Source organism: Cetorhinus maximus, chromosome 8 (genome assembly GCF_964194155.1).
Source record: "Cetorhinus maximus chromosome 8, sCetMax3.hap1.1, whole genome shotgun sequence".
NCBI classification, from domain to species: domain Eukaryota; kingdom Metazoa; phylum Chordata; class Chondrichthyes; order Lamniformes; family Cetorhinidae; genus Cetorhinus; species Cetorhinus maximus.
Genome location: NC_135886.1, coordinates 35,786,886 through 36,075,243, shown reverse-complemented (window position 1 = coordinate 36,075,243; position 288,358 = coordinate 35,786,886). Strand labels below are relative to the sequence as shown.

Here is a 288,358-nt window from a genome sequence, read left to right as displayed (position 1 = left end):
CTTGCCAAGGCCCCTTGTGGTGGCCTGTACACCTCAACCTTTTCTGCATGCCAGCTATTACTATACACCGGATCATGTTCTGCACCCAGTGGCTCTGCACCCAGGCTTATTATTTGCCTTGTAAGGAGGGATAAGAAGGTCTCCCATTTCCTTATAAGTTCCATCTCACTGAAGTTACGATGATGGGCCAGTGGAACATCATGGGCAGAATTTTCTCCTCGGCGGTGGAGGGGGGTGGGAGGGTGCACGCACCTGACCTGCTCAAGCATGAAATGATGCGCGATAACATCGGGCAAGCATCCCAAAGTCAACGCGCAGTCGCACGATAGTTCAGTCAGCGGGTGTGCGTGGGAATCGGCAGCGCACCTACCAACAACTAGTAGGCCTATTAAGCCATTAAAGTATTAATTAACTTAAATTTTACGATGCCTGTCCAACCTTATGGTTGGCTGGCAGGCGAAAAGGCCAGGCGGCCTTTGCACTTTTTAGGAAACCTCATCCATGGACAGAATGAGGTTTCCAACAGCAAATAAAAATAAAATAATTTACATCTCATTTATAACAGAGTCACATGAGCAGGGACATTTTTTTAAGATTTAAACACTCTCTATTTTTGTTTTTCAGAACTCATGTCTCTGAGGCAGCTCTGTGCCCCAGGGAGCTTTTCCAGCACACACCCGCGCGCATGCGTGAAGTTCCCCGCTCGCCCCGCTCACCCTCCTCCACCACCCCCTCCACTGGCCCCTCCCCCTCCCCACGCACAGGCAGCGCTGAATGTTGCAGCACGCGGTTCATGCTCGGTGGGCATTAATAGGCCCGCCAGTGTGAAATCACGGTCCGGCCCCGATCGTGTGCGGTGGTCGGCTTCCCAACCACCCGCACCGAGCCCGCCCGCCAAGGGCAAAATTCTGCCTCATGAATTTGAGGGCTGATGCTTTTATGAGAGTTGGGACAACCAGTAAGTTTTCTCATTTCCATCTTATTTCACACCTATTTCTTTCCCTGAGAGTTTTCATGTATATTTTATCAATCGATTTATTATTCCAGTGGTTCAATTCCTGGAACTTGTTCTGCATAATATTACAATGTTAATGATTGATTTCTTTTTATTGCTTTTGTTGAAATAGCAGGTGGAGTAATATGATATGATGACATTAAGTTTACAAACCACAAATCAGTTCAACCAGTTTTAACTCAATAAAACAGCTCCCACCAGCGCAGTTTACACATAGTCCATTGAAAAGGGTTGGATCAGTGTTCTGCTGTCTTTCCACATTCCTAATGCTCACTGCGCAGAATATTATTTCAAACCACTGAACCCAAATTGATCTTAATCAATCAAAGCTTTCTCCACATCCCATTGTTAAAGATGTCAAGATTTAAGCATTTTAATTGTCGGAAATATGTCAGAATTGATAAATGATTGTGAGGCTCTATGGCAACATTACATTGATTTATGTATCAGCTTTAGGGTTGGGCTTTATAAAACCTGCTCCTCATTAATTCTTGTAAAACTTCAAGCATATTTAAAAACCTCAATCATGCCTTCCCATTACCTTTTACAAGACTCTGCTTAAAAATTAATTCAAAACTCAGGCGATTCGTTATTAATGTGATTTGGTTATATAAATTGAAACCCAGTGCTGCTGGTTTTATTGAGAACAGACTGAGAGGAAGAGCCAGAGTGACTGAAGTGCCAAAAATCAATTTAAAAGAAATGTATCTATCTCATTTCTCAAATAGCAACCAGCACAAGGATTTTGCAAGGTCCAGTTTTAATTTCAACAAGCTAAGAATTTATGTTTTCCTCTTGCTGTTCTAATCACTGCATGTTCAAGCACCACTTCTTTCCACAAGAGATAAAATAAAAATATTTTCCCTGCTGGCTTATCCTGGGGCCTTATTGTTCCCACAGCTTGACTTCTGGTTCTCTCTTCAATAACAGTGGCTGCATTTCAAAGCACACCAAGTGACTAAACGTTTAAATCTGACAAACACTCCAATTAATCTTTCCCTACCACTGTAACTTCCTCCAGCCTCACAACCCTCATGATATCTGCATTCCTTTAATTCTCGCCTCTGGAGCATCCCTGATTTTAATCGCTCCACCATAGGCAGCCGATCAAGCTTTCAGCTGCTGAGGCCCTAGAAGCTCTGAGCCTCCCTCTCTAACTCTGCTAGTCTCTCTGACTGGGATTTTCCGGCCCCACCTGCAACTGGGATCTTCTGGTTCCACCAAAAGTCAAGGGAATTTTGGCTAGCCAGGTGGATCGGAAAATCCCAGCCTCTAACTCTCTTTCCCTATTTAACTTACTCCTTAAAGCCTACAACTTGAACACAGGCTTTGGTCAACTGTCCTAATACCTTAGGTGACTTGGTGTCCAATTATTTTTCATAACACTCCTTTGAAGCGTTTTGGGGCATTTACTATGTTAAGGGTGCATTAACAATAGTAAAAAGAGATTAAATCAAACAACTTCTATGACTAGAGAATTACAAATGTTACACCCTTGTTCAAAAAGGGTGTAATGATAAGCCCAGCAACTACAGGCCAACCAGTTTAACTTCAGTGTGGGGATGCTTTCAGAAACTATGGCGGAATTTCCTCCTCCAGCCCACAGATTCCATGGTGTACGGGGCTGAAACATTTGGAGAACAGTCAAAAATCGGAAACCAGCCAGCTGGAAAACAGTTTCGAATTTTCCCCTTACCACTTTCATGGTGGGTGGATGGCAAGTCAGGTTTCCTGCTGATCAGGGAATCCATTTACATGCATGAAAGCTCATTTAAAACGCTACTCGCTGGAATCACATAGCCCCTCCCAATCTAGCGCCACATCAACTTGAAATAGACCGGTCTGAAACATGGTAGACAAAGTAGGAGGGGAATGGGAACAGAACTACATGAATTGGAAGGGAAGCATGCAAGGTATACAAGGGGGTTTATGTTAGTGTGGTACAGGAGGGTAAGGCTTACACAGAGACTCATGGAGTTGGGAAAGGGGAACAGTTTGTACATGAGGGATGGGTTGCACGGAGACTCATGGAAATGGGGGGAGGGACACTGTGTTGTCAGCAGTCAAGAAGGAATAGGAGAGCTAAGAGAAAGACAGTCATAGTCCCTGGTCTGGGGCCAAGTAGTCAGTGTGCGAGAATGAAGTCAGTCCTTGGGCTTTGCAGACCATGCTAAAGTGCTATGCATGGCACACATGCCGTAGTCCCGCTCAAGGGAGGGGTAAGAGTTATATTCTCAATTGGGATAAGGCACAACTTGGTGTGAAGGGCGTGGTCATGGTCTTACTGTCGCTAGCCATGGTCTTATCTGTTTTGGAACTGGGCTGCAAATGGAATGGTCAGGGTTAGGGGAGGCATCTGCAGCCTGTAAAGGGGGAAAACGTAATATGGAGGGGGGCTATTCGAAAATTTCCTGAGTTGGGAGTCGCCTCTTTACGTGACCGTACACACAGCCTGGAGATGGGGAGGGGTGAAGTCCACAGTGGGCATTGGAACATCGACCGTTATGGGTTCATTTTGGAGGGTTGGATTATCAACCATAATGACTATGGGATCCAGGATTATTGGGGGAGGCTGGAGAATAGCAGGAGGCATCTTTACCTGCACGCCATGGGGCTCCAGGAAGGTTGGAGGGACAGTGACAGTCAGGGAGGGACCAGTCAAATCTGATCTCAAAGCAGAATCTGAGCACCACCATCTTGGCAAGTCGAAGTTATGGCGCAGTCAGAAATAAAACTGGAAAAGAATCTGGATGGATTGGATCAGAGTCAGTGCGGGAGGAGTCCAGGGATGCATTTGGGGGCCCATTTCATGGGGCTGTCTCAACCTGCTTGCATTCAAAACATTGAAATGGAGTCAGAAATGAGAGATAAGTGGATGATCTCCTTGAGAAGTTCTATTGGATCTATTGCCTTTTGTAATGCTTTCAGGAGAGACTGCAGGAGTCACTGACTTTAGAATGCAGTCACTCCATTTGAGCTTTAACAGGAAGGTATTTGAAAATGTTAAAGCATCTAGGAAGCACAGTTGCTGCATATGTGCCAGATGATCAATGAAAGCCTCTAATATGCTTCATCCAATCGGCATGGATCACAGACCAAAGGGCATCCAGTCATTGCTGAAGTGCAAGATAAGGTTGATTAGCATACATTATACAGATTGCAGGAGTTCCTTTGGTTAGGTCACACATTTCATGATGTCTTCAAAGCTCCTACAAGTTCTGTGGGAATGAGATGTAAAGTGTCAGTGTTGGCATCGTGGGCACCTAGATATGTGAGTGTGTGCCTCAGCTACCAGGCTGTATCGGCCAGAAGTTAGCGCAGACACAGCTCTGAGGCATGAGATTGAGAGGAATCCTCCAGATTTGCACTAAGTATGGTAGCGAGTGGGAAAATTTTATCCTCTGGCCACAATGGTGAATTTTCGCGCTGTGTCATCCCATTCCCGTTGTAAACTGCCTCATTAATAATGCATTCCTGGGAAACATGCTGGGTCACTGGCAGGGTGGCCTCTGATTCACCTGCCCTGCCGTCACCTCAGGCTTTCAGTAATCCGGGTGCCATATTTACAGGGCGCCCCTGCTCAGAGCTAACACTCTCTAAGGCATCAGAAGCTGCTGGAAACTCATGGCTGCCAAAGGAAGGAAACATGCTTCCCCAGATTTAGCAACTTCTCCCTCCAGCACCTACTGGATGCAGTGGAGGCCTGCTGCAAAGTCCTCTAAGCACAGCCTGGGCAAAGGCCAGCAAGCAAGGCAGTGGCAGTGGTGGTCAGCGCCAATGCCCTGCAAAAGAGGACAACCACCCAGTGATGAAAGAGGATGAATGATCTCCTCCATTCCGCCAGGGTAAATCATTCTTCTCATCACTCTCAACTCACACACTCACAAGCCCACCGCACATCCACAGGGATCTCACTAACTGCCCGTTCAAGGGACATCACCATTCACTTTCACACACACCTTCATCTGCCCTGCGGATTGTGTCCTCACCCCGTCCATGGGACCACTCACCATTCACACATGCCAGGCATATTTATCATCTGGCCTGGCAGGCGTCCTGCTTACACTCTCTCCATCAGTATTCATGCAGGACAAGCTGGTACACAACAAAAGGGAGAGGAAGCAGACTGGTGGAGGAATGCCTGACATCAAGGTCCTAGCAGACTTTGAAAATAGAGTCATCCAGCTGGCCAGTGATGATCTGGACTATTCCTGTGCTGACGGTGAGGTCGGTGGTGCTCAACCAAGTGAGGATCCAGCAGTGCAACATCCATCAGGCAATCATGCTGTGAGTCGGTTCCCCTGTTCTGCAGTCCCCTGTCATGTATTAATTACCTCTCCTTGCTTTCGCATCTGGGCACATTGTGGGAAGCAGCTGAGGGGGCCCACAACCCAGGTCCTCAACTCAAGCCCCGAAGACACCTCAGAAGGGGAATCTGCTGAAACCTTGAAGATCTGTCACAGGGCTCACCCACACCCTTGACCAGCACAGGGATACACATCTCAATGAGACCTTGTTCTAGAGTAGCCTCGGGGTCACAATCTAATGAGCAGATCACACTGTCTGAACCACAACAGGCGGTGGCGAGGACTTCCCAGATTTCCGGCACTTAGAGGACTGCTGGAGGCCAGAAATCTGCTGAGTCCCAGTCAGATGATGAGCCTCTGGACTCGGTCATACCTCAGTTGCTGGAGCTGCAAAGGCAAGCTCAGGAACATCAGGAAGGGATGTCCGCTGCACTCGTCAGATTGCAAGGCACGATGTATGTCTGGCTCCTGTCTGGCTGATGGCACCTCGCTTACACTCTGTGAACAGGGCCATATCATGGAGCTGAAACATTAACTTCCTCTGATCCTATAGCATCCTTTGTGAGCTGAACCCTTCAGGACCACACTGTCACCGGACACAGATGCTGATGAGACGGGAAGCCAGCCACACCTCAGAGATGCTAGAAGTACACAAAGAGAATGATGGAACTCTGTGCCGCCAGCCAGGACATTCTGGCAGCAATGATAAGCCCCATCTAGGTGCAGGCATGACTGATGTGTCCTGTGACTGTGAAGGCACATCAGTGTGCTGGGAAGGTTACATAAAGCACAGGGCAGAGGCCCTGGACTGAGACACCTGCTTTTATCTTGTGCAGGAACCAAGCTTTCACTTCAGACTGACACAGACGCTATTCATCATAACAAAAGCCATAGACAGGGTGACATTGTTGGGAGTTTGATTAACATTCATATAAGCTATGTGAGGATCTATGGAGTGTCCCCACTGCATGTCATCATCATCCTCAATGAATTTAGTTGGCTATGAAAGCCTCCTGAGCGCACCTGCCTCATCTGGACAACGCAATGGCCCCATGGTCATCACCCTCACCTTCGAGGAGCTCATCTCCTCATCCCTGTCGATGTTCTCCTCATTGCAGGAGACATGTAGCTTCTCCATCTCCACCTCAGCCAGCTCCTCCCCCCTGCTGCAGTGCCAGGTTGTGATGGGAGCAGCAGGTGATGATGATGCGTGACACACTCTGTGGACTGTATTGCAGGGTCCAGGCACCGGAACCTTCTTTTCAACATCCCAAATGTTTGCTCCACCAAACTGCAAGTTGTAGCTTGAGCCTCGTTGTACCTTCTCTCTGCTGCACTCTGAGGCCGCTGCATGGGTGTCATCAGCCACGTCCTCTGCAGGTAGCCTTGCCCCCGAGGAGCCAACCTTGCAGCCTCTGTGGACTCTGGAAGATGTCAGAGATCTGAAACCAACTGGGAATGCAGGAGTTGTGGACACTGCCTGGGAATCATGTGCAGACCTGTGTGTTGCATTTGTGGTGGTTGCACACCAGCTGAACATTCAGCAATTGGAAGCCCTTGTGGTTGATGTAGTTGGCCACTTGCTGCTGTGGAGTTCTAAGCGCCACTTGACTGCAGTCAGCAGCCTATGGGAAACCTGAGAGCTGCGAAATTCCAGCCCTCTTGCTTCCTGGCTTGCCTGGTCCCGGGCGAAATGCACACAGTTCCGTGCCTTTGCAAAGATGGCGTCCATGACCTCCTGTATGCACTTGTGTGTGGAGGTTTGCGAGATACCGCAGAGATCACCTGTGGAGCCCTGGAAGGAGCCATTGGTGTAGAAATTGAGCGCCGCGGTCACTTTCAAGGCCAAAGGCAATGGATGCCTTCCAAGTCCCCATGGCTCCAAACCTGCAGCAGGTGGCACATGTGACTGGCCAGTTCCCTAGACATGTGCAGTCTTCGGAGGCACTGGTTCTCAGTGATCTGAATGAATGACAAGTGCCATCTGTAGACACTAACTAGGTGCTGATCCGTGATGGCTCGCTGTGGTTCTTCAGCAGCCTGCGCAGGAGCCCCAGCTGCCCCTTCTTCTTGAGCGTGCTGCTCCTCCCTCTGCCCAGCTGGGCACCTCCAGCACTCTCATCTCCTTCGTCTCCGCTCCCTGTGAGCCATGAGGCATGCAGCTCGCTCACCAGGCTCCATGCTCCAGATGCACTCTTCCTGCAGGATGAAAGAGAGAGTTGCATGGATTAGCATTGGTCTCCGAGAGACCTCTCATGGTTACGTGTGCCGGTCTAGTTCCTTCTCAAGGCCCCTTAACGCATGCCAGAAAGTGCTGGCCAACACTTGGATGGCCAGAGTTTGGTGCACTGAATGGCTGCCTGAAACCCCACCCACCTCAGTCCTACTCCACCTGACCAATTGGCAGTTGCTTTGCCCACTGGACTGCATGCTGTGCTCTCAGCTCGGGCGCAGGCATTCTCCAAACTTGCATTGCTAGGCTGCACTGTTAGCTTGAACCATGCAGGAGACTGGTCCAAAACTTAATGAAAACATTGCAAGGGGCTGTGAGCGCCTCCACCAGTGATTGTTCCATGGACACCTTTTGCAAGGAGATTGTACAACTTGCCCAGCTATCCAATTGTGCTGCAGCCCCCTAACATGCTCATTAATTTGCAGTCTGTACGAGGGGTGCAAAGTTCAGGAGCATTTGGTGGAACTTTCAGTCCTCTGCATTGTTTGAGTGCACAGCTAAGTAAGTGAGCAGATAAGTGAATGGGCAGATAAGCTAGAGGCTTCACTCTAAGCATGTCAATGTGGCTGTATCTGAACTGTCTCAACTGTGGAAGAATGCTCACTTAATACAAGGTTTCCCTAATGCGTGGCCACTTCCCTCCCTCCTCACTCCCGCATGTGCTTGTGTACTACCATACCCTTGCCCACCACCACCCACACCCCACTCCCCCCACCCCCACCTCCAACTAACCCAGCCACGGTGCAGCCCTTGCCCCGGCACCACACTGTCAGCCAGCCGGGAAAAAGTGACTTGCCTGTGCCCTCACCTGACTGCGCGGCGCATCTTCTTTGAAGTCGAACGGGCAACCCTCGCGAGTGCTGCGCAACATTAGTATGCACTCACCAAGCTCCCCCTGAGGTTCAGCTCGCCAGGGGCACCCCTTTTAAATTCTGTTGTGAAATGCACACTGATGTGCCCGGATGATCCAGCGTGAGGAATGATTCCAGCAGGGCTTATAATTAGATGCTAATATATTAAAATGATGTTCCCGACATCTGTCAGCAGGAAACATGGCCTGCCATTGACAGGTAGAATGGACAATCACAAACTGGTTTCACAATATCGTAAAAGAGATTTTTGGCCTTCCCGCCATATTGGCTCCCCACCACCAGCCCGCCGTGATGCCCAGTGCCAACGGCTGCGGAAAATTCCAGCCACTGTATTTCTGAATCCGAGCGGGAGGCCTATTATATCTGGCCTGTGCTCCTTAATCTCTTGCATCTAAGATTCCCCAGGGAGAAAGAGGATTGAAGAATGAAGCCTGTGGTCAATGCTAACATATTGATGGCACTAATCTAACTGAGGAGGAGAAGGGCCTGACGCCACCCAGCCCAGCTTTGAGAGAACACCTGGCCTGAGGGTCATGGTCCAAGGGAGCTCCGGAGGATGAGGAGGTTAGACCCATCCCAAAGAGGTGACTCGGACAATCAAGGGTCTATTGCAGAAGACCCTCCTATCTGGAGATGAACGAGAGACAATGCCACACCTGTCTGCACTTGTCAAGATCACATCTGCCAATTGAGACTACACCAGATCTGTCAAGGACAATTCAGTTATTTCCCTGCTCTTTCTCCTTAACCCTACATTATATTTCCCCTGCAAGCAAGGAAGTTCCAGGATTTTGACCCAGAGACGGTGAAAGAACGGCGAAAAATTTCCAAGTCAGGATGGTGAGTGACTTGGTGGGGAACTTCCAGGTGGTGGTGTTCCCAACAATCTGTTGCCCTTGTCCATCTAGATGGTAATGGTCATGGATTTGGAAGGTGCTGCCTAAGGAGCCTTGGTGAATTGCTGCAGTGCATCTTGTAGATGGTACACACTGCTGCTACTGTGCGATGGAGTGATGGAGTGATGGAGAGAGTGAATGTTTGTGGATGTGGTGCCAATCAAGCGGACTGCTTTGTCCTGGATGGTGTCAAGCTTCTTGAGAGTTGTGGGAGCTGCACTCATCCAGGCAAGTTGGGAGTATTCCATCACACTCCTGAATTATGCCTTGTAGATGGTGGACAGGCTTTGGGGAGCCAGGAGCTGAGTTACTCTTCGCAGGATTCCTAGCCTTTGACCTGCTCTTGTAGCCACTTTAGATCCTTTTATGAACAAGGGTGTAACATTTGTAATTCTCCAGTTCTCTGGCACTGCCCAGTATATAAGTCCTAAAGTGAGACTTGAATCTGAAGCTTCTGACCTACAAGAACTGGACAATACTATAATCACTGTTTGTTAAATATTTCCCTACTGACACTTCTACCATCTCAGTTCATATTATCATAATTCAAGTTTCTTATAGTCACTACTTTATAGGCTTTACATCTTTTTCTAATTTCCTTGCAAATATATTCCCCAATATCTTTCCCATTAGTTGCTGGCTGATGGAATACACTCAGTAGTGGAATGATGTGGTGCAATGGGATCCTTTACATCCACTGAGAGGGTGGGGGATCTTGATTTAATGTTTCACCCGAAAGGTGGTCCCTCCGACAGTGCAGTGCTCCCTCAGCACTGACCCTCTGACAGTGCAGCGCTCCATCAGCACTGACCCTCTGACAGTGCAGCGCTCCATCAGCACTGACCCTCCGACAGTGCAGCACTCCCTCAGTACTGCTCTGCAATGTCAGCTTAGATAATGCGCTGAAGTCCAGGAATGGGACTTGAACTCACAACCTTCTGACTGATCCAAGAGTGACACACCGTGAGCCATAGGAGCTAGGAGGCCATTCAGCCCTTCGAGTCTACTCCACCATTCAATAAGATCATAGTTGGTCTGATTGTGGTCTCAACTCCACTTTCAATTCTGACTCCATAACTCTCGACTCCCTTCTCGATCAAAAATTTAACTCTGCCTTGAATAAATTTAATGACCCAGCCACCACTGCTCTCAGGGATGGAAAATTCCACACACTAATGACCATTTTGAGAAAAAAAAATCTCTTAATCTTCATCTTAAATAGTAGACCTCTTATTCTTAAACTGTCCTGAGTTCTAGTCTCTCTAATAAGAGGAAACATCCTCTAGGTATCAACCCTATCAAATCCCCTCAGATTCTTATATGTTTCAATATGATCACCTCTCATTCTTCTAAACTCCAATGGGGGTTGGCCTAACCTGTTTAACCTTTCTTCATAAAATAATCCCTTCATTCCAGGAATGAGTCCAGTGAACCTTCTCTGAACTGCTTCTAGCAATTATACCCTTTTCAGATAAGATGACCAAAACTGTACACAGTACTCCAGATGTGGTCTCACCAAGGCCCTGTACAACAGCAGTAAAACTTCCTTACCGTTATAAAAACAAAATGCTGCAGATGTGGGAAATCTGAAATAAAAACAGAAAATGTTGGACAAACTCAGCAGGTCTAGCAGCATCTGCGGAGAGAGAAACAGAGTTGACGTTTTGAGTCTGTATGACCCTTCTTCAGAGCTAAAGAAGAAATGTGATGAATTTTATACTCTTTAAGAGGGGGTGGAGCAGGTTGAGCAAGATAGAAAGTCAGGGATAGGTGGGAGCTCAGGAGAGATTGACAAAGGTATCTTGACACAGGACAAAGGAAGTGTTAATGGCAGTGGTAAGGGCTAAAGAAAGTGCTGATAGTGGCATAAAGGTAAGATGGCAGAATATGTTAATAGCAGAACAAGGGTCAGCGCACTGTGAAAGCACAAAGTAAAAACAAGTGACAGATGGCCCTTTTCCAGGGGTGGGGGGGGGGGGGGGGGGTGGTGCGGGGGAAGTAAAAATAGAAAAAATATATTTTAAAATTGTATTTAAAAAATTGGATAAAAAAGGGGTAAAGATGGAGGAGAGAGATCATGGTCTGAAGTTGTTGAACTAAATGTTAAGTCCAGAAGGCTGTAAAATGCCTAATCGGAAGATGAGGTGCTGTTCCTCCAGTTTGCGTTGGGCTTCACTGGAACATTGCAGCAGGCCAAGGATGGACATGTGTGCATGAGAGCAGGATGGTGTGTTGAAATGGCAAGCAACAGGAAGGTCTGGGTCATGCTTGTGGACAGACTGAAGGTGTTCCACAAAGCAGTCACCCAGTCTGCGTTTGGTCTCCCCTGTGTAGAAGAGACCGCATTGGGAGCAGTGAATACACTAGACCAAATTGAAGGAGGTTCAAGTGAAAGGTGAAGAAGTGGGAATGTGTTCACAGTTTACTCAAGAGAATTCTGGGGAGCAGGTTGCAGAAATGTTTAAAGACTTTGCATGTGAAGGGAAAGTCTTTCCATGTGTACAGGGTGGAGTAAAGATGTTGAAGTTTTAAGAGACATGGGGAATTTGTAAGATGAAAATGCTTTGCCTGGTGTCTGGTTAAGTCTATGGGTTGCTGTTTCCTTAATGGAGATTAGTTTGGGAATTTGTTAAAAGTTATAATTGTAGCAATTTGTAGCTATGTGTATATATCTAACTTGTGTAAATTAATAAAATGTTTTACCTAGCTTAACATAAAACCTCTCAAGAACTGGTGGTATGATTCCTGAATTTAGAGTTGCATCTCAAACATAACACTTAAAATTATAGGTTATGACAGTTGTTTAAAGTTTCCCACTGGGGATTTTTAAAAAAATAACTCAGCTGTACCAAACTGTTGTCTCATAATGTAGTGAAGTTAAGAGTGAGGAGCAGAGGGAAAGGCTCTAAGCTTCAGATGTAAAGAGATAAAAGCTGCAGAAAGCAGGTTTAAAGCAAGAACAGATTGCAAGAGGCAAGAAGGTTCAAAGAGACAACTGAAGGCCTGAAACTCTTGGCTATGGGCATGTGAAGCAGTGTGTACTGTTGACAGCTAAATCAGTGAGAGCGTGCTTGGAAGAGAGCTTGAATGTATGCTGGTGACCCAGGGAAGAGGAACATTGGAAGGAGGGTTTGAAACCCTGGAGGTGAACCCTTGCGGAAAGCATCAGTTTTGGAGAAGATTCCAAGATGAGGTCTTGGAGAATGGAGGTTGGAAACCCTCATGTGAAATACGGTGTGCAGTGAGGCCAGTTGGCACACAGTGTGACAAGCTTCTGAGGGGAGTTGAGGAGAGGTCCGTAGCATTTGGTTGAGGTAGCATCTGTCACTTGGTTTCAGAGTGTGGTGTGTCTGACCACAGGGTGACTATTGGTACATGGACTGTGTATTTACTGTAGACATTAAAGTATAAGATAGCTTTTGTAACTTGTGTTATCCTTACAAATCTGTATATATCTGTAAAGGTATAATTGTGGGTGAAGGAGTATTGTAATATAGTTCATCTTTTCTTGTTGAATAAATGTTTTATTCTTTTTTTAAAAGTTCATCAGCTGACTCCTGTGACACTGTTCAGTAGCTACTCTCCACGTATCTAAACAAGCTGATAAAAGTTCGAGTCTATCAAGCTGGGTTCCTGTCTGGGATCAGGCTTGGCCAGGGATAATCTCAGCTGGGCATCATAAAAAAGGTGACAGTTGCCTTCTACCATAAGGCTCATCATCGTGTGAACTTCACACTCAATGAAACTAGAATTTGGGGGTTTGCAGAGATCTCAGGCTTCTCTAGAGGACAGGGTACTATCAACTGCACACATGTGGCATTGATAGTTCCATGGCAGCAGCCCCTGTGTTCACTAACAGGAAAGGGTTCCACTCCATCAATGTTCAATCATCAGAAGGGGTGAGAGCTGGAGGCTCAGGAGTTGTCGGGTCCCGGCCTGATTTGGGTGTCCTGCTGTGGGGCAGGTGCAACCTCCTTGGTCTGTACAGCTGAAGGTGATGGGGTCACAGGCAGAGGGGATTGGGATCGACAGGGCACTCCCGGAGTCACCTGAGTGTGTGGCCCCGGAGTGTCCATCTGCTGGTCCTCCTCCCTATGGGTGCCCAAGGGCCCCTGTATGACTCCTTGAAGGAGCACCTGGAGGGAGGACAAGGTGCCCTGGGCCCCTCTCTCCTAGCCACTGATGGATCTCGCCAATGGAGTACAGGTCCGAGAGCAAATTCGGCAGGATCTACTGGGCCAAGGTCTCCAAGGCAGTCACCACCCTTCCCCAAGTGACCTCGAGGTGCTCGCATGTTGGAGCCATGACATCAGACAGAATACAGACAGACTCCTCCTTCCTTCACTCTAATCTGCTGACTGCCTCTCGCAACACTACCTGATTTTCCACCATCTATAGTTGTATCTCCAGAACGTGTGACATGGTCATTTCCAGAGGCTCATCATCAGGCTTGGAATCAGTGGGTGCCTGTCCTCCAGCAGTCCTCCGAGTGCTCGAGACCTGGGCTGTCACTGCCTCCGACTGCTGTGGAGATGTGTCAGTGAGGTGTTCCCCAGACTGTGAACCCGAGCCTACTCTACAACTAGAACCCTCCAAGATGTGTGTCTTTGAGCTGGGGGAGGGTGCAGCTGAATGCAGTGATGGGTCTTTTTGGAATGAATCCTCAGCTTCTTCATCTGAGGTGGCCTGGGGTCTGGGCATTATGTTGGCTCTGCTGGTGTGTCTATACCTGCTGGTGTGTGTAAGATAGAACAGAAAGATTTAGCTCATGAACAGACTGGATATAACATTGCATGTCACTCACTGAGAATGTCAGGATGTAATGAGCTCATGGAGGCCTCATCCTTACTGGCTTGCTGGGAGAAGCCGATCTCACATTTCCCATTGGAGTGTTCCCTGTTCTCCCCTGCCAACTCAGTGGCATCCACCTCGAATTTAGTCAGCTCCACTATATTGGGCCTCACTCCTCTGGTCTGGGATCTCTCCCTCTTGTTGTGCGCAAGCTTGGTCTTTAAAAGACAAATAGATGGACTGTGATGTGAAGAGGTGGAGGAGAAGCTGGGAAGCATGCATGCCTACCATGTGTGCTGAACCCTCCCCAGTAAAGGGCGAGGATGGAGTTTGTGCAGCATGATCAATGAGATGCTGGTGAAGCTAAAGTTCCCGTGAAACAACCAGTGACAATGTGTCAAAAACAAAAACAGAATTACCTGGAAAAACTCAACAGGTCTGGCAGCATCAGCGGAAAAGAAAAGAGTCGACGTTTCAAGTCCTCATGACCCTTCAGCAGAACTGAGTATAGTTAGGAGAGGGGTGAAATATAAGCTAGTTTAAGGTGGAGGGGGGGTGGGTGCGGAGAGAAGTTGAAGGGGTGGTGGTTGTAGGGACAAGCAAGCAGTGATAGGAGCAGATAATCAAAAGATGTCACAGACAAAAGAATGAAAGAGGTGTTGAAGGTGGAGATATTATCTAAGAAAATGTGCTAATTAAGAATGGATGGCAGGACACTCAAGGTACAGCTCTAGTGGGGGTGGGGTGGAAAGACTGACAAGGTATTAGTTGTAGATTTAAAATTAATGGCAATAGGTGGGAAAAGAAAAATCTATATAAATTATTGAAAAAAACAAAAGGGAGGGGGAAGAAACGGAGTGGGGATGGGGGGAGTGACAATGTGTCCCCTGCCAACATTGTGTGAGACCCCCGAGCAGTGATACCCTTGGAGTACATGATGCCATAATGGAAGTGTGAAATTGGACTGACCCTGGTGGAGCAGATGAGATCATTCATCCTCTTTTGCACTGGATTGTGTTTCGAGGGTGGTTGCCCCAATGCAGTCACTGCCCTCACAATGACCTCCTAGGCTGGTGAGGTGAGGCTGGTGGGCTTCCTGAAGCCATCCCTGGAGTACAGGGTATCCCTGTGATGCCTCATACAATCTATGAGAGCTTCCAGGGAGTCATTACAAAACCTAGGAGTGGCTTTCTTCTTTGCAGCAGCCAGTTCTAGATGTCCTCTTCTGAAAGCTGGGCTGGAGAGAGTGAGGTTGGCGTTTCAATATGGCACTCGGATCTTTGAGCCCCTTAGGTGATAGTGGGGTGAATGAATCAGTTCCCAATCCGCCACATTGGAGAGAATCTCACCTATGCATAATTTGTGAGCACACAAGTGCAAAATCGGGTGCAGTTTCCTGCCATGCCGCCCAGCGGGAAATGCGCTGTGGAACCTGCCCGCCACCACACTTCGTTTCAAAAATGGAAAATTCTGCCCGATAATTTGGGTCAAATTCTTTTGGGAAAATGTGGGTTAAATTAAAGAAAGCCAGTTTTGTTAACAGCAAATCATGTTTAACTAAGGCTAGGATAGACAGATCTTTGGTCTATCAAGGAATTAAACGATATAGTGAAGGGTGGAAATGGAGTTGAAGCCCAAGATCAGCCATGATAGTACTGAATGGCGGAGCAGTCGACTCTTGCTCCTATTTCTTATGTTCTTTCTTATGTTCTAACCAGCTTGCTGGGGTATTTTAATGAGGTAACAGAGAGGGTTGATGAACGTAATGTTGATTTGGTGTGCATGAACTTCCAAAAGGCATTTCATAGTAAGTGCCACACAACAGACTTGTGAGCAAAGTTAGAGCTCATGGAATAAAATGGACAGTAGAAACATGTATACAAAATTGGCTGATGAACAGGAAACAGGGCAGAGGTGAATGGTTGTTTTTCAGACTGGGAGAAGGTCTATCGTGCAGTTCCCCAGGGATTGGTCTCAGGACCCCTGCTTTTCCTGATATATATTAATGAATTAGACCTTGGTGTACATGGCACAATTTCAAAATTTGTGGATTAACTTGCAAGTCTTGTGAACCATCAGAATGATAATGTAAAACTTCCAAAGAACATAGGTTGGTGGAATGCACGGACAAGTTAGATGCAACTTAATTCCAAGATGTGTGAAATGATCCGTTTTGGTAGGAAGAATGAGGAGAGACAATATAAAATAAAAGGTACAATTCCAAAGAGGCTGCGGGAGCAGAGAGGCCTGGATGTACATGTGCATAAATAATTGAAGGTGGTAGGACCAGTTGAGAGTACGGTTAATAAAGCATACGGCATCCTGGGCTTTACCAATAGCGACATAAGATACAAAGACAAGGAAGTTACATTAAATCTGTATAAAACACTGATTCAGCCTCAACTGGAGTATTGCATCCACTCTGGGCACCATATTTCAGCAAGGATATGAAGACATTCGAGAGAGTGCAGAACAGATTCATGAGAATTCAGGGATGAGGAACTTCAGTTATATAGATTGGAGAAGTTGGGACTGTTCTCCTTGGAGAAGGGAAGGTCGAGAGGATATTTGATGGAGGTATGCAAAATCATGAGGGATCTGGACAGAGTAGATAGGGAGAAAACTGTCCCTATAGGATCAAGAACCTGAGGACACAGACTTGAGGTAGCTGGCAAAAGCAGCAATGGAGACATGAGAATAATCTTTATCACTCAGCGAATGGTTAGATTCTGGAATGCACTGCTTGAGAGTGTGGTGGAGGCAGGTTTAATTGAGTTTTCAAAAGGAAATTCAATCTGAAAAGAAAAAAAAATGTAGGGCTATGGGGAAAAGGCAGAAAAGTAGCACGCGGCAAATTAACCTTCAGCGGGCCTGCTACAAACACGATGGGCTGAATGGCCTCTTTCAGTGCTGTAACCATCCTATGATTCTATAATCTTATGTTAAAGTGCTATATAATTGCAAGCTGCTGTTGTTACTACTAGATTTTTTTTTAAAAACACCATCAAAATCAATGACACAATGGCTGGGATTTTCCTGCCCCGCCTTGGGTGAGGCGGTGCCCCAGCCAGAAGTCTATTGACTTGTGGCGGGACTGGAAGATCCCAGTGGTGGGCAGGTGCGGAAAATCCCGCCCAATGATTCAAAGCATAATCTTTGGAATTGTGTGATTGGCATTCCATTGCTAATTTTTTTGGAAAGTATAATTGCAAATCCATAGGTTCCCATGGTTGCTTCATTTGGCGAAAATTTAGTTGAATCTCTGATGTTCATCATGATCGGATGTTCTTAAAATGTAATCTCAGAGCTATTTCCAAACAGTTATAGTGGTGTCATGCCACCAACAGTCAGCACTTCACAACATCATGTTCTGCTAGATAGTTTTTTTAAATTAAAATAAATATAGCTGATACTGTAATAACCCCAGAAATCACATGATCTTGAATAAATATTTAATACCATTAAGAACAGACTTCCGACATAACATTGGCAGAGTGATGCACTGACCACCTACTGCATAGGCATCATATTTAAATATTTTTGGTATCTATTCCCACTGGGTAAATTCTCTGTCAGAAAGCCTATTCGACAAAATTTTAAAGAGTATTTTAATTAGTAATTTAACAGGAATTTTGTGAAATATCGACAAGAATTTCCTGGGTGGTTTTTTAATACAATTTGGGATTTTCTTTCCTCTGAGAGGTGGAATGCTTCACAATCAATGTTAACTTGTTTAAATTCAGTTGATAAGAGAATGAATAAACACAATGTAACCAATAGTAGTTTGCTGTGACTGTACAGGAAATATTGCACAACATAATATAAGGGTATTTAATATAAGGGTATTCACTCAATAGGAGTTTACAGCCGTTATTCACTATCAATTCAGTGGGGATTGAATCAAAATTGTCTTGGATTTCTATTTTTGAATCACTTAGTGATGTCCATCAAAGGCTGCAGCTTTAGTTTGCCCCTGATCACTTGCCCTGTTAATTTACAACACATCAAGACTGTCTGTCCGCGTGCATAATAAAATGACAGCTTATACAAGGAAACAGATCTGAAGAATACTTGATATTGATGGTGGCGGGGTGGCAGTGGGTGTGGGGTGCAATCCGGTGTGGCAGAAACCGTCCCCTACGCACCTTGTATATAAGATCATTGACGGACTAAGATCATCATATTGTTATAATCGCTTCTGATTCATTTGCTGCAGTATATATGTCGGAAATATCATTGTTAGGGGATATATATATATATTTAGAAGGGAGGGTTGGGTGGGGATGGAGTCACAATGAACAAATCTTGGCAGATCTGTTTCATACTAATTGATCTACTATGACTGCTTTTTACTTTGTGCCTTGTGATTGTGCACTGTCAAACATTCTGACGTCAGCCCTTGGCCCAGGTCCATGAGCTACTGGAGTTGTTTTATTGTCTGCAGCATACTTTAGACAAACAGTGACAAGGATGGCTGCTACTCTTGCCTAATGATGTTGGTGAGAAACCCGAAACATATGGTAGGGCCTCACTTAAATTTGATTGGTGAGCTGTCAGCATGAATTACATGGCATTGGGAGGATGGAGAAGCCGGCAGGCCTGCCGGTTCTTAAAGGCAGCATCACCTCTTAAAGGAAAAGTAGAGTTTCCATTGAGGATGAATTTCTGTAGCAGCAGACTCCATGTTGATGATCAGGACATCCCACTTTTGGGGTATTATCATGAAGGTGCTTGAGTATTTCAGGACCAGGAGGGGTGGCTGAGAAGTCACTGCCAGCAACATCATTCCTAGGACATCATTGTAATGCCCAAAATTTCCCTGCCAGTACTGCTGATGTAAAACTCCTCCACATCTCTCCCTGCATGCAGCACCACACCCTTCATCCTTCCTCACCACACAGCATCTCTTCCAATCACAATGGGACACTTCATGATATTTCTGCTTACGCATATTCAACAATTGCTGCTGCCTTCAAATTGGCAAATAACATTCTGCTTTTATTTTGTTTGAACTTGGATTAACTCTCATAGTTCTGTCAAGTTCTTTGACTCTACATGTTCAATGCACTTCGTTTCAACCAATGACTTGTACCTCTTGCACACGTCAATTGCTTCATCTCACATCCCTTGAACTTCACTCACACTCCAAATGAAATTATAACTGTTTCCTTTATAAGAGGGGGTTAAATTTTTCTGACACATACACTTCATTATGGCTCTCTCTCTTGGCGGGCCAACTGAAGTCTAAAGTTCAAGTGAGAAAGTTAAGAGGTCATAGGGAGGGGGCAGATTGCAGAGTAAAAACAGACGCATACAAAAAAAAATACAAGAAACACTTTAAAATATGCAACAGTAAAAACTAAAAAGTTGTCTTCACACAAGCAAAAAAGCAAGTGAATAGAATCCATGGAGGCAAACAATATCATGGATTGATGCTAGTCTTGATGCTTTTTGGCATCAAACTTTCTATTTAAATGTAACCAGATTTTTTTGTCTGGCCTCTGGACAATGCGCACCAGCTAATCCAAGGCAGCACTAGTTCAGGTCCTAGGAAATGCACAGAACTGCTGCAACAACACAGGAAAAAAACATAGGCCTGAATTTTTAGGTCAGCGGGTGGGCGCGATTGGTGGTCCCAGGAGCGGTCAGGGTGGGTGCGATTGGTGGTCTCGGGAGCGGTCAGGAAACGATCAGCCCCCGGCTGCAATTTTACGCTGCCTGGCCAATTAATGGCCAGCCAGCGTGAAGAGCATGCTGAAAGGCTCAGCGCTGCCGGGGTGAGGGCGGGAGGAGGATGGGCACTGACGTAAGCACAGGTGCGGGCGAGCACTGAGGCAGAAAGAACCAATAAATAAAGTTTTTACAATCTGGAAAAAAATGTTCACACATCACAATCAGTCACCTCAACACATACATGATAAAAATCCTGTCCGTACATTTTTTAAAAATTTAATAACAGAAACCTCAACCCGCCCTTGGGTGAGGTTTCATGAAAAATTCAAAGGCTGCCTGGCCTAAGGTTGGACAGACCACGAATAGTTGGAGACAATTATGACTTTAATTCCCTTAATTGGCCTCTTAGTTGTCGGCAGGCACGCTTCCGACTTTTGTGCGTGCCCGCCAACTGAAATATCGCGCATGTGCGGGACAACATCGGGATGCTCAACCCGCACGATTTCGCGGCTGATCAGGTTGGGCGCATGCTGCACGCTGACCTTAAAATTCTGCCCATAATAACATGACTTCAGGTCTGAAGATGGGTAACATTGATCTCAAAATCCTAGTCAAAATTACATCTCCCTTGAAAGCTTTCACATCCCCTGTTTCAGTTTTAGGGATATAGTCAATGCCCTCTTAAATATTATCAGAAGCATAAAACCGTCAGGTAAATCCATTCTGTGCAGGAATGAAAAGCACCTGGTTCATAGCCAGTGTTTGAATGGGTTGAAATTAATAAAGTTAATGGCTTTTATGAGTTTGAATAAAAAAGGTCTGAAGCTGTCTTATACTGATATTGAGAGCGATATAGCAGACTTCAGACCATGGCATCTTGTCACAGACTTGCACAAGCTGGACATGTTGTGATGTCATATCCTGCTGGCACCATTTATTGTTTGGAGTCAATGGTGCAGACCAAAGAGAGACTTCACTATCTTGGAATAATAACAGAAAACACAGGGAATATAGAGATGGCCAGTCAGCATCTGATGGGAAAAGACACATTAATCTTATTGAGTATATCTTTCCATGATGAAGGATTGACATCAAAATATTAATTTGACATTTCTCTACAGTTACAAAAACAAAATATGGCAGATGCGAGAGATCTAAAATTGAAACAGAAAGTGCTGGAAATACTCAGCAGGTCAGGCAGAATCTGTAAAGAGAGAAAGAGTAAAAGGGGGGAATTTTAACTGACAAAATAGGTGGGTTTTGGTTAGGTGGTGAGCCAAAGTCAGAAAAATCTGCTTCCCAACCAAAACTCACCTCCAGCCATTCATTTCCAACTGCAACTGAGGTCAGAAATTGGGCAGGCGACCAACCAAATCCAGAGAGATGAAACTTTAAAAATGTTATACAAGGTTGTGAAGCTCATTTTCATGCAGCTTTTGAAATTTACTTGCTGTTGATCAGTTTTCCCAGGCTCTGGGAAACTGCTAGCTTTCTCAAGGCAAGGGCCTGGTGCATCCAGGAGGTAAGGGCCCTCACATGTAACCCTTGGATCCAGGTGCCTTCCTGAGAAGGCTCCATGAGCTGGCCCCAACCAACTTTCAGCCAAGCCTCCAACCTTCCTCCTCCCCCACGAGGCCCTAATCTCTCCCCACTGCCCTCCAGCCCCAATCTCTCCATCCCTAAGGCCTCTGTTGCCCCTCTCAATGAGGCCTTTCCCCCTCAGGAACTGACCACCCAGGGATTAACAGCTCCCTTCATTAGAACCTCCCCTCTCCCTAGATTGCACCTTCCCAATCAAATTCCTTCCCCCCCCCACCTGATTGCCCCTCCCCCAACCCCAGTCAAACCCTTCACTCACCACCCCATTCATACACCAGTACAGATGTACCTGCTGCTGCTGTAGTCAGTATCCAGCTCCATGTGCAACCAAAGGACCAGCTATCAATTTAGCTGGGATCTCTTGGCAGGGAACTGATCAATAAACATTACTAACATTGTAAACACTCATAACACAGTGTTGGGTCGGAATCCTGAATGATGGGTTCCACAAGTAAGCAACACTTGTACTTGTCTCAGAGCAGAAGACCGGCAAATATTCAAGCAGCAATAAATGCTCTTGAAAAATACTTTGGGCCGAAGAACACTGTGATGATTGAACAATACATATTCCACTAAAGATCCCAGGGAAATGGTGAGTCCATTAAACAATATGTGGCAGTGTTAAGGCAATTGGCTTCTACATGTAAATTTGGTATATTAACCAATTAGCTAATTCAAGACTAATTGAAAAGATTTCAATTGCACAAATTAGGGAATGGCTTCTCATGGAGGATGATGACTTAACCTTGGAAAAAGCCACGACATTTGAAGCCTAAATTGAATCTGCCATGTTAGATTCAAAGAAGTTATACAGCAATGCACCCTTAGAATCAGGATCACAGGCACACCTTTTCCAGCCAACTCAAGTGCAAGTGTTATTAACAAGGAGATCTCAGAAATCTCATCAACATGTGCACCATCACGGTCAGATAGCTTCAAAACTGTGCCCAAATGGTGGAAAAGCTCATGGAGTCACAACGTCATATCCACCTTGAGGGAAAAAGTGCAACTCATGCCTTAAGTGGAACCATTTTGCAAAGGGGTGCAAGGCATCAAAGAAGAAGACTTCATTGGTTTGACATGTGGTAGACACTTCCTGAGAGTGAGGTAAAACATGTATATATCGTTGCTAAAGGATTTGCCCACAGATATTGTACAAGAACCACAGAAAGACATACTCAGAAGAGAGGCCATTCCAGGGTGAGGAGTGTAAGATTTTGTTTTGTCTCCCCCCTTCCTGCAAAATACGCTGTTGAGTATCTACTGATACACAACAGTGAACAAACTTTCAAATGTGATCTATATGACAAAGCGTCTGCAACTCCCTCTGCGCTTAAGAGTCATGGGCAGAATTTTACGTCCTGCGGGCAAGTGCACCCCTGACCCAATCGGGTGTAAAATTGCGTGAGATGACGTCAGGTGAACGTCCTGACATCATCGCGCACTCGTGCAATATTTTGCTCAGCAGGTGCACGCAGAAGTCAGAAACGCACCTGCCGACAATTAAGAGGGCATTTAAGCCCATTAACGGCACAATTGTCTCTGATTTTTCATGGCCCATCCAACCTTACAGTTGGCAGACAGGCAAATTTGCCAGACTGCCTTTACATTTTTCATCAAACCTCATCCAAGGGCAGTATGAAATCTCCGTTATGAAATATAATAGAAATAAATATCTGTGGGCCGCAATTTTATGAGGAATATTTTCAGGTTCTTGATTGTGGTGCATGGATATTTTTTTGCAGCTTTTTAAATCTTTATTTCACCATTTGAAGGTCTGCAGCTCCCTGAGGCAGCTGTCTCCCTTCAGGGAGCTCTCTCACTGTATTCACCCGTTCCTGCGTTGATGTCATTGCTCGGCCTCTTCCCACTCTTACTCTGGCAGTGCTGAACTTTTCAGCATGTGTTTCTCACTGGCTGGCCATTAATTGTGGTTGGCGGTCCGTTTCCCAGCCGCTCCCAGGCCCTCCAATTGTGCACACCCACCGAAGGTAAAACTCAGGCCATAAAAAGACACTAAAGAGAAGATTTGTTAATATTGTGGCCAGAAATTTGCCAGCAGTAGAACATTAAGTGTGCACATTTGAAGCTACACAGGTGAACGCTCCTACCAGTGTCCCTACTGAGACAAAGTTTTCAGGAAGAATGATGGATTAAAGATGCTCATTAGAACACACACAGGAAAAACCTTACCAGTACTCACATTATAACAAGGCTTTAGTCCAAAGAGGGGCTGAGATGATCATATGAGGATAGTTATTATGAGGATACATTCCCTTTTCCTATGAGTGATGTTGACCATCTGCCTCATCAGGTTGATCACACAGAACCACGACATCAGATTTGTAGATCCAATTGCAGATCAGAGAGACGTTCATAACGCAAAGCCTATTTCTGTACTTAGACTTCAACCTATCTGTTTTCTCTAAGAAATGATTTAATTGGAGATAATGTCTTTAGTTAAAAGGTGGAAAGATGTAGTATTCAATGGTTCAATTGATCTGTGTTTGATCATGTTAGTCTGGTAACTGATCCTTGCAACTACTTGATTGCTTAAGTCTGTGGGTAGAGCTAGAGAAATAAGTGTGAATACCAAACAGACAATGTTCCTGAAACACCTGGATTCTGGATGATACCATGTGTGTATAGGAAATCTTAAGTTCTGAGATGTTTTAAGATATTGTAAATAAACCTGCTGTAGATTTGGGAATTAGTGTAATCTCTGCATTGCTCTGAGATAAATTAGACATCCAAGATATCCAGCAATTCAGGGAATACATAACAGATGTCAGTAAAAATTCTGCCCAACGTTCTGATGAAAGGCCATCATCCTGAATCATTAACTCTCTTTCTCTCTCTACAGGTGCTGCCCGACCTATTGAGTAATTCCAGTATTTTCTGTTTTTATTTCTCTACAAATGCTAGCTGACATATTACAAATATTCCGGCATCTACTGCTTTCATTAGAGTGTGCAGCACTTGCAGTGTTTTCCCTAATTTTATTTATTATGTAAGTGAAATTGGACAGGGCCCAAAAACTGGGCACAGGTATCGCAATCCTTCATTAGCCTTTTCCCGATGCTTCTAAAGCAGGCAGCATACAAATGTTGTGTCGTCTGCAAAACTTCATGTTAGCTGCATGAAGCCAGTACTAAAATGGCTACTGAATGGCTACACACCTCAACAGGTCAGGTAGCATCAGAAGGGAGAGAAACAGAGTCAACAAGCAGGGATTTGGAAGCTCCCTGGAGGCAGATTCAACGGTGGACAGGGCAGGAATTTCCTGGAACTGGCTGGCGAACTGATTTGCTGGCACCATCCCAACTCCAGACCACTATTAAGGAGGCAGTCTCCTGGCATGTAGACCAGAGGGCGGGTACTCCAAATCAATTTAGGCTGCCCACCACCCCTTTCCCCCGCCACCCCCACAGCTGCTTTACTTACATGGCCACAACTACGGCTACAATCTATCCTGTGGCCATTTCCTTCTAAAAAGTTTTTTAAAAGTGCTGATGGGGAGCCTCCTTCTTGAGGTACCCTCTCTCTCCCTTATCTTCATCAGTGTGCTGCAGCTCCTTCAGTGCTAAAAGGCTTCCTATTGGCCCTCCAGCACTAGGAACCAGCCCGCCGTCCTGAATTGGACAGCTAGCATGCGCCCTGACCATTAATTGGCCATTCTTTTGAAAATCAGGCCAGGGGGTTATTTCGGTACAGGCTCGGGACCCAGATTTCATCCCGATGTTGGGGCCCCAACCTCAAGACAAACACCCAGCCCAACATTTCAGGTAGATGAGGTTTCTTTACAACACCAACCTGAAAAAAGTTTCCTCAGGATCCCCATTGTTCTTCTACCAAAGTTACGACCTGAGATTGGGGAGAGGTCCCAACAGGGCGATTACTGATGCTAGCACCATTTATAGAGGGAGAACCATACCTTCTCTACTCATAACCTGTCAGGTTTAACAGTGTTTGTGGGCATGGCGTTTCTGCACTGCCTCACAGGCTATGACATTCACGACTGCATTAGAATACAATGAAGAAATCTGCTGAGGCACACATTATAGTACATTTCAGAGTTCAAATATGGTGGCTGCAAAGTGACATGCATACAGCCAAATAGCACACTGCACCATGGGAAAGCCCGAAATCCTCATGATGCCATGTTCAGCCTGTCTGCTAATGTGTTCAGCTATCTTGGAATACAGAGTCTCAGTGACCTCCCTTTTGCAACAGTGGATTGCAAACTCAGAGTTGTTGCAATTATCACCTGCTCCAGCCTGCAAGTAGCCAAACACATAAACATTTGTGTCCACAGTCACCTTCACAGTCACTGGCACTGTTGTCTTTGCCCTGCTCTGAAGTACATTGTGGCTACAGCAGCTGGTAGTTTTCAGTGAGGACTTCCTTTGTGAAGTGATGATGTTTGATGAGCTGTTCCTCGCTGAGACTCAGGAGAGAGGTTTGCTTCCTGAACGCCCTAGGTGAATATGGCCTGTTGCTGAGAGCCCTTCTCCCCATCCTCCTCCACCCTTTTCCAGCAGCTTGGCCTACTCTGTGCCACCTCTGCTCATTCTTCCTGCCCGAGAGGGATGCAAACTATTGCATCCATGATTGGGAGGACGTGATTTGTACAGAATCATTGAAGTCAGGACAAAGTCTTTCAGCGTGTGCCAAAGCACTCCCCATAGATATTAGCAACTTTAAACATCTCTGCAAACCATCAAATTCTTCTACAATTGCAGGGAAGCCAGTAGAAGTCAAGCAGCAACTAACAAAAAAATAATTGACAATTCTTTTCATTGGGGTTGATGGGGGATCTTCCTGCTGCTGATTGCATGTTCTGCTGTCTTAGTTTAAGAGAGGGTGCTAGCTGAAGCTCCAAAATGACACTGATGATGTCAAATCAGTGTGACACGCTGATGGACATCACAATCTACCTATTTTGTGTACTTCTGGTGGATGCTCCCTGTACGTGCACTAATTGCTTCACCACAATGGAGTTTGATGCAGTTAGCACCAGAAGAATGTGTGTGGGCCACAGGGTCCGTCGTGGAGGCAAAATGGCAGTTGTAGCATCCAAAAAAACTGATGCTAAAGAGTCGAATTTCATCACCCCTGTATCAATGGAAGTCAATATTCACAAACATTGCTGATCCAAGGGTTAGTCAATTTATTTATAAAAGTGTATTCCACTACTAGAGGCAGTCAACTTTGAAGACACGGACGTTCTTTTTTTCTTAAACATGGATTAAAAATAATTTCCTGTTAATTTTCAATAAGCATTACAAAACAGAATTAGGGCATTGCGCAACACAAGGAGTTTTCAGTCACGTGATGTTCTGGGATTGGAATTAATTATACCCCCCCCCAAGTTTGGAGGTGAAAAACCAGTAATAATGAGTTGATGTGTTAGATGGTTCACACTTGATAAACCACAATTTTCTTTTGCCATTTCTTTGGATATTGAAATATTCCCCAAAGTGAAGCATTCTGCATCACAAAGACAAAATTATAAATTACAAACAGGCTTTCTAATTTAGAATGATAATGCAACTCAAATAACTTTGAAGTATGATATTTACCTTGGTTATACTTAAGTGATTAATAGTTTATTAAACTCATATTTAGATGTATAGTTGGCAGGTTAGCATTTGCACAAGGTGGAATGGAGCCATGAGTTTCTTGTATAATGCCATATTCCATCAATAGGTTTGAAAAGTAAAATTTCTTCTTTAGGAAGCAAATAGCTGTAAAGTGGATTGGGAATTCCCAACTAAGTGCCTGAAATTTCACTCCTTTGTACTGGTGGGGCAGGTATGCATTGGGGTTGTGGTTGTAGTGGAGTAGAGGTGGGGGAGCGGCAGGGAGATGTGGTTAATTGAGGGAAATCAGAAAGTTTCTCTTTATGCCAGTTTTATTGCATGTTTCCCACTGGAGTTGTGCTGTGCAGTAAGGCAAGCCTCTACTTCAAGCCATCATTGTTCACTTTGGGGACATGTCATGCATGCCCCAGAAATTCCAACGTGTCCTTCTGGTGGCATACACTGATCCATGCAGACTGATGGCAGACCTGCCAGTGCACAATCACTGGACATGCCTTCCTGCAACTTTTGAATTGCTAAGGATGTTTGTGTACTTTGTGGGTTTCCTTTGATTGATTTGATGTAATCATTTTTGTCTAATTTAGTCCTAGTTACTTTTGTTCTCTTTATTTGGTTCCTGTGACCATCTTGAGCCTCTCTTAATTGCGCCAGGCTACCTCCCACCCCCTCCTGATCGTTGACAGATTCTTCTACCCATCCAGATGATGGGTGGATCCATCCCCCAACCATTCCTCCCCCACCCCACCGACCCACAGATGATGGCCTGATCCTTCACCAACGCTCCCTCCTGATGGTGCCTAGAGCCTTCCAGCCTTACTGACTGCCATGGACCATTTACATGGGTTTGTCACCTGCTACGGGACTCCTCTGTACCTTTCCCAACATCTCTTTCCCAATGAAAATCGAGTCCCATGTAATTCTATGTAATTCAAATTTAGGAGGAAGTGATTATTACTGTTTAGGCTTTTGTCATTTTAAATCTGGAGGTAATGGGTTTTGGCAGGTTTCACATTTCCTCTGCAATCATTTGTGTGAGAATCATTCATCTTGTTTGAACGACGTCACCTATTTTGCTGCATCTCAAATTGACCTACTGTATTTAAATGAATCTGTAATCTTAGTTTTTGCTCACTTCTAACATTCCTTCATTTCTGAATTATGTGCTATTGCCATTCCAAACTGGATTGGCACTAATCAGTGACGATTTACTTCTTTAAAGAAAGAATAATTCCTTGGCAAAGTTGCAATGAACAATATGAAAATATACAATCTTATAAAGGATTTACTTTTGCAGTTGAGTTAAGACTTGGTCACAGGTAGAATGCAATTTGCATTGAATGTAGAAAAGTGATAACAATGATATAATCATATCCTTATATCTGTCAACTGATGATTCCACATTTGTTTGCTATATAGCTTATAAAAGGCGTGTGCCAGGATTTTGGAACAGGTACCTGTTCAATATACGTACAAGACTACTGTGATTGCAGACTGTTCCAACAGGTAAGACAATCGTCAAGGTAACTAGTTTGAAGTACTAAACTTTTCGCAAATATTTCCAGAATTAGGTCTCACAAATATAGTCATGATGAATGACAATATGATGAAATGCTATGATTTGAGTCATTGCAGAAAGTACCACTCCAATTGTGGTACTAGGAAAATTGACTAGCCCCTGTTAAACCGGTATGTGGTTTGGGCAGTCAACTTGTTAGTGACATTCATCATTCTACTCTTGGATATATACATACTCATGCTTATTGGTAGCTGAAGAAGCAGAGCAAACTAATCAAAGAGGTGAGGAAAACATTTAAACTAGGGTGTGTAATAAGTTTGAATTTAATTTCAGCATCTTATACTTATTTTTGGATAGTTTTATTCATGGAAATATGCTCTTCCAGGTTAAAGAGTAACTGTAATGGAAATATGGGGAATAAGACCTTAAAAGGAATGCACACACCAGAAGGCGAGCACGATTGTGTCTCCACAAGGTAATTACTAAAATATTTCTGTAAACAATGTATTCTCCCAGTAATGTTTTCCTATGTAGTGTGATAATATCTATAACTAGGGTTTGCACTTGAATTACATCAAAGTATATTATGAATCTATTTCATGCTACCAAAACCATTGCTGTTCAGGAGAAAGAAACATTCTGGTTGTATTCAAATATGTAAGAAAATGTCATTGATTTACATACTCCTGTTTTAAGATGGATCTATTTCAATGTGTAATAAGGCACAAAATGAAACTTAAATAGCTAACAATAGTTGCAAACCAGGATTATTACCAAAATAAATTTTAAAAACTTTGAAAAAAATATATATAAGTATCACATATATTTGATCAAACTAGTTACACATTAGGCCATTATGAACTTCAGGAATAAGAGTTATTAACTTTCCATATTATATTGCACAATATGTCCATAACAGTATTGATTCACATTCTACTATAGACATGGTGAGAAAATTCTATATTTACATAGAGGGTGATTAATTTTCATGTTGAAGAGCAGATGTGAGTCCAAAATTGATTTTTTTTTTTAGTATTGTCAATAGTAGGAGAAACCCCAGATTTTTGCAAGTTTTCATTTTACTTATCTAGATTCAAACTCGATAATGGATATGTATACATCATGTGCTAAAAAGAGGATCCATGATGAGGAAACCAAGATTTCCTTTAAGTGGTCTGACCTAATGACTCATGAGCAATCAGCCTGCATATGAGCTATGGTCAGCTCAATGAATGGAACAGAGATTGTTTTAGAGCTTCTCATCTGATTCTAGTGCTTGCTTGATAACTAATTAACATAGTAAAGAACAAAAACAAAAATACCTGGAAAAACTCAGCAGGTCTGACAGCATCTGTGGAGAGGGATACAGTTGATGTTTCGAGTCTGTATGACCCTTCATCAGATTTTTTTGTCATCAAGGGTTCTGATGAAGGGTCATATGGACTCGAAACGTCAACTGTATCCCTCTCCGCAGATGCTGTCAGACCTGCTGAGTTTTTCCAGGTATTTTTGTTTTTGTTCAAGATTTCCAGCATCCGCAGTATTTTGCTTTTATCCTAACATAATAAAGATGTGTGATCTAAACATGTATGTTTACTGATCTGCAGAAAGGCTTTATAGGGAGGGGTAAATGCTACAGATTTTCCTAGTTTTTGCTCTGAAGTGTCATCAAACTCAAATGTAATCTAGCACTGTGGTTTTGGACACAATGCTGATAGAACTGTTCCCGAATATCATTCTCCAATTGCTGCAGAACTAACAAAAAAATAACTTGACTATTCTTAAAACTTGCTTTTTGATTCCTCATGGGAAACATTCAAAATCCACAAACTTGTTTCAGAGCAAGGCCATGTTTTTAGGATTCACTAACAAGCCCCTCTCTGGCCACTTCCTTGCATCTTCACACCAGCCACACCCCCCTATCTTCCACTATTTTCATTTACTTCTGCTTCTGCCCATGGACAAAGCCTATTCCTAAGCCCCTAACAATCACACTTTCAGACTCCCAACTGCAAAGCCTTGACCCTCCATTCTCCCTGGTACTTCTGCAGCTGTCGATTAGCTCAACCAGGCCTCCCTCCCACACTGATGACATAATCCCCAGCAGTATCTCCCATCTCAGCCATTTTCCCTAGAATAGCTTCCATCTTCACCTCCACAAGTTCAATGAGTGCAGACCTGCATAAGCCTGTTGTGCAACTGAAATAGCCATCCTTTATAGATTTGGCTAGATCAAGCCAAGTTCTAACAAGCCTTAATCTCCTCTCTCAAAACTGACAACTTATCTAAGGTCATTCTAGAAAGCAAAGATAACCTCCTACTTCATTTCCCCATTATCAACTGTCTGTTTAAATCCCTCTCCTCTACCCTCACCTTTGTAAGCAATTATGAGGAAATTGCAATTGTGGATTTTTTTGTCATCAAGGTACCATACATCCATTCACCTGTCTCTGCTGCTGCTCCACTTGCCTCTCAAGCCAAGCTAACTGCAGGACACCCTTGCTCTGAACCCTCTGCCCTTATTTGATTCCACACCTCCTTGTCTGAGTGTAGCTAGAGTATTGCTGCAAAAAGAGACATGCCAAAGCTTTTTATCTTGCACTAATCAGGATACTTTGCAAGAAAACCAATATAAGGGGAAAACGACAAGTTATACTGTATGAGAAGAGAGAGCTGATTGGTTGGCAAGTGGACTCTAATTGGTAGAGGCATTGCTAGGGAGAATGCATCAATTGATGGTGACTGACAGTTAACTGCCAGGCATTGTTTAAAATTTAAACCAGACAGCTTGACCCTGATTGGTCAAAGCTGTCATTTATTTTGTATAGCTGAAACAGGCACAATGTATGTACATGTTCTTTCTGTTTGCAAAGAACAGGGCCTTATATTAATATATGTAGCTTCCAGCACATGCATAAGCGTCAAACTGTGAGCCTGACTGATAACCTTAAATTGTTTGTCAGCATAATTTTTAGCACACTTAGGAATATTTAGCAAATGTTGTCCAATCGTGGAATCACATCTAATGTACGTTGTAGAATGAAAGACAAAAAGAACACATACACATATTGCGCCTGTTTCAGCTAAACAAAATAAAGGACAGCCATTCACTGATTCATTCTTCAGGGCAACCCTTGACCAATCAGGGTCAAGCTGCCTGGTTTAAATTTTGAACAATGCTTTGCAGTTAGCTGTCAGTCAACATCAGGTGGTGCATTCTCCATGGCAATGCCTCTACTAATCAGGGTCCACTTGCCAACCAATCGGAACTCTCTTCTTATAGAGTATAAATTGTTCTTTTCCCCTTATATTGGCATTCTTGAAAAGTATCATGATGAGTGCCAAATGAAAATCTTCGATAATCTCTTTTTTCAGCAATACTCAAGTTCTGCACTATGAAACGATAATTTGTAGCTAGAATACTTGTATCAATCGCTTCTTTCTCACCCCTGTATAATTAATCTTAACAGTCCCTATGGCCCATTCTTAGTCCCATCAGCTTTTAATGTAAATGTTCTCATCTACATGCATCTGCAGAGAAGGATCAACTTCCACATTTATACTGATGCTGCCCTGTTCTATCTCCCCGCCAACTCCGTCGACCTTTTCACTCTCTTTATGCGGCTAGACTGCTTGTCTTACTTGCAGTGTTTGCAACAATTTTGTCGACCTAAACACTAGGAATACCAAAGCCATTGGCCCCCCAAAAAACTTCTACCTTTACACTGGCTTCATTCCCTGCTCCCACCAACTGCACCACCACTCCCCACTTCCCACCCCCCCAACACAGCCATTTTTTTTCATTAATTCACAGAATGTGAGCTTCGCTGGCTGGGCCAGCATTTATTGCCCATCCCTAGTTGCCCCTGAGAAGGCGGTGGTGAGCTGCCTTCTTGAACCACTGCAGTCCACTTGGTGTAGGTACACCCACAGTGCTGTTAGGAAGGGAGTTCCAGGATTTTGACCCAGCAACAATGAAGGAACGGCAATACATTTTCAAGTCAGTGAAGGGGAACTTCCAGGTGGTGGTGTACCCATCTATCTGCTACCCTTGTCCTTTTAGATGCTAGTTGTCATGGGTTTGCAAGATGCTGTTGAAGAAGCCTTGGTGAATTCCTGCAGTGCATCTTGTAGATGGTACACACCGCTGCTACTGTGTGTCGGTGGTGGAGAGAGTGAATGTTTGTGGATGTAGTGCCAATCAAGCAGGCTGCTTTGTCCAGGATGGTGTCAAGCTTCTTGAGTGTTGTGGGAGAAGCGCTTATCCAGGCAAGTGGAGAATAGTCCATCACCCTCCTGGCTTGTGCCCTGTGGTGGACAGGCTTTGGGGAGTCAGGAGGTGAGTTACTCGCACGATTCCCAGTTTCTGACCTGCTCTTGTAGCCACAGCATTTATATGGCTAGTCCAGTTCAGTTTCTGGTCAATGGCAACCCCCAGGATGTTGATAGAGGGGGATCCAGTGATGGTAATGCCATTGAACATGAAGGGTCGATGGTTGGATTCTCTCTTGTTGGAGATGGTCATTGCCTGACACTTGTGTGGCATAAATGTTACTTGCCACTTGTCAGCCCAAGCCTGGATATTGTCCAGGTCTTGCTGCATTTGGACATAGATTGCTTCAGCATCTGAGGAGTCATGAATGGTGCTGAACATTGTGCAATCATCAGCGAACATCCCCACTTCTGACCTTCTGATGGAAGAAATGTCATTGATGAAGCAGCTGAAGGTGGTTGAGCCGAGGACACTACCCTGAGGAACTCCTGCAGTGATGTCCTGGAGCTGAGATGATTGACTTCCAACAACCACAATCATCTTCCTTTGTGCTAGGCATGACTCCAACCAGTGGAGAGTTTTCCCCCTGATTCCCATTGACTCCAGTTATCCTAGGGCTTCTTGATGCCACACTCGGTCAAATGCCACCTCGATGTCAAGGGCAGTCACTCTCATCTCACCTGGGGAGTTCAGCTCTTTTGCCCATGTTTGAACCAAGGCTGAAAAGAGGTCAGGGGCTGAGTGTCCCTGGCGGAACCCAAACTGGGCATCAGTGAGCAGGTTATTGCTAAGCAAGTGCTGCTTGATAGCACTGTTGATGACCTCTTCCATTACTTTACTGACGATCAAGAGTAGACTGATGGGGTGGTAATTGGCCGGGTTAGATTTGTCCTGCTTTTTGTGTACAGGGCATACTTGGGCAATTTTCCACATAGCCAGGTAGATGCCAATGTTGTAGCTATACTGGAACAGCTTGGCTAGGGGTGTGGCAAGTTCTGGAGCACAAGTCTGCAGTACTATTGCCGGAATATTGTCAGAGCCCATAGACTTTGCAGTATCCAGTGCCTTCAGCCATTTCTTGATATCATGTGGAGTGAATTGAATTGGCTGAATACTGGCATCTGTGATGCTGGGGGTCTCTGGAGGATGCTGAGATGGATCACCCACTTGGCACTGGCTGAAGATTGTTGCGAATGCTTCAGCCTTATCTTTTGCACTGATGTGCTGGGCTTCTCCATCATTGATGATGGGGATATCTGTGGAGCCTCCTCCTCCAATGAGTTGTTTAATTGTCTGCCACCGTTCACGACTGCAGAACTTAGACTTGATCCGTTGGTTGTGGGATCACTTAGCTCTGTCTATCACTTGCTGCTTATGCTGTTTGGCGCACAAGTAGTCCTGTGTTATAGCTTCATCAGGTTGACACCTCATTTTCAGATATACCTGGTGCTGCTCCTAGCATGCTCTCCTGCACTCTTCATTGAACCAGGGCTGATCCCCTGGCTTGAAGGTAATGGTAGAATCGGGGATATGCCGGGCCATGAGGTTACAGATTGTGTTCGAGTACAATTCTGCTGCTGCCGATGGCGCACAGTGCCTCGTGGATGCCCAGTCTTGAGTTGCTAGTTCTGTTCGAAATCTATCCCATTTAGCATGGTGGTAGTGCCACACAACACGATAGAGGGTATCCTCAATGTGAAGGCAGGATTTTGTCTCCACAACGACTGTGAGGTGATCACTTCTACCAATACTGTCATGAACAGATGCATCTGCGGCAGGCAGGTTGGGGTCAAGTATGTTTTTCCCTCATGTTGGTTCCCTCACCAACTACTACAGGTTCAGTCTATAGTCTAGCAGCTATGTCCTTTAGGACTCGGCCAGCTTGGTCAGTAGGGGTGCTACCAAGCCATTCTTGGTGATGGACATTGAAGTCCCCCACCTAGAATACCTTCTGCACCCTTGCCACTCTCATGCTTCCTCCAAGTGATGTCCAACATGGAGGAGCACTGATTCATCAGCTGACAGAGGACATACATGATAATCAGCAGGAGGTTTCCTTGCCCATCTTTGACCTGATGCCATGAGACTTCATGGGGTCGGGATTCGATGTTGGGGACTCCCACGGCAACTCCCTCACGATACCAGTGTTTCACCACCTCTGCTGGTGGGACAGGACATACCCAGGGATGGTGATGGTGGTGTCTGGGACATTATCTGTACAGTATGATTCTATAAGGACGACTATGTCAGGCTGTTGCTGACTAGTCTGTGAGGCAGCTTTCCCAATTTTGGCACTAGCCCCCAGATGTTAGTAAGGAGGGCTTTGCAAGTACGACAGGGCTGTAATTGCTGTTGTCATTTCCAGTGCCTAGGTTGATGTCAAGTGGTCCGTCCGGTTTCATGTTTTGTGATGGTTTGTTACAACTGAGTGGCTTGCTAGGCTATTTCAGAGTCAACCACATTGCTGTGAGTCTGGAGTCATGTGTAGGACAGACCAGGTAAGGACGACAGATTTCCTTTCCCTGAAGGGCATTAGGGAACCAGAACCAGATGGGTTTTTACAACAATCAGCAATGTTTTCATGGTCATCATTAGACTTTTAATTCCTGATTTTTATGAATTCAAATTCCACCACCTGCTGCTGTGATGGGATTCGAACCTGGGTCCCCAGAGCACTACCCTGGGTCTCTGGATTACTAGTCCAGTGATAATACCACTATTCCATCACCTCCCCATTGTTTCAGGCTTAACCGTTCTACTCTGAACTAAGCTTTCAATCCAATTTCCTCTCCATCATAATGATTACCTATGGTATTGTCTGTCTGCATCCCTACGTCAGCCCGTCTACTACTGACATTCCCAATCATGCTTTTGTCCCATGAAGCCTTGACCATCCAATGCTCTTCTGACAAATCTCATGCCCTCCACCCTTCATAAACCTTAACTCATCCAACACTTTGCTGTCTGTATCTTAACCTGATTGTCCATCATCCCTGAGCTCCTCCCTGACCTACAGTGAGTTCTGGGCTATTAATACTTCATATCACATCCTTAATTTAAAACCTTTAAGAACATTATTAAGTTCATTGATGAAGGTTTTGGTCGTCCTGCTTGATCCTTTTTGACAGTCACCATTTTTTAAATTATACCCCACGGAAGAATTATTTTAAGGTAATCTTTGGAGAGATCATGGTCTACTTGGTTTATTGGTAGATCCAATGTAACCTCAGATACTGAAGCAGCCCATGCCCAAATGCAGCAAGACCTGGACAATATCCAGGCTTGGGCTGACAAGTGGTATGTAACATTCACGCCACACAAGTGCCAGGCAATGACCATCTCCAACAAGAAATAATCTAACCATCGACCCTTGATGTTCAATGGCATTACCGTCACTGAATCTCCCGCTATCAATGTCCTGGGGTTACCATTAACCAGAAACTGATCTGGTCTAGCCATATAAATACTGTGGCTACAAGTGCAGTCAGAGGCTAGGTATCCTGCGACAAGTAACTCACCTCCTGACTCCACAAAGCCTGTCCACCATTTCCAAGGCACACATCAGGAGTGTGATGGAATACTCCTCACTTGCCTGGATGAGGTGTAGCTCCAACAACACTGAAGAAGCTTGACGCCATCCAGGACAAAGTAGCCCACTTGATTGGCACCACATCCACAAACATTCACTCCCTCTGCCACCGACGCACAGTAGCAGCAGTGTGTACCATCTACAAGGTGCACTGCAGGAATTCACCAAGGCTCCTTAGACAGCACCTTCCAAACACACGACCACTACCACCTAGATGGACAAGGGCAGCAGGTATATGGGAATACCACCACATGGAAGTTCCTATCCAATTTACTCACCATCCTGACTTGGAAATATATCGCCAGTCCTTCACCGTCCTTGGATCAAAATCCTGGCACTCCCTACCTGACAGCACTGTGGGTGTACCTACACCACACGGACTGCAACCTTTCAAGAAGGCAGCTCACCACCACCTTCCCAAGGGCAACGAGGGATGGGCAATAAATGCTGGCCTATTCACATCCCATGAATGAATTTTAAAAAATTGTTCATATAGTCTTTTTGGATTAAAAGTCTATCGCTGCTGAAGTTAAAATTGAAGCAGGATACAACATTTTACCAGAAAATTATAAAGTTTCACATGAAAGCATACCCCTGGGCTTCACTTCCATAGTTTGATAGCTTGGCCCATAACTTCCGAGATCCCCAGCGTCAGATTTGGGAGGGACCTCTGGGAAGTTCCCAGGTAATGGTTTCCATGGCAATTTCCCAGAGGTGCACAATTTCTCTGGTCAATTGTAATGCACTGGGAACCACCTAAAAATGTGATTTAAATTGCAAACTTTGGATGGTTCCGCCAGGATTATACCAATAGTTACTCAGAAAACATTAGAATTAAAACTTCTTCTAACATCTGAGTAACTATTGTAAAGTCCCAGACTGACCCCACAGGACACCCGCCCCACCCCACCAACTCCCCCCACCCCCCTGACCTCCGACACCCCCCAGCCCAGACCTCTGACTCCCCCACACCCAGACCTCCAACACCCCCAAACCCCCCCGACTTCCAAACCCCCACCCCCACGACCTCTGACACCCCCAACCCCTGACCACTGACAGCCCCACCCCCTCCCGACCTCCGACACCCCTCAACCCTCCCACACCTCCAGCACCCTCTTCCCACACGGACTTCCGACCCTCCGACCCCTGTCACCCACCTGACAGGACCTTCGGCTGACCTCCGCCCCTGATCTTGGACTGCCCCCCCACTCCCCACGGACTTCTGACCTCCACCCTCTTTGGATCCTCCTTTGACCTCCCTGGACCTTGCACCCCACCCCCACCCCCCCCGCCCCCCAAAACCACTATCCCCCCACCGGACCTCCAACCCCCCCACATGACCCCCCTGGACATCTGACCATCCTCCACACCCAACCTGGGAGACCCCCCCACCACTGACGTCAGAGCCACCCCTCCAACTGACCTCTGGCCAACCCCCTTACCCCTTCAGACCTCTGATCCACCCCCCGGACTGCCCAAGGTCACCCCCGCCTCCCAAATCCAATCCATTTACCTTAGACACTTTCATTCTCCCTGGCCTGTCGATTTCCCTGGCCCTTTAAACTTACCTGCTTTACGGCAGCCAGTGCCATGAAAAATGGGTGTGGCCTCCTTGAATCCGCTGGAGCTAGTCTTCACTGGGGCCTACGAGGCGTCTTTTGATGCTGACCCCAAGCAGCTCCAGCGAATAGAAGTGTCAACGTAATTTTCAAGACCAGGTAAGTAGATATTTATTTCTTCTAATTCCTGTGAGCCAGCACTTTCCGACACTAGTTGGAAGTTACAGCCTGCTAATTCCCAGTTTTTGACTCAGACTGCAGCCTGTCCAGATCCTTCTGTACTAGGTCTACTTATTTTCCCTTTCCTAATTTGGTATCAGCAGCCAACTTGAAGAGCTTGACACTATTTTTTCCTCCAAGTCATTACTATATATTGAAACAGCCCAAAATTGATGGCTATAGTATAACATTAACAGTTTTCTTTTATATAGCGCTTTTAGCATATAACTTCCCAAGACATGTCAGAGAAGGGGTATTAGCAATGGGGTGAGGTCACTGCGACTTTTGAAGATGAAACTTTTACACATGTTACTTCTTTCCATGTTGATGCAGTTTTCTTCACAATTACCCTTTTCATTCTCTGACTCAATCAGTTAGTTATTATTATCAAAAACTTTTCCTTATCCAGTACCTTCCTCCCTGATCAAATAATCCTCAACGTCAAAGAATTTGCTACGGTCAAGGGGCATTAAATTTGAGTTGTCCTTTTGTTATATTTTGTTTTGTCCTTCAAAGACTCAAGTAGGTGTTTCAAACAAAATCTACCACCAGTAAGTACTGTGTGACATTAATGAATGTCAGCAAGGAACACAGACTAAACTGTACACTGCATATGGTGTAATGATGTCACATTGCTGTAGAAAGCCATTGCAGACTCCAGTGTCAGCCTCTGAAGGGTTAGAGAAAATGTTTCAAGTTTCAAAAGTTATGAAAGAGCCATAAATCCCGGTGTCTAATTGAACCATAAAATAAAAATATGGTCAATCCTTGCTAATAATGTTGTGGATCAAGTGTCTAAGAAGCAGAGTATGTAGGCACATTAGTCTTTAAATAAATTACTGTAATCAACTTCTTTTAACAGTTAATTGGAAATACAACTATGTGATTATATATTTTATATATATATATATATATATATAGCTTACAAAAAGAAGTCTTATTCCCAAAGTTCTTAAATGGGAAACTAAGAATTAATCAAATGTTAACTATATGACAATTGAGGAGGAAACTTAGGAGTACAGTACATGTGTATCTTTTGTATTTAGCATAGAAGGAGGCTGAAAGCCTGGACCTCCACTGTACATGAATGACAAATGATTTCCCAATGGTTACCCCTATTGCAATGAAGGACTTTCAAAGAGTGGGGGCTGCTAAGCTAATACTTGAGATCCTTTTGGTTTCATTCCATGTTGCTCAAGATCATAGGTTAATTATTTTGTGGCTGAGCTAGAAATGTTACCTCTTGATGGCAGCGTAACTACTCCAAACATATTCCTCTTTGAGGTTTAAAGCAGTTTCAAACAACCTGTATTCGCTCTTGGAAAAACCCTGCTTTGAAATTCCCCCGTTTGCAAAAATAGAATGCAGGCTGGAAAGTTGGCATTTGTGATCTGTGCTATATCAACCCTTGCCATTAACTTGCACATTTTTAAATAGGATAATGTTAACTTTTTAAAAGCATATATAAAAACATTTTTTTCTTGAGATGTGGTCGATGCTACCAGAAATTTCATTCAAGTGTGTGTTTGGCAAAATTAAAAAATATTTCTTAATGCATTTATAAGGCTAGATTTTATGTGCCAGTTGTGTTTTTGGTTGGGACAGGGGAATGGGGGATGGGGGGGCACATAAAATAGAGCGGGTGCCCAGCCCACCTTCTTCCCATCCACTCCCAAGCTCACCCCCATACACGATAGGTGGGTCGGTGCCAAAATCGGCAGACCACCCACCGTAAGTAAATAATGAAGGGTCAGTTGAGCTTGTTAACAAGCCAATTGACTTTGATAATATGCTACCCATGCCATAACACCATTGGCATGAGCAGTTAAGCAGGAATGGGCAGGCCAGGTTTTTTAAAAAGGTTTTTAGGGCGGAAGGAAGAGAGGTTACTATCCTCGAGGGATACCTTTTGCACATCAGGGGGCAGCACCCCTAAGATGGTACTCCCTTTTCTTCCTACCCACTTGCTCTTCAAAACCTAAAACCTCAACCACCGCCCCGCTCTCTAAGCTGTCCAAATCCTTCCCACCCAACACTCGGGGGTTATCTCACCCTCTGGAATCCATTGGGCCTTCTTCTTGTGCCTGGTTGCAGCCCACCCACAGTGCGTTATGGCTGCGGGGCAGGCTGGCAGGAAAGCTTTCCTTCCAGGGGTGGGGGGACTGAGCCATCCCGCTCCCCCCACAGTAAAATGAAGCCCATGATGTTCAAATATGAATACGCTGAAAACCATTTGCCTTTTTGTTAGGGATAATTTTTCTTCTATTTCAATAGCTATACTCCTTCATTGAGAATATTGTTTTCTGCTTCTGTGTTTATTATCTTTAATGGAAATGTATCGGGAATGATCCTGACGATCACTCCTTTAAGCATTTAGGTTGTACTAGCATTGGGAATTAACTTTATGATTGTTTTCTGAATGGCAGTATTTTTGCTGATGTTTATTCTTGAATGAGGGGCAGTCAAGATGTTGTTTACATTGGGCTGAAATTTAGGGAGCGCCATGACTGCACCCCCACCCAACACCCACCTCCCCCACGCCCCGCGCCCCCCATGGCTAAAATGTTAGAGGGAGGCCTGTCTATGATCCCGATGGCTGCCCGAAAGCAGTTCCTTCCTATCTTCGGGAAAAAGTTCCGCCTTAGAGAGCTGCCAGTCAATTGGATGGCCAGCAGCTCTGTAGTCTCAGTCCCAGCAGCACCAGATGGGCATGGCGGCCAATGTTGGGAGTACAGGCAGTTCTACTTGAGGGCCTCATTAGGCCCAAGGGCGGGTGGGTCATCCGGCGCCTCCTCCGCGCCCCTCCCCTCCCCTCCCATCCCCATAAAATTTCAGATAGCTCAGGGTGGGCAGGTAGGCAGTGGGAAGGCCACCTGCTGGATTTTACAAGCCCACCCACCTTCAAACCCACCAATGGAGGAGCATAAAATCCAGCCCACTGAGATAGAGTGAGGTAGAATGAGAATAAGGCTGCAAAATTTGCCTCCAGAACGCTACAGGGATTGGGGGGGGGGCGATGAAAAAAAAACTCAAGGGGTCTGTTCCCAACAACTCCTAGTGCAGCCCACACCAATCAGCATATCTTGAAGGACATCAGCGTGAACATCCCATATTTAATTCAGCTGTTAAAAGGTATCGCCATTCAATTTTCAGGTGAGGTGCTTTTGACTGTCTCTTTGCTGCTGCAGAGTTAATGGAAGTTCTGTAAAATACAAGCAAAGTACTGCGAATGCTGGAAATCTGAAATTAAAAATAGCAAGCGCTGGAAAAGCTCAGCAGGTCTGGCAACATCTCTGGAGATAGAAACAGAGTTAACATTCTGAATCGAATATGACTCTTCTTCGGAACCGATCAAGTGACAGTTCCCCTTCCTCAGAGGTCTGCTGTTCCTCTAGACCTTTATCTTCAGGTACCACTCGCTGGCCAGCTGGCACACCTTTGATATCTGAAAGCATAAATGCACAATAGGAAGGTTAGGGTGAGGGAAGGCAGCATGGCCAGAAAGCAAGAGGGTCATGGGTACACCATCTGCACCTTGTATTTCATACCAGGTTGTAGGATTAGTGTGAAATGAGATTTCAGAAGGTGCATTAGACAGCTACATACCATGGGGGGTTTCAACTACTTTGATTGCTATGCCCCCAGTGACAGTTGTGTCAATAATACAAGATGCTGTCTCTTCCAAGGGGGTGAGGAGATGCACCCCCCTGTCCCCCATGGGTCCCTTGCTGCTGCCTCCTGTTATGTGCCACCTTGTCATGCAAGAGAGAGGGAAGAGTGTTTGTGAGTATGTTGGAATGTGTTTGGGTGATCTGTCATAGCTGAAACTATGTGGAAACTATGAGATGTGGGTGCCATGCTTGCAGCAGTGATAAGTGAATGAGGGTGAGGTAGACCATATGAATGTTAGGCATGAATTCTGAATGCTAGAAATTGCCGATGGCTGAGTCACAGAGGTGTGGTGCATTGAGGCTGGTGTGAGACTGATGCTGTGGCTGTTAGCAGATGGCATTTGAAAATGTCCTCACTGACCCTGGCCACTTGTGTGTGGTCATTTTTCTGGCACTGCAGCTAGGTACTTGGGCCCAGAACCTTGGCATCGATCTCCGTGGCTATCAGCTCCCACTGCCTGGAGGACCTTCTGAACCGCTGCAAAAAGATGACCTCCCTCCTCTTTTCCATTTACTGCATTAAGGCCTCCAGCACTGCATCGGAGAACTGAGGAACACCCTCTCTGGCCTGCTGCTCTATTGCTTCACTTTCTTCCTGCTGAGAAAGTCTTTCCCAGCCGCTTGTAGAACATGCTTCAGCCAAAATGCACCTCCCCTTTAAGAAGCGTAGGCTAACTTTAATTGGTGTTAGCCTCATATGAACCTGGGCCCTTTGCTGAGCACACAGCCCCTCAACAGCATGTCTAGTGCTGGGCAGCATGCCACAATCATGGAGATCAGTAGGCAGCAGGAAGTTTCTGTGCTGCCTCCATCACTTCCATTGGGCATCACAATACCCGCATCTCCCAATGGGCCTTATTAAACTTTTCCCCAACTTCCTTCTTTTCTCTGCATGATTTGAATATTTAGATCACATTGCATCTTCAAACTGTAAATATGCTGAAACTGTTTGTGGCCAGATATTGAGTATAATAGAGAGAAATGCCCATGCTGGGTTCCAGATTCCCCTCTTATTCACAAAGGTTTGTGAAATGTGAGGTTTAGAAAACTAAAATTTGAGAAAGTAAACATATAATCATTAAAAAAAAGACTTGCATTCATATAACACCTATAAAAACTAACAAACAAGGAAGTACTTTTTGAAATGTAGTCACTGTTGCAATGTTGGAAACACAGCAGCCAACCTGCACACAACAAACTCCCACATAGAGGAACGTGACCAGATAATTGTTTTTTTTTTTCTGATGTTGATTAAGGAATAAATATTGCCCAGAGCACCAGGGATAGCTCCTCAAGTGATCTTTGAAATAGTGCCATGGGATCTTTAAAATCCATCTGAGAGAGTAGTGAGGACCTCAGCTTAATACCCCACCTGAAAGACAGCACCTCCAGCAATGCAGCACTCCCTCAGGCCTACATTGGAGTGTTAGCCTTGATTTTTTTCGCTCCAGCTGTTGAATGGAACTTGGGGCAGAATTTCACTGTTGGCGTGCGGGGGTGGGCCCGACACGCATGCGTGGAAAATGATGCGCGATGACGTTGCGATGATGATATCACCGTTGTGATATTTCAGAAGGCGGGCGTGATATGAGTTCAGAGTTGAGCCCGCCATTAATTAACGGGCCAGTTAAGGCCCTTGAGGCAGCAATTTACATCGATTTTGCGTGGCCTGTGCAATTTTCGGGGCGTCGCATGGGCGCAATGGGCAGGCGGGTAGGCCATATTTTAGGAAACCTCATCCATGGGTGGGATAAGAGGGGTGAGTGGGCTCATTAATGCGAGTTGTTAGAACTTTAGTTTATTACTTACTGCTACTTGCTTGTGTGAACAGGACATCTTCATTTCGCTTCAGAGCTGCTTTGGCAGAAATAACAGGCTTCAGTTTAGGACTCTGTAGGAGTCATAATACTTGAGGCCTTCCAGGTATTAGACAGCCTTCCCTTACCCTGGGAATGGGGATTGTGGTCTCCGCTGGAGGCACCTCCTCTGAGGAGGAAGAGAGGGCCAGAAGGGGGAGGAGGCCAGAAGTCCATATTCAGCCACCAGGGGAGCCACCTGTGGGAGGAAAGGTGCAAGCACAGGGGACGCAGGATCAACAGGAAGTCCAAGGTGAAAGGGGCTGCAGAAGATGCCACTATCCTGCTGCCAGGGTTTACAGGAAACGATGCAGCTACCTCAGCATGTCTGAGGTGCAATGCCAAAGGAGGCTCCACCTGTCAAGGGAGACAGTGACCTCCATCTGTCAGATGATCGGCCCTGAGATCAGCTCCAACTGTCTGGGTGAACATCCAATGCCAGTGGCACTGAAGGTCACGGTGGCCCTCAACTTCTATGCCTCCGGCTCTTTCCACGGGTTGGCGGGTTATCTTTGTGGAGTCTCCCCATCAGCTGTCCACAGCTGTGTCAAGCGGGTCACAGATGCTCTGTTCAGGTGTGCATTGACTTTCATCCACTATTTCATGGCCGAAGCCAGCCAGGCGGAGCGAGGCAGAGGCTTTGCAGCAATTGCTGGGTTCACCCGCGACCAGGGTGCAATAGACTGCACACATGTGGCCATCAAGGTGCCAGCGGGTGAGCCGGGTGCCTTCGTCAACAGGAAGGGATTCCACTCCCTAAACCTGCAGATAGTGTATGACCATAGGATGCAGATTCTGCAAGTCTGTGCAAGGTACCCAGGCAGCTCCCATGACGCTTACATCCTGAGACACTCCCAGGTGCGGCGGCTCTTCAGTGCTCCAGCCCGGCTAGATGGATGGCTGCTGGGTGACAAGGGTTTTCCCCTCAAAACATGGCTCATGACGCTCCTCCGCCAACCAAGAACAGAGGCCGAACAGCGGTACAATAGGAGCCATGCCTCCACATGGGCGGTCGTAGAGAGAACCATCAGTCTTTCAAGATGCACTTCCGATACCTGGACCGTTCAGGGGACGCACTCCAGTACCCCCCAGATCGTGTGTCACTGATAGTGCTTGCATGCTGCGCTCTCCACAATCTGGCGCTGGAAAGGGGGGACGCAGTGGAGGAAGATGTTGACGCAGCCGCTGTGAGATGAGTCCAGCAGTGAATCCGAGGATGGGCATGTTCAGGAGAATGCTGAGGGGATAGGTGCCGACCTGGGCAACCTCCAGGGAGGCAGGGGCTCTTTGATCCAATGCTTTGATCCAATGCTCCTTCAGCTAGCCTATCAAAGATGAACCACCGCCACATGCCACAGCTGCAGGCTCCATACTCGATACCTGAGAGCAACATTTGCTTGGTCAACAACATGAACTATGTGCTATTTCAATAAAGCTCAATGCCAAACAAGTCGCTCGTAACATCAAGGGTTCCCCTTCACTTGCAGAACTAATGAAGCACCCAGAGACTTGTTGAGAACCAACACATTTAATGATTTACAGCTTGGCATACAGAAATCAAAGTTAATGAAAAGGTGTTGAACATCACACCAATTTAACAGTAACTTAAAAGTGGGGCAAAAGAAAACTGCTAGTGATAAGCCGGTGCTTTGCCTAAGGTGCTTGACGTTTATGCTTGTGGGTGCTACGTCTAGGTGCTCCCCCCTCGCTGGCACCGGCATTGGAGACAGCCTGCTCACTCTGCTGTCCTGTTGGCCTTTATGACCTTGGCGGGCGTCCTCTGGCCCTTGGAGTCTGTGCTGGCCCTGCCTGGGAGGGAGCAGCCAATGGCAGGGCTGGCATCTCCCCAGTTGCTGCAGCCTCCTCGGATGCCACGGTCATTGGCAGAGGGCAGAGGAGCTGCTGCCCTCATCCGGAGCGCTCTGAGAACCTGCAAGGTTTTCCTCAGGTGGGGGTGGCAAGGCTGCAATGGCAATGCAGGCACCGGGTGGACGACAAGCAACTCGTGCGCCAACGTCGGGTCGCTTTGGACCTCCCTGCTCACCATTAATGAATAGTCACCCAGCTTGGATACTGGGTGCTCAATCCATCTCCCACACTGACACTGACCACCTGAGATCATTGCTGGAGGGCTTGCAGGTCCGAGAACATCCCCAGGAACCCCTGATTGAGCTCCGGGAGCAGCCTCTCCATGAGAGTCGCCACCCGCTCCATGGAGGAGGCAGTGTGCTCGGCCATGAGGATCATTGCATTGCTCATGCTCCGCATGGACTCCTCCATCATGGAGACCATGACACACATTCCCTTATGTATCTCTGCCAGATCCTCCCACACACCCTGCTGGACTTCCAGCATCAGCTGCCTCAGGGAGAACTCCAGATGCCCATCATCAGCCATTGACTGAGCATGGTCATGGTCCCCAGCATTCCTCCAACGGCCAGTGCCCTGGGCACTCTCTGCCTCCACTTGCACCTCAGGCGAGTGTGAAGTGACCTTACCGCTGTGCACCGAGATACTAGCCGACAATCTTATTCCCACTGAGATGCTGGTATCTGCGCTGGTGCCTGCCTGGCTGAGAGGGTGTGATACTGGTGCGTTCATATCTTCTGTGCCCTCAGGGGTCAGTGGCGGTCCCTCAGGCTCCTGAGGCCGGGCGTGCTCTGGTGAGGCTGAAAGGAAGAACAAGGACATTTGATTAGTTGAAGTTGTTACACTGTTAATGTGCATGCCTGGCACCCGGATCAGGATGCGCTCCTCCTTCCATTATCAATGGGGATCCCATGTTGGATGCTGAACTCAATATACAGTCAACAGTGGAACGTTTGCACTGACAGACATTCTGACCTCAGTGCACTGCACTCTTACCTCCCTGTGACACCCCAGCCTCACTGCGGCCAGCTGATCTTGGCGCATGGCGCCTCTCCAGCTCCAGTGCCTCCTACTCGTATCTGGTGAGGATCAAAGGTTGGGGCTGCCCTCTGCCAGTCCGCAGTCGCTCTGCATTATTGTGCGCTGTCTTCTCCTGAAAGGAGAGAGGAGCATTGATTAGTCCACCCCGTGCCTGCATTGCCATTGCAGCCTGGCCACCCCCACCTGAGGAAAACCCTGCGGGGCTCATCCGATTTGTGACTCTGGAGCCACAAGACACTCATTCCAAGCAGCCAGGGCTCACCCCCTAGCCCAGATGCTGCTTCCATGACATTTGCCACTCACACTCTAAGAACTTCCAAACCCACGACCACTACCACCTAAAAGGACAAGGGAATCAGATAGATGGGAACATCACTACCTGGAAGTTCTCCTCCAAGTTACTCAGCATCCTGACTTGGAAATGTTTCCCCATTCCTTCATCGTTGCTGGGTCCAAATCCTGGAACTTGCCCCCTAACAGCACTGTGGGTGTATCTGCACCACATGGACTGCAGGGGTTCAAGAAGGCAGCTCACCAACACCCTCTCAGGGGCAGCTAGGAATGGGCAATAAATGCTGGCCCAGCCAGCGAAGCCCACATCCCGTGAATGAATGAATAAAAAAACAAAATTCTGAGGTGGGGTGGGTGGGCAATCTAACTGCTGTGCCAAGTGGCCCATGCCAACATGGTACTCACCCTTCCTGATCGCAGGAAGTCATTAAACCGCTTGCGGTACTGCATCCATGTGTGCCTCACCACACCATGGGAGCTGACCAGTGATGCCACCTCCTCCCAGGCCCATTTCATGAGGTGGCGGGGTGGGGGGGCCTCCTCCTCCCGTCCCTTGGGACAAGGATTTCTCTTCTCGCTGCCACCTCCTCCAGGAGGGCTACAAGGCGCTCGTCGGAAAACCTCGGGGCCGACCTGCCTGGCCTGCTTTCTGACGACGTTGTCATTGCAGCTAACCGAACTCAATGGCAGATGACTGAGCTCAGTGACAGCTAACCTAAATCAGTGGCAGCCTTAGGACGGCTGCCTGCACCATTTATGTATAGGACGCGGGGCCGCCATTGGACCTGGTGGTCATTGGCCTCCCACTGCCGCCCGCCCCTTCCCGGAAAATCTTGGGAGCCGCAAATACGCTGGGCAGGCCTTAATTGGGCCTCCCGCGTAAAATCGTGGTGCGCACCCAATCGCGGGTGGCAGTGGGGTCCCCGACCAGCTCCGCCCGTTCCCACCAAGCCCGCCTGCCAACTGAAAAATTCTGGCCTTGAACCCATAAATTTCTGTGCGCTATCAACTGCGCCACAGCTGACTGTGTGTGGATGCTTGCCTTTGACATGACAAAAAGCCACAATGTCCTTGGTGCTATGGTAGCATTCTTGCTTCCGATTTGGAAGATTGTGTGTTCCAGTCCTATTTCAGAATCTTGAGCACATAATCTAAGCTGATATTGCAGTGTAGTACTGAAGAAGTGCTGCATTGTTGGAGCTGCTGTTTTATTGGATGAGACAATGTAAGTGAAAGACTCACCTGCTCTCTTAGGTGGATGTAAAAGTTCCCAGGGGAATTTTGGCAATATTTATATATATTATGAATCATCTCATTGTTGCTATGTGACTCATCTCAATGCTTTTTGTTCTTTGTGGGAATTTGCTGTGCACAAATTGATTGTCATAGTTCCCTACATTACAACACTGAATACACTTCCAAAGTACACAATTTGCTGTGAAGTGCTTTGGGTTTTCCTAAGTTCATAAAAAAACTCTCTCTCTCTCTCTCTATATATATATATATATATAAAATTACAGTTGAACCAGAACTTTCGCAGGCTAAAATAACCAAAATATTTATTTACAATTTACAAGTGCAAAGGAAACAATACAGAGTAAAAATATTTTTCATGTAATTATAACGAGCAGGAAGTTCCTCGGAGCTCCTCCCACTCTGCTTGCATGAACAGGGTTTCCCCTACACTTCCAACCAAGTAATGCCAGTGGAACCCAAGTTACTCTGAGGTATCTACCAGCCAATGAGAAGGCTGTAATGAATTAATTACCTATTTTGAGAATATTATATCTTTCCTGTCTTCAACTTCTTGTCTGTTCTACCCCTCATGAATGATTTATAGATATGGGATAGCAAATGGTATCATGTTGTCCCTGGCAGGCTTGACAGGTTAGCTGATACTTTCCTACCTGCCATTTTTGCCTGTTTGCATTACACACCAAAACTATAAAAGTGAGAAGCAAACATTACATACACTTGCAAGTGAGCTGATCATCAGAGAAAATATATTTGTGTTTGTAGGAAAGCAGTTAATCCACAGGCTTCAAAACATTCAGAAAGAAGAAAAAGCAGCTCATTCAAATTATGGGAAAATGGATCTGTAGCTAACAATAATCCAACGCAGCATGACTATCCAAAATGATATTTTAAACTGATGAACAAAATAAGCATATTTGTAATACCTACACGGGTTTAAAGGCCATCTGGGTGAGATCCTGAGAGTGTGCCCATCACTGTACTCCAGCAAGGAATCAATGGCCTGGATTTTGTGATCAGCAGTGAATGAACACTTCATTCATCAAAGTTGCACTTGCCCACAGACTTTCTATTTTTTTTAATTAATTTTTTAAATCTCTAACAATAATTAAAATCTGAGTAAATGAGACATGGCACAACATTTAATTTTCAGTGTAAGAGATGTTTTGCAGTAAGTAAGACTTATCATGTTATTAAAAATGCACCTACATTGGAATGGACAAGAACTGTTTTTGTTCAGGGAGGTTAGTGAATATCCATCATGTAAGTACTGCAATTTCACGCCCTTTCATGTATTTCAATGCCATGCCTTTTGGCGAGAGATCAGGACCACCTGGATAGCAAGTTCCGGTTTTCCATGGTTAGTCAAGTTAGTCAAACACAATTCGCCCTCTACAGTTCCGTGTTGGCACTCTTCTATTAGTTTATGATTGTCCAAATGACTGTTAATTTTCTCCTGGTCTACTGTTTCTAAAAGCTCCCCCAGCAACAATGTTAAATGTACTGGCCAAAATTGCTGGGGTTATCCTTTGCCCTTTTTTAATCAACTGTGTAACATTAAAACTAAAAGTTTGTTCTGCTCTGGCCTCTCTTAATTCTCCTAATCATGCTCACTTCTCAGAGGAAACCCTACCAAACTTGTTTCAGCATATGGTTTTTTAATCATTTAAATGATTAAAATATATCAGCAATAACACCAGTCTCTGTAGAGTATTCAAACTTCAGTCAAATATAGGACAGTTCCAAAACACAGATAATTCCACCAGCAACTAGATGAAATAATCCAGCAACAAGCCTGCAATTACTTCATAATCCCATTTAATAGTGCTGGTGGGGATCCTTCATGTTCATTATGTTCAAATGTATGAGGTTAGAAAAAATATTGGCTTGAATGGGAGCTAAAAAATGGCCGTGGTGGCTTCAAATCAGCATTATCCATTGACTTGCATCATCATTTCATTGTTATGCATGTTGCCTTTGGTTGTAAGACACGTATGTGCAAACCCCTTTCCCAAAATTACACCTTCTGTACTTCCTGCCAAATATGTGCATGCACATCTTGAACTCCATTTTTGAGTCTTACAAAAGCTCCTACAAAATTGAATTCTACATGGCCCAATTTAGCCCTGAAGTGTCTGTCTTCTCTTGTTAATGATTTCCTGTCTAAGCACACAAGCTGCTGGCAATGGACTTTCCTGTGCCACCTCCTCACTCTCCTGTGCTGTAGGACTCCACACAACTTATCTAGGCAACAGAAATAGGACTTAAGAAATCTCTTCAATAATGACTTGTATGACACAAAAGGCTTCAGAGGTCCTATTTTCGGTACCTGTCTTTGGATGACACTATGATGTCATTAGTCATCACTGAAGCTGCTAACCTCGTCTCCAAGCAACCACCCTGACACATTGCTGTGGGTTATAGAAAGGAAGTACCATTATCTTTAATTATTAAATAATAAAATAATCATCCCAGCTTTCAGATTATCATTCACATGCAAAATGATATCACAAAATCACAGAATTTTTACAGTGCAGAAGGAGGCCATTCAGCCCATTGTGTCTGCACCGGCATTCTGAATGAGCAATTTACTTCGTGCCATTCTCCCGCCTTCTCCCCATGACCCTGCACATTCTTCTTCTTCATATGACAGTCTAATTCCATTTTGAATGATTCGATTGAACCTGCCTCCACCACACTCAGGTTGTAAGTTCCAGACCTTAACCTCTTGGTACATGAAAATGTTTTTTCTCATATCACTTTTGCTTTTTTAACCAATTACGTTAAATCATTGCTGTTTCATTCTCAATCCTTTCATGAGTGGGAACAGTTTCTGCATATCTACCCTGTTCATATCCCTCATGATTTTGAATACCTCTATCAAATCTCCTCGCAATTTCCTTTTCTCCAAGGAAAACAGTCGCAACTTCCTCAAACTATCTTCATAACTGAAGTTCCTCATCCCTGGAACCATTCCCATGAATATTTCCTGCACTCTCTCTAATGCCTTCTAGCTGGAATTTTCTGGCCCAATTGGCGTTGGCCACCATGGCAATAATATGGGGGACAATATGGCGAGAAGGCCAAAAATCAGTTTTAAGCCATCATGGAACCAGTTTGTGATCATCCGCTCCACCCGTCAATGACTGGCCACATTTCCTGCCACTGCATGTCGGCACACTAGTTTCAATACTTTAGCATCTCATTATAAGCCCTGCTCACCGGAATCATTTCCCCACGCTGGATCATCCGGGCACACAACTGTACACCTGTTGAGTTTCACTTCACTCATGACTTCGAGGTTTGATTGCCTACCTTGCTTTGTGCAGCACTCAGGGTTATCAGTGTCAGATGGCACCACATCACCATTAGGGGGGATCATGGGCAGGTCTCTACCAACCAGACCAGCCGTAAGGTGGGGATGGCTTTTCAATGGCTGCAGGGCTAGGACTTGCTTGGGGAAGGGGGAGAAGTAGCTTCAGGCAAGGTAAGAGGCTGCAGGGCGAGGGCTATACTGGGGAAGGGGGTATCCCAGGGTGTGTGTGGGCCATTATGTTGATCTGTGCAAGTGGCCTCAAGATGGTTAGGGCTCAGGAGGCAGTCTCCAGAGGAGATGAGGCCAGATGGAAATGTGAAGGTGTGTGTGAGAGAGTAAATGGTGATCTCCCTTGAGCTGCCAGTGAGTGAGATGCCAGTGAATGTGTGATGGGCTTGTGAGTGTGTGAGTTTAGAGTGATGAGATGGTTGCCTTACCCTGGTGGTATGGATGAGATCATTCATCTGTTTTCTGCACTGGACGGCCAAGATCTTGTGTGCAGCATTGGCACTGACCACCTCTATCATTGCCTCCCAAGCCGGAGTGGTGAGACTGTGGGATATCACAAGCTTCCATCCACAAATGCATCCATGAGGTCACTGATGCCATCCTTGCGAAGGCATACAACTTTGTGCACTTCACCCAGGATGAAGAAAGCCAGGGTGCAAGAGCAATTGGATTTGCCCACATCTCACGTTTCCCAAAGGTGCAGAGTGCCATCGACTGCACTCACGTGAGGCTCAGATCTCCATGGCAACAAGCGACCAACTATGTCCACCGCAGGGGCTTCCGCTTGCTGAATGTTCAGCTGGTGTGTAACCACTATAACTGCAACCTGCAGGGCTGTGCACTGTTCCCAAAGAGTGTCCACGGCTTCTACCTTCTCAGTAGGCTTCAAATCCCTGACATCTTCCAGGGTCCACAAAGGCTGCAGGGATGGCCCCGTGGGGAGAAGGGCTACCCACAGAGGACATGGCTTATGATACCCGTGAGGCGGCCTCAGACTGCAGCAGAGCAAAGGTACAACAAGGCGCATGCTGCAACTCGCACCTTGCTGGAGCAAACTATCGGAATGCTGAAAATGAGGCTCCAATGCCTGAACCGGTCTGGTGGAGCCCTGAAATATAGTCCACAGAGGGTGTCACGCATCGTGGTCGCCTGCTGCACCCTTTAAAACCTGGTGCTGCAATGGAGAGAGGAGCTGGCTGAGGAGGAGATGAAGGAGCTGGAAGTCTCCTCTGATGAGGAGGGCATTGACGGGGATGAGGGTGAGAAGGTCCTCAAAGGCCGGGATGACAGTGGTGAGGCCATCACATTGGCCAGATGAGACGGCACACTCGAGAGGCCCTCATAGCAGCTAGATTTGTGGAGGATGATGATGACATGTAGTGAAGAGGCTCCACAGATCCCCACATAGCATCTGTGAACGTTTGACTCCAGTCTGGCTTATGGCAGCACGTATGGCACCTCTGTGATAAGGCTCCTGGTCATGGAGATGCAACGAAGACCCTAATAATCGCTCGATTCCAGGAGGATGATGATGACATGCAGTCAGGATACTCCATAGATCTTCATATAGCCTCTGTGAATGTCTGAATGCTGTTTGAGCCAGGGTAGCTCACATGTGATCTGTGATCAGGGTCATATCATGGAGACACAGCCATAAAACTTTAAATGTTCCTGATCCTTTGTCAGTCTTTGGCACCTGACCCCTTCAGGTGCACAGCATCATCAGTCACAGATGCTGACAAGATGGGGGGTAGCCCCAGCTCAAAGGTGCTGAGAGCACACAGGTAGAATGATGGAACTCTGTGATGCCTGCCCACGACATTCTGGTAGCAATAACAAGCACCATCAAGGTGCAGGCATCAGTAATGTGCCAGTGAGTGTGAAGCCGGACCATCACTTTGGTCTGAAGGCTGCACAAAGCACCAGGAAGAGGCCCTGGACTGAGGCACCTGCTTTATCTTGTGCAGGAATTAAGGTTTCACATCTGAGTGACATGAACACTGCTCATCAGAACAAGGGGCCATAAGCAGGGAGACATTCTTGGGGGTTTATTTACAATAGTGAACAGTATGTACAAGTGATTAACACCCAGGCCCTGTCTGTGCAACTACATCTTCTTAACCTACCTACTTTGGCCATCTCTGGCGTCATTGACAGTTGGCATTCAGAATCTAACACCCCTGAGCTCCGCAGTGGAGGGGAAGGGGGCGGCCAGCACTGATCCATGCCGGTACTCACCCTTGCCGAGTGCAGCAGGTCGTGGCTGCTGACCTCAGATGCCACCTCCTCCCAGGCTTTTTTGGTCCAGTGTGGTGGCCTCCTCCTTTCATCCCTGGGTACAAGAGTGTCCCACATGACACCAACCTCCTCCACGAGGACCGCAAAGCACTCATCCGAGAAACGGGGTGCTGAGTGCACACCCAACATGCCCTCTCGCCTGATGTTTCCTGCTGCTGTTGAGGCCATTGTTCCAGTCTCTGGACTGACTCTAAAGGTTTTCCCTGATGGCCTTCAGGGAACTGCCTTTGTCAGTTTTAGAAGATTTATCTGCTATATTTGAACCCAGCGCCTGACAGGCCCCCACCCCCACCCCCACCCGGTGCTTCCTGACCATTCGGAAGGTGCATTTCACACCGGGCAGACCTTAATTGGCCATCCAGCATGAAATTGCATTTGCAATACGAACGCAGCTGGGAGTAGATTCCAGATCCGCTTCCGTTCCCGCCGACTTGGCACGCACGCCAAGCGTGAAATTCAGGTCCAATTCTCTGAAACATATAGCAGCACGGGGATCATTGCTGCCTGGTAAACCATGACCTTAATCTTGGGATTCAATGCACTGATGCATCGCCGATTGCATAATGTGACTTGGGTCAAACTGGAAATGTTGAATAAGGTTAAGCTTTAGAATTGTTCTCTTTGCAAAGCTCTGCCCATGGAAGAAGGAGGCTGCGTATCTGGTGCCCAGTCACTGGCATAACTCTGGAACCATTTCTAGAAATAATTGCAGCCTGTGGGAATTCTCTGTTTGATCTCCCTGATTTGAAGACCCTCTTATGCAGTTGTTTAGGGGTTGGGCATTGCTGGCATATGCGATTCCAGAATCACATGGCTTCCATCCTCTCCTTCTCTGTTTCCTCATTGTTCTCTTTCCTAAATCACAGGAATAGTGGGATTCCATGAGGAAAATGTTTTACTTCCTTAAGGTTAATTCCGCACTTAAATTTTAAAATCTAGTAACTGTCTTTATACTTAAGTTGTCAAGAGGCTTCGATGTTGGCAATTGCTTCCAAGCTTTCGATCACTGAGCAATATCAGCATTGGTCTCTCCTTTGCTTTCCTGCCTTTGCCTCATCCATGCCGCATTTAAAGCGGTGTTGTTTCCTGGGGGTTAGGGTTTTGGGTAGGAACTTAGGGGAATTTTGCAGAGAAGGTTCATTTACAAATGGTGGAGTGTGCTCAAGGCAGGCCGCTGCGCTCACAGTCAGAGTGATCAGGGGAAAACCTTGTCAGGCATTTTTTTGGAGGCAACTGTTGTGGAGGAAGGCTTCCCCATTTTCATTTTCATTTTGGGAACCACCTAAAGTTGGGCAGGTTTCATCGCAAACCTCCCACCCAAAATGTTTAGAAAAACAGGTTTTACTTGGTACAGGCATCAGCCAAAATTCTTACAATACACTGATTGTACAAATGTTTCATCAGGCTTCACAATGGTAGATGTAATTTAACCTATACAAGTACATTCATTCCAGTAATCCGCAGAGAGCCTCATAATCACATCAGACCTAGCTATGTTTGGCTCGACTTTATATTCTTCACTTTGGTTCAAGGCAATGTGGAGCCATTCTTTATTTCAGTAAATGAGATGAGGTATGTAAAGTAAAAAGCCCAACATGTTGTAAACATACAACATTTACTTGACACCTCCTTCCTACTGTATGGCATATGACTGTAATTGCCACAACAGTTGATCAATACACTGCTATTCTCTTAGGAAATATATGACTTACTTATAGTTGCTGTGGCATTCCTGGTTATTGAAGAAATCATCGTGCTGCCTCGCAGGTAATGTGATCTTTGGGCTGTGCTGATCTATCCAGTATCAATCACATCTGAGTCAGAAGTTTATGACTTCAAAGCCCTAATCCAGAATTTGAATACATAATTTACACTGATACACCAGAAGGATACAAGAAAGTGCTGCATTGTGAGGGGTGCAGAACTTTGGATGGAACATTAACTTGAGATCCTATCTTGCCTGTTCCTCTAGTTTAAGTGAACATTAAGGGTACCATAGCACAAATCAAAAAGAGTTTGGGTACCTTGGCCAACATTCTTCCCTCAACTGATGCTTCCAAAAACAGATTAATTATTTTGATTTACAGCTTGTGGGACATTATGCAAAAGGGCTGGTGTGTTCATTCTCATGATAAAACAGATTGAAATCCTTTGTATGTGAAGTATTTCTAGTACTTTTCTGAGATTAGATGAGGCACTCTGCTCCCACCCTTCCTTCCATTCCTTCCTTTGTTCTTTCCTTCCTTCCTCCCCTCCTTTCTTTCTTCCTGGGCCAAGTATTTTTTTCAGATATCCACTCAGTGTTAGAAATGCAAACAAAATTATTATAAACCTATCTCTTCAGGGAGAAGTCAAAGTGTTTTGCACAGGACGTATATCTGCCAATTTTGCCATACTAAGCAGATGAGAAACTGACCTCTGCTGGAAATTATGCATCTGGGAGGTCAGGAGAGGACAGGTGATGTTTACTTTTCAAATCCTCCAAACCCCATGATTGAAGAATCTATTAACACTCATTGCCTACTTCACAAGTAAATAATGGCACCTGTAGACAAGGCAATGGAAAGCTGCTGGAACTACAATCCTGTTTAAATAGATTGTTTTATATGAGCTGTGCACTATCCTGAACTATTTTCCCTAGTTGAAAGCTCCTGGTTCACGTTTGGGTCTGAGTTCAATGTTGATATCACCCCCCCCACCCCATATCCCCTTCCCCTCCACTCACCACAAACTTCTTTAATTTCCTGTTTACCCACCTAAAATAACACCTGAGGGTAAGTAATCAACTCCATAGCACACAGAATACACACTAGCGTTTTAATACATTACTTTGGTACTAATGTTTTTGGCTGATTAGTTCCTTCCTTCTATCTGTGTTCAAGGGCTAGAAGAAAAAATATTCAGAAATGTATGCATAGCCCACCCAGTGAGCTCCAGAACAGATGGGTTTGTGCCTGTTTTTTCACATTTTTACAAACTCAGGACTTAAATGTCTGTGCATTCTGTACTTATTTTTACATTTGGAAGGCTTCACCTTTTGGCTTGGCTTGGCTTGGTGTGGGGAGGTGGGATTTCCAAATGTACCTTAATATTTGACTACTGGATTAGCAGACAACAAGATGAATGGGATGCATTCTTTGACTAAATTACTGGTCTAAATGGCTTAGCACTTTTCTGAATCCAGGAGCAAGGGTAACCTGGCAACACGTCTCAATATTTCATCTTTGTGCAGACATGTGGGGCCATTTTTGAGTTTGTACTCCAAATGTGGAGCTGACCTCCCACGAGCATGTATTGGAAATTCATGTGCACATTGCCCATGACTTTCCACCCATTCAAAATAAAGGCCTAGAAATTATGGGCAGTGTCCCTCAAATTTTCCAGTTTGTGAGTTCAGTGGGTCAGGTTACCTGTCAGGAGGTTCAAAGTCGGAAATTTATTCCTAAAGGCTTGGAAGAACAGTGAAGTTGCTGATGGTGGGAAGTAGGGTTCAGCTTCTTGCAGACAGTCATTCTTCTATCAACTTTTCCAGCCATTTTCACCACTTGTTTGTCTCAATGCACATTAGAGAGGACCAAGCCATCTGTAAAATGGCTATGGCTGGCTGGCTTGGTCTATGCCATGTTTATAGAAGATTTGTCTGCTATATTTGGCTCTGGTGCAACCCTGGTGTTGGCATTACAGGAGCCCAGAGGTGCTGAAAGTGGAAAGCTTCTGGACATTTCTGATGAGCTCCACACAGGGGCCTGGATTATGTCCAACCCAATGAGTGGATTCCCTGGGCAGATGTGGAAGCAGGTGCATTGTTGGGTTGTTAATTAATTGAGGCAAGACTTTTGCCCCCATTTGGGGATGAAGTCCCACCTCCAAGTGTTGCTGGCCAATCAGATGCCCAGCAGCTCTCTGGTATCAGCAGTGCCACAAGGTTTGATGGCTACTGCAGGAACTGCATCCAATCTCCAACAACATTCATCACTCGAGTCGGATGCAAGATAAGTGGGGGGGCGGTGGTATCACCAGAAACAGGCTGGCAGACCCTGGTGAGGGAAGGATAAGGGGAATTGTGAGCTGGGTGGACAAACTCCTTCAACATGCAGTTGGTATATGACCATCCATGGAACATCATGTTAGTGAATGTCTGCTATTCTTGCAGCAGCTACAATGTTTTTATCTTGTGCCAGGCAGCCGCCCTACCATAGTTGAGCTACCTTGATGAACCAGAGGGTCACTGCTTGGTGTCTAGGGATTTCCCCCTCTAAACATAGTTCTTGACTTCCCTTCTGACCACATGTGGACAGTGAGTGTGCAATGACAGTCATGTTGTCACCAGAAATGTCTTGGAGGAAATGTTTGACATTCTAGAACAACGCCTTCCATTGCTTGGGCAGCTGGCGGAATACTATACAATACTTGCCGGAGGGTTTCTCCAAATTTGTGTGGTCTGCTGTGTTCTACACAGCCTGGCTATCCTGAGGGAACAGCCCTTGCCATCAGGCCTTCAGTAAGCACTTCAGAAGGAGGAGGAGAAGAAAGCTTAGGTGGAGGAGGGGACATCTGGGACATCACCACTTCATACGGGCTGTCCGTGAGTGACTAATCAGACTTTGGTTCCCCTGAAAAAGTCGCCACATCCTTGTTGTTCCCCATTCAACGCCTTTCTGTCCCTTAGATATGAACAATCACAGTGCCATCTTGGCCAAAATCCTGAAATAAATGACTCCACACAAAAAAAAAATCCATAACAGCTTTGTTCAACAACACTTCCAATAATACATACAAAAGTGATTTTTTTTCACTCTCGTGTATTCCCTTATTTACTGTTTTGCAGGTGCTTTAGTCTGGCCTAGTGATGCTATGAAGCACGAACCCCCAGTGCTGTGGCGTGGCTGGTGGAAGGCTGCTGACTTTCACTGGCGGAGACTCCATGGGGCCTTTCAGGGTGACCTCAAGCAGTTCTAATTCTTGAGGGTCCGGCTTTGGACTGCACCACCTCCCTTTGGGCGTTAGTCATCTGGGCTGGCTGGCTAATGGGCAACAGCAAGGCCACTGGCGGAGTGGCAGTGCTGGGATCACAAATGCTATCATCCTGAGAGAGAGAGAAAGAGAGAGAGAGAGCACCAGGTTCCTGCACTACAGAGCCACTGCAACTCCACCAGGGCCAGTGCCTCAGCCTCCTAATCTACTGGAGCACAGATTGTGAGGTTTATGCGAGAGCCTGCATGTCCTTTTGAGAACTGGTATCTGCAGTCATGATGGCAGCAGTCTGAGCCTGCATGGCAAGAAGCTGGGTATGCCTGACAACAAGCAGAGATCCCATGACATCAGTCTGAGTGGCAGCACTCAAATGTCTGTTGGTTTCTGACTATGCTCCAATGGAAGCTGAGACATTGGCCATGAGAGGCTATGTAACACCTAGTACCGCAAGTATTGTCATGATGATGGCCACCACTTCCACATTGGAACGGATGAGCTTTGAGTTCAGCACAAAGCCCTGTGCCAAGTTGAAGCCAGATTGCTCCATGTTCCTTGACAGTGACAACAGGGTTTGTGACAGGTTTGCCAATGCACTAAACATCTCAGTGTGCATACCCATAAGTCTTTTTCTGTATTTCACCCCATCAAAGTTCATATCTGAGTCCTCTGCAGCAGAATTTGTTTGTAACCTTGCCCTCTGGGGAGCTGGAATACATGCTACACTTTCCTCCTGGGCTGGCTGCAGCCTGCACGTGTTTGGTAAGTCACCACATCCTGATCCTGCCTCTATATCACCCTCTAAAGGATGCGCAATGCTAGTATCTGAGCTGGTGGCTGTGAGTATTCAATGAAATAATTGTGCTTCTTCATCAGATGTGTGGTCTTGCTCACGGTCTTCATCATAAGGTTATATTGGCTGGTCAGGCAGCAATTCTTGAGTACCTGATATCTCCAAAGTATTGAGATGAGGGAAGGGAGGGGTTGAATGGAAAGCAAGGGGTCCATATTCATACCTGTTCTAGCTTGTACTTCGTGCCACTTAGTGTGATGAGAGTGAAGTGTGGTTTGAGACGGTGCACAAGGCAGGAACGTACTGTCATCCTGGATGTTCTCTGCAATGCCAATTGCAACAGCTCAGTTACTGCTGGCCCAAAAATTCACAACACCGTCTCTGCCAAAGGGCTCAGTAGATGCAGGTGTGCCTGTTTCCCTCTGGTTCTCTGCTGCTGCCCCCTCTTATATACTGCCGTGTCCTGCAGGACAGAGGAAAGAGTGTCAGTGAGTGTGTTGCCATGTTTCTGGGTTATGTGCTCAAAGTGTGTGGAAGCTGTGAGGTATGGGTACAAGGCTGGCAGCATTAGTAAATGCGTGAGGTTAGGTGGAACATGAGTCCTGTTTGCTAGAAATTGCTAATAGGCATGTGATGGGCATTAAACAGCCTATGAGGTTGGTAGTGTAGTGGGTAGGAGATGATATTTGATGATGCATTCAATGACCTCGAACACTCTTGTGATGTCATTGAACTTTTTTGCTACACCGCAGCCAGATCCTCTGGACCCCACTTTTTGAATTGACCTCCATGACCTACCCGCTCCCGCTCCTTTCACAGTGTAGGCCTTGAAGGCTTTCTTGCCTCCTGCAGAAACATCTCTTTTCTACCTTCTGATCTAAGGCACCTTCCTTGTAAGACCTCCACTGCTGCATCAGAGATGCTGGGAGTTCTTTCTCGGCCTGCTGCTCCATTAACACTCTTAAGTCCCTCTCAGGAACATTAGGTTCAATGTGTGAATGGGGTTTTGAATGGTTAAACTCGGGCCCATTGTTCAAAACAGTTCCTGTTCTGAGATGGGTCCTTCTGTCTTGAACTCTAGGCATGGGACTTTGTTCTTAGACAGACTGTAGACATACTCTGGTATCTGCTTAACACTTCTGTATTAGTACCAAGTCTAAACAGGTTACAGAGTAGGCATGTTGCTCCTAGACATGATCCTAACCTCTCTCTCTCTCTCTCTCTCGAGTCTAATACATTACTGCCTGATATCAGTGGTACATCATCATCTATGTCAGGCATTAGCATATCCCATCTGTTAACTCTTTCTGCTACAAACCCCATGCCCCACCACCAAGTATGCTCTCCTACTTTTTAACAACAATATGAAAATATCTTTAACTATTTACATTACATTTTTGTAATTCCCTTTTTTACAACAATTGATTCTACTCAACTCCAACTCACACTCTTCTTCCCACCCCCATTCCCCCCCACTCCCCAATTCACAGTCCTGGTTGGTTCAATCTCCCACAGTATTCTTGGCCATTAGGGAAGATGGCCTGGAGACATGAGAGTTTTCTTCTACATCTGGTAGGGCATCATCATCTGCAAAAGAAGACACCACTTTATCAGCATTGCTGAGAAGCAGAGGTTGCAGGGTGATTGAAATATAAGGACAACAACGACTTTTCAACGAAAGACTGATCCAAAAGAGAAGACTAAAAATAATCGACCTTTAGACCCTCTGGAACTAAGAAGAAGAACTCAGGACGCTCTGAGGAACTTGTTACTCCCTTGAAGGACCCTGAGAAGAATCCTCAGAAGAGGAATGATCTCCAGCTCCTTGGAGGACTATCGTAGCTGCATCATTAACTGCTGTATCGATGACTGAAAAGGCATTGAAGTTCTGAGATTTCAATCAACTTCGACGGTGAAGGGAAACACGACCAAATTCCTGTAAGACCATCAGGAAAAGAAGAAGATATGATTTCCCAAAGACATTTCAGGAGGACCGTCCACTTTCTGTAGGAAGTGGTAAGAGAGCCATGCTTCTCTCTGCACGAGGTTGCTCCACTATGGACAATGGGAAGATTTGCTGAGATAATGAAGACAAGACAGACTTATCTTCTGTAATGAGACAAGCTTCCTGTAGACAGTCAGCTCTGGGACAAGAATGCTGAACAGGATTCTGCAGCTTCAGAAGTGCTAGATATTCTACCACAGCTCTGTGCTGACCTCCAGCCCTGTAGAGAACCAGGCTTTCAGCTGAGACTGAAGTAAGGGCGTCAACTGACTTTCACCCTGAGAAGGTACCAGCTCTTTAGCAGTGTGATCCTCTATGGACTCTAGCGGAGACACAGGCAAAGCATTCTCTGTGGAAGACTCTTCATGAACAACAGGAGATAAAGTAGGTAATACATGGGTAGATTCAGTGGAACTAAGATCTGAATACTACTCAGCCACTAAAAGTACAGCTGATTCTTCTAAAAAGACAACAGTGACTTCATAAGATGCACCCATCAATGGGAGATGAATCATTCTCTAGGACATCAACCTCCAAGAGATCACTCAGTACTGCAAGGGATTCTCCCTCATCATTATCAAGGAAGAGCCAATTCAGGTCCATCGAATCTTCATAGGGATGGTCACCGTCTGCTGCAGTGCCTTCTGTATCTGCTACCTCTGGTCTTAATTCATGAAGAATTGAGAGATTCATTACTTCCAGGTTTGCCATTGGTCTAGTGGATGGTGTCTTTGTGAAATAATGGAACTAATTGCTGAGTGTATAAACTTCCTTAGCTTCTGAAGGCTGAATTTCCACTGCTTCTAAAGAAAGGTTTGAAGACTGTTGCATGAAAGACAGTGAGTGAAATTCAAATGATGAGCATCATCTTGTTTTTCTAGGATACCTAGAAGTATGCCAATATCACCACTCAATAAGGATGTATGTTGATTGTGAAGAAAATAGAGAGAACCAACAATCTGTCACCCTTTGTGGCAAAGAGAAGCAATAATCCTTCCTTTGATTTGAAGGTCTATGCCACCTGGACCTCGTAACTTGATGTCTGATGGATGAAGGGTCATTGGCTAAAGCCAGTTGAGGTCACCTGCTGATATGTTAACAGCAGCACCAGTCTTGATTTTAAAAGTAGTTTTGAAGCCTTGAACTTGGACTGTAACTGACCAGTGGTCTGGATTAAGACAATCTACGTCCTTGAGGAACTACTTTAATTATTTTTTACTTCCCATTTCTTGGAAGGAATGTGTTTCAGAAATACTTTCCTGTCTCCAACTTCGACTAAAATTACTGGATTTGCAGAAATACTTGAAATGTCCAGTTTTGCCACACAGGAAGCATTCCGCACCCCCTGCTGGGCAGTCTTGGTATCCGTGCTCGGTTTTCAGGCCCCCAACGCAAGCATCTCAAAATGACTGCTGATGTGGATTTTCCCGCCCTTTCGCATGGTTTGGCAAGCTTTCTTATGGGTGTGGCCACTCCCGTGGCCTACCCAATCTACAGAACCATGTGAAGCCTTGGAATTATAGCCCAATTTGGCACTCGGAGTTGGAGTCACATCGCACACTGAACCACCTGCTCAATAACAGGGTTCCACGGCACTTTGCGTTGGGCTGCATGCCACAATCATGTGCTGTTTGCGTTAACTCGATCGAACATAGGGTAATCGCACATTGCGCGGCCTGCAGCCAAAAAACAGCACTGTTAAATTTGTAGCTCTTCAACTTTAATGCCTTAAACTGGTGTGAGACAGCTTAATAAATATTGAAGTCAGAAGGTGAACGGGTTAATTCTGTGTAATGTGGTCATGTCTGACCTGGCATTATGTAATTCCAACATAGAGACTTGCATGCCATTTTGCATAGCAGCTAAAACAAAAGAAACCTGCTTTTGCAATCAAAGGATTGTGGGGATAAACCATTCTGTGCTGTGTCCTAATAGTTCTGCATCCATGCAAATTCCTGTTGCATAAGGCTGGGTGTGTTCTAAATACACTTAAGATCTCTGAGACTCTTGTGAGTTGTTTTATAATCTTCAATGAAAACTGACTGGGACAAATAAACAAAGATCACTCCATATTTCCTGCAGACCCTTATTCTGAAAACACAATCATTGTAATCATTGGTAGCTTCCGTTTTAGAATCTAACCATGTGTACTTAAATAATATGTTAGTAGCTGCATTTCGGGTCTTTTTATGACATTTTGACAATTGGCACCACATTTCAATGACAATAGTGGTAATAGGAGACCTTTTAGAAAGTGGGGATCTTTATAATAATCAAAATGGTTAGATTCGTCCCTTTAACAATAAATAAAAGTAACTTCTGAACTGCCATATTTCTGCCTCTATCAGTTCAAAATTGTTTTGAATATAAACATTTAAAAACAGAAAAGGACAATTATAAACCCAGAAGCCATTCATTTCATCCATTAATTTACATTACTAAGTTAACATTTGTAGACATTTGTATTTAATTGAAAAATTTTAACCTTGCTTTATTGGAACAGTCAGATTTTATATGGTGCAGCTAATAGGTAAGTTACAGTATACAACACAACTGATAAGAACCACGTGACCCCCACAGCAGGGGAGTACTAACAAGCTAGGGTGAAGGTGCACTTCACTTACTGGATGAATACTATTTGGCAGATGAAAAACTGTGAACGTTTATTTACTCATTGTGTGTACAGTTGTTAAACTATATGGAACAGTATAGAAGTTAACACTGGAGTTCTTTTAGAGACGGGATTAACAAAGCCTGAGGGACAAAATGTCATTTAATAGGAAAAATTGGACTGCTCTCTCCAGGTAGGTGTCTATTAATATTTAACACTTTGACGACTTCCGTATACATTTACACTTGAATGCTGCAGGATAATTGTTGTGAGAAATATAAAGTGAAAAATAAGTCTAGCACCTTGTAGTTTGATGTAAATGTAAAGGAAATGAAAACTGAATGCTGTATATTATGTCTGTCCTGCCTTTTACAATGTACAGGCTGGTGGAATTTCAGGCATATAGGATAACAAAGTAGAAACGATATACAGGCAAATAACTTTCTGTCTAAACAAAAACATAAAGTGAAAGAACTTTTTTAAAAGATCTTTTCTGTAACTGTTCCTGCAGATTTGCTATTGAAGTAAGCAACTACCTGAGGTCTGCAGACTGTTTATTTGGAAAATTTTCACAATGGCTACTCCGTGTATGATTAGCCCAAACACATCTTTTTTTCCCTTCTAATTATAGCTTACAGAATAATGGATGTATAAGTGGTCATTACAGAAGTCTGAGAGTCCTGAATTTATTTTGATTTGCTCAAGCACAAACAGATCTGAAAACAACAGATTATCACACATATATCACTATACATATTTGCGATTCAAATTCTAGATGGCTTTATTAAATAACAGACCTGACACTGTTTATAATGTAACTATTAATATTAAATGATCCTGTAATTTCTTCATTTCATATCAGGTACCTATGTCTTATTTTGTCAGGAAGTATGCTGCCTGCACTTATCTTGAATTGAGGCAGTTCCTTGGCAGATATATCTGGAGTTGTGTTTGGTTGGCATGGACAAAGATCTCGAGCCTATCATCCCAGTTCTTCTTCCCCAGTTGCCTTTCCTGAATCGAGTAAAATCTAACTGGAATCTCATTGAAGACCGACATTAAGAGTTTAGCATTGTAGTCCACATGTCGCTTGCTTTTCTTTATATTTTTACTAACTCTCATTGCATAAAGATTGACAGCACTACCTGAACTGCAATTTATAAGGAAGGCAACATTGATGCTGTGTTAGTACAGGTATGCTCTAGGTCCCCTGCTGTTTCCATTAAAAAAGATGAGAAGATGCTTCTCATAATATAAAACTTACTGAACCCGTTAAATTATTTATAAGTGGCTAGCAGAGGGCAGTTTGATGGCATTCAAAGGTGCCTAAAGAAATTATATGAATGGGAGTAAGGAATAGTGGATGGAATTAAATGTAGACAATTGTAAGAGGAGTGTCTGTACAGTAAGGGGGCATTTTATGGATCCCACAAGGGTGCGAGATGATTTAATTAGGCGGGATTTGAATTTTGATTTCCTGACAACGGGTTGAGATGCAAAGATAAAGTCAGTAGCGTGTTTGCTGCGTGTTGAACATTATGCTGGCCTGTGCCAGAGTTATACATGTGATATATTTGCATTCCGTGAATACTCATTAGCATAAAACCTTGTAAAGTTACATCCTGCCTTCAAGATAAGGTCAGCGGTGGATAAGGATCTTGAGTCATCCGGTTCATAATCATTTAAGGTGGCATGTATCAGTCAGCTTTGTGCAATTGTGTGTAAGGTCAACAGTTTTCCTTGTTTAACTCTACGGTGCCAAGGATGAGAGCAGGAGAATGGCAGCTTGCATGGAGACTTCAAACTGGCAAGGGTGAGTCAGTGGTAAGGAGGGTCATGGAGTGGGGTCAGGGGCATGGAGGAATGGAAGAGGGATCCAGGGAAGGATTGAGTTTGGGGTCGGGAGCATGGAGATTTGAAGTGAGAAAGGCCTAGTGTCCTAGGTGTGGTGGAGTGGAGTGGCGGCATGGTGGGGACAGTCAGTCAAGGTGAGAAAATGAGGGGCCTAAAGGGCAGTGTCAGTACTATCCAAATGCATGTCCATCTCAGGTTGTTGGCTGACGGAACACTTACAGGGCTTTGAGTTCACTTACAACATTTCAGTTACCCCTGCTGAGATTGCTCTCAGACAATGTCCTTTACAATGTATAGAAAGGAGGGCCAGCAGAGCCTGCAAGTTCAACCATGCCCCACTAAATGTTGAGTAAAACACTGGACACTAACATGAACATTCAATAAAGAGTGAATGCAAAAAAACAACATTGGGCAGAATTTTCCCCCGGTCGGCAGGGGGGGAGTTGAAGAGCGGGTGCATGAAGAGGTGCCTCTGATCGACGCCCTCAATTAGGGGAGTGCCACCATTTCACATGGGCGGGCCAATTAAGGCCTGCCCAGCGTGATGTCCGCCGTGAAGTGCTGTGTGCTCCTTGTGCGGGAGGGGGAGGATTCCCTGAGCCAAGAGTGTGCTCTTTCACGCATGCACACGAAAGAGCGCACACATCTTCCTGAGGCAAAGTGCTGCCTCAGGGAGATCGGCTGTACATTTAAAAATCTGAAAAATAGAAAAAAAAAATTCCCTTGACATGTCCTCTCACGTGACACTGTCACATGAGTTGGGGCATGTCCATAACTTTTAAAAACACTTTAATTAAATTTTTAAAAACCTACATGAAACCTCATCCTGCCCGTGGATGAGGTTTCATGCTTTTCCTAATGCCCGCCAGGGCCCTTGGCCTGCCCGCCAACATTAAGGTTGGACGGGCAGGTCCATTAATTACTTTAATGACTCTGCCAATGGCCTCAGTTGGCCATTGACAGGTCGGCAGGCGCACAGCTGATTCTGCTGAGCCCCCGCCTACCTGAAAATTTAAATGGGGCGCGGTTATGTCGGGGGTTCTGCCCGACGTCACCACGCACCATTTTACCCGTTGGCGAGTGGGCCCCACCCCCAGCTCGCCGACAGGAACATCCTGACCATTGTTTCTTACACAATAAAGAAAATGTCCCTAACTCCCTGTAACCATCAAAGCGTTTGCCAGCACGGTTAGCTCTTTGAAGTTGGCCTCAACAAATAACGATGGTGCACGCATGAGCAAAGTGAAACCAATATAATGTGAAATATTTACAAGTGAAATTTAATTTTGAAAAGCACCCATGCCATCTTTGTGCTCCCAAGTCTTATGTTAATGACAATGGAGTTGGGCAGGCAAGTTATGGCTGTGATGCAGAGCTTCCCTGTTTGACCAGGAGGCTCTTTAATAAGCCACTCGCAGACGCACCAATGAAAATCTTGTCCCCCCGTTATGTCCGTGTGCTTCTGACACTTAGAATTTTAATTATAAATGTGTGGGAAATGGCAAAAGGAGAGAAAATAAAAGTGGTACACAGTTCTGGTGATGATGTCTTGAGTGACACGCCATTGACAAAATCCCAGCCTTAGTCCCTCTTTGCAGTGGCCTGCTGGATTGAAATCCCATGGGAGCATTTTTTCAGGCTCCTGGTTAACTGGGAGGGCACCAATAAAAATTTGGGAAGTGTTTATCCACTCTAATTAACAAAGGAAAAGTCAAATTTAAATACTTTATTTTAAGTTGCTCTGGGCCGATTGTGGGATCCGCCTGTCTTTAATCACGTTGAACATCAGGAAGTTTAGCAAAACCAAAGTAAAATAACAAAATCAAATCAAAGTGGTAAAATCAGGGCAGGTCACTTGAAACTAAGGCCAGAATTTTTCTCTCAGCGCGCGGGCATGCGCCTGACACGTAAAATGATGCGTGATGACGTCGGGCGAGCGACCCAATGTGATTGCGCACTCGCGCGATAGTTCGTTCAGTGGACATGCGCGAGAGTCGGCAGCGTGCCCGCAGACAATTAACAGGCCTATTAAGGCCATTAAAGTAATAATTAAAGCTTTTTGCTGCCCGGCAGGTGAATCGGCCAGGTGGCCTTTGGACTTTTTATGAAACCTCATCCATGGGTGGGATGAGGTTTCCAACAGGAATTAAAAATAAAATAAAAATATTTAAATCTCATTTATAACACGTCACAGCTCATATGACAGAGTCACATGAGGTGACTTGTTTTTAACAACTTTAAATTTTTTATTATGTTCTTAAAATTCTTCAGCTCTCTGAGGCAGCTCTGCGCCTTCAGGGAGCTTTCAGTGCGTGCACCCATGTGCATGCGCAAAATTCCACGCTTGCCCTCCTCCCGCCCCCACACCAGCAGCACTCTGTGGGCTCGATTGCGGGCAGCAGTCAGTTTCGCAACCGCTCCCAGACCCGCCTGCCCTAAAGCTTTATGCTATATGCATAATGCGTCCAATGATCCAATGAGCAGTGCAAATTGGTACTTGAGCTACCTATACACAGAAGGTGCCATGTGGAAGCTCACCTTTTATAGAAGGTGGAACAGGATGCATCCTTTGTATAAGACAAACTGAAAATCAAAGTTGCATTACAGTACTTACTCTTAGCTGGTGACTAATTTTGTAAATTGGATGTGTCGCAATTCAGCCAGAGATCCAATAAGTCACTTCATATTAGAACTACAAAAGACTTGTGTTAATATTTTTACTGTAACATATTACTTAAAATGCATTGCAAAGATGTATAGGTATTGTTGCAGCTATAGAAAATCATCTGAGTGAGTAAGATGTTCCTTTAACAGTTTTTTGTGGTTTTAGCTTTTTCTATTTCAGGAATTGAGCAGGTAGTTGTTAATATGATAACATTGGCCTTTCAAACACGTATGGAAAGCCACTCCTTACACACAGGCAACTCACTACATGTAACTAATCTGTTCAAAGCACAATTATGAATAGAAATAAGTCAGTATTTCCATGAAACTTTTGAATGTTTTCTGTGAATGCCCAAAGTTTCTTCTGAGTTCAAATTTGAACATGTCCTTCCACGGCTTAGAATGGGAGATGCTTAAACAAGAATGAAAGCATAATGATGTGGGAAGGAAGATGATGGAATGGGAATTTATGGACAGGGGATGGAGCAGCTCTCAAGGCTGTCAGGAAAGCGGGTGTTTGGATACAAAACTTCCTTTCCCTTCAGAGCACTGCATGAGATTGATATAGAGTCCCCTGTTGAAATGGAAGCATATTGCCCTGGACTGCAGGAGAATGAATGATGTAGAACTGAGTTTTATGGGGCGGGGGATAGCAGTTTTAAAGTTATCCCAACTGCCTTCATTTAGATTTCTTTCTTTGATGTCAGTGTATAGGTAGTAATTAGGAACATTTGCTACCCAGGACCTGCATAGACTTCAGTTCACTTACAGTTAAGATTCAAATGCAGAGAGCACTGGAATAATTACTTCAGATATTCATAAAGGTATCATGGTATAGATGTGCCTTGAATCTTCTCTTAACCTTAAATCTTCCAGACTATAGAAGAAGAAAGACCTTGGCCATGAAATTCCATGCTATCTTTGTTACTTCTCCTTCCTAAAATTCAGACAACTTTATTAGCCAGAAAAATGGTGCAGAGGCTATTCTTGCTGGTCTTAATTTTAGATGGTGAAAAGTGTGTTGGTGAAAAGGAAAAAAAGGGAGGGTGATCAGTGTGTTAGCTTGCCTGCCCTTATCTAGATCATTAAGTGATGAATGGTCAGACCTCATCAGGTGGAGAGTATTCCTTTCCACTCCTGACTTGTGCCTTATAGATGGTGGACAAGATTTGAGGAGTCAGGAGGTAAGTTAGTTGCCACAGAATTCCCATCTCTGGCCTGCTCTTGTAGCCATAATATTTATATGCCTGGCCCAGTTCAGTTTCTGGTCAATGGTAATCTCCAGGATGTTGATAGTGGAGGATTCAGGAATGGTAATGCCATTGAACGTCAAAATGATACGGTTGAATTACAAGAACAGCTTACATGAACTTGGCTTGTATTCCTTTGAGACTATAAAGTTGAAGGGTAATCTAATCAAAGTGTTTAAAAAAATTAAGGGTAAAGGGATTTAATAGGTCAGACACGGAGAAACTATTTCCTCTGGTGCAAGTACATAGTGCAAGAAGGCACAAGCTTAACAGCAGTGCCAGACTCTTCAGAAATGGAATCAGGAAGTACTTTTTACACATAAAGGCTGAAATAAGGGAGTTTCTTCCTCAGAAGGTTATAGCTGCTGGATATTTCAATTGAAATTTCCACAGTTGAGATTGATAGATTGTTGTTAGGTAACAGTGATATGAATCAAAGATAACAGAGTTAACCTGCTGATCAGTCATGATCAAACTGAATGTGGATCAAACTGGAGATGAATGGCCGACTTCTGTTTCTGTGTTTCTATGTTTCTCTAATTTCATAAAATAGATTTGCAAGCACTCTGATTATAATATTCTGCTCATACTACAAAACCACCAATCAATATTTAAATTAGCGTACCCCACAGTTTATGGTGGATTTAGCTGTAAACACCTTTTGAGGATGTAGGCACAACTCATTGGTCCAAATGCAGTGGAACTGCCAGGGGAAATTTGGGACCTTTGCTTTCATTTATTGCCTATCACATCTCCACCATACCACTTCACAACTATTGAATTGCCTTTGAAATGTGGTCATAATTGTTTTGTAAGAAATGTAGTGGGCAATTTACATACAGCAAGGTCCCTCAAAAAGCAATGAGATAAGTCATCAGTTAATCTGTTTTTGATGGTGTTGTTTCAGGAACAAGTGTTCACCAAGACAACTTCATGTTCTTTTTCAAATAGCACCATATTTACATTCACATTCACATGAACAAGCAGACAGGATCTCAGATCTGAAAGACAAGAGCTCTAGCAATGCATCGTTTCCTCAATACTGTCTGTCTAGAGTGTCTGCTCAAGTTCTGAAATGTTCTGTAGGCTGAACCTAAAACTTCTGACCAGCGGTGGTTACTGAATCAAGCTGACACTTCTGGTGAATGACCTTTACCATTTTGCATCAAATACCTCATTTAGTTTCTGGATGTTATTATTCTGCTGTTATAGTCCATTTAAGGCTAGCAAGTTCAACACAATTCTACCCAGAAATCAATATCATAGTATTGTACAATCCCCTCCCCTTACATCATTAATGAACAAGGAATGATATATTAACTCACGTAAGGAAAATCCAAACTTTTGCTTTCTGTTTTCCGTGTTTGAAGGAAAGAGATGGCTGCGTGAGACCATTCTGCAGAAAATCTGTATTGGAGCATGGCAACCAGTGTAAACCAGCAGCATATTGTTTGTTCTTTTTCATATTTCACCTTTGTTTTTTTATCTGTGATTTTCTTCTCACCACTCCCAAAGGTGCAGATTTTTGCTGCTAAGTTCTAAACATTCTTCATGTTTGAGTTTACTTAGAAACTTTTGTCAGGCTCCACACATGCACATGTACACACATGTCAATGTATAGCAATCCACAAGCAGGAACAATGGCTTACACTTGCCCTTCTAAGAGAGGCTGATTAAGCCCATTGTATTACTCCTGTCATCATGTTGGCTAGGATCAACACATTCAACAGGATGAAATCTAGGACTTTTTGTTTTGTGTAATTCAGTAACACATGAACTTTCTCTTCTGATCCATTGGGGTAATATCCATCTTTTAAAGGAGATGTCTGCTCCTGCCTTAGGTACCCATCAGTAGCAGTTGGTGACCCATTTGACAGATAATGCTAAAAAGATGGGCAGGACTGGGTATTAAATATCCCTGGATACAAGGTCTTCAGGAAAGATAGGAAAAGAAGGAAAGGGAAGGGGTAACAGTATTGATTAAGGAGAACATTGCAGTGCTAAAGAGAGAAGATGTCCCAGAGAGGTCAAGAAAAAAATCTATTTGACTAAAGCGAAGGAACAAAAATGTGCAATAACATTGCTTGATGTAGTCTATAGATCCCCAACTAATGGGGAAAATGTAGAGGAACAAATTTGCAAAAAAACTAGACAGGTGCAAGAATTATGAAGTAGTTATAATGGGGGACTTCAATTATCCGAATATAGAAATGTAACGATTAATGCATTTACAAAGGTGCTAAAACTGCATACAGTGTTAACTTCATATTTCTTAATTTCTCTTCCCTACCACTATGTCTAGGTGCTTCCACGACATCCACAGTAGAGGTGGAGGCAGCCTGCTGACTACTATTCTCTCTTGTCTCTGATGATTTTGGCGGGCATCCCCTGGAGGCCCGAGGCCTGGGGGACCCTGGCCTTCTTTGGGTCTCCTGCTCTGGGACAGGAGCACCCTCAGTGGTCTCAGAGGCTGGAGCTGATGGGGTCACAGCCAGCGGGGACTCAGGATCATGGATGCCCTTGGAATGTCCTGGGTGGAAGTCCAGGGGTGTCCGCCTGGTGCCCCTCCTCCCTCTGGGTGCCCGAGGGCCTCACCCTGACTGCTTGAGGAAAAGGTGCTCCTGGAGGGAGGTTGAGGTGCACTGTTTCCCTCTTTTCTAGCCACTGCATAAGCTCGCCCATGGCTGGAGCGATGGAGTACAGGTCAGAGCACATATACATCAGAAACTCCACATTCTGCTGGACCAGTGTCTCTGTGGCAGCTGCCATCTTCCCCTTGGAGACCTCCACGTGCTCACATGCTAGAGCCATGACATTAGAGAGCATGTGGACACTCTGCTCCATCTCTCATGCCAGTCTTTTGAGGGCCTCTGACACCTCTGCCTGGTGTTCCACTGCATCTTGCTGATACTCCAGCACTTTTTGTACAACCGCTTCCAGAGGCTCATCATCTGACTCTGACTTTAGCAGGGGCATCTTCTGTAGCAGTTGTCTGAGTGCCAGAGACCTTGGCTCTCACTGCCTCCTCCTGCTGTGGACACGTGCCTGTGAGGTAACCCCCAGAGTGTGAGCCTGAGCCTAACCTAGATATATCACCCACTGAGGTGTGTGTCTCTTTGGCTGCTGGAGGGTGCAGGTGAACACTGTGATGGCTGTACAGGTGCGAAGAAGTGCTGATCATCATCAGAGCTGTCCTGGGGGCTGGGGCAGGGACTGGCCTCCCCCTCTTCCTACTGGCACCTGGAGTGGAGAGAATAGAGAATGAGTGACAGCCTAGGCTGACTCCTACATTGCACACAGCATCATCCTAAGGTATCTATTTTCAGAGGTTAAGCATGCATCCTCACTAGATGCTTGGGGAAAGCCGACCTCGCCATTGGCACAGGTACAGTCATGGTCCTCCATTGCCAGCTTAGCGGCCTACTGTTCAAATTGTGTGAGGGACTGGATCTTGGGCATGCCCCCTCCCATCTTCTCCCTCCCTCGCCTTTTGTGCGCTGTGTTCTCCTGCATAAAGTTGGATAGTTGGACTGTGAGCACTTCTGATGCAGGAGGAGGTCACGTGCTGCTAATTCTATGGTTAATACATGAACCCCTGACTCCCCAAATTCTGACCACCATGCACAAGGCACAAGTGAGGAGTTTGAGAGAATATTGTCCACATGCCTGGATAAGTATAGCTCCAACGCACTCAGGGAGCTGGACACCATCCAGGATGAAGCAGGCCGCTTGATTGACACCCCATCCAGCACCCTCAACATTCAGTCCCTCCATCACCGGCCCATTGGCAGCTATGTGTACAAAGTGAACAATGCATTGCTACTAGTCACCAGACCCGCAAGCTCCAACGGCTAGAAGACAAGGTTGGCAGAGGCACATCAGCAGCATCTGCAAGTTGCCCTAAGTTTCCCTTGACTCTGATCCCCTACCCGGGTCACTACCACCCCCCTCCCCCCACCTCCGTCACCCCCACGCCAAATGGCTGTGCCTTCAGTGTGGCTGGGTCAGCAACTCTCAGTTGCCTCCCTACCAGCAGACCACATGACTGCAGTGGGGCAAAGAGGCAGCACTCCAACGTCTTGCGAGGGGCTTTTAGGGATGGGCAACATAGATGCTGGCCTTGCCATTGACACCCAAGTCCAGGTCAGATTCAGAAAAAAGGTGAGGTGAGTTCAGAGAGTAGAAGGTTCCCTTACTCTGGCAATGCGGATTAAATCATTCATGCGTTTCCTGCACTGCGGGGCAGTCCTTCTTTGCACCCCTGTGGCACTGCCTACCCTGGCGACCTCCTCCCAGGCCGGTGTGGTGAGTCGTGTGGGCCTCCTGCTCCAACCCCTGGGAAAGAGCATATCCCTCCTGTCGGCCATGGCCCACAAGAAAGTCTCCAGGGAGGCATCACTGAAGTGTGGAGTTGGTGTTTGGTGCCTTCGCGAAGCCATCTCAGTGCCCCGATGTTCTGACACACTGGGTGCCTTTTAAATATGGCGGCTGAACATGACAGGGTACATGGCTTCCTGCCTGCTCTGCAATGAGACGTGTTGCATAATTAATTAGACGGGGAGCACATGATTGCGCGTAACTGCCTACCCTACTCATCGCTGGAGAACACTATGGGTTCATGCTCCCACCATGGAACTTATGGCGGGAGGGGAAAATTCCGGCCAATAACTTGGGACAAAATGAATAATCACTTGGGAAAATGCAGGGGGAAAAGGAGCGCAGATTTGTTAAGGGCAATTCATGTTAAACTAACTTGCTGGAGTTTTCTGGTGAGGGTACTGTTGTTGATGTGGCATACATGGACAGCATTTCAAAAAGTACCTGATACAACAGACCTGTGAGCAAAGTTAGAGGTCTTGAAGTAAAAAAATGATAGTTGCAATGTGGATACAAAATTGACTGATAGGAAACAGAGAGTAGTTGTTAATGGATGCTTTTCGGACTGGATGAAGGTTTATAGTGGAGCTCCCCAATGGTTAGTGTAAGAACCCTTGCTCTTCCTGATATACATTAATGAGCTAGCCCTTGGTATACAGGGCATAATTTTAAAAATTGCAGATAATACACAACTTGGAAACATTGTGAACTGTGAGGAGGATGGTGTAGAACTTCGAAAGGACATAGGCAGGTTGGTGGAATGGGTGGACAAGTAGCAGATGAAATTCAGTGCAGAGAAGTGTGAACTAATTCATTTTGGTATGAAGAATGAGGAGAGACAATATAAAATAAAGGGTACAATTTTAAAGGGGATGGAAGATCAGAAGGACCTGACTGTATATCTGCATAAGTCATTGAAGGTGGCAGGACAGATTGAGAATGTGGTTAACAGAGCATACAACATCCTATGCGTTATTAATAGGGGCATAGAGTATAAAAGCAAGGAAGTGATGTTTAACTTATACAGAACACTGGTTAGGCCTCAAAAGAGTATTGCATCCATTTCTGGGTGCCACACTTCGGAAAGATGTGAAGGCATTGTAGAGAGTGCAGAAAAGATTCACGAGAATAGTTCCAGGGATGAGGAACTTCATTTATGTAGATAGATTGGAAAAGTCTCCTTGTAGAAGAGAAGGTTCAGAGCAGAGGATAGAGAATCATGATGGGCCTGGACAGGGTAGCAGGGAGAAACTGTTCCCATTGGTGAAAGAATTGAGAGCATGAAGGGACAGATTTAAGATAACTGTCAAAAGAAACAATGAAGACACAAGGAGAAACCTTTCCACACAATGAGTGGCTATGATCTGGAATACACTGCCTGAATATATGATGGAGGAAGTTTCAATTGAGGCATTGAAGAGGGAATTGGATTATTACCTGTAAAGGAAGAATGAGCAGGGCCACGGGGAGAAGGCAGGGGAGTGGCACTAGGTAAATCTCTTCTTTGGGGAGCTGGCATAGACAGTACAGGCTAAATGGCTTCATTCGGTGCTGTATCAATTCTGTGCATACATTATACATGCCTACTCCAGCCAACTTGTTACCATAGCAACAAGCCCTTCCAGCATATGCAAAATATTTCAGTTTCTTGTTGATAGCGATCTTTCATTATGAGAAATATGCAAGGTCAAGGAAAAGTGTAATAGGGAAATTGAGAAATAAATTGAGTCCTATACCTTGAATTCGTTCCTCCCATTATTACTCTAATGGAAAAAGATGGGGCCATCAGAAACACACCTAAAAGAGGAGAGAGGTAAATCATCGCAGAATCATGGAATTTTAATGCACATAAGGAGGGTATTTGACCCATTCTGTCTGTGCCAAATTTTTGAAAAAGCAATCTAATTGGCCCCACCTCCTGCTTTTCCCCCCACAGAGCACAATTCAATGTTGGCGCCGGGGGACTATTCCGCCAGGTGGAAAACTGGTGGGAGTCCTGCATAACCTCCATTGTGGGGGCCCACCAGATTTAAAAGTCCATCAGGCACTTAGTTGGCCAGCGTCAGGCCTTCCACAGGATTTAGGAGCCCGGCATAGATCTCACCCCCCGAGAGCTTCTGACCATTCCCAGTGCCTGCTGCCAATAATGCACCCACCAGAGACCCAGTATCACCAATGGACCCTTGGCCAAACTTGAATGAGGGCAAGATGGGGATCATGAGATTGGGGTTGCAGTGAAGAGTCCGCGGCTGGGCGGGAGGGTGTCAGAAGAATGGGCTGGGATGTGGCTCTCAGAGTGCCCGCCCTTCCAATGCCAAGTTCTTCCATTAGGCACTGAGAGCCTTTGAACAAGGAATACTGCCAAAACCCCTCCCCCTCCCCCACCTCACCAGAAGCCCACAAGCAAACTCAACAGGCTTGCATACCAGTGACATTAGGGTGAGTCCCTTAAGTGTGCACTAATTGCCCACTTAAGGGCCCTATTGACCAAAAATGAGCCTTCCAGCACCACACATAATTGGGTAGAGGCTGGAAGGTGACTCGGTCTCTAGCCCTCAGCCTCCCTCCCGAATAAATGCCCCTCACGCGTCCAAATTCACTGCTGGGAGGGCATTGAATTCTACCCCCAATTTCCACTGCATGTTAGTCCCTCACTTACCTCATTCCATGAGCCCCCATATGTTACTTATACAAGGAAACCTCCTGGCCTAGATTGAGCCTGGTGGCAGGATCTCACCAAACGGCTGGGAAGGGAGGATGTGGAAACATAAACATCATCAACAACTTGAAATAGCTGAAGGTATCATTAACGGGACTATCATATTATTCATAAAATCGTAAGGATTCAAATTTACATTTTTGCTTTTCAATATCTGTATTGGCTGGGGGAGGTGTAGTTGCTGGAAAGCAGCTTGCAATTATTAGCGAAGGCAAGGTAAGTATGTAACAGGTACTGTTTTGGTCTACACCACTGGCAGGGCTCCTCCAGACAGTTTGAAAAGAGATGAATGGGCTGACCTTACCAACAGGGCACTAGTCATCTATTTGATACATATGTTATCCATAGGGCTACAATAATGGATGTGGCCAGTTCAACTCTGATGCCTACTGATCTCTCTGGTTTGCCTACTTTCACCTTGAACAGAAAATCCATGAAATACTCTGGGGTACTTTAAAACCGACCTCCATCATTCACTGCAGCTTGTATTACTAACTAGCTTGCACTCTTGTTCCTCCCTAAGCTCCTGTGAAAGTTGTATTTAAGAACTCCTTTTCGTGACCTTGTTTTTAAGCTTTTCCTGTTCTGAAGTCTTGGAGATGTTTGATAAACAGCTTTCTGATGAGTTGGTAGACAAGATTCAGGCATTTTTGATAAGAATTTCTGACTATTCCAAATAGAGAAATCTCCAAATAAATTTTGGAAAATAAATAACAGACCTAAAAAAGAATCAGGAAGAAAGGCCAGAATGAATAAAAAATGAGACTGAAAAAAAATACTAGAAAAATTAAAATTTTAAACAATTGCATAAAGTACACTGTCCCTTTAAAAGCTGCATTGCGCATGTGGGTTTCCTTAGATTCACCTGAGATCGGTGAATTGAGTGTCCAATACAAAGCCATAGAAAACCATAGGAAATCATACTGTGCTTCATTTAAATGTAGGTTTTGTGTGAGAGGACTTCAGGCTGGCTTAAACATTGTCATACAAAATGGTCAGAGACTGGCTGAAATTTCCTTTCTCCAATTTGAGGCAAAATCTGACTCAGTACTGAGGGAGTGCGGCATTGTCATTGCTGCTTTCTTGCAGGTGAGATGTTAAGACTTGTCTACTTCCTAAGGTGGACATAAAAGATCAAATGGCACTATTTTGAGGAAGAGGAGAGGAGTTATTGCCAGTGTCCTGGGCAATATTTGCCCCTCAAGGAACATCATAAAAACAGATTATTGATCATTATTACATGACTTTTTGTGTGAGCTTGCTATGCATAAATTGTCTGCTATTTTCCCTACAGTATAACAGTGACTAGGCTACAAAAGTACTTCATTAGCTGAAAAGTGCTTTGGGAAATCATGAGGTTGTGAAAGATGCTATATAAGAGCAAGTCTTTCATTTACCTAACATTCTGGAATTACCAACTATGGCAACTAGAAATTTTCCTCACATGTCCTTTCTTAAGTAATTACAAATTCTCTAAGTTTCTCCATCTATATATATATGTATGTGTGTGTGTATAGATATACCGTAGATGTTGGCGTGTAAATTGACCTTTGAAACCTTGAAAAAACTGTCCAATGGGGCTGACTTACATGCTAAGCATAAAAGTGAACCACTGGTGTGGGTGTGGGTAGCCGCCATTTTGAAATGTGAAAAATAAACGTAATACCGGTAATTCATAGCAAATTAATGCGACACGGTTTATTGGACAAATCAATTGTATAATCAAAGTAAATTTAATGTCCTCAGCATCCAATGAGCTGGTCTGTCTTAAACTCTCATGCAACATTGCAACACGGCCTTGTCATTGCTTGCTTGATCCCTTGTGCCCAATTTTAAGGTACTGGTGAGTAAAACATGCATTTGTGGGGTGAAAAATTGAGCCAAGCTGTTCCAGTACAGCTACAACACAGTCACCTATCCAGCAATGTGGAAAATTGCCCACGTATGTCCTGTACACAAAAAGAGGGCAAATCTAATCCAGCCAATCAGCACCTCATCAGTCTACTCTCCATCATCAGCAAAGTGATGGAAGGGATCATCAACAGTGCTATCAAGCGGCACTTGCTGAGCAATATCCTGCTCACTGGCATTCAGTTTGGGTCCGCCAGGGTCACTCAGCTCCTGACCTCAATACAACCGTGCTTCAAACATGGACAAAAGATCTGAACTCCAGAGGTGAGTTGAGAGTGGCTGCCCTTGACATCAAGGCAGCATCCGACCGAATGTGGCATCAAAGAGCCTTAGCAAAACTGGAGTTAATGGGAATCAGGGGAAAACTCCACACTGGTTGGAGTCATACCTAGCACAAAGGGAGATGGTTGTGGTCGTTGGAGGTCAATCACCTCAGTTCCAGGACATTGCTGCAGGAGTTCCCCAGTGTAGTGACCTGGGGCCAACCATCTTCAGCTGCTTCATCAATGATCTTCCTTCCATTATAAGGTCAGAAGTAGGGATGTTCGCTGATGATTGCACAATGGTTAGCACCATTCATGACTCCTCAGATACTGAAGCAGTCCATGTCCAAATGCAGCAACACCTGGACAATATCCAGGCTTGGGCTGACAAGTGACAAATAACATTCATGCCTCACAAGTACCAGGCAATGACCACTTCCAACAAGAGAGAATCTAACCATCGCTTCTTGACATTCAATGGCATACCATTGCTGAACTCCCCACTATCAACATCCTGGGGGTTACCATTGATCAGAAACTGAACTGTACTAGCCATATAAATACTGTGGCTACAAGAGCAGGTCAGAGGCTAGAAATCCTGTGGCGAGTAACTCATCTCCTGACTCCCCAAAGCCTTTGTTTACAAGGCAAAAGCCAGGAGTGTGATGGAATACTCATCACTTGCCTGGATGAGCGCAGCTCCCAAACACTCAAAAGTTTTGACACCATCCAGGATAAAGCAGCCCACTTGATTGGCACCCCATCCACAAACATTCACCCCCTCCACCTCCGAAGCACAGTGGCAGCAGTGTGTACCATCTACAAGATGCACTGCAGGAACTCAGCAAGGCTTCTTAGACAGCGCCTTCCAAACCCATGACCTCTTCCATCTAGAAGGGCAAGGGCAGCAGATGCCTGGGAATGCATCCCCACCTGGAAGTTCCCCTCCAAGCCACACACCTTCCTGACTTGGAAATATATTGCCATTCCTTCACTGTCACTGGGGCAAAATCGTGGAATTCTGTCTCTAACAGCACTGTGGGTGTACCTACACCACATGGGCTGCAGCGGTTAAAGAAGGCAGCTCACCGCCACCTTCTCAAGGGAAACTAGGGATGGACAATAAATGCTGACCCAGCCAGCGAAGCCCACAACCCATAAGTGAATTTTAAAAATTGCAGATCTCACCTTTATTTTAATGCATGTAGTGCTGGTTTAGACACAGGGAGACTCACAGATATTTGATGAGTTTCAGTTCCTTTTTGAGCTGTTTCCATAACTTCATCAAAAGTATTGAGGTAGATTTTTCATTTTCACTGCCTGGGAGGTAAGCTTGCTCAGGAGATCACCCATCCTTCACAATTTTTGTTTCATAGGTTCCTATGGAAGAAGTATCAGATGGGTTCTATAAAGGAAGGGTGGTCTGCTTTACCATATTGGCAGTGAAAAGAGATAGTCAATCCCAGTTTCACCAATTGGGTTAGCACACAGTTCTCTCAGCTCCACGACCTATGAGAAAATTTGAGCCAAACTGTTGGAGCAGAATTCTGCTCTTTCTGTAAGCACCTTGCATGAAAGGAGCTGTGGACAGCATTAAAAACATTTAGAATTTGACAGAAATTGACTTTAATTTGGCAATAGGCTGAATTTTTACGTCCCGCGAGCTGGCGTGTGCCCGACCCGACCTGATGTAAAATCGTGCAAGAGGACATTGGGCGAGTATCCCGATGTCATCGTGCATTCACGCTGTATTTCACTTGGCAGGCGTTGGAAAAGTTGGAAGTGTGCCCGCTGACAAGAGGGCAATTAAGCCCATAAACGGCGCAATTTTCTGAGTTTTCGTGGCCTGTCCAACCTTACGGTTGTTAGACGGGTGAATCTGCCAGGCGGACTTTGCATTTTTCATCAAACCTCATCCTTGGGCAGGATGGGATTTCTGTTATGAAATAAAATAAAAATAAATATCTGTGGGCAGCATTTTTATCAGCTGTATTTTCAGGTGATTGATTGTGATGCATGGACTTTTTTTTTCAGCTTTTAAAATCTTTATTTGGTGATTTTCAGGTATGCAGCTCCCCTGAGGCAGCTGCCTGCCTTCAGGGAGCTTTCTTGCAGCGCTCACCTGCGCCCGCAGTGACATCATTGCCCACCCTCTTCCCATCCCCACCCCGGCAGCGCTGTGCATTTCAGCGCATGTTTCACGCTGGCTGGGCGTTAATTGGCCAGCCAGCATGAAATCGCAGTCGGGGGCCGACCGCGATCGGGGGCCCACTTCCTGACCACTCCCGGGCCCGCTGATCAGGCATGCCCACCAAAGGTAAAATTCAGGCCCTCATTACTAAGTTCATAGTGACAGTGAGAAGGAGGATAAGGATATTGAGACTTAGTTGACATTTCTCAATAACGTCCCTGAAATTAACACCTGGAACTTGCTAAGTCAACACATCAGTAACGTAGATGTTATTTAGAAATTTCTCCGGAGCTACAACTCAGCAAATAGTACAGGCACTTCAGTCAATGTTATTCATTCACGAGCAATGAAAAGTCACACATCACTGTCACTGAGTATAGACAGGATGGCATGACCACATCTAATTTAGAGAATGCAAAATGGAAGAGGCTGGTATAACCCAGAACAAACTGAATTTATTTTCTTTGATCAGCTATTCCCCAAGTTCATCATGAGCTTGTTGGGCTAATGAAGAGCCAGAACCCTCTCAATGAGAATGTTCAGACATTCGCTGCTTTTATACGTGCCTAAGTGTGTGAAGGTCAGAGAAGAAATGACCCTTTCCTTCTGCCTTTTCAGCCATCTCAGACACGATCAGCAGTCTTTTCTGAAGTCCAACTGACTCGGTTTCATTAAATGAACAGATTGTTGCATCTGTTTCATTTGGACAGCAAAATCACAGATCAGGCGTATGTTCTCTTAAATAACAAGCTTTCTGAACTATCCTGGGACTAATTTGCTGCTAGCATGTGGCTCCAAGGCAACATGTATGCAATAAGGGCATCTCCCAGTACAGGAAGCTGTTCTATTCCATGAATACACAAGTGACCTGTTATAGGAAATGCAAGGGCCTGTTTCATCCTCTGCTTCTCCTGAATGAACTCCTGACTGTTTATGAACTAAATTGATTTCTCCAACGATACATATTCTTTCAAGAGGGCCATCAGTTCATCGCACCTTTGATATCTATCAGTGAGCTAACCCATCTGTATTCAAATGTTCGTGTCTTGTACAGACCTGTCACAGTTTAGAGCTCAAATATCAAAAATGTAAAAAAAGAGAGAAAAGCAAAAATTTCCTGCTGTTTTCTTCTAACCTAGTGAGTTACAAGCTGTTGGCAACTTAGTGATTTTTTCTCCTTTAATTGACCTCAGAATGCATTCATGCACCTTAAAGACTCATTACAGGTTAGATCCAGGTCGATATATTTCACTTGTCCACCATCACTCGAGCAAGAACACCTTGGGCAGGTTTTTCCGGTTGGCGAGCGGGGGCGGGGCCTGCTCACCGATGGGTAAAATGACATGGGGATACGTCGGGCGTGCGTCCCTACGTTACCCAGCGTCATTTAGATTTTTAGTTCGGCGGGCGCGCAGCCAAAACAGCTGCGCACCTGCCAAACTGTCAACGGCCTGTTAAGGTCATTAAAAAACTAATTAACATGATTGATGGACCGGCCCATCCAACCTTAAGGTTGGCGGGCAGGCCAGGAACCCAGGCGGGATTCGGAAAAAAACATGAAACCTCATCCATGGGCGGGATGAGGTTTCATGGGGGTATTTAAATTTTTATTAAATGTTTAAATTAAAGCTATGGACATGTCCCAACTCATGTGACAGTGTCACATAAGAGGACATGGCAGGGAAATTTTTTAATCCCTTTTATTGAAAGCTTTAAATCGGAGCCGATCTCCCTGAGGCAGCACTTTGCCTCAGGGAGACCTGTGTGGTCTTACGTGCGCATGCGCAAAAGAGCCCAGTCAAGGCTGAGGGAATCCCCCCCACCGCCCGCACAGGGAGTGTATAGTGCTTCCTGGTGGACGTCACACTGGGCGGGCCTTAATTGGCCCGCCTACGTAAAATGGCGGCGCGCCCCCCGACTGGGGGTGCCGATCAGAAGCCCGCCCGCCCGCGCCCACTCCCACATTTCACCCCCCGACAGGGGGAAAATGTTGCTCCATTTATACCATTGTCCCAGGGCTTCTGTGGCTCTGCTGTGAGGTTATGCTAGACAAATGGAAATCTATCCCAATTGTGTTAAATGGCATAAAACAGCATTACACTGCAAGTTACCTTGAGCAATGTTACAGACCTTCTGGTGTATATCAAAGGGATCCTGTCACACCTGAAATGACTCAGTTTGCATATAATGTCGAGAAATCATAACACAGAATGTTTAAAAGAAATATTCAACATGAGAAAGAAAATCAGTTATTTCCTATTGATTTTTATAACACTTTGTTTCCCCATGAAGAGATGCCCATCAATCCAGAGAAACTTTTAGCATTAACATAAAATTACATCGACTATCTAGTGCACTAAGCTTCACCTAAAGTTATAGATGTCTTGAAAAGTGAAACAACTTTAAGCAAATCAGGTTTTCTCGTTACAATCAATGTAAAACCTTTGGTTATGTTCTTTGGAACCATTCCCATCAGGAAAAAACATTAAAATCTAGTACTCTGTAAGCTGAAATACTTTACATTCCTACATTCCAATTTTTGTAAATGAAATAGCTTGTAAAATATAATAAATTTAAAAATATAAAGGAAATATGCTCTTTCTACTTACCTCCCACTCACTGCCTCTCCCACAGGCTGATTCTCTCCTGCTCTGGCTCTCTACCACAGGCCAATGCTCTTTCTCTCTCATGTGAACTGTCTCTCGACGATTATCTCGCTACTTCCCTGCTTGGCTCTCCCATTCAACGATTCCCCAACCAACTCTCCCACTCACTGCCCGGGTTTGGAAGAGGGGTGACAAAGGGGAGGAAGTGAACGTGGGAGTGAGAGGCATTGTGAGTGGGAGGGTTTTCCCATGTTTGATCCTTGTGGAACACCATTTTCTATCTTCCTCCAATCTGAATGACTACCCATTTACCTCTACTCACTGCTTTATTTTTTATTGGCCAAATTTCTGTCCATTCAGTTATTTGCCTCCAAGTTCCGCATGCCCTAAACTTTGGCATGACCTTTCGTGCGATTGCTTTTTAAAGCAATACTAACCACGAGGTGTCCATTTAGACCAATTCCCCAATAGGAGTGCTTGAATAAAGGGAAAGGCCAGATTATTAGTTTTCCAGACCACAGACTACCTTTCAGCATCACCGTATTCGAAATCAGCTAATGAGAACATTAAAAGGTTACTGTGAATAATCCCAGTTAACCCAGCAAAATCATGCCATGACACAACCATACCTTAGACCCTTTTTATTGTCAATAGAGAGGTACTTCTTGGGAGACGAAACATGTACCATACTTTTCAAGAGCCTGTTCTTTATACTTTCCTGCACTATAACATTGATCACATTAATTTATAAGTTTAGAACTTCAGAGGTTTGTAAAATTATGTTAAGACGATAGAGACTTTATTTTATCTGAAATAGGAATGATATTTAAAGAAATGGGCTAATCTAATGAGTATAATGTGTACAATTATTTTGCAGTTGATTATTTTCAAATGCACAAAAGTATTTAAATTCTAATTGTCCATTAATGTATTTTTCCTCCTTTTTAAGTACAAAAATATTTTAAAAGTATCGTTTAATGAGTTCATGCAGTGCATCTTGTTCAAACTAAGTATAACAGTTAAAGGGTTAAGCTTGTCCCTGTTAAGCCAAGAGAATTTAGCCACAGTCTGCATTCCCAGATGATCTAATCAAATTGACAAAATGAAGAATTAAATTAATTAGCTTAATTATAAAAAGCTATGAAAAGATAACAGGATAAAGTGATGAGGAAGTTAGGCGGCACGTTCCTCTCAATGGAAGGGAATCTGACTAGAATTTCTCTTCTCGAACCAGAACAGACATAGTTTATATAATGCAGTATATTACAGATCACTGCTATAGTCAACTGGACAGAACATACATGACGACATTTATACAAAAGAAAAACAAACTTTTTTAACATATATATCCTTTACAACCCCTTTAGCAATATGTTTCTATGGCAACATTCCATGATAATACCTTCATATACAATCGGTTCAGCTCCCAGATTCTAACAGCGAAGAAACTAACTTCACACTCAAAACATTTTTTTTTTCAGTCTTAGTTGGATGCTAATTTTCTGGTGTTTATATTACATCTGTAAGATTGAAGTTGCTGCAAATTAACAGATGTTTCAGAATAAAATAGTTAATAGGAATGCTACAAACGTGTTATTTCTGTTCTAGTATGGAGTCAAAATTTCGTCTCCTCCTGCTGGTTTAATTCCATTTGGGAATCAGTGTAAGTTGAACCCAAAGTGGTGAAAATCAGACAAATCTCTTGTCATATCTGTGGAAAGATCACAGCGTAATCATTAATAATATCTAATACAAACATAAGGAAGTCTATATAGGGATTGGTGAGTTTAAATATTAACAAATTTCATTCAGTTTGGTTCAAGTTGATTGATTTTGTTCTTTTAGAATGATTGGGTTGTAGGCCCACTTTACTCTTGGTCAGGTTCTGAAACTTCCTTATCCATTTCAGTAAAAGGCAGCATTCTAACATAGAGAATTATGCTTGGTAACCAACACTTGTTGAGGTACTGTCAATCGGTTTCGGCAATCTCATGGACCTTATGAAAGTGTTCATTTTGCATACATGAGCCAGTGAGCCTATACAGTGAGTGTCAGAAAATTGTTCAGTCTGCAGGGGAGGGATGTTGTGTATCACAGCAAGGTCTAAAACTGTCCTCACCGAATCACAACACTGACATTCCATTTTCATCTGAAGTCACTAGATTATGATCAGGAGGAGAATGTTTTGCTTATCTTTTTCCCCTTTCCTCACTCAGGGACATTGATAACAACCATATGGTCTTCACCACCCATCACAGAGCAGGGATTAAATCAGGGATTTTCTTGGTCTCTGTGACTATCTACAACAACTTATGTTACATTTGTCAATTCTATTTTTCTGGAAACAGCTGCATGACTTCAAATTTATTGGATGATATCACATACATAAGGCTGCCCAGAAGTGTATGACCAGCAGTAAAATAATAAGTAAAATTGTATTTGCATTTACAATGCTTTTTGTGCCAAAATGTCTCAAATAAACTCTGCCACTCCAGTGCAGCACTGAGTGTTATGGCATGGCGGATGGTAAATACTAAGCTGCTCAAATCCCAGAGGGAAACTTGAAATGGCTGCCAAAATATTTTTATTGCAATTTGTATAGTATGAGGAGCGGTTCTGAAATCAGGAAGTGATGTCTTTGACTACTTGCGATGATTTTATAGTAAAGTAAACATTTTTAAAAGAATAAAGAAAAACAAATAAAACACAATTACACTTAAACAGACAAATGGCTTCACACAGTAAATAGTACTTAAAAACAGTTCCACAAATCTTAACTATCCTCAGAGCTAACCTTCACCTTTTCTGTTCAGCAACTATCCTTATAGATTTTAGAATCTATAGAAGTTCAGTAATTTTTACAACACAGTGCTTTTTTCTTAGGGTGTCCTCTGAGGCTGGCAGCAACTGATCCTTTCAGTCTGGCCTTGTTCACACTGTCTTCTGGGAGTTCGACAATCTCAAGGACCAGCTATTATGCTGTCTTCTGGGAGTTCTAAGCATCTACCCACTCACATAGGCTTCAGTATTTCCTTAAATGCATCCCTTCTCTTTGATAGCTCTATTATTTCAATCAGTCTCTTCAGAAATGCTTTCTTCCCAGGATTGATGAGGCTATTCTTTACTTTAGCCCTTAGACTTGTATCAACAAACTTGTTACCCTATCCTTACCTCACTTCCTTACACCTTTAAATACCCTTCGAACTAAAACAACTCAATTCAAAACTATTCCTGTTATTGTTTTATGTAAAACTCTGATTGAAGTTCCTCTTGGTTCATTAACATATCAAAACCGCTGTTGGCTTTAGACCCTTGCAGTCACTCTAGCTCTTAATCCAATTATCATATCTACAACCCCAACAGCCTAACTTCCAGTACATAAGAACATGTGCCAGGGTTATTACCAGAAGGAAAGTATTACAATTTGTTGTTTTCTTGACAAGAGTATTATCCCCTATACCCTAGCCAACAATTATCCTTCAATCAAGATCACAAAAAAAGATTATCCAATCATTGCCACATTGTTGTTTGTGGAAGCTTGCTGTGTACAAATTGGCTGTTGCATTTCCTACATTACAAAATTACTACACTTCAGAAGTACTTAATTGGCTGTAGAGTGCTTTCATATGCCCTCTACATCTTGAAAGGTGCTATACAAATGCAAATCTTTCTTTCTTTTCTTTCAAAGTCTTCCTTTGATGCTCAGTGACTGTTGCAGTGTGGACAAATGATGTAGCCAAAACAAAAACATGATGAATGACCAATTGGACTAAGGGAGAAATGTTAGTTGGAAGATCAGGAAAACTCCTGAACTTCTTGAAATATGACCCCATAGAATTCTTAATATTCAGCTGAACAAATGGGATCTTGGCCTCTCTAACAATACTGCAATGGGTGCCAAACTCATCTGTGGCTAAAAACTACAATGTTCTAACTGGAAGACAAATATGCTACCAATTGAACTAAGCTGACACAAATTTCAGTAACCAAGCATTGTCTATCAAATTAGACAGATGATTTATTGTAAGAGTGCTGAACGGAATTACTGACAACAACTTGCTGATGTGATTCAACACTCGTCAATTTTTAAAAAGTTAGCATTTTATAAAAATCATACCTTATTTAAAAGTGAAATAGACAAAAAAAGAAAGACTTGCATTTATATTGTGACTCTAAACTACAACTTGTTCGGAACTCAGCTACTTAGCCTTGGACTCCATAGTAGCTCTCTTACCTTTGATTCAAAAGGTTGGAGGATCAAACCCCACTCCAGAGTCTTGAGTACCTAGTGCAGGGTGATGCTTCCATGCAGTACTAAGGTAATGCTGCGCTGTTGGAGACACTGTCCTTTGGATGAGATGTAAACTGAGGCCCCACCTCTCTTCTCAGGTGGATCTATTTGAAGAAGAGCAGGGACTTATCTTGTGCCCCAAGCTAATAATTAACCCTTAGCAAATATTACTAAACAGAATATCTGCTCATTCTTTTTTGTGGGACCTTGCTGTAAACAAATTGGCTGCCTCATTTCCCAACTTGACAACAATGATTACACTTCTAAAAATTACATCACTTACTGTTGTGTGCTTTGGGGCATCCCAAGATGTTATATCAATGCAATGTTTTTCTTTACCCGCCTCCTTTCCTATATTAAGTCCTGTTTGCCCATCACTCCTGCCTACAAGACATTCCATCCTCTTCTTCAGTTCCCTCCATAGCTTACTCAGGCTTATCTCTACAATTTCCTCCAGGTTTAAGTCTCCTCCTGGGTCCTCTGACCTTCTGACTGGTCATTTGTGTATCACTCCTTACCATTGGTGGCAGTGTCTTCAGTTACCTCAGTCCTATCTATGAAACTCCCTGCCTGAATCCTCCTACATTCCACTTCTCCCTCCTGATTTACAAATATTCTCAATACTCATCTTTAAAACACATCTTTTGGCTTTACTTCTTAAACATGTTCTTCTTTATTACTCATTTCCTTTTACTCATCTATGTAAAGAATCTTGGGACATATTTTATATCCAAGAAACAAAAACAAAACAAAAAATGTTGGAAAAACTCAGAAGAACATGCAGCATCTGCGGAGAGATAAATGGAGAGAGGAACAGAGTTAACAAATGAGGAGGGCACTCAGTAGAGACCATAACTCCACCACTCTATGTTAACTCAACATTATTACAATTATACAGCTCTTTCTGAGGCTCTGTAAATACAAAGCTGAAAAAAAGAAATCTTCCATCTCACTGAGAAGGCTTCAGGCCAACCCACATCCAACAAACTGCTCTGAAAACTCTGCTCACATTTTGGCAGCTGTGATAGTTCTACCACAGTATCTGAGATAATCCACAACATTTTAAATGATCAACAACATTCTAAACAAAATGACCCACAACATTAAAAAAAAATATCAATTTGTCCTTTAAAAAATTCCAAGATCCGGATCCACATCTTCAACAAAAATTAATCACTTCTTCCTTGGGCCATACTCTATCTGTGTATCAAGTTTCGTTTAAATCCGCCCATTAATTTTTGAGATATATTTTAACAGAGATTAATCATTGTTGTAATCATTGTTGTCATGTCAGGAAACGAGGCATCCAATTTGCTTACAGCAAGGTCCCTCAAAAAAAAGAGCAGATATTCTATTTAGCAATAATTGCTAAGGGATAAGTATAAGCCAGGTGGCACAAGGGAAGACCCCTGTTCTTCTTCAATTAAGTGGCCACTGCCAGGGCTGCCAACAACATTAAGGATGGAAACCCACCCCCCCACCCCCCCCCCCCCCCACCCACTTCCCCCCTAGAGCTGCCCAATCAGAGAATCAGCAGCTTCAGTAGCACCACCTTTAGTGGTGGTCATTACTGAAACTACAGGTGCAGAGAGGGAATTTTGATGGCCAAGTGACCCTGGAGAAGGTTAAGTATTTTTCAGGGGGTGTTGGGGCAGGTAGGTTCCAGCATTGGGTGGGAGAATTGTGAGGAACAGGCAGTCATTGCCATCAGGCTATTGAGTGCTTAAAAAGGAGTACCGCACTCCAGAGCCTGCTGGGATCCATGACATGAGTAACATGCCCACGGAGGTGGGTAGTGGCCTTAACTGGCCAGTCAATTGAGCTCGAGGCAAACAGCTTATCTGCCACCTTTCCTGTCTTCCTGACATCCAGCACCTCTTCGGATGCCTTCCCGTGCCATTTTGTCTGCCTTTCCACCTCATAACCCTTTGTCAAAGTGCTGGTAAAATGCAAACCATTCTAGAGACAAAATTAACAGCCAGCTTACAGACTGGAAACCACAGGTTGCCAAATGAGTCATTTGGTACAGCTATTGATTAAGGGGAAATGTTGCTAGGACACCGATGGAACTCCTTATCCTTCTTTAAACTGTGCCAGTTGGCATCAGAAGTCATGGTGGGAGTGAGCGGACAATATGGTGGGAAGGCCAAAAATTGGTTTCACGCCTTCGTGAAACTAGTTTGCAATCATCCGCTTTGCCAGTAATTGGCAGGCTGGATTTCCTGCCGCCGTACATCGGGAACCTCATTCTAATACATCCGCAAATCATTATAAGCCCTGCTCACCAGAATCATCCCCTAACATCAAATTTATTACCCACAATAGCGGGAAAACACAAGGGTGTAGAACACGTCCTGATAAATGTGATATGCAGAAGTCGGGATTAAGCGTCAGGGCCTTGCTCACATCGCGGGTATCCCAAGAGCAGAAGATGCTGGAGCCTGACAGCCACTGGGCCCTGGAGGAACACATGCATCACATGCTGGGTGGATTCTCATGGACATGGCTTCACCGCAAAGCAGCTCACGGAGTTTGGAAAGTCACCATTGAGGGTCTGCTTCAAGACATCAGTGTCTGGGCCATGGTGTGCTTTGGTTGATCGTCGGGGGTGGGGAGAGGAAGGCCCAGTTGTGACTGGGAGAGTAAGGTGTACCAGGGCGGTTGGGAGAGGAAGGTCTAGGTTTGGTTGGGAGAGGAAAGTGTACCAGGTGGGGTGAGATAGGGAGTCGGGGAACCATGATGCGGGGGGGGAGCGATGGTGCTAGGGGAAGGTGAGTTTAGGAGGGGAGGATTGATGGTGTCATGGGGGTGGTGAGGTTGGCGAGGAGAATTATGGTGTCAGGGGAGTGAGGCTGCAAGAAGGGGGAGGAGCTGTAATGGGGGAGAATGTGACCACTGGGGAAGTAGGTGTAAGGGGGAATAGGTGTAAGGGAAGGAGTTCGGAGGGGGGAAGGAGTACAGGTGGAGGAAGGAGTTTGGAGGTGGCAGGACTTCAGGGGGAGGAAGGAGCCTGGGGGAAGGAAGGAGTTTGGTGGTGTCAGGAGTCTTGGGGGGGTTGGGGGAAAGGAACCTTGGGGAAGGAAGGAGTCCTTGGTGGGGGGGGGAAGGAGTTCACAGCGGGGAAGGAATAAGGGTGGAGGAAGGAGTAAGGGGTGGGAATGTCCAGGTGATGTCCCAAGGGAGGGGTCTTTGGAGTTGATGACTGCCACCTGGGGGGATAAATGAGGGTGGATGTGATGGAGGGAATGGTGAGAATGAGAGAGGGCAGAGTGATCCGGTAGGGTGGGAGGGTGAGGGCACATTGGTAGCAGTAAAAGGTATGGCGAGGGTAGCTGGTGGGAACTTGGAGGCAGACACGGACCCTGGGGGTGGGAAGCAGGAGATCACGGAGGTCAATGTGGGTGCGGGTGGGATTCTCAGGAAGATAGGGAAAATACACATTCACCTGGACACCCTGGAAAGAAAAGTGTCCTGGTTGGTGGGTGACAGTGGGGAGGTGGAAGGGGATGCCGGGGCGTCGACAGTGATGGGGGAAAGGAAATGGGTGACTGGGGGAGGGGAAAGTTAAGGGGGCACTAAACACATACTTCCCCAGTACCATGCTTCTAAAATCAAAAGTGAAAGGAGCTTTGTGTTGGACGGGCACAGGTGCTGCATGGGAGTGTGATCAGTGGCTGAGCGGAGATGCAGGTCAGCTCAGGTGGCCACCTGAAAGAGAACCCCAGCAGGCAGCATTGAAAGCGCTCAGGACAGTGAGATGAGTGTGATACGGGAAGGATCCGAAGTGCATGAGAGAGTGCTTGCATGAGGCTCCGAAAGGCCCTGGCACACACACACTTCTCCCTCCAGAATCATCTATGGGCTGGCTACATGCAGCTGAACTGCTGGTTGGGGGTGGGGGGAATGCAGTGGGAGGACTCGCGAAATGAGTGAAAGTGAATATATTTTCAGATTATAAAGTGACAAAATGTGTTTGCCCATGCAACCATTTGTGATCAGAAATTCTTAAGTTTTCTAGGCCTACCACTTCTAGGTACTGCCCTGACATCCATAGCAGGGGCGGAGGCAGCCAGTGCAATGGTTGGCCCTGTTGTCTCTGATGACTTCAGTGTGTGTCTTCTGGAGAGCCGAGGACTTGAGGGCAAGCTGCTCCCTCTGTGGTGACAGGGGGCGAGGTTGAGGGGTCATAGGAAAAGGGGACTCGGAGGCAGAGGACAGCCTCTGAGATTCCTGAGCGGATGGCCCCGGCCTGACTCCTTGAGGGGAAGGAGCACCTGGAGATACGTCGAGGTGCCCCATTGCCCTCTTGTGTTGCCATTGCAGGAACTCACCCACGGCTGCCACGATGGAGTGCAGGTCTGCGTGCATCTCCGCATTCTGCTGACCAGTATCTCCATGGCATCTGCCATCTTTCCCATCTTTCCCATGGAGAACTCCACACATGCACATGTGGGCACCGCTTCATCAGAGAGCAGGCGGACAAACTCCTCTGACTCATGTGCTAATCTGCTGAGGGTTTCCAACAGCTCTGTGTGATGTTTCCCTGCCTTCTGCTGACTCCACGATGAGTTGGAAGGCCAAATCCAGAGGCTCGTCATCTGACTCGGACCTCACAGTAGTCCACAGCTGGAGAGCTCGGCTGACCCTCCGTCCTGCTGCAGACACGTGTCCATGCGGTGACCACCAGATTGTGAACCTGAGCCTACTCTAGACCTAGGTCCCTCCGAGGTGTGTCTCTGTGCTGGTGGAGGGTGTGGGTAAGCACTGTGATGGGTCTTTTAGACTGCTTATTTCCTGCTCTTCAGTGGAGGAGGTGTCCTCTTGGCAAAGGGGGGGACCTGGATGGAGCTGAGGGACTGGCAGGTTGAGTGTATCTGTCACTTGGCAGAGCTCCCTGTGAACCAAAGTAGAGATAATTAGTGCATTGCAGCAGAGTCAAAAGCAGGAGAGAGAGCACTCACAGTTGCGTTGGAAGAGGGATGATGTGGGGCAGGATTCTCAGGTGGGTGTTCGCTGCCGACCTCACCATGGCCGCAGGCACGGTCCATGACCTCACCAGTCAGCGTGATGGCACACTCTTCAAAGTAAGTGAGGAGCATAATGTGGGCCACTCTACCCCTGGTTTGGGACCTCTCCTTGCTGTTGTAAGCCAGCTTCTCCTGCATGAAGACGGATGGAGAGAGTGTGAGCAGGACACATGGCACTGCATGGAATGTTTATGTGGTGTGCGGAGATATTGACGGGATGAAGATGCGAGCTTGAGAGGATATGAGCCTGATGGAGATGTGAGGGTGTGTGTGAGAGTAAATGCTGTTGTCCCTTGAGGTGTGAGATCCCTATGGATGTGTGATGGGTTTGTGAGTGTGTGAGTTGAGAGTGATGAGAACGGTGGCTTATCCTGGTGGAACGGATGTGACCATTCATCCTCTTTTGGCAATAGGTGGCTGTCCTCCTTTGGAGGGCATTGGCACTAACCATCGCTGCCACCACCTCCCTGCTGGATTGGTGAGCTTGCTTGCTGGCCTTCACCAAGTGTCGGGGTAGAGCACTTCTTGGCGGGTCTCCACTGTGTCCAGTAGGCACTCGAGGGAGGTGTCGCTAAAGCTGGGGGCAGCACATTTGCTCCCTTTGGCAGCCATCAGTTTGCAGTAGCTTCCTGTCCCTGAAGAGTTCTGGCTCTTTGCATGGGCGGTCTTTAAATATGGCACCCAGTTTACTGAAAGCCTGATGTGATAGCGGGGCGGGTAAATGAGAGGATACCCTGCCAGCAACCCAGCATATCTCCCAGGAATGCAGGATTAATGAGGTGGGATTGGGGCGATACAACGTGAAAAGCTGCCATTGTGGCCAGCCGGTAAGACGTCCTTTTTCCCACCTGCTACTGAAATTAGTGCAAATTTGGGATGATTCCACCTGGTATGTCCCCCTGAACCACAGGAGCAGGCAATGGTGACCCTCAGAGTAATATATAATCTAAAGGACAATGCCTGTAATAACATGGCACCCTTTCAACTCTACACAAGAAGTGACAGCATGGTTTATGGTTGATGCACTCAAGTAAAACTTGAACCCGTATCCTTTTGATTTGGAGGCGTGAGTGCCAATGACTAAACTCAGCTTTTTGAGAACCCAGGTCACCATCTTTAATGTTGACAGAATGAGACTAAGTTTTTGTTCCTGCGTGGGCTCTTTCTTAAGCCACACACAGTAGAGGGGCGAAAACAAAAGGCTCACTGCTCTAGCTTACTACAATTGACCCTGAAGCTACTCTGTGAAAGGCGAGGCTGGGGTATTTCGTAATAACAGCATAAAGTGTATAAACTGGTTATTGTATATTTTCCAGTCTGGCAATGCAGAGATCAATGGAGGATGATGAGGAATTTGAGAAAGCTCGTCGGCGCCGGAGCCGAATAAGTAATCCATCGTCAGATAATGACATTGCCGAAGAACAATATACATTTGAAAACAGGTACAAATATCATAATTAACCAGTCTTACAAAGGAAACATATGGGCCAGGATTTTCCGGCCCCACCGCAGCGTGTCTCCCCCCGGAGGATGCGGCGAGCCTCTTAAATCTCCATTCAGTTTGGAGATACGTGGGATACTTGCCTTTATTTGCCGAGGCATGGAATATAAGAGCAGAAAGCTTATGCTGGAACTGTATAAAACGCTGGTTAGGCCACAGCTGGAGTATTGCGTGCGGTTCTGGAATCCGCATTGTAGGAAGGATGTGATTGCACTAGAGAGAGTGCAGAGGAGATTCACCAGGATGTTGCCTGGACTGGAGAGTTTTAGTTGTGAGGAGATTGAGGGGGGTTATGATTGAGGTGTATAAAATTATGAGGGGCATAGATAGGGTAGACAGGAAGGAACTTTTCCCCTTGGTGGGGGGATCAATAATCAGGGGGGATGGATTTGAGGTAAGGCGCAAGGGGTTTAGAGGGGATGTGAGGAAGAAATTTTTCACCCAGAGGGTGGTGGGAATCTGGGACTCACTGCCTGAAAGGGTGGTAGGGACAGAAATCCTCATAATATTTAAGAAGTATTTGGGTGTACACTTGCGATGCCATGGCATACAAGGCTATGGTCCTAGTGCTGGAAAATGGGATTAGAATAGTTAGGTACTTGTTTGACCGGTGCAGACTCGATGGGCCGAAGGGCCTTTTTCTGTGCTGTAGACCTCTATGACTCTGTGACGCTATGAGTTTGGCTGAGCCATAATATCCCGCCGGGCGGGAGGGGCCATAAAGTGCTGGCCATGAATTACTTTGATTTGGTTGTCAATAGTGTGGAACATAAGAAGCAAAATACAGTGGTAATAGGGGATTCCATAATGAGGGGAATAGACAGACACTTTTGCAGCCACAGCTGACAATCTTGAATGGCATGATGTCTCCTAGGTGCCAGAGTAAGGAATGCAATAGAGTGGGTGAGAAAAATTTTGAAGACAGAAGGGGATCAGCCAAGAGTAATGGTTAATGTTGGAACCAATAACATTGGAAGAATCAAAATTGGAGCCCTACAAAGGAAGTGTCAGTAAATAGCAGAGAGACTAGGGAACACAACATTGAGGCCTGGATTTTTGCAGAATCGCAACAACTCTGGAGCGATTTAAAAATGGAAGGTGGGACCCAATTCCAGGATTCCGGTCCACATTCCTGGCATCCTAACTTTCGCTGATGTGGGATGAGGGTACAGAAGCACCTGCATTCCTGACCTGGCTGGCTCCATTGCGGGGTAGGCACCTCCTTGCCACCTGCAATTTTCATGGAGTCAGACGAGCTTCTGGATGACTCATGGTTCACAGTTCCTCAGAGGAGCAGTGAACCACAGTTGGATTCGGGAACCTTTTGAAAGGCAAGCTCAAAAGATCTTACTCTTCCATGCCACCTCCAAGCCAACCCATGCTAACCCAAGCCCCACACCCACACCCACACCCAGCACCCATGGCCTCTCATACACTTCATGCCAACTCACGTCCTCTCATCCAATCCCATAGTCCCTTATGTCCCCCATGCAAAATCATGTTCTCACACACATTCCATGGATCCTCATACCCTCCATGCCACTTCATGCCAACTTCTGGCCTTTCCATGTCCATTCAGCCAGTATGCACTATGTACAGAACCAGTGAACCATATAGTAACAATTGCATGTGTAGAAGGCTTAGAATAAAATAATGTTCATAAATCTTCTTTTGAAAAAAGATTGCTTTTCCTACAGCCCTAAGAAAGTGCCATTCAGACAGAACATTAAAATATTGCTGAAAAAGGAGACATGCTTTTGAAGTTTTTCGACTTGCACTCATCAGGACAGATGCAAGAATTGCAAATTTCAAAGGGAGCAACAATTTATACTGCATGAGAAAGGATTGGCAAGTTGACTCTGATTGATCAAGGCGTTGCCATGGAGAATGCACCACAGAACAACTGTCCCCCATGTTTTAGTTCAATTTTAAAAAGGCACAATGCCTGGGCATGTTGTTTTTCCTGCAGAGGACAGGTCCCTGCGAATGAGTAAATGTAGTTTCTAGCAAGCCTAAGTGTGCGATATTATGAGCCTGACTGATAGTTTAAAATTGGTTGTTAACGTAATTCTTAGCACACTCAGGATTGTTCAGCAAGTGCTGTACAATCACAGAATCACATCTAACATTACATTTAATCAGCCAAACAGGACCCTTTTCTCATGCAGTATAAATTGTTGCTCAATTTGAAACTTGACCATATTGTGTCTGCCCTGATGAATGCTAGATGAAAGGCTTTGACAGAACATCCCTTTTTCCAGCAATACTCAAGTTCCGTGCTACCAGGAGATCATTAAAGTATCAATAACAGAAGCTTCAAAAACTTCTCGTAATTTTGTGCAAATAAACATTGAGACATTGACTAAAGAGACCACAGAAAGAACAATTTATTATAGTCACTTAAAGATGTCAATCAGACAAAGCCAACAGTACCTTATAGCTATCAAAATAAAATTCCCGCTGAGAAAATCATTTTATGTGTCTGGGTTTTCAGCCAAACATGCATAATGAGGACAGGTATAAGAACTCTTTCTGTAGAACCTGATGGCTCCATGCTTGGCTGGGATAAACTGTTCCCATTAGTGGAAGGATCAAGAATCAGGGGGCATTTAAGTTAATTGGCAAAGAAGCAATGGTGGCATGAGAAAAAACATATTCACACAGTGTGTGGTCAGGATCAGAATGCACTGCCTAAGGGTATGGCAGAGGTGGGATTAAACTGAGACTTTCAAAAGGGAAATGGATCATTATCGGAAAAAGAAAGAAAAGTGCAGGATTATGGGGAAAAAGCAGGGGAGTGACACTAGATGATTTACTCCTTCAGAGGGCCAGAACAAGAAAGAGCAGAATCTCTGACCCATGTTTTGGTTGTTTGAGTAGATATTCACCCTAGTTGCATCTTGAACTTTTGGGCCCAAAGATTCTTTCAAATTTTACAGAATTATGAATGAAACAAAAAACACAATCACATGCAAATCCTTTCACAATACAGCATGTAACTATCCAAACTGAAAAATAGAGAAAAGACAGGCAATAAAACCAGCTAACAAGATAAACAACAACTTGCTTTTATATACTTTTTAGCATAGAAAAGCTTTGAAAGATGCTCCAGAGGAAACTGAAAAATGACCCCAGAAAAATGGCATGGATGGTAGATGAGTGGCAAGTCTGTGGTAGTTCATCCCCTCAGTTTTTAGTTCATAAAATGACACCTTGTAGAAAGGTTTGCAAGAAGTGGTATTGTACACCTTCCCTGGAAACTTTAATACATAAAGCGCATGTAAATGTGATCCTGACATTCTTCCACAAAACTTCATCAAGTGGGTTCCTTTGTATTACTTGCCAAGGTAGGTAGATTTCTTGTAACCATTTCTTGCCGTTTCATCGGTTACCCTGCCGTGCTTTTTTCTTCGATTCCTCATGCCATCAGTGTCCCCAAACCTTGGTAAATTTAATTTCTTTAAATGAAAAGTCAGAGTGAGGGGTTAAGACTCATGGTGCAGAATGAAAAATGGAAGATAAATCATGAAGTTATAATGAGGGGATGCCAAAGTTAGATTTTGAAAGTTCATATAAAGAAGGAAAGACTGAAGTAGGCAAGAAGTTCCAATTTGCAGGGCCTGGGAAAGAACAAGTTAGAGTAGAATACTGGGATAAATTTTGATTTCACCGTAGTTACATAGAGCAGAACATTTGGAGTTTAGAAGGAGCAGGAAAGAAGAATCAACAGCAGGAGTAAATTAATGCATGGGCCTATGAAGCCTGTGTCCAGGGGCTCTCTGGAAAAACTCAATTGAATTCAGATAATCTGCATACAACCATGGGATGAAAATATTCCAGCATTTCAAAATACTGTCAGAAGTGGGTGAGGCAAAGTTTGTGTTTAATTGGATCAGCAGGCAGGCTGGAGGGATTGTACATGGTGCGGAAGGGTCCCTGAATGCTCCTAGTGCCCGGGGTAACAAGAGCTCTTCTCTGATTCAGAGATGGACTGGACATGTGACACCATGAATTAAGTAGAGAAAGGCAAGGAAGTTTGTGCCAGAAAGAGCAGTGTGAAGCTAGATGTGACAGAGCAGCTGCCAATCATATGGAAACCTTTCTCTTCTGTGATATCAGAAATATGTGAAAAGTTTTAGAAGGTCCTCTCAGATTTGGAGGCAGTTTTTAGGTATTGAATGAGCTTGGGCTTTACAGCCAGTTAAGAGATGTTTTATGTGCCCAACATCATAGTTTTTTTAATAATTATAACTGGATGATAGCGCTTCCTAAGTTTTTATGCCTTCAAATTTTATAAGCTTCTCAATCTGCTTTATCACGTCAAGTTTTTGAAGCATAGATTTTAGAAAACTTCTAATAATGGATACTTAAATCTTTATAATAAAATGACATGGTAACAACTCACTTGAAACTTTAATGGGCTATTTTCTTTTATTGTACTTTCACCTGGTTAATTATTTTCACAGTACAGTGTTTAGAGTGCTAGATATAGCCTCTCCCTGAACAAAGGCCAACACAGAGCCACTAAAACACCCTCTGTTGGTTCAATGGAAAAATGAAAACTTGGTTCAACTCCAAATTTGTACTTAGTTCTGTAATAGGTGTATGCTTGAATCTGTCAAGGGGTTGGGGTTGGGGTTGGCCTGTATCATCCAAACACACATAATCCTGGGCAACCCAGATTTATTCCTCTGTAACAACACCACTGTGGAATTCATCTGACATTACTAGATACGATGAACAGTTTGCAGCTGGCAGCCTCAGATTTATACTACAAGTCACAATCCAAACCCTTGATGGCAGAAGGCAGCTCTGCACAAAGGTGTGCTCCAATATGCTACATTTTAAATGCTTTGAATGGCTGTGCAAAATCCAGGATCCATTTTCAAACTTCTGCTTTAGGTTATAACCAATCAACTACTTACTTTCTATAATGGCATGAACACAAACACGTTACAAACACAAACAATTTAATATGAGGGTCCTGTAGGTTTGGAGATCAATTAAATTACTTGCTATGACTGTATAATTATACCTCCAACTTGTTTAAAAATTACAGTTATAAGTTTCTCATCAATGTGAATCTTCTAAGCTTTTAGCAAAAAAAAACTTTAATGTAAATTTTTACACCATTTTGATGGCATACAGGTTATTCCCTCCAGCCTGTGAAGCAACTCAAGTAGTGCAGTTTTAATTGACAGGTGATTTTTATTTCCCAGAACAAGTTAAACAATGAACAGTTGTGTAGCAAGGTTATTACAAGGTACTGTGGGGCAGGAAATGACTACTCCTGGCTTTGTGAAATCTATGATGAATTATAGTCAAGTTGGGAGGGACTGATTCACAACATAAATACCCGTAGCCCAATAAAACTGTTAAAACAATTATTTTCCATTTGTGATTAAGTGCTGTGTTTAATGAACAAGAAGAGATGTCATCTCCACACTTGGAAGATGAAGCTGCTGCATTTGCTGAAATGCTGAGAAGGAGAGAGGAGGACAAAATACAGCATCAACGTGAAACTTTACAGAGTCTGAAACTTGCAAAGTTTGCCTCTGAAACAGAAGTTGAAAAGGAAAGCAGAAGCAAGCAGGAGAATGAAAACCAGAAGCTAGAAATGAAGGAAGTGCCCACTGAGACAGAGAGGAAGAAATCAGATAAAGATTCCAGTAAGAAAATCAATGCAATCACAGTGAAGGTGGGTGGCATGCTTACCATAACTGATAAGTTATGTTGATAAAAAGAACAAAGTACATTAGCTTGAAAGCTTCCTTTGGGAGCCTTTATCTTCTGTTATTATATGATATTGATATTAAGGTGTCACTGCTTGATTAGGCAATTCCAAGAATTGAGCGATTGATAGTGCTGTTGTGTATGCAGTAAAACTGGCAAATTTTTCAGCTGAAAATTGGAAGGATGGGGGTGAATCAGCTGCAATTCCCTCTCCCAATTGGATCCTTTTTCACTGAAATGCATGTACTAGTGACAGATGAAGTAGCTTGACTATCATACCCTGTCCTGAATTTGATTGGGATTATCATGCAGCCAGCAAACTTAGCAATATGTTATGCAACATATTAACTAATAGAAAATGAGAAATATAAAAAATAAAACTCATATACAAGTTATGCAGGCCTAATTATTTATGTAGTGTCGAATCTCCTGTTTCTTGCAGTAAGTTGGATGACACCCTGTTTTAGAAGGATTGGAAGGCTACATGTATTGTATAATGCATTATTCTGCTAAATTGGACCAGGTTTAGTGAGAGTAAGGAAACAATCAGAGAAGAGGTGAAAGTCCTAAAATATGCAAGAACTCTTGAAATTGACAATGAACATAAAATAGACCATTTAGCTGTGTATGAAAAAGTGCTTCTTGATTTCAAAGAGTAGTGGAAAACACTACTGGAAAAGGTTGTGGAAGTTGAGTCAATTAAAATTTCCAAGAATGAGAATGATAGTTTTTTGTTAGATAAGGATATCAAGGGTATAGATCAAAGGGAGATACATGAAGCTGAGGTACAGATCAGTTATGATCTAATTTAACGGCAGGACAGGCTCAAGGGGTTTCGCTTCCTGTTCCTATGCAGACCAGTCTTCTTAAATTGAATGTCAAATAATGGAATCAATTATCAGGAGTAAAATTTTGTATTATCTGTATAATAACCAAATTAAGAGCAATCAACATGGATTTAATGAGAAGTTCCTACCTGATCAACTGTCTGGAGTTCTTTGAGGAAATGTGGAAAGCTTTATAAGGACCTCGACTTTCAATTTAGGCATTTTACAAACTTCCATGCCTAAGACTATGGGCAGAATCACCCCAGATTTGCACGAAGCGTGGTGGTAAGCATGAAAAATGACATTTTACCCTCCAGCCATAATGGCAAGTTTTAATGCCATATTGCCCGCTTCCCACCTCATTAATTATGCAGCCACAGGAAACACGCCGTCTCGCTGGCGGGCAGCCTCTGAATCGCCCGCCTCAACATTACCACACTGTTTCCTCACTCTGGGTGCCATATCTAAATTACAGCCGTGCACACAGTTCTCAATGCTTGCAGCCCAGGACTGCTCCAGTGAAGCCGTGGCCCTGAAAACCAAGAAGAGTTAGTGACTCATCACTGGAATGTCTTTTGGAAGCCTGCAGTGATGTCCTCCACCCCCTGCTCTGGCCGCAGGAGGTCCAGTAATCTCACCACCCCGGCTTGGGAGGCGGTTGCAGTGCTGGTGAGAGAGAGAGAGAGAGAGTTATCATAGGGTGCATAGGGTGTTGGAATCATTATTGTTTGAAATTTGCATAAATGACCTAGGTTTAGATACTCAAAGGAAACTGGTGAAATTTGCAGATAATATCAAACACAGACAGTGATTTGGAAGAAACCATTCAAAAGGAAAATAACCGTCATTCGTTTTTGTTAAAACAGAGAAGACTGAATAAATGCCAACATAGACTGGTTGGGCTAAACCTATACTTGTGCTGTACCTCCCATGTACCTATGTAACATATACTCCATGAATGATGAAATATCTAAGGATGAGGCGAAAAGGGACCTAAGAGTCTTAGTAGATCCAATGCTAAGCATCTCCAACCAATGCAGTAGCAACTAAAAACATGTTAAACGATATGCCCAAAAGATCTAATACTGGTTATTTTGTTGGTTTTCGAATGGCTGCGGAAAGGTTAGTGACTGTTTGACTGGTGCTGACATTGCTATCTATTGTCAGTATGCCTCTCACCAAAGTAATTCTCCCAATTCTTCCTTTGAAGAATTTTTCTTCTGATCTCTCCCTGTGAGTTTTCTGTCAATAGCACCAAATCATCATTAGATTGGTGCCACCACTGCCACTGGGTTATTTTGTGGCCTAAGCTATATTGGGAAGGTTTCCCTTCACTCATGAGGGACTTAGGTCTGAGTCAGGTAGGTTTCTTCAAAACTGCTTTGTTTACAATGTATACATGTAAGTACATCTCTCTTGTATGCAGACCATTCCATCTTCTTCACAGAGTCTGTAGCACATGACTGCTGATGTCACTGTTACATCATGATACACATCACAATCTCATTACCGTAACTCATGACCACAACTCTAAATCCATTATGCTACATCTCCCCTCTGGTATTTTTTAATAACCACATAAAACTATTTCTTAAACTATTTATATTAATTTTTTGAACTTCTGTAAACTTCCTGTACTGTTAGAGACTCCATCCAACACCTACTCTTCAACCCCTCCCCACCAACCCCCACACTCCCACCCCAGCCCCCTCCCCCCTGCAACCCGCAACCCCCCCCAAGTTACTGTTATAAATAATTCAAACTCCCACAATGTCCTCGGCTCTCTGGGAGGACATTGTGGATATACGTAGGCCCTCGTCTTTTCCCTAGAAGGCAACAAAATTGGTGCAGTGGAAGCACAGCTTTCCACAACTACTGGCAACCATGACATGACAGCTGAACTGTAGGGATCGTGAAATCTTTTTAATGAACAACTGATCCAAGAGAGAAGATTTTGGGACATGGACAACTGCACTCTCTTGAACAAGAAGAGGACAAACTACTATTCGCTCAAAAAACATCTGCACCCTCTTAGCACACTGGACAAAGGCCTGAGAAGATGAAGGGTCTTCAACTCCAATGAAGGATTGTACAGCTGTATCATTCACTGCTGAATTGAGGATGAAAAAGGTATTCAATATCTGAGATTTGAACAAATCTGGACGACAAGAAGAATGACGCAATTCCTGTAGACATTCCAGGATATGTACAAGATATAGCTTCATGACAACACTTTGGAAACTACTTTCACTTTCTGTAGGTAGTGGTAACATTACCACACTTGCTTTAGTGTGAGACTGCTCCGTTGTAGGCAAGAAGATGACTATGTCAGCATAAGCAGGTAAGACAACACCATCTTCAGCAATGGAATGAATCTCCAGAACTAAGTGCAGGGAAAATTATTGTGTAGGACTCTGTGGTTTTGGTGCTGAAAGGCAACAGTAGTGGCAGGATGATTTTCTGATGAGATTGAAGTGTGGGTGTCAACTTATTTTCACCCAAGCTAATAGACTCTACCATCACTCTATGGAATCAAGCATTTCGTTTTCTCTGGACAACTCACTAAGATCAGCCAGCGATATACAATGCATCTCACTGGTGGGTTCAGCGGGGCAAAGAAATGAATTCTGCTCATCCACAGCAAACACAGCTGACTCCTCAAAAAAAAAAAGAGACTTCATATGCTTCAGCAGTAGATTTAAACAGCATACTGATCTTTAGGACCTCATCTTCCAACGGATCACTCGTTGCTAATAAGGGGGAGACAATGGCATAATGGTATTATTGTTGGACTAGTAATCCAGAGACCCAGGGGAATGCTCTGGGTCCCAGGTTTGAATTCTGCCACAGCAGATGGTGGAATTTGAGTTCAGTAAAAATCTGGAATTTAAAAAATGTCTAATGATGACCATTTCAATTGTTGTTAAAAACCCATCTGTCCTAATGCCCTTTAGGGAAGGAATTCTGGTGTCTGGCCTACATGTGACTCCAGACCCACAGCAATGTGGTTGACTCTTAAATGCTCTTAAATTTGGGATGAGGAATAAATGCTTGCCTAGCCACTGAAGCCCACATCCCATGAACGATTGTAAAAAAACAATGGCTTCTTTCTCATAGCCGCCTTCTTCAGGAAAGAGTCAAACTAGGTCTAGAAGGTCCTCTTGCAGATGGTCACTGCCTGCTGCAGCGCCTTCTGCTTCTGCACCTTCTGTCCTATCTTCAGGAAGAACTGAGAGATCTACAATCTCCTCCCGGGGTCCAGTAGATACTGTCTCTGTGATGGAGAATGATTCACTGCTCAACGAATAAACCTCACAAGCTGCTGTTGAATAGAAAGTCATCTGTTCTACACCTGACTTTGGAAATTCCTCCATGAAAAGTACCCAGCTGTCCTGCAGTAGGTCTTCATCTACTGTTTCTAGAATGCCCAGTTGTACACATACATTTCCAGTGCTTTGATTGTAGACAATACAGAGGGTCTCAAGTATCTGTCACCCCTTCTGGCAAAGATGGTGGCTATCTGACATTTTACTTGAAGATTTGTACATTCTAGGCCTTGAAATTTAATGTTTGGTGACAGGATGCATACTGTTTTGAGCCACTTAAATGATCAGCCGGTATTGTAACACCAACCTATTTTGAAGTCATTTTAAAACATTTAATTTCCACAGCGACTGACCAAAAGTCTTGTTCATGGCCCTTTACTTCTTGTAGGAAATCTGAAATCTCATTTCTTTCCTTATTCCCAATTTCTTGAATTGTCCCTGTTTCAATGACATTCTTTTGCTTTCTTCCTTTAATGAAATTTTTAGATTTACAGAACTGATTGAAGTGTCCTGTCTTTCCACATTGGGAACACTGTGCTCCCCTGCTGGGCAATGTTACTTTCTGTGCTGCTTTTTAGTGCCACAGTGTAAGTACCTCAAGATGGCTGCTGCAGGGTTTTTTACCCTTTCTCCCATTTTGGTAGGCTTGTGAGTGGACATGGCTGCCACTTTTGGGCCTATCCAACTAACAGACTGGTCTGAAGCTTCAGTACCTTGCTGGATTATGCTCTCTAAATTCGGCCCGCCTAGCATATTGAACTGCTTGATCGAGCGTTAGGGTCTCTTGCTTGTAAAAAAATCGGAAAGTTTTTCATTGCAGATTCCGATGATGATGTGGTCGCGAATAAGTTCACCTTCAATACACCATACACACAATCACTGGCTAGCCTTTACGGGTCTGTAAGAAACACTTTGTTGGATTTCCCTGGCCTTTGGGATCTCTGATTGAATCATGCTTGTTCAATTATGAGGTTCCATTTTCAGCTGAAATATTCATCAAATGCTTTTAGGACAGTTTTGAGCTCTGCAGAGGTCTCTTCTACCCCCTGTATCAGGAGGACATTGCCAGCAACAGGCCCCGCTGCTTAGAGGAATGAACTAACCTGGTGCTTCTGCTCTTTGGCATGCAAACCCAATGCTGCTCGGTACCTCAGGAAGTGTTTTTTTTCCACAACACCTGACACTGGTCTCCATGTGGACCTTCAAGATTTTCGAACAGCTGTGGAAAGGGCAGTGACTGCTCGACTAGTGCTGACATCACTACCAACTCTTCAGTGTGCTTCTCACCAAGCTAAGTCTTCTGATTCTTCCTTCAAAGAATTCTTCCGATTTCTCCCTGGTAGTGTTCTGCTGATGGCATCAAATCATCATTAGATTGATGTCACCACTGCTGCTACCTTGTTTTTTGAGTTATCCCATGGCCTAATCTATACTGGGAAGGTTTCCCTCTACTCATTACTTAGATCTGACTCAGATAGGTTTCTTCAAAACTACTTTATTTTACACTATATACATAATAAGCTACTAAATAAATACACCTCCCTTTTGTGCAGACTATTCCATCTTCTCTAGAGAGTCTCTTGCGCATGACTGCTGATGTCACGGTTACATCACGATAAACAGCACTATCTCAGTACCGTAACTATTAACCCTTTCCGCTACACTAGTCAGAAGATGTGATATATAAATTGTACAGTACTCTGGTTAGACCATAGCTTGAGTCAGGTGAATTGGCATACAAAGACTTTTGGGTGGATAAGTGGATTCATGAAAGAGGAAGTTGTAAATGGTGGGACTTTACTATACTCAAGTTCCTGATAAGTCCAGAGAAAATGTCTTTGGGTTCACAAGGTTTTGGACTTAATCATATGTTGATGGCAGCAATTATTTGGTTGCTGATACACAAAGGAGACATTCAGCGCTGGAGACAGCAACGGGAAAAGCCATGACGCTGATCCCTAATGCCAAAGGTCTGAGTCATTAGGAATGAGTGGAGAAAAAAGAACTGTTCAGCTTGGAAAAGAAGCATCAGAAAGGTGATCCAGTGGAGCCTTATAAGACAGTTGAGGGAATGAAAATGGTAAACTCATGCCTGAGGTGGGCTTCCAACTGGGGCTGACATTGGAGATAAACAGCCAGAAACTTTGATTACCTCTAAACCTCTATCGAGCAGGAGAGGAAGGGAAAAGGGGTTAAAAATGAAAAGCTAATACTTAACCCAGCTTTGTTCAGTTAGCCTTTGCCTGCAGGGCCAGGTATTGTTCCTCCTCATTTGCATTTGTTGAGATGGACCAGTGCCTATTGGAAGGTCAGTTCTGCTCCCTGCACTCCTAAGGACACCCTGGAAATTATAGAGCAATGCAAAAGGCTTGGAAACCCAGTTAAACAAGTCTTTGCTCCTTTTTGAGTGATGTTTACACCCAGGGCAATAAGTATTCCTAAGGTCAAGGGTCAAGAAATTCAACCCTTTCTTGTCTATGCATTTCTGAGCGTAAATGTAATGTGCTGCATGTTTCATTTACTGCCGAAAGTCACTGCTCAGTTTCTACAACTTCCATCAAATAATTCTTCTTTAGCACAGCATGTTTTTACAATTTTGCATAGAGTTCTCAGTGGGATAGCATTTAATGGCATGATGATAACTGCTACCTTCAACATAGGATTAAGTCAAAAACCTTGCGAACCCAAAGACATTTTCTCTGGATTTGTCAGGAGCTTGAGTACAGTAAAGTCCTGTCATTGGCGCCTTCTTCTTTCGCAAATCCACTTTTCCACACAAAAGTCTTTGTACACCAGTTCACCCATTGTGGGCTGAAATGTTCACTTATTTGCGGTTTTAAACATGAGAAAATGGAAGCCACCTTTACAAAATGCCGAAAGAAACACCGTCTAAATAAAGTTTAAAAAAAGGAAGGCGTCCATGGCGTATTTCCTGCAGTGGAAAGTGCATTCTGCGTGTGCGTCGTTGGCCGTTGTTTGACCAGGGTGTTCCTTGTCTCTACGATTTAATTCCTGACCACAGTCCACCTCCACTCTCAAGTAAAGTGCTGTAAGTGTGACAAATTTTACATTTTTCTTGTTTCCCTGTTTTATCAAATAATTTCTGCAGTAAATTTCTCTTTAAATTTGTTAAAAACATAAGGCGGGATTTTCCGGCCCGCTGCCACCCGGATCATCCGGTCTCGCCGAAGGTTAATGGGCTGGAAAATCCCAGCCATAGTTTTTATTACCTTTGATCCTTTATACATGCAAAATTTTAGGGTGGCTGGAACCTATCTAAGTGACTCCCATTGTAAAGCATGTCTGTTGTTTGCGATTTCACCGTTTGCGAGGTTTCAATGGAACATAACCCTCGTGAACGGCAGGACTTTAACAAGGGAAGCCAGTAGCCTGTTCATTTCTGGTTCACGCTTATTTTATTAGCTTGCTCATTTCTTACTGCTGTATGTCTTTTTGTTTCTGTTCATGGGATCTGTACATCGCTGAGAAAGTCAGCATCAATTGTCCATCCTTAATTTCCCTTTTGAAGGTAGTGGTGACCTGCCTTCTTGAACCGCTGCAGCATGTGTGATGTAGGCTATCACCTAAGAGTGAAGGCAGATGGATTCCTCCATTGTGCCTTGCAATCTGAGAAGTGCAGTGGACATACCTTGTTGATGTTCCTGAGCTTGCCTTTGCAGCTCCAGCAACTGAGGTCTGACTGAGTCCAGAGGCTCCTCATCTGTCTCGGACTCAGCAGGTTTCTGGCCTCCAGCAGTCCTCCAAATTCTGGAGGCCTGGGAAGTCCCTGCCACCGCCTAATGTGAATCCAACAGTGCAATGTGCTCACCGAATTGTGACCCTGAGGCTACTGTAGAACTAGGTCTCACTGAGGTGTGTGATTCTGCGATGGTGGAGGGTGTGAGTAAGCACTGTGACTGGCCTTCACTAAGGATGTCATCAGGTTTTTCTCCCGAGATATCTTCGGGTCTTGAGTCAAGGACCTGGGTCGTGGACCCCTCGGCTGCACCAAGATGTGCCTGTGAAAGCAAGGAGAGATAATTAGCGCATGACAGGGGACTGCGGAACAGGGGAACTTACTCACAGCATGGTTGCCTGATGGATGTTGCTCTGCTGGATCCTCACTTGGCTGAGCACCACAGACCTCACCTTCAGCATAGGAATGGTCCAGATCATCACTGGACAGCTGGATGACTCTATTTTCAAAGTCTGTTAGGACCTTGATGTCAGGCATTCCTCCAACAATCAAGTGACCTCTCCCTTTTGTTGTGTGCCAGCTTGTCCAGCATGAATACAGATGGAGAGAATGTAAGCAAGATGCCTGCCAGGCCAGTTGAGATGGATGCCTGGCATGTGTGGGTGGGTAAGTGGTGCCATGGACAGGGTGAGGACATGATCCACAGTGCAGATAAAGGCATGTGTGAGAGAGTGAATGGTGATATTCCTTGAACTGGAAGTGAGTGAGATCCCTGTGGATGTGTGATGGATTTGTGACTGTGAATTGAGAGTGATGAGAAGAGTGATTCACCCTGGCGGAATGGAGGAGATCATTCATCCTCTTTTGGCACTGAGTGGTTGTCCTCTTTATCAGGGCATTGACGCTAACCACCACTGTCATCACCTCCCGTGCTGGATTGGTGATCTTGCTATCTGATCCTCGCCCAGAGTGGTGGTAGGGGACTTCACGTTGGGCCTCCACTGCATCCACTAGGTGCCTGAGGGAGGCGTGGCTAATTTTGGGGGCAGCATGTTTCCTCCCTTTGGCAACCATGACTTTGCAGCAGCTTCCGATCCTTTAGAGAGAGCTGGTTCTGTGCAGGAGCACCCTTTAAATATGGCGCCTGGATTACTAAAGGCCTGCACTTGCAGTGTCAGGTGGCATGAGCAGACAATATGGTGAGAAGGCCAAAAATCAGTTTCACAACATTATGAAACCATTTTGCAATCGTTCGCTCGACCCGCCGATGGTGGGCCGCGTTCCCCACAATTGGATGGGGAACCTCATTGTAATACATCAGCATATCATTATATGGCCAGCCCACTGGACTCCTCCCCCCTGCTGGATCGTCTCCCCACATCAGCAGGAAAACACGCTGCTACAGAACACGTCTTGACAACTGCAAAGTTGGGACTTAACACCAGGGCCTTGCTCACATTGCGGACAGACGAGGAGCAGAAGATGCTGGAGTCCGACAGCAACTGGACCCTGGAAGAATGTCCATGGAATGCTGGGTGGATTCTCGTGGACATTTCTCTTCCACGAAGCAGCTCACGGAAGTTGGATAGTCACCGTTGATGCTCACCACGGATGACATTCAAGGGGGTGGGAGAGGGAGGTGTAGGAGCGAGTGGGAGAGGAAGAGGTGTCAGGTGGTGTGAGGCTGGGAGTGGGGGAATGAAGGCGTCAGGGGGGTGAGCTTGGGAGGGAGGGAATGAAGGTTTTCGTATGTCAGGTTGGGAGGGGGGAAATGAAGTTGTCAGATGGCGATGTTGGGGGGGTGGGAGAGGGAGTATGGGGGGAGGAGGGGGTAGCAGGGGAGAAGATGGCAACTGAGGAGGTAGGTATACTAGGGGTGGAATATGTAAGGGATGGAGTTTGGAGGGGGCAAGGAGTGTGGAGAGGGGAAGGAGTCCAGGGGGAGGAACGGGTGCAGAGATGGGAAGGAGTTGGGAGGGGGGAGGGACTAAGGGTGGTGGAAGAAGTAAGTTCAGATGGACAACTGAAAGCGAACCCTAGAAGGCAGCATTCAAAATGCCCAGGAGACTGAAGTGAGTATGATATGGGAAGGATCCGCATGCGTGGGAGAGTGCTTGCACAAGGCTCTGAAAGGCCCTGCCACTCACACCCTTCTCCCCCCAGAATCACTCATGGGCCAGCTGCTCCCTCTGTGGTGACAGAGGACGAGGTTGAGGGGCTCACAGGCAAAGGGAACTCGGAAGGAGAAGGAGCCTCTGAGATTCCTCAGTGGATGACCCGGGGGGTGTCCAGCTGCCACTCCTCCTCTCTTTAGGCGCCGGGGTCCCCATCCTGACTCCTTGAGGGGATGGAGCACCTGGAGGGACGTAGTGGTGCCCTGTTTCCTTTCACATTGCCACTGCAGGAATTCACTCATGACTCCCAGAATGGAAGAATGGAGTGCAGGTCTGCATCACATCTCCACGTTCTGCTGGACCAGAGTCTCCATGGAATTCACCATCCTCCCATGGAAACCTTCATACGGGCACATGTGGGCATCACTTCATCAGAGAGCAGGTGGACGCACTCCTACTCGTGTGCCACTCTGCTGAGGGCTTCCAACAGCTCTGTTTGATGTTCCCACGCCCTCTGCTGACTCTCCTCGATGAGTTGGAAGGCCAAACCCAGAGGCTCGTCATCTGACTCGGACCTCACAGCCCTCAGCTGTCCCCAGCAGCCCTCCGAGTGCGGGGGAGCTCGGCTGAACTTGCCTTCTGCTGCTGCAGACATATGCCCATGCGGTGACCACCAGATTATGAATCCGAGCCTGCTCTAGATCCAGGTGCCACCGAGGTGTGTGTCTCTGCGCTGGTGGAGGGTGTGAGTAGGCGCCGTGAAGGGTCTTCCAGGCTACTTATTTCCAGCTCTTCAGTGGAGGAGGAGTCCTCTTGGCTGGAGGTGAGGGTGTGGATGGAGCTGAGGGAGTGGCTGGCTGAGGGTGTTGGTCGCTTGGCAGAGCTCCCTGTGAACCAAACTAGAGATAAGTAGTGCTTTGCAGCAGAGTCAAAAGCAGGAGAGAGAGCACTCACAGTTGCGTTGACAGAGGGATGATGTGGTACAGGATCCTTACAAAGGTGTTCACCGCCAACCGCAGGCACCGTCCATGCCCTCACTAGTCAGCATGATGGCACGCTCCTCAAAGTGAGTGAGGGGCCTAATGTGGGTCAATCCACCCCAGTCTGGGACCTCTTCCTGCTGATGTGGGCAGGCTTCTCCTGCATGAAAGCAGATGGAGAGAGTGTGAGCAGGACACATGGCACTGAATGGAATGTTTGTGTGGTGAGCGGAGATATGGACAGGTTGGGGACGTGAGCTTGAGAGGGTACGAGCCTGATGGAGATGTGAGGGCGTGTATGAGAGTTAGTGGTGTTGTCCCTTGAGGTGTGAGATCCCTGTGGATGTGTGATGGGTTTGTGAGTGTGTGAGTTGAGAGTGATGAGAAGAGTGACTTACCCTGGCGGAATGGATGAGACCATTCATCCTGTAGTGGCACTGGGTGGCTGTTCTCTTTTGCAGGGTATTGGCACTGACCACCGCTGCCACCGTCTCCCAAGCCATATTAGTGAGGTTTCTGCCCATCCTGCAGCCAGAACGGGGGTAGAGGATATCACGGTGAGCTGCCACTACATCCAAAAGGCGCTCAATGGATGCGCCGTTGAACCTGGGGGCTGCAGCCATTTTTCCTTTCTGGGCCATGTCTTCTTTGCGGCAGCCGTGGGCTGGAAACACTGAGAGGTGTGCACACGGCTGGGCGTTAAATATGGCGCCCGGCGAAATGAAGCAGCGAGGTGATGGTGTGGTGGGTGAATGAGAGCCTGCCCACCATGGAAACAGTGTGTTTCCCGGGAATGTACAATTAATGCAGCAGGTTTGGGACAATACAGCGTGAAAAGCCACCATTGCGGCCGATGAATAAAATGTCATTTTGCCCACCTGCTTTCGCGCTTAGTGCAAACCTGGGACAATTCTGCCCCAAACTGTGAATGCAGCAACACAGTACAGGGAGATCTGGGTGTCCTGGTGTGAATCTCAATAAGTTAGCATGCAGGTACAGCAAATGATTCGGAAGGCAAATGGAATGTTGGCCTTTATTGCATAGGGGATAGGTTAGAGAAGTCTTGCTACAACTTTGCAAGGCATTGTTGAGACTACACCTGGTGTAGTTTTGGGCTCCTTCCTAAAGGAAGGATTATGGTTGTATTGGAAACAGTTCAGAGAAAGTTCACTAGGCTCATTCCTGGGATAAAGTGATTTTCTTCTGAGGAAAAGCTGAGCAGGTTGGGCCTTTACTCATTGGAGTTTAGAAGAATGAGAGGTGCAATTATTAAAACATATAAGATTCTGCCGGGCTTGTCAGAGTGGATGCTGTTAGGATGTTTCCTCTAGTAAGAGAATCTAGAACTGGGTTAGGATGTTTCCTCTCGTGAGAGAATCTAGAACTGGGTGGCACAGTTCAAAAATAAGGGATCTCCCATTTAAGATGGTTATGAGAGGAATTCCTTCTCTCAGAGGGCCGTTCGTCTTTGGAATTCTCTTTCCCCAGAGGGCAGTGGAGCCTGGGTCAGTGAATATATTCAAGGCTGAATTGGACAGATTTTTGATCGACGAGGGAGCCAAGGGTTATGGTCCCCAGGCAGGAAAGTGGAATTAAGGCCTCAATCAGATCAGCCATGATTCTATTGAATGGTGGAACAGGTTCAGTGGGCGGAATGGTCTTCTCCTGCTACTGTTTCTAGTGATCTAATGATCTTATCTCGAAATTGTGTTCCATCAAATCAAATTGAATAATCGATAGACAAGTTTGCTGTTTTGTTGATTTGAAGGTAAACAGAATAGTTCATATTAGAAATGAAAGGTCAGTTCAATATTAAGTACAGAGTATAAATGATTCCTTAGTGATGCCTTAACTTGAGAAAATAAAAAGGTCACACTGTGACAATGTGGCTGTCAGCTCACAATCCCATCTGTGAGCTGTAGCAGAATATCTCGCAGTCACCTATAGCTAGAACATCACACCTTTTAAATTTGTCATTAGTCTATAATAAAGTTCTTATGTACATCTCCTTTAGCTTTCCATTTTTATGGCAGCTTGAATTCAATTCAAAGAAAAGGTTAATATATGTATATATAAGGGTTGGGCCCTGACAACATTAAGAGTACATTACATTGTTATAAGTCAACTTATCATAATGTAACTAAATCTCTTTCAATTATATTTGAGGTTCCAGTCCAAAGGTACAAGTTCAAAATGACCCATTTGATGCTTAAACTGTTGTTTACCTGATGTTTAATCCATTAGGAAAGTTATATTAATGCACACTCCAAATCTCAAATTTATTAATTGTAAGAACAAGAGCACCATTGCCATTCTATACATCAACAATTCAACAGAGTGTTTAGTGATGTGGATTAATAATTTAGTATTTTATGCTTAATCCCATCCCCTTTGAATTATTTCCCCTTGGTGGTTGGCATTTGGTTAAACTAATTGTAAACGTCTTTGCCAACCATGTTACACTCCACTAGCACAACTAGTCAAGAGGCCAAATACTTTTTGTGTTATGCTACCGTCAGGATCATGTGAGTGAAATTCAGTTTCCCAGCATTGATAGGTAGGGCAGTGGCTGATTTATCTGATGCTTTATTCTGTTGCACCTGTATTAGTGTATTAGTATTCTGGTTACCTTACCTTGTTTGTGTATCACTATAATGCACTAGTACCAGACACATGATACAACACCTTAGCTCCATTTTGTTGCAAATAAATTTTAGCCCAAGAATTCCATGTGCCTTTATAAAAGCAAAATACCGCAGATGCTGGAAATCTGAAACAAAGACAGAGAACACTGGAAAAGCTCAGCAGGTCTAACAGCATCTGTGGAGAGAAAAAAAACAGAGTTAACGTTTCGAGTCCATATGACCCTTCTTCAGAGCTAAAATTAGCTGTTTGACCTGCTGAGTTTTTCCGGCGTTTTCTGTCTTTGTTCCATGTGCCTTTAGCTGGTTCAAAACAGTGGAAAACTCCCATAATTAATTAACATTGGCTTGTTCATTACTCATAGCTTAAAGATATTAAAAGCCAGTTAGCTATTATCCAGAGGTTTTAATACTTTGTGCAGAAAAAAGGTGTGCGAGGTACTTTTAAATCGATGCAAAAATTACCACTATATTTCCAAAGTAATCAATGGAAGTTAACACAAACTATGTTTCTTTTAACATTTTAAATACATTAATTATTTTGCTGCAAGTAAAATTTCCCTCAGGAAACACTGAAGTGAATTCCTTTTGTTCTTTAAATAGATCTTGGTTTGTGATGCGTTGAGAAGACATTAATTTGGTGTGCTGATTTTATTTCTCCCATTCATAGCAGTGTGGGATTTTTGTATAAATCTTCTGTAATATGGCACATAACATGACACAGACAACTTTGTTTGAAGAACTTAAATTCAGGAGAAATAAGAACACAAGAATATAAGAAATAGATCATGGAAAAGTCTGTGCCCACATGCAGCAAGATCTGGACAAAACTGAGAATTGAGCTGAAAAGTATCAAGTGATATTTGTGCCACACAAGTGCCAGACAATGACTATTTTCAACAAGGGAAAATCGAACCATTGCTCCTTGGCATTTAACAGTGCTAGCATTGTTGAATTCCCCACCATAGACATCTTGGGAGTAACCATTGATCAGAAACTCAACTGGACCACCCATATAAACACTGTGGCTGGGATTTTCTGACCCCACCTGCTGCTGGGATCATCCAGTCCCACAGGCTGTCAATGGACTTTTGGCTGGGCTGCCAAAACTCCTGCAACAAGTCCTGCCACGATGGGGCCAGAAAATCCCGGCATGTGGCTGTAAAAATAGCTTAGAGGCTGGGAATTCTACAGCAAATAACTCACCTCCTGACTCTCCAAAACCTGTCCACCATCTACAAGGCACAAGTTGGAGTGTGATGGAACACCCTTCACATGCCTAGATGAGTGCAGCTCCAACAACACTCAAGAAGCTCAACATCATTAAGGACAAAGCAGCCTGCTTGATTGGCACCCCATCCATCACCTTAAACATTTATTCCCTCCACCATCAGTGCACAGTGCCCCAATGTGTGCCATCTAAAATAAGCACTGCAGCAACTCAACACCACTTCTTTAACAGCACCTTCCAAGCCTATGACCTCTACCACCTAGAAGAACAAGGGCAGCAGACATTTGGGAACACCACCACCTGCAAATTCTCCTCCAAGTCACACATTATCCTGACTTGGAACTATTGGCCTGGATTTTCACCGTGTCAGGGTGACTCGGGAGCCCTTTAAAAATGGCAAGTGTGTCCTGATTCCAGAATTCCCGATCCGATTCCCATGCTGTCTGATTTTCGGGAGGGTCTTTAAAGAGTGTTGGCTGGTTCCTATCAAAGGCCTGCATGCAGCACTCCCACCTGGCCAGCTTCATTGCAGAGATAAGCATGTCGTACTGCTCTGCAATTTTCATGGAGTTTTTAAAGAGTCATGGTCATGTCTCCTCAGAGGAGTTGTGAACACTAGACTACTTGAGGGGGCCTTTAAAAAGGTAAATTCAAAAGATCATCGTCATGCCCACTGTGCCATAGTTTGCTCCCCACCCACACCCTATGGCCCCTTATGCCCCCTATGCCAAGCTCTGCCCTTCCACTGACCCACTGTGGCCCCATATCCCCAATGCGAGGCTCATCCCTTCCATCAACCTCTTATGGCCCCACATGCCCCCTATGCCAAGCTATGCCCTTCCTCACCCCTATGCCAAGCCATGCCCCTCCACCCACCCTTATGGCCTCTCATGCCACCTATGCCAAGCCATGCCCCTCCACGCACCCTTTATGGCCTCTCATTCCTCTAGTGCCAAGTTACGGCACTTCCATGCCCATTGCCCCACTATACGCTATATAGAACCAGTGAACCCTATAGTGACAGTGGTCTGTGTAAAAAAGCGTAGTTCATTCATAACTTTCTACTATGTTTAAAAAATTCATTTCACTAAAAGGTAATATGAGTCTCAATCATCCAGACCCTTTAAAGTACCAATAATAGAAACCACTAAAGCTTGTGTAAATAAACATTGTGAAATTGACTGCAGAGATCAGAAAGCCAGGGCTGTCAATCAAGCGATGCTTCCTCTGGGGCACAGTTGTTTTAACAAGAGTAATCGACATCTAGGCTCTCAGCTGAGCATACACAATGAATGACCAAAGTGGGGTGGGTGGAAGAGCAGAGATTGGCATTAGATGAATGAGGGGACATAAGGGATGGGCGGAAAGCATAAGCTGGTATGGATGGGGCATGGGGAGTGTGTAGGGAATGGGGGGGAATGAGGGTTGAGGACTGGAGGACCTTCGTGTTTTTATTTTAACTGGGATGAAGTCCCACAGCACTGAGACGAGCCTTTCAAACAGCTTGCCTTGTCACTTGGCAGCCCCTGTGGCTGCCTCCAAGCTTTTTCCCAGGTCGGCTGGCCCGACTCCAACTTACAACCACCCCGGCAATGAAGATCCCGCCTTTGTAGGCACTTTCTTCCAAGGCGAGCAGGCTGAGCTGGGAATTTTCCCAACTCCCACTAACCGCCTTGAGGAAGAAAATTCAGGCCTACGTCACAGTTCCTTCACTGCATGAGTCAAAATCCTGGAACTTGCTCCCTAATAGCGCTGTGGGTGCACCTATATTACATTGGCTACAGTGGTTCTCATGCGAAATAAAGGATAGGCATAAAAGCAGGCTTTGCCAGCGATGACCATATCCCATGAGTGAATGAAAAAAATATAGGAGCGGTAGTTGCCCATACAGCTTCACCATTCAGCTTATGGCTGAATTCCACATCAGCTTCATTTTCCTGCTCTAATCCCCATTTACTTTGATCCCCTTAGAATTCAAAACTCTATTGATCTCAGTCTTAAATATATTCAAGAGTTGATCATCCATAGTCCTCTGGCGTAGAGAATTCAAAAGATTCACAACCCTTTGAGTGAAAAAAAATTCTTATCTTGGCACCAGATGGCTGACTCCTTATCCTGAGAGTATGCCCCTAGTTCTGGACACTGCAGCAGTGACCAGAAAATTATGTAATTATGCAATTACAGCTAACACACTATGTTCCGTCCTAACTATTTGCTGCATCTGCATGTTATCTTTCCATGATTCTTGCACAAGGACACTCAAATTCCTCGGAATATCAACATTTTCTAATCTCTCGTCTTTTAAATAATATTCTGCTTTTCCATCTTCCTACCAAAGTGGATAATTTCACACTTTCCTACATTATATTCCATCTGTCATCTTCTTACCCATTTACTTAATCAGTCTATTTATCTTTGTAGACTCTTTGCATCTCCTCACAGCTCACTTTCCCTATGCTGATGCTCCAATTGTTTCATCAGCAAACATGCATAACTTACACAGATCCTTGTGGCACCCCACTAGTTACACCATGTGTTCCTGAAAATGACCCGCTAATTCCTACTCTCTGTTTTCTGTCCATGCATCAATCCATGCTAATCTTTTATGCCAATCCCATGAGCCCTGATATTACATGGCACCTATCAAGTGCCTTCTGAAAATCCAAATATACTACATCCATCAGTACCCCACATCTACCCTGCTAGTTACACCCTTAAAAAACTCTAATATATTTCTCAAACACAATTTTCCTTTCATAAATCATAATTGTAAGAATACTTACAACCTGTTGTTACTTTTCTTGCTAGTTTACTGTTGTTTTCTATTTTCTGTCACTTTATCAATTTCTTGTCCATCCTTTACCGATTTCTAAAACTCTCTCAATTCTCAGGTTTAAATTTTGGCAGCATTGTAAGGTTTTTCTTTTATTTTAATACATTCCTTAACCTTTTCAGTTAGCCATGAATGAATCACCTTTCCTGTGGAGGTTTTATTCCTCAAAGGAGTATATATTAATTCAGAGCAATGAAATATTTCCTTAAATGTTTGCCATTACTGATCTACTGTCATATCTTTTAAACTAATTTCCTGATCTAACTCAGCTAACTCACCCCTCATACCATTGCAATTGGTTTTGTTTAAACTTAAGAGCCTAGCTTCAGATTTCTCAGCATCACACTCAAACATATGGGCATAATTTTACATCCCATGGGTGGGCATGCACCCAACCTGATCCGGCATAAAATAGTGCGCAATGACGTTGGGCGAGCATCCTGACACCATCGCGCACTCGTACAATATTTCGGTTGGCAGGTGCATGCAAGAGTCGGCAGCATGACCGCCGACAATTAAGAGACTTATTAAGGCCATTGAAGTAGCAATTAAGACTGATTTTTCACTGCCCGTTCAACTTTACGGTTGGCAGACGGGCGAATCAGCCAGGCATCCTTTGCATTTTTGAGGAAACCTCATCCACGGGCAGGATGAGGTTTCCAACATTAATTAGAAAAAAAAAATGTTTTTCACATCATTTTTGTTATGTTTATGTTCATGTGAATGAGACCTATGTGGGGACATTTTTTACAGATTTCCCACATCTATATTTTTGATTCTAAAATTCTTCAGCTCCCTGAGGCAGCTCTCTGCCTTCGGGGAGCTTTCAATGTGCGCTCCCTCGTGCCTGCACAGACTTCAGCACTTGCCCTCCTCCCTCCCCCACCCTGGAAACGCTGAGCCTTTCAGTGCTTGTTTCGCGCCATTAGTTGTCCACAATGCAATAGACACACAGAGATGAGCCAGTCTTGTGGGCAATGGTACCAGAGTTCCAATAGAAACAATCTGGGCAGAGTCCCTTTTCTGTGTTACAAAAATAGAAAATGCTGAAAAACTCAGCAGGTCGAGCAACATCTGTGGAGAGAGAAATAGAGTTAACGTTTCAAGTCCATATGACCCTTCTTCAGAGCTGAAGAGAAGTGGGAATGTGATGAAATTTACACTGTTTAAGGGGGGTGGGGCAGGTGGAGCTGGATAGAAGGCCAGCCCTTTTCTGTGTGGCTGCTCGCAGATGGTAAAATGGTAGACTGAGTTTTCAGTATAGCAAGGCAAAATAACTGGTTACACAAGCTAGAGGATCTCATGTCACACGACTCCCACCACTCCACTCTGGCTTTGACAAGGGGTGTGTATTCCTTTGTCTGGGTTCTTGAGATGGTTAAATGTTTCAACCATTAAGATTGAAAGGAAGGTCCTTTGTCCTAGCAGGAGAATGGGCTCCTGTTGGCCAGGCCTGGCTTATGAAATGCTGATGGCCTTTGTGTAGTTCTCTTTGAATTTGGTCTCTGCGGTCCATTGGGGCCATTAGTGTCTCTTCAGAGATAATGAGGCACCAGTTTGTTCAGGGTCACAGACATAGTTTCAACCTTTTTAAAAAGTCTTTGTTCAGTTTTTAAAATTTAGGAATTAGCCATGTGGAAATCTATATACAAATATATATAATAGTAAAATATATTTAGTGTGAGGTCTTAGTCCCCTGACAGATAAGACAGGTTTTAAGCAAGTACAGGGACAGGGAAATGGGGCAGTGGAGGAAAGAATAAAAGGTAAGGTCTATGATAGGTTGGAAGGCAGCAGAGATTAAAGGGCGAAAAGGGTGATGTTGCAAAGCAAAAAGGGGGTGGTAATGAATTAATAAAAGAACCAAAAGACAGGTCTAGATGAGCTGAAGATGATAGAAGTAGAATCATTACTAACAACTGCTGTCTGGGAAAAAGTGGTTATGATCTGGCTTGAACATGGTAGCATGTTGCTCCATGCAGTTGGAGGAAAAGTACAGATTCAATTTTCTGCATGTCAAATCTTAACCATGTTAATATGGGGAGGCCAATCGCTGACAATGGGAAAACAGAGGGGAGTCACTGCCTTACAACTGACTTCCCTCTGCCAGTGGCAGAGACCTAGGACTAGTTCACCTGACCACCCCATCCTACTGCAGGGAATGAATATTTCAGCAAAACTAAGCGGAGGAGAAAGTAGAAGAAGAAAATAAATTAGTATGGCATGACTTCCTGGCGTGCTGATAATTTTTTGAATGCCGGAACTCTCAAATGCAACATTAAAATTTCACTCAAGGTGTTTTAATGTGCCTGTTTGTTTGTAAATAATCTATATGGATGGCCATCAGACCAATTTCAAAGTTTGCTTTTAATTTCACATATATAGGCTGAGATACATGACACTCAAAGCAGATGCGGATCCATAAAACATAACGCTCTCCCATTGCACATAAACTTCCTCACTTTCACCCTGCCAATTCACCCACACAAATCCAAGCCAATTCCTCCATGTCAATTTCAAACTCCAATCCCACTTTGACTTTATTCCCTCCTGCTCCACGCCAATGGCCCCCTCACCAACCCCCACCAATTACACCCCCCAAACTCCCTCTGCATACCTCTCCAAAAATTAACTCTACATACATTGCTATTCCAACTATTGAATGAATACGTGAAGCAACTGATAAGGCAGCTGTTTCATCCGATGGTCCTCAACTACAATCACATGTTCACCAAACAGCTGCTTCAACATAATATGCATTTTCTGTGTTTGTCTTCAAGTTTAATTCAGGTTTGTTCGTTTTGGAATGAACTGGAAGGACATACCTCACCTGAATAATAGTAGCTGTCTGAATGAGGCAATCGAGTTTGCCTTTTCTCAACACGGAACATGGCTAGAAGAGTTTTCTCACTCGTTTGAAAATCTAAGAAATCATCATGTGCACATTTGGTTCTTCACCAATTCCTGTATTTTGTTTGGTGCTGAAAGTTCTCTCGTCCTGATACGTGAGCAGTTTGAAAAGGAAATAGAGCTTCACACAGCACCAGGTCAACTAAAGTCTCAGAGCTTTCTGTCACCCTTTAGTTGACTTTAACAGTACTTTGAGTGCTTCAAACATTAATGAAAATGTCAAGATTACTATTCATTTATTTAAAAACCTCTACATTTACATTGGTAAACAGAAGAAATACATAGATCCTAGTGAGATGCAGAAGTTTGCTGTCACAGATATTGTGCGCTTAGATTAAGATCACATAAGGTTATTGTTCCATTTTTATAATTATATATTTTTGTGACACATCTTGTAAACAAAAAGATCATGTAAATAATGTTTTTTCTGATTTCTGACAAGAATGGCAGTCAAATAAATCACTGAAGGTCACCCAGTTGTCTGGGATGCACTTTAGAGGCATTTGAGAGAGTTAGAATAGAGAGCAGATGAGGAATATGGCTACTTTATTCACATGATACTGGAAACCAGAGCCTGTGCAGCCATACCAAGCGCCTTAGGAAGAGGATTTGAAGAGAACATTAAAGGATAAAAAGAGAAATAATTTTGAAGGCAGAAAATGTAAAGTTAAACATCATTCAAAATCGTGAGGAGGCTGGAACAGAGTAGATAGGGAGAAGCTGTTTCCACTTAGAAAAGGATCAAGAATGAGAGGGCACAGATTTAAAGTGATTTGCAAAGGAAGCAAATGTGACATGAGAGAAAACTTTTTCACACAACGAGTGGTTCGGGTCTGGAATGCACTGCCTAGAAGTGTGGTGGAGGCAGGATCTATCGAGGCATTCAAGAGGGCATTAGATGACTATTTGAATAGAAACAATGTGGAAGAGTATGGGGAAATGGCAGGGCAATGGCAATAGATCATAATGCTCATTTGGAGAGCCAGTGCAGACACAATTGGCTGAATGGCCTCCTTCTGTGCCATTAAAATTCTGTGATTCTGTAAACAGAAATTTTAAAAAGGCAACTTCAGCATTAACTGTGCTCGCTACCTGCCCCCACCCCCAAAGAGGGTTGTATGGAGGCATTAAAGACTTAACTATGGTGGATACGTCTCCAACAAGTTGCACCCCCCATATTGGGACATCTGAGTATCCTGCAGTGGAGGTGGGGCACTTAATGAACATATTTAATTGGGATTCCACAACAGCAGATGATTTAAAATTCACTTCAATTGCTCATTCCTGGGTCAGGAAACCCGACAATGAAGAGATGTGGGAACTGCTGACTCCATGTGGCAATCGCACCCTTTCTCGGCATTCCTTGTACTTCAGGAGCACCAGGAGCGCTCCCACCTCGCCTTTCCTTATGCCAAGCATGACCTCTCTGTCCTTCCACACCCACCTCCCAATCACCGACCTGCCCTCATTCCCAAAAGGTGGGGACCACCCCAAGGGCCTCTGGCTGTGGTTACCCCTGCCACTGCTTACTTCCGCCTCCCAGTCATTGGCCAGGATGTCCATTTGGCCTGTATTCAATCGGGAAATGGAACAAAAGAAATGATAAATGGTCCTGCCGTTAACTGTATCAGGACCTCCGTGGCCCCAGCCTTGTGGGGTTGATTGCCTGTTTTCAGCTTCTTCCACACCTGTTCCCACCCCCCTCCCCCACTTCCTGTAAACATCAGAACCAATGTTTCTAATTGAATTTTACTTTCTTTTCCTATGCATTCAGTTGTTCATTTTGTAGCTAAGGCATGTTTTAGCTTGGCTTGTTCTGTCGTAGCTGGTTAAGCAATGGGAAAATATTCGCGATCAGGTGCCAAATCAGTATTATAAAGTGAGAAAATAGTATTCATATTAATCCAGAGACCACCTCAGCTGAAAAATGGGTAATAGTTTGAGGGAAAGAAAATGAAACCAAACATTGCTGTCTGCAGTATCAGTGTATTTATGTACCGCACCCTCATAAAGTGTTCAGTTAGAGCCTGATTGCGTGTTATCAACCTGTTGGACTTTAGGCTCCTAACATTTTCATGTTAAGTTATTTTCTGCCATGAGGCAACTCTCAGCATCTCCCTCTTGCTTGGTCATATAGCACGTTAAATATTTACTCCTGTGGTTAGAACTATAATGAGCGTTCTAATGGAGGGAACACACCCAAAAGGTTAACTTACTCTTTCTCTTTACATATTGATTGACATGCTGTGTGTCTCATAATATCATACAGTATGGACAGGGGCCATTCAGCCCATCGTATCTGTGCCAGCTCCTGGAAAGAAGTGTCCAATTAGGCCCATTTGTCTGCTCTTTCCCCATAACCCTGCATTTTGTTTTCCTTTTCAACTGTGTGTCTAATTTCCAGTGTTTTCTGTTTTTATTTCAGAAAGCCAGCATTTGAAGTTTTATCCCTTATTATTAATGATAGTGGTATGATAATTTCCAACACAGACTGTTTGTTACAAACATTCAGAAAAATCCCCGGCTGGGCAGTTAATCTGATCACTGAAGGTTGAAATTGAGATATAAACGACATAATGATTTCTGCATTTATTTCCTACAAAGTAGCAACAATGGGCTGAATCTTCCCGGCGGCGTGCGATGGCGGGCCCCATAAAATGACGCGCGATGACATCAGGCGAGCATCCCAACATCATCGCGCGCCATCTCAATATATTATTCAGTGCGCGTGCGCTGCCGAAATGTCACCAGCCTATTAAGGCCATTAAAAAAGTAATTAAACTAGTTAAGAACGCTGCCCGTCCAACCTTAAGGTTGGCGGGCAGGCGAAGAGCCCAAGCGGCCTTCGTGTTTTTCAGGAAACCTCATCCACGGGCGGGATGAGGTTTCCTGAAGCTTTTATGAAATAAACAAATAAATTTTCCAAACTTCATAATCATGTCCCAGCTCATGTGACACACATGAGGGGACATGTTTAAATAAATGTTTAAATCAATTCTTTAATTATTTTAATATCCATTCGATCTCTCTGAGGCAGCTCCGTGCCTCAGGGAGATTGCTGCGCTATTTCGCGTGCATGCACGAAAGAGCACAGGCCCCAACTCTCCCTCCTCCCCCCACCCGCACAGGTAGCGCTGAGCACTACCAGCCACGGGTTATGCTGGGCAGGCGTTAATTGGCCCGTCCATGTAAAATGGCGGCGCGCAGCCGATCGCAGGCAGCAATCGGCTTTGCGCCCGCCCCCGCCTGTTCCTGCCCAGCCCATCCGCCATAGGAAAAATTCTCCCCAATGAGTGTAGATGCATATAGCAGGACATTTGTGTGGCTAGGTGACTCAACTAAAAGGTCTAATGATTTCCAGAATGTCATGAATTATACTGTCACACATCAATTATCCATTGATCGCTACAGTTCCTGCAAAACCAGTTCAACTAGATGGCATGCATTATGATGATTTGTAAATAACCTCAAAAGACAAAAGCAGAGAACATACCCGTGGGAAATTAGATTTTAGAACTGATCTTAGAGTGAGTTTAATATGTGTCCTTTGTCGTGAACATGATCCACATGAATACAAATCAAATTGAAATACAAATGATAATGGGCTGGAAGGTTTTCAGTGGGGAGAGTTTTCCTCTCATCGGGCAGGCCTGGGAGCAGCCACAAAACAGCCCACCGCCCACAATTGAGCCCCGAACAGGATTTCACGCTGGCCGGCCAATTAACGCTGCCGGGGTGGGGGCGGGCGGAGCGCAAGCGCTGAAGCCTGCACATGCCTCAGGGAGCTGAAGGGTTTAAAAATGAAAAATAAAGATTCAAAAAATAAAAGACTCTGTCACATGAACAGGGACATGTTAAAAAGGAGTTTTAAAATTTTTTTATTGTTTCTTTATTCATTGTTGGAAACCTCATCTCACCCGTGGATGAGGTTTTGCAAAAAATGCAAAGCCGCCTGGCCTATTCACCCACCGGCCAACTGTAAGGTTGGACAGGCAGTGAAAAATTCAATTTAATTACCAGCTTAAGAGCCTTAATAGGCCTCTTAATTGTCGTTGGGCACGCTGCCAACTCTCGTGCGTGCCCGCCAACCGAAATATCGTGCCAGCGCGCAATGGCGTTGGGATGCGTGCCCGACATCATCGCACGCTATTTCACACTCGGGCAGGCCGGGCGCGCACCCACACACCAAGCTGAAAACCCTGCCCAGTATATTCTCACCGACTGATTTGTCCAATGATTGATCTTAGTGCACACAAGATATTACCTGTAAATACCAAAGATCATGATACACCAGTTTAAATGGCTCCTTAAACGTACACCCATTATGTGCTGCAATGCAAAGAGATCAGTGTTTGTATCTGTACAGCATCACTCAAAACCAGGTATACTGGACGGGACATGGTGTTTGTATGACTGACACCAGGCGCATGGAGCAATTGCTCTACTCAGAGCTTGGTTGTGGCAGGAAACTCCCATGAGAACAAATGACTCAGGAATGTCATCAAAGCATCGTGAAAAGGTCAAACACACCCATGACCCATGGGAGACCCTGGCCTGAGACAGATCAAAGTGGAGAAGGCTCATTCGGGAGGGCACCGAGCACATCGAAATACTTTGGGAACGTGCAGAGGCAAAGTTGAGGCATCAGCGGGAGTACACAAACCTCCAACAAGCCCATCTACCCAACCCTTCAAGGACCACCTAGCCCACGCGTCGCAGAGACTGCAGATTACACATTGGACATATCAGCCATTTCTGAGCTCATGAAACCAAAGGAGAAACAAATTATCCTTGATTCTGAGGGACTGCCCAAGAAGAAGAATTCATGCTTGTTGTTTCAGCAGGATGAGTATTCTGTTCAAACTGTCCACTCTCATGCATCCCTTATGGGGCAGAGAAGAGCAGACTCTCAGAGTAATGAGTGCTCGCTCGTCCCTTCAGACATGGATTGCCTTTGTGACAGAGGCTCTGCAGCTCACGAGGCTGAGTGCAATTTCTCAAGTGAAGTCAGGACCCAGTTTGTTTAAGCCATGGCCTGTTATTGAGCCATTCCACTAGAGTTCTGTGGGAATTTTAGTTGGTGACTGGAGAAATAGCTGTGGGAATTCAACCTCTCGATAATGATTTTTATTCAATGAACATTTTCTTTTTTTATTATTCTTTTTATGAGATGTTGGTGTCGCTAACAAGGCCAGCATTTGTTGCCCATCCCTAATTGCCCTTGAACTGACCTTGCTAGATCATTTCAGAGAGCAGTTAAGAGTCAACCACATTGCTGTGGGTCTGGAGTCATATGTAGGCCAGACCAGGTAAGGATGGCAGATTTTCTTCTTTAAAGGACATTTGGGATTTGAACCAGTTGGGATTTTGTGACAATTGATGATTGTTTCATGATCACTATCACTGAGACTAGCTTCATATTCCAGATTTATTAGCTGAATTCAAATTCCACCAGCTGCTGTGGGGTGATTTGAACCCATGGCCTGAATTTTCAGCTCGGCGGACGGGCACGATCGACTGGGAAACGAACCACCGACCACGATTGGCCCCTGACCACGATTTCACGCCGACTGACCAATTAACAGCCAGCCAGCATGAGGCGCGCGCTGAAAAGCTCAGCGCTGCCTCAGGGAGCTGCAGACCCAAAAACCGTGAAATAAAGTTTTGAAATTCAGAAAAAAACATGTCCAAGGATCACAATCAGGGCACCTGAACATATAGATGATAAAAATACTGCCCACAGATATTTATTTTTATTTTATTTAATAACGGAAACCTCATCCCGCCCTTGGATGAGGTTTGATGAAAAATGTAATGGCGGCCTGGCTGATTCGCCCATCCGCCAACCGTGAGGTTGGACGGGCCATGAAAAATTGGATACAATTGCGCCGTTAGTGGGCTTAGTAGCCCTCGTAATTGTCAGCGGGTGCGCTTCTGACTTTTGCGCGCACCCGCCGAGCGAAATATTGTGCAGCGCGGAATGATGTCGGGACGCTCGTCTGACGTCTTCTCGTGCGATTCTACGCCCGAGCGGGTTGGGCCCGTGTCTGTCTGTGGGACGTAAAATTCAGCCCCATGTCCCCAGAGCATTAGCCTGGATCTCTGGATTACTAATCCAGCAACATTACCACCACCCCCATCATCTTGTAACAATATTTTGTATTTGATTACATATATACAGCAGAAGTTTTTAACTGGTAACTGAAATTTCTTTGCATAGATGGTTTTCTTATTTCTAAGCAGGAGAAGGAGACCAGCAACAGTGTAGCCAGTACGCAGAATCATTCTGATGAAGAAAACACTAGCATTCAAACACCCCTTCAACCACCTCTTAGTCCCATACACACCACACGGGCTTTTATAAGGTAAGGATGTCCCTTATTCATAGATTATTTTATACTGTGCATTGTATTTATTATTTAAGAATATAATGTTGTCTCAGTATCATATCTGCTACAAAGTACAAAACATTATCCTTACCTCCCAAAGAAAATCTGTCTCATCCATTTCTTTCAAGATTACGATATTCGAATTGATTTAATTTTAATACAAATTGGGCACATTAAGTAATTACAGATGTCAGGGTATAAATCAGTCTTCAACAGTCTTCACACTTGTGTCAAAAAACTTAAGTTATTATCAGATCAGGCTGAACAATTAGACTATAATTTGAACTCTAAGGACCATAAATATTTGGATTTACGCACTAACCTGTTTTTCCTTAGAAAGGCAAGCTAGTCTTATAGCTTAAATTCAAAATCTCTGAGGGAACCATTACTCATTTGTTTCTTGTATATACAATGCTCTGAACAAGTTAAGCTCTGCTTTTAATGCATGGCATTTTTACCAGTGTTTTGGAATCGCCATCCACCAACCTATCCACTTTTTTTGTGCAAAGGAATAGTGGTCTTGCCCATAGGTACTCCCTTTCTCATGCTGCAGTGTAGTACTCCATCTTGTGGTCATGTGAAGAACTGCTGGAGCTATTCTCCAGCATCAGTGGTTGACAACATGTAAGGTTGGGGATTCCCGAGATTCCATTGCTTGGCAAGAACTTTGCAACAGCCTGTGGTTTAATGAGTGCCATTTACTAATCTAGATTTGTATTACTTGCCTACTCACAGCTTAGGAAAGCCAAAAGAAGTAAAAAGCCCAACAAGGCTGAAAACACAGCTGAGTTTCGAGAACAACAAGTGCGACCAGGAAGAGGAAAACAGCACAATGATTGCAAACGATTGTTTCAAATCTCAGGCAAGAGCAGAGCCCAAAGTAAATGAAAGAGGAGAGCATGAGAAAACAGAACAGGAGACCTTTAAGAAAGAGAGCAGTGAAGCAGGGACACAGGTGAGGCAATACATTCCAATAGCTGTTATAGAAAAATAACATTATAGAATGATTATAGCAAGAGCAACTTACCTATTCCCTTTGCTCTGCCTATAACCCTATAAACACTTTCTCGTCAGATAATTATCCATTTCTCATTAAAGGCCTCGATTCTGTATTCACCACACTCTCGGGCATTGTATTCCAGATCCTAACCACTCATTGTGTAAAAATAGTTTTCTTCATGTTGCCATTGCTTCTTTTATGAATCATCTTATCCTGGTGTCTTCTGGTTCTAGATCCTTCCGCCAACGGTGAGGGTTTCTCCCTTTCTACTTTGTCCAGACCCCTTATGATCTTGAATACCTCTATCAACTCTCCACTAATCTTTTCTTCTCCAAGGAGAACAGCCCAGCTTCTCCAATCTACCCATTTAACCAAAGTTCCTCATCTCTGGAGCCATTCTTATGAATCTTTTCTGCACCTTTTCCAATGTCTTCACATCCTTCCTGAAATGTGGTGCTCAGAAATAAACAGAATACCCCAGTTGAGGCTGAACTGATCTTTTATACGGGTTTATCATAATTCTCTTGTACTTTATGCCCCTATCTATAAAGTCAGGATCCTGTATGCGTTATTAACCTCTTGCTCATCGTGCCCTGCCAGATTCAATGATTTGTGCACATATGCTGTTGTACCTCCTTTAGAATTATAACCTTCAATTGATGTCGCCTCTCCTTGTTCTCCCTGCCAAAGTGAATCACTTCACACTTTTTTGCATTAAATTTCATCTGCCACTTGTCTGGCCATTCCACCAACCTGTCTATGTCCTCTTGAAATTTATCACTATTCTCTTCACAGTTCAAAACATTTCAAAGTTTTGTGTCATTGATTTAGTTCCAGGAACTAGACATTACCCCGTTTGTTATAGTAAAACTGCTTGTTCTTATTACCTGCTCCTGTCAGTATTTGTGGTTATATAATTGAGCTGATGTCCCAAGTGCCTGTGGTAATGGTTCAAATGGACATTAGAAATCCCATGAAGTTCTTCCAATTTCCTGATCAATATTCCGTTCTCAGCTAACATCACTAAAAGTAAGTTATCTGGCCATTGGACTCACTGCTGTTGTGGCACCTGGCAGAATACAAAATGATTCTCCTGTTAACCCACATAGTAACTCTTCAAAAAGTAATTTGCTGTATGTAATATGTTTTGAGCCATTTCTAAGAGATGCATGGAAATGCAATGTAAATGCAAGTTCCTTCTCACAGATCATTTTGCTTTCCTTGGAGGTCACTGACGGTGCCAATGTTGCTACTTAAACCTCTGTCCCGTAACAGAATCAGAAGGAATTTTATTCTCTTACTCCAAAATATTTACTTGTATAAGGAACAAGTTTGCTGACTGTAGGTGTTCATTAACAGTTTGCTATAATTCTGCTGGCCCCTTTCAGTTACTGCAGACCTTTAAGTTCAGCAGGAATGCATATTCTCCTGTTCCTCCTCCCCACCCCACCCACCTTGCCACATGGTAACCAGCTAAACCAAAACAGGAGCAGGCCAGATTATTATAATTTCATTGACCCAGGGAACTGTGGCAGTGTTAGTCCTTCAGTTCTGACTAGGGTGAATGGCATTATTCCTCTTGGGATTTTATCCAAGTGGAAGATCTATGTTATAAAGCGGGTAAGCAGAAAAAGACAGTATAATTGGAATAGTTTTTTCAATATCATTTCAGTGTGCGAAAAGAACATCTGCTACAGCCACAGGAATACTGAACCAGAAAAAGGAAAATGATGCTGATAGTCCCAGTTCAAATGATGTACCCTTCTGCCGCTCCTCTCCAAGAGCTGCGTCGTTCAGAGTAAGTCTGAGTTGCTGTGATAATTTTGCAGTGATATGGTCGTCTAGGTGTGGGTAGCTGCCAATATCAACAGTGATACTGGCGTACTCCCTAGACATTATAAGCTGAAACACAAAGTTAAGTTATGTAAACAGCGCAAAGTTGCTATATCACACTGATGCGCTTCACTTCACCCAAACAATGATAAAAGCAAAATACTGCGGATGCTGGAAATCTGCAACAAAAAGAATAACTGCTGGAAGAGCTCAGCATGTCTGACAGCATCTGTGGAGAGAAAGACAGGGTTAACGTTTCGAGTCCGTATGACTTCTTCAGAACTAAAGAGAAGTAGAAATGTGGTGAAATATATACTGTTTGGTGGTGGTGGCGGGGGGGGGGGGGGAGGTGAAGCTGGATAGAAGGCCAGTGGTAGGGAGAGGCAAAGGAGAGATTGCAAAAGATGTCATAAACAAAAGGTCAAAGGGGTGTTGATGGTGGTGATACTGACTAAAGGAGGTGCTAATGGTGCGAGTTTTAGTAAACACCTTGTCAAACACCAGGAGGGAAATGGAAAGCAATGAAGGTGAACAGGGCAAAAGAGACAAGCGGAAATCCTGTCAGAAAGAAGACTCAAAATGTTAACTCTGCCTTTCTCTCCATAGACGCTGTCGGACCTGCTGAGTTTTTCCAGCAGTTTTTATTTTTATTTCAGATTTCCAGCATCTGCAGTATTTTGACTTTATCTTAGTGTTTAGTTCACTGCCACTTCTCTTCCAGGAATGCCTACCTTGAAGAAGTACTGCTCTTCTCTTCAACGGGATTTCCGCTTGTCGTTTTTGCTGCCCTGTTCACCCTCATTGCTTTCCATTTCCCTCCTGGTGTTTGACAAGGTGTTTACTAAAACTCGGACCATTTGCACCTCCTTTAGCCAGTATCACCATCATCAATACCCCTTCGACATTTTGTTTATGACATCTTTTGCAATCTCTCCTTTGCCTATCACTGGCCTTCAATCCAGTTTCACCTGTCCCCCTCCTTAAACAGTATATATTTCACCATATTTCTACTTCTCCTTAGTTCTGAAGTAGAGTCATACAGATTCGAAACATTAACTCTGTCTTTCTCTCCACAGATGCTATTGGACCTGCTGAGTTTTTCCAGCAGTTTTTGTGTTTGTGTTGAATGATAATCTAGGAACAGATGTACTAATATGTATCAACAGGGTGGTGCAATTTTTAAAACAAATGTGGGCACTTTTTTAGCTAGGAAATAAAGTACAGAAAATAAAGCAGATGCTTTCAAATGATTCACCGAACAGTCCAGTGCTAATCTTTTGTGGAACTTGCCTCACAATGTTTATGTTCTCTATGGTTTAACAGTTGGTTATCCAATGTGGTGAGTAATCAAAGTGATGAATTTAATCAGACCTATAGTGCCTCATTGACATGGACCGCCGGTTTGCTAATTTATATAGTAATTTGTTTCAGTATATTGTAGACGTGTGTAATAGATTATAAGCAAAAACAGCGAATGATCATGTTGATTAACTGCTTACAAATATCCCCTGTCGGGATGCAGCCAGCAATCCTACAGCAAATATATTTGACCCAGTCAGAGCAAGCAATGTATGGGCTGCATGAGCAACTCGGAAATCACCAAGAGAAATGAAGCTTGTTTCTGTCGATCAGCCCCTTATGCAAACAGAGTCCTCTTAATAGAATAGTCCTAGGGCTGACTGTTGAAAAGACAAGTCTCAATGTCATGTTGAACCCTTACAGGAATCTGCTGCTCCCTCCAACCTAAGGTAGCAACTCCCTCCCTGACTAGTGAACCCACAGCTCCTTGTAATGACCCCATGCCCAGCAATTGTTTCTACTCAAATGAATACAGCTGTATAACCCTCATTTGTTGTACTTATAAATAGGGTGAAATTTGTAACTATAGCATGTGCAATCTTATCAAGCTACCTCCTGAGAAAGTTCATAAATTTCTTATACAAAATGCGATTACATTTTGGAAGGAAAATTAATTAAGCACGGACATAGCTAGTTAACGGGCATCATTTGTGTTCTGTTCTTCCAATCTCCCACCGAACTACCATAGAAGGTTAGTGGACAGTCTAAATAAACAGTAGGGTTTCTCCCAGTCCTCCACTGAAGTGATGGTGGGAGAACCCTATGGAAATTCCATGGATAAGCATTTTGTGGAAGGTTCCACTTGGAAGTGCTTGGACTATGGAAGGTTTAAATGTTGAATGCAATCGATCAAGTTTGGATACCTTGAGGATTTGACTGATTTTCTTTGATGGTCAGGAAGGAAATCCAAAGTTGTCTTCCTAAAAATGTTACCGATGGTTATTAACTGATTTCAGCAGATCAATGTGTCAGGGAGAACGCTTGACAAGTTTAGATTGTACACTTCTGTTGAAGCCAGCAAGCTTATTGAACCTGAATGGGCGCTTCTTGTGCTTTTTTCCCATGGCAGTCTGTCACATGGTTGCTTATTGGAGGAGATGGGAAGCTGGTGGAAGAAGAAGCAACACTGTAGGACAGTGATGGGCAACCTGGGCTAGTGAGTGGGCCGCATGAGTGGACCTCCTTCATCTCAGTGGGCCACAAGATTGAGCATCTGCACTAACCATGACCCCATGAATAAAGATTTGTGGGGCGTGCCGATTAAGCCATAACAGCACTTTGATTGGATGCAGAGGGAGCCCACGGCTCTTACAGTCAATGTTGTGTGCCACCTCACTTCATGTGCCCTTGCTTTGCGTGTGTATCACTTTAGTAATACCGGTAGGAAAACAAATACGCAGATGGAATCTGGCAACCCTGCGTGTGGGTAACGGTCAATAAAATGTCTCCCAGGCTGCATTCAGAACCCCAATGGGCTACATGAAAATTGCCCACCACTGCTGTAGAAACTAAAATATCTGCGTAATTAACACAAAGATTTTGTTTTCAAGGCTACAAATCCAGAGGTGAAAATCCAGCCATTCCAAAGAAGGTGAGTGTACTGAAGTGTCATTAATAGAATATAAGAAAATGCAATGAATTAAGTGTTAGTTGTGAAGATTCTGGTGATTCACTGTATGAATTTTGCCAACAGTGCTAGTCTAAGGATTCCATCCAGATCTCCTTCAACAAAGATTGATGGCATACTTGAAAAGTATGCAAAGGCAATTCAGGTGAGTGACGGGGTTACTTGTGATATGTGTATTTAATTTTCAAATAAAAGGCAAAACCATGCATTTGAGAATAAGAGTGATTCATGCTCCATTTAGTGTTTTATGCACATTATTGGGTTTCATTTAATGTTTTCTTTTCAGAGAAGTGATAATATCAAGTCAAAGAAATCCCCTTCTAGCTATCTGACCCGGCCGTTAGAAGGCATTGCAAGCAAGCGATGTGTGTTTGAGAAGGATGATGCTCAAGATGCTGGAGCTCGACATCTTACAAACAAAAAGGTAAAGTACGAGTTAACCCTAGTTTGGGTGGGAGATGCATTGATGTTGCTGATTTAACACATTCACACACTTGCATATAACAGGAATGGCTGATACAACACGATAAAAGGAATGAGTTGATACTTGATACTAACATCAAGATTTTGTTTCCACTATATTTGCATGGACTTAGATTTGACTGTATAAATATGTTTGAATTTTAGCTTCCTATTTTTTCTTGGAAAATACTGTAGAGCACACCAAACCTTAATAACTCTAAAAAGGGTTGACATAAAATTTTATCCTTCCAATCTAATTTCTTCAATCAGTAGGCCAAAAATTGTCTACTTGCCGCATCTACTTTTGCACAAACATTGGCCAATCTGTTCTAAATTCTGAATTTAGAGGGCAGAATTTTCTGCCTGTCGGGCGGGCGGGGATGACAGAAACGGGTCCCACCGCCATTTTAAGTGGGCGGGCCAATTAAGGCCTGCCCAGCGTGACGTCCAGTGGGAAGCGCTATGCGCCTCCTGTGCGGGCAGGGGGGTAGTGGATTCCCCAAAAACGAGAGTGCGCTCTTTCGCGCATGCGCATGAAATAGCGCACATCTCCCTGAGGCTAAGTGCTGCCTCAGGGAAATCGCTTACACTTTGAAAAATATGAAAAATAGAAAAAAAAAGATTCCCTAACATGTCCCCCTCATGTGACAATGAGATGGGACATGTTCATAATTTGCATAATAACTTTATTAAACTTTTTAAAACCCTACATGAAACCTCATCCCGCCGGTGGATGAGGTTTCATGTTTTATCTATTTGCCGCCGGGGCTCCTGGCCTGTCCGCCAACCTTAAGGTTGGACGGGCAGGTCCTTTAATTGTATAATTGATCTCAGTTGGCCATTGACAGGTCGGTGGGCCCGCAGCTGATTTTGCTGCTCCCCCGCCTTCCTGAAAATTTAAATAGGCCGGGATGGTGTCGGGGGTTCTGCCCGACTTCATCCCGCGTCATTTTACACATCGACAAGCGGGCCCCACCCCCTGCTCGCTGACAGCAAAATCCTGCCCAGAGGCAATTTGGGTTATTTTACAGGATTTGATTCTATCTCTTTGAGGTTTTGTATACATGATCCTTTTCTTTTAAAAAAAAACACGAGCAGCAGAACATACTCAGCGATGTTTCGAGCTCGGCCATGCGGTTCTCAAAAAGAACAGCTTGTATTTATATGGGGCATTTAACGCAGGAAAATATCCCAAGTACAGTCAGACAAATATTAAGACTGGACCAAAGAAGATATTAGAGATGACTAAAAGTGTAAACAGAGGTAAGTTCTAATACGGTCGTAAAGTAGGAGAGAGAAGTGGAGTGACAGAACATTAGGAATAGGATTAGGAACAGACTCGTTCATTCATTTAGGCCATTGCTGACCCACAACTCAACTCCATTTTCCCGACTTTGTTCCATATCCCTTGATAACCTTACCTATTAAACATCCATCTACCTCAGCTTTGAAAGCTGCAATTGTTCCAGCATCCACAGTCTATGGGGAAAGGGTGATACAAATTTCTACTACTCAAAGTGCTTCCTGATTTCAACCTCAATGGACTAGCTTCAATGCAAAGGTTATATTCTTTTTTCCTTGATTCCCCCAGCAGAGAAAAATAGTTTCTCTGCATCTACCCTATCAAATCCTTTAACCTTTTAACTTTGATTAGAACACCTCTCAATTTCCTATACTCAAACGAATACAAGTCAAGTTTATATTACACTTTCCTCTTAATTAACCTCTAAGTACCAATATCATTCTGGTGAATCTGTGCTGCACCAGCTCCAAGACAAATATTCAGCTCAAAGCTGAATGCATTATTCCAGAGTAGGTCTGACAAAGGATCTATACAACTGAAGGATAACTTCCTCCCCTAGTATTTCAGCTACATTGAGATAAAGATCAACATTCTGTTAGCCTTTATGATTGCTTTTTGTCCTGGTAAACTGACTTTTCATAATTTGTGCACTTGGACTCCCAAGTCTCTTTGCAGTTACTAGTTTCCCACCATTTAGAAAAAGCTCCAATTTATTTATCTTGGTTCCAAAATGGGTGACCATATAACTTCCCACATTGAACCTGGAAATATAGAAACTAGGATCAGGAGCAGGCCATTTGGCCCTTTGAGCCTGCTCTGCCACCCAATACGATAATGGCTGATCCTCTATCTCAATGCCATATTCCCGCTTTCTCTCCATACCCCTTGATGCCCCTAATATCCAAAAAATTATCAATTTACTTCTTGAATATACTCAGTGATCCAGCCTCCACAGCCTTATGTGGCAGAGAATTCCACAGGTTAACCACCCTCTGAGTGAAGAAATTTTTCCTCATCTCAGTCCTAAATAGCCTGCCCCATATCCTGAGACTGTGGCCCCTGGCTTTAGATGCCCCAACCAGGGGAAACATCCTCCCTGCATCCAGTCTGTCTACTCCTGTTAGAGTTTTATATGTTTCAATCAGATCCCCTCTCATTCTTCTAAACTCTTGGGAATACAGGCCCAGTTGAACCAATCTCTCCTCATACGACAGTCCTGCCATTCCCGGTGTCAGCCTAGTGAACCTCCACTGGACTCCCTCTATGGCAAGTATATCCTTTCTTAGGTAGGGAGACCAAAACTGCATGTAATACTCCAGATGCGGTCTCACCAAGGCCCTGTATAACTGCACTAAGACATGCCTTCTTCTGAACTCAAATTCTCTTGCAATGAAGACCAACATACTCTTCCTAATTGCTTTCTGCACCTGCCTATTTACTTTCATTGACTGGTGTACAAGGACACCCAGATCCTTTTGTACATCCACATTTCCCAATATTTCACCATTTAAATAATACTCTGCCTTTCTGTTTTTCATACTGAAACGTATAACCTCACATTAATCCACGTTTTGCTGCATCTGCCATGTGTTTACCCACACACACAACTGGTCTAAATTGCCCTGAAGCCTATTTGCATCCTCCTCACAACCCCGCCAAGTTTTGTGTCATCAGCAAACTTGGAAATATTGCATTTGATTCCCTCATCCAAGTCATTTATATATATCGTGAATAGCTGGGGCCCAAGCACTGATCCCTATGGTACACCACTAGTCACAGCCTGCCACCTGAAAAAAGACCCATTTAGTCCCACTCTCAGTTTCTGGTCTGTCAACCAACTCTCAATCTATGCCAGTATATTGCCCCCAATCCCATGTGCTTTAATTTTGCCCACTAGCCTCTTATGTGGCACCTTATCAAAAGCCTTCTTCAAATCCAAATACACCACATCCACTGGTTCTCCCTTATCTATTCCACAAGTTATATCCTCAAAAAGCTCCAGTAGATTAATTAAGCATGATTTCCCATAAACCCATGCTGACTTTGTCTAATCCTGTTAATGCTTTACAAGTGTTCTGTTATCATGTCTTTTATAATAGACTCTAGCATTTTCCTCACTATTGATGTTTGGCTAACTGGTCTGTAATTCTCTGTTTTTTCTCTCCCTTCTTTTTTAAATAGTGGGGTTATATTTGCCACCTTCCAATCTGTAGGAACTGCTCCAGAGTCTATAGAATTTTGGAAGATGACCAGCAATGCATCCAATGTTTCCAGGGCCACTACTGTTGGATGTAGATTATCAGGCCCTGGGGATTTTTCAGCCTTCAACCACATTAATTTCTCTAATAATGATTTCCTTCAATTCCTCCCTCTCTCTCGACCCTTGGTTCCCTAACATATCTGACAAATTATTTGTGTCCTCTTTTGTGAAGACAGAATCAAAATATGTGTTCAATTCTTCTGCCATTTCTTTGTTCCCCATTATAATTTCCCCCGTTTCTGATTGTAAAGGACATAAGTTTGTCTTTGCTAATCTTTTTCTCTTCACATATTTATAGAAGCTTTTACAGTCAGTTTTAATGTTCCTTGCAAGTTCACTCTCATACTCCATTTTCCCCTTCTTGATCAATCTTTTTCTCCATTTTTGCTGAATTCTAATCTGCTCCCAATCCTCAGGCTTGCTGCTTTTTCTGGCAATTTTATATGTCTCCTCTTTGGATCTAATACTATCCCTAATTTCTTTTGTAAGCCATGGCTGAGCCACCATTCCTGTTTTATTTTTGCGGCAGACAGGAATGAATAATTGTTGTAATTCATGCATACGTTCCTTAAATATTAGCCATTGCCACCCATTGTCAACCCTTTCAGTAAGATTCCCCAATCCATCATTGTCAACTCACACCTCATATCCTCGTAGTTCCCTTTATTTAGATTCAGGACCCTAGTTTCGGATTCAACTTCTTCACTCTCCAACCTACTGAACAATTCTATCATTTTATGGTCGCTGTTCCCCAAGGGACCTGGCTCAACAATCCTTTCTTATTGCACAATACCCAGTCTAGAATAGCCTGCTCTCTAGTTGGTTCCTCAATGTATTGTAAAAAACCATCCAGTACACACTCCAGGAAATCCTCCTCCACTGTATTATTTGTATAATTTGTCATTGTTTTGCTCACTCATCAAAACAGTCTAAGTTCCTTTGCAACTTCATGTTCCCATCTGAATGACTTACTGCCCTTTCCAATTTAGTGTCATGCGGACATCTCGCAGGGCCCCATGCGTTAGAGAAGGTTACAGAGGATGGGAGAAGTGAGGACCCAAAGGGATTTGAACATTATGATTTGAGGCATTGTAGTTCAGCACAGGGCTGATTTCTGAGTGGGTTATGCTCAGATGGTGAGGGATGGGAGACTGCTCAGGACAGTGTTGGTATATTTGAGTATGGGGCAGTGGCAAAAGCATGAATGAGATTTCATAATGACTGGGCTTAAGTAGGGGCAAAGGTGACAATGATATGCATTCTCAACATTATGAAGTTGTAGAGTGAATGAGTGCCTTCCCTGGCTAGAATGAGTGAAAAAGTTAATTTTTAACTAATTTTCATTATTCATTTTCTAAAGTTCTTAAAACATTACTTGTGCGGTTACCTGTTTAGGTGGGGTTTTTGGTTACTGATTACACCAGCAACACTTGAAGTACATCTGACCTTTTAATCTCAATCAATTGTGGTTTAGTTTGGATGCAAATGAGACGTTGGTGGGTATGTGTCTGTCATTCCCTTGAAATCTTGGTGAGATGGGGGGAAGATGGCGAGCAGTATAATCTATTGTTGCCATGTGTCAGTCCTATCCCTGGGGGACCAGCTAATTGTTTTTAAAATTATATGGAATTTACAGCAGAGAAATCAGGCCGATCAACTGAAATGGTCTATGCTGTTGTTATGAGCTTCCTCCCATGCTAAACCCTATCAACATAACCTTTTATTCATTTCTCACTCATACTTATCTAGCTTCTCGTAAATACCTAATGAAATCAGACACCATAATTATAGACGGATACAATTGTGGAATGTGACTCCCCTATCAAAGCAGGAATGAAAATCTTAGAATACCAATTTATAAAACAGGAATTGACGTACTCAGTCACTGTGAATCAATAGCTGTGGTTGTAATTGTTTTGCCAATCAAACACCCTACTGCCTCAAGCACTTTTTTGGCTGCTTGGTGTAGTACAAAGTCCAGATTACTTTATTAGGAATGAAGATATGTTAATTGACTTTTCAGTTGTTTGAACAGTAACTTCGTATCTAGCCACTTGGTGGCAGAGATGTAAAGCATGATCAGTCAACATGTGACATTAGTTACTAGCTACCCCACAGTGGTCTGGCTGAAAAGTCTAGGTGTAGGGAGGAATCAGGAGTCAAGGACAGACTGCTCTGTCTCTTGGGATGGTTGTTCATAGTGCTGACTCCACTGCTTAAAAAAAAGGCATATAAGAACAATGTTAGAAATGCAGATCCCTTTCAAAGTAAACCAGGACAAGCTTCAGAGTGAATTGAGAGCAGCTGATAGGGCATTGAGGCCTGTACTTAAGAGCTGTTTTTTCCCCAGTAGGGAGTTAGCTTCCAGACAGGGGGAGGGTCCAGAAGGGAAGAGTGGAAACTGGTATTTGTACTGAACTATAGTTTAACAATAAGACAGTTGTGATTCACAGAATGTCTCCTGCTGCCTGATTCGGTGAATGGATATCCACCTGTGAAACATATAAGAGTAACTAATATTAGGAATTAGCATGTGCTTGTATGAAGGTCATCTTGGGGAGCAGACTAAGATGTGCTGATGCCAAGGGCAACTTTAAGAAACCTAGAGGGGGTTCTCACCTTAATGTGAAATTTGGAAGACATATGGCATTGATTTTCTATTAATTCAGACTTAATGTTGATGAGGAAAAGAAAGACTTACAATTATGATCTGCCTTTCATGGCCTTATAATGTTCCAAAGCACTTAATAGTCAATTAAGTACTCTTGAAGTATAGTTACTGTTATAACGTCAGAAATGCAGCAGTCAATTTGTATATAGCATGGTCCCACTAATGGTAGTGTGATAATGCTCAGTTAATCTGTTCTAATGATGTTGATTGAGAAATAAATATTGCCCTGCTCTTCTTCAAGAGAGTGCCATGGGATCTTTTAGATTCACCTGAGAAAACAGACTAAACCTCAGTTTAACATCTTATCCAAATGATGATGCCTCCAACAATACAGCACTCCCTCGAAACTGGACTGAGGTTTCAACCTGGGTTTTGTGCTCAGGTCTCTGGGATGGGACTTAAACTCACAACCTTCTGACTCAGAGGCAAGTGCTACTCTGAGCCACAGCTGGAGAAAATTGGAAGAACATTTAGAGCCGGACTATCGACAGTGGTGGGTCTCATGTTGCATGCAACATTGCCTTAATCCTGCTGCCCCAACGTTACATTCAATTCAGTGTGGGTGAAATTGGTCTGCGGTGACGGCAGCAAACACGCAATGTCTAATCAGCATTAACTTAAATGGTAAAGATAGTTCGGCAGAATATAAAAAAGACTGCTGATTTGCTAATTCCCATTTTGCAGTAATGTCCAAGATTAATTTCATACTATTGCTTATTAATAGTTTCCCTTATAATCTATGATTACTGGAAGCCTCAGGATATTAACATATCACTATGGTTATTTATTTAATAGCATCTGTGCATTCTTACCTGAACTGCTCATCTATTTACTGTCGGAACTTCCAGTCTAGCTTGAATCGGTAATTAAGATAATCTATACTGATATTAAGACAATTCTTTGCAGCCTTAAACAGCACAGTATTCACCAAACACAAGTTTCTATTTCAACAGTTAAATGGAGAATGATGTCACAGCATGTTGCATGTTACACTATACGTGTCTGATATGGCTCTGTTTCACTGGCATTTTCATTTTGGAAAGTATAGCAAAGAGCACGAAGTATGGCTAAAGACAGATTCAGAAGTGGAATGATGGCTGAAGCCACTTAGTGTGATCACCCTTAGGAACTTTTAAGTTGTTAAAAATACAAACTAATAAAACTAAACTAAATGACTATTAGTGGAAAATAAAATATACAACACCAAAAATGTATTTTGGTTTCTATTGAAGTGTAACATAATTGTAGAAACACATATTTTAGTTGTTTCACTTACAGTTTCTTTTAATTTTAAAACTTTTTATTTCTGTTACACTATTTTGTAATAAACCTCATGCATATGCAAAGCTGAGTAGTCATGGGCTGGTTGCACTTGCCAAGTTCATGTGGTGAAGCGATCACATTGCACTTGACTTTTGTACAAGTAAGGAAATTTTTTTTTGAAAAAAATCACACTAACTGAACAGTTCCAGATACCAGTGATCACACTAAGCAGCTTCTAATAGGATGTGTTAACTGTACCATTGCATCTAATTCTATCATTATCTATAATGATAGGGCACAATAGGCCTTTATGTGAGGGTTGCGGTTCGCATCAACCAATGGGTCAGTAGAGCTCAAGAATCCAGAAAAACATTTGGATGTAAGGTAGCGATCTGGGGCTGTTCATTATTTTCTCCATTTTATATTTTTTTGATTCAAATGATGTTGGGCTATAAAAGTTCAATAATTTGTCCTTTACTAAGATTCAAGTTTTCCAAAATTAGGAAAAAGATTATTTTCACTGAGCCTTTCTAACATAATTTTGGGGAATCAGATCCAATGCTGGTGCTGAAAATGCAACTCCAACGATTACAGCATTAACATAAGTATAAGTACTCCTTGAGTTTCAAGCCAAAGTGATGAATGATAAGTCAAGATATATGTTACGATGGGGCAGATGATGTGTGCCAGGCAGATCAAATCCATGAGGGAAACTTGATCACACAGTCACAATGATTTTGCAATTTGTATTTTGTTTTGAGCTGCATGCCCTGAATTCAGTAATTCAGGAATTCAGTCCATCAAGACTGTAGAGATTTTTACAAAACTAAGTTAAACGTTTATTAACAAAAGAAAAGGTTTCAAGCACGTACATAGGTCTACAAATTAATGCTATAATAACTCTTAAAACCCCTAATTAATCTGGCTTTCAGTTATGCCCCCATTAAGACAACTGTAAAAAACAAATAGATTTTAAACAGATCCAAGCAAGTCAACACAATACCCTGGATAGTAGAATTCAAAGTGGCTTTTCCCAGCTTTGGTTTCTGTAGATAGCAGCTTATTGTACAAATACTGGAGGCTTTTCAGACGTCTGATAGATCATACAATGCCTTCCTCTCTGACATATAGACTCTTCTCCTTTTTACATGTTTCGCCCTTTTAATGCAAATTCATTGTTCCCATATGTCTTTAGAACTTTACTTTTCTCATAATATAAATCTTTTCATGGTGCTAATACTACCAGTAACCTTTGGGAAAAATAAACACACTGCTTGGTCTCACTTCTCTAGGTGTACCATCTCTACCATCTCTTTGAAATTCAAACTACCCTGATTTATCTAAAAATGCAAATTCTCCTCACTTCACCTTCAAAAACTTCATTTTAGTTATTTAACATTTCAAACCTAGCTTCTTTGATGAATCAAAAGCCTCCAGCCCAGCTGTCTCCAGTTCAATTAAATCCCACACACACAGGGCAACATTTTCCTCCCATCAGGGGGGAAGTGCGGGAGCGGGCACGGGGGGACGGAGGTGGGGGGGGGGGGTGCGGGCCTCCGATTGGCACCCCCAGTCGTGACCGCGCCGCCATTTTAGGTGGGCGGGCCAATTAAGACCCACCCAGCGTGACGTCTGCCAGGAAGCGCTATGCGCTCCCTGTGCGGGCGGGGGGATTCCCTCAGCCAGGAGTGTGTTCTTTCACACATGCGCGCAAAAGAGCAGACAGATCTCCCTGAGGCAAAGCGCTGCCTCAGGGAGATCGGCTCCAATTCAAAAGTTGAAATAAAGGTACTAAAAAAATTTCCCTGCCATATCCCCTCATGTGACACTGCCACATGAGTTGGGACATGTCCATAACTTTTATTTAAATATTTGATAAAAATTTAAATGCCTTCATGAAACCTCATCCCGCCCGTGGATGAGGTTTCATGTTTTTTCCGAGGCCCGCCTGGGTTCCCAGCCTGCCCGCCAACCTTAAGGTTGGACGGGCAGCTCCATCAATCATGTTAATTAGTTTTTTAATGGCCTTAATAGGCCATTGACATTTCGGTGGGTGCTCAGCCGATTCAGCTGCACGCCCGCTGAACTGAAAATCTAAATGACGTGGGGCGATGCTGGGACACACACCCGATATATCCCCGCATCGTTTTACGTGTTGGTGAACAGGCCCTGCCCCTGCTTGCTGACTGGAAGATGCTGGTCATAGACACATAGAAACTATCTAAACCGCACTATTACCTACTTTTACAATAAATCACAATAATATTATGAGAATTATTATACTTTCATGGCACATAGGCCAGAATTTTACTTCCCCTCCCGCCCAATGGGATACCACGGTCCCGCTGAACTGAGTGGAGATTTAAATGGCTCGCTGCAACCATCGGTTGGAGACACGCAATGGCAGGGTCGTAAAATCCTGGCCATAGAAAGACAGATTAGCATACACTGGGACAAACTGCACAGCGAGAGATAGAAAAGCCCATAGACGAGAGCAAAAACAAGCACTGAGAACAGAAAAGCTGAGTGAATGCGAAGGAAGAAGATAAAACTGAAGATTTTGGAGAATACAGAAAAGTAAAACCGTGAAAGGATAATTCAGAAGGATGGACCAACCAAACACAGTCAATGGGAGATTAAAACAGATTCCGTGGATAAGGTAACAAACATGAATCAAAGAAGGCATTGTAATAAAGCAATTTCTTATAATTAATAAATAGAGTGTGGACTATTTCAGTTATTTTAATGGCTATTAAAGATATGTCATATGTTTAACAAAAGTCCAATAATCACATGCTGTTATTGCTACTGTTCTGCTACATTTTTGTCGTTTGTGTTTTACATATTTTAGTGATCACTTAAAATGTTTTAGGCTATTTGCTCTTAATTACATTTAAAATACATCAAAGTTTCTCCCTTCCATTAGATGGGTAAGGCGCTCAAGACCATTAGGTTCTCACAGGAATATTTTCAGTGCTGATCTATGTTAAATTGATGGGAAATGCTTACGTGTAACTAATTCAGTCGGTTCCCTTCCCCTACATTCCTGTCCATTTTCAGGTTAATGGCTCTGTTTCTTTGACGTGTTCCTCCTGCAGGCTATGCAAGAGCTGGTGAAACCTGGACAATGAGAGAAGCTGACATTCAAGATTGTATTTAAACTTGTGCTTTTTATTTTGAATTCTTATGTTCACTCATGGAGCTATCTGGTTGTTCTGCTGTAGACCATTTTCTATTTGCAAATATTTTCTGCTATTCCTTCCTTCTTTAATTACCAACAATTACACTCTCACTTATGAATCAGAGCATTCAAGCTGCATTCAAAAAGTTGATCACAACAGTGACGACATTTCAAAAGTAAAAATGTTTGGATATCCCGATGATGTGAAAGGTGTTATACAAGTGCAAGTTTTTTTCCTAAAATTCCCAATGCTTGCAGTGCAATGGCTGAATGATCCCATTTTGTTCTCCATTTCCATCAGTAGGACAGGGAAAATGATCTTTCTTCAAAGCCACAGTTTCTTTATTTCTCTCAAGTCATACTGTCAGCTGCCACTTCTCACCTTTTGATGGCTTTACCTTTTACACTTTCTTCATTTATCAACATTCTTAGCTTCATGATCTCCTCTGGCTTCAAGAACAACTATCACACCTCATCCACCGCTAAAGCTGCTTCGGTGAAGCTTGGTTTCTTCTTTCGTTGACTCTTTACAGTATTTAGTTTATGACATATAACTCATTGCTTGAGTACCCTCAACTTATTACTCTCTGAAATAACACATTAGGGTATCATTGCATGGTGCCACTCTGCCATCCTGAGTTCTCACATTTTTGCCCACTGAATTGGAAGATCAAACAAAACTTTTCCATTGCATCCTTAAGGTACTATTGGCTGTGAAGTGATTTAGGCCATACTCAAATTGTGTGAGGTCAATATGAATACAAGTTTGTTCTTTCAATCTAAGCTGTATACTCTCCATCCTTTCCAACGTTGCTACAGCATTTGTCGTACCATGATATCCTCCTTCATTGCCCCTCTTACATGAATGGTCTTGTGTGGTTTCATGTAATATCTGGAGAAAACAAATGCAAACCTGGAATTGCTTTTCTTTGCTCTTTTGCACTGTCATCTCTGAAGACGTCTAAGGATCTATCTTTATCCTGTTCCCCTTCCTTAAGTTTATGCTCTTTGGCACTGTCACCTGCGGGCATGGGGTCATTTTACAACTGTATGATAATGACATCTAACTTTGCCATTCCACAATGTCTCTTAACCCTATGGCCTCACTGAGTCAAACAAGCTGTCTGACATCAAGTCTTGGTTGAGTCACAACTTCCTTCAGCAGAGACTGGAAAGACTGAAATTTGATGCCTGCCTCAAATAGCACTCCTTTACCACAGATACTATCTATTTCACCAGGCATTCACTCATACTGAAAAAAAAACATGCTCAACATTGGTGCTGTGTTTTATCCTAAAATGAATTTTGTGCCCCATATCTTCTTCCTAGGGTCTTGAAAGGAGTGGCTAGTGAAATAGTTAATGCATTGGTTTTAATTTTTCCAAAATTCCCTAGATTCAGCTAGGGTTCCATTAGGGTGGAAAATAGCAAATGTAAGCCCTTTGTTCAAAAAGGGAGGGAGACAGAAAGCAGGAAACTATAGGGCAGTTGCTTAACATCTGTCACGGGGAAAATGTTAGAAGCTATTATTAAAGATGTCATTGCAGGGCACTTAGAAAAGTTTAAGGCAATCAGTCAGAGTCAACATGGTTTTGTGAAAGGGAAATCATGTTTAACTAATTTAATGGAGTTCTTTGAAGGAGTCACATGTGCTGTGGATAAAGGGGAACTGGTGGATGTATTGTACTTAGATTTCTAGAAGGCTTTTGATAAAGTGCCACATCAATGGTTATTGCAGAAAATAAAAGCTCATGGTGCAGGTGGTCATATATTTGCTTGGATAGAAGATTGGCTAGCCAACAGGAAACAAAAGGTGGCCATAAATGGGTCTTTTTCTGGTTGGCGGGATTCACGAGTGGTGTGCCACAGGGATCAGTGCTGGGGCAGAGCTAGATAGATTTTTTATTAACAAGGGGTGAAAGGTTATCGGGAGTATCAGGAGGTTACAATCAGATCAGCCATGATCTTAGTAAATGGTGGAGCAAGCTTGAAAGGCTGAGTGGCCTACTCCTGCTCCTAGTTCGTATGGATGTTCTTATGTATCTTCTCTGTTACCAAATTTGCTTACTTCTAAATCTGCAGTATTGCCCACCTCCACCTCAACGTAGCTGCTGAAACCTTTATCACCTCCTTTTGTCACCTCCAGACTTGATTACTCCAAAACTCTCCATGCTGGTCTTCTCTTATCTTCCTCCCATACACTTCAACTTCTCCAAAATACAGCTGCTGCATCCTGCCCTGCATCAAAGACACGTTCATGCATCAACCTCATTCTTTAGTGATTAAATTTGGTCTCCTGAACCCTAACACATCCAAGGTAAAAACCTTCATCCTTGTCTTCAAATGACATCATTGCCTCAGTGCACCCAATTTCTCCAATACCTATAGCTTTCCACATCCATTGAACCTCCAACGCAGGCTGCCTTTGTATCCCTCTTCCTTTCACCACATCATTGGAAGCTGAACCTTTAGTCACCTTAGCTTTCTGAAACACCCTCTTAAAATCTTGTAAAGACCTTCCTCTTTAAAAGAACTTCTAAAAATCCATATTTTCAACCTAGATATCAGTCCCTTCTATTAACTTTACTCCTATGCCTTGATATCTGCTGCACTTAGTATTTCTTTACAAAGTGCCTTTTAGATGCTTTGTAGATTAAAGGAGCATTATAAATAAAAGTTGTCATCAGTGAAAGACTGGGGATACTACAAACTCAGTAGAGATATAACCAAGGTAGGAAAATAGTAACTTGTGAACATAAGTGATGAAATGCTAGAGAATATCACAGAAGAAAAATACTTCAGTAGATGCACTTCACAGATAAAACAACAAATTTGAACCTGGAAGTACAAAATTTTACAGAAGGAACACCAACATTGAAAAAAGATTACATACAGCACTGCACAACATATGTGGTAAATGTTTCCTACTTTATTCATTAACTATAGTTTGTATATAGTATACTGTAACCACAAAAAATCAGAGTATTGGAATGATGTTGTAAATTGGTACCTAAAGATAAAATATGTTAATTTGTGTTTCTAGGATATTAGACCAGGAGATGTAGCCAGCAAACGCAGTCTGTGGGAGAACAAAGCTGATTCTGTAGAAAAGGTAACAAAATCAAAATGAAGATTTCTAAGCAAGTACTTAATGCAACTACATTAAGGATGTTCACTGTACTTTGAAATAATAGTGCCTTTCTCTAATTATAAATATATATATATATATACACATATACATACCATGATCTTTAAAACAGCAATGCTAATATTCTTTGCCCTTTAGCAACTGTAGGTCAACTTACATTGACACAATTTGATTTCCAGTTGCTTCCTCAATTGATTGGTAAATTAATTTAAGTATGAAAACACTAAAGTCAAGTAATCCCAGGTAAATGTAAAGAGAAATATTTCAAATGGCCTTTGTATGTCATATAGTTAAAATAAAGGATTGTTGACGAGGTGTATAATACAGGGCCTCTCAGGAATGAAAGAGGGAATTTATTAGTGTAGAATGTTATGATCCCCCTTGAGACTGATAACATTAAACAGGAGATCTGAATTCCCATTTACCAACTTATAGGAATTACGTGACATTTCAAGTTTTAAGACTTCTACTGTAACAAATAAATTAAAAGCAACATAACTAAACATTTCTTAGTAGGCAGCTAACACACTAAACTACAGAAAATATATTACCCCACTTTAACTTTTAACATGATCAAAAACTCCATGCCACAGTTTTATTTTATGTTCCACTCTCCACAGGATAACAATTTTTACAAGAACCAATCAAACATCACTCCCAGCTTTCATCAGACTCACTTCTCCCCATTTTGCCATGCCATAATATCAAGTGATCATCAGAAGGCACTTCTCTCAGCTTCTGGAGAAGTACCTATTACCAGCCCGAATCAAATAGCTGCAGTAAGGCCCACTCTGGCAATTCCTGCCCCCCACCATGCCACAGCACCCCCTCCTCAGCCTCCGGCCACGTTAGTACAAGTCTTCTGGATCAGCTAGGCTGATGCTTACATTAGGTTGAAACCAGTGCAGCAGAAAGGAAATTATCATGAAGCCAACAGCTTTATTTAACATTCCATAGGCAACATCACCAAAGCAGATTAACCAGTCCAAAAGTAAAATACTGTGATTGCTGGAAATATGAAGCAAAAACAAACATGCTGGGAGTGCACAGCTGGTCCAGCAGTATCTGCAGAGAAAGGAACGGTTAACATTTCAGATCAGTGACTTATTGTTAGAAGTGGAAAACATTGGGTTGGATTTTGCCATGGAGTGGAGGTGGGTTGAGAGGCAGAGGTGTTTGGGAATTTCAGTTAGTTGCATGCTGGGACACCTCCCCGATGCCGCTAGATTTGTATCCTAGGACCAGACTACAATTGAAGTCGGCAACTCCTCCTCAAAGGTGGGCAGCCAATTAAGGTCCCACTTAGGTGCCATTTTCAGAAACTGCTGCATTTTCCAGCATCAGACCGGCCCCTCCTGCTGAATCCAGAGCCAGGCAATAACTAGGAGGCGGCCTCCCAGCAACAGGCTGAAGATCCACCAGTGCCTGCACTGTCCCAAGAATGAGCCACAAGTATGAAAAGGCTGCAGCTACAGCCAAAACCATTCCTGTGAGGGTTTTCCCCTCCACATTGTTGGCCTGCAACTTTTGACTTACTTTAATTTTAAATTTTCAGCAGGCTTCTGAGATCGCCTCCATTTTGATGTCCTCTCGTGCTTGTCTTCCTGCTTCTGCAGCGTCCAGAGCTCTCTTGTCCAGACAGCTAGCTGATCGGTGCTGTGTCCTCTCATTGGACCTTCCACCTCAGGAACACTCCCCACAGCAGCACCAAATTACTTTTAGAGGGACTCACGGGCAGGTTTCTATCTACCAGACCAGCCATAAGATGGAGGCGGCTTTTCAATGGCTGCAGGGCTAGAGCTTGCTTGGGGAAAGGGGAGAAGTGACCTTGGGCAAGGAAAGAGGCTGCAGGACGAGAGCTGTACTGGGGAAAAGGGGTATCCCAGGGTGTGTGTGTGGGGGCACACGTTGATCTGTGTAAGTAGCCTCAAGATTGTGAGGGCTGAGGAGGCAGTCTCCAGAGCAGATGAGGCCATATGGTTGTTGTGAGGGTGTGTGTGAGAGAGTGAGTAGTGATGTCCCTTGAGCTGGCAGTGAGTGAGATGCCAGTGAATGTGTGATGGGCTTGTGAGTGTGTGAGGTTAGAGTGATGAGATGGTTGCCTTACCCTGGCAGCACGCATGAGATCATTCATCCTCTGTCTGCACTGAATGGTCAACCTCTTCTGTGCAGCGTTGGTACTGACCACCAATGCCACTGCCTCCCAAACCAGAGTGGTGAGATTGCTGGACCTCCTGCTGCTAGACTAGGAGTGGAAGACATCACGACAGGCCTCCAAAAGTCATCCAGTGACGGGTCGCTGAACTCTTCTTGGCTTTCAGGGCCATGTCTGTTCTGGGCTGCAAGCATTGAGAGCTGTGTGGGCAGCTGCAGTTTAGATATGGCACCTGGAGTGAGGAAATGGTGAGGTAACGGCATGGTGGGCAATTCAGAGGTTGCCCGCCAGCGAGACGGTGTGTTTCCTGTGGCTGCATAATTAATGAGGTGGGAAGTGGACGATACAGTGTGAAAAACTGTCATTGCGGCCAGCGGGTGAAACGTCGTTTTTCATGCCTGTTACCACACTTAGTGCAATTCTGGGACGACTCTGCCCACCATCCTGACTTAGAAATATATTGCCGTTCCTTCACTGTCACTGGGTCAAAATCCTGGAACTCCCTCCCTAACAGCACTGTGAGTGTACCTACACCACAGGGACTGTGGTGGCTCAAGAAGGCGGCTTACCAGTACTTTCTCGAGGGCAATTAAGGATAGGCAATAAAAATGTTGGCCTAGCCAACGATGTTCATGCCCTGTGAAAAAACAAAAAAAACACAGACTTGCAAACTGCTTATGGTCCTGACATTGGGGGTTCTAATACCCTTGGTAAAATTCAGCCTATTCAATCTGCTTTTCTCTCCACAGATCCTGCCCGACCTGCTGAGTATTTCCAGATTAACCGATCGTTCAGCACCTTATGTGTTTATTGTTTGTGAAACCTTGCTGTGTTTCAAATTGGCTGTGGTTACAGAAGTGACCTCAGTTGAATAGTTTTTTATTGACTGTTAAGCACTTTGAGATGTCCTGAGGCTGTCAAAAGTGCTGTATATATTTAAATTCTTTCTTTACTGAGCTCCTTCGAAATTGCTGAAGACTTCAAACTACTTTTTTGCAACGTGTGCACATACTTGCTGCCAACTGTAGAGGCTACTTCACAGCAATAAAAAATAAACCTCAATGGCTATTACACAGTACAAAGTCCAGGGCACAAAGTTACAAGATGCCTGCGTGCCTTCACTTACTCTCTCTTTTTCTCTGTTCTCACTGTCCCATGAAAAAGCAGGTGCAGCTCTGAGCCCAAATTATTGTGAAAACCCAAATTCACATGGTATTTTGAGGCTTGTGAGCAGTTGGTGTTTTACAAAACAAATAAGGACAGGTTAGAGGTAATCAACGATAGTCAAATCTAACAGTTTGTTATGCACTTCTGTTGAAACACCGAGCAGCATTTGATTGATTTAAACAGAAAAGCCTGTTATGTTATGGAATACGAATGCTTAACTATCGTTTGTGGTGGATGCATGAGTGAATGACAAAGATGTAATTCACATGATTTTGTACAACTTCCATCATTTTGCACTGCTTCCTTTCTCTGACCATTTAAACCTAGCAATCAGGTTATCTTGGCACTGGATTCCATACAAAAGCGAGTTTGAAGAGAACAGTAATGAAATTGGCATATTGATTGGATTTCATTGTAGCTTTTCTCTTGTTTTTTTTTCCTTCAGAAATCTTTGTCACTTTGTAACGTCTTTATGGTAATAGCTTTGGTGTTGCCCATAGCCGATTTCTGTTGCCACAATGGGTTTTCCATTGGGAATACCCCTATATCAGATTTCTTAGGTGAAGAGAGGACCAACAGAGAGAAAGAATGCCAGATTGACCTAGCTACACCCAGCCATTGGTACAGCCACAGCAAAATATAGAGTCAGAAATACGCACACATACTGTACACTTGTCTGAGGAGACTTCCCGAGGTGGATTTAATTCACCAGGAAAGCCTTCACAGAGTTATGCCACATGCTGCAGTCAGACCTGGAGCTAAATTCCACAACAGACAAACAGTGCTGCCAGTTCCTGGGCAATTCATAATCGTCTTCAGCGTTTATGCAGCAGGGTCATTTCCAGCTGCCAGTGGGAATGTATTGAATATCAACCAATCAGCTGTGCATAGATGTGTACCGCAAGTCATGGATGCTTTGTTTACTCAATGAACAGCTGATGGAAGCATGAAAGGGCTGTGCAGTTTTAGAGAACGGCAGGCTTCCCAAAGTGGCAGTTGTTTACAGAGTGCAGTTTGAGGGCCCACCACCTGTTAATGGTCGCTCATGGTATTCATATGTTAACTTCTCCTGCAAGAAGGGTCAAAGAAACGATAAGTTATAACAAAATGTAGCTCTTTTCCCACATTGTGTTTCTTTTTATTTGCTCTGATTTTTCTGTTATGACGCTTTGGGTTTAAAGCCAGATTCGCTAAAGGAAATAAATCAGTCTACTCGACATGCAGCAGCCTAAGTATGTCTGCTGTTGTTGTTGGAGAAATATTAATGTATTAGTGCGTTAAATTGTAACCACGAATGCTTTATTTAATGAGTTCAGAGAGGGATTTGCATTAAGTGGCCAATTAGATTGCCCTGTAGCTATTAGGTGAGCAATGGCCTATTTGGCTTTTTTGAGGGGTTATTTGCATATACTTCCAGTTTGAAGTTCACATATAGACTACTGAATTTCATAATGAAGTGGTCACCATAAAGACAGTTTCCACAACGTTCACTTTGGCAACCAATAGACTACTCGCAAACCAGATTCAATCCAAAGCATATTTGATTTATTTTTGTTCTGGGTGGAGTGCCAAAGGAGTTGGACATCAATTCTTCTGAAACCATCAGAGAGGAAGATGTAGGAGGTTTGAAGGAGGGAAAGTTGCCTCACAAACTCCATGTAATATCATTGTTAATGGATGTTATCAGATCCAGTTTCACTGTGAATGTTAGTGCAAATAAAATGCTCTGTGCATTATCAATGAAGTACTGCCTTTTTTTATTATTAAACTTGCTGTGCAGTTTATAGCATAAGCCAGAATTTGATAGATTGTTTGTTGCCTGCCAAATCAAGGAGCTCACATGATATACCAGTATGCTGAGTATAGTGGCAAGAATTTATTTTCAATTCTTGGTTTTGCTACAATTATCCAGATATTTACTGTGAAAGGCTTGCACCAGCTTGTAGAGTTAGGACTCACTTGCAGGAGTGATCTTTAATGCTGACAATGTAATGGGTGTAATGGTTGTTAAGAGGATGTGCAGAAAGATCCAAATGTCAGCATGCAGCCTCTAGTTGAGGTATTGATGTCTACATGTAATTATCAGTTTTTTTAAAATTATTCATTCGTGGGATGTGGGTATTGCCAGCTCAGCCAGCATTTATTACCCAACCCTAATTGCCCTTGTTCAGAGGGCATGCAAGAGTCATTGCTGTGGGCCTGGAGTCACATGTAGGCCAGACCAGGTAAGGATGGCAGATTTTCCTTCCCTAAGGGACATTAATGAATCAGATGGGTTTTTACAACAATCAACAACAGTTTCATGGTTGTCATCAGACTTTTAATTCCCTATTTTTATTGGATTCAAATTCCACCATCTGCTGTGGCAGGATTTGAACCCAGGTTCCCAGAGAATTACCCTGGGTCTCTGGATTACCAGTCCAGTGACAATACCACTACACCACTGCCTCCCCACATTAGGTATATTAGATGGGAGGATTCTCTTCAGTTGAATGCTTGTAAGGATGAGTGAAGAAACAGTTCCAGGTAGGTGGCTGGATTGTAAAGGGCATTCCACTATCTCATGGGCATTCATTTAAAGATTGTAAGCATTTGTATACTGTATTAATGTATGGTCATGGCAGTTTCTCTAACCTTGGCTTGCTAAGCTCATTTAACATCTTTATGCAATGTTTCCATGAGCTTACTGTTATGCACTGCTTCCTTTACCAATTTAGCTCTTCTTGGGTCTCTGGCACATAATGCTTCATTCCCCAAAAAGAATCTCAGTGGCACTCTCAGGCAAGGGGACCGCTCTGTTACCTACTCTACTCCTTCCAGGTTTTTTTCTATTGGTCAAAAGCTTGCTTGTTTCACTTGTTTTAAACGTCAGGATCCTTGCCTCTGTAAACTGTTTTTTTGACCATGAAGTACGATGCTATTACTTGCTCAGAATCAGAAGACTTTTCCACACCTAAAAACATGCACAGAGTTTCTTGGTGCATGGGCGGAATTTTCCATGCCCACTGCTTAGCTTGATCACAGGCTAGCTCTTTGGGAATGAACATCTCTTGGCTGCACTTCAACCAAGTGGTGTTTTCTAAATTTCTGCCAAGATTGTAACAAGTTATAACAGTGCAAGTTGTTTTCAACGTAAAGCATTTTTCCAGTTTGTAAGGCAAAGGCTCAACAAGAACGGTAGATATTATGATAACATCTATTTATGTTATAGGTTTGTGTGGAGCACAAATGCTGGTATAGATCAGTTGTGATGAAGGGCATGTTACTGTGCTTTCAATTCTTATTAGTTATGCCAAATGCTGATTATAGTTGACTGAATTTGAATAAAATAAGGAGCATATGTATTATAACTAGCACACACTTAATTTCATTGACCAGAGTTGCCCTCTCATACCTTCCTCACTAAAAATTATGATAAAATACATTCCCAGTGCAAAAGACACAAAACAGTAACTGTTGTGTTAATTGATCTATGTTTGATTATGTTAGTCTGTCCACTGATCTATGTTCACTGTACTTGATTGCTTAAGCCTGCAGGTGAAGCTCGAGAGCTTACATAAATTACACCTTAAAGAAGGTTCTGAAATCAGGGCTGAGAGCATGGGCGGAATTTTCCATGCCCACTGGCGTTAGGTGTGCTCAGCAGTGTGAATGGACAATATGGTGAGAAAGCCAGAAATTGGTTTCATGACGTCATGAAACCAGTTTGAGATTGTCCGCTCAGCCCATCGATAGCGGGCCACATTCCCTGCCATCGGACATCGGGAACTTCATTGTAATACATCAGCATATCATTATAAGGCCAGCCTGTTAGAATCATCACCCCCACCCCCCACTGGATCGCCCACCCACATCGGCAAGAAAACATGCCGGTACAGAACACATCTTGACAATTGTGGCGTGCAGGAATCGGAACTTACCACCAGGGTCTTGCTCACATCGCGGACAGCCGAGGAGCAGAAGATGCTGGAGCCCGACACCAATGGCACACTGGAGGAACCTCCATGGCATGCTGGGTGGATTCTCATGGACATGGCTCTGCTGCAAAGCAACCCCCTGAAGTTAGAAAGCCACCGTTGAAGGTCTGCTCACAATGGATGATGGTCAACGCGGTGGAGAGGAAGGTCCAGCTGTGTTTGGGAGAGGAAGATATACCGCAGTTGGAGAGAAAGATCTAGGGTCGACTGGGAGAGGAAGAGGTGTCAGGGGCGTGAGGTTGGGAGGGGGGAATGAAGGTGTCAGCGGCAAATGGTTGGGAGGGGGGAGAGAGTACAGGTGGAGGAGGGGATAACAGGGGAGGTAGGTGTAATGGGGGTGAAAGGTGTAAGGGAAGGAGTTTGGAGGGGGGATGGAGTGCAGAGAGGGGAGGGAGTCCGGGGAGAGGAAGGAGTCAGGAAGGGGGAAGGGGTAAGGCTGGAGGAAGAAGTAAGGATGGAGGGAAGAGTCAGGAGAGGGGAAGGACTAAGTGTGTTCGAAGATGTAAGAGTGCCTGAAGGAGTCAGGGAGGGGGAAGGACTAAACAGTGGCAGAGGATAAGACTAAGGGGAAGGGGAATCTGGGGGGTGTGCGGGAGGTCAAAGGGTGGGGGGAGAGTCCAGGGTGGGGGAAGGAGTTCGAAGGGGGGAAGGGGTCTGGGGTGCGGGGGGGCGGTGATGTCCAGGTGAACATGCAAGGTAGAGCTCTGATGAGTCCATAACTGCCTTCTGGAGAGCAAACTGAGGGTGGGCACGTACAAGGGAATGATGAGAATGACCAAGGGCAGGGTGAGGCGGTAGGGTGGGAAGGTGAGGGTTTGACGGTAGCAGTAGAAGGGATGGTGAGGGTGGTAGGTGGGGAATCGGAGGCAGACACGGACCCTGGGGTGGGAAGGAGGAGGTCGGGAAGGTTAATGTGGATGGGGGTGGGATTTTCGGGAAGGAAAGGAATTTGCACGTTCACCTAGACATCCCATAACGAGAAAGGTTGTGGCTGGTGGGTCACAGGGGGTAGGTGGAAGGTGATGCCAGGGGCATCAACAATGATGGGGAAAATGAAATGGGTGACTGGGGGAGGGGAAAGGACAAGGGAACACATGAAAAACTGAATACGGCCTGCTGTCTCAATCAAAAGTGAAGCGAAAGTGGTGGTGGGCAAGATCAGGTGCTGCATGGGAGTGTGGTCAGTGGGTGGGTGGAGATGCAGGTCAGCTCAGATGGACAACTGAAAGTGAACCACAGCAGGCAGCATTGAAAATGCTCAGGACTGTGAGATGAGTGTAATACAGTAAGAATCTGCATGCGTGGGCGAGTGCTTGCACAAGGCTCCGAATGGCCCTGCCACACAGACCTTCCAGAAGTATTCGCCAGCTGCTCCCTCTGCAGTGTCAGAAGACGAGGTTGAGGGGCTCACAGGCAAAGGGGACTCAGAGGGAGAGGACAGCCTCTGAGATTCTTGAGAGGATGATTCAGGGGTGTCCAGCTGCTGCTCCCCCTCCCTTCAGGTGCCCAGGGGCCCTGGCCTGACTCCTTGAGGGGAAGGAGCACCTGGAGCGACATTGTGGTGCCCCATTTCCCTCTCGCGTTGCCACTGCAAGAACACACCCATGACTCCCGTGACAGAGTGCAGGTCTGCACACATCTCCGCGTTCTGCTGAACCAGGGTCTCCATGGCTTCTGCCATCCTCCCCATGGAGACCTCCATACGCTCACATGTGGGCACCACTTCATCAGAGAGCAGGTGGACGCACTCCTCCGACTCGCATGCCATTCTGTTGAGGGCTTCCAACAGCTCTGCATGATGTTCCCCGCCTTCTGCTGACTCTCCATGATTAGTTGGAAGGCCAAATCCAGAGGCTCGTCATCTGACTCGGACCTCACAGATGCCTCTTCCCCAGCATCCTCCGAGTGCTGGGGAGCTTAGCCAAACCTGCGTCCTCCTGCTGCGGACCTGTGTCTGTGCAGTGACCAACAGATTGTGAACCCGAGCCTGCTCTAGATCTAGGTCCCACCGAGGTGTGTGTCTCTGCACTGGTGCAGGGTGTGGGTGAGCGCTGTGACGGGTCTTCCAGGCTGCTTATTTCCAGCTCTTCAATGGGGGAGGTGTCCTCTGGCTGGAGGTTAGGACGTGGATGGAGCTGAGGGACTGGTTGGCTAAGGGCGTCGGTCCCTGTGAATCAAAGTAGAGGTAATTAATGCATGGCAGCAGGGTCAAAAACAGGAGAGAGAGCACTCACATTTGCGTTGAGAGAGGGATGATGTGGGGCAGGATCCTCACAAGGGTGTTCGCTGCGGACCTCACCGTCACCACAGGCATGGTCCACATCCTCACCAGTCAGCACAATGGCAAACTCCTCAAAGTGAGTGAGGGGCTACCCAGAAGGTAAAAACAGTTCAGACCAGGACTCTTATTTCCCAGGTTTACTGGTGTTCCATTTTAAGGTGTACAAGACCAGTTCGGACCAGTATTTTTGTTTCCCAGTTTTTACTGTTCTTCCCTTCTGGGTAATGTGGGCCACTCCACCCATCATCTGGGACCTCTCCCTGCTGATGTGAGCAGGCTTCTCCTGCGTAAAAACCAATGGAGAGAGTGTGAGCAGGACGCATGGCACTGAGTGGAATTTTTGTGCGGTGAGCAGAGCCATGGACAGGATGAGGATGCGAGCTCAAGAGGGTATGAGCCTGATGGAGATGTGAGGGTGTGTGTGGGAGCTAGTGGTGTTGTCTCTTGAGGTGTGAGATCCCTGTGGATGTGTGAAGGGTTTGTGAATGTGTAAGTTGGGAGCAACGAGAAGAGTGACTTACCCTGGCAGAATGGATGAGACCATTCATCCTGTAGCGACACTGGGTGGCTGTCCTCTTTTGCAGGGCATTGGCACTGACCACCGCTGCCACCGCCTCCCATGCTGGATTGATGCTGCTGCTGCTGCCCCTCCTGTGGCCAGAGCGGGGGTAGAGGACATCACGATGGGCCTCCACAGCATTCAAAAGGCACTCAAGGGATGCGTCACTGGGGCGGAGGCCTACAGTCTTTTTGCCTTTTAGCCATCCTGTCTTCTGTTCAGCAGTAGTGGGCTAAAGGCACTAAGAGGTGTGTGCGCGGCTGCACTTTAAATATGGCGCCCGACGTGACAGACTGGTGATGGCGTGGCACACGAATGAGAGCCTGTCTGCCATGGAAACGATGTATTTTCCAGGAATGCATAATTAATGCGGTGGGTTTGGGAAGATACAGTGTGAGAAGCCGCCATTGCAGCCGGCGGGTAAAACATCGTTTTATCTGCCCGCTCCCGCACTTAGTGCAAATCTGGGATGATTTTGCCCCATGTGTGTAGAAATCCTGTAATTGCTAAGATAAATCAGATACATAAGATATACAATAAATCAGCAAATACATAACAGAAATATCCTTTAAGACAGAAGCTGATACGCTATAATTTGGATGTGCACTGTACATTTTGATCATAAGTATACAAAGGCCCTGAATTTTACATGAATTGTTCTATTTATGTGCAGAATAGCCCAGCGTTGATTTTTGATTGTTTGATTTCAACAAGGATCCAGACACTTGCTCCTTGTATCACCTTGCATGGGAACATCAAGTTATTCCTCAGAGTGATTCATTGTACTTACCAAACTTAAACAGAATCCACACCCAAGCTACAGGTAGCAGTCTGTCATTTTGTTCTGAGTGTCACTCTTGGCAGACTTGAATTTGATTTTTGTCCACAACAGCTGAACAAATTTAGGCGGAGCAACAGGTAATAATCCTGCTGTATCGTGAGGTCATACCTGTGTCATCAAAAAAAACAGGGAAAAAAGGGAACGTATATGGATGAATATTAGTAGCATTCTCCAAACTGCCTACTCATGCACTATTTGTCCATTCCTAAAGCTCAGATGCCTCCTAATATAGATCAGGGAGACCAGAATTATTGCTGTGATATTCAAACTTGGTGAATGGGTAGAATTGATTTTACTTTTATCAATTAATTTTTCCGATACGGGTGCTAGGCATTGGTCAGCTGCTGGATAATATAGTATGACTGATATTGATGAAGTCACCTATGGCAGCTTGGAATGAATCGGACCGTAAAGAGCTGTTTTGACCTTGAGAGCCATAAGTTATGGTTGTGCTGGGAAATGGCTGATGGTCAGATTCTAAGAGCATTCACTGTCTCCCTGAAGAAATGGAGTTGGTAGAGTCAGGTTTTCTGAAAGGTAGGTGTGCCTCGGCTTTTAGTAATAGAAATGTAGACATAAGGATAGGCCCTGTTATCATCTGATCTGCCCCACACCTTCCTTTCATATTTTTCCACGCTTTTCAAATAATGCAAAATGAGAGAACCCCCTATAGAATATACATTTTCTAAATTATAATTGCAACATCTAATAAAGCTGTCAGCCAAAATTTTGGCCAAAATCGCCAAGGTATAAAAGTACGAGCATTGAAAATAATATTCAGTGCAAGGTTGAGGTAAATTGCCATTTGCTGAGATTCTTTTCAAAGCCCTGATGGGCTGTCTTATAGACCTTCAGGACATTATAGCACAGAATGAAGCCCATTTGGTCTTTACTGTTTTTGTAAATAGATACAATAAGAGCAAATTCAAATCTCAAAAATACCAGAATGTTCACAATATAAAGTGGAAATTGCTTGCTATTTTGAGCTATTACATAGACTATAATGTACCAGCATGGTAATATGTAAAGACATGCCTGCCCCATACTGTCAGTAGTAAAAGGATCCTCTCTAGTACATGGCATTCAGCAACTGGCACACGCGAACGCTATTATAAATCCTCACGTAAGCTACACATTCTTACCATAATGACACATAGCATGCATTGTTCACTGTGTGGGAATAGCTTCCAAATAGAGATGTGCATTCTGAGCAGTGTCAATGCTTTGAGCTATGCAATGCAACAATACCATTTTATACGGTGCTTTAAACTTCAGTCATTATTTTTGCACATTTAAAATCTCCGAGCTCATTGATGAGAGACAGTAGATTTATTAGGTGTCTGAATCCATAAACATGAATGAAATAAATAGTATAGTGTATGCATGCATGCCAAAAAGCAGCTTTTTAAATTGACTGTTTTATTTAATCCACGTGCCCCAAACTCATTTGCATTTCACAAACAACTTCAACTTTTGTTTCATTGGAATTGTGATGAACAAATCAAAGAGCAGAATTAAAGGTTGTTAGGACCAATTGTTCTTTCACCCATTTTTGACTGTGAGGAAACTTGAGATAGAAAATATTCTGTGATTCACTAGAATATTATTCATGCTCTAAGCATTAGATTATGAGTTAAGATTACATAAGCCAGGCTTGCATTCCTTGGTATACAGAAGGTTAAAGGGCAATTTGAGGTTTTTAGGATTTTGATAGGGTTGAGATTTTCTGTTGCTAGGGGAGTATAGGAGAATGCAGTATGACCTTAAAATCAAATTCAACCCATTCAGGAGAGAAGGTAGGAAACATCCAATGGATGGTAGCAGTGTGGAACTCACTCCCATAAAGAACAGTAGATGCCAGCTTAATGAACAATTTTAAATTTGAGAGCATGGATTTTTGCTTGTCAAGGGTTTTAAAGGATGCAGAACCAAGCTGTCAATGGAGCTAGGATGCAGCTAGGCCATGATCTTATTGAATGGCAGAACAGATTTGACGGTTGAATGGCCAACCCCAGCTCCTATGCACCCAGTTAAATGAGCAAATGGCTTCTGAAGTTTCAAGGTTACCAGTGTTTATCCTCAAAGATGTATCATTCATATAATCTGCTGAAATACAGCTTTTAAGTACTTTTAACTTTCCCGAAAAGTATGTCCTGTGCCACAGCGGACTACTGTCATATGTGAAAGTTTACTTTTCCAAAGACTGCTTGCAACTGTTTTTTGTTTGAGGTAGAGGATTTTTTTTTCTCTCTAGTGTGGACACATTAATTGGTTTTATTATCCATTGGTTATTGCTTTTGGTAGAATTGCCAGGATTTGGAAATAGGGAGTTGGGGTGGAAGTGGCAATGAACCTTATTTTCTTCAAACAATTGAGACTCCCAAATTTTTAATTTTACTATAGTACACTGCTATGATGCACGTTGCAGATAATTAGCTTGTTTGTATGTCAGTTGTAGTGGCCATCTATATTCTATAACTTTGCTGATTTCAGTTCATTTTACGCACAACTGATGTGCCTTGAAGGAACCAAGCAGAAAGCCCACACCTTCTATTTTAGATCTATCAATATCCAAGGGGAAATGTGAGGAATAACATGAATAATCAATCAGTCTATGATGGCCACCCTCAAGCTGGGGACAGTAAGGTACGTGAGAGCACAAAATTCAGCTCACTATCGCTGTTCCTGCAAACAACACTTTTTCATCTTTTGCTTTTTTAATTACTGCAGTGTTCATTGATTTTTATTTCTGGCAGGAGAAAAATAATTACTTTGATGGGCTCAAAAGTAACTGTAGAGGCCACAAAATGCTATTGACAATAATGAGAAGTTAGCATTTTTCTGTTTTTATCTTCTGTTTCCATTTCAGATTTTTAATGTCCACAGTATTTTGCTTTTGTTCACTCAATGGGCTGGATTTTCATCCTCAAGGCAGGTAGCGGGAGACAGGACAGCTTGGCCCGCCCACCTCAGGAAAACGTGCCAGGAAAGTTGGGATTTTCATTCGGGTGTGGTCAATGCGGGGATAGGTGCAGGGGAGCAGGTGCAGGTGCAGGTTGCAGTCAAGCCACCCAACCCAGGGAAATGTTTGGAGGCAGCCACAGGGGCTGCCAGATGCTGAGGCGGGCTGTTTAAAAGGCCCACTTTGGTGCCGAGGGATTTCATCCCAGTTAAAATGAAAAAGTAGGGTCCTCTAGCCCTCATCCCTCATACGCCCACACACTCTCCGTGCCCCATTCATGCAACCTCATGGCCCCCAAGCTGTCCCCCACCAACCCCTCTATGGCCCCTCAAGCCTCCCCATGCCAAGGTATGCCCCTCCACCCATCACATATGGCCCTCTTGTCTCTCATGTCAAGCTACGACACTGCCATGCCCATTCATCTACTATACATTGTATAGAACCAATGAACCCTATGGTGACAATAGGAATTGTAAAAGATCTTTTTTTTTTAAAGTCATTCATTGATAACTTTACATTTTCTTAAAAAAAGTTTCATTTTACCACATGGCAATAAAAGTGCCAATCATCCAAATCTTTTAAAGTATCAATAGCAGAAATTTCAAGCATTTGAAACCTCTTTATCTTGTGGAAATAAACATTGTGCATTGATAGAAGGGATCAGAGAGCCTTTGGTTCTGGGCACATTCCCTGAATTTCCCAGTTACTGCCTCCAAGTGGCATGATTTTAACTATTTTAACTGATTTTAAGCTAGCTGCTTGCCAATGACTTCCTGGCAGTTTTGGTTGGGATGTCAGCAAGTACCTTGTTACTGAGCCCTGACCATTAAAATAGGACAAGCCTGCCTGTTGCCACCTCCGGGTGGGCTGGGTTTGCTGTGTTCCCAACTGGGAGTGTAATTTGTGGCCTATGTCTTTGCTCAATGTTCATAAATTCAAACTCAGGCTGTTGAAAGGACTAATGACTAAATACATGTCAAGCCAGTGATTATAATACCAGTCTATCAACCACTATCCTTTTTTAAATTGACTGGTTGGAATGGTGCACTGACTGTTGCTCTGCCAAAACTTTGGTAGCTGCTTTAATTCATCCCATCTGACCTCTTGTAGGCAAAAATGATTAAATATGCCTCCTGCGATCTTCTACACAGCTAGATCTTTAAATAGCAAGCAGCTGTGGGGTGTTCTACAAAAGCGATGGAGGGGTGAATTCTCCACCTGCTGCCAATACAACAACTCGGTGGGACTTTGACAGGCAACTCAGGCCCTGTCACAGCCTGACCATTTTTCTCAATCAGTGGTCATTCAACTTGTAGGTTGGCCTTTCAGCAGGAGCTGTGCCAACAGGATGGAGCCTGCCACTGTCAGGCAACACCAGAAGGCAAGGATGCCGCTCAAAAGGGTGAAGGATTCCAAGGCCTAAAAACAGTGACTTGTTTGAGGACTGAGAGGAGTAAGAGGCGGCCACTATTGAGCCAAAAGAGGCATCAGCAATTCTTCCGCTATTGCCCCAAAAGGTATTGTCACCTCTCTCCCAGCAGTTCCAGAGAGGAAGGGAAGTGGGGAGTGCACTGTGGGATCAGTAACACAAAGCTAAGAAATGGATGGCTGGGTCTCACCTTCCTGTTGGCAATTGCATGTGATGAGCAGATAAGAAACAGCCTTCCTAACTTGGGCAGGGGGAGGAAAATGGAACAAGCCTGGCTGCTGCCACCTCTGGATCAGATTGTTTTGCTATGTTCCCAACTAGGAGTGTAATTTGTGGTCTAGGTCTTTATTTATTGTTCATAAATTCAAATTCAGGCTGTTGAAAGAACTAATGAGTAAATAATCTTTTGGAGTAAGATCATGATCATAGATGCTCTTGCTCCATTTTCCCATCTTTTTAGCTAACATCCAAGCTGATTTTGGGGGTGGAATAATAAATCCAGCACGGTTCAATTTGGACAAGTATGAGCTAAACAAATATTTGCTATGATTTTTTTTTTACTTTGCAATTGGTCATGTTTGACCTTTGCCATCATGTCATGCAACAAGATAACAATGATTTAATTTTAGCAAAAGGTGACAGACAAACAAAGGCAAAATTTTCGTCTGGGCTCAGGAAAACCCGACCTGCGCACTTTCACGGCATGCAAAAGACACTCCCAACCCATGTGTGACTATACGAGGGATTTTTGATTTTTCACACAGGGGTTGGGTTCACAGTGCAATTTGTGAGCAGCGATGGAGTGCGTGAGGAGTGTGGGTGCAGAAGCGGGCTGCTTGTGAGGCCCACCCCATTTCTCCAACACAGTGGCCAGGATTTTCCCCTCAGCGATTTGGGGGCGGGGCCCAGTCGCCAAGGGGAAAATTACGCGGGAAGACGTTGGGAGGAATCCCCGACGTCATCCCGGTCCATTTAAATTTTTAGGAAGGCGGGCGGACAGCGAAATCAGCTGTCCACCCGCCGACCTGTCATTGGCCAATTGAGGCCATTGACAGGCTATTTAAAGTAATTAAAGACCTGCCCGTCCAACCTTAAGGCTGGCGGGCAGGCCAGGAGCCCTAGCGGGCTCCAGATTATTGATGAAACTTCATCCACTGGCAGGGTGAAGTTTCATGTCCGTATTGTAAAAAATTAATAAAGTTTATGTGTTCTTTATTAACATGTCCCATCTCGTGTGACATTGTCACATGAGGAGGACATATTAATAATTTTTTTAAGTTACTATTTTTAATGTTTTTGACACTATCAGTATTCTCCCTGAGACAGGACTTTGCCTCAGGGAGAAGTGCGCTATTTCGCACGCATGCGCGAAAGAGCGCACTTTGACAGCTAGGGAATCCCTTCCCCCCCGCACAGGAAGCGCATAGCGCTACCCTTCAGGGATGCTGCTGGGCGGGTCTTAATTGGCCTGCCCACTTAAAATGGCGGCGGGCCCCATTTCAGTGGCGGGGGTCAGCTGCCCCTCCGCCGCCAAGCCGGAGGGGTCTGCCCGCCATCCAAGAGCAAGATTCTGCCCAGTAGCTCAGCTCCCAACATCACTTAAAGGCCTCCTAAACCTCAACCCCTCATTCTCCATGCAACCCATACCCCCTCAAATTTTGCCATGCTACCTCACATGCCCCCATGCCAACGCAAGCCATTTCTCATTCCCATACCACCTCTATACCCCCCCAAGTATGCTCCATAGCCACTCATCAAGTTTGCACTATGTTTTCAAGAGTGAGGCAATATCAATGAGAATTATTTTAAAATCATTGGGAAAACATTAAATCGCTAACCATCTAAGAAAATCCTGAATTCAAACTCAATATCATTGATACTGGACCAAAGCACCTAAGCGAAAAAAAAAAGTTGCAATCCTTTAAGTAATAAACTATATCTAAGACATATTCCGTTATTATATTCTCATAAAAGTTTCAATAATTCTTGGATCAATAAGAGCACCTGCTGAGCTGAAGCTTTTGAAACCCAGCTAAGCATTCATAATGGGACAGCTGTCATAACAAAAACTTCCAGCTCCACCGACAGCACAGATACCCATTTCCATGTCAAAACAGAGTCCCTGTCAATCAATGGAGGGAGAGTAAGTTTTCTATGTTCTAAAAAATTAGAAACCACCAGATCTGCCAGTCCATTAAATCAGAGAACAAAAACATGACAGCAGAAGACATTTTTTTCCTGCATTTTTAACTCATTATGATACTTTCTCCATTGGAAAAGTACTATAATGCATGTGAACAATTACACAATGCTGGTCAATGTAAGGGTCAACTTACCTTTGCAAGACAGATCTCCATGATGAATCACTGCATTAAAATACATCTATGTTACAATACAGCGCCTAGTATTTGAAGGTGTCAAAATATTTTACACTTACCTTTCGAAATGTTCCAGATTCCTCAGCAGGTTTTCCATTTTCTTTACAAACTCTTAAACCTGGCATGTTTTTAATGGACTTCCAAAACCCCACATCACCAGATGAAAAAGGTAGGCGGAAGGAAATCTGATTTTTAACCTCCATTTAAAATGAGGAACCTGACCTCAAGGGGGGTAGGCAAGTGGTTGTGCACGCTAGGCATTCCTGACCCACAAAAAGGCCAGAGAAAAATGGCACAGTGTCAGGAATGTGGAGAAAAATCAGATTTCCTCCAAAAAAACTAAGTGTTGTCATTCACACCACTGAAATGTGCCTGCACACCCAGACAAAATTTTGGCCCAAAATTTGCAAAAATAAGGAAAAACTGTTATTTTTACAATGGTGTGGGACTGAACTATTACAAGCATCTCTGTGTTGAATGATCTTCAGCACTCTATATTGGTGAGTTCATGTTACTACTGGTCATTTCAAATGTCTGTTTGGAAAAAGAGGTGATCCACAGGCATATGGGACATGACCATTATGTGTCTGGTACATGAGGCAGTTATTGATTTCTTCCATCACCTCATTCATCGTAGAGAAAAGACTATCAGTATTTTTAAACTCCATATTTGATATAATACCACTAGTCATGAATAATAATGGTCATAGAGTCATTAATGCACAAATGAAGGTCATTCAGTCCATCAAATCCATGCCAGTGACAACTTATTCTGTATTTCAATCAGTTGTGATCTATATCTATATAAAGTGAAAAGTGTGACCGGAGGCAAATAGTACAAATTTAAATTACCTGAAGTAATAACAGAGAGTGTTTGATAAGAGATAGAGAGTGAGTACTGAAATGTGGACATTTAAACAGAATGGTGCTTCCAATCCTAACATTTTATCAATTAAGTTGAATAATTGTTCTGGCGCTTTCGTTGAACCAAGATGTTTTTTGGTCAGTTCCCAGTTTCTGTATGGTAACATAAAGTTCATCATTGGTATAATTTCTTTTAACATAAATATTTAATAAAATCTCCAATCCTTGAGATAATGTCAAGAGTATTTTATAATGCTAGTGAATATTCCACTTACAGTCAGCATTTTCAACCAAGCAAATAAGTACAAGCTTCAAAGCACATACAGAGAAACCCAAATCTATTGCAAATATTGTTGCCGATTCTTTCTGTGCTTTAATTTAAATTTGCCACATGAAGAGCAGCAATAAACTAGGTGAAGTGAGAGTGACTGCCCTTGACATCAAAGCAGCATTTGACCGAGTGTGACATCAAGGAGCCTGGTAAAACTGGAATCAAAGGGCAGAATTTTGCCCTTGATGGGCGGGCGGGCCCCACCGGCTCAGCAGTGGGTGGGCAGCCGATCGCCGCCGTTGAAATAGGCCCCGCCGCCATTTTAAGTGGGCGGGCCAATTAAGGCCCACCCAGCAGGCCACCCGACGGGAAGCGCTATGCGCTTCCTGTGCAGGGGGGGAGGGATTCCCCAAGTGTCAGAGTGCGCTCTTTCACGCATGTGCGCGAAAGAGCGCACATCTCCCTGAGACTAAGTGCTGCCTCAAGGAGATCACTGACAGTGGTTCAAACTTCAAAAATAGAATAATAAAAAAATTATTAACATGTCCCCCTCATGTGACAATGTCACACGAGATGGCACATGTTAACAAATATGACAAAAACTTTATTAAACTTTTTTAAAACAGACATGAAACCTCATCCCACCAGTGGATGAGGGTTCATGTTTTTTCAGAAGCCCGCTGAGGCTCCTGGCCTACCCGCCAGCCTTAAGGTTGGATGGGCAGGGCCTTGAATTGGCTTAATGATCCTGTCAATGGCCTCAATTGGCCATTGACAGTTCGGCGGGCAGACATCTGATCGTGCTGTCCGCCTGCCTTCCTGAATAATTAAATGGGGCGGGATGATGTTGGGGGTTCCTCCTGACATCATCCCACGTCATTTTCGCGTCGGCGAGCGGGCCCCACCCCAGCTCGCCGACGGAAAAATTCTGCCCAACGGGAATCAGGAAAACACTCTGCTGGTTGGAGTCATACCTAGCACAAAGGAAATTGGTTGTGGTTGTTGCAGGTCAAACATCTCAGCTCCAGGGCATCACTGCAGGAGTTCCTCAGGGTTGTGACCTAAGCCTAACCATCTTCAGCTGCTTCATCAATGGCCTTCCTTACATCATAAGGGATGTTCACTGATAATTGCACCAGGTTCAGAATCATTCTTGACTCCTCAGGTACTGAAGTAGTCCATGTCCAAATGCAGAAAGACCTGGACAATATCCAGGCTTGGGCTGACAAGTAGCAAGTAACATTTGTGCCACACAAGTGGCAATGACCATCTCCAACAAGAGAGAATCTAACCATTGACCCTTAACATTTAATGGCATTACCATCGCTGAATCCCCCGGCATCAACATGCTGGGGGTTACCATTGACCAGAAACTGAACTGGACTAGCCATATAAATACTGTGGCTACAAGAGCAGGTCAGAGGCTAGGAACCCTGCAGCGAGTAACTCACCTTCTGACTCCCAACGCCTGTCCACCATCTACAAGGGACAAATCAGGAGTGTGATGGAATACTCTCAACTTGCATAGATGAGAAGAGCTTCAACAACATTCAAGAATCTTGACACCATCCAGGACGGAGCAGCTCACTTGTTTGGCAACCCATCAACAAAAATTCACTCCCTCCATCACTGATGCATAGTAGCAGCAGTGTGTACCATCTACAATGCACTGCAGGAACTCACCAGTGCTCCTTAGACAGCACCTTCCAAACCCACGACCGCTTTCATCCAGCAGAACAAGGGGGGGCAGGCACATGGGAACACCACCACGTGGAAGTTCCCCTCCAAACCACTCATCATCCTGACTTGGAAATATATCGCCGTTCCTTCATTGTCGCTGGGTCAAAATCCTGGAACTCCCTCCCTAACAGCACTGTGGGTGTACCTATGCCACATGGATGGCAGCGGATCAAGAAGGCAGCTCACCACCACCTTTTCAAGGGCAATTAGGGATGGGCAATAAATGCTGGCCTAGCCATCGATGCCCACATCCCATGAATGAATTTTTAAAAATCATTATGATGCATTGTCTTTATAATGTTAAAAGAAGACATAAGAGCTTGGTTTGCCCTTAGCATTTCTGATCATCTTTTCAAAACAAAGTAGGTGACATCAACAACTGGTGAATTGTGTACCCTATTTTGTGGAATGGAATATGTTAAATAATAACAGTATCATTTTGAATTGCTGCAAATATCATTAAAGTATTCTGACAATAAGCTAACTGAACCATTTTTGATGTGAACTAGAAAAATTTACATGATCATCCTTCTTCTTTCAGAAAGAGCAACATTCAAAGTAAGGAAAAGCCTTTTTTTATATAAATATGGTCTACTTCATTCTTCAACTATCTAAAACTTTAAATGACTAACATATCTGGTCTGGAAACTGCATGTAGTTGCATGCTGTGTTTGTGTCTGATTAGCAAAACTAACTCACTGTAACCTTTGCAGGGACTTTTCATTGGACTTGTTTAATGTTTCATCCTTCAATTCCATGAGTAACTACTTGGAGCTCACACTTTTAACAAAACTCAGGTGGCAATCCGGCTATCAGAATAACCTTTCAACTGAGATCTCCGTTTCAATCCAGACCAGACTAATAAAGTAAAATAAGTTAAAATCTTCTCTCTCTGCTGGCTCAATGGATCTTATATAAAATATATTTGTGCAATTTCATCCCAGTTCCCAATGAGCAATGACCCTTAGAATAAAATGTCATGAAGTCAGCAATCGCACTCAGTGAAGTCAGAGTGATGGCAGATGCAGCGAAGAGAAATAGAAATGATATAGCCAGAAATACACTTCTTAGCTTAAGAACATTTTCCTGGGTCAGAGTAGAAAGAGATTTACTCATCATCAAATGGGAATTTGGTCAAATTTAGACCAGAAACGCTACATACAGATGATTATAAACGCAACAAAACGGGAAAATGTTCCGGCACTGATGTACCTCATTGTATTAAGCACAAAAAAGAACATTGTGTTCAATTTGCAAAATAATCTGAAAATTAATGTAATATGGATATAATAGAGCAAAATGTCCTTCTAAAAATGCAACATAGTACAAAACTTTAGGGTTGAAATTTCACCAAACATTATTTTTAGAGGGATAGCAGCTTCATTGGAACAATGCACTTTGGGGCTTTACATACATCCATTAATGAGCAAACTGTAACTTGCAGTCAGGAATTTCATTTCTATCCATTTACGTTTTTGCTTGAGAGTAAAATGTTTGCTTTGTTTTGACACTGGCAGCAGCCTTCATCTATTAGGAGATGGCTGCAGAGTTGCCAACCGTTTATGTTATGCACTGTGGGTCATTTTCTAGCCTGCTTTTATTGAACTTAAAATAACAGGCACAGCTACATATCTGAAAGCCCTTAGGAGAAATCTATTAAAAAATGTTTTGCTGAATTCATGTTAATCTGGCAGCAGGAGTCCATTGCATTTTTAGGTCAATTTTATTGTGCTATCGGGAGGCTGCTTATATCTTGCCTTGCATTCCCCCTCTTTTGAATTTTCCAAACCTTATTAGGGGAACATTATAAGACTACACCAGTGAAAAGTTCAACCTCTAACTGACAGGGGAGATATTTTACAAGAGCTCAATGTCCTGGTGGAAAATCTTGTTTAATTTGATAGTGTCCTGATAGGATATTTTACTTGTACTTTCTTTGTAGATATTTCTCTATTATATTGTTCAATAACTTATTTCAATGGCATGGCATTTAAAAAAAAGCAGCAGATGGGAATCTGCAGGGGTCATTTCCTCTCATCACTATGGTGATGATTGAACTTTCAAATGACCTTGCACACTAAAGTGAGACCAGCTCATTGTGCAAATTAGATTAAAAGCCTTCATATGTAGTGCAGTAAGTAACTAATATTCCCTTAGGAGCCTGGTCACCATGTAATAACTACAAGTGCGCTGAGTACAGTATTTCAGTACTATATTACTCAACGGTTAATCTACACATTACAGTGCAAAACCAATGAGGGATCTGGCGCAAACAGACTTATCTGGAAGGGAAATGGCCAATCAGCCATCAGTCCTACTCTATTAGAAGTTAGTGCCTGTTACCATGGAATCCCTTCCACACTCCTGCCCCTCCCAACTGGGTCTGATTATTCTATGAAAAAATTGGCCTCGCCTTCATCAGTCCTACTCCACTCAGAGTCTGGCTCTGATTATTCTGTCACAAGTTACCTCCTCGACCAGTTGATTTGCTATGTTAATGGCCACTCTGTTTGTTTGCCCACCTCCCGAGATAATTTTAAGCCCTGACCCTTCGCCTCAATAAGTTATCAATCCAGTTCCCTTTCTTACGAGCCGCTAATCAACTCTCTGCAAGAGAGACTGGTAACTTGGAACCATATCGGGGCGACTGGTCCACGTTTTCCAACCATCCCACAGAGAAAATATCCTTCTTAATCACTGTTCTGCCATTTCTTTGCCTCAGGCATTGACAGATGAGCTTTGTTTAGAGATTCACAACAGCGATAAGCGTTAAACCCATGGAGGTCAATAGCCCTTATTCACATGCTTATTGAGATGTTGATTCCTGTTTCCATGGTTGAACAGCCTAACCAAGCATCTTATTTTACAAAGTTCCCCAGCCACTCACAGTCCCACCGACCTTAGCCGCCCGCCACAGGTAAAGTTCAGGCCAAAGAAATCTTCCCACATTTGGTTATGATGCCACATTTGATGAATAGAGGAAATCACCCCCTCATTAATGTGATGTCGCACCTTTCAGTGAAGTGGTGAATGCATTACTTTTAAAGAGGCAAGCTTCCATTTTGATTTATTAGAAATCGAAGGCTTTCAGATTTAATTTTTAAACTTTCAAGACTATTGTTTCAATGTTTTGACCTATTTTTATTTATTTTTTTGTTACCAGGAGTAACATGTCAAAATGAAAAAGGAGACAATTCTACACCAAACTGATTTCAGAATATTGCAATTATTTTTCTTAACTCTTGAAGATGGTTAATATTTTATCCAAGCATGATCAAGCTAGCTCTCCAATAGGAGTGATTTTACAGTAAAAACAATAACGTTCTAATAAAGGGGATTCAACTGCTTTTATAACTGTGCAACAACAAAATGCAGCTTTGTAGGTGATTAAAATTGAGTTTCAGTTTAAACAATTAGCAGCAAGGGAATAAATCAGGTTCAAAACTTTGTAAAATAAGATGGTTTAAAATTTACACTTTTTTATGTTTGAGAATTTAATACTGTATTGACTGTATTTCAATTATTTTCTCAAAAAATAAATTTTAAAAAAGGATAACAGGTCTTCAAATTGTGTGTTAAATTGTGGTTTATTTATTTTGTCTTTGGCTTGTAAAGTATGGTATTTTGTCAATAGAAAAGTTGCACAGAACCAAATTATCTAATACAAATTCTCAGAATAAGTTATCTTTCAAATGTTAATATATTAGAAGGTATCATTCATATAACTGTAGTCATGACCTATTATGGTGCAAATAAGAATATAGAACATAAGAAATAGGAACAGGAGTAGGCCATTCGGCCCCTAGAGCCTACTCCACCATTCAATAAGATCGTGGCTGATCTTCTTGTGTTTCAATTTCCACATTTCCATCAAACCCCGATAACCTTTGATTCCCTTGCCTAACAAGAATCTATCTACCTCTGCCTTAAAAATAGTCAATGACCCTGCCTCCAGCACATTCTGAGGCAGAGAATTCCAAAGTTGCACAACCCTCTGAGAGAAAAAAATTCTCCTCATCTCTGTCCTAAAAGGGCGACCCCTAATTTTAAAACAGTGGGCCCTAATTCTGGACTCACCCACAACAGGAAACATCCTTTTGATGTCCGCCTTCTCAAGGCCATTCAGAATCTTGGATACTTCAATCAAATCACCCCTCACTCTTCTAAACTCCAGTGGAAACAAAGCCCAGTCTGTCCAACCTTTCCTCATAAGACAACCCACGTATTCCAGGCATCAATCTATTAAACATCCTTTGTACCGCCTCCATGTATTTACATCCTTCCTTAAATAAAGAGACCAAAACTGCACATAGTATTCGAGGTGCGGCCTCACCAACTGAAGCATGACATCCTTACTTTTATGTTCAATCCCTCTCGTAATAAAGGATAGCATTCCATTAGCCGTCTTAATTACTTGCTGTACCTGCGTACTAACTTTTTGTGACTCGTGCTAGAACACCTAGATCCATCTGCACCTCAGAATTATGCAGCCATTTCCATTTAAGTAATACTCTGCTTTTTTTTCTTCCTGCCAAAGTGGACGATTTCACATTTTCCCACATTAAACTCCATTTGCCAGATCTTTGCCCACTCACTCAATCTGTCTATATCCATCTGCAACCTCCTCATGTCCTCTTCACAACATACTTTCCTACCTGTCTTTGTGTCATCTGCAAATTTAGCTACCAGGTCTTCACTCCCCTCATCTAAGTCATTGATGTAAATCGTAAACTGTTGAGGCCCCAGTACAGACCCCGCTCTTCACTCGTCACATCCTGCCAATCAGAAAAAGAACCATTTATGCATATTCTCTGCTTTCTGCCGGCCAGCCAATCTTCATCCATGCGAATACGAAATGAAATTAAAGACCTTCATATATAGTGCAGTAAGTAACAAATGTTCCCTTAGGAGCCTGGTCACCATGTAATAACTACAAGTACTCAGAGTATAGTACTTCAGTACTGTATCACTTAACAGTTAATCTACTCAGATCACAGTGCAAAACTGATGAAGGCCGGGATTTTCTGGCCCCGTCATGGGCGGGACCTGCCACGGGTGAAGCGGCCCCTCCAGCCAGAAGTTCATTGACTTGCGGCGGGACCAGAAGATCCTGGTGGCGGGGGGGGTGGGTGGGGGTGGAAATCCCGCCTGAGAGCTCTGGCGCAAACAGACTAATCTGGAAGGGAAGTGGCCATTCAGCCCATCAGTCCTGCTCTATTAGAAATTAGTGCCTGTTATCATGGAATCCCCTCCACAGTCCTGCCGCTTCCAACTGGGTTGGATTATTCTATGAAAGAATTGCACCCCCCTACCCCCGCTTCATCAGTCCTACTCCACTCAGAGTCTGGCTCTGATTATTCTGTCAGAAGTTACCCTCCTCCACCAGTTGTTTTGCTACGTTAACGGCCACTCTGTTTGTTTGCCCACCTCCCGTAGGGAGTTTTAAGCCTTGACCCTTCGCCTCAATAAGTTATCAATCCAGTTCCCTTTCTGACGAGATGCTAATCAACTGTCTACAAGAGAGACTGGTAACGTGGAACCGTATCGGGGAGACTGGTCCATGTTTTCCAACCATCCCACAGAGAAAATATCCTTCTTAATTTCTGTTCTGCCATTTCTTTGCCTCAGACATTGACAGATGAGCTTTGTTTAGAGATTCACAACAGTGATAAGCATTAAACCAATGGAGGTCAATACCCCTTACACACTTATTGAGATATTGATTCCTGCTTCCATGGCTGAACAGCCTAACCAGGCACTTGACTGCTATGGGGAACTTATTGGATTGGTGTGCGTTTGTTGGAGCCCAGGAAAAACTCTCTTTCCCTCTCTCATTCCCCACCCACCCCCCCCCCCCACCACCCCCCCGCCATTCCTGAAGGTGCTAACTCTTGGCTTGGCCAAAGAGATAGGTTTTAAGGAGTGGAGGGAGAGAGAGAGGCAGGGAGTTTAGGCAGGGAATTCCAGAGTGCAAGAGGCCAGAAAAGGATGATACTGGAGATTTCATTGTCACATCATTGCAGAGTGAGCAACATGTTAAACAAATTCAAGCCAGAGATCAATAGATTTCTAGATATTAAAGATATCAAGGGATATGTGGGAAAATGATGAGGTAGAAGATCAGCCATGATCTTGTTGAATGGCGGAGCAGGCTCGTGGGGCCGAATGGCCTACTCCTGCTCCTAGTTCCTATTATTATTTTTTATAATTTCTTGTCATAAAAATGCAACAGGTTACACAAATACTGCACAGCACTAAGAAGTTTTATCACAGCATGTAGCTTTATGCACCTCAATAGTTTGCTGAAGGGCACATGTTGAATTGAAATTGTGTTGCATCTGCCTAGCTTCAGAAAGGAAGTACTTCTGACCCCGAGCACCACACTGTACGCCAATACACCACTACATAAGTGTATTTCTAACCACAACTTTCGCGCAATTAAATCCACCAATCTCAATTGGGAAACTGTGCACCACTGGAAAAAGACAAAATATTACGAGTACTTAGTCATGAACAAGCAAAAGGCCAAATGAACTAATCAGCATGGGCCAGAATTTTCCGTGACAGGCAGGGGCGGGGGACAATGTGGCGGGAGCTGAAAAACCAGTTTCCCGCCAGCATAAAATGATGGCAGGATCTACCACTCCCAGCTGCCATGGCGGGTTGCAATTCCTGCCAGAGGCCGGCATGAAACAGATTGGCATCCCCTTAATGGAATGCAGATGAAGGCCTGACCAGAATTGCCCACCCCCCCACCCTATCGTCTGCGCCACCAGCAGGATATCACGCTGGTCCAGAACACGTCTGGACCAACGTGGCTTTTACCTGTCAGCATTTACCTGAAGAAGGCCTGGGGCAATCTCTGGAGTTTATGATGTAAGATGGAGGCCTCCAGCGACTGAACCCTGGAACACCTCGTGCAGCAGTGAGCGGGTGGAGCATCAACCGCTTGGATCTTCTCGCGGCAGCAGTTTCGAGGAGGTGGATCTTCTCACAGCAGCTCCTCCCAGGAGGTGGATCTTCAAGCTAGCAGGAGGTATTGTTGGGCAGTGATGGTCTATGCTGGAGGTGGAGGGGTGGGGGGGGTGGGATTAGATGGGGAGTAGAGGAGCGAAATGGAGGGGTGGATATGGAGGCCCAGAAGGTTGTGGGGGAGGTTGTGAGAGGCAGGGGAAGGAGAGAATTGCTACGAGACTCATCGAATGAGTGAGGTGTATGGAGTGGAAGGGTGGGAAGGGCCATGCTGGAGTCCGAGCAGGGGGATAGTATGCGGGTGTGAATGGGCATGGGGGCGTGTGCAGGTGTTAACAGGCAAGGAGGGGTGTGTAAGTATGAACAGGCATGGGAGGGAAGAGGGGAAAGGGGTTCAGAGGGAGGGGTCTGTGGTGTCAGTGGATGTGTCCTGGGGCAAAATCTCAGGGAAGTGGTGATAGAAAGGGATGGTGATAGTTAAAGGGGGCAGTGGGAGCCAGTACGTTGGGAGGGTGAGGGTGCTGTGATGTCGAGTGAAGGGGTGCTGAGGGTTATTGGAGGGGAGACAGATTGAGAAATGGATTCTGGGGGTCGGAAGAGTGAGGGGGTGTCAGATCAACTGTGATGGATGTGGCGACTTGAGGAAGGTAGCGGGCTTCAGCATTGACCTGAAGTGAAATGGATGGTGATGGGGGAGGGTTGAAGGATAACCGTGGGAAGGTCTAAAGTGATTCATGAGGGAGTGAAGGGTGGTGGGGAGGGTCAATGGTTATGCGGGGGGAGGCTGTGGATGATGGGGAGACGGGAAAAGGTATTCGATTTGACGCATGGAATGTGACTATTTCCATGGCTGCATGCAACTATGCAGAGCCTCGTGGTGGAGATCTCCAGATGCTGCATGAGAATTGGGTCATCGGGGGCAGGTGGAGATGCAGATCAACTGGACAACTGAAAGGGAATCTCAGTATGTAGTACTTACAATATTAGGGCCTTGGAACAGATGAGTGTGTGAAGGGCAAAGGCTCAGACTTAGCGTGCACTGGAGACTTCTTGCACATGGCTCGCAAGGGCCCTGGCAAAAACCTTTACCTCCTGGCACATGCATGATTCTGGGGAAATTGACCCAGCCTGGGGGTCGCTCAGAAGATGGTGGGTGGAGTGGGGGAGTGGTGGTGGTTATGTGCACAGACTTAAGGACTATCGCAAATAAGCCACATCAGACATGATTAAAGTGCTCTATACTTACAAAAGTGTAATAAGTTCATAGTGCACACATGCAAGCACGTGGAAATCAAAACTTCTTCATTTTTCTTTCCCTGCCACTTCTTCTAAGCTCTCCTCTGAGATCGGCAGCAGAGGAAGAGGCAGCCTGCTGACCAGTACAACTACAACACTGGCATCTACTCAACATTGTGGAAAATTGCCCAGGTATGTCCTGTACACAAAAAGCAGGACAAATCCAATCCAGCCAATTACCACCCCATCAGTCTGCTCTCAATCATCAGTAAAGTAATGAAAGAGGTCGTCAACAGTGCTATCAAGCGGCACTTGCTTAGCAATAACCTGTTCACTGACACTCAGTTTGGTTCCACCAGGGTCACTCAGCTCCTGAACTTGGCCTTGGTTCAGACATGAACAAAAGGGCCGAACTCCAGAGGTGAGGTGACAGTGACTGCCCTTGACATCAAGGCAGCATTTGACCGGGTGTGGCATCAGGGTGCCCTAGCAAAACTGCGGTCAAAGGGGAAAAGCTCTCCACTGTTGAAGTAATACCTAGCACAAAGGAAGATGGTTGTGGTTGTTGGGGGTCAATCACCTTAGTTCCAGGATATCACTTCAGGGGTTTCTCAGGCCCAACCATCTTCAGCTGCTTCATCAATAACCTTCCTTCCATCATGAGGTCAGAAGTGGGGATGTTTGCTGATGATTGCACAATGTTCAGCACCATTCACGGCTCCTCAGATACTGAAGCAGCCCGTGTCCAAATGCAGCAATACCTGGAAAATATTCTGGCTTGGGCTGAGAAGTGTCAAGTAACATTCGTGCCACACAAGTGTCAGGCAATGACCATCTCCAACAAGAGTAAATCTAACCATCACCCCTTGATGTTCAATGGCATTACCATCGCTGAATCCCCCACCATCAACATCCTGGGGGTTATCATTTACCATAATCTGAACTGCACTAGCCATTCAAATACTGTGACTACAAGAGCAGACCAGAGGCTAGGAATCCTGTGGTGAGTAACTCCCAAAGCCTGTCCACCATCTACAAGGGACAAATCAGGACTGTGATGGAATACTCTCAAATTGCCTGGACGAGTGCAGCTTCAACAACATTCAAGAAACCTGACACCATCCAGGACAAAGCATCTTACTTGATTGGCATCCCACCAACAAAAATTCACTCTCTCCACCACTCACCAGCCTCCCTAGGCAGCAACTTCCAAACCCACTGCCACTACCATCTAGAAGGGCAAGGGCAGCAGATAGATGGGAACACCACCATCTGGAGATTCCCCTCCAAGTAACTCACCATCTTGACTTGGAAATATATCACTGTTCCTTCAGTATCACTGGGTCAAAATCCTGGAACTCCCTTCCTAACAGCACTCTGGGTGTACCTACACCACATGGACTGCAGCGGTTCAAGAAGGCAGCTCATCACCACCTTCTCAAGGGCAACTAGGGATGTGAAATAAATGCTTGCCTGGCCATCGATGCCCATATCCCGTGAATTAATTTTTTAAAAGTTTGTCCTGTTGTTTTGGATGACTGTGGTGGCCATCCTCTGGAGACCGAAGGCCCTGAGGGCCCCACCTTATTGCTGTCCTGCCATGGGGCAGCTGCTCACTGCGTGGTCACAGAGGACGAGGCCTGAAGGGGTCACAGGAAAATGGGATTCAGAAGGGCTGGACACCCTCAGAGAGTCCTGAGTGGAGGGCCCAGGGTGTCCAGCTGCCACTCCTCCTCTGTTTGCGTCCCTGAAGGCTCCTGCCCAAATCCTTGAGGAGAAGAGGCACCTGGAGGGAGGTCAAGGTGTCCTGTCCCCGCCTCACATAGCCACTGCAAAAGCTCTCCCATGGTTACAGCAACAAAGTGCAGGTCTGTGTGCATCTCTGGCAGCATCTGCTGGACCAGCTTCTCCATGGAGTCTGTCACCCTCCCCATGGAGACCTCCGTGCATGCACACGTTGGCATCACTTCACAGCCAATAGGCAGATGGACTCCTCCACTTCATGTGCCACTTTGTTGATAGCCTCCGCCACCCCTGCCTGATGTTCCTCCGCCTCTTGCTGCCTCAGCAGCATCTTGTGAGTGACCTATTCCAGAGGTTTGGCATCCGACTCATCTCGCAGGTGCCTATTTCCCTTCCCAGCAGTCCTCCAAGTGCCGGTGAGCTTGGTTGACCCTGCCTCCTCCTGCTGCGGAGATGCGTCAAGCAGTGACCACCAGAATGTGAGACCCTTCCTAAACTTGATCTATTACTCACTAAGATGTGTGTCTCTGGTCTAGTGGAGGGTGAAGGTGACTGCTGTGACTCCTCTGCAAGTGTATTTTCTCCCTCCGCAATGGCCTTGGTCCTCTGTGGGCTTGTCTGAGTGTTGGACAGGACTTTGTCTTCTTCAGGCCTTGCCCTCTTCTTGCTGGCACCTGTAAGACAGGAGAGAGTGCATGACTACTGCCTCAAATATGGAGGAGCGTGTGACCCTTAGGTAAGCGCCATGCAGCCCGTGCCGCCACGCAATGCGTTGGAAACCCCGCCCCCCCCACTGTATAATCAATGAGGCCCGCATCATGCGATACGGCACAAATTCCCAGGGGTCTCCATGGCAGGAAACACACCCCTTCCCTGCCCCCACCATGGGATTTAGTCCTGGAATAGACAATTCTGCCCATTGTTTCCAAATTAACTCCATGACATTGAAGTACATGTGACTCAGCCTGCAGGTGTGCCAGCTGTGTGTAAAAATATAGGGCAGGATTTTGCCCTTGTCGGGCAGGCTCAGCGGGGGCAGTCGAGAAGCCAACCGCTGCCTGCGATTGAGGCTGGAAGATGATTTCACACTGGTGGGCCAATTAAGGCCTGCTCAGCATGAAATGCGAGCGGCAGCGCTCTGCGCTCCTTGTGCAGGCAGAGGGGAGGTGGGGCGGGGGGGCCAGTGCAAGTGGGGCGAGCACGAACTTCACACATGCGCACGAGTGCGGGCTCGATAATCTCCCTGAGGCACAGAGCTGCCTCAGGGAGATGAAGAGTTTAAAAAAAAGGAAATGAAAAATGTCATGCAACATTTCCCCTCATGACTCTGTCACATGAGCAGGGACATGTTATGAATTAAATTTTCAAATTTAAATTTTTTTTTTTAATTTTAAATTTGCTTTAAATGCAAAGGCTACTTGGCCTTTTCGTCTGCCTGCCAACTGTAAGGTTGGACAAGCAGCGAAAAATTTCTTTTAATAACCTGGTTAATGGCCTTAATAGGCCTTTTAATTGTTAGCGGACGTGCTGCCAACTCCAGCGTGCACCTGCCGACAGGAATATCGCGCAACTGCACGTTACTGTCGGGGCACTCACCCGAGTCCTTTTACGTGCGTCATTTTACGTTCGAGCAGGTCGAGCGTGCGCCCGTCCGCCGAGGTAAAAATTTTGCCCCGAGTCTCTTTCTTTCACCGTAGGCCATATAATTATAATCCAAGATAAATTTGCCTCACTTTTCTTCCTGATTTCCTATTTCACTCTGAACTGAAACAACTTCTATTTATGTCCATGTTATGAGCACCTCGTCAATATACTGGAGCCTTGGTGCTGATGACACCATATATTGTAGGGGTATTCTTCAGCTGTCGGGGCAGAGGAAAATTATCGAGATTAAATTGAGAGAATTTTGCTCTCCATCTAGCTCTGTTATACCTGACCTGAGAACATAGTACACTAACTTGGATGTCCAAGATGGAAACAGTTTCATTCTCCATCACTGCCATCCCTTATCTTTATGAGCACAGTAAAAAAACATGATTACATGAAAGATCCTGGTCCATATATAATGTTTAGTTCTGATCTTTTGTGGCTCTGGCATTAATGGTTGGCATTGATGCAGTGAATGTGACTCTGTGCAGAATCCATTCCTTCCTCCCTTTCATTAGCAAAGCTGCTTTTACTTCGTGAAGAGACATTATTGAGTTGTTTTGAAAGGTGATAACAAAAAGAATGGGAGATGCTGCCAAAAATAAAGACAGCTGCTCTCTCCTTCATGATGACTTCTCCAGAGAATTCCAACATTTCCCTAGTAATCATTCCACACTTCCTTTCAAACTAAATTTAGCCTTGTCTTTCAGAATGGACATTTTAATCATGCAGTAATTACATTCTACTAAAAATTCTATTTAATTATAAGATACATGTTTGCCTCATTCAATTCCCAGGAGCAGGAAAGTGTATATTGTGTTACCTACTTGGTCATTGGCATTATCCAAAAGCTTATTAATTAAAGTTTTAACCATTTTTCAGAATGAATTTGTCTTCAAGATTGATCTCTTGGAGCCATTTATGACTTTACAGTCATGTGTATATTAACACTGTGCAACCTTGCTAACTTCACAAGTGTTTGACACATTTTTTGTATTAGTTGACTTCTTGTGGGAACGTTATAGGTGAAGGTATTGAAGGCAACATAAAGGAAAACTGAGTGGGGTGGCAACAAACCCTCTAATTTTTTGTTAATGATATGCGGGGAATTTGTTTAAGGGCACAGGCCCTTTAGGTTTCTTTTTGTATGTGGCTGTGCATATGCAGTAACTTAAAGGAGCTAACTTATGTGGCATATGTGGGAATTTTTGAGATCCAGCCACACAGTTTAGAGGGAAAATTGGTGCGCTGTACATGTGGGTGGTGATCAAAAAGCGATTGAAATATTGAAAGAAAGTTGCCTTTATTGTTTCATTTAGATACTGCCACAGCTGTTTCTCTAGCAATGCTGGATGTTCATTATAAAAGAGTATCCTTTAGAAATGACATTGTGATGTTTGAACATTGAGAAATGATGGTCAGACCTTCCCTGGTTCCAATTAAATACTTGGTTGCGCACAGCTCATCTCCAACCTCCAGAAACTAAACTATAGTGCAAAGTATGTGCAGTCCTGCTGAGATAGAAGACCTGGCCATTTTTTTGCTGCTGGCTGACTGACTTAGGCTGTCATAATGAATAACCAGCATCGGAAAATCTAGGCTATTGTTTCCTTCAAAAAAACACAGATCAGTCCGAGTCCATCCTGGTGTCAATTGCAATTACCAGATTTTAAAAGAATTAGCAAATTTTTTTTCCAGGCTTGATAACTTTGATGATCTTTGGGATCCATAGGGAGAAGAGTTCTCATCCCCAATACACAGTAGTCTTGAATGTTATGCTCAACTCATGGTTTTTATTAAAATTTGAAAAGACTGACCAGATCTTGGCCAATATATACAAATAGGCCTGTTATAAAATTGCTTCTCTTCAGCACCAGTGCATTCCTGCTGCAAAGAAAAGATCAGTGAAATGGGCAGACCATCTCTTTATGATGACAAACAAAAAAACGATTACATGGCATGATGGCCTGGATTTTCACTGTCGAGGCAGGGAAAATTCCTGTCTTGCCGCGCTCACTTTGGGAGAAAATGCCAGGAAAGCTAAGGTTTTCGTTGCAGTTTTGTTTTGGCGGGGGAAGGTGGCAGGGAAGGGTTGGGTGGTGGGGGGGAGGAGGGGTGTGGGGTGGAGTTGGGGGGTATGTGGGGGGAAGGTGGTGTGGGCTGCAGTTGGGCCAGCCAACCCAGGAAAGAGTTCGGAGGCAGCCACGGCGGCTGCCGGGTGCTGAGGTGGGCTTTTTAAAAGGTCTATCTCAGTGTTGTGGAACTCAGCCTAGTTACAATGGAAATGGTAAGGTTCTCACCATTCACACTCCCTCAACACCCCCATGCTCCCCATGCCTGATCCATGTCATACTGTCTATGCCACCCACCCCCTATGGTCCCTCATGCCCTCCTATGCCAAGCTATGATGCTTCCATCCCCATTCACCCACTATATAAAACCAATGTATGCTGTAGCAACAATAGGATATGTAAAAAAAGTTTTTTTTTTACAAAACAGTCATTAATTGCTAACTTTTCACTTTCTTTTAAAAATTCCTTTTTAGTGCAGGCCAATAAAAATGTCAATCATCCAGACCATTTGAAGTATCAAGACAGAAGATATCATAGAGATAGAGCTGTCAATAAAGCATTTTTCCCCTGGGGCTCAGGTCTTTCAGTGCTCTAGTGGATGTCTGGACTCTCAGTCAAAATACATAATCAGTCTTGGCTCTGGTTCTCTGATCTCTTCTGTCAATTTCACAATATTCATTTACACAAGATAAAGAAGTTTCAGGTCCTTGCAGTTTCAGCTATTGATAACTTTATTGGTCTGTATTAAAAGGGATTATTTTTAAGAAAGTGGGAAGTTACCAATGAATAACTGACTGTTTTTTGAAAGCTTTTTTTACACATCCCATTGTCACAATGGGATTCATTGGTTCTATACAGTGTATAGGTGGGTGAATGGGCAGGGAAGTGCTATAGCTTGGCATGAGGGGCCATAGGTGGTGAGTGAATGGCATACCTTGACATGGAGGGAATGAGGAGGAACTTTTGAACTTACCTTTCAAAAGGTTCCCTCTAGCAGACTATGGCTCATGACACCTCAGAGGTGCCATAAGCCACGACTCTTTGAAAAGCTGGGCCAACTCCATGAAAATTGCGGAGAAGTAGGACATGCCAATTCCCACAATGGAGCAGGTCAGATCGGAAGTGCATGGGGTGTGGGATCACAACCTGAACAAGCCTGCACCCTTAAAAGGCACGCTTGAAAATCGGAAACCCTGGGAATGGGATTGAGAATCCCAGAATCAAATCCTGGCTGCCATTTTCACCCCTCCACGGAGTCTCTCCGACTTTATAAAAACCCAGCCTGATGATACGTAGTGTATGTTTGAGAAATAATTTTTCTTTACCAATGCTCCTTTCATGACAAACCAAAATATTTAATTATATCTTTTCAACTTTTACCATTTGCAAGGGCATAGGGCAGTAGTTCACAAAGTGTGGTCGCAGGGTCACTCATCCACCTAGGAGTGCACAAATAAAAAAGCTTTGAGACTCATTGATTCAGGGCAAATGCATTTCATGATTATCAAAAAGTTATATCAAGGCTGGAAATGGGACATTTTTCACTTTTTTGCAGCCTATTTCAATATCAAGCACTCCTGGGAACTTATATCAAAGGTTAAATACTGGCTAACAATTCATCAATGATTAGTTTTGACACCAGACTCAGGAGAGCACCGATTTTTTTTGACTCTGGCCATCTTTGTGTTCTCTCTGAGAGACTGCCACTTTAGTGTCAAATAGTGATGAGTTGTAAACTGCACCAGCTATTTCTTCCTCCTAAATTTGTAGCAACATCTGGGGCAGGATTTTACGCGTTGGCGAGCGGGGGCGGGGCCTGCTTGCCGACGCATAAAATTATGCGCGGTGACGTCGGGGGGAAGTCCTGACGTCATGCGCCCCATTTAAATTTTCAGGAAGGCGGAGCGCAACAAAATCAGCTGTGCACCCGCCGACCTATCAATGGCCAATTGAGGCCATTGACAGAGAGTCAATTAAGTAATTAAAGGACCTGCCCGTCCAACCTTAAGGTTGGCAAGCAGACCAGGAGCCCCAGCGCGAACTCACAAAAGCATGAAACCACATCCATGAGTGGGATGAGGTTTCATGTAGGTTTTAAAAAATTTTAATAAAGTTTTTGTGAAAATTATGGACATGTCCCAACTCATGTGACATTGTCACATGAGGGGACATTTAGGGAAATTTTACTTTTCTAATTTTAGGATTTTTACATTTTGGGCCGATCTCCCTGAGGCTGCACTTAGCATCAGAGAGATGAGTACGCTCTTTCGTGCCGCACTCTCGATTTTGGGATTCCCCCCCCCGCCTGCACAGGAAGCACGTAGTGCTTCTGTGCAGACATCACGCTGGGCGGGCCTTAATTGGCCCACCCATGTAAAATGGCGCTGCACCCCCAATCGGGGGCGCCGATCGGAGTGCGCCTGTGTGCGCCCGCCCTTCAACTTCGCCCCCAAGAAAATCCAGCCCCTGGTCTAATTATACTTCTAAAGCTTGTTTTTATTATTTATTTGATACAGATGGAAATTCAAAGTTGCTGGCTGTGCATGTGCCTGCCTCCCCACTATTGCGTTTGTATGCAGATAGTCAATCTTCAGCTCATATGATTCATTTGTTAAAAAGGGCTGCTTTTTGCTAATCGTTAAACAGTAACCTTGTTCTTTATTTACACTTCGACAGCTTGCTGAAAGAAGTGAGCAGCCAAAATCTGGCTCTAACAATTAAATCATTTCTATGTATTTACCTACTAAAGTTAGTATTTTTCTTTTGGAGTTCAGAGGTTGTTGCCTCTCACAGTGCAAACATAGCTTTTTTGTGACAATTTGTTTCTGAGAATGAGTAATTAAGGGCTTCATAGCTCTAAACTACGTTTTTTTCTCTTCAGAGATTGTAGGTAGAAAATATTGTTCCTGATCTTATATTGTTGTATCCGCGTAGAGTATACAACACAGGAACAAGCCTTTCAGCCCAATTGGGCTGCGCAGGTGTTTATACTCCACACAAGCTTCTTCAAAGATTATTTAAAGATTATTTTAAAGGTGAAGTGTTTTCATAGCCTTGGAAACAGGGAATGAAACATGAGCACCAATTTGTTTTCTAGACCTGTTAATTGGTCATTTAAAGGCAATCTATACCACTAAAAGAAGAAGACTTCTGATTGAGTTTGTCATCACTTCAATTTAGAATGACATCAGGCTCAATGAAGCAGTGACTCTTTTTCATTGTATGTCTTTTAAAAACCAAGGAAGCACGCTTTTTGAATAACTTTACATAGATGGTGATAGCGCCTGTTTAAGTTCAGTAAACAGACTCCTATAGATTTGGATGAGATTCTGGGTACAGCCAGATCACTAACCAAAATGTTCACATCTGTGATCATGGGGAACGTCACCTAACTGTAAACTTTGACTGTGCTACTCAACTGTTGGTGGAATGGATGGACATGTGACAGATGATATTTAATGTAGAGAAGTGTGAAGTGATTCATTTTGATAGGAAAAAGGCAGAGAAACAATATAGATAAAGGATACAATTCTAAAGGAGGTACAAAACCAAAGAGACCTGGGTGTTCATGGACATAAGTAATAAAAAGTTGGCAGAGCAGATTGAGAGCACTTTTAATAAAGCATGCAATATCCTAGGCGTTATTAATAGGGCTATACAGTGTAAAAGCAAGGAGATTACGTTAAACATATATAGAGTGGTGATTCGGCCTCAAGAGGAGTATTGTCTCCAGCATTGGATGCCGCACTTCAGGAAAGATGCGTTAGAGAGAGTGTGGAAAGGATTCACAAGAATGATTCCAAGGATGAGGAACTTCAGTTATATATATATATATATATATATATTGGAGAGGTTGATGCTTTTTCCTTGTCGAAGAGAAGGTTAAGAGGAGATTTGATCATGAGGGGTCTGGACAGAGTGGATAGTTCACCACCACCTTCTCAAAAGCAATTAGGCGTGGGGAATAAATTCTGACCTTGCTCGTGACACCCACTTCCCATGAAAAAACGTGTTACCAAGAGAATCAGAGAGTGAGATCAAAATCAACTCCTATTTATTTCAATTGTAAACAATAAACTGTAATTTTGAACTCAGTTTTATAATATTTCAGTAAAAAGAGATTGAACTGCTTTTGTGCCATTTTTAAACCAGGTGCCTTATGCATCTTGATTTGCCATTACACAGCAAAGTTCAGTGGCCAGTCCCTTTCAAGCACTCACGTCTGAAAGTCCACTTTTGAAATGCTGAGCTGGCTCTGTGATAATGCACAAGAAAATGAGATATAAAACTGAAATAAAAGCAAAATACAGCAGATGCTGGAAATCTGAAACAAAAACAGAAAATGCTGGAAAAACTCAGCAGGTCCAGCAGCATCTATGGAGAGAGTAATCCCATTCTCATCCCATCTCATTCTCTCAGTTCCTTTGCCTCTGTCGCATCCTTTCCGATGATGCCACTTTCCAAAACAGCACTTCTGACATGTCTTCCTTCTTCCTTAACCAAGGTTTCCCCCCAACTGTGGTTGACATGGCCCTCCACTGTGCCTGACCCAACTCCCGCACCTCTGTCCTCACACATTCCCCTCCCTTTCAGAACCATGATAGGGTCTCCCTTGTCCTCACTATTCACCCCACCAGCCTTCTCATTCAAAGGATCATCCTCCGCCATTTCCGATAAGTCTAGCATGATGCCACCACCAAACACATCTTCCTCTCTCACCCCCCCATCAGCATTCTGTAGGGATCATTCCCTCTGGGACACCCTGGTCCACTCCTCCATCACCCCCAACACCTCATCCCCTTCCCATGCAATTACAGAAGGTGCAACACCTGTCCCTTTACCTCCTCCCTCCTCACCGTCCAAGGGCCCAAACACTCCGTTCAGGTGAAGCAGTGCTTCACTTGCACCTCCTTCAGTTCGTTCCACTGCATTCGCTGCTCCCAATGAGGACTCCTCTACACTACGAGACCAAACGCAGACTGGGTGACCACTTTGCGGAACACCTTTGGTCTGTCCGCAAGCATTACCCAGACCTCCCTGCCCTCAGCCATTTCAATACACCACCCTGCTCTCATGCTCACATGTCCGTCCTTGGCTGGCTGCAATGTTCCAGTGAAGCCCAGCGCAAACTGGAGGAACAGCACCTCATCTTCCGATTAGGCACTTTACAGCCTTCTGGACTTAACATTGAGTTCAACAATTTCAGACCATGAACTCTCTCATCCATCCACATCCCTTTTTTAATCCAGTTTTTCTACATTTTTGTTTTTTATCCACTTAGTTCTATTTCCATTTATTTTTATTTTTATTCATTTATTCATTGTTTTATCCCCTTTTTTATCCCCCCTTTCGTCCCATTTTCTATCCTTTTTACAATACATGCAGCTATAAATATTTCACCTCAAATGCTGTGCCAAATTATTAATATCAAGAGTATTTGTAAAGTACTTTGACCTGGTGTTTCTTCCTGGTAGCATTTTTTTTCAGCACAATGCACCCAAAATTGCACTAACCAGCTCCAATAATTGCGTAATTACGGCCAGCACAAATCGAGATTCTGTGATTTTCTTGAACCAGTTTAAAGAGCACTGCGCTGGAAGCCGACCCTGTTCACAAACCCGGTCACGCCCCAGGTCATATTTAGCACCATTGTGAGTGTGCACGTACTAATTGCTCCCACTTGTAGACCTTTGCAGCGATACTTAAAATGCAGCGTTTTTTTTAGGTGCAAGTACATTAATAAGCATGTTTTTAGCTAAGAAACTGACTGCTGTGCTCTGATATAACTAGTAAAAGGTTCTGTGTTGACCTTAAAGTCATTTTCAGCTATTTAAAATCAGGCTACTCACAGGTGGTGGTCCAGACACTGATTAAAAATGATTATTTTTGTGATAAGTCAATTTAGCTGTACTAGTCAGACTGTGACAGTTTACCACTTAAATGTATCAAACAACTTTTTAAAGCAATTTTTAAAAATTACATTCTAGCATGGTAGATTTTGCCTTCAGTGATATGTAAATAAGTTTAAACATTGGTTCAAGGGATGAAGGAACCTCAGTTATCTGGATAGAATGGAGAAGTTGGGACTGTTTTCCTTGGAGAAGAGAAGGTTGAGAGGAGATTTGATAGAGGTATTCAAAAACATGAGGCCTCTGGACAGAGTAGATAGGAAAAAGCTGTCCCCATTGGTGGAAGGATTGAGAACAAGAGGGCACAGGTTTAAGGTAATTGGCAAAGGAGCAATGGCAACATAAGGAAAAACATTTTCACGCAATAAGTGGTTAGGATCTGGAATGCACTGACTGAAACTGTGCTGGAGGCAGATCCAATAGAGGCATTTAAGAAGGAAGTGGGCTATTATCTGAAATGGAAGAATGTGCAGGATAAGGGATAGAAGGCCGGGGAGCGGCACCAGGTAACTTGCTCCTTCGGAGGGCCAGCACAGGCATAGCGGGCCAAATGGCCGCCTTCTGCCCTGTAACCATTCTGTGGTTCTGTAAATGTGATAATTCGCATTTTGTAACTGTTGTTTTGGCAATTGGCTAAAAAAGCATTTCCAGTTTTTGTTCCAGAATGCCAACGTTTACCATTTTTTATCTCTTAATTATATTAATCAGATCACTACTGCTCAAACCAATAAAACAATTTATTAGAGCTATGATGTTATAAGGAATTATGCTGAAAAGAAAAAAATAACATTAAATTTGTACATCATAAAATTATGCAAGAACATAAGACAGCATGGAATGAAGAAACATGATTTGATTCACCGGGGCAAGAGGAATCCTCAAGAATCTCAATGGATTGGTGAGATAAACTAATGCTTCTAAGTATTATATTTTTTGCATTGGAAGAATTGTGACACATATTTGAAACCAGATGTCCCATCATAAAATAAAATTGATAACCACAGCCGTAAAGGTGGACCTAGTTGGGCAGAATTGTCTGGTCCTGTTGGCATTGGGCATCATGGCAGACATGAGTGGACGATATGGCGAGAAGGCCAAAAAGGTTTCACGCCGTCGTGGAACCAGTTTGCAATCATCTGCTGCACCTGTCAATGGCAGGCTGCGTTTCCCGCCGTCCAGCGTCAGGAACTTAATTTTAATGTATTTGCATCTCATTATTGATGAGATAAATCTCACACTGAGAATCATTCACCCCCATGTCAAATTTACCGCCCACATCGGTGTGGCTTCAAAACGGCGTGCTTCACGGTTGCCTTTAAAAGGCGAGCTGAAGTTTGAGGGGAACTCGGAGGTGAGTGCACGCAACCTGGCGCGTCACTCATGAGCATCGCCTGTAGGACATCAAGGAAGAGGCGCCATGCATTTGTGGGTGCTGAGGGCGAGTGGTGGGTGGGCACAGGCAAGTCACTTTTTCCCAGCTGGCTTTTAGTGCTGGGGCAAGGGCTCCAGTGCGGGTGAGACCAATGAGGCGGAGAGGGGAAAGGCAGCACAGGCTGAAGGAAGTACACAAGCACATGCCAGGGTCGAGGGCGCAGGGGTGAGGGTGGGGTAGATGATGGGAGGAGGGGGGGAGGGGTGAGGGAAGCAGCCACACACTTGGAAAAGCTTGTCAAAAGTGAGCATTCTTCTGTAGCTGAGAGCGTTCAGCAGCGGCTCCATTGACCTAAAAGCAAAATACTGCGGATGCTGGAAATCTGAAACAAAAACAGAAAATGCTGGAAAAACTCAGCAGGTCTGACAGCATCTGTGGAGAGAGAAACAGGGTTGAGGTTTCGAGTCTGTATGACCCTTCTTCAGAGCTACGTTCCATTGACATGCTTGGGGTCGGGCCCCTGAAGCATTTCTGCCCACTCAAGCAATGCAAAAGCATGAAATTGCCACCAAATGCTCCAGATCTTTTCACCCCTCAGACACAGGCTGCAGATTAATGTGCATTTTAGGGTGCAGCAGATCAATTGGTTGCCTGGGAAAGCTGTAGAATCCCCTTGGGAAAGGTGGCCATGGCGCAGTCACTGGTGGAGGCCTCACAGCCCCGTGCAATGTCTTTATTAAGGTTTGGACCAGTATTCCTCATGGTTCAAGTTAACAGTGCAGCCTTGCAGTGCAGGTTAGGAGAATGCCTGCACCTGAGCTGAGAGCACAGCATGCAGTCCAATGGGCAAAGCTGCTGCCAATCAGTCAAATGGAGTGGGGTGGAGATGGGTGGGATTTCGGACAGCCAGTGAGGCACTAGACACTGACCATCCAAATGGTGGTCATCACTCTCCTGCGTGTGTGAATCGACCTTCGGACTTAACCAAGAGAGGTTCTTAGTAAAGCTATGCTAACCCACAGGTCTCTCTCTTTGATCCTGCAGGAGAAGAACATCAGGATCATTGAGCCTGGTTATTTTGAGGCTACAGAGACCAGAGAAGAAGGAGAGAGTGGCGGAGGTGCCTGGCTCGGCAAAAGGAGGAGTGCCTCCCTGAAGATGAAGGGGCAGCAGGCCCTACTGCACACGCAGCTGAATATCCAAAGAGAGCCATCGCTTGTAGGCCATTTGCTAGACCCAGAGTCTGTAGGTGGCGCTTGTCATTCCTGCAGGTGACCGAGAATCAAAGTCGCTGAAGACTGCGTATCTAGGGAACTGGTCAGTCACATATGCCAGCTGTTGCAGGATTTGTCGTCATGGGGACATGGAGGACATTCACTGCCAGTGGCTGTGAAAGTGACCGCAGCGCTCAAGTTTTTGTGCCAGTGGCTCCTTCCAGGGTTCCACAGGTGACCTGTGCGGGATCTCACAAGCTACCATGCACAAGCGTATCCAAGAGGTAATGGATACCATCTTCATGAAAGCACAGAACTTTGTGCATTACACCCGGGATCAGGGAAGCCACGAAGCCAGAGCCCTGGAATGCAGGGTGCCATCGACTGCACTCACTTGGCACTTAGATCTCCATGGCAACAAGCAGTCAACTATGTCAATTGCAAGTGCTTCTACTTCCTGAATGTTCAGCTGGTCTGCGACTACAACAAACACATCCTACAGGTCTGCGCATGATACCCAGGGAGCGTCCATGACTCCTACATCCTTAGCAAATCTCAGATCCCTGACATCTTTCAGAGTCCACAGAGGCTGCAGAGTTGGCTCCTCGGGGACAAGGGCTACCCACGGAGGACATGGCTGATGACGGCCGTGCAGCAGCCTCAGACTGCAGTAGAGCGACGGTATAACGAGGCTCATGCTGTGACCCTGACCTGAAAATGAGGTTCCGGTGCCTCGACAGGTCTGGTGGAGCACTGCAGTACAGTCCCTAGAGGGTGTTGCGCATCATCCTAGCTTGATGTGAGAATCACAGCCTGGTGCTGCAATGGGGGGAGGACCTGGCTAAGGAGGAAATGGAAGACCAGCACATCTCATCCAATGAGGAGGACGTTGAAGGGGATGATGGTGATGACGTCCTCAAGGGCAACAATGCCAGCGATGAAGCCATTGCACTGGCCAGACGAGGCAGGCATGCTTGACAGGGCCTCATAGCCACAAGATTTGTGGAGGATGATGATGAGATGCACTGAAGACATCACCTTGCATCTGTGAACGTTTGATTCCTGTGTGGCTGATGGCAGTACACATACCCTCAGTGCTCAGGCTCATGTCATGGAGATGCAGTGGAGGCCTCAATAGTCATTAGATTCCAGGATGCTGATGACAACTTGCAGTAAGAACACTTCACAGATCTTCACATCGCCTCTGTGAATGTCTGTCTCCTGTTTGGTCGAGGGCAGCTCGCTTGCACTCAGTGATCAGAGTCATATCATGGAGACAAAGGTGAACATTATGTACAAGTGGCTAACACCCATGCCCACACTGTGCAACTACATTTCTTAGCCTTCTTAACCCTGCTGCTACATCTTGATGCTCTCCTGACATTCACAGTGGAGGTGGAGGCAGCCTGCTGACTGCTACACCCTGTCTGGAATTACTTCAGCGTGTGTCCTCTAGAGGGCCAAGACCTAGAGAGCCCAGACCCAGCTGTGGGCCAGCTGCACCCTCCTCAGCCAGTGGAGCTGGAGCTGCAGGGGGCACAGGAAGAGAGGATTTGGATCGGCTGGGCATTCCCAGAGTCACCTGGATGGACGGCCCCAGGGCGTCAAGCTGCTGGTCCTCCTCCCTATGGGTGCCTGAGGGCCCAGGTTGACTCCTTGAGGAGAAGGGGAAGCTGGAGTGAAGTCGAGCTGCTCGGCATCCCTCTTGCATTGACACTGTTGGAGGCCAACTATGGTGTCAGCGATGGAGTTCAGACCGCACAACAGTGCAGCACCAATGTCCTGGACCTAGGTCTCCATGGCAGCTGCCACCTTGCCAATGTTGACCTCGGTGCATTGACATGCCGATGCTATCACCTCGAACTGAAGCCGGACAGACCCTTCCATCGTCCCTTGCAATCTGAGGAGTGCACCAGACATCCCTTCCTGAGTTTCCTGTGATTGTCTTTGCAGCTCCACCTACTGATTGAGGACCCAGTCCAGAAGCTCATCATCTGACTCGGTTTCAGCAGATTCCTTGCCTCCAGCAGTCCTCCGAGTGCCAAAGGCTTTGGATATCCATGTTTCTGCCTGCTGTAAAACAGACTGTGTGCTGCAGTCACCAGATTGTGATCCCGAGGCTGCTTTACATCTAGGTCCCACTGAAGTGTGTGTTGTTACGCTGGTGGAGGGTGTGGGTGAGCACCATGATGGATCTTCAATGGTGCTGTCCTCAGGGTCCTCATCCGAGGTGCTCTCAGTGCTGGGGTCGAGGTCGTGGTTGCCTGATGTGGCAGATGTGCCTAGGAGAGAAGATGGAGATTATTAGCACTTGGCAGCTGAGTCAAACACAGAACAGTAGACTCAGAGCAGCGTTGAGAGGGGAATGATGTGATACAGTATTCTCACATGGGTGTCCGCCACCAACCTCATTGTCACCGCAGGAATGGTCCATATCCTCTCCAGCCAGCTCCAACGCGTGACTCTCAAACAGGGTGAGGACCTTGATATCCGGCATTCCACCCCAAGTGTGGGACCTCTTCTGTTGATTGTGTGCAATCTTGTGCTACATAAAGACAGATGGAGAGTGTGTGAGCAAGGCTCATGCCCAGCCAAATGAGAAGGATGCTAGGCATGCGTTTGTGCTGAGTGGAGCCAGGGACGGGATGAGGAAGTGATCTCCAGAGGAGATGATGTCAAATGGAGATGTGAGGCTGTGTGTGAGTGGGTGGTGATGTCCCTTGAGCTGGCAGTGAGTGAGATGCCAGTGAATGTGTGATGGGCTTGTCAGTGGGTGAGTTGAGATTGATGAGATGGCTGATTTACCCTGATGGCACAGATGAGATCATCCATCTGCACTGGATGGCTGACCTCTTGTGTGCAGCATTGGCACTGACCACCTCTGAAGCCGCAGTGGTGAAATTGATGGACCTCCTGCAGCCAGAGCAGAGGTAGAGGACTTTGCTGTGGGCCTCCACGGCGTTCAGAGGGCATCCCAGGGATGAATCACTGAATCGGGGAGCTGCACTCTTCTTGGCTTTTGGGGCCTTGTCTTCACCGGAACAGTTCTGGGCTGCAAGCATTGAGAAGTGTGAACACGGCTGCAGCTTAAATATGGTGCCCGGTGAGGTAATGGAATGGTGGGGAAATTGGAGGCCCGCTGCCAGCAATATGGTGTGTGACTGATTAATTTATGTGGCGGGAAGGGGACGATATGGTGCAAAAACAAGCCATTACAGCCGCCAGGCAAAACATCATTTTCACGCCCAGTGAAACATTTTTTGAGTTTGTGCTAATGCTCATATTATTATTTTAGCCATATTCTTTACTTCTACTTGCCTCCTTTATTTTCCTGTCTTCCTCCCATTTCCATCCCCCGAAACACATTTGTGCCTTTCCATACTGATGTCTAAGAATAGCTGGACTCATAAGCTATGACAAAGCAATGGTCTTTTATGGATTACAGAATGGTGCTTCTGTCCAGGACAGACAAACCAACGTCTTTCTAAAATAGCACATGCAACACTTCAACACTATCTCACCAATCAGGAAATACACTGGTCAAGGGGCTGGACTGGGTTTTAAGCACAAAATTCTGAAGTAAACCCTCAGATCTTTAGAAGTCAGCTCTGGTGCTGTTCGTGCTCCTTCTATTCCAGGTAAGAGAATTCACTTTCCAAACTGGACTCTATTGCAAATGTTGTGACATAATTTGATTACCATTTGAGGTTATTTTTTGTGGAATGTTCAAATAACATTTTTACCACAATAGGCAACTAAGTTTTAAAAGATTATTTGATGTAAATTTTAAATAACTGTGCAATTGGAAGCCATTTGATGACTTAGATGGTTAAATTTGTACATGCCAACATTAAGGTATAAATGTTACTATGAAACTGGTCTCATAACTCAAGATCGATAGTACTTATATTTCTGATTTTATTCACTAGACTTTTGTATTGTAGATATGGAATAATGAAATTCTATTTCTAATGGAAAATAGGAAGATGCCTATTTTTCCCCATAATAAACTGACTAATGGAATCACAGGAATATATGATATTGAAATATGATTTATGAGAATGAGAATTCAGCAGTAGCTATTGAATTACAAGCGCAAAGGACATTCATTTGTATTGGACTCAGTAGGAATTTCACCACTGAATGCTGAAATGTATTCTTATTGCTTGTGTATTTAAGGTTATGAAGGAGACTATACCCTATTACTGGCCACTCTTATCTGAAATGATTAAGTTCTTTATCAAATTTTTCTCTTTAAAAGGTCAGAGAATTGCAGCAATTTCAGTTATGCAGGACAGTAAGTAGGCCACTTGAAAGCAGGCATCACTGCACAATTGCTACCCAGTGCAACAAGCATCCACCTCTAAATACAATACTGATTTAATTATGCATTTATTCTTTGTGATGGACTGCTCTCTAAATAGAATTTGAACTTTTACTTTGGACTACAGTTTTGTCATTGGCCATTAATAATTCTTTCCTTCCAAGTAAAACATTTCTAGCAGTTTATCAAAAGTATTAATACTGATTAATTCTGAAGAATGAAACTTTACAGTGCATAGAACTGTTTTGCTGTCCGGAAATGTGTGACACCATTAAAGTCAGTAAATTAATACTTTGGAATTTTTAATTGTTAATTTTTGATCTTCATTCGTCAAGGATCACTAATTCTTCTATAGGCTGCTTGAAAGTATAACTACTGCCCACTGAAAATGCACTCTAAGTGACTTTATGTTCCTGGTGAGAAAATTTTCCAATCAAGTTAAACCTCTTGACCTTATAATTTCCACCACGTACCCAAGAGAACATAATACAATATCTATATTATGACCCTTTTTCAAAATTATACTAACAAACATGTAAAACACTGAAAATGGAAATTGACCATTCCTCGTTTAATCTGTGATTGCTTCATGCTGATAGAGTGCCCATAATGGACAGGATTCCCCCGCTAGTGTTAACATTGATCCTCATGATCAGCACAAGTTTTATAAATATCAAGATATATTTAAAAAGTTTTTTTATGAGTTGTGAATCAACAAGCATCACTTTAGAACTAATTGAGCATAATTTTCAATTGCTCATGATGAATAAATGGTATAGAATAGCTACAACTCATAAGAAAAATGAGCAGAAATATATGAATTATAATTACTGCTTAATTAGCAACACATCTGTTTATCTGGTCAGGTTCTATACTTGTACCCAAAGTGTCTGCCCATTTACAGTTTGTCACATTAAAATTAGACCCTGAAGATACCTTTTAGGCACCCATGTAACTTTTTAGTCTTAATACCAGAATTGTGTTTAATCATCTATGTGTCCAAATGAAATGGGCATCCAAAGCTATTAAGAACTGTACAGTTTATGAAAATTGATTTAAATTCAATATTTAAAAATCAAATTTAATTGCATAAATTCAAAGTTTTATTTGAGTCTATTTCTGAACTGTGCTTATTGTTTTTTTTCCTCTCATTTTCCACTTAGTTGATCAGGTGTCAAGTGTCCTGGCACCTTTTTTGGGTAGGCCCAAGATGTTTTTTTATAGAGTGGGTTTCAGAATTCCCCTTAGTTACTTTTTTGAAGAAGGAAAGGAGCAGCAAAGAAAGGATGGAAGTTTACATGCACATGCAGACCGCACCGATCTGCCAATACTGCCCTACTCACACTTTCAGGCAGAGGTCCATCGACATGGGGCTATGTAGAGGTGAATCAATGGAAAGTTAAATGCCACACTGACACTGCCAGTGACCACAATGATCAACCGTGCTCTCCAGTTCTCTTCCTCCACTCAGTTCAGAAAAGTTGCATTGCTGTCCACTGGAGTGGCAAACAAGGGCAGTTGCCTCACAACCATCTCATTCTGTATCATCTCCACTGTGTAGCCAACAAACAGTGAGGTTTGAGTGTTGTAACATTCCATCACTTTCCTGCCACATCATTTATAGTTCTATACTCTGGGTTGTGCCAACCAACATTTTGAACCACGTGACCTTTACGAAGCCTGAAATAGGAATTTCAAATATTGGTTGTTTCCCTAAATGTTCTCAACAGTTTTGTCTCCATATTCAGCCATTTATTTAAGTGATTTCACCCCTTTAAATTTAACTTAGCTTTGCTAACATGTGAATTCCCAATGCCAAGTGCAATATGCACCACATGCTATGTAAATGAAGCTCACTCCATAAAATTCTTGCCGCCACACTAATGGTCAGGTTGGTTATAACATTGGGTACTACCAACTAGCATGCAAGTTAAATCATAAAGTATTTAATTTTTGTGGCTTTTTAAAAATCAGTCCATTGGTTGGAACTAGAAAGCAGTCCTAGTAAACATGCATATAAACCATCTGTTATCTGGCAGCCAAAGTTCCTCCTCAGTTCTGTTGATCTTCTGGTAGGAGAATAGTGAACTTCCACCCCTCCACCGCCCCCCCCACCCCCACCCCCCCCCCCCCCCCCCTGCCCCCCTAGGAAGTGGCAGAGACCCAGTTGCATCATGTGTCTTGGGTTTCCAGAAGCTTATCACTGGCCCTTCAAGGCATGGACACTCTACTCAGCATTATAAGACAAATGTCTTTGGAGTGAAGCCGGCAGAGGGCCATTTACTGGGAGTCCTTTCAACTTTGCTCACTCATGACCCAACATACCCAAGGAGGCCACTTCACTGAGTAGCTAGATGTAGGCCCCAATGGTGGGGTCCAGTCCACAAATAAATAACTGATTTTATTTACATAAAGAACAGATTTTAACCCAAACACAGATGACTGATTAGGGCATGGGTCAAGAACAAAGGACAGGCATTGATGTTTCCTGCCATGTGCCTCTGCACATTTGCACCTGCCTCTGTCAAGCAAGTGAGATGCAATTCCACTGACTCTGTTAACACCTGTCAATGTCCTCAGGAATTCTTCCCCATTGTATTTGTAGTTTTTTTTAAAACAAGTGGCAAACAAATTGTATTCTACATTATTCTAAGTATGTAAGAAGACCCAAATGCACACTAGACCTGAAAATCCTCAGGTGTTCTGTTGATCTCCAATTGGAATTAAAGCAGAAAGCTACATATGTCCATTTGGAATTTTGTAGAATCTGTACCCTTATATTTACAGGAGGACCTTTCACTGTTTTGTGTTTTATTTCGGAAGCAATGCAGCAGAGTTACATTCTGATTATTATTTTTTCAATCCTAAGAAATTAATTTTGAACATGTCAGACACAGAAGACATAGTGGAGGAAATTGAGTAAGTATCATTTTTATTTAGTTATCTTTTTCTTTGACTTTTTATTACTTAAAGATTTTTCAGTTTTTGAGTGCACCATTTGAGAAACTTCCTTGTAAATTCATTTTAAACCATTCCTGTCTTAGAGGGACTGAATCCTTACTCCCAGTACCTCACCCAAGAAGGGATTCTTCATAAGTGAGCCTTAAATTTGTGTTTCAGTAGCTTTATTGCTGGTGGTGGATATCACAATGAAACCCAATCCTGCCTTCCGTTAACATCCATACGTATGAAATTTTAATGGGAGAATGTCCACCAGTAGGAAACCTGGTCCAATTTTCTCTCTCTAACCCAAAGGTACTAAGGCCAATTTTAATGCCATGTTAGTGTTCTAGCTATAATCAAATAACTCAATATAGACCAGAATGTGAACCTAGGGCTTTCCTAATTTATACAGCTGAGTTACTCACTGAGACAACTTGCTGAGATTTTGAAAGATATTTTAAATGATTATTATTTTATTTCAGGGAACAGGAAGGTAAGGAGTTGGATTTGAAAATGCTGAAGTTCCACTTTTTTGTAAAAGGAACACTCGAGTGACCTGTAGTAAATATGTTTCCTTGTGTTTCATTTGCTTGTTATAACAGAAGAAGAAGCTGAAGGTATGTAACTTTTCATCTGAGCATTTACATAACTGAAGGTGATTTAGTGTTTCTTTTGGTAGCTTTATGAAGATAAATAAAAAGGAGAGAGGCAACTTTACCCATACAACTCAAATTTGCATACATACCAATGGTCCCCTATTAAAGCGTTTAACTGTCTCTTGTTTGGAATGGCATATTTTTTGCTCCCCCTGCTTTATTGACCATCCCTGGTGTTAATCATTCAAGTGAAGAAGTCATTTCTGACATCAGTTTTGTAATGTTTTAATCAGTTCTTACCTGCATGTCTTTGACTTGCATTCACAATTTAACTTGAAATAGTGCTCAGAATTAATCTTTCATGTTCCACTTAGTATTTTATGCACCTCTATATGGAAACTTCACATCTACCCTCTCTTAAGGCTGAAAGAGTGCAAAAATCTTTCTAATTTTTGTTTCACAACTCAGCCCTCAGGGGTCAGGCTTGTGGTTCTTCTTTATACCGCCTTCAGGGCTTAAAATAAGTGCTCGAAACTGAAAGCAGGGGTAGGGTAGCCTAACCAGAACGGTATTCATTACTCAAGCTTGACTGCCTCTGAGTTCTATTGGTTTGGTTGATGGGCAGCAAAGCAGATCTCTTTAGAATCGAATCTCTTTCCCTTGAGAGTGAATCACCACTATTGAAAAAGCAGTATAGCACCAGTAGCAATCACAAAGTTGTGTTGATCTTACTCAAGGTTAATACTATATGTTAATGATGTGAAAGAAATGAGCCCGTTAAGCAAAGTGGTATTTGGACAGAATTGAAAAAAATACAACATGGTAAGTTAAGGTGATTAAAAAGAGGTGCAGTGGTAATAGTCCTAGAGCAGGGAACCTGTATTGTGCAGATGTGGGTATATACTGAAGTTATAGAAAGCTAGTTGCCCTAAATTGTCATGGCAAACCTCTTTAGCTAAGTCAAATACATTGCTCATGAAAACCTATGGAACCACCTGGATTCATTGGTGACCTGCTCTTTATCCTTCAGTCTGTGGGATCAGCTGGAGGTCAGGCCATTGTAATATGGTTAGCTGGCACTTGTACCATTAACTTATGCCTGCCTGACCAGAGAGGCCAGTAATTATGATGGAGGATGTCCACCCTGTGGAGGGGAAACTGAGCACTTCTCAGAAACATCCCACAGGTGTAACCTGTTGTTGGGGGACCAAAAGAAAGGAATCTTTTAAAAGACAAAACTTTGAGACTAGGACAGGATTCAGGCCTGAATCTTCAGGTTGTGTCCTGCAGCAGTTAGGATTTTTTTTCACTGCCATACCTTTGCTATGCTACTGATGAGGTGATTTGGTTTGGAAGGACTGCATCTTTTGATCCTTGCTAAATGTTTGGCCCTTCCTCTGCATTCCTGCCAACCTCACAATGGTAGTATGCTGGAGAGCCATGAATTGTCAGCCCTTTAAAGCTACACAAATATATAGGCTAAAATTTTAACTCACTCAAAACCCAGTTAAAATCGGGCCCATACTCTTTTATATTTTTTCTATTAACCTTATCAAAAGCCTCTCCTGAAGTGTTATTTCATTGTACCTGTATAACTAGCCAAAATAAGAAACCTGGTCAAAATTGGCTCCAACATAGCTCCAGATCTTTTAGTATCAACCCCAACTTGAATTGAACCCAAATTGAATTTGCCTTTACAATGACCTTGTAAATATTTCCTAAAGTCTTGGCATTCTTTCAAAGACAAAATGTTACTGAAGCTATATCTACCATCTCTTTGTACAGCCATCTCATTACAGTTAATTTTAGAGCTCTCTCAATTCACATTATCAATGATTCCATTATTTGATTTTATAAATTATAGTACAGTATACATTATTACCATTAAATATTCAGTCAAATTTAAATTATATAAATTAGAGCACAGAAACAGAATATTCTGTTCAAGAGTTTAATCTCCAAATGAGCTGTAGTCTTAGTCCCACTTAATCCCTCATTACTATATCCTTTCTTCCCTTCCTCTTCAACTATCTATTTAACCTATTCTTAAAAGTTCTGAAGGTATCTGCTTCAATCAGTAACTTTGGCAGTGCATTCCACAGCCTCATAATCACCTGCGTAGGATAATGCTTCTTGTCCTCTGTTCCATTTTCAATTTGTATCTATAATTTCTTCAATCACTGGAAATTAAAATCAGGAGGGTGGGAAACTTGACTAAACCCCTGCCATCAGTGTCCTGTCAGGTATTGAAAGTTAAAATCCCTCTGTTGCTGTCTACACTGTCCCATCGCTTCTTAGGACACTTCCAAGATATTGCCTTATAAACTCTTCTGTTCTAATGGGAACAATTTATAAATCGGTTCTACTCGGTCGTCCATTGATCAATATGGTTTACTTGTTCCTTTTAATAATGCCAAAAGTCTATGAATATTAATTTAGCAATCTGAGAAAATAAGGTGTTATATCAATTGAAGCTGGTCAGGGGTTGAGACCCAGATGATCTGTAGCAGTTTCAGTTTAACTAGCATTAGTCCAGCACTTAAACCATTTGGGCAGATATTTCAGATTGTATAGCCAGGATCGGTTCTGACTATTACACACTAAATCACTTCCTTGAAGATTCCAATGTATCTATTGATTTTATAGGCCAGTTCAATCTCTAACAATTGATGTTTGTGGAGGGTAGAGAGAATAATACTTTATTTTAATTTGCACCATTTAAATTTTGCCTAAACTGAGCAACACAGGTCCTAAAAATCCATGGAGGAATAAGTACATTTGCAGACCATTTTTATTTTAATGTCTTAAACTTGTTTTCTTCACTGCATAATGTTGTGTTCCTAGCTTTGTATGAATATACATGTTATCTTTATAATCCTGTTTTAGAATTGCTACTTTACAATTTTGACTGATTCAAATTTTTAATTTATGTAACTACTCCCCCTGCAGAAGAGGATCATGAAGAAAATGGTAAATAGATTTTTAACTCATTAAAATTGGATGGCAAACAACAATTCTGTTATTGTTCATAGTTTGCTTCATTTCCAATTGAGTAGTGTCCCCATATATTTATTGATGTTGTTTAAGATTCCCATCTTTTGTGTTAGCTGAACTGGTTAAATCAGTGATTAGTGTTTTTGCTTTGATAAACTAGCATGACAGTTAGTGTGATTGATTAACTATACGAGGTAAATAATTGCACCCTCCCAGTATATAAAAACTCCAATAAAACTTATTATGGCTGAAGCAAACACACTGTGTTAAGAGAGCAAGCTGATATGTTTTAGAGGAAACTCTTACCACGGTATTATATGTAGACCAATATGATGGTGAGGAGTGCTGTAGTTAACCTAGGGAGTCTTGATTAGGAAGGGAAACTATGGCTAGATTTCCTTATTTTCAGTTGTTACAATCTCCAAAGACAGCTTTTAAAAATATATATTTCATCTCTCAATGACTGACTGAAAGGATCACATGGCAAGATTTCATGTTTTAAGACTTTTACTGTAACAAACAAATTAAAATCAATATTGACTAAACATTACTTAGTAGGGAATTAATACACTAAAGTACAGAAAAGGTATCTCCCCTCAACTTCCTAACATTATTGAAAACATCATGTCGCATTTATACATTATGCACTCACTGCAGAATTGTAGTCTTTATAGAAGCAAGTCAACATGTTACCCCCAGCTCCCAACTTTTCCTCATTTTGTTGGGTTATAACATGTCCATCAAAAGTATTTCCCTCAATCTTCTGAGAATCCCAAACCAACTTCTAGCAGCAAAGCCCACTCCAGTGACGACTCCTCATGGCCACGCCAAGACTAACCTTTCAGTGCCCTTAAATCTCTTCAGCCAGAAAATGAGCTCCCATCAGCATTCCACAAGGTATCTAACAGAGAACAATCTTTTCCCCTCCTGTTTGCAGCAGCTGCTCTGTCTCACTCTTGAGAGTCTGTAAGTCTTCCCCAAGCAAAACCTTGCTTTGTGTCTATGGGTGAAATTTTACAGCAGCAGGATTTTACATTCCCGCCGAAGCCAATGAGGTTTAGAATGTCTTGCCACATTTTACGGCCCCGTCCCCGCCGAAATGGGGCTGTAAAATTCTGCCCTATGTGTGAAAGCTGATACCTAGGTTTCAATAGGACTTGACCTAGGACTCAGATCCCCAGGGCAACCAGTTCACATAGGCTTATGATTGGGCAGAATGAGTAGGAGACTACATGTCCCTCTTCGTTTTGCCTTGAATTAAAAGAGACAGTTTAAAACATAACTGTCTTATAACATTCAGCGATCATAACACGGTGAGTGTGTGTATATTGATGGAGGTCAGTTCATGCTCCTCATGATTGAAGCACCTGCTAATATCTCTGGCCCAAACTTACAGTCTCTATAGAAGCGCTAAGAGGTTCACTGCTACGACGGATTGGAATGGCATCGCAGCTTCCAACAATCTGATTAAACACTGAAATCCAGTGCACCTGAATGTACTCCAAAGGAGTCCCTGCTGATGATTCTGCTGGGAGCTGTCATTCAGGAACCTGGGCTGATTGCCCAAGGGTTACATGACTTTTTAAATTGGTTATTTTAAGACTGTTCCTTGCAGGCACAGAATGCATCAGGAACGCATCCCTTTAAAACATCAAGAGGGTTAAAACACTTCTGTTCCTCTGGCTCCCCATGCACCCCAACACCCTTGGAGCCACACACCCCTATCCCCAGCACCCCAGCTCCTCCATCAGGTGCTGTTTCCGACTTCGGCAGGACTGAAGAGCCAGATGGAAAAAAAAAGAGTAAAAATGTTAAATAAGATGATTTTTCTTTCTTTTCCTTACTGCAATTTTGGAAGCTAATGGGTATTTATTATAAACTGCCGCTAAATCCCTATCTAAATCCCTGCTAATTGATCAGCTGTGTATTTCCAAAACTTTTTTTGTTCTTTATTCAAGATTTACCCAGCCTTGGCTGCAGTGAACCATTGAATGTATAGCAATTGTTCTGTTTGTAATTCCATCGGAGAGATTCTGAAACACACCGGATGATATTGTCATTATTTAAGTAGCAAATGCCAATCACCTTTTAAGTACCCTCACATGAAACCTCTGAACCTTTCAGTCCTGGTAAGGCAAACCCCCCCTTGTAGTTAGATAATTTTATAACCAATAAGAAATTGGGCACAAATATTAATAATACAATAGAAAAAAAACACCCCCTCTAAAAAGCCTACAGTAACTCTAAGTTTTATGACAGAATTTTGCTCCATGACTGGTAGAGCACTAATCATTGCATTTGTGTTGTTTTAATGCTCAATGTTGTAGAAGAGGAAGAGATAGAAGAGGAGCAAGGTAAATCATTTTATTTTCAAATTTACCCTTTTTATTGTTGCTTTATTTGTATCCAATCTTCTCAGTTAACTAAAGCTTGAGCATGAAGTAGTGGTCCAGTTATAACCTTGATGCCTAAAAAGGCACACTTACTTACAAACGCTTGACTGGTGTTGAATTATGATTAACAACTTTGACTTGCAATTCAGGAATGAAAAGAATGCAATCTGTGTTGTTTCAGTCGAGGGGTTGGCTGATGTCACTTGAATGCTATTTTTGCCACATCCAATGTAAAACTCAGATCCCCAAGGGGTGGGATGGAAGTCCTGGGGATACAATTAAAATTGACTTTACCTAGCAGCCCAAAGACAGCTTTAAGAACTTGAAATGGGAGGCCTAAAATGGGAGGAATACATTACATTGATAATAATGTCCTTCCCTCTTGCAATGTCTTTTTGCTAAAAATTAAAAATGAGAACCCATGCATGTGAGTTATCAAGTGCATAACAACATCATCTCATTTTTATTAGTTTGCAAAATATTGCAGTTCCAATCTGTTGACTAACATTTATACTAAGGTGTAGAAGAAGAATTGAACTTTGTTGTTTAAAAATATTTGATCACTTATATAGTAGCCACTTATGTGCACCAATTTATTTTCAATTAACCCCTTTTGCTTGAATGCTTATTTCAGTGGATGAAGAGGAAGTAGAAGATGGAGAAGGTAAGGTGTACGACCCATACTGAATACTGCCTTTACTATGTGTTTCTGTGTTTGGCAAATTGTATGTTCTGTTGTTTAATACTGCTGCAAATGATGTATGGCTACTCTATTCTTCTCCCTTCTTTCCTCCTTCCTCCAGGTATAATGCTAACTACAGCAAATTCTACTTCCAGAAAGAAAAATACTAGCAAATATTTCATGTTGAGGTTGTTTTGTGGAAATCATCTCTGTTTTCTGCTACAGAATTGCTTTCCCGTTTTTGCTGTGACTGCTAACATCCTAAATCTCAAGACAGCCAGATGATATCACATTCCCGCTTTAAATGCATAAGCGTGCACTTAATGGGAAAAGTTTGGCAAAGGCCATTCTGCTCAGAATATTAAATTGATATTCTGGCTACAGCTGGCTAAAATGAATAGCTCTTTTACATGCTCTACGGCACCATTATTTCAAATATGAGTGACCTTTCCAGGGTGAGAGGTTGCCACAAAAAGCCCTCAGTAGTGGATGGAGTGGTGGGTAATGATGGAAGTGGGAAATGTATTGCTGAACTGATCCTTTGGGATCTGACGCGTATTAGATAAAGCACATACAAAGCAGCTCACTGGATCTCATGCCAACCTTCAAAGTTGCAAGATTTAACACTCACAAAGTAATGTCATGAGCACTGATGCAGAGAACAAAATGTATTTTCAAGTGTTATAATCTTAGCAACACTTTTGTCCAGCACCTCCTAAAACACTCCGGGGTATGAGTGGTGTTATTGCTATAGAAATGCAATCTACTCATCTGTCACTTACCATGTTGATGAATAGATTAAAATCATACATTGTAACAATTAAATTCATAAAGTATGACTGCAAAACCTGCTTGAGCTGCACCTTTATTTGTTCTTTTCAGCTCAAATGTCTGTTTCATTCATGAATGTAAGAAGTTAAAAGGTACTTCTTAATCTTGCAAATATCATTATGCACATAAAGCATAATAGAAGTTATGTGTCAAAAGATCAAAGCTAAATAGAATGACTACCAGTACTTCAGTTTAGTCATTTATTATGTAAGGATAGAGATGTTGACAGAATGAATTGTAGCTTTCAACTTTTTGCACCTATAAATGGAACAGCTCCCAGGAGCACTTATGCTCCACTCTAGGTAAGGGTTCAGATCAATTGTCAAAGAATGTAAGGAACCCAGTTTTGCTGCTGGCTTATTTCACAGTGCAATGGGAAAGTGGAAGAAATGCCTTTTGTAATCATAGGTTAATAAATTATAAAGTAAAAGAAGGCTTGAGGAATACAAACTCTTTTTATTTCATTTTTGTTTGAATAAACATTAAAAAATTTACTTTTATTAGAAAGAAGTAAACTGTTAGTGAATAGATGGAATGTTGTGGCAATTCAGATGTAAATATCAAGGAATAACAATGGCCCAAATTTTGCAGTCAGTGGCGAAGTTTTGGTGCTCGCTGTTGACGTTGAAGTAAACTGCCCACAAAGCAATCCCTGTGGCATAGATTTCTCCTTTCTTAACATTAGTTTAACTCTGGTGTCAAGTTAAAGGCGTCATCAGCATCCATCAGTAGTGATGGCATCAAGCAGAATGAGCAGCCAATCAAATTGGAGAATTCTCATAGACGGCAAACCAGGACATTAACAGCACCGATTCTTGAATTTTAAATATCATTTTACAAAAAACTGAAATAATTTAATGGGACATACTCTTGGGAGTAAAGTAGAAGTCGAAATACCATAAAACAACATTTTAAAAAAATATATACTTTAAAAAATATGTGGATTTTTGTATCATAATGGAGAAATTTTGATATTTCCACAAATATAGTATTAGTTTTTCAGAGCAACAAAGGTTGTTTAGCAGTAATTATAACTTAGTACGCTGCCAGAACACCCAGTTACACTTTATTCAACAAGGTGTAACTTTTTCAAGGGTTTTTACATAGAGAGTAATAGTGTAAAAGTGGAAGTTCTAATGTCGGGTCTTCAATGGCACAACCTCTGGAGAAGCAAAGAATAACTGATGGAAGCTTCCAGACTTCCATATTTCACTGTGCATTTGCAGCATCCAGAAATTACTGTCAAGGGCTGACAGTTTCACTGTCATTACTATCATAAACTCCAGGCCATTACATTTCACACTTTAACTATATTTCATTTAAGTTGAAAAATTGCTGAAAATTATTTTTGGTTGTTGTACTATGTAAACTTTCATTTACAATTTTAATTCCTAGAAGATGGAACTGCTGAAGAGGCTCAAGGTATGAAATGTAATAACATTCACAATTTTTGTTTGTAATCATTAGCTGCTTTTCCTTTGTCTTCAGGCTTTGTTTGGTAACTGGAATGGCCAAATGATTGTTACACCATATATATCAAATAAAGCTTAATACTTGCACTACCACATATTATTCTAGGATTCACCCTTAACCTTCTACCTGTAACCACACAGATATAGAACAGACAGAAGTAGAGATGCCAAAGTCCAGAGGGTTTTTTTTAATTGATAGACCATCTGAAAGATAGGGTTGTACCTGAAACCACATAATTCACTATATCTCCTGGATAACTTTAATAATATGCTCCTTTCTGAAGTCACCTCTGTAGTATAAGGGCCAGGCACATATAGGGTTAACGTGGAACTGAGAGCAGTACTACCCACACAGTGATACAAGAGAACACCTGACCCACACTTAGATGTCAGTCTAGTTGGACAGATTTGTATGTGTAAGCAAGCATGGTGACAGTTCCTAGCTTGAACCCTTTACTGTATTTATGTACATAGTTAATAAATTCATACGGTTAACCTACATAAGACTATGAAAGCTTCAGTGAGACCTACCGAATGGTATCCAACACCCTACAAGATGGTGGCAGCGAATGGAAAAACCCAAAATCTCAGAAAAAAATGCAGAGGAAAACTAAAATCCTGCAAGACTAAAGAAAAATTCAAAGAAGCATTCTGACCTGAAGAAAACCTCAAGAAGCAGATGAGCAGAGGAAGATCGCCAGGGAAACTGAAAGCAGAATTTTAAAATTCCTCACCACAGCAGAGGGCTCCACAGGATCTCTTGGAAGTCCAGTTTCAATTCCCGCAATGCCGAGTCAGCAAACCTAGCTGGGCTGAGCTAAAATATTCAAATTCCAGGATACAGCAAGTCCTGAGAAACTTTTAAATAGCTCAGTGGTCTGAAAACGCTACTGAAAAAAGCTCCATGGAAAAGCCATATTCCCAAGTCGGCACCTGAACACGAACCTGCTCCGAGAAGAAAAAAAAAAGTTAATGAATTCATTAATTTGGAAGAATCACAACTAAAGAATCAGCTTTAAAGACCAGCAAAGGCCAGGATTCAACGCTTTTGACTCCCTAAAGCATAGCGCTGAAATGGAGAAGTTTGCAGCCAGGCGATCCAAGCAGCCATTGTTTAAAATTTTTTCAAGGCTGAGCCAGGGCACCATTGCAGTGGGAGCCCAACAAAACTGGCAAGCCCAGGTAAACCCTTTGTCTTCAAACGAATGGCAGCGCCACCTTAAAGTTCAGCAACTTCTTAAAGCTGAACCTACAACTTTAAAATAAGAAGAACATAAGAACATAAGAAATAAGAACAGGAGTAGACAATTGGGCCTGCTCCACCATTCAATAATATCATGGTTGATCTTTCTTGTGTTTTGATTTCCACATTCCCATCTAACCCCGATAACCTTCGATTCCTTTGCCTAACAAGAATCTATCTGCCTCTGCCTTAAAAATATTCAATGACCTCGCCTCCACCATCTTCTGAGGCAGAGATTTCCAAAGTCGTACAGCCCTCTGAGAGTAAAAGATTTCTTCTCATCTCTGCCCTAAAAGGGTGACCCCTAATTTTAGAACAGTGCCCCCTAGTTCTGGACTCAGCTACAAGAGGAAACATCCTTTTGGCCTCTACCTTGTCAAGGCCGTTCAGATCTTATATACTTAAGTCAAATCACCCCTCACTCTTCTAAACTCCAGTGGAAACAAGCCCAGTCTGTCCCACCTTTCATCATAATACAACCCACTCATTCCAGGTATCAATCTAGTAAACCTCCTGTGAACCGCCTCCAATGCATTTACATCCTTAAATAAGAAGACCAAAATTACACACAGTATTTGAGGTGCGGTCCCACCAACGCCCTGTATAACTGAAACATAATATCCTTACTTTTATGTTCAATCTCTCTTGTAATCAAGGATAGCATTCCAGTAGCCTTCTTAGTTACTTGATATACCATCATACTAACTTCTTGTGACTCATGTAATAGAACACCTAGATCCCTTTGAACCTCAGAATTATGCAGCTGTTCTCCATTTAAGTGATACTCTACTTTTTTGTTCTTCCTGCCAAAGTGAACAACTTCACATTTTCCCACATTAAACTCCATTTGCCAGAACTTTTCCCACTCATTCAACCTATCTATATACATCTGCAACCTCCTCATGTCCTCTTCACAACATACTTTCCTACCTGTCTTTGTGTCATCTGCAAATTTAGCTACCATGTCTTCACTCCCCTCATCTAAGTCATTGATGTAGATCATAAAAAGGTGAGGCCCCAGTACAGACCCCTGTGGGACTCCACTCGTCACATCCTGCCAATCAGAAAAAGACCCATTTATGCATACCCTCTGCTTTCTGCCAGCCAGCCAATCTGCATCCACGCTGATATGTTACCCCTTACACTATGTGCTTTTATTTTCCATAATACAGTTTGATGTGGCACCTTACCAAATGCCTTCTGGAAATCCAATTACAGTGTGTCTACAGGCTCCCTTTTATCCACTACATATGTTACTCGTTCAAAAAAAACTCCAATAAATTGGTTAAACATGATTTTACTTTCAAAAAACCATGCTGACTCTTCCCGATGCCTTGAGCTCTTCCAAGTGCCCAGCTATAACCTCCGTAATGATTGATTCTAATAACTTCCCCACAGCAGATGTCAAGCTAACTGGCCTATAGTTTCCTGTTTTCTGCCTCCCTCCCTTCTTGAACAGAGGGGTTATATTTGCTACTTTCCAATCTGATGGAACCTTTCCACAACCTAGCGAATTTTGGAAAATCAACACCAGCGCAACGATTACCTCATTAGCCACCTCTTTTAAGACCCTAGGATGTAGTCCGTTGTGACCCGGAGACTTGCCAGCCCGCAGCTCCATCAATTTGCTCAGTATTATTTTCCTGGTGATTTCAATTTCACCAAGTTCCTTTCTCCCATTCACCTCCTGATTTACAGCTATTATCGGAATGCTTTTTGTATCCACTATAGTGAACACAGAAGCAAAATATTTGTTCATTTCTTCCATCATTTCCTTATTATTTTTTAACATGGATCAGAAATCCACTCTTCCAGATTGTTTTAGACTTATCCAAAGCCCAGATCAATCACATAATTGGGGACTTTGGAGAAAAAGATCCCTTAGATTCATAATTGTTTCAGGTTTAGAAAAACAGACAGAAGGTCAACAAGTTAACACGCTGCTTTGTTCAGTGGGCCCTATAGCGGACGACATTATTGCTAGACAAGGAATCAATGTATTATCTGCTAAAATTGAAGACGTAGTAAAATCATCTGATGGTTATTTTTACCTAAGAAGTAACAAAACCCTCTAAGGAGCTAAATTTAATAAGCATGTCCAGCCATCAGGAGAACCTGTCGGCTCTGTCATTAATTACCTCTACAGGATGGCTGAAGGCCACGAATACAGAGACCTAAAATCTGAACTTATCAGGGATAGAATAGCTGTAGGAGTAGCGGACGACACACTCTCAGGCAAGCTGCAAGCGAAGGAAGATCTAACCTTCGAGAAAGCTATCCAGATTGTTAGGCAGTTTGAAATCCATTTGCAGCACAGGTCAATTTTAAGAGGAGAAAGTAAACCGTGGTACAAAGGAAACCTCACAGTCCAGTTAGTTAAACAGTACAGAAATAAAGACACTCCAGGCCAAGGGAACTAATGCCCTAACTGACCTATACAGAAACCATGCCAGCGCTGTGGAGCAAAGCACCCCCACAGGTGAGGTCAATGTTCTGCAATTTCAGCCCAATGCTTTCAATGTAACAGAATTGGACACTTCGATAAGCTGTGCAAGGGCAAAATATCTAAACACACAAAAGACCCAAGAATGATCATGGGGTTGAGACTGCACACCAACTGCTTCTTGGGTGAGGGCAAAGATCCTGAATTTTTGTATTCGAATACAGACATTTCAGTTAACGGCCATTTCACAAACGTTAAATTGGACACGGTCCTACTTTAAAAGAACAGTGGCTGAGAGACCTCTGGTTTTGAGCAACAGACACACCATTCTATCAGCCAGGCGGAATCCGACTTCCGGTCATAGGGGTAATTCTAGAACCATTAAGGTATGGCAGAAATGAAACCTTCGAGCTGGTGTATGTACCTTGTAACTAGCCTTTATCTCTCTTGAGCAGAGATGCCTGTGTGGTCCTGAATCTCCTCAAAATGGCAAACGATGTCAAGACAGCCACTGTTGTAAATTATACAGAAATGCAAGTTCCTGAGACCTCAAAAAAGAAAGAATGTCCTATCCAGTACTTCAGCTCTGAACTGTCTTCTCTCTTTGCAGTGCAGGCTTGTCCATTTTTGTTAGGTGCTGGAAAACCCTCATTGGTCAGACCAGCCAACCATGCAGATGGTTACCATGATGCCTCCAGTGGAGGATAGAGAAGAGGGCAACCAACAACCAGAAGAGCCTCAACCTCTGGCTCTGACGTCTGTTTTTGTGGCCAACAGTGCAACACCCCAGCCAACATGACAGTGCCACAGATGATGCTGGAGCCAAGTAGCAGCCATCCATTGTCAACAGCACACCACACAGCCAAACACAAAGGTGAGCTTACTAAAGAAACCAGAAACTGAACTGGACTAGCCATATCAATATTGTGGCTACGAGGGCAGGTCAGAGGCTAGGAATCCTGTGGTAAGTAACTCACCTCCTTACTCCCCAAAGCCTGTCCACCATCTACAAGGCACAAGTCAGAAGTCTGACGGAATACTTTCCGCTTGCCTGGACGAGTGCAGATCCAACAATGCTCAAGAAGCTTAACACCATCCAGGACAAAGCAGCCTGCTTGATTGGCACCCCATCCACAAACATTCACTCCCTCCACCATGACAGCAGTATGCACCATCTACAAGATGCAATGCAGAAACTCTTCAAGGTTCCTTAAACAGGACCTTCCAAACCCACGACTGCTACCATCCAGAAGGACAAAGGCAGCAAATACATGGGAATACCACCACGTGGAAGTTTCCTTCCAAGTCACTTACCATTCTGACTTGGAAATATAATGCCATTTCTTCATTGTCGTTGAGTCAAAACCTGGAACTCTTTTCCTAATAGCATTGTGGGTGTACCTACACCACAGGGATAGCAGCAGTTCAAGAAGGCAGCTCACCACCTCCTTCTCAAGGGCAATTAGGGATGAGCAATAAATGCTGGCATAGCCAGCGATGCCTACATCGCATAAATGAATAAAAACATGTACCCATCGGGGGAATGGTCATTTTCCATCACAGAGGATATAATGACAACCCACACAATGAAGAAAGAGGAAAATAAGACATGGAGAGAAGCACAACATTCATCCACCCAGCAAAAAATGGGATGGAACAACACCACTGATCACCACAACTGTCAAACCGACGGAGCTGTTCAATACCAAGGGATGGAAAAGTGGGTTAAAAAGATACCCCTATGCCAGAGCAATCTCCTCCAAATCAACCAAGTTTAGCTACAATGACAGAACCTACCACTCCTCTGACAGTAGTGCGAACGAGATATGGAAGGATTATAAGGCCTCCAGATGACCTGAACCTATGAACTTAGAGACTTTTGAAGAGGAGAAATGGGAGAGTAATAACTATGTAAATAATAGTGGTAAACAAGAATACCTTGAACTACATTGGTTAAAGACTTGGGGTGGGGGGGTGGGGGGGGGAGCAGAGGTGGGGTGTGGTGTAGCGTAAGGACCTGGTACATATAGTGTAAATGTTGCACTGAGTACAGTACTGCCCACACAGTGATAAAAGAGAACACATGAGCTGCATCTAGGGATCAGGCTAGAGTTGGACAGAGCCATGTGCACAAGCACATGAGACAGCTCCTAGCTTGAACCCTTTACTTGTTCATATGGTAGATGGTTCTTGGGGGGGGAAGTTGATGGGCAGGCGCACTTCCGATCGGCGCCCCTGATCGGAGGCGCGGCACCATTTTAGGTGGACGGGCCAATTAAGGGCCCGCCCAGCGTGATGTCCACATGGAAGCGCTATGCGCTTCCTGTGCGGGCAGGGGAGGGAATGCCTAAAATCGAGAGTGCACTCTTTCACGTATGCGCACAAAAGAGCGCACTCATCTCCCTGAGGCTAAGTGCTGCCTCAGGGAGATCGCCACTACTTTCAAAAATATTAAAAATGGAAAAAAAAAATTCCCTTACATGTCCCCTCATGCGACAATGTCACATGAGTTGGGACATGTTCATAATTTCCAAAAAACTTTATTAAAATTTTTAAAAGCCTACATGAAATCTCATCCTGCCTGTGAATGAGGTTTTCATGTTTCTTCTACTTCCCGCCGGGGCTCCTGGCCTGCCCGCCAACCTTAAGGTTGGACGGGCAGGTCCACTAATTACTTAATTGACTCTGTCAATGGCCTCAATTGGCCATTGACAAGTCGGTGGGCGCGCAGCTGATTTTGCTGCGCCCCCGCCTTCCTGAAAATTTAAATGGGGCGGGATGATGTCAGGAGTTTCGCCCGACGTCACTGCGCATCATTTTACGCATTGGCCAGCAGGCCCCACCCCCATTCACCGACAGTAAAATCTAGCACCTTGTAGTTCATAAATACATACAGTTAATGTGCTTCAGACTACAAAGATTCCCTTAAGACCTACTAAATGGTATGCAAAACACTACTACAGCCCCCACATTTTTCTATAACAATTTGACAGAGATTCTGGGCTGGATCTTCATCCTCATGGTGGGCAGCAGGAGTTGGGAAAGCTCCCAACTCAGCTTGCCTGCCTTGGAGGCAAGTGCTAGGAAAGATGTTGTGGGAGGATGGGGTGGGGTGGTGGTTGTGGGCTGCATTCGGGCCAGTCAACCAGGGAAAAAGCTGAGAGGCAGCCATAGGGGCTGCTGAGTGCTGAGGAAGGCTATTTAAAAGGCCTACCTCAATACTGTGAGAGTTCGTCCCAGTTCTAATGAAAAAGGTAAGGTGCTCTAGCCCTCACCCCCCACAGACTGCCCACCCACCCATTATGACTCATTTCTCCCAGGACAGGGGTTGCCAACTCACCATCCCCTATGCCGACCCAATGCCACGCTATGGCACTTCCATGCCCATTCACCCACTATACACTGTATAGAACCAATGAATCCTATGGAGACAATAGGATGTGTAAAAAAGAAATTTTAAAAATACATTAATTAATAAATTTCCACTTTAAAAAAACTACATTTTACTACAGGCCAATATAAGTGTCAATCATCCTGAAGCGTTAAAGTGTTAATAGCTGAAACTGCAACCACTTGAAACCTCTTTACCTTGTGTAAGTAAACATTGTGAAATTGACTGAAGAGATCATAGAGCCAGAACTGTCGATAAAGCAATGTTTTCTTGGGGTTCAGGGGTTCCTAATGAATGTCTGGCCTCTCAGGCATGAATACATAATACCTTGGCATCAGGGGCATGAGGGCCATAGGGGGTAAGTGGAGGGGGGGGGGGGCATTCATTGGCATGGGGGGCATGAGGAGGACCTTTTGAACTTACTTTTCAAAAAGTTCCCTCATGCAGACTATGGTTCGTGACACCTCTGAGATGCTGTGAACCATGACTCTGAAAAGCTGGCCCGGCTCCATGAAAATTGCAGACGATTAGGACATGCCTATTCCTGCAATGGAAGCAGCCAAATCAGAAGTGCAAGGTGTGGGCTGACAACCCAAGCCAGCTCACATCCTTAAAAGGCACTCCTGAAAACCAGAAATCCTGGGAATGGTGTCGGGAATCCCAGAATTCGGTCCCCGCCACCATTCTCATCCCTCCACAGAGTTTCCTTGACTACAGGAAAATCTAGACCAATTCCCCTGAAATTGTGTTTTTACCAAAGCAATTGAAACATAAGGTACAGTGAAAATGATGTTTGACAAATCTTTTTAAATCTGGCAGAAAAAATAATTTTTGATAGCCATAATTATTCGAAAGTTTCTCTAGTTTGGTCTGACAAAATTTTATATTTTACTTTCCTGTAGAACAATTTATAGAAACATTGCATATGATATAAATAACAGGTTTGAAATGATTAGAAATTATTCATTCAGTGCAAAATAGCTTATATAATTTTTAATAAACATCAACTAGTCAGCATTTCCAGTAGTAGTCTTGGTTGTAACAATCAGTTTGGTGTTGCAATGTGGGCTTGTAAGCTTTTCCTTGTGGAGGGATGGACTAAAATGGGCTAAAATGGCCTTTCATCACTGAACTTATGTTGTGATTTTGTGCACATAAACCAAACTATAACATCACTTTCTACGCACAAGGATGTTTGAAAGAATACTGACTTTCAACGGTTGATATCTCAGATTCATTTATAACTCCACTGCACTTACCTTGGGTATATTAAAAATACTTTTACTTAGTTAGAAAGTAATATCAGTGGCTAATGATTAATTAATTTAACATTCCAATCCTTCACTGTGGGATCAGAATAGAAAGTTCAAACCGCAGATGCAATAATTTAACAATAATTAAATGCAAACGCACACATATCCACTCTCTGACATGCACAGGATTGTATTTACGTATTGGGTCACAAGGATAAAGAACTAATACCCCAATTTTAATTTGGGGTGTTACTGCAACATGGGGTAGGTGGGGGTGTGTGAGAGCTCATTATCATTTTTAACATCAAACTCCCACCTGGAGCTGGTGAGTGACAGCGGACAGGAGCAGGAAATCGAGTGACAGCTGCCAGGGGATCAAAGCAAGGCAAGTTTGAGAGGTGGGCGCTACAGGGGAAGAGGAAAGAATCCCAGAGCAGAGGGGATCCAACGTTTCATTGTAGGGTCTTGCTGGAGCACTCCTGTTATTACTGGTCCACAAGGAAACCATTAAAAATGTATATCAGCATTTAACTAGGCCTCTTCTAGGCCAGGATTCAATTTGTTGCAGGTTTCCCTGGCAATGGTCAGCACTCTGCATGACTCAAGAAGTCCAAGGATAAAATCATGTCAAGTGGTGTAATCAATCCTTTCAGATATTTAAAAAGGCCCTCATCTGCCTGTGGAGAAGGGACTCACACACCTGCTGAAGCCTGGGAGTGAAACTGGGCTTCTGAGAATGTGGCACTGATGGGGAGGTGAGTCCCCTACCCATATTGTAACTCCACATGAAGTATCCTGTTCTCATTGATTGCAGGGGGTCAAAATTGGAGCTTAAGGAAGCTTGGATGAATAGGGGAGAAAGTGTTTCTGAAAGCTGCAAAGATGTTTTTATGCTCTTGTCGTTCCAATAATCTGTATCACAGGCTGACAGAACACAGCAAGGAAACTAAACTTCCCCAACACAGAAAAATTTTCCAGTGTCAGCTATGCTTCATTGGGAAAGAGCAAAATGGATGCCAGGCACTTACCCACAGGGAGGAAGGGAACGTTGGAGGCCCTGTAGACTCAAGTAACTCTTGGCCTCAAAATATGAGCCAGCTTTGGTTTATTGTTGAAAAGACATGGGAGTGGGGGAAAAGTCACCAGATTTGAGCTGGTGCAGACGTCAGGAGGTATTAAATCAACAAATAAAACAATAAAATAAAAATATCAGCAATAAGCATGATACAGTAGCAAACTGTAATCTTGTTTACTGTCAGCACAGGTGAATGAAAACATCAAATCCAGCTTTGCTTTCACATCACAATGTGGATCTGAAAGCACAGGAGTCTGTTATTTAAACTGCAAATACGTTTACTTGTTTAAATTGTGCCTTAACTTTATTTTGCAGAGTTCAGATATATCACTATATTGACATATTCTGTTATTTAACTTCATGCCAGATTTTTAAAATTCATTGGACATCATTAGCATGGTCAGCATTTATTGTCCATCCATAATTATCCTCGAAAGTGATGGTGAGCTGCCTTCTTGAATTCTTGCAGTTCATGTGGTGCTTTTAGTGAAGCAATTTGATGTTATATCTGCTCAATGGCCAGCCTCCCTCAGCTGATGCCACATAGAAGTACTTTTCTCTGATAAGTGGCATTTTATCTGTGTGCTAATCTATTTAATGCAATTGCCATTCTATAAAGATAAATTCTTCAATTGGAATGCATGCTCCAAAATTAATATAAAGTGATGAATTGACATTATTTTGAAATTGCTATGGACAGGGTTTTATGGGGTGGAGAGTGGGCATGTAGAATATGACGAGTGGGTACCCGCCGCCTTCATGCCCACCCTCGACCCAGTCCGCATAATATGGGAGTTGGGTAAGTTGCCCACTATACCACATTCCCTTAGGCCTATTGAGGCCTTTATGTGGCCAATTAATGGCCGCTGAAGGATCTCAATCTGCCTCTACTGCCATAATACGTTGCGCAGTGACAGGCGGGTGGGTGGGAAGGCTGGTTTTACACCAGTCAGTGAAAAGGCAGGAAAGGGGGGTACATATGCATATGGGCCATTCCCCTTAAGATTGTATACCACCCACCTCCCACACTGTGCTTCCCCTCCTGCCCTCCACAACCCACTCCCCCATCCCCTGCCCCCCGCCCTCAGGTGCCTGATCCCTCCCCACCCAAAAAGCCCTCACTTACTTGTCTCTGGGAACCATGCTGTCTTCTTCATGGGACTGCTTGCAGTCACAGCAGAACCTACTACTGAACTCTGGCATAGCTGGGACTGCAAAAGTGCAAAATCAGATTGGCCGGCAGCTCTCGAGGATGAAATCTCTGAGGGGCGGAAATCCATGTGTATAATCGCTGCGAGGCAGCCATTTTTAATGTTGGTCGGTTGCGACTGACTTTTCTAACGAGGGGGAGGGGTGTGGTGCGCAAGCAACACTCCCCTCCATAAATTTCAGCCCAATGTGATTTTTGCATTATTAAATGACAAAAATTCAACTACGCCCATTATCTTAATGCATCCATTTTACCGGTGGACTTTGACAGCAATCAGCAATTGTATACATAGAATCGTAGGGCTGGATTTTATGACCCGCCACCCCAGTGGCAGGTTTGCAGGTGTGGAAGGCCAGTAAGATGCCATAGGTGCCATAGTAATTTCATGCCTACCTATCGTTGGGCTAATTGAGGCCCTTAAGTGGCCAATTAATGGCCTCATCCTGCCATTGTTGGGATTTAACCAGTGGCAGGAGAGGCCCACACAAAGCATCCAAAGCAGCTGTGTCCACTGCAGGGGCTGGTGATTGGCAAGGGGAGGCTTCCTCCTTAATTGGCCCCCAGACCCATCAGAGACCTTGTCCCCATCAAGGACCCCACCTCCATGTCTTCCCAACTAGTCTCCCAACCCTCTATAAGAGTATTCTAGCCTGGTCCTACTGAAACTCCATGCCTCCAGCCCCCAACACCACCATCCATCCCATTTACCTTTCATTCTGACTCCTTGCTGCCTCATGGTTAGTGACTGGATGCAGTCTTATTAGAGGCCACTGCTCCCAGTGGCATTGCTGGAGTTGGAGAGCTGCCAGACATTTGATTGGCTGGCAGCTCTCGGAGACAGGACTTTCTGCCCAGGTAAGAAGTCCCGCCTTAAATCAATTAACAGCCTGATTCTCGTTAAATGACTGCAAGGTGAACTGCCGGAGCAGGATGGGCTTATCTCCAATTTATGGCCGGAGGCACAGGGTCACTGGCGCCCGTTAGATTCAGCTACTGGAGCCATTACACCACAGAGGGAGGCCATTTGGCCCATCAGGTCCTTGTAGAGAAATCCAGTCAGTCCCATTCCCCTGTTCTAACCCCATAGACCTGTAAGTTTATTTCTCTCTAGGGCCCATCTAATTTCCTTTTGAAATCATTCATCATCTCTGCTTTGACCACACTCAGAGGCAGCAAGTTCCAGGTCATTACCACTCATTTCATAAAAAATATTCTTCCTCACATCCTCCTTGCATCTATTGCCCAAAGACTTAAAATCTGTGTCGCCTAGTTTCTGTACCATCAGCTAATGGGAACAGAATTTCTTTGCCTACCCTATCCAAACCTTTCATAATCCTATACACCTCAATCAAATCTCCCCTCAATCTCCTTTGCTCCAAGGAAAGCAACCCCAGTTTCTTAAAAGTTAATTTTATAGATAAATTCCCTCATCCTTGGAGCTATTCGGGTAAATCCCTGCTGCACTGTCTCAAGGACCCTCGCATCCTCCTGAAAGTCTGGTGATCAGGATTGGAAGTAATACTCTAGTTGTGGCCTAAGCAGAGCTTTATATAGGTTCAGTATAACCTACCTGCTTTTGTACTCAACACCTTTATTTATGAAATCCAAGATCCCGCTGCTCTCCCAATATGTTCGGCCACCTTCAAAAATCTATGCACATGAACCCTCAGGTCCCTCTGTCCTTGTACGCTTTTAAAAACTCTGCCATTTAGTTCATATTATATTGTCTCTGTCTATATTCCCTCTGCCAAAGTGCATCACCTCACACTTCACTGTATCAAATGTCATCTGCCACTTATCTGCCATTCTGCCAGCCTATTTTTGTCCTGTTGTGGTTAATTGGTATTATCCTCTCTGTCAGCAATACTTCCAAGTTTATAATCATAAAATTTTGAAATCTTTCTTTGTATTCCAATATCCAAGTCAGTTAATATATCAAAAAAGCAGTGACCCGTGGGAAACACCACCATGCTCCAGTCTGAAAAAAACAATCACTTACCACAACTTGGGGCAACATTTTTAACTCGGCGGGCGGGCGCGCGCCTGACCCGCTCCAGCGTAAAATGATGCGCGCTGATGTCGGGCGGGCGTCCCGACGTCAACGTGGAGTCGCGCGATATTTCGTTTGGCAGTGCGCCTGCCGACAATTAAAAGGCCTGTTAAGGCCATTAACAAGGTTATTAAATTACATTTCTTACTGCCCGTCCAACCTTATGGTTGGCGGACAGGCAAAAAGGCCAAGCAGCCTTTGCGCTTTTTAGGAAACCTCGTCCACGAGCGGGATGAGGTTTCCTAAAGCAAATAAAAATAAAATAAAAGGTTTAAAATTTAATTAATAACATGTCCCTGCTCATGTGACAGAGTCACATGAGGGGAAATGTTTTATTACATTATTTGTTTTGTTTTTTTTAAACTCTTCATCTTCCTGAGGCAGCTCTGTGCCTCAGGGAGATTCTCAAGCCCGCACTTGTGTGCATGTGTGAAGTTAGCGCTTGCCTCGCTCACCCTCCTCCTCCCTCCGCCCGCACAGGCAGCGCTGGGCGCTGCTACTCACGTTTCACACTGGGCGGGCCTTAATTGCCGCCAGCGCAAAATCGCCTTCTGGCCTTGATCGAGGGCGGCAGTCGGCCTCCTGACCGTCCCCCGCCCGCCCCCACCGAGCCCACCCGACAAGGGCAAAATTCTGCCCTCGCTGTTTTCTCTCCTTAAACCATTATTGTTTTACCCAAGCTGACACTGACCCCTCTGGTTCAAAGCACAAGTACAGCATTGAACAGTATAAATCACCGCAAAATTCTAAAGTAGAAATGAACACAGGTATTAATCCATTTAAAATAGGTAGACAGAAGATTGTGATATGATTGCACTACTATTCACAGTAATAAATGCTACCTTATGGCGAGAATATTCCCCATGTCGGGCGGGCAGAGTGGGAGCAGACGTGGGCAGGCGAGGACCCTTGATCGGGTCCGCACCACCATTTTATGCGGGCAGGCTAATTAAGGCCCATCCAGCGTATTTCTCGACTGCCAAGGACAGCGGGAGAGGGCGGGCAGCGGTGGGTGTGCACAGACTGCCGGGTCCAATGGCGATCCAGCGGCCTGTTTAAATGAAGGCCTGGCAGCCTTTGCAAGGCTGCTCACAGTGGCCAGCAGAAGAGCACAGCAGAGCTGTGCAGCACACAAGTCAGGAGGGTAGGCCAGCGGGGCAGGCCAGGCCGGAGGGTAGGCCAGTGGAGCAGGCCAGACCGGAGGGTGGGCCAGTGGAGCAGGCCAGGCCGGAGGGTAGGGCAGCGGGGCAGGCCAGGCCGGAGGGTGGGCCAGTGGAGCAGGCCAGGCCGGAGGGTAGGCCAATGGAGCAGGCCAGGCCGGAGGGTAGGGCAGCGGGGCAGACCAGGCTGGAGGGTAGGGCAGCGGGGCAGGCCAGACCGGAGGGCAGGGCAGGGGCAGGCCAGGCCGGAGGGTAGGCCAGTGGAGCAGGCCAGGCCGGAGGGTAGGGCAGGGGGGCAGGCCAGGCCAGAGGGTAGGGCAGCGGGGCAGGCCAGGCCGGAGGGTAGGGCAGCGGGGCAGTGTGCCCCTTGTTTCTCGGATGAGTGCCTAGCTGCCCTCCTGGAGGAGGCGGGGGTCAGCCTTGGCTTCTTTGTGTGAGTGTGCGGCAGCTGCGGGGTAACAAAGAACTGGAGTCCTGCAACGTCCCGCTCTGGTTGGGTTGGCAGGGAATCCAGGTACAGGCTGGACTAATCAATGCTCTTCTCTCCATTTCAGGAGAAGACTGCACACAATTCCGCTGAGCGGATGTGGACTGGTGGAGGCCAGGCCCAGTTGGCTATCCTGACACCTTTTGAGCAGCAGGCCATGGATCTGGAGAGGCGCCATGCGCCCAGGTCCACCAGTGGCGTTGAGGCTGGGGTGCCTCGGGGAGGTATGTTTGCCAAGCACTCAGGTCACCATGTGTGTCCCAGCAGCCATGGCACTGCTGAATGCTCAGCGATTGAAGTTTGAAACATGGGTTTACTATTGATTATGGAAGGATGAACGCATAATGATCCAGGGTACAGGTATGCAACTTGACATTGTCTGCACTGTAACTAATCAAATGTCCTTGTTCTTCCTTTCAGCATCAGCGGAGCAGGGCCGGGAGGAGGAGGCAGAGGGGCCATCCCTCACACCTGAGGGGCCTGAGGACATCCACTCACCAGCGTCACACCATCTCTGCCAGGCAGGCTTCAGCGCAGATACTAGCACCTCGGCGGGAATTAGAACATCGGCTAGTGTCCCAGGGCACAGCGGTGAGGGCACTTCACAGTCGCTGCAGGAGCTGGCAGAGACAGAGAGTGCCCATGGCGCCAGCAGTCAGAGGACTGCAGGGGACCTGGCACATGCTCGGTCGGTGGCTGATGATGTGCCTCTGGAGTCATCTGTGAGGCAGCAAACGCTGTAAGTGCAGCAGGGTACGTGGGAGGATCTGGTGGAGATACTTGAGGCTATGCGTGTCATGGTGCCCATGCTTGAGGAGTCCACGCGGAGCATCACCAATGCAATGAGCCTCATGGCCGAGCGCCATGCTTCCTCCATGGAGATAGTGGCGATTCTTGTGAAGAGGCTCCTCCAGGAGAACAATTAGGGCCTTCTGGGGTTACGCTCGGACCTGCAAATCCACACAGCGGCATTGACCTCAGCTGGTCATTGCCCGTGTGGGAATGGTTTGAGCACCAAGTATCCCAGCTCGGTTCCCATCCATCTACGGTGAGCAGGGAGGTCCGAAGCGACCTCATGTCAGCGCAGCAGCTGCCTGTCATCTCTGCGGGCACCTCTCAGGGCGCTCCGGATGAGGGCAGCAGCTCCTCCACCCCTTCTGCCAGTGACAGTGGCATCCGATGAGGCTGTGGCGACTTGAGAGAAACTGTGGAACTGGCCGTTCCCTCCTAGGCAGAGACATCAATGGCTCCATGGGCCAGAGGACGGCCGCCAAGGTCATCGAGGCCAACAGGACAGCACAGTGAGCAGGCTGTCTCAGATGCCAGTGCCAGAGACGGGACAGCACCTAGACAAAGCACCCGTAAGCATAAATTTAAGGCATCTTAGGCACACCACAGGTTTCTCACTGGTGCTCTAATGTTGGCCCATAGTAGTTCATTGAAGACTTGGTGTGATGTGCAACACCTTTTGTTTTGGTTTGTGAAGTTACTTTTGTAACTTGGTTAAATTTTGATATGTTGCCATGCCTCAGGGTGATTCCTTACTTCTGAAGGTGGACGGGAACCCATGATGTTAGGAATGAGTTGTTTGACATTGAGCTTTAGTGACAAGGGCTTTAGTTAATGTTATTATCCAGGCGGATTTAGCACTCAGGTATCGAGTATGGAGCCTGCAGCCCTGACGTGTGTTGAAGGTCCATCTGTGGTTGGCTAGCTGAAGGTTCATTGGATTAAAGCCTCGCGGGTATCCCTGCCTCCCTGCAGTATACCCAGGTCAGCATCTAGCCCCTCAGCATTCTCCTGTGTGTGCTCATCCTCAGACTCACTGCTTGGCTCACTATGTGCATCCGGAGTAACTGTGCCTACATCTTCCTCGTCTGCTGCGTCGCCCCTTTCCAGTGCCAGATTGTGGAGAGTGCAGCATGCAACAACTATCAGTGACACGATCTGGGGGGTATTGGAGTGCGCCCCCTGAATGGTCCAGGCATTGGAAAGGCATCTTGAGAAGACCGATGGTTCTCTCTACCATAGCCCTCGTGGAGGTGTGGCTCCTATTACACCGCTACTCAGCCTCTGTTCTTGGATGGCAGAGAGGTGTCATGAGCCACCTTTTGAGGGGATAACCCTTGTCACCCAGCAGCCATCCATCCAGCCGGGCTTCGAACGCCTTTTGGAAATCCAAATATATTACATCTACTGGTTTCCCTTTATCTATCCCACTTGTTACTTCCTCAAAGAATTCTAATAAATTTATTAGGCATGATTTCCCCTTCGTGAAGCCATGCTGACTCTGCTTGATTATATTATGCATTTCTAAATGCTCTGCTATTACATCCTTTATAATAGACTCCAATATTTTCCCAATGACAGATGTTAAGCTAACTGGGCTATAGTTACCTGTTTTTTGTCTCCCTCCCTTTTTGAATAAGGGCGTTACATTGGCAGTTTTCCAATCCTCTGGGACTTTTACAGAATCTTGGAAGATTACTATCAGTATATCCACTATCTCTGTAACTACTTCCTTTAATATCATACCCATTTACATCTATCTCTCATGTTAATTCGTCCACATTATTGCGAATGCCTCGTGCATTCAGATACAGTGCCTTTAGACTTGTCTTCTTAACATTTTTACACATCTTTTTTGTACTATGGCCCTATTGGCTGCTAGCCCTCATTTCTTCTGCTTCCACTTTTGCTTTCTTTTCTTCTGTCTTTCATTCCTACCTTTGTTTCCATCTGTTGTGTCTCCCCGCTCAGGTTCCCATCCCCTTACCAATCTAGAGTCCACATTCAGCCTCCAGGGGAGCCACCTTTGGGAGGAGAGGTGCAGGCACAACGGGCGCAGGGCCAATAGGAAGTCCAAGGCGAAAGAGGCCGCAGAAGACGCCACTATCCTGCTGCCAGGGTATACAGGCGGCGAAGCAGCTACCTCAATACGTCTGAGCTGCAGTGCTGAAGGAGGCTCCGTCTCTCAAGGGAAACAGTCACCTCCATCTGTCAGATGATTAAGCCTGAGATCTCCGTGAACTGTGTGGGTGGGCATCCCATGCCAGTGGCATGCTCACAGCTGCTCTCAACTTCTATGCCTCAGGCTCTTTCCAGGGGTCAGTGGGTGATCTTTGCAGAATCTCCCAGTCAGCTGTCCGCACTTGTGTCAAGTAGGTGACAGATGCTCTGTTCAGGCATGCATTGACTTTCATCCACTACCGCTGGGACGTGGCCAGCCAGACAGAGTAAGCCAGAGGCTTCGCGGTCATTGCTGGCTTCCCCCGTGTCCAGGGTGCAATAGACTGTACACATGTGGCCATCAATGCGCCAGCAGGTGAGCCCGGAGCCTTCGTCAACAGGAAGGGCTTCCACTCCATGAATGTGCAGATAGTGTATGATCACAGGATGCAGATTCTGCAAGTCTGTGCAAGGTACCCAGGCAGCTCCCATGACGCTTACATAAGGCTACTTAATAAAATATGAGCCCATGGTGTTGGGGGTGGTATATTCGCATGGATAGAGGATTAGCTAACTAGTAGAAGACAGAGAGGGTTGGGATAAAGAGGGCATTTTCAGGATGGCAACCTGTAACTAGTGGAATGCCACAGGGATCAGTGCTGGCACCTCAATTATTTACAATACATATTAATGATTTAGATGAGGGAAATTAATGTACTATCGCCAAGTTTGCGGATGATACAAAAATAAGTGGGTAGGCAAGTGATGACACAAGGAGTCTACAGAGGGATATAGACAGGTTGAGTGGGCAAAAATGTGGCAGATGGAATATAATGTGGGGAAATGTGAGGTTATGCACTTTGGCGGGAAGAATAGAGGAACTGAATACTATTTAAATGGAGAAAGACTGCAGAAGGCTACAGCACAGAGGGATTTGAGGAATCCTTGTGCATGAATCACAAAGTTAGTATACAAGGTCAACAGGTAATAGGGAAGGCAAATGGAATGTTAGCTTTTATTTCAAAGGGAATGGAGTGTAAAAATAGGGAAGTCTTGCTAAAACCATACAAGGCACTAGTTAGACCACACCTAGAATACTGTGAATAGTTTTGGCCCCTAACCTAAGGAAAGATATACTGGCATTGGAGGCAGTCCAGAGAAGGTTCACAAGGTTGATTTCGGGTATGGAGGGATTTTCTTATGAGGAGCGGTTGAGTAAATTGGGCCTGTACTCATTGGAGTTTAGAAGAATGAGAGGTGACCTTATTGAAATATAAAAGATTCTTAGAGAGTTTAACAGGGTAGATGCTGAGAGGTTGTTTCCCCTTGCGGGCAAGTCTTGGACCAGAGGGCATAATCTCAGAGTAAGGGGCTCGCCCATTTAAAACAGAGATGAGGAGGAATTTCTTCTGAGGGTGGCGAATCTGTGGAATTATTTACCGCAGAGGGCTGTAGAAGCTGGATCGTTAAGTATACTTAAGGCTGAGATAGACAGATTTTTAATCAGTAAGGGAATCAAGGGTTATGGGAAAAAGGCAGGAAAGTGGAGTTGAGGATTGTCAGATCAGTCATGATCTCATTGAATGACAGAGCAGACTCGATGGGCCGAATGGCCTACTTCTGCTCCTACGTCTTATGGTCTTATGGTCCTGGCATCCTCCCCTTCTGGCCCTCCCTTCCTCCTCAGAGGAGGTGCCTCCAGTAGAGAGCACAATTCCCGTTCCCATTCCTAAGTGAAGGCTTCCTGAAAGCTGCAGGCCTCAAAAATAATCTTTACTGTAGAGTCCTGACCAAGGCTTTTACTCCTGTTCAAGCAGCTGGTATGTGTTTTGAAGTCTTCCTGCTCACACAGTCAAGTATCAGTAACTTTCACACTTAAATACCTGAAAGATCACGTTTGCAACCCCACTCACCCCTCTTATCCCGCCCGGGAATGAGGTTTATAAAAATGTCTCCTACCCGCCTGCCCGTTGCGCCCGTGCGACATCCTGAAGATTGCACGGGCCCCGAAAAATTGCAGTCAATTGCTGCCTCAAGGGCCTTAACTACATGAATAATTAATGGTGGGCGCGCATTGGAGAACATCGCGCGCCCTCCCACCTAAATATTGCGATAGCGCGCTGACATCAGGATGCGCGCCCGACGTCACCGCGCATCATTTTATGCGTATGTGTGCAGGGCGACCCCTGCATGCCAAAGGGAAGATTCTGGCCTATGTGTGGGAGAAAAAAGGAATTCAAATTGAACATTTCAAACTAGAACACAGGGATTATAGCACAATTCATCTGCTTTCTTAAGAAAGTACCTATTACTTACAATCATCATTGGTTTATTAGATTTAATAATAAATTAGTGGCACTCACAAAAGACTATCTCAGTTATGTGTCAATTCCAGAATTGAGTATTTTGTATTTCTAAGGTCAGGAGGTTTTCTATACAGGCTTTTTTTACACTCTGTCTGTACTAAAAGTTTACATGCAAAATAATAGAATCTTTCTTGATACTGCAACGCTAATATAACAAGGTGGATTAACACATTTTCTTAACTGCTGTTTTTGCTGTCTGGTAATCCAGCACCCTAATTTAGCATGTATCATCAGAAAGAATGCCTGAAGCTGGCAGCTCTTTAATTGTCACAGCGAGAGTGCAAGAGTCTTTTCACTTTTTATGATTAAAAATCTTAAAATAATGTCTTCTCTGCATGTTTACAGAAAGAGATGCAAGAGATGGAGGAGGAGAAGAGGGTATTTATTTTTTCTGTTTAAAGAACATTGAGATTTTTTGAATGCAATCCCCCCCATTAATGAAACTCACCCAGTCTTTGATTCACATTTTGTTTTATAATATCCCTGTGAAACACCTTGGAACATTTTATTATGTTAAAGGTGCGATATGAAGAAAAGTTGTTGATTTTCTAAAGAAGTACTAATCAGCCTAATTATACTCTCTTGTTCATCTAATTTGCATTATGGGATAAATGACTGATGTTGCAATTTATACTTATTTGTCTCCAACACAACCAGTTTATTAATACGAAGAAAACTGTTAAATGGATCATTATTTTGCCCAGAAATGCTGTTCATTTAATTGTTTTATTCTTTCATCTATTCTGTTATGCCAAGTCTGACAAGAACCTAACAATGGAATGAAAATTATTCTAATTAGTGTTTTGGATAACTGTTTCTGTCATGTGCTTTATTACAATAATCACTTTGCAGTGATAAATCTTTAAAAGGAAGTGGCACACCAATCTGTTTAGTCATTTCACTCTGACAACCTGGCAAATTTTCAGTCCATTCAGCATCTCAATTACTTTCAGATTATCAACAAAGGAACAAATCTTCTCCTTTGAGTTGATGTTTGCATTCATTCACAGACAAAGATGCGTTCACAGTTTGTAGTCAAAGTGGTTTGTGCTCCTCTAAAATATGAACAATTTAGAAATATCACAAAGCTTGAGAATTATCACCCAATGAGGTGGTTTTAGATCCAGCTAAAGTGTTTTCACGTTGACTGCCAAAGGTACTTGAGCCCTTGCACCTGATGGGATTAATGGTGGGGTGGTGGCGGATGGTGGGGTGAAACTCTGAAACACCACTGAATTGGTTACTAGCCAATTTTCAAGTCCAGATGCTGGATTGACAAAAAGGCCTTAACACATTGGCTTTAGTGAGGTAGTACAGCAATTAAGTGAACAAATTCAGATTTTTACAACTTACTTAAATGTTTTATTCATTTAGCAGGCAGTAAAATTAGAAAGGGGATTTGTGCTTGGAGTTTTTATTTTCATAAACACTTGATTCTTTTATCAGTTCATTTTAATGGACTTGGCAAAGCTATATAGCAGCATCAAAGAAGACAATGTTAATTAGCCAGAAAACATTAACCAACCTAATCTGATCTAAACTACACAGAAAACTATTGACTTGATCTTTAGGCAGTGTTCTGGTTGACAGATATTTTATGTCACTTCAGTTTTTTTTTTCCCTTAGTACTAGACTCTGAATATTATTCACAAGCTATAGAAGGAACTGAATATTTAATGCATTATTTTCCCATAAGTATTCTTAATATTGCAGAAATTGAAAGTGATCATCATCCAACATGTAAATAATTCAGATCTGATTAATGTTCATTTCCTGACTTTAAAACAACTTATGCTAACAAATGTCTCATTTTCCCCTTATATTCCAAATCTAAGAAGGAAAACCTAAGCCAAAGTAAGTACAGTTAATTTCTTTCAATCATTTATGAAGCTACATGACTAATGTGGCAGCTTTGTTCTGTATCATGGCTCTATGCAAATAGTTTATGCTTGTGATGTTGGCTGTGGATCAGTGGTAACACACAAACACACACACACGCTTCTAAGTCAGAAGGCTAAAGAGTCAAGTCCCACTTCAGAGACTCGACTGACGTTTCCGTGCAGTACTTGATGGTGTGCTCCATTTCACATCAGACCCTGTCTGCTCTCTCCGATGTACTTGAAAGATCCCATGGCACTATTCAAAGAGAAGTGGAGTACTCTCGAGTACTTGGCCAATATTTTACCCACAATGACATCACTATAAAAAGCAGATTATCTGTTATCTCATTGCAGTTTGTGGGTCCTTGCTCCAATTAGCTACTGCATTTCCCTACGTTACAACTGCAACTGCACTTTTGGTGGTGGGGTGCTGCGGGCGCAGGCTACATCCCCTATGTCAGAGTTGTGAGGCACCAGACTTCTAGATATTGAGAATAAAAACAGAAAATGCTGGAAAAAGTCAGCAAGTCTGGCAACATCTGTGGCAAGAGAAAATGAGTTAATGTTTCTGAGTCCAATATGACTCTTCTTCGGAAGAAGTGTCTTATTGGACTCAAAACACTAACTCTGTTTTTCACTCCACAGATGCTGCCAGACCTGTTGAGCTTTTCCAGCATTTTCTGTTTTTATTTCAGATTTCCAGCATCTGCAATATTTTGCTTTTACTCTAGATATCGAGCTTTGAACTTCATTACAATGGAGTTAGCTCAACATCAGATCCCCAACAGTAATGAGCAGTAGATCAGGCAAATGGGTGGAGGTTTCTGGCTTGGGATTGGGCCAAGTCAGGATCCAATTGGGACCAGGGGTCAGGAACAGCCTGGCGAGCTTTGGGTCTGGATCAGGGATTGCGAGGTAGCGGATTAGTGGGGAACGGTAGATCCAATGTGTTTGCCTATCTTCCATCTGAGTTACAGTAAGTGATGATCTGAACGCCCATGGAAATCCAGACTCTTTTTTCAGTTCTGCGGACATTGCCATTTAACATGAGTGTTTCCTTCTGAAAGGGTACAGTTTAGCCTGTAATTAATGCAAATTTAATCTATGTGTATTAACTGTTCAGTAACTGGCAATTTTCAAACAAAGCCATGGTGTAACCTTCTGAAGTGAAGGAAGATCATGTGATATTTCCAGTATCCAAAATACAGTAACTGGGGTCTTCTCTTTAACCCCTGAGCTTGCTATGTATTTGGGCAGGTAATGGTCAATTGAGGGAATGAGTGTTTATGGAAGTTAGCTAGAAGGCTCTGATCATGAGGAAAAATAGCTGGAGTAAAAACCTAAAAACATAGTGGAGACACTTCCTTTACAATGTGATATCTTCAACAATTGGTCTCGGTGACTATGTTAGCAACAAATGTGACCTAACCCATCTATTTTTTTTTTGATTTTTGTAGACTCTTCATGCCCAACCTTGTGCCACCTAAAATTCCAGATGGAGAAAGAGTCGACTTTGATGTAGGCATCTAATTTGCCAATTTCCTTTATTGTTTTACTGAGTGCAAAATATTATATATTTCATTTTGAAAGATTTCTTTCTTGCCCCTTATTTCACATTCTTTCTTGAAGCTTTAATTCTCTGGGTGTTGTTCACCCTCTTGTTATCCATATGAACATAGGGAAAGGAGTAGGCCATTCAGCCTCTCAAGCCTGTTCTGGAATTCATTCAGATCACGGCTGATCTGTACCTCAACTTCTCTTTAGTTCCATCCCCCAGGTACCCTTACCTCACAGGAATCAATTGTTCTCAGTCTTGAAAATTCCAATTGACTCAGCATCCACAGCCTTTTAGGAAAGAGAGTTTGTGATTTTCACTGCCCTTTGTGTGGAAAAACGCTTTGTGCTTTTACCCCTTAGTGGCCTAGCACTAATTTTAAGATTCTAATTCTTAGTCTTGATTCTTGGGCCAGAGGATATAGTTTATCTGTACCTACCCTGAGGAATGTTTGCGTATGGCTGTGCTATTTAACTGATGGGACTATCACATCCAAGACTAATATTCTTGTTTCCCAGCATTTACACATGGGGCAGAATATTGCCATCGGCATACAGGGGCGGGCCTGACACGCCAATGTGTAAAATGACACACGATGATGTCGGGCGTGCGCCTGGATGTCATCGCGTGTCATTTCGATATTTCGTACGGCACGCTGCGCGCCTGCCGAACTGTCAACGGCGTATTAAGGCCGTTATAAAACCAATTAAAGCACTTATCAATGCTGCCCGTCCAACCTTAAGGCCCAAGCGGCCTTCGCGTTTTTCAGGAAAGCTCATCCGCAAGCGGGATGAGGTTTCCTGAAGGTTTTATAAAATAATTAAATAAATTTTGCAAAATGCACAAATATGTCCCAGCTCATGTGACACTGTTCAGGAGGCATGTTCAAATAATTTTTTACTTCATTTATTGAAAAGTTTTATTATCAACTTAATCTCCCTGAGGCAGCTCCGTGCCTCAGGGAGATTGCTGCGCTCTTTCACGTGCATGTGCGAAAGAGTGCAGGACCCGACTGTCCCTCCTCCACCTGCCCGCTCAGGCAGCACTGAGCGCTACTGGCCACGCGTTACACTGGGCGGGCCTTAATTGGTCTGCCCACTTAAAATGGTGGTGCACAGTCGATCGCGGGGAGCTCCACGCCCGCCCCCGCCCAGCCTGCCCGCCATAGGAAAGATTCTACCCATGGAAACTCTCAGCAGGACCTTTCCCCTGACTAATGGAGTGCCCTGAGACCAATTGTGACATCTGTAATGTAACGCTGGATGTGACTCGCTAACTCAAAAATTAGTGAGGAATGAACCCAGACCTTCCTTTATTGCTCAGTTTGTCTCAGGCTAAATCACAGAGCTATCTGTGTCTTATATATTCAAAAATATGAGAGATCATCAAATGTGATGAAGCTCATTCATATGACCATCCATTTTGTAGGACATCCATCGGAAACGTATGGAGAAGGATCTTTTCGAATTACAGACCTTAATTGAAGTCCATTTTGAAAACAGAAAGAAAGAAGAGGAGGAAATCATTGCTTTGAAAGAAAGAATTGTGAGTTGCAGCCTTTTGAAGGGTTGATTCTGTGAAGGATGTATTGTGTGGAAATTCTGAAATATAAGTTCTGGGAACTTTTGCTACTGGTGGATTTTCAGGGGTTGCATGTTTCAGTTCTTTGGAAAGCTGTCACCCAGGCTTCCCCATTCTCCTTTGCAAAAGGTACAACTAGAAAACATTCAGCTCTAAGCTTCTGGACTGCAGACCATGAGGTTAGCCTGGATCTCGGTGGACACCACTAGCAATATTCCACGGTCCACAACTCCTGACTTCCATCTGAATTATCAACATCAATGACCTATGCAGCTGCTGGGAGGCCAAAAATTCACAAATGTGCTAAATTTAGAGCTCCCACTCCTGAATGCTCTTGGTCTGTCAATAGCCTTGTTTGAGGTTGCTGCAGAACCTACCCCTTGCATGGTCATCAAGGCCTATGAAAGGCCAGACCTGTTGCACCTGAGTCCTGGCCTAATTTGCAGCCATTCTGCTGCACTAATGAGAGTGCTGAAAGGGCCCTTATTGAAGACATAAAACAATTGAAATCAGAAGGAGGCCATTTATTCCATAATGTCTTAGTTGGCTCTTTGCAAGAAGAATCCAAAACTAATCTCACTTTCTCCAAATTTGCCACCAAATCTGTTTTTTTGGTATATTTAAATATTTCAAATTGTGATTATTGGAAAATAGAGGATTTTTTGTTATAGAATATATAGCCTAAGATAAACAATAGAATATTACAATCATCGGCCCAATTATCTGTAGTTACGCTAGGATTGCACCTGCCAGTGGCTGCCGGAGCTGATCTAGCAAGAGTATGCAGAGGCAATGGCAGAGCATCTCATTTGCACTGGTGGGTGCCCAGCTGCCATCCAAAAGGTATGGAGCTTGAGCACCCCGTGGCACACCTTTTGCTGCCCCCATCACCCCTTTGCAACCCAACCAATACTTAGTAAATACACAAACTAAAACTGACCATGATTTTTGAAGACTCAAACCAGTTCCTTGGTTTTCACCCTTCCCTGGTGGGTTCCACTTTTATCCTTCTAAACTTCATCTGACTCAATTCTCATTTATTTTCCATTTTACACTCACCCACAAAGACTAGCATGTATGGTGGCTACCCATGTCCCTAAAGGGAGCTGAAATATGTGATTCCCTTTATCCTTTCTTCTACAGCATTTGTATTTTAGTTCTAGCACAGTCCATGCACATAATTCTCTTCAGAAGATAGTGGCGTTTGAAAGGTACGTATATTTAATTGACAACACAAGAAGAGAAATGAGGAGCTGGTGAATCTTTTTTTTAAGTAGTAAGTTTTATTATCTAATAGATAGAAGAATGGAAGGGCAGCTGAGGCTGCACATGCTGTTCCATGTGGAAACTCCAGGACATTCCCTGTGCCCTGGATAGCTATATGTGCAGGAAGTTTCTTCAGCTACAACAGCTTGAGCTCCAGATTTTGGTGCTTAAGCAGCAACTGGCATCACTGCAGCACATCCAATGAGTTGAGAACATTGTGGATAACATGTTTATGGTTGTGGTAACCTTGCAACTTAACATTATACAGGGAGAGGGGGAATGGGTGACCACCAGGCAATTGAGAAGAAATAGGCAGGTAGTACAGGAGTCCCCTGAGTGGATCTCACTCTCCAGCCTGCATTCAGTTCTGAATATTGATGAAAGTGATGGAGTATCTGGGGAGCACAGCCAGAGCCAAGTCTATTGCACCAAGGCTGACTCAACTATACAGGGGGGCATGAAGACAACTGGAAGAGCAATAGTGATAAGAGATTCAATAGTTAAGGGAACAGATAGACGTTTCTGCAGCTGCAGATGTGACTCTAGGATGGTATGTTGCTTCTCTGGTGCCAGGATCAAGGATGTCACTGAATGGCTGCAGAGCACCCTGAGGGGGTAGGGTGAACAGCCAGTGATTGTAGTCCATATCAGTACTAACAGCATAGCTAGAAAGAGGGATTTGGTCTGGTAGTCAGAATTTAGGGAGCTGGGTAAAAAATTAGCATGCAGAACCTCAAAAGTAGTCATCTCTGGATTACCCATGGTACCATGCACAAGTGAGTATAGAAATAGGAGGATAGAGCAGATGAATGTGTGGCTGGAGAGATGATGCAAGAGGGAAGGTTTTAGATTCTTGGGATATTTGGATCAGTTCTGGGGTGATGGAACCTATACAGCACAGACGGGTTGAACCTAAACAGAGCAGTGACAAGTTTCCATGCAAGATGATTTGTTAGTGCTATTGGGGAGAGTTTAAACTAACTTGGCAGGGGCATGGGAACCAGGAGGTAATGCTAGAGAGGGACACAACGGGACAAAGAATATTAGGCAAGAACAGATAGTATTAGAGTAGGGAATGGTAAGGTGTTAGGAGGGTTCAGTGTAAGAGGAAAAGTAATAAAGTCTAAATCAGGGTTATAATGAAGTATGTGAATGCACAGAATGTGATAAATAAGAGTAGCAGTTTGAAGACACAGATAGCCATGTGGAAATATGATGTTGTGATGATAAGAGAGACTTGGGTCAAAGGAGGGCTGGAGTGGGTGTTAAATATTCCTGGATACAAGGTGTTCAGGAATGGAAGGAAAGAAGGAGGGGTGGCAGTATTGATGAAAGAGAACATTGGAGTGCTGGAGAAAGAGGATGTCCCAGAGGACAGAACCTATTTGGTTAGAGCTAAGGAATGAAAAAGGGCAGTCTACAGACCACTTACTATTGGGAAAGATGTAAAAGGACAAATTTGCAAGAAAATTATGGAGTAGCTATAATGGGGAACTTTAATTATCAGAATATAGATTGAGATAATTGTAGCGTAAAGGGCAGAGAGTACGAGGAGAGACTGGCTGCTAAATAAAAGGGAATCCAAAAGTCTTCTATATTTATACTAATAGTAAAAGGGTGTTAAGAGGAGAAGTGGGGCCAATTAGGGACTAAAAAGGAGAGTTGCTTATGGAGGCAGGGGGCATGGCTGAGGTATTACGTGAATAATTTGCATCTGCCTTTACTAAGGAAGAAGATGCTGCCCAGGTCATGGGAAAAGAGATAACTCAGACACTTGGAAGGTTTAAAATTGATAAGAAGGAGGTATTGGACAGGCTGCCTGTACTTAAAGTTGAGAAGGCACTAAGACCAGGTGAGACACATCCAAGGATACTGAGGGAAGTGAGAGTGGGAATTGCAGAGGCCCTGGCCATAATTTTTCAGTCTTCCTTAGACTCAGGGGTGCTCCCAGAAGACTGGAGAATTGCAAATGTTACACACTTATTCAAAAAAGGGTGTAAAGATAAGTCCAGCAACTACGGGCCAGTCAGTTTAACATCGGTGGTAGGGAAGCTTTGAGAAATAATAATTAAAAACACAATTAATAGTTAAAAGCAAAATACTGCGGATGCTGGAAATCTGAAATAAAAACAAATATAGCTGGAAAAACTCAGCAGGTCTGACAGCATCTGTGGAGAGGAATACAGTTAACGTTTGCAAGCATGACCCAGACCTCCCTGTCGCTTCCCATTTCAACACACCGCCCTGCTCTCATGCCCACATGTCCATCCTTGGCCTGCTGCAATGTTCCAGTGAAGCTCAACGCAAACTGGAGGAATAGCACCTTGTCTTCCGCCTAGGCACTTTACAGCCTTCCGGACTTAATATTGAGTTCAACAACTTCAGATCATGAACTCTCTCCTCCATCCCCACCCCCTTTCTGATCCCCCCTTTTCCAATAATTTATCATTTTTAATTTTTTATATATATATTTTTCTTTTCCCACCTATTTCCATTATTTTTATATGTATTTCCATCCATTGTTTTATCTCCACCTTTTAGCCTATTTTGATCCCTTCCCCCCCCCACCCCACCCCCACTAGGGCTATCTGTCACTTGCTCATCCTGCTTTTTACCCTTAATGTCATCATTAGCACATTCCTCAGCTAATATCACCACCGTCAACATCCCTTTGTCCTTTTGTCTATGACATCTTTGGCAATCTCTTCTTTGCCTCCACTTATCACTGGCCCTCTATCCAGCTCTACCTGTCCCACACCCCTCAACCAGCTTATATTTCACCTCATTCCTATATTTCTTAGTTCTGATGAAGAGTCATACGGACTCGAAACATTAACTGTATTTCTCTTTGCAAAATTAATAGTTACTTGGGCTAATTAAGGAAAGCCAGCATGGATTTGTTCATGGCAAACCATGCTTAACTAATTTGCTTAAGTTTTTTGATGAGGTGACAGAGAGGGTTGATCTGGTGTACGTGGACTTCCAATAGACATTTGCTAAAGTGCCGTAAAGCAGAACTGTGAGCAGAGTTACAGCTCATGAAATAAAAAGCACAGCAGCAACATGGACAAGAAATTAGCTGCGTGACTGGAAACAGAATTGTGGTTTCTCGGACTGGAAGAAGGTTTATACTGGACTTCCCCAGGGATCGATGTTAGGATCTCTGCTCTTCTTAACATATATTAATATACAGGTCACAATTTCAAAATTTGCAGATGATATGAAACTCAGAAGTATTATGAACCATGAAGATAGTGTAGAACTTCAAAAGGATATAGACAGGTTGGTGGAATGGATAGACAAGTGGCAGATGAAGTTTAATGCAGAGAAGTCTGAAATGATTCATTTTGGTAGGAAGAACACAGAAAGACAAATAAAGTAAAAAGTGCAATTTTGAAGGCAGTGCAGGAGCAGAGAAACCTGAATGTTTATATGCATAAGTCATTGAAGATAATAGGACAGGATGAGAGTGTGGTTAACAAAGCATATGGCATCCTGGCTTTTATCAATAGGGGCATAGAGTACAAAAGCAAGGAAGTTATGTTAAACCTGTACAAAACACTGGCTTGGCCTCAACTGGAATATTGTGTCCACTTCTGGGCACCACACTTTAGGAAGGATGTGAAGACATTAGAAGGGCACAGAGAAGATTTACAAGAATGGTTCCAGGGATGAGAAATTTCAGTTACGTAAAAAAGATTGGAGAAGTTGGAACTGTTCTTGGAGAATAGAAGGTTGAAGGGAGATTTGATAGAGGTATTCAATATCATGAGGGATCCGGACAGAGTAGATGGGGAGATTCCCATTGGTGGAAGGATCAAGAACCAGAGGGCACAACTTTCAAAAAGGAATTGGATCATTATCTGAAAAGGAAAGAAATTGCAAGGCTACAGTAAAAGGCAGGGGAGTGGCACCAGGTAAGTTGCTCCTCAGAGGAGCAGCACAGAAAAGACAGGCCAAATAGCCTCCGGCTTTGCTAACCATTCTATGATTCCATGTGCTAAGTTTAAATTCAATATTTTTTCATGGCAGGAAAGTCGTAGAGCAGAAAGAGCAGAACAGCATAGGATTCGAACTGAGAAAGAGAAGGAACGTCAATCAAAGATTGCTGTAAGTAATGGACTTTAGAAACATCTTCATTATACATTTAAAAAACTGCGGAAGGAACTGATTTAAGTCCATCTATATTGTGATATCCCATTTTCCATTGGGGTCCTGGCGTGGAGGGTGTTGCACGCAGCAGTCCCATACAACCATTGGTTGTGTCGGTGCACGGACTCCCAAGATACCTGCATCTTTTGTGGCCTTCTGGAGTCCATGGGACCTTATGTATATAGGGTGTTGTAGGCTGCACTCCCTTTTCAGTTTCCTGAAAAATCTTTCATTGATTATTTGTTTGCACTTCAGCTCCTGATCTATGGGCACCTGGTGTGGAGGGGTGCTGGGAGGGAGGAGGACTTCCTTGTGAACCTGCTCTCGGGCCTGGCCAAGTTGGCCATCAACAGGTCCAGGCAGCGGGTGATCGAGGGGGTCGTGCCCCTCTTCCGCGGCCGGGTGTCCCTGGAGAGGGAGCACATGGTGTCTGCCGGCACTGTCGAGGCCTTCCGTGCCGGTGGGCACTGTGGGGACTGGAGTGTTTTATTAACCCTGTTGTTCACATTTTAGTTTAATGTTTGTAAGATTCCTTTAAATTTTGTCTTTGGTTTTGCAATCTTCCTAATTTAAGGGGCTGTGTTTATTTTGTACTTCATTTTGTTAATTTTGTTTAATTGGTTGGACTCAAAAGAGTTATATTGTGATAGGAGGAGAGAGCCAGAAAAGAAGAGGAAGAATCAAGAAAGAGAGCAGAGGAAGATGCAAAAAAGAAAAAGACTATGTCAAATATGTCCTTGCACTTTGGAGGCTACATGCAGAAGGTAACCATTTATTTTACATCATTACTTAAACTGCTTGTTCAAAAATTTCTTGATTGGCCTCAACAAGTCTTGTTATCACTGTTTCCATTGAAACAAATTCAGATGAAAGCATTAGTGTTTTAAAAGATCATCTACACATACCAGCGCATAATTTAAGTTATCTTTATATAATTCTTACATTAGCATGGAATATTTATTTAGTTAGTTATCAAAATTCTATTTAAAAAATACATTTGTGCTACAGAGCTGGTTAATTTTAAACTGATCCAGAATAATTGTGTCTGTTTGAGCAGCTAGGGCTACATTAAAACACGGAACCAAGAAGGTAATAACCTTTGAAATACTACCTGAGCCACGAGCAAATTAGATAGGGTAAATAAGATCAGCAAGTTGAATGCATGCTCAAAGGTTGGTGTGGGAGAAATGTGTTTTGATTTATAGGGCACTGGCACCAGTACTGGGGAAAGAGGGAGCTGTACCATTGGGACAGCCTTCACCTGAACTGGCAAATCATTTAACTAGGGCAGTAGAGATGCATTAAACTAAATAGTGGGAGTAGGGTTCACATAAAGGGAGACTTGGAAAGTTGAAGACAAATAACAAGGCAATAGTTCAGGATAGCGATACAGGTAATGATAATCAGAGTGTTACAGGAAGGGACAGTGTTATGACCGTGCAGTTGGTACAGCTGAGTTATTTAAAAATCCCACAGGGAAGCTTTAAACAACTGTCATAACCTATAATTTCAAGTGTTATGTTTGAGATGCAACTCTAAATTCAGGAATCATACCACCAGTTCTCGAGAGATTTTATATTAAGCTAAATGAAACATTTTATTAATTTACACAAGTTAAATATATACACATGGCTACAAATTACTATGATTATAACTTTTAACAAATTTCTGAACTAATCTCCATTGAGGTAACAGCAACTCATAGACTTAATAAGACACCAGGCAAAGCATTTTCACCTTACAAGTTCAAAATGGGATTCCTTTCACTTTGGTTCCTTGCAGGCACAGTGGTAAGCTTACAGGCTCTGATCTTACATTGCTTCTGCTCCGCACACACAAAACTGCTGAAGTTATACCTAGCACCGCTCATTGAACATAAATTTACATTGTATCACCAGCCCCTTCTAATAATAAAACCCCTGTCGTAGTACCAATTTTATTAGTAATATAAACATATTGCTTGGTATTTGCTAGATAGGTGTCAGTTTTCACCCCACTTCTTGAATGCTCTATTCAAAAAATGCAAATACACTCTATCTCTCCCACATATCAAAACTAGTACACATCAAAGCACCCAGACTAGCTATCTTTAATCCAATTAAGACACACCCACAGACTAAACTTTTTTAAAAGAAAAATATTTTCCAATAATATTATATACATTAATAGCTTTATGACAACAGAGCATACAACCATAAGAGTACACCAGCAAGCAAGGTTAGAGTAGCGAAAATGGTAAAAGGTAGAATTGAAGGCTCTCTATCTGAATGCATCAGGATTCATAACAAGATGAATGATAGCACAAATAAAAATAAATTAGTATAATATGATAACCATTATAGAGATGTGATGCAAGGTGACCTAAGCTGGGAACCAAATATTGAAGCATATTTAACATTTTGGAAGGACAGGAAGAAAAGAAAAGGAGATGGATGAGATAGCTCTGATAATAAAAGATGTGATTAGTGCAGTAGTGAGAAATGACTTTGGCTTGGGAGATCAAGATGTAGAATCAGTTTAGATGGAGATTTAAAAAAATTAATGAAAGAAGTCCCTGGTGGGAGTAGTTTATAAGTCCCCTAGTAGTAGGTACACAGTAAGACAGTGTATAAATCAAGTGATGATAGAGGCTTGTAAGAAAGGGACTGTAGTAATTTTGGGAAATTTTAATCTTCATATAGATTGGATGAATGAAATTAGCAAAGTTCACAATCAGAACTGTTTCTTAGAACAATACATTCTGGAACCAACCAGGGATAAGCTATTTTAGATCTGCTGATGTCTAATGAGACAGGATTAATTAATGCCCTCGTCGTAAAGGATCCTCTCATCAAGAGCGATCATACCATGATATTCTGAAACTAAAAGTGAAATTCTCAGTATTTTGGACTGAAACTAATGTCTTAAACTTAAATAAATGCAATTACAAGTGTATGAAGTCAAAGTTGTCTACATTGGACTGGGAAAATATGTTGTTAAAAGGTAAGATGGTAGAGAAGCAGTGGCAGACATTTAAGGAAATATTTCATAATACTCAACAAAGATATATGATATTGATAAGGAAATACTCTATAGGAAGGATGCACCATCTGTTACTAACTAAGGAAACTAAAAATGGTATCAAATTTAAAGAAAAACTGTACAATGCTACAAAGAGTAGTGGTAGGTCAGAAGATTGGCAAAATTTTTAGAAACAAACAAAGGATGACTCAAGAAATAATAAAGAGGGAGAAATTAAAATATGTGAGTAAACTAGCACAAAATATAAAAACATACAGTAATAGCTTCTACAAGTATATGAACAGGAGAAGAGTAGCTAAAGTAAGTTTTGTCCCTTAGAGGATGTGATTGGGGGATTAATAGTGGGAAGCAATAAAATGGCAGAGATTTTGAACAGATATTTTGGGCAGAATTTTCTGGCTGACATGCGGGGGGCGGAGCCCACACATCAGCGCTTAAAATGTCGCGGGAGCGTCCCAATGTCAGCGCGCAGCATCGCGATATTTCGGTCGGCAGGTGCGCACCAGCAGCGGGACGCTCGCCCGCCATTAATTAAAGACCTCGTTAAGGCCCTTAACTTGCCAATTGTCCAGGATTTTGAGGGGCCCATGTGAACTTCGGGTTGGCATACGGGCCCATTGGGCAGGCGGGTAGGAGATTTTTTAATAAAACTCATGCACTGGCGGGATATGTGGGCTCAGAGGTGTTGTTCATGTTTTCCACAAAGTTTTAATTGCAGGAAGTGTTTTAAAGTTGCCTGTTTGATTGTTAGCAGTTCACATCGATTTCCAAGAGATTTTTGTGTAATTTGAAACCAGTCTGCAGACAGTAATCTTTCTCGGGCCTGCAGCTTTCCGGAGGCCTCCGTTTAGCCTGGGTATGGGTTCTGACATCTCCACTGGAGGCAGCTCCTCTGAGGAGGAAGGGAGGGATAGAATAAGGAGGAGGCCGGGACTGGACAATCAGCCTCCAGGGGAGCCACCTTTGGGAGGCCAGGCGCAGGCACAAGGGGCGCAGGGCCAAGAGGTTTCCAAGGTGAAAGGGGCCGCAGAAGACTCCATTATCCTGCTGTCATGGTATACAGGCGGCGAAGCAGCTACCTCAATATGACTGAGGTGCAGTGCCGATGGAGGCTCCGTCTCTCAAGGGAAACAGTCAACTATATCTGTTGGATGATTGGACCTGAGATCTCCCCTAACTGTGTGGGTGGACACCCCATGCCAGCGGCTCTGAAGGTCATAGTTGCCCTCCACTTCTATGCCTCTGGCTCCTTCCAGGGCTCGGTGGGTGATCTTTGCAGTGTCTCCCAATCAGCTGTCCACACTTGTGTCAAGCAGGTTACAGTCACTCTGTTCAGACGGGTATTGACCTTCATCCACTTCCGCTGCGAGCAGGCAAGTCAGGTACAGCGAGCCAGAGGCTTCGCGGCCAATGCTGGCTTCCCCCGCGCCCAGGGTGCAATAGACTGTACACATGTGGCCATCAAGGCGCCAGCAGGTGAGCCCAGTACCTTCGTCAACAGGAAGGGCTTCCACTCCATTAATGTGCAGATAGTGTGTGATCACAGGATGCAGGTTCTGTAAGTCAGTGCAAGGTACCCAGGCAGCTCCCATGAAGCCTACATCCTCAGACACTCCCAAATGCCGGGGCTCTTCAGTGCACCGGCTCGGCTGGATGGTTGGCAGCTGGGTGATAAGGGCTATCCCCTCAGAAGGTGGCTCTCTCCATCATCCAAGAACAGATGCTGAATAGCGGTACAATAGGAGCCAGGGCACCACAAGGGCTGTGGTGGAGAGAGCCATCGGTCTTCTCAAGATGCGCTTCCGTTGCCTGGACCGCTCAGGGGGCGTACTCCAGTACTCCCCAGATCGCATCTCTCTGATAGTGGTAGCATGCTGCGCTCTCCACAATCTTGCGTTGGAAAGGGGGAATGCAGTTGACGATGACCTTGACGCCCTGGATGAGGCTGCACATGATGAATCCAGCAGTGGCTCAGAGGATGAGGAAGCACAGGGCGATGATGAGGGGCAGCAAGCCAACCTGCTATTATACCAAGGAGGCAGGGACACCCGGGACAATTTAATCCAACGTACCTTCAGCTAGCTCCACACACATCGATCAGCAGGAGCAGCATTGCCTGGCACTTCCACACATGGCACTTAGGTGCTACATCTTCCACCTCATCAGCTGCAGCAAAGGGCTTCGTGCAGAAACATCAATGTCCACTCAAACACTCATGATATGTCTGTGAAACATACAAATGCAGCACAACGGAAACACCCTCAGCCATGGTCAGAAAAGTGGACTTTATTATGTCCAACATATAACAGAAACGTCTCTTGCAAACATAAGTATATTTTTCCCTATTCTAAAGCCAGCACAAAATCACCAGGGACATACTCATTGAGTGCCTAACGTGCCTTATGTTTTCGTTTGCGGGTGCTATGTCTTGGTGCCTCCCCATCGGTCGGAGTAGCTTGTGAGACAGCCTGCTGACTCTACTGTCCTATTGGCCTAGATGTCCTTGGCGGGCGTCCTCTGGCCCGTGGAGCCTGTGCTGGCCCCACCTGGGAGGGAGTGGCCAGTTCCAGAACTGGCACCTCCCCAGTTGTCGCAGCCTCAACGGAAGCAACGTTGACTGGCAGAGGGGCGGAGGAGCTGCTGCCCTCATCCGGAGCGCCCTGAGAGGAGCTTGCAGTGACGACCTCCCTGCTCACTGCAGATGCATGGGCACCGAGCGCCAACGCTTCGTGCCCACAACATCTCCCACATTGGGAATGACCACCCGTGGCCAGTACCACTCTGAGGGCTTGCAGGTCAGAACGTAACCCAATCAGAAGATTCTCCATCCGATCGAACCCCCTCTCTATGAGAGTCCCCAATCTCTCAGTGAAGGAAACGTGAAGCTCTGCCCTGAGGTTCATGCCTTCACTGACACTCTGCCTGGACTCCTCCACCACAGAGACCAACTGAAGCATACCCTCATGCAACTCTGCCAGATGCAAATGCGATTCCTGCCGCTTATCCTGCAGCTGGTGCATTGGTGACAACTCCGGAGGCATGTCATCAGTGCCGGACTCAGCATGTGCCTGGTCCCCTGCAGCCCTCTGGTTGCTGGCGCCATCGGCACTCTCTGTCCCTACCATCTCCTCCAGCAATTGTGAAGTGCCCCCTCCACTGTGACCCGGGACACTAGCCAACGGTAAATTCCCCACCGAGGTGTTTGTGCCTGCGCTGGTTGAAATGATGTGCCACAAGTTGCACGTCTTGGGCCTCAGGTGTGGAGGGGGGGGTGCTGCGGTGTCTTTGGGCGCGGCCATGTGGTGGTCATGCTGAAATTAACAACAAGGATAGTGCATCAGTTAGCGTTCAGTCAGTTAAACCTTTCATCCCTTTCCCCCCCAGCCTCATAAGTCGCTCGCCCTTCAAGACCCCAAGGAGATGAATATTGGTGGGGTGGAAAAGAGTCAAGAGGAGGCCCAAACATTAGACGTGCATACAGACAGGCTGGTCAGATGGCCTCAGCAATGCCACATGGCATGTTATGTGCCATTGGAGTGGGGAGAGTGCTGACCTTGATGCATGCTGGCCTGGATAGTTGCGGTGCTGAGGAAACATCGCAAACACTTGCGGCATTTGCCGTGGATCACAGGAGATTGACAGGCCACATTATTGACCTTCATGGCGTTAGGAGGGGCATAGACTGGGTGGGCAGATGGCAATATTTCCCCTTGACACAGGGATGAGTAATGTGGTGGCATTTATTTAAGTTGAGTGCCATGAGGTTCACAGCTGAGGTGCTGTGGACATTTTAGACAGAGTAATGTGGGGCGCACTGGCTGAAAGGGTGGTGGAGGTCCCAACCCTGCCTAAGATGCAATAAGTCTTTGGCTGTGCAGCAGCGAAAATATGGCATGTTAGACCACTAAGATAGTGGTCACAAATGGGATAAGGTGACTTTGGAAGGTGGTGGAGACGCGATTCCTCAAGGGGATGAGGGACCTTTGTGTATGACCCACACGTCAGAGTGCTTCAGTCTGTGAATGAGCAGTGTTGCAGCATTAACAATTGCAGCAGCCATCAGTGGATGGTGGGCAGACAGAGTGGATGGGACTGTGGGCCTCAAATACCTGGCCGCTGGACCCCAGCCTCGACGCCACCTGCCCCCCTGGCCGCCTGCCTCCTCCCCAGCTCCATGGCCTGCTCCTCAAAGGTCGTGAGGCACTGGAGCAGGGTGTGCCCACCACCAGTCCTCTGGCGCTCCCGCTGATTGTGTTCAGTTTTTGCCTGCAGAACAGAGAAGAGGATTTATTGGGGCTGATCGCTCATGTACTCTGCACATGCACGCTGTACTCCAACCACAGTGGCCTATCTGAGGTCTCCAGTGGCTCCTGTCCACACTGCTGGTGATCAGTCCCTAGAAGGTAGTACGGCTGGTGCCAACCCCCTCCCCCAACGGACACCTTGGACACATTCGGCGTCCATCACGTTGAATAACACACGGCTCTTAGCGCCCATGGCAAGGAGGCGCAACTAGGTGCGGCGCCAAGGCCAGCAGAAGGCTCTTGGCCACGACACCTTGAGGCACCCCTTGCACCATCTCATTACCATCAATATGACATGTGTTGGAGTTCTGAGTATGTGTCTAGCTGCCTCCCCTGCAGGTTGCCCCTGGACTACTCAAATGCGACAAACACCAACATATGCTGCGGGGAGAACCTATCTTCTCCTCAACCACTAAGATTGATGTAAGCGTGGTCACTATCTGTTTGTCCCCCCAGCGTGCGCCAAATGCCCAATGCAGTAACGACAGCAAGACGTGGGGGGTGGCTCAAAGGCTAAGGCTACCTTCTGGGTCAAATGGCCAAGGCTGACATGGCGCTCACCCGTCCAGAGTGCAGCAAATCACTGAATCTCTTGCGGCACAGGGTTCCTGTGCGCACACATCATCATGGGCGCTGACAGCGTCACCAACCTCCTCCCACGCCTGGCTGGTGACATGGGGGCCCTCCTCCTCCTCCCCCCATCATCTGGATACAATACATCCAGACGGCTGGAAACCTCTTGGAGGAGGACAGCAAGGCAGGCATCGGAGAATCGAGGGGCACCGTGGCCCCCCGCTGGCCTATCCTGCAGCCTGCACCCCCCCCTCCTGCTCATGCTCCTGTAGAACCACAGCTGTCTCCCTCTCTCCACGAGTGGCCATAGTGCACTGCCTCAAGCAGGCTGCCTGGCCACTCTTTATACAGGCTGCCAGCTCCCCATTGGAACCGGCAGTCTGAAGTTGCCCGCCACGCGACTATTTTCCCATTCTCCACGGGGGTCGCTAACCCGCTGGGCCGGCCTTAATTGGCCCACCCGCGGAAAATAGCGGCGCGGTCCGTTTTGGCGGCGGCAATCGGCTGCCCGCCCGCTGCCGAGTCAAAGGCAAAATTCTGGCCTTTGTATCTGTCTTCTCAGTAGAAGACACAAAAAACATCTCAATAATAGAAAATCAAGAGCCAGAAAGGAGAAAAGAGTCACTTTCATTAGAGAACAATTACTAGGAAAACTAATGGGACTAAAGACTGGCAAGTCCCCTGGGCCTGATGGCATGCATCCTGGGGTCATAAACTATAGGCTACAGAGATAGTTGGTTGTAATCTTGCAAAATGCCCTAGATTCTGGAAAGGCCCCAGCAGATTGGAAAGCTGCAAATATAACATTTCTATTCAAGAAAGGTGCAAGGCAGAAAGAGGAAAACAATAGACCAGGCAGTCTAACATCTGTAATTGGGAAAATGCTGGTATCCCTTTTGAAGGAGGGAGCAGCATGACATTTAAAAAGTCAGAAAGTCATCATTTAATCAGGCAGAGTCAACATGGCTTTATGAAAGGGAAATTGTGTTTGAAAAATTTCTTAAAATTCTTTAAGTATGTCAGACAGGGTGGGTAAAGGAGAACCAGTAGATGTAGTGTATTTAGATTTCCAAAAGGTATTTGATAAGGTGCCACTAAAAGATTACCGTGCATGAAAAGAGATCATGGTGTTGGGGGTAACATATTAGCATGAATAGAGAATTAGCCAACAGGAAACAGAGTCGAGATATATAGGTCATTTTCAGGTCGACACACTGTAACTAGTGGAGTACCACAGGGATCATGCTGGGGCCTCAACTATTTACAATCTATATTAATGACTTGGATAAAAGGACTCAGTGTATTGGAGCCAATTTGCTGACGATATGAAGATGGATGGGAAGGCAAGCTGTGAGGAGGACACATCTACAAAGTGATAAAGATAAGTTAAGTGTGTGGGCAAAAATTTGGAAGGTGGAGATAAATATGGGAAAATGTGAGGTTGTTAACTTTGGCAGGAAGAACAACAAAGCAAAATATTATTTAAATTGAGAGAGACTGCAGAATGCTATGGTACAGAGGGACCTGGGTGTCCTGGTACATGAATGACAAAAAGTTAGCATGCAGGTACAAGTATTTAGGAAGGCAAATGGAATGTTGGCCTTTATTGCAAGGGGAATGGAGCATTAAAGTAGACAAGAGTTGTTACAACTGTACGGGATATTGGTGAGACTGTACCTAGTGTACTCTGTATAGTTTTGGTTACTTAAGAAGGGATATACTTGCTTTGGAAGCAGTGCAGAGAAGATACACTAAGCTGATGCCTAAAATGAGGGCATTGCCTTGTGAGGGAAGGTTGGTCAGGCGGGGCCTGCATCCATTGGAATTTAGAAGAATGAGATGTGATCTTATTGAAACATATGATTCTGAGGGGGCTTGACAGGGTACATTAGATGCTAAGAGGATGTTTCCCCTTGTGTGGGAATCAAGAACTTTAAAAATAATGGGTCTCCTATTTAAGATGGAGATAAAATGGAATTCTTTCTCTCAGAGACTCATTAACCTATACAATTTGAATACATTAAAGGCTGAGTCAGACAGATTTTTGATGTACAAAGTTGAGGGTTATGGCAGGGTGGGGGGTGGGGAGGGGTGGTGCAGCAGGCGTAAAGTGAGCTAATCAGATCTGCAGTTATTGAATGGTGGATAGTGCAGCAGGTACCGAGCAGGTACCGAGCAGGTTCCAAGGGCCGAATGTCCTACTCCCATTTCTTATGATCTTATGAAGCTAATAGTTCACATTTTCAAAACACAGAGGCATTGAGCAGTAGACTTTGCTACTGCTTCATTTCAGAGGCCAGGTTGGTCCCTAATGGACAGAATTTGACCTCTGGCACAATGATAGAGGTTTTCAGTTTACCTGCATTTTGAGCAGAAGCAGGGCAGGGCGATATTACTCCTCGCGCAAGAGTACCAGCGAGAAAGCCCAACCATTTCCATGACTGGCTTTCATTACAGTACTTTGTGAGCTGCCAACATTCAATGAGCACTGATAGGCAGATCAGTGGGATGGGGGACAGTCTGCAGTATGAATCCAGCATATCCTTCATGGATCCCAGGCAGATGTAAAGGATGCAGGTGGCACACCCTGAGAGGTGGTGGCAACTCAGACCTCAGATCTAACCTCCTATTAATGCCTCATTTAGGCATATGTAGCATGGAACCTCAAAGATGCTTTAATAAAAGGTAATATTTGATCCTTGCCTTAGGGTTTTAAAAATAATAGTCTGAGAAGGGAAGTCAGCCATTTGAGCAGGCAAAACATATTGAAGGTTTGTGCAAAGACCATGGGCAGAATTGTCTGCCTACCAGGCCCGACCCAATCTCCGGCGGGCGGGGAGCCAATCCCCGCCGGAGAAGCCGGGCCCCGCCACCATTTTAAGTGGGCGGGCCAAATAAGTACCTTATTTCCACCAGGAAGTGCTATGCGCTTCCTGTGCGGGCGGGGGGGGGGATTCCCCAAAAGCGAGAGTGCGCTCTTTCGCACATGTGCACGAAAGAGCGCACACCTCCCTAAGGCAAAGTGCTGCCTCAGGGAGATCGCTGACAGTTTTAAAAACATTAAAAATACAAAAAAAAATCCTTAACATGTCCCCCTCATGTGACAATGTCATGCTCATAAATCACACTAAAACTTTATTAAACTTTTTAAATCCCTACATGAAACCTCGTCCCGCCGTTGGATGAGGTTTCATGTTTTCTCTATTTGCCACCAGGGCTCCTGGCCTGCCCGCCAACTTTAAGGTTGGATGGGCAGGTCTTTTAATTGTTTAAATGATGCTGTCAATGGCCTCAATTGGCCATTGACAGGTCGGCGGGCGCGCAGCTGATTTTGCTGTGCCCCCGCCTTCCTGAAAATTTAAGTGGGGCGGGATGACGTCAGAGGTTCCGCCCGACATCATCCCGCATCATTTTAAGGGTTGGCGAGCGGGCCCCGCTCCCTGCTCGCCGATGGCAAAATTCTGCCCCATGCATTTAAAGTTATCAATGAGAACCAATTTGGACCATAAGCAGGCATGATTATTACCAGCAAAGTTTATTGGGCACTTATTTGTGTAGTATTCCTAACATTGGGAACAGGGATGTTGGAAACTAGCTCACATAATAATGTGAAGAATACAACCCCTTCAGGAACCCAATGTTCTCTGGAATTATTTAGTTAATCTGTAAAACACCATCTAATGTGTATGCTAAATGCAGCTTCCTAGACTTTTTGCCTATTGCTGCAGAAGACCAATCTGAAATAAAGCATGTGCTTGCTTATACTATAAAGATAAACCAATGTTGGATGTAAGATGAGATGTATTAGGTAAGGTATAATTAGTTACACATAGGGATTTTAACTTGTGTAAGTTTCAGTATACTCTTGATAAGAGTATAATTTGAAGGGCATATTTGCCCATTCATCAAACACTTTTATCTGATTAGACTAGGGTTGGTACTTTATAGATTCAGTCTTTAGCAATTGACCTACGGTATTGAATTACGAAATGCGAATCCTTTAAATAGGATTTAATTTACATATTTTTAATCTAGTGCCACGATTCTCAGTGTTGATTAAGGGTTTTATAAACATAATGGTTGGGGCTAATTTTGCATAATTTCTAGTTATATTGTCGACAATTGAGTAATGCAGTAAACAATAGGAGTACTTATATATATATCAAGAGAGTTTACTATCACCAAATACAAATCAGAGATTTGTCAATGGCTTCAGTTCATTAACAGTGTGGGAAATACCAGTGCTGGCAAACGGGAATGTTTGGAATAAGATAACATTTTCCAATGTAATGTTATTGTTGAGTAGATTGTACTTGATTATTTATACAGTATGTGCTAGTGATTGACATTCAGTTGTTTGTTTAAACATTTAACTACTGGTAGATTCTTCAGAACTATTACAAAAGCATAAGTATTGTATAATAAATGCCTTCACTCCTAATCCTTTATCCTCCAAAACAACCATCTTACATTAGAATTGATTTTTTTTAAAAGGCCTTTGGCTTTTCTTGTAAACCACCTAGTCACTGACCCAAGAGCAATAATGGCAGAAGCAGCTGGCCCTAGAAAAATAAATCAGAACAAACTATCTTAAATATTATTTCAACAGAAAAGAATAGTGTGAGTAACTACCACAACATAACTAGTTCTGTGACCTTTGTCATAATATACTTGTGTCTATCAGCATAAGTGTTTCCTGTCAGAGATTGTTTTATCTTTCTAGTTTCTCCAATTTTCTCCCCTCCTCTCCTGAAAGTATTGCTTCATAGATCCTTCTCTGCTGACGTCTACACATGATAGCACCTCTGATGGGTACCCTGAATGATTTCTCTGGGCAGGATTTTCCCCCTGTCGGGGACGAAGTTGAATTGCGGGCGTGCACAGGTGCGCTTCCAATCGCCGCCCCCGATTGGGGGCGCGGTACCATTTTACGTGGGCGGGCCAATTAAAGCCCGCCCAGCCCGACATTCGCACGGAAGCGCAAGTGCTCCCTGTGCGGGCGGGGTGGAATTCCTAAACCCGAGAGTGCGCTCTTTCGCGCTGAGGCTAAGTGCTGCTTCAGGGAGATCGGCTGTTCTGTCACAAATATTAAAAATAGAGAAAAAAAAAATTCCTGACATGGCCCTTCATGTGACACTGTCCCCTGAGTTGGGACATGTCCATAATTTTTTAAAAAACTTTAATAACATTTTTTAAAACCTACATGAAACCTCATACTGCCCGTGGATGAGGTTTCATGCTTTTTCTAATTCCCACCAGGGCTCCTGGCCTGCCCACCAACATTAAGGTTGGACGGGCAGGTCCATTAATTAGCTAAATGACTCTGTCAATGGCCTCAATTGGCCATTGACAGGTCGACGGACGCACAGCTGATTTTGCTGCACCCCCGCCTACCGGAAAATTTAAATGGGGCGCGGTGACGTCGGGAGTTCCACCCGATATCACCGTGCGTCATTTTATGTGTCAGCCACTCGCCGACGGGAAAATCCTGCCCTATGTTTCTACTCAATCTCTGGCCAATTTATAGGGTCCTGTCTCCTTAGACCAGTTAAGTCAGCACAGATCAGGCATCAAACCTTTGACTTTCTTGATCTATATGATTCAACTCTACCTGGATACTTTTAGAACCAGACCATTGAGAAAGCATGTAAATCCCCATTTACAGCATTCCATTTTTGGAATAAGGTTGCAAACGATTAGAATCTTTAAAAAAAAGGGAAAAGCTGAATCTCATTTCACTGGTCATATTCCGATTTGATTAAAATACAGCAATGAATTATGGGGTGGTGTCAAGCTAATCACTTCGTTTCCATCAGACTGACAGTCGCAGAGGTGGGAAGAAACAAACAGAGAGGGAAAAGAAAAAGAAAATCCTGGCAGATAGACGCAAATCTCTAGACATCGATGATCTGGATGAGGATGAACTGAAGTAAGGATAAAAGTGTTTTGTTGTTTATTTGTCTATCAATGTTTCAGGTCCATTTCCCTGAGATTGCTTCAATGCCATCCTTGATTGGGAGATAAAACAGTCCACACTTCAGTCTTCAACTACTTAACCTATTTTCCTAGCGATTTCTCAGCTGGCCCACCAGAATTGCAATGGGCAAACAGTGGAAATCCTAAAATTTTAGGTCCATGACATTTAATTATCAATTATAGCTTTATATGTCTAACTTTGAATTCATCTGCTTTTCATGTCATTCGTAATTTAGAAATATTTTCATAAAGGACTTTGATAAAAATTTAGAGCACTATTTCAGGCATTCAACAACATTTATATTGCTGTGTCAACAGGGAGAAAGGCAAAGAGCTGTGGAAGTGGTTGTACGAATTGGAAGCAGAAAAATTTGACCTACAGGAGAAAATGAAACAACAGAAATACGAGGTGTGTAGAAATGTGAATATTTTTCCTAGTTAGAATCTTCACAGTTAATTTTAGCAGCTACATATAGTTGTTATTACATTTCAATTTTTGATAAATTTGATATATATCAGGGTATTAGATTCAATGCAAGGGTGTGGAACACTTTCCACTTAGCAATCATGTATTATACATCCCCCAAACAATAAAGCTTTCTGCTTTTTGTTTCAACCTGACTTAACTCCAGCATTCTCTGCTACACCCCCTGAAAAAAAATCCCTATAAGAGACGTTTATCTAATATTTTAATACTGCTACCAAATGTGGTAGGGTCTTCTAATAAATACTCTCTTATATTCCTGGTTGGACTATATGATTGGTCATTTGATTCACAGGCCTGAAGCCTTTTTTAGCCTTGTAATAGCTGATGTGCTTAGTATCAATTCATTATACAAGTTTATTTTTCATACTTAAAGAAGAAGTACTGTGAATTTAGTGCTACCCTTGGGCCCCAATTGTTTGCTCTGATTTATGCCCATTTTAAATTCAGATATATTCTAATGAGATTGGGAGGATACTTGGGCCCAGCTTGACAATACCAAAATGAGTGCAACGTTGGGCTTCATTGGGCTTCATATTTAGCTTTAACTTCTGGATTGCACTCATAGAGGAAACTCTAATATTTCCTTAATGTTATCAAGAGGACCTTTGTGGTTCTATATGTCAGCCGCTTTAAACACACTAATTCTAATTTTTACTAAAACACCAATCAGGGTATCTAAAGCTGGAAGACTTGCAATTAACGGAAATTCTAAATGCATAATTATTTCTGACGCAGAGTTGTAGCTAAGGACTAACTGAATATGATCATGAACTACAGGAAGAACAATACAGTGGGTCAGATATAAGTGATGGAGTTCCTCCTTAAATATACCCAGTGGAAATACCACCATGGAGGATAATAGTGATTTCATCTTCAAAATACTTTCTATGCTGTACTTTCCACTTAGAACAATGCTAATTAGAGATGGTTGACCATAACACAGAAAGCTCCAGGAATTAGGACAGCTATATTTATTCAATGATACCCAGTCTATCTCAGCCATCCAGGGTTTCTCCCTTATTTGTGCTGTTAAACTACGTGTTTTTTTTTTCCTTTCCTTATTGTCTTACAGATTAATGTACTTCGAAATCGAGTTAGTGATCATCAAAAGGTGTAAGTATTTAACAATGTTATGCTGAAAATGAACTACCCCACTCAAATTATTAGATCAATCCTCATCAAAATCACTGGGTCTGGAATGATTTTTTTTTTTTGCTTTGCCACATGCTCCCAGCTGTTTCATACAATGCCAAATGACTTGAGTTTATGTAAGTCCATCAAAATAGTCTTCCAATTAGCAGTAATGGGTTGACATTTTTCCTGAATGCTTCATCTAATTATGTTGTAGTTATGTATTAATTTGTTCTATAAATGCTGATTCCTTACTTTATCCATGCTAGAATACTCTTCTCAGATGATTTCTTATTAGCTTTCCCCCATTTTCATCATTTTTGGTACTTTTCATTCTCTTACTTTTTCTGACATGAGCTTCTTACTGGATGATTAGTTGACTTGAATACCTATAGATGAAAAACAAAAGTACATTTAAAGGGAAGCTAGATAAGTGTATGAAGAAGCATGGAATAGATGGATAAACTGATACAATTAGATTAAGTAGAGTGAGAGGGGGCTCTTGTGGAGCATAAACACCACCATTGACCAGTTGGCCGAATGGCCTGTTACTTTGCTGCAAATCCTATGGGCAGGATTTTGCCCTTGGCGTGCAGAATCAGCAGGAGCAGTCGGGAAGCCGACCACCACCCTGATTGGCAGCGCACCGTGATTTTACGCGGGCGGGCCAATTAAGGCATGATAGTCGAGCGGCAGCGCCGAGCACTGCCTGTGCGGACGGGGAGAGGAGGGCGAGCAGGCCTAGTGTGCAATTTGTGCATGCACGCGAAATCGCGTTGAAGAATCTCCCTGAGGCATGGATTGAAAAAATTAATAAACAGCAGAAAAAAATTAATGAAACATGACCCTGATCATGTGACTCTGTCACATGAGCAGGGACATGTTTTTAATTAAAAATTAAAGTTTTTATTTCATTTGTATTTGATTTTGGAAACCTCATCCCGCCCGTGGATGAGGTTTCCAAAAAAATGCAAAGGCCTCTTGGCCTTTTTGCCTGCCCGTCAACCATTAGGTTGAATGGGCAGTGAAAAATTCAGCACTGTTGTTAATTTAATAGGCCTTTTAATTGTCGGCAGGTACGCAGCCTGCTCCAGTGCGCACCCGCCTACCGAACTAGTACGCGTTGGCGTCGGCACACTCGGTCGACGTCAACGTGCTTTATTTCGCGCTCGGTCATGTCGGGCATGCGCCCACATGCCGAGCAAAAAATCCTGCCCTTGATATTTTAAATGGAAAAAGGCTGCAAAAAGTAGTCATTATTTTCCCACTTTAGCGCAAAGGGACTCTGTGGCAAGCGGAAAGTTTCAGGCCATTGGGAATAAGCAAAGCATGGAAGCGCCTTGTACTGAGATATATAGAACAACAAAGGAAGATAGTAAATGCTGGAAAAAGGGAATATGAAAAGAAACCTTTGAGGGACATCAAGATTAATACAAAAAAATTTTACGATCATGATAGAAGAGGAAGTGTAGTCAAAGGTAATGTAGGACCTTTAAAAGTAGATATGAATAATATTGCGAATTGTAGACTTATTGAATAATTCCTCAGTCAGTTGTCACAGGAAAGGAAGAGGATAATATGCCTGACATTTCAGGGAAATTAATAATGAATCAAAAACTGAGAACTCAGTGAACTTAGTGTGAGCAAGAAATCAGTATTAGAAACAGTAATGGCACTAAAGACTGACAAATCTCCAGGAGCTGATGCTTTCCACCCCATAGTCTTAAAAGAGCTAGGTGAGAACATTGCAAATACTTAGGCTATACTCTTCAAAAGCTCACTCAATTCAGGGATTGTCCATTTAGATTGGAAAATTGCAAATGTAATTCGAAAATTTAAGGAAGCTGAGAGAAAAAAAGCAGAAAATTATAAACCTGTTAGTTTCTCTGCAGCAAATTCTGTGCAATTTTAAGTGGAAAAAAAGCTGCAATAATTGGTCATTATTTTTCCTCTTTAGCTCAAAGGGACTCCGTGGCAAAGGGAAAGTTTCGGGCCGTTGGAAATAAGCAAAACATGGAAGCGCCTTGTACTGAGGCATTGGGCAGAGACAAGCTCCATCAATGTCTATCAAATGATCCTGTAATCTCAACATCAATGGTACTACTGTCCTCAATCAATTCCTATCACTCAGCCCAATTCCTTGCCTGTAGAATCTTCGAAAGAGCACTTCGACAATTGTAGTTTTCATGTCATTCAACATTTTAATGTATTTAATGACAAAACCCTTGTTACTGTCACAGCAGTATTTATTTTCTTGTAATTCAATGTGATCAAGGTTTTGCATAACAGCTGTATCTCGTAGTGAATGAAATCTGGCAGTACATTTAAGATCTTACAAAGGTAGAAAATGCACCACTGCAAACCATAGTTATATAGCTTACCTGCCGATGGGAGAGCTATTTCAGGATTACTGCAGTGTACTAAGCTTTCATGTGGACAGAGCTGATGATTGGAGGCATTTGAGTATTTCTAACTAATTTGTAAAGAATGTTTTGCAAAGAAAGCCTGATTATTCTAATTGTTGAGCTAGTGCTTCTCCAGATAAAGGTAACAATTTGCTGCAATTGCAGAGAACAGTGAACATTTAAGCTTTGTACATTACCTACATTCTAATTTACAATATTTTAGCATATGTACTGAGCCGAAATTCCACATATTGCTGGTGTAACCTGCACAATATAAACTGCAAGAACTTTGAGCTCCAAGGAAGTATTCATGAGCCACACTCATTAAAACCAACAAACAATGGTTAAAATAATTGATTGCCAGGAGTAAATGTCACTGTCAACCACACAATATGGTGAATCTTTGCACAAATGAGGCTTAATTAAAAGTGACAAAGACAGCTGGATTATGTGAATGCATTTATTATTATGTCTGGCTATGGCTTATTCTAAAAGTAACACAGATTTTTTTTTAATGGCTGAAAGCTCATTCATAGTCTATGAAAATGAGTTGAAGCTGGTTTGTGATGCCACTTTGTATTGCTGTAGTGAAGAGCACTGAAAACTTTTCTGGTCTCTGATGCTTCTAATGCCTTAACCCACCAACCACCATCAACTTCCATTCCTGCTCAGATAACCACCACTTCCATGGACTTCCTCTCCTCTGCTCCTGCTGGCCCAAACCTCCAATTGCCATCAGCATCTGCTCTCACTCTCATGGTCTAATGTTCCTCTGATGACTGCTTTTATTTTCAGCAGCTGTAGTTCACATCCTCTATTGGTCAAGTGATGCTCTTGCCTTCCAGCCCTCTCCATATTAGGAATATTAGGTAAGATAATGGGGGAGGTGAGAGGATGGGAGAAAACAACTAAGGAAGTGTGGGAGGTTTCATGGAAAGGGGGAATAGGAGGATGACTGGGTGTTTTTCACTGCTATGCGCAAGTGCAGCAGGGAATGGGATGAAAGCTGTTGAAGGAAGGCTGTATGCGGGAGAGATGAAACAGGATTGTAAAGTGAAAGCAATACGAGTGGTGGCATACCTATGAGAACAGATGAGACAAGAGAGAAGGACATCACTCTATCGAGATATAAACTGATAGATTAAGAGAGGCATTTTACAATCTGATTTACTGTCAAAAATTCCAGAAGACGTTTGTTTGTAAGAACATATAAGGATGAAATAGACCATTATGCCCTTTTACTATTCGGGTACCATCTCAGGGCCCACTTTAGCCATTTATAATCTTTTCCCTACTATAAATATATTTTTTTTCAACCGCTACAATATGGTGGGTTAAAATTCAACTTTTTTAAAGTTAAAGTAATGTAGAGGAATGTATGCACCCTTCTGAAATTGACAACCCCAGCTGTAGCCATGACTGAAGTGATCTGGTTTAGCCTAATATTAATGAGCAGTAGGTTGACTGTCCCAATGACACATGTTCTTAGCAACCTTTTCGCTTAGCTCTGTAACACAATCACTGGAAACTGAAAAAACATAGCAAGGGTGATGGTAGATACAATGTTAATTTAATGCCCAACTCAATTCTGAACAAGAAACAGAGTCCACAACCAACAGTCACTTTACAATATAGATTTGCTGGTTGCGCAAATCTATTCTGATCAGAATCTATTTGAAATTCAGAGTAAACAAGCAAAGACTAAAACCACATCTATTTATGGTAATGATTGCCAAAATTCTCCGAACATCTTCCTCTATGGGCAGAATTTTGCCGTCGGCGAGCAGGGGGCGGGGCCCGCTCGCCGACACATAAAATGACGCGGGATGATGTCAGCCTGAGCCCCCGAGGTCATCCCGCTCCATTTAAATTTTCAGGAAGGCGGGGGCGCAGCAAAATCAGCTGCGGGCCCGCCGACCTGTCAATGGCCAATTGAGGCCATTGACAGGATCATTTATATAATTAAAGGACCTGCCTGTCCAACCTTAAGGTTGGCGGACAGGCCAGGAGACCTGCCGGCAACTAGAGAAAACATGAAACCTCATCCACCGGTGGGATGAGGTTTCATGCATGGTTTTAAAAATTTCAATGAAGTTATCCTGTCGATTATGAACATGTCCCATCTCATGTGACATTGTCACATGAGGGGGGCATGTTAGGGAATTTTTTTTTCTATTTTTAATATTTTTCAAAGTGGAAGCGATCTCCCTGAGGCTGCACTTAGCCCCAGGGAGATGTGCACTCTTTCCTGTGCATGCGCGAAAGAGCGCACTCTCGCTTTTGGGGAATACCCCCCTCCACCCGCAGAGGAAGCGCATAGTGCTTCCCTCCAGAATTCACGCTGGGCGGGCCTTAATTGGCTCGCTCAAGTAAAATGGCGGCAGGGTCTGCTTTGCTGGCGGGGATTGGCTCCCCGCCCGCCGGAGATTGGGTTGGGCCCGCCCGCCCGACAAGCAGAAAATTCTGCCCTATTAGTTCCTGCTATTTGTACTTTGGTGAATCAGGGTTAAACGTTGTGGCTCACATTCATAAACTGTTACCCTTCAAATACGATCTCCCAGCTGGGAGCGTGGGATCGCTGTATTTATTCATATTTACTTTGTTGCACCCTTTGGCTACAGTCTCTCAGCAACGATTTTGCAAGGAATTGACACAGTCATAATGACCTGAGGAGAAACAGCAATTATGGCTGGGGCAAGCCCAACTTACAAAGCCTATTCAGCATCCATTGAATTTTATTTTGCTGCAGGGAAAAAAAACAAATGGAAACCTATGTATTACAAAGCTTTAACTAGCAGTGGCTCAGCTGAACTGCATACATCAGCACAAATTCAAAATTGTGGCCTCCTTTGTTCTAGTGGAATGCACTCAAATAATCTGTTTGGGTCAAGTAAGTGACAGTTGTGCTTTTAGAGTCATAAGAGGTCTACGGCACAGAAAAAAGCCCTTTGGCCCATTGAGTCTGCGCCGGTCAAACAAGTGCCTAACTATTCTAATCCCATTTTCCGGCACTAGGCCCATAGCCTTAAATGCCATGGCATCGCAAGTGCACATCCAAATACTTCTTAAATGTTATGAGGGTTTCTGCCTCTACCACCCTTTCAGGCAGTGAGTTCCAGATTCCCACCATACTCTGGGTGAAAAAATTCTTTCTCATATCCCCTCTAAACCTCCTGCCCCTTACCTTAAATCTATGCCCCCTGGTTATTGATCCCTCCACCAAGGGAAAAAGCTCCTCCCTGTCTACCCTATGCTCCTCATTTTTGAAAGTTGTAAGAGTTTGGAAAAAGTGCAGTGCACTTACTGACCACCTGGGAGAGCTCAAGTAAGAACAGGGACAAACTTGCTTCTATATAAAAACAAAATGCTGGAAATACTCTTCAGGCCAGGCAGCATCTATGGAGAGAGGGACAGAGCTAAAGGCTTAGGTCAAGGACCTTTCATCAGAACTCACTTTTATATAGTGCCTACATGTATTTACGTGCATCCTAATTAACATTATGCTATCAGGTTTATGTAACTTGAGTTTCCTCCATGTCCATTTGTGCGTGCATTTTGGCTGCTGCTCTGGACCCGAGTCCATCACTTCCATTTCCACTTTATTGTTTTTCTCCCTTTTGCTACTTCTTTTTCTCAACTCCTCCTTGGCTTTTGTTATGGAGAGAGGAGGAGAGGTAAACTGTAACCCCCAATTCCCTTCCCTTACTGTCTGCAATCAGTGTGGTTGTTTGGAAAGGAGATGTGTATGTTTCTAAAACAAAAATAAAAATACCTGGAAAAACTCAGCAGGTCTGACAGCATCTGCGGAGAGGAACACAGTTAATGTTTCAAGTCCGTATGACTCTTCAGTTCTGTTGAAGAGTCATACGGACTCGAAACATTAACTGTGCTCCTCTCCGCAGATGCTGTCAGACCTGCTGAGTTTTTCCAGATATTTTTATTTTTGTTTTGGATTTCCAGCATCCACAGTTTTTGGCTTTTATCTGCAGGTTTCTAAGCCCCTTTTAGCGTCTGGTCAATTTTAAACAGCCAGCAGCAGATTTATGTGAGTCTAAATAAAGAGGATTATTTATACACACAACCACCCCCAAAAATATGAGTGTGTTGTAGGGTGGTCAAGTTGTGCTATTAATGATAGAGTTGATCTGCAGACACTTCTTGGGTGGAAACATTAAGTTTATTTACAATATACTCAGCAGCTACCACAGATGTACTTACAACTCCAACTCTATCTCGACATTGACTATGGAGGTAGCCTGCACTACTCTCCTATTGGTTACTACAGGTCATGTGATCTTCCTTAACATGTATTATTCTTAAAGGTACATTACACACTAAATAAAACCATAATTACTACAAGGTGCTAAGTCAGCCACGCACATACAGTTAAGAAAGATGCAATAAAAGAAGATAGTAACAACAAAATAAGATAAAGACAAGAAAAAAACAAAAGAATAGTTAACAGTTCATCTGTTTAGCTTGTTATGGGAGATCAGTCATTGCAGCCCCCTATAAAGAAAACAGTATTTTTCCACTCATGAATTGTAGTTCAGATGGGCTCTCAGAGCTGAAGTCAGATATCTGGATTGTTGCAGGATTCCCTCAAAGAGATGAATGTTCAGCAGGTCGCAAAGCTAAACACTTGTGGTTTTCACATCAGGAGGTCAAATTTCTTTATGGATGGAGTTGAAGTTTTGAAATCAGGCTGGGAGGCTTTTAAAGACTTTACTGCCTCCTGGTTCTTAAAAGACAAAGATAGCACTGCCTTTTCTCAGCTGCTGGCTCGCACTGTTCTTCTCCAGGCTGCTCAGGTCTTTTCTGGGTCTTTAGATCAATACACGTTATCTCCAAGCAGTTTTGATAAAATGACCAATACTGGTATTGTCTAACCAGAATGGTTTGGAAGTTCAAAGACATCACTGCACAATAGGAGATAGATGGTGGTATTTCACACTTATTTTGTGGATAACTGGTCTCTTCAGCTCTTTTTTGTGAAGCATTAATCTTGGAGACAAGTCTAGAGGTCTATTGATTCTGTATTTGGAGTAAACTTCGAACAATGGTAGGTCTGAATACCACAAATGGGTGCTGACTAGGCATGTCCATCCTAGAGGAAGTTCCCCACCCAGGATGACTCAATTAAGAACTTTCCAGAAGCTTGAGATGTTCTGTATTGAAGTTGCAATGGTCACCTGACCCTTTGCCAGCCACCTTAGCCACCTGTGTGTCAAGTTTAAAATATAAAGGAACACAGTCCAGGTTTGAAGTTATGAATAAGGCATGCATTCACTGGGCATGATACCCTTCTGTCCTGTCATTAAACCTTCTTTCATTTCCCCCCCTCGGGTAATCTGCTTTCCCAAACCCCTACCGTAACCCTTCAGTACTCCCCGACCTTCCCACCCTCCTTTCAGCATCTCAGGTTTGACTCCCTCTTAGATAAGCCTCCCTTTGTGCCTCTCTCAGTAGTCTTTGTAGGGTGAATTGAAGCACTCGTTGCTGCCTCTTCACAAGGAGCAAGCCTAACTGACCCATCCTAATCTCTCGCTGAATATCCCGCCCAGGACATCAGCTGGGGGCTGATCTTGTCAATCTCCTCCCTATCCAACTAAACCTTCCCAGTGCTGTTCCTTTGGATTCTGCCAGCGGTTTAGCTATCACTGCTCCTTTCTGTATCCCTCCAGAATGTCCGTTCACATGTGAAAAAATCCTTTGCAATCCATGAGCTAATTGCAGGTGTTTGCATCAATATTATGGCCTTGATGGAAACCTGGTTGAGGAGTGACGGGATATTTCCCTTAATGCAGCCTCCCTCCTGGTCATATCTTTCATCACTTGCCTTTTCTATACTGTTGTGGCAGTGGTGTGCCTCTATACAGCAAATCATACCTTGGTCTGTCCCTCTGCTCTCTGACACTTTCACCTCCTTTAAGCAACTCACCTTGTTCTCACTTAAAATCCTCATTCTCCACCATTCACCCAAGTACCCTCATGTCAATTTTCTCATCAAATTATCCTCTCTGCTTTCCTTCTTCAACCTCCTGAGCGACTTCTCATCCACCTCAATTTATCAAGCTCTCTCCTCACTGCTGTTTTACCCACCTGTAATCTTTCCCTCCAAGTAAATTCCCTTCACCTTGCCATTTAACATGGCCTCACTGCTCCCATAGTTTTATTTTAGTTAAGGTCACTTTGATCACTTCCTTGTATCGCCCTCTGTCTACATCCCCTTCCCCCTTCAAACTCTACTTCCTTCTATATCCACCCCTGGAAAAATCTCTCCCCCAATTCACCTACACCTGCACTTTCAAAACCTCAATTGTCTAGCCTTTGGCTTCCATTCACCATAACATTTCTGCAGCTACTGATCTACTCAACCACACTCTCACCTCCACCTTGGTTGCCTTAGTCCACATTCCGGCCTCATTACTGGAACAGCTCTTATCAAATTCACAGTTGACACCCTATATGACTGTGAGAAAGTCATATTTTCCCACCTCAATCTTCTCGACCTGTCTGCAGCCTCTGGCACAGTTGATCACACCAACCTCCTTCATGGGTTCACTGTTTTCCAGCTGGGTGTGGACGCCACTTGCCTGTTATCCACCTAATTCTAGCCAGAGAATCACCATTCTTGGCCTTCTCCTGTTTCTTAAGAACATGCTGTCCCTCAGCCACATCATCTGAAAACAATCAGTTTCTACGTGTATGTTGACAACATCCATCTTTACCTCACTACCACTGCTCTCAACTCCTCCACTGTTTGATATGCAGCATTGGATTAGCTGAAATTTCCTCGGATGAAATACCAGGAAGGCTGATGCCATTTCTTTTGGTCCCCATCACAAAGTCCGTTTCCTAACCACCCACTTCATCTCTTTCCCTATCAATTGTCTGAAGCTGAACCAGCCTCTTTACAAGCTTGGTGTTTCATTTGACCTTGAGATGAGTTTTCAACCATTTATCCACAGCATCATGAAGACCGCCTATTTCCATTTCTGTGACATGCCTCCGACTCCACCCCCGCCTTAGTTCTTCTGCTGCTGAAACTGTCATCAATGCCTTTGTTACCTCCAGACTTGACTATTCTAACACACTTGTGGCTGGCCTGTCACATACTAACCTCCATAAACTTGAAGTCATCCAAAACTCTGCTGCCCCTGTCCTAACCCACAAAGCTTCCAACTTCCCGTCTCTGGGGCCACATATAGCATGCTCTTTGGGTAACGGAGTGAGATTTTGCATGTGATCTGGTTATATCAGAACTCCACATTTTTCATGACACTGTTAAGTGCTGTTGGAGGTGGGGATCAATGCATTTTGAATCCACCCCTTCTGAGCAAGTCAATGAAAGCGGAGTGAATGGCAGAAATACATTTCTGTCCAAGTTTGCCCTCAATTTCCCCCAACACAATGCAGGCTGCCTCACGCAATAGTAACATAGATTGGTAGTGCTTGTGATGTACCGTGCATAATATTGGTGCAAATCAGTCACAAGGGGCCAGGTTATTCCGTGACAGAAACTCAAAGCCGCTGTCATTGAAGACAGCTTGAACTATTGAGAGCAAGGCCATGAGAAAGCAGTGTCTCATTTGTTGATACCAAATTGCAGGTCCTGCTCTGGGATATCCTGCTAAAATAGAGCGATTCCTTCTGAAGATAAGGGCAATTCTCCAGTCAGCAGCACAGAGCTTGTGGTGAAACCTTTCTAACATAGAATGGGTGGCTACACCCTGCAGCACAGTGGAACCAACTGATGCAGTGTCTTATGGCCCATTTCTCAGTTTCCATCTCAGCACAAGCAGGATACACCTAATGACTAAGATAAAGGCAAAATATTGTGGATGCTGGAAATCTGTAACAAAAATAAAAAAATGCTGGAAAAACTCACTAGGTCTGACAGCATCTGTGGAGTGAAAGACAGGTAACATTTCGAGTCCATATGACTCTTCTTCAGAGCTAAAAGGAAGTAGAAATGTGGTGTAATATATGCTGTTTAAGGGAGGGTGGGACAGGTGAAGCTGGATAGAAGGTCAGCGATAGGTGGAGGCAAAGGAGAGATTGCAGAAGTTGTCATAAGCAAAAGGTTTAGGGGGTGTTCATAGTGGTGATACTGGCTAAAGGGGGTGCTAATGGTGACATTAAAAGTAGAAAGCAGAATGTGATAATGGCAGGACCAGGGTAAGCACTCTGGAAAGCGCCAAATGGGGGTGGGGCAGGGGGAGGGACGGTGGTGGGAATAAAGACCGAAAATAGGCTAAAAGCTGGGGATAAAACAATGAATAAAAATGGAAATAAATTTTAAAAATAATAATAATAAAAATAAGTGGAAAAAATTTAAGAATAAAAATGAATATTGAAAAAAAGGGGATCAAAAAGGGGTGAGGTTGGAGGAGCGAGTTCATGGTCTGAAGTTGTTGAACTCAATATGAAGTCCGGAAGGCTGTAAAGTGCCTAGTCGGAAGATGAGGTTCTGTTCCTCAAGTTTGTGTTGGGCTTCACTGAAACATTGCAGCAGGCCAAGGACGGACATGTGGGCATGAGAGCATGGTGGTGTGTTGAAATGGCAAGTGACAGGAAGGTCTGGGTAATGCTTGCGGACAGACCGAGGGTGTTCCGCAAAGCAGTCACCCAGTCTGCGTTTGGTCTCTCCAACGTAGAGGAGACCACATTGGGAGCAGTGAATGCAGTAGACCAAATTAAGGAAAGTGCAAATGAAGCACTACTTTACTTGAAAGGGGTGTTTGGGCCCTTGGATGGTGAGGAGGGGGGTAGTAAAGGGGCAGGTGATGCACTTTCTGCGATTGCATGGGAAGGTGCCGTGTGAGAGGTTTGAGGTGTTGGGGGTGATGGAGGAGTGGACCAGGGTATCCTGGAGGGAATGATCCCTGCAGAATGCCGACAGCGGGGGTGAAGGGAAGATGTGTTTGGTGGTGGCATCATGCTGGAATTGGCGGAAATGGCGGAGGATGATCCTTGGAATGTGGAGGCTGGTGGAGTGAAAAGTGAGGACAAGGGGGACCCTATCATGGTTCTGGGAGGGAGAGGAAGGTGTGAGGGCAGAGGTGTGGGAGATGGGTCAGACATGGTTGAGGGCCTGTCAACCACCATGGGTGGGAAACCTCGGTTAAGGAAGAAGGAAGACATGTCAGAAGCGCTGTTTTGGAAAGTGGCATCATTGGAACAGATGCAATGGAGGCGAAGGAACTGAGAGAATGAGGTGGCGCCCTTACAGGAAGCAGGGTGTGAGGAGCTGTAGTTGAGGTAGCTGTGGGAGTTAGTGGGCCTGTAATGAATATTAGTGGACAGACTAACACCAGAAATTGAGACAGAGAGGTCAAGGAAGGGAAAGGAAATGTCAGAGATGGACCATGTGAAATTGATGGAGGGGTTGAAATTGGAAGCAAAATTGATAAATTTTTCCAGGTCCAGACGAGAGCATCAAGCGGCACCGAAGCGGTCATCGATGTACCTGAGAAAGAGTTGTGGAAGGGGGCCTGAGTAGGACTGGAACAACGAATGTTCCACCTACCCCACTAAAGAGACAGGCATAACTGAGGCCCATGCGGGTACCCATAGCCACACCTTTTACTTGGAGGAAGTGAGACAAGTTTAAGGAGAAATTGTTCAGTGAGAGAACAAGTTCAGCCAGACGGAGGAGAGTGGTGGTGGATGGGGATTGTTCGGGCTTCTGTCCAAGGAAGAAGCAGAGAGCCCTCATCATCCTGGTGGGGGATGGAGGTGTAGAGGGATTGGATGTCCATGGTGAAGAGGAGGTGGTTAGGGCCAGGAATCTGGAAATTGTTAGTTGGGCTACACTCAATGACTAGTTGCTGCAGTTGCAGCTCACACTGCTGTCATGCAATCTCAGTTTGCTGGCATGGAAGGTCAAACTGCTGCCATCATGGCTCTGGAAACTATGTGAAATGCATCTCCCGGAACTCCAGAAATCTGTTCTGTAACAGAAACATTGTCCCTCCTCCACCTCCCTCTTCTAACAGCTTGTCCTGCTCGAAGTGACCTCCTCTCATTCCCCCAGTCATGCTCAATACCAAGGGGAAGGCCAACTGATCCACCTATTCTGGGAGCAACTGGATTGTGAAAAAGCCTTTAAGCTGCACTTCAGCATTTGCCATGCCACCTCATGAAGAAAACTGAAATTTTAACCAACTGTAGAATGCATCCAAAACAATTAGAATTGCAGCAAAAGTCAGTTGATTATCTCTTTAAAAACAATGGTGGAGGATCCATTATATTGCTTGAATATGTCTTCAGTTGTTCTCTGAGGTTAAGAAAAGGTATAGGTTGGACTGTAGAGATCCAAAATAACAGCACTAGTATCAAATCAGCATTGCACACTGTTTGACGTTATGATCTGCTTCTAATTATGCCTTTATTAAGATGGTATGTGATGCACTTAGTGCCAGAATTGTATTTATGAGCCACAGATGCCATTTGAGAATCTTAAGGAGCATTGTAGCACTTAAAACCTGCTGCTATCCGGCAAATTTCACTCCCATAAAATAGAGAATAGTGACGAAAAGCTGTTTAAAAACTAGAGGGAAATATACAGTAATGTCCTCCAGTGGTCAGTGTTCGGACCACTGCTGTTTTCAATCAATCACCTTAATTTGGGTATGAAGGGCATCATTTCAAAAACTGCAGGTGACTTTCAAAGAGCTGGTGCAGCTATGATGAACTGAATGCCCTCCTCCTGTGTGTATAATTCTATGACATTCTTCATTCAACTTCCAACCCTTTTTTTAATGGCTTTGCAAGAGAAGGCTACACATAAAATTAAACAGAAAATGCATCTTGTAGTTGTACAGAGGTGAGGAAACCATGGCCAGAATTCTATGCCCCGTGGGCGGGCACATGCCTAGCCTGAATGGGTGTAAAATCGCGCGGGATGACGTTGGGCAAGCGTCCCAACGTCATCGTGCGATGCTTCGCTTGGCAGGCACGCGCAAAAGTCGGAAGAGCGCTCGCCGACAATTAAGCTCACTAACGGCCCAATCGTAAGTGATTTTTTGTTGCATCCCAAACTTATGGTTGGTGGACAGGTCAATCCGCCAGGCGGGCTTTGCATTTTTGATGAAACCTCACCCAAGGATGGGATGAAATCTCCATTTGGATTTAAAATATAAGTAAATATCTAGGGACTGTTTTTTTTATAAGGTCTGCTTTCAGGTGCTTGATTGTGCTGGATGGACATGTTTTGCAGCATTTTTGGGCTTTATTTTATTATTTCGATCTGTTTGCCTTCTGGGAGCTCAGTGAAAGCGCTCACCAGCACCCGCGGTGATGTTGGTGCCCGCTCTCTTCCCGCCCCCACTGGCAGTGCTGAGCCTTTCTCTGGGCACGTTACACGCTGGCTGGCCAGTAATTGGCCAGCCAGTGTGAAATCGCAGTCAGAGGCCGATTGCGGTCGGGAGACAGTTCCCCGTCTGCTCCCGGGCCCGCCGATCGCACGCGCCCGACGAGCACAAAATTCAGGCCCATGTATGCATGATAAAGTTTGATTATCATCTCTGCTGGGTGCTATTGGATTGTGATACAGGTGGTGAAATGTAGGCTGGTACAAAATTTTAATTTTCTTCAAGCTGATATGAAGCCCATGTTGTTTCACTGAGCCAGAATTTCGTAATCCTCAGCAAAAAAAAAGTTGTGGATAGGCATCTTTCATGCTTTGGTTTTCAGTTGACATTGAATACAGAATGCATTAATAAGCTAAAGTGGGAGAGTTAAAGAGAACTTGTGGACCAAAGTGTTCTGTAATGTACTTGAATTCTTATGAATTTAACTTAGAATGTTAAGATTTATCAAACATCTGGTACTAGTTCAGGCTAGATTAATTTCAAAGTTTCCATAATTTTAGCTGACTGAGCAATGCATTAATGCTTTAGGTGAATATAATGTTCATGTTGCTTTTGGAACGTTGATGGAATGATTAGTGCAATTTGAGACAAGTTAATGAATGTGAAACTTGATTTAAATAATCTAATTCACTAAAATTACAGTTGCAATTTATTTATTTCCCTTTGGCAACTTCAAAGTTTCAAAGCATCTTAACAGGCGTGCTGGTTAAGAGATGGAGCATGTGAGGGATAAGGGAAGTACGTTTCATGCTGCATTGCTAATGTGGCTGAGTGGGCTCAGTACTTGGTGGATGCACAATTCAGGCATTCTTTTTCTTTAAGTAGGTACCTTTCAGTCAAGTTTACTTAAGCCCCTTTCCTCAGTTCAGGACTTTTTTTGTCTCATCTGCTTCCACGTTCTGGAAGGCTACCTGCACACAGCTGGCCACCTCCTGTCATGCTTGTACACTTGCTCGATTTGGGAAGCTCCCCTTTGCACTAAAAGTGGCCACTTTCCACTGCTACACTTCCTTCAGCAACATGTCCATATAATCTTCAGTGAAGGAGACAGTTCTTCCAATTGCTGCCACAAGTCAGACTCTAAGGGCCAAGTCATCCTAGATTTGCACTATGCAGTAGCAGGCGGGAAGAATGATGTTTTACCCGCAATGGCGGCTTTTTATGACGTACCATCCAATTCCAGCCTTATTAAAAATACATTCTCTGGAAACGCGCCGTTTCGCTGATGGGCAGCCTCCGATTTGCCCGTCACGCCATCACCTCGCCACTTTGTCATGCCGGGCTCCATATTTAAAGTGCAGCCACATGCACACCTCTCAGTGTTTCCAGCCCAGAACTGTTGCACAGAAGACATGGCCCCGGAAGACAAGAAGTCTGCAGCCCCCCCCAATTCAGTGACGCATCCCTGGAATGCCTTTTCGATGCTGTGGAGGCCTGCCATAATGTCTTCTACCCTGCTCTGGCTACAGGAAGGGGTAGCAACATCACCAATCTGGCTTGGGAGGCGGTGGCAGTGGAGATCAGTGCCAATGCTGTCCACAAGAGGTCGGACATCCAGTTCAGAAAGAGGATGGATGATCTCATCCATGCCGCCAGGGTAAGTCAACCATCTTGTCACTTTAAACTCACATGCACACAGGCCCATCACACACTCACTGGCATCTCACTCACTGCCAGCTCAAAGGACATCACCACTTACTCTCTCACACACACCCTCACATCTCCATTTGGCCTCCTCACCCCATCCATGGCTGTATTCAGCACACGCACACGCATGACCTCCCTCTCATTTGGTCTGGCATATGCCTTGCTCACACTCTCTCCATCTGTCTTTATGCAGGACAAGATAGCACAATAAAAGAGAGAGGTCCCAATTGGGGGTGGAGTGCCGGACATCAAGATCCTCATTACTTTCGAAGTCCATGCATTAGGGCTGGCTGGAGAGGATGTGGAAGGTCCCTGCAGTAACAGCAAGGTCAGTGCCAAACATCCATGTGAGGATCATGCACCAGACCATCCCTCTGGCAACTCAATTGTGAGTCCACTATTCTGTGTACCCCGGTGGTCGTGCATGAATAATCTCCACTTTCTCTCATAGGCATATCTGCCACATCACCCTTAGGCAAACTTGGCCCCAACTCCAGCACCGGCAGCATCTTGGATGAGGACCCTGAGGACAGCACACTCGAAGGTCCATCACAATGTTCACCCACACCCTCCAACTGCACAGAGACCGGCACCTTGGTGGGACCTACATGTACAGCAGGCTCGACTTCATTATCTGGTGAGCACAGCATACAATCTGTTCCATAGCAGGCGAAGGCAGGGACACCTGAGATGGCCGGAACTCGGAGGACTGCTGGAGGCAAGAAATCTGCTGAGTCCAAGTCAGATGGTGAGCCTCGGAACTCGACCCTCAATCAGTTGTTGGAGTTGAAGCAACAATCATGGGAACAGCAGGAAGGGATGATAGCTGCAATCCTCAGATGGCAAAGAACGATGGAGGAGTTCATTCGCTTTCAGTCCAAGGTGATCGCACCGTCATGCAACGCACTGAGGTCAACATTAGTAGGATGGCAGCTGCCATGGAGACCTTGGTCCAGGACACCGCTCCTGCAGTGCTGCACGGGCTGAACTCCATCACTGATGCCATAGTTGGCCTCCAGCAGTGTCAACACGAGAGGGGTGCAGGGCATCTCGATCTCAGTCCAGCTTCCCCTTCTCCTCAAGGAGTCTGCCAAGGTCCCTCAGGCACCCACAGGGAGGAGGATCAGCAGGTGCACACCCCAGGACCATCCAGTGGTGACTCCGAGAGTGTTCGGCCCATCCGAATCCCCTTTCCCTGTGGCCCCAGCAGGTCCAGTTCCACAGGCTGGGGAGGATGCCGCTGCCTCACAGCAGGACCCCAAAAGCAGGCTGGGGCCCTCCAGGCCTCAGCCCTTCAGAGGACACCCGCCAAGGTCATCACAGACAGGGCGTAGCAGTCAACAGGCTGCCCCCACCTCCACTGTGGATGTCAGGGGAGCAGCAAGACTAACAGCAAGGTTAGGAAGGCTAAGAAGATGTAGTTGCACAGCCTGGGCACAGGTGTTAATCCCATCTACATAATGTTCACTATTGTAAATAAACTCCCAGGAATCTCTCCTTGCCTATGACTCCTTGCTCTGATGAGCAGTGTTCATGTCACTCTGATGTGAAACCTTGGTCCCTGAACTAGATAAAGGTGTCTCAGTCCAGGACATTCTCCCTGTGCTTTGTGCAACCTTCCCATCACACTGATGGTGAACCTTCATATTCACTGTACACATCAGTCATGCCTGCGCCTTGATGGGGCTTATCAAGGCTGCCAGAATGTCCTGGGCCGGCGGCACAGAGTTCCATCATTCTCCCTGTTTGCTCTCAGCGCCTTTGAGGTGCGGCTGGCCCCTCATCTCATCAACACCTGTCCGGTGACAGTGTGGTCCTAAAATGCTCAGCTCATGAAGGATGCCATAGGATCAGGAGAAGTTAAAGTTTCCCTGCTGCATCTCCATGATATGACGCTGTTCACTGAGCTCAAGCAATCTGTTATCAGCCAGACAGCAGTCAGACATTCACATTAACTATATGAGGATTTGTGGAGTGTCCCCACTGCGTGTCATCATCATCCTCCTCCTGGAACGTAGGGACAATGGGAATCTGCTGCGTCTCCATGACAGGAGCCTTATCACGGAGGGTACAGGCGCTGCCATCAGCCAGACAGGAGTCAAATGTTCACAGATACAATGTGAGGATCTATGGTGTCTCCTCACTGCATGTCGTCATCATCCTCCATGAACCTAGCAGCTATGAGGGACTCCCAAGCACACCTGCCTCATCTGGCCAGTGCGATGGCCTCATCGTCATCATCCTTGCCTTTGAGGACCTCCTCACCCCCATCCCGGTCAACATCCTCCTCATCAGAGGAGATGTGCAGCTCCTCCACCACCTCCTCAGCCAGCTCTTCTCCCCTTTGCAGCACCAGGTTGTGAAGGGCTCAGCAGACAATGATGAAGTATGACGCCTCTGTGCGCTATATTGCAGGGCTCCACCAGACCGGTCCAGGCACCGGAACCTCATTTTCAAAATTCTGATGGTTTGCTCCACCAAGGTGTGGGTTGCAGCATGAGCCTCTTTGTACCTTCTCTCTGCTGCACTCTGAGGCCTCTGGCATGGGTGTCATCAGCCATGTCATCTGCAGGCACCTCTTGACCCCAAGGAGCCAACCCTGCAGCCTCTCGGGACCCTGGAAGATGTCTGGGATCTGAAACCTACTGAGAATGTAGGAGTCATGGATATTCCCTGGGAACCATGAGCAGACCTGTAGGATGTGTTTGTTGTGGTCATATAGCAGCTGAACATTCAGCAAGTGGAAAGCCTTGCAGTTGATGTAGTTGACCGCTTGTTGCCATGGAGATCTGAGTGTCACATGAGCGCAGTTGATGGTTTCATTCAAACTAAAGAATTTAAAAAAAATTAAAGTTAACATTCCTTAAGCCCTACTTCCATCAGCACTTGGAGGCACTGAAAGCTGATCTGGCAGGGTTTCCAACGGATACCATCACACAGCCAGTCCTGTCCCTTTGGGTGTTTTCTGCATGAAGAATGTTTGATGTAAGAAGTTCCCAAACCCACTTCCAGTGAAGTTTAGTGAGATTAAAGAGTTGGAGATCCAGTGGAATCGGGTCCTGGCCCATTTTCTGCTCCTCCATTCCAGGTTGTGCTGCCACAAGACACTCCAGGTCCCAGGAACTCCAGGATCTTTGTGTCCAGCCTAGTTTACATTGGAATTCATCACAGCAAATACAAACATTTAGTTATTTTCTATCTTTGAAAAGAGCTAATTAAGTCTGTCACTACTGAACATCAATTGTGTCTTATAGCTTTTGTTGATGTATAATTTACTGTTTAATATTTCTGTTTGGCAGCTTGTAGCAAAGTCACAGTTTAGAGGAGTGTTTATTCTCTGAGGAAGAATACATGAGGTTATTTGTTATAACCGGCAATCCAAATTCAGTAACAATGAGTTTCTGTTCAGTCCTTAGGGGAGCATATATTACCGATAGTGCAGATCGTCTGAAGTTGGCTATGAGTGGTTGAAGACGAGAAAAAAAAACTTTCATAAGCACTAAAAATTGTAACAGCGTTTAAGGAAAGTGTAGCTGCTTTGATGGGAACACATTTCAGACTATGTTACCAGATCTGACCAAGTACATCATTTTGTGCAGGTGAAGACATGACTTAGCTTGTCCCAGAAAAGAGCGCAATAGCTCCAAATAACTTCTAACTTAAGTCATGCAGTGACTCAGTTAAACATTAATAGGGTGTGTTAAAAATGGCTCATCAATTATATTCAGGAAAGATTAATGCAGTTTTTAATGGATTTACTTCTAACAATGTATAGCACATTAAATCCTTACAACACCCATGAGAACCATGGCAATTGGTGCAATGACATCTGACCATGCACGGAAGCTTCATTGTCACTTGGGCAGGAGCATAGCCACAGGAATTAATACTTTTTCCCCATTTCTTTGATGAAACACATTTCCATTTCATTTACTTGTGAAATTATACCTAGAAATGATTGTCTTTAATCTAACCTGAAATTGGAGGTTTCAAGACACACACACACATGCACACATGACGTACCACATACACGCACGCACACACTCACATTTGATACAGCCCAGAGAAAGCAGCAGAAACCTGGAAATGCCTCACAGTAATAACAATGCAATCAGCCTGCAAAGAAGTTTTAGCCTATCGGAAAGGTGACTGGGCCAACCTTTTCCTTAAGTTGATGCAATTGAGAATATCTAGGTGTACTTAACATGGACAGATTTAAAATTGACATAAGAAGGGCATCAATAGCTTAGATTAATTGATTAGATTAATTCCCCTTTCAACAGCTGGCATCTTATCCCACCTGACTTGAATGGTACAGCTGCCCCTAAATGAAATACTTTCTGATCTAGTAATTCTGCAAAATCTCTAACACAAGCTGAATATTAAAAAGAACCCCACAATGTAATATAAAGGGTTAACAGATGGGTTATGCTAATGTACAATGTAGATGATGATATGGCACTGACATCAGTAAGTCATGTGTTAGGTTCTCTCTCTCTCTCTCAAGAGAGAGAGAGGGAGAGAGAGGTTGGAACATCATGCCTAGGAGCAACGTGCCTACTCTGTAACCTGTTCAGAAGTTGTACTAATAAACAAATGTTAAGCTGATACCAGAGTATATCTACAGTCTGTCTAAAAACCAAGTCCCACATCTAGAGTCTAAGACAAAAGGACCAGTCTAAGAACATGGTGGCAACGTTGGAAACATTGTTGTAAAGAACACATCAGTGTTATCAAAGGAACCACAGAGTGAAGAAACCTTCGAAAGCAGCTCAAGAAATGTTGGTGGAAGAAGTAGGCACACTGGAGAGGTAACGATGACCAGTGAGTGGTCCCTGCCCTTGCCCCACCCATTTGATGGCCTTGAAGGCCCAGAGAAAGGCCAACAGTGGAAGTTATGGAAACACCATTTTCTCTGGTACTGGGCAGCATCAGGTCTTCATGACAAAGAGCCCAAGCTTTAGGTTAGTTCCTTTCTTCATGCAATAGGAGCAGTAGCAGATGACACTCTCCTAAGGCAGGGTGTGGAGGGGTCCACTGCAGATTTTGACTCCATAATGATGACTCACTTTGATATCTTTTGTATTCCACCACAGAACCCCGTTATCAAACAGGCAGTTCAGTGCATGATGTGGCCCCAATTCTGAGCGCCAAATGGGGCTATAATTCGGATTACTCTGAGGATTCACATGACTCTGTAGATTGAGTGGACACATAGAAAGCGGCCCCACCCATACAAAAGCCCTCCAAACCAACCAAAAGGGCAGAAAACTCCACATCAGCAGCTATTTTGAGATGCTTGCATTGTGGCATGAAAACCCACCAAAGACAGTAAGGCTACGCAACAGTAGGTGTAGAATGCTTCAAGTGTGGCAAAACTGGACATTTCAAACATTTCTGCAAATCCAGCAATTTTAATTGAAATTGCAGACCAGAAACTATATATGAAACACATTCCTTCCATGAAATAGAAAGTCTAGAAAAAGATGAAATTATAGAGTTCCCAGGGGAAGGAGATAGCCTTAATCCTTAAGAACATAAGAAATAGGAACAGGAGTAGACCATTCAACCCATCGAGCCTGCTCCACCACTCAATAAGATCACGGCTGATCTTCTTGTGTTTCGATTTCCACATTCATCTAACCCCAACAACCTTTGATTCTCTTGCCTAACAAGAATCTATCTACCTCTACCTTAAAAAATTTCAATGACCCCACCTCCACCACATTCTGAGGAAGAGAGTTCCAAAGTCGCACAACCCTCTGTGAGAAAAAAAATCTCCTCATCTCTATCCTAAAAGGGCAACCTCTAATTTTAAAACAGTGCCCCCTAATTCTGGATTCACCCACAAGAGGAAACATCCTTTTGATATCTGCCTTCTCAAGGCCGTTCAGGATCTTGTAAACACAATCAAATCACTCCTCACTCTTCTAAACTCCAGTGGAAACAAGCTCAGTCTGTCCAACCTTTCCTCATAAGACAACCCACGCATTCCAGGCATCAATCTAGCAAGCCTCCTTTGAACTGCCTCCAATGCATTTACATTCTTCCTTAAATAAGGAGATCAAAACTGTACACAGTATTCGAGGTGCGGTCTCACCAATGCCCTGTATAACTGAAGCATAACACCCTTACCTTTATGTTTAATCTCTCTCATAATAAAGGATGGCATTCCGTTAGCCCTCTTAATTACTTACGGTACCTGCATACTAACCTTTTGTGACTCATGTACTAGAAAACTTAGATCCCTCTGCACCTCAGAATTATGCAGCCATTCTCCATTTAAGTAATACTCTGCCTTTTTGCTCTTCCTGCCAAAGTGAACAATTTCACATTTTCCCACATTAAACTCCATTTGCCAGATCTTTGCCCACTCATTCAACATATCTGTATACATCTGCAACCTCGACATGCGCTTTTCACAACATACTTTCCTATCTATCTTTGCGTCATCTGCAGATTTACTTCTATGTCTTCACTCCACTCATCTAAGTCATTGATGTAAATTGTAAAAAGTTGAGGCCCCAGTACAGACCCCTCTGGGACTCCACTCGTCACATCCTGCCAATCAGAAAAAGATCCATTTATGCATACTTTCTGCTTTCTGCCAGCTAGCCAATCTTCTATCCGTGCTAATATGTTATCCTCTACATCATGCGCTTTTATTTTCCATAATAATCTTTGATGTGGCACCTTATCAAATGCCTTCTGGAAACCCAAGTGCAGTATGTCTACAGGCTCCCCTTGATCCACTGTGCATGTCACTCCTTCAAAAAACTCCAATAAATTGGTTAAACATGATTTTCCTTTCACAAAACTATGTTGACTCTTCCTGATTGCCTTGAGCTCTTCTAGATGTCCAGCTATAACCTCCTTAATGATCGATTCTAATATCTTCCCCACGACAGACGTCAAGCTAACCTGCCTAAAGTTTCCTGTTTTCTGCCCACTCCCTTCTTGAATAGAGGGGTTATATTTGCTACTTTCCAATCTGATCAGAATCTAGCGAATTTTGGAAAATTAACACCAGCACATCGACTATCTTATTAACCACCTCTTTTAAGACCCTAGGATGTAATCCATCGGGACCTCGAGGCTTGCCAGTCCGCAGCTCCATCATCCAGACTACTAGTCAGCTATAGTCCAACTTCAAGGCTTTAATACTTTTATAATTGATACTGGAGCAGCTGTTAACACATTAGCAGATGACCTCGACTATCTTCATCCAATGACCCTTCATCCATCAGACATCAAGTTACAAGGCAGCATAGAACTTTCAGTCAAAGGCAAGATTTTTGCTCTTATTAGCTACAAGGGGGTGACAGATTCTTGATTCTCTCTATGTTCTTCACAATCAACGTTCAGCCTTGTTGAGTGGTGATGCTGGCATACTTCTAGGAATCCTAGAAAAACCAAATGATGCTCATCATTTGAATGTCACTCATTGACTTTCATGCAAGAATCTTCAACCTTTTATTTAGAAGCAGTGGAAATTCAGCCTTCAGAAGCTGAGGAAGTTTATACACTCAGCAGTGAGTTCCTTTCTTTCACAGAGACACCATCCACTAGACAAGGAAGTTATGAATCCCTCAGAGAGGTGGCGGATACAGAAGGCATTGCAGCAGATGGTGCCCATCCCCATGAAGGTTTGCCAGATCTGAATTGGCTCTTCCTAGAGAATGATTAGGAAGAATCCCTTGCAGCACTGAGTGATCTCTTGAAATTTGAGATCCTGGACAATGATTCATCTCTCTCATTGATGGGTCACTGTTGAGTTTTAGAAGAATCAGCAGTGCTTTTAGTGGCTGAGCAGCATTCAGTTCTTAGCTCCACTGAACCTACCAATGTAGTTTCCATGGCGAGCAGGCCTCTAATTCGCCCGCTCACCTTCACTGCACCGCTGCATCACCCCAGCCGCCATATTTAAAAGGCAGCCGCAGGAAAGCGCTCATCACCACCAGCTGACCACCGCTGCCTGGGAGACATGGCCAGCAAGTCCCTCGAGTGACTGCTAGATGCAGTGGAGGCCCACCAGGATGTGCTCTACCCCCACTCTGGCCACAGGATAGGCAGCTAAGTCACCAACCTGATGATTACGGTGGTCAGCGCCAACGCCCTGCAGAGGAGGGCATCCATCCAGTGCCGCAAAAGGATGAAGGTTCTCCGTTCCGCCAGGGTAAGTCACTCTTTTCATCACTCCCAACTCACACGTTCACAAACCCATCACACATCCACAGGACCATCACTCAGTGCCAGTGTAATGGACATCACCGTTGACTCTTTCACACACACCATCATTGTCCTCATCCCATCCATGGGACCACTCACCACCCACACGGGCCAGGCATACTTATCATCCGGCCCAGCAGGCGTCCTGATACATTCTCCCCATCTCTATCCATACTGGACAAAATGGGTCACAACAGGAGGGAAAGGCTGCAGACAGGTAGAGGGATGCCAGAAATCAAAGTTCTGACAGAATTCAAAAACGGAGCCATCCAGCTGGCTGACGATGACCGGGATTTGTCCTGTACTGACAGCGAGGTCGGTGTTGCTCTACCAAGTCAGGATCCGGCAGTGCAACATCCACCAGATAACATTGCCTTGAGTGATGTGCCCTGTTTCACAGGAAGCTGCCATGCACTAATTATCTCTCCTTGCTTTCGCAGCCACATCTGCCAAACAGCCGAGAGTGTCCATGACCCAGGGCCTCCAATCAAGCCCCGAAGAAACCTCCGAAGAGGAATCTGGAGGCACCTCCCTGAAGTCCCATCACTGCGCTCACCCACACCCTCAAACAGCACAGAGTGGCACACCTCGGTGGGACATAGCTTTAGAGTAGCCTCGGGATCACAATCTGGTGAGCACATCGCACTTTCTGATACACAGCAGGCGCGGGCAGGGACTTCCCAGGTCCCCGGCCCTCGGAGGACTGCTGGGGGCCAGAACGTTGCTGAGTCTGAGTCAGATGACGAGCCTCTGGACTCGGTCATGTCACAGTTACTGGAGATGCAAAGGCAAGCTCAGGGAGATCAGGAAGGGATGTCCTCTGCATTCCTCAGATTGCAAAGCACGATGGAGGTTTCTGTCCGTCTTCAGGCTGAGATGATAGCACCGGCAAAGCAACACACTGAGGTCAATAATGGTAGGATGAAGGCCGCCATGGAGACCTTGGTCCAGGACGTCGCTCCTGCACTGCTGCGTGGGCTTAACTCCATCGCTGATGTCATAGTTGGCCTCCAACAGTGTGTACGCGAGAGGGGTGCCGGGGCTCAATCTCACTTCAGCTAACCTTTCCGCTCACGGAGTCAGCCAGGGGCCCTTGGGCACCCATAGGGAGGAGGATCAGCAAGTTCACACTCCGGGGCCATTTACCCAGGTGACTTTGGGAGTGACCGGCCCATCTGAATCCTCTCTTCCTGTGTCCTCAGCCACTCCAGCTTCACAGGCTGAGGAGAGTGCCACTGCCGCACAGCAGAACCCCAAAAGCAGGCTGGGGCCCACCAAGTCTCAGCCCTCCAGAGGACACCTGCCAAAGTCATCACAGACAGGGCATCACAGTTAGCAGGCTGCCTCCATCACAGCTGTGGATGTCCAGTGAGCACCAAGACATAGCGGCAGGGTTAGGAAAGTTAGGTAAAAGTAGTTGCACAGCCTGGGCACGAGTGTTGATCACTTGTACATACTGTTCGCTATTGTCAATAAACTCCCAAGAATGTCTCCCTGCTTATGGCTCTTTGTTCTGATGAGCAATGTTCTTGTCACTCAGATGTGAAACCTTTCTGCACAAGATAAAGGGCAGGTGTCTCAGTTTAGGGCCTCTTCCCTGTGCTCTCTGCAGCCTTCAGCCCAAAGTGATGGTCCAGTCTCAGACTCCCTGGAAACAGTACAGATGCCTGCACCTCGGCAGTGCTGGTCATTGATGCCAGAATATAGTGGGCAAGTGCAACAGAGTTTCTCGTTCTCTCTGTGTGCTCTCAGCACCCTTAAGGTGGGGCTGGCCCCCATCATACCAGCATCTGTGACCAGTGATGCTGTGCACCAGCTTCTGAAGGGCTGAGGTGCTGACGGAGGACACAGCATCAGATGTGTCTAAAGTTTTATTGCTGCATCTCTGAGATGCCCTGATCATGGAGTGCAAGCAATCTGCCCTCGGCCAGACAAGAGTCAGACATTCTCAGAGGTTATGTGAAGATTTATGGAGTATCCTCACTGCATTTCATCATCATTCTCCTGCGATCGAGTGACTGTTAGGGCCTTCACTACATTTCCATGACAGGAGCATTCTCTTAGAGGGTATACACGCTGCCAATAGCCAGACTGGAGTCAAATGTTCACAACTGTGATGTGAGGATTTATGGGGACACCTCACTGCATATTGTCATCATCCTCCACAAATCTGGCTCCTATGAGAGCCTCCCGAGTGTGCCTGCCTCGTCTAGCCAGTTCGAGAGCCCCATCCCCGTCATTGTCACCACCAAGGACCCCCTCACCCTCATCCCTGTCGGCATCCTCCTCATTGGAGGTGGAGGTGCAGCTCCTCCACCTCCTCCTCAGCCAGCACCTCTCCCCGTTGCAGTGCCAGGTTGTAAAGACGACGATGATGCATGACACTCTCTGTGGACTATATTTCAGGGCTCCACCAGACCGGTCCAGGCACCGGAACCGCATCTTCAGCATCCCGATGGTCTGCTCCACCAAGTTTCAAGCTGCTGCATGAGCCTCATTATACCATTGCTCTGCTGCAGTCTGAAGCCGCTGCATGGGTGTCATCAGCCACGGCCTCTGCGGGTAGCCTTTGTCCCCAAGGAGGCAACTCTGCAGCCTCTAAGGACCCTGAAATACTACAGGGGTCTGTAAGTGGCTCAGGATATAGGCATTGTGCACACTCCCTGGAAACCATGCGCACACCAGCCGGATGTGTTTCTGGTGGTTGCACAGCAGCTGTACGTTCGGTTAGTGAAAGCCCTTGCGGTTGATGAAGTCCACCGAGTGTAGTGACGGAGACCTGAGTGACACACAAGTGCAGTCAATCACACCCTGCACCTGTGGGAATCCCGAGATCAGGGCGAATCCAATGGCCCTTGCATCCTGGCTGTCCCGTCCCGGGCGAAATGCACAAAGTTGTGTGCCATGGAGAAGATGGCATCCATGGATGCATTTGTGGGTGGCGGATTGTGAAATCTCACAGCGGTCATCTGTGAAGCCCTGAAAGGACCCACCGGCATAGAAATTGAGTGCCGAGGTCACTTTCACAGCCACTGGCAATGGATGCCCTCCATGACCCTTTGGCACTGTTGTGGAGTATTTTAAACCAACACTCAACACAAGGTCTTTTGTTCAAACATCAAGCAGGCTTTATTTTTTACATCGGTGGGGAGACGATCTCTACTGGTGAACCAGGAGACTTCTCCAACAATACAGAGTTTCAAGCAGGTTATAAACTACTCTATATGACTCTTCAACAGAACTAAGGAAAAATAGAAAAGAGGTGAAATATAAGCTGGTTTAAGGGGAGGTGGGACAAGTAGAGCCCTCTATCCAGCTCTACTTGTCCCACCCCCCATTAAACCAGCTTATATTTCACCTCTTTTCTATTTTTCCTTAGTTCTGTTGAAGAGTCATATGAACTTGAAACATTAACTGTGTTCCTCTCCGCAGATGCTGTCAGACCTGCTGAGTTTTTCCAGGTATTTTTGTTTTTGTTTTGGATTTCCAGCATCTGTAGTTTTTTGCTTTTATATACTACTCTAATTGTGTTACAATCACAACAGAACTAATACCATTAAAATGACTGGAATTTAGGGCATTACAACAATGACACAGGATATCCATCATCATGTAATCTGATTAAGAAATGCGGGAGGCCATTGTCATGACCAAATGGCCCCAGACAACATCCATTCACCCTTGTCACAGAAGGAAATAAATCTTTTACATAAAGATCAACTTTGGAGCCAGGGACAGCTCATTTTGGTAGGATCCATTGTTTTCGGTTGTGTAAATAACATCAGCTCTGAGCAGGTTTGTCCAGAATAAACTTGCTGGATCAAAGTGTGTGCTAAGCACCAATCATCCAGCAGGATGTCCTCAGGGGATGTGTTTGTGATATTGTTTACTGAAACAAACCCTGGTGTCTCGCATGTCTGCAATAAAGTTGCTTTGTTGCTTTTGCACTTAATAAGCTTAGTGTTCGAGAATCGTTTTAACCCCATAATTGCTGTATGGCTCGAAAGCCCCCCTTTTGGTAACTTGGCTACCTTGCCCAAGTAAACCAAACTAATCTGATGATGTAAGCTAAAAGCAAAAAACTGCGGATGCTGGAAATCCAAAACAAAAACAAAAATACCTGGAAAAACTCAGCAGGTCTGGCAGCATCTGTGGAGAGGAGCACAGTTAACATTTCGAGTCCGTATGACTCTTCAACAGAACTAAGGAAAAATAGAAAAGGGGTGAAATATAAGCTGGTTTGGGGGGGGGCGGGGGGGCGGGCGGGGTGGATGGGACAAGAAGAGCTGGATAGAGGGCCAGTGATAGGTGGAGATAACCAAAAGATGTCACAGGCAAAAACACAAAGAGGTGTTGAAGATGGTGATATTATCTAAAGGAATGTGCTAACTAAGGGTAGAAAGCAGGATGAGCAAGGTACAGATAGCCCTAGTGGGTGTGGGGTGGGGTGAAGGAATCGAAAAAGGCTAAAAGGTAGAGATAAAACAATGGATGGAAATACATTTAAAAATAATGGAAATAGGTGGGAAAAGAAAAATCTATATAAATTATTGGAAAAAACAAAAAGGAGGGGAAAAGTCAGAAAGGGGGTGGAGATGGAGGAGAGAGTTCATGATCTAAAATTGTTGAACTCAATATTCAGTATTCAGAAGGCTGTAAAGTGCCTAGTCGGAAGATGAGGTGCTGTTCCTCCAGTTTGCGTTGAGCTTCACTGGAACAATGCAGCAAGCCAAGGACAGACATGTGGGCATGAGAGCAGGGTGGAGTGTTGAAATGGCAAGTGACAGGGAGATCTGGGTAATACTTGTGAACAGACCAAGGGTGTTCTGCAAAGCGGTCACCCAGTCTGCGTTTGGTTTCTCCAATGTAGAGGAAATCGCATTGGGAGCAACGAATGCAGTAGACTAAGTTGAGGGAAATGCAAGTGCTTCACTTGAAATTAGTGTTTGGGCCCTTGGACGGTGAGGAGAGGGGAAGTAAAGGGGCAGGTGTTGCATCTTTTGCGGTTGCATGGGAAGGTGCCATGAGAGGGGGTTGAGGTGTAGGGGGTGATGGAGGAGTGGACCAGGGTGTCACGGAGGGAATGATCCCTACGGAATGCTGCCTGGGGGGTGAAGGGAAAATGTGTTTGATGGTGTCATCATGCTGGAGTTGGCGAAAATGGCGGAGGATGATCCTTTGAATGCGGAGGCTGGTGGGGTGATAAGTGAGGACAAGGGGGACCCTATCATGTTTCTGGGAGGGAGAAGAAGGTGTGAGGGCGGATGCGCGGGAGATGGGCCGGACACGGTTGAGGGTCCTGTCAACTACCGTGGGTGGAAAACCTCGGTTAAGGAAGAAGGAGGCCATGTCAGAGGAACTGTTTTTGAAAGTGGCATCATCAGAACGGATGCGACGGAGGCGAAGGAACTGAGAGAATGGGATGGAGTCCTTACAGGAAGTGATGTGTGAGGAGCTGTAGTCAAGGTAGCTGTGGGAGTCGGTAGGCTTGTAATGGATATTGGTGGACAGTCTATCACCAGAAATTGAGACAGAGAGGTCAAGGAAGGGAAAGGAAGTGTCCGTAAATAATACCAGTCGGTTTGGTGGGCCCAGAGACAATTTTGGGCACTGTAACAGTGCCGTCCTCATCGTTGATGCAATCGTTGGTATAGTCATGGTTGATGATGTGGTTGCCCTCGTTGTTGTCGGTGGGGGGCTATACAATAGTCCATCTTACAACCCCGTTCTTGCAGCCCAAGACATATCCTCCCCCCACTTGGCCCCGTACGTGTGCATCTCGTCATACTGGAAGCATTAGTCATTTAACACAGCCCACATGGTGTTGGACTCAAGCTTAACCACACACCGTTACACGAAAAACACCCTTTCTCCTGTTTTTCACTCTTGTAATTGGTTAACAAGTTGAAACCTGTTTTAGAGTTACCTTTGGGAGCTCTCAATCTGCATTCCATTTCTTCCTGTTCTGTTGCACCTGTCGTGAGAATTGCTCCGATCGTCAGACTCATCAAAATTAATGCTTTCATGGTGGCCATGCTGTTTGGGGATAAGCACAACTCTGGCCGTCACCAGTCGGCTAGTCAGTTCTGTGAAACAAAATCAGTTAAATCTGTATTCAGTAAAGAGCTAATGCACACATGATAGGCTACACGGCTTCTTCTTTGGTCATGCTGGATCCACTGTTCCACTGTTCCTTGGTCCTGTGGATCAGTAAAATATTTTAGAAGCGACCAATGTTTCCATCTCCATTTCCCTTTCATATCCACACAAGTGCCTGTATCACTGGTCATCATCACCTTGTACGGGCCTATCCGCCCAGGGGCAAATCCTACCCGTTCGGGGGCCATCCATATGTATAACCTCTCCCCTATCTTGGGCACTGGTTCATTACTGCCCTTATTCTTCCTTTCCTGATCTTGGATGCCTTGCTGTGCTCTCATCTCCTGTCTCAACTCACGTCGTTGGTTATCTAATTATTGTACATAGTTCCTAATATGGTACCTTACTGTTTCTAGTTCCTCACTACCAGTCGATATTCCTTCTGGTAGCATGTCCCGTCATTCGCTCAAATGGGGTCAGTCCAGTTGTTCAGCTGGGTGTTGCGCACAGGTGCGTGAGTATACAGAGGCGGACATCCTTGTCCTGTTTCTGCAATAGCTTTTGCCAGAGCGGTTTTTAAAGTTCTATTCATTCGCTCGACCATACCTGAGCTTTGTGGGTAACATGGGACATGGAATCTCTGTCGGACTCCTAGCAATTTACAGGCTTCCTTCGTAACGTTCCCTGTAAAGTGAGTACCTTGGTCTGAGTCTATCTGTAAGGGAATTCCCCAGTGGGGAATTATTTTGTAAGCCAGTATTTGGGCGATCATCCAAGCGCTACAGTCTCAGGTGGAAAACACATCTATCCACCTGGTAAGTTGGTTGATTACGACTAAGCAGTATTTCTTGCCCCTGTTGTTAGGTAGGGGTCTGGTAAAATCTATTAGCAGATTTTCCCATGGGCCTTTAGGTCTTGGCTGGTGGGCCATTTTAACTTTGATTGACTTTCCGGGGTTGTACCATTCACATGTTATACATCACTGAAAGTGTTTGGACACATCTCTCCCCATTCCATTCCACCATCAATCCTTTGTTGGCCAATCATACATTGCCTAGTGCCCACTGTGGTCAGGGCCATGATAGATTTCTAGTAGTTTTGTTTGGATACAACCTGGGGCTATTATTTGTGAATCTTTCCTCCATACCCCTTCTTCCCCTCTAACTGCTCCTTTCTTAGCCCATCGTTCTTGCTCCTCCACACTAGCTTCATCCTGTATCTTTGTAATATTCATTTCACATGGTCCCATTGCTGCAGCGACAACTGGGACTGGTGTTTCTTTCTCAGCCGCTCATCTGGCTGCCTCGCCCACTGGCATATTTTTCTCTCTGTTCCTCAGTTTCCACCCGTTGGTGGGCTTTTATTTTAATCACAGCCACCTCTGTCGGCCCTTGTGCTGCCTCCACTAACCCTCTCACCACATTTTCGTGCCTTATGTGTCCTCCTCCTGAGGTAATGTGTCCTCATCTATTCCAAGCTATCATGTAATCATGTACCACCCTGAAAGTACATCGGCTGTCTGTATAGATGTTAACCCTTTTTCCTTTCACCAGTTGCAAGGCTTCTGTAAGGGCAGTCAGCTCGGCCACCTGGACTGAGACACTTCCCTCCAGTCTCCCTTTGGCTACCACTTCACCGTCTCCTGTTACCACTGCCCAACCTGTATGTGGCTCACCGTATATATATATCATCATGATACATCCACATAAAGGGTGTAGTCAGGATTTTTCAGGGGTTCATCTGAGACTATCCCTTTTGTTTCTATGTCTATTGTGGCCTGACACTCATGTGTCTCCCCTTCCACTAATATGCTCTCAGCGGGGTTCACTCTAATATCCCTCACTATCTGAACTGATCCATCTGTAGGTATTAGGATTGCTTCCCATGCAGCTCTTCTACTGTCCGAGACGGATGTCAATTTCCCTGTGTTTCAGCAGGTCTACCAGTGTATGTCGCGTGTGCAACACTATCTGTCCTGACATGGTTATTGGCTCACAGACTTGCACTGCCCATGCTGCACAGTCTAATGCGGCTATGCATCTTGCCAAACCCTGGGCTACCGGGGACTGCTGGGTGGAATAATAAGCTACTGACCTCGTCCCCGCCACACTCCTGTAACTCTGCTGCATTGTAGGAGTTTCCATCCACACTGTAGTGCACGTGGAATGGCTGAGACATATTAGGCAATCTAAAGGCAGGGGCTGGAGTCAGCGTGGCCTTCAACTCTGCGTAGGCCTTATCCTGTCCTGGCCCCCACTCTATATTTCCCACTGCTGGCCTTCCTCCCTTTACTAATCACTGTATTGGCTCCACAGCTGCTGTGAAGTCTGGTATAAAGTTTCAGCAGCAATTCAATAGTCCTAACACCTTCTTCACTCCTCTGACGGTTATCAGTCTTGACATGTTTTTGATGGCGGTATTTCTTTCTTGGGGGAGTATCTTACAAGCCTGACTAATTTCATGTCCCAGGTATTTAACCTGTAGCAGTCCCAATTGTGCTCTTTTAGGATTTACCTTAAACCCTGTGTCCTTTAGGGCCAGCAAAGCGCATGTTAGAGCATCCGTGTGTCCCTTTTCATCCTTTGAGGCTATGAGTATATCACCTACATATCGTAGTAGTGCACTTTGGTACTTTGCCAAATTCAGTCTTTCCAAGGCTTGACTCATTACGGTGGAATATATTATGGCTGTTATGGAATCCCTATGGGACTCTGGTCCAAGTGTATTGCTTCTCTTCCACCATGAATGCAAATTTTTCTTGTGACAGTATGGACCAGAAACCGTTGGCAATGTCCAAGACTGTGAACACTCTGCGCTCAGGTTTTAACCTGTTAAATGTTGTGGAGGGACTCGCCACTAGGGGGTATTCTTGTGGGGTTCCAAAAGCCTGGCGGGATGGCCTATGCTGATGTATTACAATTAGCTCCTCGCCAACCGATGTCGGGAAACGCGGCCCACCGTTGGCAGGCTGAGTGGACAGTCGCGACCTGCCTTCACACCATCGTGAAGCAGGTCGCACTATATTTTCCACGCACGCCACATATCACGCCCGCAGCCAGCAAGCTCGGCAAATTCCGCCCTGTGATTCAGAGGGGAGTGTGCTACCAACTGAGTCATGGCTGACACAATAGAGAAAGCCTGAAGGAGAAAATGGGAGAGGATTGGAAACAAATAGGCAAGCTATTGTCTGGGGTAGAATGTGAGCAGCCGAGGGGAACATATAAGTTCTGAAAGTGCCAGATTCTTGTTTGACTGAGACTATGAAATCATGCGTGGACATGTGTTAGTTAATTCATGGAGTTCCCAATTTTGCAGCAATTAGTTTTAATATCCTCATGCAGGAAAGATGACTGACTGGACATTAGGTACAGGAGAACTGCTGATACAATGAAATGGCACCATCAAGGGCAATGGCAGAAATTGGAAAAGGAAAAAAAATCAGTACCTCCATTCTAAGACTCTCAACTGCAACACTTTCAGAAGCGTTGAGTATCCTGCAGAATATTCAGTTTGCTAGTTGTTGGATGGGCTGTGATTAGGAGATCAGAAAATATGAATTCTGGTCATGTTCTTGCAATTAGCCGAATTGGGAAGCCAAGGAGAAATCCTGCACGCACAGGCCTATGTGTATTGGCGAATGAGCTCACTTAGCGACATTTAAGCTTGCACATTAGCCTCAAGAAGAAGCATTTATCCCACCTACCTTTGTTGTCCCTACTACAAACAAGTAATATATGTGAAATATGTCATTTGGATTGGGTGGACACTGTTTAGATCTCTGCAAATACCTTCAAGCTGGAGTTCTTTTGTGGGAGCTGTCACTAACCAGGCCTAACTGCTTACATGCCTACATTGCTTCAAAGGAATGTAAGAATGGACCAACTTGTAATGTGGTCAAAAGCTAACAATCATATTCTTCACAAAAGAAAGTAATGCTGAAAATCTTAAATAAGTGCCAAAAATGCTCCTGTTTCTTATTCTTTCATTCTTATGTACTTTCAATAGTTTTATTTCCTGTGGTCTCACCCTTGGCCCACTGCAAAGAGTATAAAAGTAAAACATTTTAGTAAAGTACATGACCAAGGTGCAATGTTATGTGCTTTTCTGAACAAAATTCAGGTTGAGATGCACCATCAACTCTACATTTGTCTCAATTATCTCAGCCCTACACATGGGTGTATTTGGGTGCCACAAGTCTGGGAATGTTTCATTCATTTCTGGTGGTTTTAATCTATAACCATACATTATCATTAATAATTGAGCTTTCAAGCTTTGAAGTCATCCCTTAAGTTTAGGCTCAACTATTGTTTCACTGCGCTGCCATTAATCTGCCAGAGGAAAATTCCATCTACTGCATGAGGTGCAGGAATAGGTGAAAGAAGTACACTTTCATTATAAGAGACCAACTTTTGGTCTCTAATTCATATTATGAATTTTCAGGCAGCCTCTTCAAAATTGAACCCATAATAGACGAACGCCAGCCCTATATTAATATTATTCTGTTGCATTTGTTATCATTTTTATATTACTGGGGATTATGTGGTGCACAGGGAGCAAAGGATTACAGCAGTGTAATTGTGCCATGGTTATCTATGTTTATATCTGGTGGGCACATTAGGTAGAGTTAGTATGTGGAGTTCGCTTCCCTGCCAGTTGTGCTGGAGACAGGCTGCTGACCTTGCTGCCCCTTTGCTTTGCCTGGGGTGACTTTGGTGGATGTCCCTGGTTGCCTGAGGCCATGAGGGCATGGTGAGGGTCTCCTGTGTCAGGAGTCTTTAGCTGTCACCGCAGCATCCTGAGGTGCTGGTGTCACTGGCAGAGGGGCAGAGGAGACATCATCAGGAGCACTCTTAGAGATGGCACGGATGGCGACAGCTGCTGCTTACCTGCCGTCCTGAGGTGTAGTGGCTCTCCCTGCTTTCCTGAAAGGGCTGGGGAGCTGGCAGTGACTCCAGGTGCCTTGCTCCCTCTTGTCTTAGGCACTGGCTGCTAGAGCTCACTTAAAAGGTGATGGAATGCAGGTCGGAATGTATACCTAGAAGCATCTAAATGAACTGTTGGCTCTCCATGTGAGTCATCAACTGCTCAATGGAGGAAGCCACGTGCTCAGGACAGAGTGAGATCGCAGTGCACATGGCATGGATGCATTCCTCCACTGTTCATGTCAGGGCAAACATACCCTCTGAAATCTCCACCAGATCTTCACGGGCCTCCAGTATCTCTCACCTTACAGGCCCAGAGACTTCAGTCTGGGGCTCAGCTTCTAGCTGGTCTCTACTGCTTCTCCGAGTATCATGGGCCTGTACCATCTCAGCCTCTGACAGCTGGCCTGGGGATTGTAATGTGCTCATATCAGTTTATATTAACCATTTGCCTGATGCATGCAAACTCACCGAGGTGGAGTTGGTACTAGGTGCGGAACAAGGATGAGATGGTGCACTCTCTGATGCTCCCTCCTTTCCCTCAGAGGTCAACACTGGTCCCTTAGGGCTTTTGGCTGCAAGTGCAAATGATTGGCCTGTTGGAGATGTCACAATTGGCATGGGAGGAGTGTGCAATTGATCTAGCCCCACTGCTCCACAGTTCGCACCATTAATTTAAAAGTTTAATTCACTCATCAAAATGGCCAATGATTTACCTTCGCTACTGTATATATTGGTATGACCCTTTGTGAGTATTTATGGTTACGAATTCCCAGGGGGTGTCGTTCAGCTCCAGTTGCTGATATGCCTGACTCATGTCAAGCTTTGTGTACGTTGTCCCCCCTGCTGGTTTGGTCTTGCGAATAGGGTACCTGTCTAGTTTGGCTGCTCTGTTGACCATTAGTTTATAGTCCCACAGATCTGGACGGTCTGGCCTAGTTTAAGGACAGGGACAATGGGTGCTGCCCACTCTGAGAACTGAACCGCTTTTAAGACACCCTGCCTCCCTAGCCATTCAGCTCAGTGTCAACCTTCTCTCTCAGGGCATATGGCACTGTTTTTGCTTTCAAGAAGTGAGGGGTTGCTCCTGGGTCCATGTAAACCTTGGCTTGTAGGCCTTGGGTTTTTCACAGTTTATCCTTGAAGATGGTGTCAAATTGTTTTAGCAGCTCTGATAGACCACCTGGTTGCAACTGGAAGATTTTTGACCAGTTTAATTTAATCTCCTCCAACCAATCATGCCCTAGAAGGCTTGGCCCTTCACCTTCCACCACCATCACTGGGAGCTGTGCCAATTGCTGTCTATAATGAACAGTTGCTCTGGTGGTTCCTTTCACTTGGGTCTCTTTGGCTATGTACATTTTCAGCTTGGCAGATGTTTGTTCCAAATTTAATTGTTGATCACCTTTATTTAAATATCTGAACGCGTGTTCTCCTATTACAGTGGTAGAAGCACCCGTGTCTACTTCCGTTTTTAATGGTTTACCATTCACGTGCACTATAACAAATATTGGCTCTGTCTTCCCAA

At 44.2% G+C, this 288,358-nt stretch overlaps 2 protein-coding genes across 7 annotated transcripts; both read left to right on the top strand.

The window, feature by feature from the left end:
- The first annotated feature begins 64,097 nt into the window (after positions 1-64,097).
- Positions 64,098-171,765, top strand: LOC144683557 (uncharacterized). 5 transcript variants are annotated; one of them, XM_078546688.1, is made up of 12 exons: positions 64,098-64,323; positions 94,600-94,725; positions 100,191-100,482; positions 127,318-127,442; positions 128,202-128,421; positions 130,139-130,264; positions 133,209-133,249; positions 133,352-133,430; positions 133,572-133,709; positions 147,469-147,537; positions 168,739-168,755; positions 171,361-171,765. In XM_078546688.1, the coding sequence occupies exons 1-12, from the start codon at positions 64,286-64,288 to the stop codon at positions 171,377-171,379; spliced, it is 1,290 nt and encodes a 429-aa protein (XP_078402814.1). In that variant the 5' UTR covers positions 64,098-64,285; the 3' UTR covers positions 171,380-171,765. The 5 variants fall into 5 exon arrangements, with proteins under 5 accessions (XP_078402814.1, XP_078402815.1, XP_078402813.1 ...); XM_078546689.1 differs by lacking the exon at positions 168,739-168,755; XM_078546687.1 differs by lacking the exons at positions 168,739-168,755; positions 171,361-171,765 and adding an exon at positions 165,399-165,489 and having other exon boundaries at positions 127,321-127,442.
- A 22,137-nt stretch (positions 171,766-193,902) lies between these two features.
- tnnt2a (troponin T type 2a (cardiac)) lies at positions 193,903-255,001 on the top strand. Of its 2 annotated transcripts, XM_078546691.1 has the most exons (16): positions 193,903-194,000; positions 197,556-197,609; positions 201,175-201,195; positions 203,547-203,573; positions 204,247-204,276; positions 206,524-206,547; positions 226,570-226,602; positions 228,060-228,078; positions 229,562-229,622; positions 231,088-231,204; positions 236,539-236,616; positions 237,309-237,422; positions 250,373-250,485; positions 250,851-250,941; positions 252,092-252,132; positions 254,108-255,001. In XM_078546691.1, exons 9-16 carry the CDS (start codon positions 229,569-229,571, stop codon positions 254,154-254,156), a joined length of 657 nt encoding a protein of 218 aa, XP_078402817.1. In that variant the 5' UTR covers positions 193,903-194,000; positions 197,556-197,609; positions 201,175-201,195; positions 203,547-203,573; positions 204,247-204,276; positions 206,524-206,547; positions 226,570-226,602; positions 228,060-228,078; positions 229,562-229,568; the 3' UTR covers positions 254,157-255,001. The 2 variants fall into 2 exon arrangements, with proteins under 2 accessions (XP_078402817.1, XP_078402819.1); XM_078546693.1 differs by lacking the exons at positions 193,903-194,000; positions 197,556-197,609; positions 201,175-201,195 and adding an exon at positions 198,225-198,246 and having other exon boundaries at positions 206,521-206,547.
- The last annotated feature ends 33,357 nt before the right edge of the window (positions 255,002-288,358 follow it).

What these genes read in the sequence shown, in the direction of transcription:
- tnnt2a (XM_078546691.1), top strand. Translation starts at nt 229,569, where the DNA reads ATGCCCAACCTTGTGCCACCTAAAATTCCAGATGGAGAAAGAGTCGAC. An exon ending in GAGAAAGAGTCGACTTTGAT is followed by an intron (nt 229,623 to 231,087) that starts GTAGGCATCTAA and finishes TCCATTTTGTAG; the next exon opens with GACATCCATCGGAAACGTAT. An exon ending in TGAAACAACAGAAATACGAG is followed by an intron (nt 250,942 to 252,091) that starts GTGTGTAGAAAT and finishes ATTGTCTTACAG; the next exon opens with ATTAATGTACTTCGAAATCG.
- LOC144683557 (XM_078546686.1), top strand. Translation starts at nt 64,286, where the DNA reads ATGTCATTTAATAGGAAAAATTGGACTGCTCTCTCCAG. An exon ending in TCAATGCAATCACAGTGAAG is followed by an intron (nt 100,483 to 127,317) that starts GTGGGTGGCATG and finishes CTTATTTCTAAG; the next exon opens with CAGGAGAAGGAGACCAGCAA. An exon ending in ACCACACGGGCTTTTATAAG is followed by an intron (nt 127,443 to 128,201) that starts GTAAGGATGTCC and finishes GCCTACTCACAG; the next exon opens with CTTAGGAAAGCCAAAAGAAG.